The 231,372-nt window shown below is 53.7% G+C and overlaps 6 protein-coding genes across 17 annotated transcripts; 4 read left to right on the top strand and 2 right to left on the bottom strand.

Moving 5' to 3' along the window:
• Positions 1-44,868: 44,868 nt before the first annotated feature.
• Positions 44,869-59,134, bottom strand: TRIP13 (thyroid hormone receptor interactor 13). Of its 2 annotated transcripts, XM_027125428.1 has the most exons (14): positions 58,902-59,044; positions 58,240-58,459; positions 57,929-58,094; positions 57,705-57,834; positions 56,944-56,999; positions 56,083-56,173; positions 54,748-54,820; positions 52,102-52,165; positions 51,222-51,308; positions 50,903-51,009; positions 49,080-49,233; positions 47,082-47,194; positions 46,021-46,090; positions 44,869-45,689 (listed from the first exon to the last, which is right to left on the bottom strand). In XM_027125428.1, exons 1-14 carry the CDS (start codon positions 58,927-58,929, stop codon positions 45,594-45,596), a joined length of 1,455 nt encoding a protein of 484 aa, XP_026981229.1. In that variant the 5' UTR covers positions 58,930-59,044; the 3' UTR covers positions 44,869-45,593. The 2 variants fall into 2 exon arrangements, with proteins under 2 accessions (XP_026981229.1, XP_026981230.1); XM_027125429.1 differs by lacking the exon at positions 58,240-58,459 and having other exon boundaries at positions 58,902-59,134.
• A 41-nt stretch (positions 59,135-59,175) lies between these two features.
• On the top strand, positions 59,176-80,856 carry BRD9 (bromodomain containing 9). Of its 7 annotated transcripts, none has more exons than XM_027125421.1 (17): positions 59,176-59,346; positions 60,001-60,215; positions 60,517-60,649; positions 62,391-62,451; positions 62,890-63,034; positions 64,950-65,060; positions 65,674-65,849; positions 67,022-67,154; positions 68,728-68,803; positions 69,963-70,058; positions 70,506-70,638; positions 72,368-72,479; positions 75,876-75,914; positions 76,989-77,088; positions 78,950-79,117; positions 80,093-80,197; positions 80,306-80,856. In XM_027125421.1, the coding sequence occupies exons 1-16, from the start codon at positions 59,295-59,297 to the stop codon at positions 80,191-80,193; spliced, it is 1,851 nt and encodes a 616-aa protein (XP_026981222.1). In that variant the 5' UTR covers positions 59,176-59,294; the 3' UTR covers positions 80,194-80,197; positions 80,306-80,856. The 7 variants fall into 7 exon arrangements, with proteins under 7 accessions (XP_026981222.1, XP_026981221.1, XP_026981225.1 ...); XM_027125420.1 differs by having other exon boundaries at positions 80,093-80,201; positions 80,303-80,856; XM_027125423.1 differs by having other exon boundaries at positions 59,177-59,346; positions 65,737-65,849; positions 80,093-80,201; positions 80,303-80,856.
• Positions 80,857-90,179: 9,323 nt separating this feature from the next.
• Positions 90,180-107,575, top strand: LOC113630230 (putative palmitoyltransferase ZDHHC11). Of its 3 annotated transcripts, XM_027125419.1 has the most exons (8): positions 90,180-93,676; positions 94,067-94,168; positions 95,168-95,292; positions 96,149-96,304; positions 98,578-98,690; positions 99,568-99,599; positions 102,543-102,633; positions 106,786-107,575. In XM_027125419.1, exons 1-8 carry the CDS (start codon positions 93,348-93,350, stop codon positions 106,822-106,824), a joined length of 987 nt encoding a protein of 328 aa, XP_026981220.1. In that variant the 5' UTR covers positions 90,180-93,347; the 3' UTR covers positions 106,825-107,575. The 3 variants fall into 3 exon arrangements, 2 of the variants coding, with proteins under 2 accessions (XP_026981220.1, XP_026981219.1); XR_003436860.1 differs by lacking the exons at positions 99,568-99,599; positions 102,543-102,633; positions 106,786-107,575 and having other exon boundaries at positions 96,149-97,543; positions 98,578-98,669; XM_027125418.1 differs by lacking the exons at positions 98,578-98,690; positions 99,568-99,599; positions 102,543-102,633; positions 106,786-107,575 and having other exon boundaries at positions 96,149-97,887.
• A 499-nt stretch (positions 107,576-108,074) lies between these two features.
• LOC113630229 (uncharacterized) lies at positions 108,075-121,376 on the top strand. 2 transcript variants are annotated; one of them, XM_027125417.1, is made up of 5 exons: positions 108,075-112,370; positions 114,283-114,317; positions 115,216-115,309; positions 118,457-118,529; positions 120,522-121,376. In XM_027125417.1, exons 1-5 carry the CDS (start codon positions 112,308-112,310, stop codon positions 120,959-120,961), a joined length of 705 nt encoding a protein of 234 aa, XP_026981218.1. In that variant the 5' UTR covers positions 108,075-112,307; the 3' UTR covers positions 120,962-121,376. The 2 variants fall into 2 exon arrangements, with proteins under 2 accessions (XP_026981218.1, XP_026981217.1); XM_027125416.1 differs by having other exon boundaries at positions 112,311-112,370; positions 114,283-115,309.
• Positions 121,377-130,476: 9,100 nt separating this feature from the next.
• Positions 130,477-154,848, top strand: TPPP (tubulin polymerization promoting protein). 2 transcript variants are annotated; one of them, XM_027125415.1, is made up of 4 exons: positions 130,477-130,561; positions 144,029-144,346; positions 150,524-150,677; positions 150,815-154,848. In XM_027125415.1, exons 2-4 carry the CDS (start codon positions 144,030-144,032, stop codon positions 151,007-151,009), a joined length of 666 nt encoding a protein of 221 aa, XP_026981216.1. In that variant the 5' UTR covers positions 130,477-130,561; position 144,029; the 3' UTR covers positions 151,010-154,848. The 2 variants fall into 2 exon arrangements, with proteins under 2 accessions (XP_026981216.1, XP_026981215.1); XM_027125414.1 differs by lacking the exon at positions 130,477-130,561 and having other exon boundaries at positions 142,209-144,346.
• Positions 154,849-160,429: 5,581 nt separating this feature from the next.
• Positions 160,430-192,700, bottom strand: CEP72 (centrosomal protein 72). The gene is given in 12 exon segments (XM_027125369.1): positions 160,430-160,851; positions 161,978-162,086; positions 163,241-163,367; positions 169,973-170,101; positions 170,103-170,167; positions 171,303-171,429; positions 177,015-177,191; positions 183,387-183,435; positions 184,530-184,638; positions 187,273-187,465; positions 188,000-188,127; positions 192,622-192,700. Coding segments are annotated over 12 exon segments (1,515 nt in total). The 3' UTR covers positions 160,430-160,628.
• Positions 192,701-231,372: the final 38,672 nt, after the last annotated feature.

The following is a 231,372-nucleotide window of genomic DNA, read 5'->3' as shown; positions in this document are numbered from 1 at the left end:
CCCTCCCTATCCCACCCCGCTAGGTGGTCACAAAGCACCGAGCTGATCTCCCTGTGCTATGCGGCTGCTTCCCACTAGCTAGCTATTTTACATTTGGTAGTGTATATATGTCCATGCCACTCTCTCACTTCGTCCCAGCTTACCCTTCCCCCTTCCCCTGTCCTCAAGTCCATTCTCTAGTAGGTCTGTGTCTTTATTCCTGTCCTGCCCCTAGGTTCTTTGGAAACTTTTTTTTTTTTTTTTTTAGATTCCATACGTATGTGTTAGCATACAGTATTTGTTTTTCTCTTTCTGACTTACTTCACTCTGTATGACAGACTCTAGGTCCATCCACCTCACTACAAATAACTCAGTTTCGTTTCTTTCTACGGCTGAGTAATATTCCATTGTATACATATGCCACATTAGACTTGGTTTTTGTATTTTTTTCTTCTGATTTACAGAAGTTTAACATTTCTATGTAGTAAAAAAAAAAACCACCTACATTTTCTCTTCTTATTTAATTGAACAGTGTTTATTCTTGGGGAGTCTTTGCCCAATGGAGAAGGCTGCTCTACAGTTGGTGTGGACAGTGACCACCCAGTGGTGTCCCCACGCCCCTTGTCCACCACTGGAGCACCTGGAGGTCCAGCAGGGCTCACCAGGCCGTTGGCTCTCCTCTCCCCCGAACTGGCGGCCTCGCCACTGGGAGGGCAGTGGCGTCACCCTTTCAGGCTCACCTGCTTCTAGAAACCGACTCATAGCACCAGGGGCCCGGCCGAGTATGTGCTGCAGGGCAAGGGCGAGCCTGGGGCTGGGGTGCCTGAGTGACAGGCGTTGTGTCGTCCTGCACGTGCGCCCACAGCTCCAGCCAGCAGGAGCACCACGGGGCCGGGCTGTCCCGAGGGAAAGAGCGTCTCCTGCAGTCCCGGCGGTAGGGCTGGCTCAGAGTGGACCCATGACCTGAGCTCAGGACATCCGGCCAGAGAGGGAGACCCTGGTGGGAGGAGCCCCGGGACCCCCGGCTCCCAAAAGGCCCCATCAGAGGAGACATAGAAGCGAGGGTCTTCTGCGCACTCCCCAGTCACCACGTCTCTCCTCCGTGGGCCCAGGCCCACCCCCGGTTTCCTGGAAGGAAGGAAGCCCGGCCGCCTGCCTGGACGCCTGATGTCCTTGGCCAGCTACCGAGGGGCCCAGGTCACATGACTCCAGGGTGAAGCTCCCCAGGCCAGTTCCGAGCAGTGGGGACGCACGCTTTTTCTCCCTGAGGGCTGTGGGGTCGTGGCCGAGCAGGACGCAGCCTGGCCAGGCGGCCACAGCCCTGCTTGTCTGAGTCGCCCTTCCCAGCCCTGGGGGTCCAGTCAGCCCGCGCCCTGGGAGCCGCTGGCAGGAGCTGGGTGGCCTCAGCTCAGGCTGCCTCTCGATGGGGCCGGACCAGCTGCCCTGGTGAAAGGGGTGCCGCACGTAGCCTCCCGTCAGCCTGCTCCAGGGGCCTCCTCACGGCCCTTTGGTCAGGATGCCACCTGCTCCCGTGCCGTCAAGTCGGTTTCCCGGGCCCCAGGCCCGCCTGCTGGCCAGTGCCCTGCGTGCACTCAATAAGCCACATAGGGCCCCACATCGCCTTTCTTCAGGAGACTGGCTGGGGGGGGGGGGCGGGTCCTGCAGGGCCCCATGCAGAGGCCCTCACCGTGTCCCCACAAAGGTCCGCGTGAGCTCGGGGCCGGAAGGCAGAAGGGGATTGTGGGGCGGGTCCTCCTCCCTCCTCCCCCCAGGTGCTCACATGCACATACGTATGTGCACACACCTGTACAAACACACACGTTCACACGCGTGCTCACAAACACGCACATACACGCACGTGGGAACCGGTGCCCTCGGTGTTTTCCAGGGCCCCCCACCCTCTGCACTTAGTCCCCGATTCCTGGGCCACACGCTTCGTTTAACGCTCTGCTGTCGCTGTCTTGGCCCCTCCGTGGGATCCTGGCTCTAGTTCCCGCAGGGACCTCGGCCACTTGCCCCGCAGCCCCGTCTCTCCTCCAGGCCGGCAGCAGAGGCAGGGCCAGCGCGACCGCAAGCCTCCAAAACTTGGAATCAACCAAGAAACTGAAGCGGGTTTGAAGCTGTCATCACCTCATTCCAGTTGCTTCCTGCTTGCGCAAGACTGTTAGGAAATAGCCACAAATTCCATCGTTCTGGCTGACTCTGGGGGCTGAACTCTGACCTCCGCCCCGTGCCCACCCAGTGCTTGCCCTGCGGGTGCGTTCCTGCCGGAACAGCCAGGATGCAGGGGAGGAGGTGGGCCCCGGACGCAGGCGAGGACGTGGGCCCAGGATGCAGGGGAGGAGGTGGGCCCCGGGACGCAGGCGAGGAGGTGGGCCCCGGGCTGGGCCAGCTGTTAACAGGGGATCATCTCCTTCATCTGTACCACAAGGGCCTTGAGCCCAAAGCCAGGATTCTCTCGCCGGGCTGGGGGTGGGGACCCTGGCGCCAGACAAGGGTGCCCTTGGCCCCCAGTCCTAGAACCCCTCAGAGCAGGGCTGGGCGGGGGACGTGTAGCCTGTGACCGGCAGCTGGCGGCTACTGGGGAAGCTGCGGGCCTCGGGGGACGCGACTCAGTCCCCTGTGTCCAGTCCGTCCTCAGCACCTCGGAGCCCCAGCCAGCCCCCGGGAACTTAGAATTACGTCGCCCCCGAGGGCGGGCCCTGTCACGCTCAGGGCACACAGTAGGGCCTACGAGCGGTGCTGCGCTGTTGAGCCGGACTGACCTCTGCTTTCCTGGGTTTCCCGGGGTCCTAGACATCCCAAGCTGGGACGCACCTTAAACACTGAGTCCCTGCTGCCGGAGGGCCTCCCTCTGCCCCGGGTCACCTGGCTTGATGCCCTCAGGCAAGCACAGGGGTCTCCATCGGGGGCCTTCCCTCCCATTGTCCCCAGGCCCCTCGGGGCGCTTTCTCCTTGCTGCCAGTGGGCCCCAGCCTCCAAGTCTGTCTCTGCTCCCCACGTCCCTCCTTCCGGCCTCGATGAGGACTCAGAAGAGTTTTGTGGGGCTGAGAACAGGCACAAGAGCCCCTCCCAGCTGTGCTTCCCTTTGCTTCCCCCGGCCTCTCCTCCCAGGCCTCGGCGTGGAGCCCAGCGACGGGACCTCCAGTAAGGGCTCCCCACGGGGGCACCCCGGGCTGCTGGGCTTCTCTGCTCCCCTAGAAAGGGGGCTCAGTCCTCGCGTGCTGACCCCTGACTGCCTGGGGCAGTGTCGCGCCCGCAGACACGGGAAACGGAGTGATAACAGGCTGCTCCGCGTGCTACTGAGAGCAGCGGATGGGTGGGGAGGGGGAGGATGAAGGACCATCCCCGTGCTGGGCACCCACTCAGCTCAGTCCCGTAAATCACCCCGGGAGCGGGGAAGCAGCTCGACCCGCCCCCCGACCTTCAGGGCCAACCCGGGGCCAGGGCCCTCCTGTCGGCCCCCTACTCGGGGGAAGCCGGGTGCACATCTGAGCGCTGAGACGCGGGTCAGGGAGCAGGGGCGGGAGACAGAGTAGAGAGACCCTGGGCCAGGCCCGAGCTGGAGGCGGCCAGGAGCCTGGGGGGCTGCGGGAGGCCACGGAGTGGGGGGCGCCGGGCACGACCTGCTTTCCGTTCGGCGATCGGAAGGGTCGACACAGAGCCTTCTCTCTCCCGCCTCCCCCGCTGCCCCCGCCCCCGGCCACGGTAAGCAAGTCCCCACGCCCGGAGGCCACGCAGGGCCTGGAGCTGGCTGGGCGGACACAGAGGCCGGGCCCCGGGCCCCACGCACCCCCCGAGCCCCGTGACACCCAGCCACCCAGTGGCCAGAGGGAGTCGGGGAAGCCCCTGCCGCAGGGGGGCCGGCCGTCTGGGTGTCTGGTGTCCTGCTGGGCAGTTGGGCGATCGTGGGGGGCAGGCCTGTGACCCAGCACAGGGAGAGGCCCCAGTGACCAGGAGCACGGGGAGATCCGGAATGTTCCGGGGCTCCTGTTGCCTGACGGTCACAGAGGGTCTCTTGTCTCCCCAGTGCAGCTTGGCCGGGGTAGGGCATGGGGGGCACCTAGGGCGAGGCCTCCAGTCTCCCGAGCGCCTCCCTGAGTGGTGTCTACATACAGGAGGTGGGAGAACACGCAGCCCCGGGACGGCCCAGGGCAGGGGATTCTCGTGCTGCTGCGACCCCTGTTCTGAGGCCACTGTGCACCTGCTCCCTCCTCAGCCGGGCGGGGGCAGGGGCGCCGCCTCTCTCATCCTGTCCGGTGAGCCCCCCAGATTCCCAGGAGTCTGAGTCGGTGGTCGGTGGGGGCCCCGTACACTGTATCTCAAGGCCCCGGGGTGCCTGCCTGTGTGTAGCCAAGCGAGTGGGAGGGAGGCTCCGGGGTCAGGGCTCTGCGTGGCCCCGTGATGCTGGGCGGTCCCTCCGCCTTGTCACCCCTGTAATGGGGTTAATCATGGCCTCTCCAGCCAAACACGGGTGGTGAGGATAAGGCAAGGCAGCCGTCAGCAGGCGGGACGCTGGGCTTGTCTGGCACCCGAGACATGGGCGCGCTCGCCCCCTGGGGCAGATGGAGCCCCGGGTGTCACCCTCGCCCCGGCGGGGCTGCGTCTGGGGGAGTGTCGGGGGGCTGCCCCCCCCAGGCAGCCAGAGGGGCCCCCGAGTCCCCCAGCTTTCAGCCACCTTCTCCCTCAAGCTTGAGCCGGCGCCCTTGCTCTGCCCGCCTTTGCTTTTTCAGCATCGCCGCACGGTTGCTGTTCTGAGTTCGCCGAGGGCAAACAGCAGTAAACGATTTGCTTTGAAGGGGTGGCTCTGACCCCTCTGAGGCTCAGAGACCTGCCCAGACGGGCCGGGCCCATCTCGGGCGGTGTCCTCATGGCATCCATGGCACCTGGTTGAGGAGCATCCCCCAGGCCCGCACGTGTGACCACAGGGAGGAGAGCGAAAGCCCACAGCCCCCCAACCTGGCTGTCTAAGGGAACGACACTCTCAGAGGGTCCCAGCCCAACTCCTGTTCCCCCAAATCTCCCCTCGCATCCACCCAAGTCGACAGAAACTTCCAGCTGTTACTGCCTCTCACACCTGTGGTGGCCCGTGTGCTCCGCCTGCGGTGCCCACGCGCCGTCCAGCCCCTCCTCACAGCCCGTGGCAGCTGTGGCCCCGGCCTCCTGGGCCCTGTCCCGGGCGGGGCAGCGCCTTCTCCCATGTCCCTGCTGCTGCCGCCCAGCCCGCCAGGCATAGGGACTCCTTAACCAGTGGGGCGGCAAGGCCACTTCCCAGCTCAGAACCCACAAGACCTCCCAGCTCCCCTCTGACCGGACGCCCCTTGCAGCGTCCTCGCCCCCTCTGCTTCAGCAACGGCGGCCTCATTGCCTGTAGGACGTGTGCCAGCACGGTCCCGCCTCGGCACCTCTGCACATGCGGCCCGGAGCTGGGGCGCCCCTCCCACACCTCTGCGGCCCCTCCCCACCTCCTCCACGTGGCTGGTACGTCCTCGGTCCCCAGGAAGCCCCCTCCTCCTTGTGTGTTTGTTTACTGCCTGAACACACCTTCCGGCCACTCTAAGTTCCATGGAGCCTGGGAATCTGAATGTTTGCACAACTGCCCAGACAGGACAGGTGCTGAGAAATCACTTGCTGGATGAGTGAACAAGTGAATGGGCGAGTGAAAAGAGCCAGCGAACCTTTCAGGGGAATCACCTGCACTTGCGTTCACAGGTGAAGTCTATATCCAGTGGATATAGAATCTGGGAGAGGCTGTGTGTCTTAATCCCTTCAGGCCACCCTAACAGAAACCTACAGGCTGGGGGGGTCTTATTTCTCACAGTCCTGGAGGCTGGAGGCCCGAGACCGGGTGCCAGTGGGGTGGGGTTCCAGTGAGGCCTCTCGGGTGCAGACGCCACCTTCTCGCGGGCAGAGAACAGAGCGGAGGCTCCCTCGCGACCCCACAAGGACACTGACCCCCGAGGAGGCCCCACTCTCACGGGCTCACCTCCCCCAAGTCACCTCCAGACACCTTCACGGAGGGGTTAGGGCTTCAATGTGTGAACCCGGCAGGACACGGCATCCCATTCATATCATATCACGTGGTCAATAGAAACTTTATGAATTGAGAATTCTAAACGCCTAGGGGGTTGCGGGGAAATACTCTGGTCCAAGGGGGCCCCCGAGGATCTTCCAAGTCCAGCTTAGAAGGGGAGGCATTCCCACGCGACTCCACGGGGGGAACCTGGACGTATCAGGTTGATTCAGGTTGGGGCAGGGAGCTGTCCTGGGCAGTTTGCAAGTGGACGTCCGCCTTAGATGGGGGAGGCGTGTGGGAACCACGTGTGACGGATCCCCTGAAATGTTCTCTCAGGAACCTCGAGGGTGTGGTCCGAGCTGCTACCCCTGTGCTTGTTTCTCTGTCTGGGGTGACGGGACGGGGTCCCCAGGAGTGGGTGACTCCAAGTGCCACATCCCCTCCTCCGGACACCAGGACCCCTGCAAGTGCTGGAAGCCCAAGGCCCTCGGCGTGTGCAGGGGAAAGGTTGGTCTCTTCCGGCCTGGGCCTGAGCCGGGAGGGTGGGGTGTCCCTTGTGCTGTGTTCTGTTCTCTGAGGTCATCAGAATCCTCCAGGTTCAAGGGGAAAGGGCAGGCTGCCCCCTTGGTGTGCAGAGGGTCTCAGGGTCCCGGACGTGCAGTCAAACGCCCTTGGGGACACCCTCCGCTGAGGTGCTGCCTCTCTGTGGTCAGTCCCCCTGGAGAAAGTAGAACCTCTCAGGTGGAGGGCCGGCCTCCCCATGAGCCCCTCAGACCTTCACCGGAGCCCCCCTCCTCGGGGACCCAGGAAAACTTTGTTCTGGGCTCTCACCACCCGGGGGCTGGTTTCTGGGAAGCACCGGGCAAGTGCTGGCCAGAAGAATTTGCAGAAAGAGGCAGAAGAGAGAGAAAGGATGACCCCGGCCTGTGTGGCCAGTCGGCCTGAAGAGGAGGCTGCGGGAAGTGTCCCCTCCTCCCTGGAAGTGGCAGGGGAGCAAAGTGACCCCCGGTTGAGTGCACTGCAGGCCACCCAGAATCCTCGGGGCCCCCAGGCCTCCGGGAGTGGGCCTCTCAGCCGCTCTGAGGAGTTACCAGGGCATGGCCATGGGGGTCCCACCGAGGGGCCCAAGCCTCCCTAGTTCAAGGCTTCCTGACCCTTCAGACCCGCTGGGTCTGCCCCGGGGCCACTGCGGTCACGGTCATGGCGGCTGTCCAGACTGGGACCTGCTACCCCGAATGAGGCTGACAGAGTTCGGTTCTGGTGGTCCCCTCAATGTCCCTGCGGGCGCCGTGAACTCAACTCAGCCCCATGTTCACGGTGGCCTGGAAGGACCCAGGCTGGGCCAGGCGCTCCGTCCACCTCTCAGAAGCTGGCGTCCACGGCCCAGCGCTGGCCTCTGACAGCTGTTAATGCCAGGGCCGTGTTGCATTGAGTGCCGAGCCCCAGGGACTTCTGTTGATCTCGGTGATGAGGCCTCGAGGCTTGGGCGGGCACTGGACACACGTGACAGAGAAGGAAGGGGCCTCAGGGCTTGGCGACCCCTTCTCCCAGCAGGTGGGCTCATCCGGGGGGGGGGGGGTGTTTGAGCGGGAACGTGGTGGCCTCGTCAGGCCCAGGATTCTGCGGAGAAGCAGGGGCGCCGCCCACGGGACCTCCCCCTACAGACACACCTGGGGGGGTGCACACGTGTGCGCATGTGCACGTGTGTGTCCTCATCGCAGCCCTGCTTTTAACAGATGAAATAGTTGGAAACGCCCTAATGCTCGCCAATGGGAAGAAGCACAGTGACCACACCACCGGGTAGGACACCACGCAGCCCTTAAAACGGTCAGAACCTGCACCAGCTCGTGAGGAAGAGTGTCCAGGGCTCGCTGTTGAGAGGAAACACAGCCGGTCTCAGGACATATTTTTGCCACAATCCTATTTGTACAAAAATCATTCTGTCTGCCTTTGCGTGGGGAACCTCTGGAAAGACACGCATTAAATTGTTAGCAGAAGTTACTTCTATTGGGGGTGGGAGACTTTTGTTTCAGTTCTGGACTTTTTCTTTTCTACAATAAACACATTTTTTTAAATAGATGGGGGGAAAACTTTTAAAAATTGCAAGTGTGAGGACAAGGCTTGAAGCGTGGCAGAGTGTGGCCCCCTCTTGCCCGGGAGCGTTCATTCCGGGGACTGTGTGTGGGGTTGAGGTGGGCAAGGATCTCGCTGCAGGGCAGTCTCGCTCAGAGGACTGGTTAGCTGGTTAGCCAGCGCTCAGGCAGTTGACTTTGCTTCTAAGGTAACCGACTAGCCCTGCAGCTCCAGGCAGGGCAGCCTCCCCTAGGGAGGGCCAAGAGGCAGGGGCAATTCCAGAAAGAGAGGCCAAGGAGGTGCTTTGAGAGCTTTGTTTCCTTTAGACCAGTGCATGGGACCCGAGTTTGCGTGGCCTGGGTGGGTCCAGGTTTATTCATTTGGCTTTAAACGCATGACAAGAATAAGTAGCAAGATCCTCTGCCGATGTCCAGGGTGACAGCCGACGCAGGGCCGCGATGGTCAGGCCAGTGTCTCACCAGCACCAGGCAGACGTCGAGCCCAGCGGCTGGGCTCTGGTGATGGTCAGGCTGGTGTCACCAGCACCAGGCAGACGTCGAGCCCAGCGGCTGGGCTCTGGGCGCCACCCTCCGTTCAGCGACCGCACCCCCAGCGCTGGGCTGGTTCTCTGACCGTCGGGGGCTGGACCCTGGACCCCCAGCCCCCGTGCTGCCTCCACAGCCTGGAGGGGGACGGGGGCTCTGCAGGGACAGCCCACGGGCAGACCTTTCTCTTTCCAGGTGGTTCTGTAAATCAGCCTCTCAAGCCATGCCGGGAAAGGTGGGTGTTCTTCCTTCAGTGAAGAGAAAGAGAAACAGAGCTTCTCTCTGGCTGTAAAGACACCAATGGCCCAGACCCAAGCAAAGCTGAAGGGGAAGAAAAGATGTCATTCTTTCGTTCCTTTACCCCAAACTTCCCTCAGCTGCACACGTGCTGAGAGGGCAACAGGTATGTGGTGTGGAGGGAGACCAGGGGCTTGAGCAGAGGACAGGGACCCCCAGGCCAGGGGCCAACCTGTGGACAAGGCCATCTCAGCAGTTCCCTCCACCTGTCACTCCTCCCTCCCCGCTGGAGACCCGGCCCCTCCCCTGCAGACACACTGCACCCCCCAGCACGCCCTTCATCCCGGGAAGTGTCGTTGGTCCGTCCTCTGTCCCTCCTGCAGGTGCCAGGAGAGCAGGGCAGCAGCCGACAGGGCTCGAGGGGCGAGAAGCCGGGGGACCCAGGGCTGACTCAGTGCCTGCCCCCACCCGTGCACACACGCACACACACAGGTGTACGCACGGCACACACATGCCCGTGGTGCCCATGCAGACACACACAAGTACGCGTGCACACACAGCTGTGCACAACATCACCAAGCCTTCCAGGCCTTAAGAACAGAGAGAGGACTTCCCTGGTGGCGCAGCGGTTGAGAGTCCGCCTGCCAATGCAGGGGACACGGGTTCGTGACCCAGTCCGGGAAGATCCCACATGCCGTGGAGCGGCTGGGCCCGTGAGCCATGGCCGCTGATCCTGCGCGTCCGGAGCCTGTGCTCCGCAACGGGAGAGGCCACAACAGTGAGAGGCCCACGTACCGCAAGAAAAAAAAAAAAAAAAGGAACAGAGGGAGCCGCTACACGTCCCCTCTCCAGACACCCACGTCTGCCATCTGACCCTTTACATGACAGAGCCAAAGGTCACAGCCTCCCCCTGAATTTCAAAAGCGAGAGTGAACTCCTAACAGTGGTGGGGAACAGATGTGCTCCCCGACAGCTCAGGCCCAGGTGGCTGGGGGCCAACCACGCGTGGCCTGGCTTCTCCTCAACAGCCAGAGCAGGGCGCGGAGGGGACACCCACCTGGTGGGCCCAGCACGGAGGCCCCGGAGACCACCCCAGGGGGGCTTCTGCACACCGAGCTCTGGACGGAGGGGTCGTGCCCACGGCAGGGTTTCCTTTGCTGGGTTGCACTGTTGGCCTAAAGCAGGTGCAATACCCCGACACACGTCGGGGAGGCGCCGCTGTGACTGCCCTGGGTGCAGAGGAGGAGGTCCCCACCCCACGCCCAGCCCTGCTGGGGAGGCCTTGGCGCCCCAGGCTCCCTGCCTCCCCCACTGGCCCTGGAGCTTTCTCTGAGACCAGGCCCGAGAAGGGTAATGATCCCGGGGCCCCGGGGGCAGGAGGGGGTGCAGCTGGCTTCGGACCCCGGTGGCCCCCGGGTGAGTTCCGGGCCATCTCAGGATGATAACGCACTCCCCCAGGCCGGGAAGGGCCAGGTGAGACGCACGGGAGCCCCCGGAGGGGCATCTGCATGGCCCTGCTCGGGGGGTGCTCTGGGGCCATCCCTGCTGGCTGTGGGCAAGCTGGCGGCCCTGGCTCCCCACAGCGTCCCACTGGGGCCCCGGAAACGCCCTTGCCAGGGACTGGAGAAGCAGGCAGATCCCAGGAGCCAGCGGCTAGATGCTGTCTACGAGGAAAGAGCATTAACCCCCGCTGTTGTTCTAACCTCAGTAAGGTCGTTCCACAGAAAACGGCCGGCTCGCTGTCTGCTGTGGCCAAATGACAGTCAGAGACGTCAGCGTTACTCAGGCCAGAATCCACCAGGTTCACTGAGGTGCCGTCGATCACACTGGAGCCCGAAGGAGCCCACAGCCTGGGGACGCTTGCTCCCTTTTTTCTTCAAAGGTCTTTAAAATACAGTCCATTTTCGTTCATTCCATAATTTTACTTCTAGATATTATTTCTAAGGAACCACTGAACAGAAGGATTGTTGCCCAGAGACATTCTTCACGGCTGTCCTGACAGCAGCGAAGGCCTGGGACACACTGGGAGGGATGAGCGGGACGAGCTGGTGGAGCCTGGTGACCGGAGCACGGACGCCCACGCAGACGTAAAAATGCCGTCGGAGAAACTTTCTGCTGACACAGGAGACACTCGTAATTTTACATGAGTAAGTCAGACGTAAAACCAGAAAACACGGGGTACCTACACTGAAAGGTGTAGGTGTGGTTGTTTTTTGGTGGTTTTTTTTGTGGTACGCAGGCCTCTCACTGTTGTGGCCTCTCCCGTCGCGGAGCACAGGCTCCAGATGCACAGGCTCAGCGGCCATGGCTCATGGGCCCAGCCGCTCCGCGGCATGTGGGATCTTCCCGGACCGGGGCACGAACCCGCGTCCCCTGCATCGGCAGGCGGACTCCCAACCACTGCGCCACCAGGGAAGCCCTAGGTGTAGTTTTAATGTCCTTCTTCGTAGCTTTCTATATTTAAAATTTTTTCTACACTGAGCATATACTGTTTCAATCTTTTAAAATCTACCGAAAAATGTTACATTAGTTTTTTTCTACTTGTGGGAACATTATTATTTTCAGAGGTCTTGTTAAAATTTTAATGGCTTTATTGAGATATAATTCACAAGTCACACCACTCACCCATCTCAAGTGTATCTTCCAGTGGTTTCGTCTCGTCACTGAGTTGCACAGCCATCAAGTGGATCCAAGTTTACAGCATTTTCATCATCCCGAACAGAAGCCCCGCCTCTCCCCACCCCCTCCCCCAGCCCCTGCAGCGCTGACCCACTCACTTCCTGCCTCTGTGATTGGCCTGTTCCGGTCATTTCACAGTCATGGAGTGTGTGTCTGGCTTCTTCCACGACGTTTCCGAGGCTCGCCCATGACGGGGTGTCACCAGAGCCCGCCCCTCTTCACGGCGGGGATCCCGCTGCGGGGGGCCACACCTGGCTTACCGGAGCGCCAGCTGGGGAGCGCGGGCTGTCTGCACATTTGGCTGGTGAACACGTGGGCACGCGGTTTGTCTGCGTCCCCTTTAGTATCCCGAGTATCCCACGTGCCCTCTGCCCCCTGCCCTCATGGGGACGCGCCCCCCCCGCCCTCCAGCTGCATCAGCTGGAGCTGAGAGAGGGACGGGGATGAACAGAGGGCTCTGGAACATAAGCAAGAGTTCCGGCCTGGAGTGGGCATCACCGTGCAGCCCTGCCCTTCCCGCCCACTGCGGCCCTGTGGGAAGCTGCCGCCCCGCCCAGGAACACTGTCGGGCCGCCTGACATCCCCCGGGAGAACGGGGCAGGCGAGGGGTCATGGGGGACACCAGGCAGGGCAGCCCCGAGGGCAGCTTCCCGCACCAGCCACCACAGGCCCCGTGTCTATGGCAACTGCAAAACATTTTGGACACAAAGTGGATGTGTGTGTGAGACGTTAGGGGCCGCAGGAGGACAGCGTGTGCATGGAATCGGTAGGGCAGCTGCTTGTTTCAACCCCTTGCCCGTGGGCCGGGCTGCGCCTGAAGACCAAGACCCTGACCTTCCCTGGGAACTGGGCTGCGGCCTGGCAGGAGGGGCCCCTGGGGAAGGTACCGGGGAAAGGATCCTGAGGGAGGAGGAGGGCTCAGCTCTGGCCCCTCCCCCGTGGCCTCCCCTCCCCCTGCCCCTCCCCCCCTCCAGGTCCCCATCCTGACGGATTGTGTGGCCGAGCCCTTGGTGACCAGGTATGAACGTCACATCTCTTGCCCCACCGCTCCGGAGGCCACAAGTAAAGCAGGTCTCACTGGGCTCCGCTCCAGGTGTGCAGGGGGCCGGACCCCCGGGGCTACAGGGGGGACTCCATTCCCGCCCCTCCCGGCTTCTTGAGGCCCCTCGTGGCCCTGGGCTCACAGCCCTCCCCATCTCAGAGCCGGCATCGCAGCTGAGTGCACCCTCTGACTCTCCGTCTCCCCCCGCCCTGGAAGGACCCCTGTAACTGCACCGGGCCACCCCGATGACCCAGGATCACACCCCCACCTCGAGGCCAGCTGGTCAGAGCTTAATCCCCCTTTGCCACATAGCCTAACGTATCTGCTCCCGGGTCCGGGGATTAGAACGCAGAGGTCTTTGTGGGTTCTGCCCGTTGCATCCCGCATTCAGATGCACGGATATTCAGATGGGCGCAGAGGTGACCTTGGGAAGTGTGCATGGATGCCTGATGCCACCTCTTCCCAGGGACCACAAGTTCCTCTGAGGAGTTTTAGGGAATCATGGATTCTTCCTGCTGAATTTCATTCCCATTCTCACCCACACCCTCACGGCAGCGCCCAGAGCAGACTCAGCCCTGCCCAGGCTGAGAGAGACAGAGACAGACAGAGAGACAGAGACAGAGAGGGAGATGGAGAGACAGACAGAGATACAGAGAGACAGAGACAGACAGAGACAGAGAGAGATACAGAAAGAGACAGAGAAAGATACAGAGAGAGACAGAGAGAGATACAGAGAGAGACAGAGATACAGAGAGACAGAGACGGAGTGTACAGCGAGCGTCAGTGTGGACTGAGCCATTTTCAGGGTGAGACGCTGCTTCTTTCTGCACGGGAGACACCGCGGCCGCCCAGACACAGCAGGCGGCATTGCTCGGCTGCCCGTGGCCCTGGGAGCCCCAATCTGGAAACAGGTGGTTGAGTGCCCCTGAGAACGTCTTCACCGTGTGTTTTTCTCTCCCAATCCCTTTTCACCCGAGGGAAGAGCTCAGGGCCAGGAGCAGCCCACTCACTCGGGTGCGGGCGGAGGGCTCCGCCCCCAGACACACGCGTGGTTTCCTCGGGAGTGAAGGTGCTCGGGGCAGGACCTGCAAGCAGTGTGCGTCTGTTTCTCCTGTTCGACGCGGGTAAACGTTTGGGAGGGCGGCTCCCATGTGCAGCTGGATTGACCCGAGACGGAAGCGGTGCCCGCCCCCGTCCCTGCCTTCGCCGAGGGCTGCGCCCCCCCCTGCACCCCCCACCCGGGAGCGGCCGCTCTCCGCTCTAGCTTCTGGTCGGTGCAGGTTCCGTCCGGGGGTGGCCAGGCCCTGAACTCACCCACTGCGGGTGCAGCCTCCCGCGGCCCCCATGCCTGCCCCTCGGGCTCCACCACCCACGCGGCCTCCGCAGAGTCTGCTGCTGTGGTCTGAGCTGTGTCTCCCGGCTTAATGGGACACGGAGCCCCTTGCTGTCGCCTGGAAAAGCCCCTGGATGTGCTTTCGTGTCCGGAGTGAGCTCCCTCCTGACGGGCTCCAGCCGCCCGCGTCAGACCCGCGTGTCCCGGAGTCTCCCGGGCTGGGGCTGGCCTTCCCTCCCTGGAGTCCTGGATGCACAGACGTTCTCACCTTTCATACTGCCCCGTTCCTCCCTCTTTTCTTCTGAGTCATGCTGTCTCTGCCCGGTTTGAGGAATCTGCCCCCGGGTCATGAGGCTATTTTCCTGTGTCCTTTCAGATCCATTTCAAACTTATTTTCGTTTTTGATGTGAAGTGTGGCTCACGGTCCGTGTTCCCCTCCCATGCAGATCTCGGTCGACTGGACACCGTTTATTGAGAAGACTTCCCTTATGGGCAGCGGTGCGTTTGTCCAGGCCACGCGACTCGGGTGCTCAGGTCCATTTCACTGTTGTGGCCTCGCCTCGCCCCACGCCCGAGGGTCCATGGCTGCCCACAGCCCACCCCTGAGGGTCTGAGGGGTGTGGAAGCTGGCGGGGGGGGGGGGGGGTTGGGCAGACAGGTGTGCCCCCCCAGGCCCATCTCCCATCACCTCCGCAGACTCAGCCCCACAGAGGGCCCTTTATGAGCCGCTGGGGCATCCAAAGTGCTCCGGAGAGGAGGAACGCATTGTTTTCCAGGAAAGCTTTAAGGAGGCCCTCCAGCCAAGATGGCACAAGAGGAATACAGGCGCACAATTGAATCCTTTATTTGAAAACGTTCAGACTAGGCTGTTTTTACAGACACATTCTGGCCTGATCCCCCCTCTCTGCCCGCTTCACGCCGCTGTGGCTTTCACGGGGAGCGGGCTGACGTTTCCCTCTGACGGCATCTTTTAGAGCTCGATGGCAGCAGGAAGAAACAATTCCTACCAAAGTCGAGAGGAAACGAAAGTATAGCAAGTGAACCAGAACAACTTTTACTTATTCCCATTTCAAAAGGCAGCGCCCACAAGGACAAAGCAGATGTTTGCCGTGCGGGCCACAGAGCCCGCGACTTCCCGGCTGACGGCCATTCAGGGGAGAGCGGACGGCGGCTTGAGAACTGCTCTCATCATCCTTGCTGTAGGGAAGGAACAACTGATAAATGCATGAAAATAAGAAAAGCAAATGCACGAAAGGAATGCAGGTCTCCAGGAGCCACCCCGCGGACGGGCGGGTCCACACCCCACTGGGCCCTCGCCACCGCGACGCCCGTCCCAGCAACTGTCTGCAAATGCGGCTCGATTTGAGAGGAGTCGCGTGCTTCCCGGGAGCGGACGTGGGCTCCTCGTTTCTGAGCCTGACTCTCCCACCAACACTCAGGTCCCCAGGACAACCTGCCTGAGAGCACGGTGTCCCCTCCTGCCGTCACAGGGGCCTCGTGGACAAAGACAGGGTCTCGAGCAGACGTGGTGGCCCTGACCGCCTCCCAGTGTGACGAGTGGCTGTTTGCTGAAGGTGCAGGCCGGGCTACGGGGGCTGCCACGGGAACTGCCCCAGGGGCTGTGGTGTGACATCCCCGCACCTGTGTGCGGTGATGTGCAGGAAGGATCCAGTTCATTCATTCGGGCTTCAACAGCACGTGCTACCAGCTTTATGAAATGTTCAGTAAGACAAAGGGTAAAGCAAACACACCAGAGGCCACGTGAGAAGGTGGGACACTTGTCCGCAGTGTTCAGTGAACATCCTTCAAACTGGCCTGTAAAGTGAACCCCAATGGTCGTTGTTGGAAACTTGTAACAATATAATTCTTCAGTTTATCTGGAGAAAAGAATCCAGTAATAGCCAGGGAAGTCCTAAAAAGACAGAGTAAGAAGGAGTGACTTTCCCTAAGAGATGTTAAAATACATGAAACTCCGCGTGGCAGGGGTGCGAAGCCGGCAGTGGACTCCAGGATTTCAGGAAGTCACTGTTGACTGAGACAGCATTTCAGGTCGGGTGTGAAGAGACGGAGCTTTTTAAAATGGTTTTAACACTGAAAATAACACTGACCTCTTCTTCATGTCTTATACCCAAACCGATATGTTGATTACACTATGTAAAAATACCCATCCGTATTTTATTCTAATCCTTTATGGTTTCACTTCTGACTTTTGCTTACTTTTGGAGCTTGGGTGCAGAGTTCATCAAACCTCTCACTTCTGGAACGTGCGCTGTTCCAGTGGGTCACTTCTGGTCCAGCTACGTTGCTTTATGCCCTGCCCTGTTCCTCCAGCGAGTTCCATGTAGTCCCCCAATGTAACTGGGTATGTCCTTGTTTGTGTATGAACCGTGCGAACACACAGGGTGCTTCCTGAACTGATTTTAGTGGCATAATTGATATTTGCAATGATCTTACTCATAATTGTTGATTTTTTAAACTTAACACTGTTTTAAAGCTACGTCCAGATTTACGCTATTGTCACACAGCCGGTTTGCTGGTTCTCAAACCTGCTGCGTTTGGAATAGCCTGGGGTTTCAGAACAAATTGTGTCTGGTCCCAGCCCCAGAGACTGTGACTGACGGCACCTGGGGTGCAGCCTGGGTGCCGCATGTCTTAAAAGCAGGCCTAGTGGTTGCCACGTGCACAGAGGTGAAGGGCTGCCCCGCTCACTGCCTCTGGGGGCGGGTCAGGCACCACCTCACCTCCAGCCAGTGGCCACCACCATCCTCCTCCCCAGAGAAGGCGGCAGTGATAGGCGAGCCCGTCTCTCTGGCCCTCTGCCTGCATCCCCCGATGGTGCCCCGGGGGCAGGGTAAGTGCCCGTCACCCAGGTTCTTCTCCACTGCTCTCCAGATGCCCGCGATGCCGGTCCCCCCGCCGGGCGGTGCTTCCCAGCACCCCGCCTTCTCCCCCCCTCTGCTGGGCGTGAAGTGACGGCCTGCTGCTTGCCCTTGCCTGCCCCCACTCCCCGTTACGGGTGAGGCTGCTCACTCACCTGAGTGCCCCTCTGTGCATCGCCCACCCACCTCCTCTGCCCCAGTCCTGGCTCCCCCTTGCCTGGTGGTGGGCGGGAGCTCTGGTGGGTTCTTCAGGGCAGAGACCCTGGCAGGTTTCTGACGATGGAAACGGCTCCCCTCTGCCTGTTGCTCGTCCACAGTGTTGCCTGCAATACCCTCCACGGAACACACGCATCTAACTTTGATGCAGGCAGACCCAGCAGGTTTTCACCTTACGGTTTGTGGTCTTTGCGTTGTGAAGACAGTCCTACATTTTCCTCTGTTCAAGGATTCAAGCTTCAAGGATCATGATGTCACTTTTGGAGCTCTATTCCAGCTCCCCCTTTTTGCATACGGTGTGAGGCAGGGACGCCACAGGTAGTAGCCGGTGTTCACACCTCTGACTGGACGGAGCATCCTTTCTCCATGGATATCTGGCATAGAGCTGGTCCCACGTGTGGGGCTGCACTTTGGCTCTCCCTGCCCGTCCTTGCAAACCAGCCCCCTGCCTTATTGCCACGCCGTATCTCGGAGTCAGTAGCGGCAAGAACGGCTCCTCTTCCTACGTCACAGCTCTGCAGAGTCTGTTCCTATTACACCTGGCTGCTGCCGGTAGAGGACAACACTATAACACTGACTTTCTCCTGGGTCAGGTCAGATTGTCGATTGATCTCGTGCGTTGGCTGTAGATGATCCAATCATCCGTCTACTCCCAACTCCTTTACTTTGGAGTCAGGAACCTACAAAGCTCTTTGGAAACGCAGTGGGGGTGGAGGTCACCCTTATTGCTCCTGGTCTTGGAGAAGTGCACCAGCTCCTCTGCTGCGTGTCCCATAGAAGAGGGTAATAAAGTGCATCTGACGTGGTGGGGGCTGTGGCCTTGGTGGCCCTAAGTCTCTGACTGCAGCCCTAATTCTCCAGTGGGTATCGGACTATCACATTTTCGGTTTCTTCTCACACTAATTTTGGCATTCTTTATTTTCCCAGAAATGTTTGTTTTACTTAGGTTCTTGAATTTATCGGTGTTTAGTTGATAATCTTCCCTTTCGTTGCTTTCTCGTCTACATAGTTGGCATAAATTGACCTATCATTTAGTTAACAGTTCTGAATAATATATCCATATGGTTTAATAAACACATAGAAAGGTAGAGAGTGAAAATTATCCCGCCTGCGAACTTTCCCCGTTCCATTCCTTCAAGAGGTAATCAGCTGTAACACTTTTTTGTGCATGCTTCCAGAGGTTTTTTTCTTTTAATTTACATACAAGAAATATTATACAAGAAAACTCAAGTCTGCCCCCCCTTTTTACAGAAGAGACAAGTTATCCTTGAAATATGTCAGTTGGCTTTTCAGCATCTATTGAGAACGTATTACGATATTTGCAGGTCTTCTAATATCTGATCATCACAGCCCCATTTGGTCCTAATGTGTTGCTGGATTCTGTTAGCTAAGATGTTAAAAAGGCTTTTGCATCAATATTCATGATGCAAGACTGGCCTGTTTTATTTTTGATGCATTCCAGACTTTGACGTTATATGCAATTTGTAAAAAGAATCTAGAATTGTCTATTCCTATTCTATGCTCTAAAACAGCTTAAAGGGCAGGTCTGGTGCTTTTTTCAGAGGTAGGTCTTTGAAAAATTCCACTATTTTTTTCCATGGAAAGTGGTCTATTTAAAGTTTATATGTCTTCAAGTTCCATTTGGTAAAGTATATTTTTCTATAAAGTTTTCCATCTGACAGAGGTTTAAATTGATTTTGACAATAATCAATTCTGATTTTTAAAAATTTACTCTCTTTCCATAGCTATTTCCCCTTATTACTTTTTCCAATTAAAAAAAAGTTGGCGGTCCGGTGGTTAAGGCTCCACGCTTCCACTGTGGAGGGGACGTGGGCTCCATCCCTGGTCGGGGAATTAAGATCCTGCATTCCACATGGCGTGGCCAAAACAATAAAAAATAAAAATAAAAAAATTTTAGTAAAATACACATAACATAAAATGTACCACGTTAATGATTTAAGTGTATGTTCAGTGGTATTAAATATATTCAGACTGTTGTGTACCCATCACCACCATCCAGCTCCGTAACTCTTTTCATCTTGCAAAACTGAAACGCTGTACCCATTACACAGTAAGCCCCTCCCCCCCCTTCCTGGCGCCCACCACCTACTTTGCATTTCTCTGATGACTCTAGGTACCTTGTATAAGTGGGATCACACAGTATTTGTCTCTTTGTGACTGGCTTATTCCCCTCGGCACAGTGTCCTCAAGGTTCAACCATGTTGTAGCATTTCTTGTTAGATTGCATACGATTTATATTGATTTCTTTTCGAATGTTTTACCATTTTTGCATATTCGGATTATACCTCAATTGGCTATGGTGTATATCTGCATACACAGTTGACTGTGACTTGCTAATTTTTAAAGCACATTTGTGTCCATGCTCATGTCAGAGATTGCTGTAATGTTTCTTTCTTGCAATGACCTTGTGGTCAGATATGAATAATGAGGTCATTCTGTTCTCTTAAATCAAGTTGTGAAGTATCACCTCTTTTTTTTCTCTTCCCTAGAAGAGTTTGTGTAAGACTGATGTCATTTCTTCCACAGCATTTGGAAGAATTTACTGGTGAAGCCAACTGGATCTGGAGTTTTTGTGGGAATGTTTTTAGTAGGACTATTTATGGTATTTTTTAAAAATTAATTTATTTTTTGCTGCGTTGGGTCTTTATAACTGCCTGCGGGCTTTCTCTAGCTGTGGCGAGCAGGGGCTACTCCTGGCTGCAGTGCGCAGGTTTCTCATTGTGGTGGCTTCTCTTGTTGTGGAGCACGGGCTCCAGGCATGTGGGCTTAAGTAGTTGTGGTGCATGGGCTCAGTAGTGTGGCACTCGGGCTCATAGTTGTGGCTCTCGGGCTCTACAGCACGAGCTCAGTAGTTGTGGCTCACGGGGTTCATTGCTCTGCGGCATGTGGGATCTTCCCGGACCAGGGCTTGTACCCATGTCGCCTGCATTGGCAGGTGGATTCTTAACCACTGCACCACCAGGGAAGCCCCAGTAGGACTATTTAGACTTAAATTTTTTTCTTGTATTAGTTAAGGCAAGTTGCATTTTTCAGAATTTGTTCAATTTATCTACATTGTCAAGATTATTGGCATAAATTGTTCAGCACGTCCTTTTGTGAGTCAATATCTGTGGGATCCTTAGTGATGTCTCCATTCTCATCTTTGACACTGTTAATTGTGCCTCCCTATCTTCCTTTTGATTAAACTTTCTAGGAGTTTATCATTTTAATTATTCTATTTCAAGCAAACAATCTCTGGCTACTGATTTTCTTCTCCTGTATGATTTATATTTCATTAATTACTGATTTTATCATTGCTGTATTCTTTCTAATTGAGTGTTATTGTTTAATTTTTTGTTGCAATGTAAATAGAAGTGAGAGTTTTCTTTCTTCTTCCCTGACAGCAAGGAAAACAAAGGGAACGGCAAACCAGCTGGAGAAGAAACACAGCCTGGCCTGAAAGAGTTAATCACTCCTTGTTTTACTTTAACCCTCACTGATTTGTAGTAACTAGATTTGTACTTTACCAAGCTAACCTCACTCCCTGACACTATGTAATTTACATTCGGCACCCATCACCCCTGACTCCGTGTGAGTTACATCCCCTGCCTCTCACTCCCTAACCTTATTATGTCCAGCACTTACATTCTATACGCCCCTCATAACGAATCACCCCCTATACTATTTGCATTTCAGAAACAAGGTCACCAGCCGATAAACCAGAGGCAAACGGACGCAATTACCAGACTGCCGGACCCCAATTACCAGGCGGCCTGATGCCAGCTATGACTGTTTTGAAATAATGCAAAGGAAAGGAGGAACGCAAGACCTTCACTACTTTGATCCTCATCCTATACCCCGGACTGCGAGCTCCACATATAAAATCTTCCCTGATTTTCAAGGGGGCGCACAGTTTTTGAGGCACTAGCCGGCTGTCTCTTCCCTTCTGCCTAGCAGAAAAGTAGAGCCATCTCTGTCTTCCTCCAAAACCCGTCTCCGTATTTCTGTTCGGCCTCGGTGCACAGGGAAGCCGAGATTTTGGCAATATTTTCTCAAATTCTTGAGTAAAGTACTTATTTCTTTGATATTCAGCATTTTGCCTAATATATGCAATTGAAAGTTATACTTTTTTTTTTTTTTTTTTGGCTGCAGCTTGTGGGATCTTAGTTCCCAGACTAGGGATCAAACCTGGGGCCACGGCAATGAAAGCACTGAGTCCTAACCACTGAACTGCCAGGAAATTCCCCAAAGTTGTACATTTTCCTTTCAGTATAGCTTTAACTATGCCACACAAGTTTTTTGTTTGTTTGTTTTGGGGTTTTTTTTGTGGTACGCGGGCCTCTCACTGCCGCAGCCTCTCCCGTTGCGGAGCACAGGCTCCGGACGCGCAGGCTCAGTGGCCATGGCTCACGGGCCCAGCCGCTCCACGGCATGTGGGATCCTCCCAGACCAGGGCACGAACCCGCGTCCCCTGCATCGGCAGGCGGACTCTCAACCACTGCGCCACCAGGGAAGCCCCACACAAGTTTTTATACTTCATATTTTTATCATCATCCAATTCAAAATATCTCCTAATTTCCACTGGGACTTCTCTTTGACTAATGGATCATTTAGAACTTTATCATGTTATTTTCAAACATTTGGGATTTCCTCACTTTGTACCTTTTGGTTACTGATTTCTAGGTTAACTTCAATGTGGTCATAGAGTATTGTATGTTTTGAACACTTCAAAAGTTGTTGAGGGATGCAAAAGGTCATCAGTTTTGGTAAATGTTCCTTGTGCACTTGGAAAAAAGTGTATACTGCAGTCACCGATTAGATGCAGGGCTCTGTGCATGTCAACCAGGTCAGATTTGTCTATCATGATTTTCAAATCTTCCATATTTCCGCTGATTTTTGTCTGCTTGCGTGGTGTACCTTTCCCCATCCTTTCATGCTGAGGTACTCACATTTACATGTGGCACTTGGAGGAACAATTGTTTGCTTTGTTTTGTTTTTTGTAATCCAGCCTGACAATCTTTGTCTTCAGTTAGAGGATTAATGTATTTTAATGATTTAACGAAATAATAATTATTTTTGGTGTAATTAATGGTACATTTGTGTCAAAGTTACCATATTACAGTTTGCTTTGTAGTGGTCTCCTCTGTCCCTTTTAAATCTTTCTCTGACACATTTTGACGAATATCTAAATATTTCCTATTATTTCCCCTAAATACAATTTCTGTTTTTCTTTTAATGATTTCCCCCATGCATCCTTGATATGTTAGAGTTAGTACTCAGCCTCCTGGACAAAGCAACCACACTTCAACTCTTGAATCCCATTTACCTATCCTAGCTTTTTTTTTTTCTTTCTGTATCCTAATTTTACATTTATTTAAATTCTACGAGATATTGTATTGCTGCAGTGAGTCAGCAGCAGTACAATATCTGGGTTTCCCCACATATGTACCCTTTCTATTGTTTTCCACAATTTTCTCTATTATCTTTCTTTAAAAAAACAAGATTTCCCTTCTGCCTGAAAATTTTCCTTTAACATTTATTTTAGTGAGAATTACTATTGGCAAATTCTCTCAATTTTTGTTCATTTTAATATATCTTAACTTCATATTTACTCTCAAAAAGCATTTTAACTGGATAGAGAATTCTAGGTGAGCTGTTATTTCCCCAGGATTTTAAATATACCCTTCAATTGTCTCCCAACTTCCATCATTTTGTGAAGAAGTCAGCTGTCTGTAACCCTGTTAACAATTTTCCCTTTATTTACATTTTTGACAGTTGGACTATGATGTGCCCAGGTGTGCTTTCCTTGTGTCCATTTTGCTTCATGTTTGTAGATTTTCACAAATATGTGGTTTGATGTCTTCCATTGCCTTGGGAATTTCTTGACTAGCGTTTCTTCAAATATTTCCTGCCCCTCGTTCTCTCTCTTCTCCTTCTGGGATTCCCATCCATGCATTTTATAGCTTTTCACTAAATCTCAGGTGTTTTTATGCTCCTTTTGATATTTTCTGCTGGCCTCTCTGCCAGCTCACTGACCTCTGTTCTGTGCTCTAACCCAGCACTAAATCCACCTTTCAATTAATGTAGATTTAACTCTGGTATTTCCATTGATTAAAAAAACGATTTCAGTTCTCCTGTGAAATTGGTCATCCTGTCATATTTCTGTTTATATATTAATAGTTAATTTAATTGTTTAAAACTGGCAGGGAAGGGTTAGAAACAGTTAATTTAAAATCCACATCTGGCAAGTCCAGCATCTGTTCACATTCGATACTGTTTACATTGTCTTTTTGTCCCAAGGTTTTTGGCCACTTGGTCCTTGGTATGGTTGGAAAGTTTGAGGGTGTTGTGGATACCATGCATGGAAACAGAGGTCTTGGACGATGTATTTTCCTCCAAAGATCACTTAATTCACTTCTAGGGGGAAGTGAGTCAAGAAATCTAAACACTGAAGAAGTTTAAAAATCACAAAGAGAGAGCCACAAACCACGGAGCTCATAACATCTGAAGCAGAAGTGTTAGGACAGATTATCTCAAATAAGTATGACAAATATGCTTTAAAAGTAAAGGAAGACATTAGCAATAGGAAAAAGAAAAAATACCCTTAAAAAAGAAGAAAGTAGAAATAGTAGGTACACAGTAGTTGAAAGAACAAACTATTTTGAGGGCATAATAAAGCTATTCTACAAGGTCTCAAAAGATTTGCCAACAAAACCCACAATGAAAACATTTTTGGAGGAAACCTCAAAATATAAAGAAACAAACCCAGAAAAGCTGCAAGAGATGTGAGAAGAAAAAAAGATTAAAACGATAACTTTATAAAGTTTGTTGTTGTCTTAAGAAAAAACTAAGACCAAAGAAAAGAAACATGGACACACGTATGTACGAACCCAGAACAAGAACTCCCAGTAGTTTCACAGATGAGGGACCAGGACGTGGAGACCAGGGGTTCTGAGAGCCACTAAACCCTCCTCTGGTCGAGTGAGCATTTGCTATCAATCTGAATAAAGGCAAAAACAAGAAAAATGAATGAGAAAACGTAGAGCAAATTGAACTTTAAGAGGTGATAGGAAACGTCCAAATACATCACTAAACCTGAAAACCTGGGTGGGCTGACAGGGCTGTGCCAGGCCTCCTGGGTTTGCTGGACACCTCTTCGCAGTTCCCTTCACCTCACTGACCTTTCCTCCTGGTCCCCAGCCTCAGAGCTCAAGCGCCTAGGTCTCTGTACAGCGATGCATGGATGTGTCCTTCTGGTGGTCACGTGATGCCCTTGGCTCCTCCCCCTGGGACCCCAGATGTGCATTTCCATGACATCCACTCTGGGTGCCCCTCCAGCACGTTCATTACGTGTCCCCCATATCTCCCCTGCTCTCAGGAAGTGGCAGCCCCTCCTCTAGGGGCTCCAGATGAAACCCCAGGATTCTCCTGGCAGCCCCCTCACACTCCACCCAGCCATGAGCAGACGCTCTCAGCTCTCCTGCCAACCCACCCAGGACCCAGGCACTCGCACCCCTGTCACCATCCAGCCGCCCTGGGCACTGGCCACAGCCTCCTGGCAGGTCTTGCTCTTATGCCCCCCTTAGTGTATCCTCCATGGGGAGCCAAAGGATCCCTAGAACTGAGAGCCAGGCCCAGCCACCCCCTAAGAAGCCCCCCGTGCCCACCCTCCTCCCTCCCGGTAGGAGCTAGAGTCCCCAAAATGCCTGCAGCCCCAGGTCATTGCCCGCCCTCCGCAGCTTCCTCCAGCCCAACCCACTTGTCCTGCCCCCAGGATAGGAGTTCTCTGGGCCGGGTCCCACAGGCCTTCGGTTTCTGCTCAGAGCCTGCACCATGAACGCACCCCATCCCCTGGGCCCCTGCTTTCACGGTCGCTGCGTGGACATGGCACACAGACATGTTCATGGCTTCCCAGCCTCACCAGGTGGCTGCACCCTGGACCCAGGGCAGGGCAGCCCCCAGTGCAGGGGCCAGCGCCCCCAGGGCAGAGGCACTAGTCAGGGGTCCAGCTCTGCCCTTCCGTCCAGCCCCCTCATATGGAAGTAATACTGGGCCTCATACAAGATCCTGGTTCTTGTTTCAAATTATGAAACAAACATTCTCCCCGGATAATACCACTTCAGCCACGAGTGAGGCTTTGAATTCCAGCTTCAAGGGCAAGTTTAATTAGCTCTCAACCATAGCATGTAGGTTTGTAGTAAGCTGGATGCCGTCCCCTGCTACCAATTAAAAGTAACTATTAGACGCATCCCTTTGAATTATTTGAATCTGCACGCATGTTATGCCCTTCACAGAGACTTCGTGAACAAAAGTACAAACTTCAAAAATAATTAATGCAATTTAAGGACAAAAAAATAAGCTTCAAAGCCCCACAAAACAGCAGAACTTCATCAAAGCAGAGAAAGCAAATCTGTTTCCAATTAGGATTTGAAACCCGACCAGCCGCCCAGGGTCTAATCTTGAGAGGAGGCTTGCGAAACACTTTGGAAGGAGGCCACCATGCCCTCCCCGCCTCTGCAGTCACCACACAGCTTCGTGCCCAGAAGGACAGAAGGACGTCTGTCCTCACTGTTCTAAGGGAAGAAGTTTCCTTTGCTCAGAGAAGAGTCTGCCCAACGCCCAGCGACATGCTGTCTAAAGGTCTGCTCTAGGCTACGCTACTTCCTAGAACAAGTCCTTCTCCCAGTTGGGCCTTTTCTAGAAACTTCAGTTCAGGGCCTCCCGTGCATGAGTATTCACTAGAAGTCTGTTAAAAAGACGAGCTACATGTTAAAATGCATAAAAGGTCAGTTGTAAGTGTTCATCACACCGACCTACTTGAGAATTAGCCGTTGGCTCCGGATGAGACCCCCGTCACTCCGGAAAGCACACAAGATCCTTTAAAGTGTACCTGTCGGTGTTGCATCTCATCTCGTGACTCTGGTGGTCCAGGAGGGCAGAATCCAACCGCGTTAAAGGCCCTCGGCCTCCCTTCCTGTCTTCCTCTACCCAGAGTCCCCGGAGGGGAGAAGAAGGCAGGCCTCCTTGGAAATCCGCTCTTAAGTTTAAGCTCTGGCCAGGAACTCACTCTTTGTCAGCATCTCCATGACACCATGTTAAGTCAGTTAAGGCAAAACTCGAGTCCCTGGCCCACGTGCGCTGAACAGTGGACAAAGCTGACAGGCTGTTTGATGTGGCCGCTGCCCGGACCATCTGTCTCAAGCTTTGATCTCCTTTGGGCCCCCGTTTCTCCCCCGGTTCATTAGAGCTCAGGAGCCCCCTCACCCACCCAGAGTCCCAGTGTGGCGTCCCTGTGTCTCCGAGGAGACGGGGCGCACTCCTGCCTCACCTGGCCCGGCGGTGGGCGACGTCACCTGCCCAGGTGAGGCAGGCCAGCCCTCCCAGGCTCCGGCTCCTGCAGAAAGGCCGGCAGACCGGCGAGCCTGCTCCCCCAAGCCTGCCGTGCCCGCAGAGTTTGTACGAGGCTCGGAGCTCCTGCGTCCCCTGCCCTGACGGCTCACCGCTCGCCCCGCCGGCGTGTGTCGGTCCCTAGTGTGTGTAGGGCGCTCGGTGGGCGCAGGGACATCGGGGAGACAGTTCCTGCTGTGAGAGCCCTGGAAGCCGAGAGGGAGGGAAGTAAAGCACCAAAGAGAAGAGAGAGGAGGGCGGGTCCCTCTGCTGGGGGCGGCCCCTCGGGAGGAAGGGGACACACGCCCATCGCCCCCGGCCCCTGCTGAGACCGGGGCACCCCTGCCTCTCCCACGCGTCCCCGCTGGGTGTGGTGCGGGGGTCAGGGTTCTCATCGTCCCCAGGTCCTCCCTCCGCTCCGGGGGCCTCTCCGGGTGCTCTGGGGCGGAGTGGCTGCAGCCCGGCTCTCGGCCCTCTGGGCAGGACCGACACTCTGCAAGTCATGAAGACAGGATTCGATGCAGGTTTAGCACATGCAACCCTCCCCAGGCGAGCACTCAGAGCGAAGCAGAGGAAACGCCAGGGGCCTGTGGGCACGTCCCGTCACCCAGCTGGGCTCCCGTGGAGAAGAGGGGGCACGACATGCCACACCCAGAGACCCTCCCCCTCCGTGGGCTGTTCGTGGTCCATCTGGTTCCCTTTGTACAAATTGGAGGGTGAGGTGTGAGTTCCGTGACACGCGTGAGACTCTGGTCCTGTCCTGTCTGCCAAGCGTCCGGCACCTTTACCACGGAGCCGCCAGCGAAAGAGGACTCGCGCGGCGCCTGCCTGCAGGACGGCGACAGCTGCGCGGACGGCGGCAGGCGGAAGTTCCCGTGGGGGCGGGAGGGGGTGCGCATGCGCATGGGAACACAAACGGCCAACCTGGCCCGGCGCGGCCCTGGGGCCCACGTGACCGCCCGATGGCCACGGGGCGGGGCTTTTCTCCCGGAGAAGCGGGCCCTCGGGCTGGAGAGAGGGGCCGCTCAGGGCAGGGCTGGCCGGACGCTCTCAGCGCGGACGCCCTCAGGGCTGGGTCCGCAGAGACTTGGGCCCCAGGCCTCGGGTCACTCGCCGAAACCAGCCGAGCACAGAGCCGGCGGCACCGCGGGTGCTCTCGGTTCTCGGACAGCCCTGGGCCGGGGCTGAGGGGCGGCGGCGGCGCCACCCACGTGGCCTGCCTGTGCTCTCCGGGCGCCTGAGACCCGGGCCCTGAGCGCCTGGCGGGGGAGGGAAGGCAGCGCTTCCGGTGCCCGGGTTCGCCCGAAAATTCACGAGAAAAGCGGGTGAGGCGTAGCATGTTGTCCGTGGGAGAGCTTTGATTACACGTTCATTTCGCTAAGGGATTCAGTCTCTCCTTTTTCCCTTGTGTCAGTTTTGGAAAATTGTGTTGAGGATCTCATCCATTTCCTTTGCATTTTCAAATGTAACAGCGCAAAGTGTTTCAGAGTGCGCTCTTACAGCCTTTCACTGTCCGCAGAACACACAGCAACATCACTTTTTATTTTCGATGTTAGTAATTTAGGCCTTTTCCCCTTTTCGTTCACTTTTGTCAGGGTTTTATCAGTGTTTTTGATCTTTTCAAAGAGCCATCTTTTTAAAAACAATGCTTTAGCCTGTGGGGTTTTTATGTTATTAGCTTCTGTCCTTATCCTTATTATTTCCTTCCTGCCACTTTCATTGGCTTTAATTTGCTTTTCTTTAATTTCTGAAGATGGAAATAAGGTCATTGTTTTTAAATTCTTTTTTCCCCTAAATATTCATTTAAGGCTATAAAACCACTGCACCCCCCAAGTTTAAATTTGTCATATGTTTATCGCTCAGTCCAAATACGTTCTAATTTCCATGGTGATTTATTTTTGACCCACGGGTTATCCAAAAGGTTATTGCTTAATTTCCAAACATTCGAGGATTTCTTAAATCGTGTTTCTGCTGTCCCGCTGCAGTTAGAGAAAACACGCTCCAGCGATCCAGTCCTTCAGTTCTGCGGAGTCTTGCCTCGTGACCCACTTGTCAGTTCAATGTCCTGCGTACCTTTGAAAGGCTTGTGTTCTATGCACTGAACGCGCTGGTCTACATTTGTCAATTATGTAAATGTGTTTTACAAACCTATGTCTTTACACAGTTTGTTCCCAGTTGCTAAGCTTCGTGAGCTAAAATCTCCCGCGATGACTGTGGACTCACCCACTTTATCCTTTGGTTCTGTGGACCTGACATCCGTCACCACTTAGGCTGTGTCTCGTGCACAAATCAGAATCACCGCACCGCCCGCTGGATGGCCTTTTCACCCCCGTGAGCACTCCAGCCCCACAGTCTGCCCCGACCTTGACCTTAGGGTCCAGCCGGTGTTCGCAGCGCAGGCCCGATGCCTCCCTGCCCCGCCCCTCCCACGTGAGGCACCCCGTGAGCCCGCAGCATCCCGGGTCCCACACGACACCCCGGCTGTCGGATGTGGCGGCGGGCGGCCCTTCCGTGGCCTCCACTCCACCTGCATTCTGGTGCCTCCACCTGGGATGCCTTCCTCCACCCGAGTAACTCACCTGGCGTTTCCTTCGGTGCTGGCCCCTGGCAACGTCTTATCTCTGGTGTTCAGCCTGGAATGTCTGTTCCGTCTTCGTGTTGAAGGCTACTCACATGGGTACAGGAGTCTGGATGTACTCACTTTCTCTTAGCACCACAAAGATGCCAGTCTGTTCTTTTCTGGCTTGCATCACTTTATTGCCCCTTATGAAGTGATATTTGTGTTTTTTCTCTGGCTTTTAAAATATGTCCCTTAATTGGGAGATTGGGATTGACATATATACCCTAATATGTATAAAATAGATAACTAATAAAAAACAAAATAAAATATGTCCCTTGGCCCTTGGTGTTCAGCAGTTCTCCTGTGATTTGTCGAGACATCAATACATGGTTTCCTTAGCAGTGATCTTGGCGTTGGAATTGGTCTTGCTTCCCGACTCTCTCTCTAGGGCTCCAAATATGTACGTGGGGTTAGGTGTTTTCATCACGTCTTCACCTTTTAAACTATGTTTATTTTTTATTTTAATTCTTTTGTCTTTCTTCTTCAGCCCAGGTACTTCCTACGTCTTACAGTCCAGCTTTCCAACCCCCTCTTCTCCTGTGTCTAATCTGCTTTTAAACCTGCCTCTGAAGAGTTGTCTTAAACGTTCTTTTTATAACTTAATGGAGAAATAATTGATATACAAAAATACAAAAAGTGATTGTATTTAGAGTGTGCAATTTGGTGAGTCTCATCACATAGATACACACCTGTGAGCCCATCACCACTGTCAAGGCTGAGCACGTCTCACCCCTGTGACTCCCGTGGACCTCAGGCCGACGTCCTTCTCCTTCACATCTGGGTGTTACTGTCTTGTCTCCTGGCCACTGCTGCAGGTCTTGAGAAGCCTGCATCTGTCTAAATGCTCCTTGGCAGGCAAATTGCCTTTTTCCAACATGCTTTCAAGCTGTTTTTATTGTTCGTATCTTGCAATCTCACTACGATACAATGGATCTGGGTTGGGTTTATTCTATTTCTTTTGCTATTTACTGCCAGCCATTAAGGTTTTTCTTTTCTGTTCTTCTGTGACTCCCATGAAAACTAGCTGAACATTTTCCTTCTCTCTTCCACGTATGTTAATTCCTCTTTCATGTTTTTCCATCTCTTTTTCTCTATGCATGAACACTGTGGGTTATTTCTTCAAAGCATAACTTTCAGTGATGTTTCATCTGTTGCTTATCCCATTCTTTGTATTTTTAATTTCAATGAACAGTATACTTCATCCTTAGGAGTTTATTTATGAACTGAATGTTTGTGTCCCCCCAAATTAATATGCTGAAACCCTCACCCCTGATGTGATGGTGTTAGGAGGTGGGAGCTTTGGTAGCTGATGAGGTCATGAGGGTGCTGCCCCCATGATGGGATCAGTGCCCTGAAGACAGAGACCCTACAGAGCTCACTCACACTTCCTGTGTTTTGGGCACACAGTGAGAAAATGGCAGTCTATGAACCAGGAAGAGTCCTCACCAGAACCCGATCCTGCTGATCCCAGACCTGCAGCCTCCAGAGCTGTGAGGAATACACATCGTCATGGAAGCCTCTGGTCTGTGGTGTTTTTGTCATAGCAGCTGAACTGATAAGACAAAGTTTTATTTTTTCCTTTTAAAAATTATTCCTGTTTATTTTTCACGTTTCATGTTTGTTCTTCATTTTTATATTTTATTTTGGCTTCAAGTCCTTCCTTTATAATTAATGATTTAAACCGAGTGACTTGGGGCAGATTCCAGGGTTTGAACCCTTTGCTTTGTGGCCTCTGCCCACTCTGTAGTGCTCCCCTGTCTCCCTGCGCGTTTGTCCTTAGGATTACGGGCTGCTGTTCGGGGGGATCCGAGCAGGCTGGCTGCGGTGCCCCTTCAGCACATCCTGGCCTTTACTTTCAGCAGGAATCCTGGCTTACCACCAGCTTGGAAACATGTTTGTTTGTCGCTTTACCTTGGTGGTTCCTGGATCACAGAAGTAATGTAAATGTGGGCTTGATTATGTTAGTGAATCCATCTCCTTTTATCAGGAGGCAGGTATTTTTCTGAATGTATTGTTTCTTTCTCGTAAGCTCAGCTACTCCGCTACCACCCTTATTTTGCTTTTGCTGTGTTTTCTTCAGCATTTCTGTCTGCACGCAGTGGGGCGTCTCTTGCTTTTTGATGTGTCTCAGCAGCTTGCACACGGGAAGATGCCAAGGCCCTCGCTCGGCTGGGCCTCTAGCACTCGGGCCCTGCCTCACCACAGTCTGATGGAGGAAGCAGATGTGAAAACATAACATCAGGCTGTGCTGCGGTGTGACAAGTGTTCTCACCCAGAGTCAAGTCTGGGTGCAGCGGGGGGCAGGGGAGCAGTGCCTGCCACAGACAACCCATGTCTCAAGGAAGGACAGAAGCTCCTCCCAAAAGTTTTGTATAATTGCTACTAATGCAATTAAAATGTTACTAAAATAATTTAATTACCAAAGAAAAGTAAAATCAGTATAAGTGCAGGTCAAGGAGCAGGCCATTGGCTTCTTAGCATCCCAGGCTAAGAAGCCAATGTGTGTGCAGAGCACCCAGTGCCTCTGGAACAGTGCCTGCTCCAGAGATCCCTGTGGGGCTATGCCCCTGCCTTCTGAATACACTGCTGCCTGCACTTCTCTTACTTATGTGGCATTGTGCAAGCATTTACTTTCAGGTGAAAAAGCCCCATCTGGATCACTTTGTTTCAGCTGAGAAGTTCATTTACGTTATTAAGACCCCCAGGAAATCCTTTTGACAGTGAGAGGTGCTGTTTCAGAGTTGGAAAGAAGCTGAGAGGGAACGACAGCATTATTTAGTCAAAATATTTTCAGCAATTTTCTTTCTCTAAATGCAAGGAGGAGAGAAATGAGAAGGAAAGACAATGCAAGTAAAATATGTTTATTTACTTTTAAATTATTTCTTATAAAGAAGAAATGAGTCAGTCAAAATCTATCTTTTGACTATTTTGAAGAATTGGTTCCTTCATTCACTCTTTCATTTATTTATCTGATACACATTTATTTTAATACTAATTACAGGCTAATTTTCTGCTGAAATTTCTCTTTGCTCAATGACACCCCAATAGCAAAGAGCACACCTAATGCCCAGATACGGTTTCTAATACCATTTCCCAATAAAAGGCACCAGGGCTCCTTGGAGAAGTGATTGATTCCAGAGCTGGGCGAAAATATGAGATGAGCCCAGAGTATCTCATTGTGCCAGGAAGCAAGGGAGCGCTCAGAAGAGGATGGTGAGGAGGGAGGTGTGTGTCAAAGGGCACAGGAGCCAGCCTGGGAGAGCCCCATGGCCAGAACTGGAACCACTTGAGCAGTCAAACAAGTAACAGCAGTACAGGGGTATAACCTCAGTGTAAGGTGAGTATCCGCTATCCATACTGATGTAAATAAATAATGGAATAAGCAGAAAATGAGGGAAAGGGAGACTGCCTCCTTACGCAGAAATTCCAGTTCCTAAATGTAGAAGGAATGAGGTAAACATACAGTCACCATTAGAACACCACAGGGGTAATCGTCGCAGCAAAATCCGCCAATGGATGCCAAAGTTAGTGGGCGAAAGTTTGAGGAGAAATAGGATATCTGCAGAGTTTTAAGAAGCTCTCCAAGATGTTTATTACTTACAAAGGAAATAGTAACTTTTCAGTGGGGGAACCTGGCAGACGCCACCTTTCTCAGGAGAATCAAGTCAAAACACTCTGGCTTCCTGCGCCCCACAAGACACACCAGAGAACGCACAGCACTTCTGCCGTTTTCTTGCCAAAGATACGTAACCTCAACCGAGTCGTGATAAAATAACAGACACTCCAGTTGAGAGACACTTGACAAACCCCTGACCTTCAGAAGTGTGAAGGTCACGAGGAGACAAAGTGCAGTGGGGTCCTTTGTAGGACCTGGAACAGGGGTTGGACTTGTGAGGAAACTCTGGTGAAATCTGACCCCAGCCAGCAGTGTAGCCGACCGTGTTCTCCCCGTGTTAATCCCTGCTCTGGATCGCCGCGGTGTGCCTGCGCAGGACGCCGGCACGGGGAGCTGGGCACAAGGTACACCGGAGCTCTGGACTCTTTCTCAACTTTTCTCTAAGTCTAAAATTATCTCAAAATGAAAAGTATAAAAGAATAGTGTCCACGGATTTAAAAATGTACACAAAAGCTGAAAAGTAACAGTCCTCGGCATCACTCAGTTTCCCCGAGGAGACTGCTGTTGATAGTTTCTGAATTTGGTGCTCCTGGAAGGAAGAAGTCCCGAGGACACCCTTGTCCTCCAGGCCTGGATTGGCACCAGTAGATGTGGCATCGGCTCCCTGACGCCTGGGGCATTTCTCCTCCCCGTCTGCTCCCCAAGTTAGGAGTCCCAAACACAGGGAGCCACTTCTCAGAGATGCGGCATCCTGGGTGTGCCCTTCCAGCTGGCGCCCTCGAGGGTGCTGCTTCTCGTCCGGAGCCTCTGTTTCCACATCTGTAAAATGGGTGGAAGGCGCCTCCTTCACGGTGTTGAGGAGAGAACTGGGTGTATTGACATGCGTGAACTGATTGGGAGATGGTTTGTACATAGAAAGCTCTCAGAGACTGTTGGTTACTAAAGATATATTCTCTGTGTTAATCTGTGGTTCTTGTTGGTGAAGAGAGAACACTGAATGTGAACATGGAGTTGAGAAGTGGCTCTGCTGTGACATCCACAAATAAAATGATATCTAACTCCCCCTCCCTGCGACATTTCTGCTTCCCATTATTGTAGAGCCAGGTTGACTTTTGGGTCAGCCCCTTAGAAAAGGAATTGAAGAGAGTCTAGAGATGTTCTGCAACCTCACGCTGAGACCAAGCAGGACCCTGCCATGTCCTCCTCCTGCCTCTTGTCTGTAGAAAAGCTTTTGCCTCCTAGGACTTCCCTGAGTTCCACAGAGAAAATTTAATCAGAGAAGTGAGAAAATGTGAAACAAAGGAAAACCGTCACAAAATTAATGACCTTTGGTTCCTAGTCAAGGGCTATAGTTACTATTCTGAGCCACATCTTTGAGCTGCTTTGCAGATACTGAAACCGCACCAGGAGGAAGAAGTTAACTGTGTGCTGCCCACAAGCATGTAGACCCCAGACCGGCTAAAACCAGAAGGTTGATGATGCCGACTCCTGACGACCTCACCACCAGCCAATCAGAAGAGTGCCCGTGAGCCGATCAGGCACCCTACAGTCCTCAGCCCTGATGTCGCCCTTAAACCACCCCCATCCGGAAGCCTTCAGGGAGTTCCAGCCCTTTGAGAACTAGCCGTCCGTACTCCTCGCCTGGCACCTGCAATAAGCGCTCCCCTTTCCTTCACCGCAACCCGGGGTCAGTAGACTGGCTTCACTGCACGCGGGCGCGGGGACCCAAGTTTGATTCACTCACAGTGTTTCTGTGTCCCTTAAACTCCTGTTGTATCCTCACTCCTGGAAACGTGAAGGCCCCCTTCTCCCCTTGTTTGGAACCAGCCTGTGACTGTAACTGTGAACTGACACATTTTCGATGATCTACCAGCTGGTGGTGATCACACAGAACCACAAGGCACTGGCGTTCGTGACGTGATGTACTTTCCCAAACCGTGTCCGTGTTTCGTTTGGTTTTCGTCCTCGCCTGGACCCAACGTGCTTTCCTCAGAGAAAATGACGGAGGTGGGAATCTGCTGGGAGCGGCTTCCGATCCTGGCCACCGCGCAGGTGCTGGTGGCTGGCTGTCCCAAGCAGGGTCCCCGGCACGCAGCGCTGCTGAGCCTCGTCCCTGTGTGTCACCAGGCTTGCGCCCTTGGCCACTGAGGGCTGGCTAAGATTTCTGGTCAGGTTTTGTCGACTCTGTCATGCATTTTCTCCTCCTCAGTTTCAGCACAGAATCTGTAAGTCATCAACACGGAGGGACTGGTAAGAGGAAGAGAGGAAGGAAGGGAAACTCCCCCATAAAGGCCATTCCCAGAGCAGCGGCAATAACATTTTAACATAAAGCTGGCGGAGAACACGTCGCTCAGTTTTGAGATAAGATCGTAGGCACGGAGCCCCCTTTTCGTGCTCAGGGGCGACTTGGAGGAGAACGTGGGTTTGGGGAGGAGAGGGGTGCGGGGTCCTGGGAAGCAAAGGCAGAGAGAGGCAGGCCCCTCCTGGGGCACCGGTTCGGCCCTGAGAGGGGGGCAGTTGCAGATTTGACAAACCCTGAAATTCCAGCGTGGGAAGACCCGTCCCCCTCACAAAGCCCCCAGCACGGCTCCCCACCCTCCCGCCCAGGTCACCCACCTCCCCTTCTTGGCCCAGCGGGGAGGGACCCCAGGAGGGGCCCGGAGTCTCCGAACAGCAGGAAACGGTCCCTCAAGTGCGAAGGAATCAGAAACATCTGTGCCGCTTTTCTTCCCCCTCTGTGATGCGTGTTTACAGTTCTGGGAAATGGACTTGGCCAAACCCACATGGGGTTTCATCAAATGACCGCTTAAAATACTTGGCGAGCGCACAGAGCAGCTGGAGTCTGTCCGTCTCTCCCAAACGCTGGCTCTCGCGGGCCCAGCTGACCACGCGGCTTCTCGGGGTGGGCTCGCCCTTCTCCTCCCGACAGCCCCCTTTGAGGCAGGACCCACACAGGTGTTTCTGGTCTTGAAACATGAAGAGGCTCCGCCCCTCCCTGCAGCGTGGCCGCCGCAGACTAAGGTCGAGAACAGGAAGCCCTGGGGCAGGGGCAGCCGGGCCGGGTGTCCGCGGACAGAGCCGTGGGGCCGGCAGGTCCCCACTGTCTGGTCGTCAGGGCCTTTCATTTTCTTTCCCAGTAGTTTGATGAAATGCCACCGAAGAGGGTTTCTGGACGAGCCCCACAGTCTGGGGTCTCAGCTCGGCCCAAACAACCGGAAACCGTTCCAGGAACTGGAGCATCGGCACCTCGCTTGCTCTCGGCTTCCCGGGGGTGAAGGAACGTGCAGTCACCCTGGAGACGTGCGCTGGCTGCCGGCCGGGGAGGGGAGGGGAGGGGACGCCGAAGGGAGCCGCCCGCCCGGTGGAGGCTGAGCCGGGGGTGGGGGGCAGGGCCTGCAGGGCGCCCGGGGGATGGAGGGGTGAACTCGGGCTGCGTGTGCTCTTCACACCCAGACCCAGCCTGCGGAGCCCTTCCTGGAGTGCCGGCGCCCCACGGCCTCTCCTCCACGCCCAGCTGCCCTGGGATGGGCGCTGGAGTTGCCCCCAGGGGTCGGGGGCTTCACGGGCGAGTCCAAAGACCCCGTGGATCCCTCGTGCCGGAGCAGTCCTCTGAAGGCCACCTCTCGGGTTTGAGACCCCAGAGGAGCGGCAACGATGGGCCCCCACTTTCTGGGACGTCTCCTGAGCCAGGAGAGCAGGCAGAGATGGAAGACCGTCCCTCCTGGTGGCCTAACAGCTCACGCTGACCAGCGGCCCAAGCCCTGGGCCCAGCCGGGGCCACCCTGACCTGGCCACAGACAGCCCCCAGGAGCCAGATTTCCAGGCCCGGGTCACCGAGATGAACCCATTTTCCAGATGGAGGAGTCAAGATGCTTTGTCCCCGCAGCCCTTCTAAGCAGTGGGCGTCCAGCAGCGAACAGACAGACAAAATTCCAATTTAGTCGTGTGATCAGCTTATAGAAAAACATCTGAGAACACTCACAGTCATCCACGAAAAACTTTTTATCAGACTTAGAAAGGCATTTCCTTAACGGGATGAAGGGTCTCTTCAGAAAGCCTTCAGCAAATATAACACTAAAGGGTGAAACAGAAAGTATTCCCCTTAAGAACAGGATTGGTAAGTGTGCCTCCAACTGTACTTCTTGCTACATTCAGAGAGAGGTAGGCGGTCATATCATCTGCGGAAGAGAGAGACACACACACAGGAAGAGACAGAGACAGAGACAAAGAGAGACAGAGACAAAGAGAGACAGAGGAAGATGGAGAAAAAGACAATGGCTAAGGATTGGAAAGGAAAGAAGAAAAAATAGATTATTCACAAATGGTATTATTATATTATAGAAATTAGGAAAAATGAACAAAAAGAAAAAGAATAATAAAGATAAGAAATAAAAGAGGATAAAGATAGAAAATCCAAAAGAATTTGCGCATACTTTAGACATAGCAAGATGTAGCAAGTGTGTCGGATGTGAACCCAACACACAAAATCACCTGCATTTCTATATCCCAGATAAAAACATTTTAAAAATCTAACAAAACATGAACAGGGCAATTGAGGAGAAAATCATACACTTTACTGAGGCGTTAATAAAGACCTAAGTCCAGGAGAGGTTGCCACGCAGACAGAGGGCAGGACTCGTGCTGTGCGGAAGCCGCGGCCTCCCAACGGGTCTGTGGATCCAGCACGATTCCAGTCAGCTTCCAGCGGGTTTGCTGTGGACCCTGGTGAGATGATTTTAAAGCTCACGTGGATGGGCAGAGGAATACGAGTTGCAGAGATGAACCAGAAGCAGAAGACCACGGCGGGGACCTTCCCCACCGATACCGAGAGCTGTTGCTGAGGGGCCGGGTGGCTTTGGTGCAGGGATAGACCAGCCCACGCTGGGGACCATGTGGCTGGACTCCCATGTGAAAGTCGTAGGGAAGTTAGTCATTGCAAGAAAAAAAGGCTGCACTCCTCCCTCACCCCACACGTCGAGAGATCCTAGTGCCCCCATAGCCCTAACTGTTAAGAACAAATTAGAAGATGGGGCAGGAGGTTATCCGTAAGCCCTGAAGGTACGGAGGGATTCCTTAAACAACTCAGAAAAGGCACAGACAGCAAAGAAAACTCTGATGTATTCAACCACGTTCAGAGGAAGGACATCAGCTCGTCCCAGAGAGTAAAGAGGCCGCGAAGCAGGAAGGAGGTATCCGTTCCGCCCTTCACCAAGTGTTAATACTCAGGATACGTGAAGACCCCCAACGTTCGATAAGGAAACCACAAGCGACCCAATAATTGTAAGATGTTCAACCTCATTAGTGATCAGGTGAGTGGAAATTAAAAGTATAATTGACATCATTTCACACCAACCGTGTGGCAGAATTTACAGGTCAGGCAACACCAAGAGTTGGTGAGAACGGACACCGAGAGGAGCCCGCTTTCTCATCGACAGCAGGCGAGGAGGAGACCACGAAGCCCTGCAGAGGACAGCTACTGCCGCGTGGTCAAGTCAGGCCCGCAGACGTGCGTCCCAGCGGGCTCACGGCCGGGCGGCCCGCAGTGCCTGTGTGCCGTGCGTCGCTGCTGCGGTGGGGGGTCTGGACCAGGGGGCTTCGACGGCGGCAGAATGGACAACCCGATGCGGCCTGTGGTAGCCAACGAACGTCTGTGAAAATACAGGGGAGGCTCCAGTGCAAAATGAGCAAAGGGAGGGAAGGCAGCAGGTCACAGAGCAGAGTGTGGCCCGTTCACAGAGGCCAACGCCGGGCAGGACCGAGCAGCGTCTTCTCCAGGGATGTTGGTAGAAACACACCCTCCAGGTGGTGGTTAGTGTTGAGGAGGAGAGAGGCGTTGATCAGGGCGAGTCCCTCAAGCTGTGCACACACGCTTTTGCATGCTGTCCTGTCACCTCGCTTTATCTCGTAATTCTAAAACCAAACCAGAACAGAACAGACCACGAGCATGTGGCCAGGGCCGCTTACACGGCTCATTGGGCCCTTCAGTCAGCCTTCCTTTGCCCCTGCCCAGCTGGTTTATCCCCACGGCTCTGAAAACTCACCTCGTGGCCGCAGAAAAGACAATTTCTCTTCCCTTTTCAGTGAAGGCTCTTCTAGGGGCTGAGTGTCTACGGTCCCACCGCCGACGTCCAAGTCCACAGTACGTGACTCCAGCCACCCTGCCCTTCTGCTGCAACCTCACGAGTCTGTCACTGCCCCTCTGGAAACCCTGAGGCCGGGCCGGACACCCTGCAGGACCCCTGAGAGGCACCCGAGGGTGGAGCTTCGCCTCCCACTGCCTGGGCCCACCTCCTGTCCCCTTCGGTGGAAAGACCCACTGCACGATGTGAGGGTCACACCCTTATTAACCCGTGAAACGTCCACACAGGACCACAGGACTGCCCCATCAGCGTGGGCTGCTGTTACCCTGTGTCTGACTGGTGGGCACTGACCAGTGGAGACCATGGCAAGGCGGAGGTGACTTCCTTCGTTGGCCTGAGGGTCCTCTTCTCTCTGGCTGCTCAAGGCTACATCAGGGCTTTTAAGCAGCCGAGTCACACAGCTGTCTCCTGATGAGCTTGTGGTCCACTGACACTCTCAGATCTTCTTCACAAGCTGTCAGGCTGGGGCTTTCTGCTCCTCGTGTGAAGCGAGTGGGCCCGAGAGCGTGACTGCGGACTTCTCCCACCACCGTCCGTCTTGTAACTTGGGCCCTTTCTCCAGGGTGGTGAGGGCGTCGTGAACCCTCACTTCACCCTGCGGTACACTAGCACGTTGGATCAGCACGCAGTGCTTCCCTCCAGGGAACCGGAATGCAGGGGGGCTGATAGCGGGGCACTGGGGGGGCGACCCAAGGGAGGACCAGGTTCATGTCCACAGGTGGAGCGGGGGGGATGCAGAGGCCAGGCCGGGGTTGAGGGGGAGTGTGGGATTCAACAGAACCAGAGCATCGGAGAAGTGGAGGAGGGGGGAGCGGGGAGAAGAAGACCCTTGCTCCCGAGCATGCGGGGTTGGGGGTGCTCTCTGGGCCCCAGTCACTAACACAACTGTCAGGTGGACAAGGAGGGTGGTCCCGGGATGGCGGACAGAGCAGGGGGCGGGGCATCCTGGAGCCCCTCCCACCACGGAACAGTCAGCCTCTGTCTCTGGAGGCCGGACAGCCCAGAGGCCTGGACGAGAGCTGTTGTTTCTCTTGCGCCCAGGTGTGGCACTCCGGCCTGTCGCCTGCAGGGACCAGAAGTGGCGAAGTGCCCCGGGGCCACGGGAGAGGGGGTGAGGAGGCACCCCACACCCCACGAGTTCCTTGGGACACCGGCACGTCCTTGGTGCACAGGTGTGACAGGGGCACCCACAGGCCGGGAGGCCACGGGTGAGCCCCGCTGATGCCCACAAGGGCAGGCCTTGTGTGGGGACCCCCATCCATGTGCAGGGCCTGGGGTTTCCTATCCGTGTGCAGGGCCTGGGGTTTCCTCTCTTGCTGCTCTACTTCTGGAACAAATTCTGAAGGACCTCTGGGACACGGCCAAACTCTGGAAGTAACGCTGCGTCTGGAAGGCTGGCCGGCCCGGAAGGAAGTTGCCCGGGACAGATGCACTGCTTTCAGAAGGGGAGGGTGGAAGGGCTGCAGGCTGATCCCAGAGCCCCGTGTGGGCTGAGGGTGGCCCTCAAAAGATGTCCACCGCCTCACCCCAGGATCTATGAACTTATTGGCTTATTAGGAAAAGATTCTTTCAAATGTGATTATGTCGAGTGTCGTAGGATGAGAGAATGCTAGCTTATCCGCCGGACTGTAAACCCAAAGACAGGGTCCTTACAAGGGACAGGGGAAGAGAGACACAGCCACAGAGGAGACCCATGTGATGACGTGGCCACAAGCCCAGGGACACCTGGAGCCCCGGGAGCCGGAAGAGGTGGCAAGGACCCTCTCTGGGGCCTCGGGAGGGAGCGCGGCCCTAGGGCACCTGGATCTCAGACGTCTGGCCCCGGAGCTGGGAGAGAGTGAATCTGCTGTTTAGGCCCCAGTTCACGTGCTTTGTTACGGCAGGAAGGGAAGCCGGCGCCAGGCGTGAAGGCGAGGGTCCTAGCTAGAGCTCAAACCCTCCCACAAGGGGCCCCAGCCCGCCCCCGCCGTGGGCTCAGGACCGAGCTGGGCCGGTGGATCTCGGCAGGGCCGGACCTGCGATCCCTGGGCCACATGCCCTCTGCTGGGTGGGTGGGGCTCCCGTGAGGCCCTCAGAGGACACAGGGGTCACCGAGCACGTGCTGCTCCACAGACACGGCGGGAGACTCGGCCTCCGCCATCCGTCAGTGCCTGTCAGGTGTTTAATATCAGCTTGTTCTGTGTCCGGAGCTGGGCGGCACTTGGACTTAATCACCACCGCCCAGCCGCTGGGCTCCCGAAACTCGCGACGTGGGGCCTGCACCATGGGGACCCCAGCCCCACCAGGGGAGCCCTCTGCCCGTGGGGATCTTGGGCCCTCGCAGGGATGAAGCAGCCCCGGGCGGCACCAGCCCCGTTTACTGGGAAACGTTAGGCCAGTCGCCAGTGCCTCTGTGATTAAGTCTTCCCACCGGCATTTCCTGTTTTTATTTTATTTTCTTAAATTCATTAAAATTTTTTTTAAATAAATTCTAAGGTAATTTAATTATGAAGTGGTTTAAATCCTCATTTCACATTTTTCTATTTGAATATAGCTGACTTACAATATTATATTAGTTTCAGCTGTACAACATAGTGGTTCAGTACTTTTATAGATTATACTCCAAAGTTATGATAAAACATTGGCTGTGTTCCCTGTGCTGTACATTATGTCCCTGGAACTTTCTTGTTTTATTCCTAGTGCTTTGTGCCTCTAACTCCCCTTCACCTACCCTGCCCCTCCCCTACTCCTCTCGCCGCTGGTCACCACTAGTTTGTTCTGTGTCTGTGAGTCTATTTCCACTTTGTTGTACTTGTTTGCTTTAATTTTTAGGGTCCACATATAAGTGATAACATACAATATTTGTCTTTCTCAAGTCATAAAAGACAAATCATATGATAGAGAAAGAGTGTTTCCAGTTGTAAATAATAACTCAGGTGATAAACTCAGGTGAGAGAAAATGAAATGTTTTCAGTCAAAAATTGTAACTCAGGTAACAGGAAAGAAAACTTCCAGTTATAGATAATAATTCATAAGCTAGAGAAGAAGGTTTTGAGTCACAAATGAAGACTTATAGAGAAAGAAAGGTTTCCAGTCATAAATAATCATTCAGGTGATACAGAAAGAAGGTTCCTAGTCAAAATAGAGAACTAAGGTGATAGAGAAAAGGTTTCTAGTCATAAATAAGACAGAAAAAGAACGGTTTCCAATAATTAGTGATAGTTCAGGTGACAGAGGAAAAAGGTTTCACTCATAAATGATAACTCAGGTGAGAGACAGGAAGGTTTCCAGGCCTGAATGATGTCAGGTGATAAAGAGACAAGGTACCAGTCATCAATTATGGAGAAAGAAGACTTTTCAGTCATAAATGATCAATCAGGAGAGAAAAAAACTTCAGTCATGAATGATAACTAGGCGATAGAGAAGGAAGGTTTCCAGTCATAAATGGTAACCAACATTATATATAAAAAAAGGTTTCCATCACAGACAATAACTCGGATCACAGAAAAAGAAGACCGTCCATGGTCAATAAACCAGTGCACGCTCGGAAAAAAAAAAGAAGACCATCCGTCACGGAGGTAACAGGGTCAAGAGAAGGAAATGTTCCAGCCTCATGTGATGACTCAGGTGACAGGACAGAGACGTCCTGTCGTAAACGAGGGTTCGGGTGCCAGAGGAAGAAGGATAACAGTCACAAATGGCAACTCAGGTGGCAAAACTGAAGGCTGTTGCTCAAAACTAGTAAAAAGGAAAAGTTTCCAGAAGGGAATGATAGCGCAGGTCATGGTGAAAGACGGTTTCCAGTCATAAGTGACAACACCGGGGGTAGAAAGAGATGACCTCCAGTCACAAATGCTACATCAGGAGACAGATAAATACGGTCTCCAGCCCTAAGCGCTAACGACCGTGACACAGGGAGAAGTTTCTAGTCGTAAATGGTCACTCAGGCAACGGAAAACCTTTCCAGTCATAAATCCCAAGTGGGGTGATGCAGAAAGAAGTTTCCTGATCATAAATTGTAACTCAGGTGGTCCAGACAGAAGACCGCTCGTCACAGAGGCACATCGAGCGACTGAGAAGGTAGTTTGCAGACACAGACCACCCAAGTGATACAGAAAGAAAGGATTCCCCTCAGAAGTGATGATTCTCTGAAAGAGAAAAGAGCCTTCGCGTTGTGATGACGTCGGGGGATAGAGGAAGAAGGTTTCCAGTCACAGATGACGACGCAAGTGATAATGAAGAAGGTTTCCAGTCAGTAATAATGACTCAGGTGACAGGGGAAGAAACTGTCTTGTCGTAAATTCTAACTGAGGTGATTGATAGAGGAGGAAGGTTTCCAATAACAAATGCGAACCCAGATTATAGACAAAGAAGCTTTCAGGAACAAAGGAAACTCACATTAGAGAAAAAGAAGGTTTCCGGTCAGAATAGATAAATCTGGAGATGATAGAGAATAAAGGTTTCCATCCGTGACAGCTCGGGTGAGAGAGAAAGAAGGTTCCAATTCCGAATGATACAAGGTGACTGAGAACAAAATATTTCCTGTCCTGAACAGTAACCAGACGGTGGAGGGAGGAAGTTTGAGTTGGAAATCAGAACTCGGGGGATGGAAAACCCACCTCCCCATCACAAAGGACACTTCAGCCCGAGGAGACAGGCTGCCACCATGTTGCCATGGTGACAGGAGCCGCAGCCCTGGGGCACCGCTGAGGGTGGGAACCACGACCTCCACAGAAGGGCCTCCAGGCTGGGCAGGCGGAGCCGCCGTCGTCAGCTTGCTCCTGGGCCTTTCTGCGAGGTGTCACCTCCAAGCCGGGTGGAGGGGCTGCGGCCACGGCGCCCTCAGCTCAGCACCTGGCTCCTCGGTGGCGTGACCGTGAGAATCGCCCTCGCCAACCCCGATCCCCATCGCCTCATCCTCCAGGTCATCCTGCCCGGGAAGTTCTGCTCCCTCCGGCCCCATGTCCGCGGCCTCTCCCGCAGGGCGCCCCTCCCGGCTGAGGGGTCGGGCCGGAGCCCTTTGCGCCAGGCCGGGGCCTCAGGAGAGGCCTGGCCAGCGGGCGCCGTGTCCGGCGGGCTCACCGGGCCCCCCCACAGGAACCTGCCCCCAGGGGGTGGGCCGCGCGGACCCACCCTGGCCCCAGGGCCCAGCCACTCGGCTTCTGGCTGCGGCCCAGAACGTGCCCACGACAGCCTGCGCCCGGTGAGGCGCCCGCGTCCTCCGCCTGGGGGGGCCCGAGAAGGCAGGATGGGCGCCGAGCATCCGTGCTCCCGCCCCCATCTGGCTGGCACGCGGGTGCCGATGTCCCGTGGGCACGGGCACACATGGCGGCGGGGGAGGAGGCCAGAGAGCCTGAACAGGCGTGCGGGGCAAGGCTGGCCATCTCTGCTGACCACTGTCGCCCCGCCCCGGGGCCCTGGCTGAACCTGGAGCCCCCGCTGTCCGTCCCGCGGAGCAGCGCTGACCCCTGGTGCCCAGAGGCGGCGGCGTCAGACATACCCGCGTTCTGGGAGACGCCCGGTGGAGCCCACTGAGACCTGTGTTGCAGGCCCCGCCACCGCCGTCCCTCTCGGGGCTTCCCTCCCCCACGGCCCCCGCGCTCCCGTCTCCTCCCATCTGGACACCTGACGCTGGGCACTTCAGTAGCAACCCTGGAGCGTGGAGCACCCCCTCCCCTCTTCTGACCCCAGGACCCACAGACACCACTTTCACCCTATTTCAGGGTCTTGAGGAGACCACAGAGCCAGGCCCCCGCCCCAGGGCCGCAGTCGCTCTAGTCCTGGATCTGACCAGAGCATGGCCAACGGCCCAGGGGCGGAAACTCAGGTCCTCCCACCCCCAGCCCAGCCCTGACCCTGGGCCTCCCCGGGCTGCACAGCCACGAGCAGACGATGCACCTTCACCTCAAGGCGTAAAACAGGCTAAAAGTCAAGTGATTGTGTGAGTAATTTTAAAATAAAACTCAAAGCATTTGAGAGTGATAAGAGAATCAAAACGAGAAAATTTTGGAAAAACAATTTTAACACTTAAGTTCTGTGACAAAAGGTAACGTGTTCTTTTAAAAGTGTATACGAAACACTAATGTGAAATTTATTTTAGCATGAGGTGAAAGCAACAAACACGATATTCTGTGGAATACATCAATTATTGGCCAATTTATTTTACACGTGTTAACGTCAATCTGCATTTGGGCCGTGAGTGACCGTGAAACGTCCCCGTAACGCCGGCCTGCACTGGGCACCAGGGAGGCTCGCCCCGCGTCAGCTTCTCCTCCCCGCAAGTGGAGCCTGTCTGCTCACTGAGAAGAGCACCTGCCCTAGAATTTTCTTCTCGATTTCTGTTAACATAGGAACAGGTTTTTCTTATTCATCAGTCTCCAAATGTCTGCACTGAACAGAACAAGCTCACGCAGGAGGCAAACGCTGTCTTGCCTCGAGTGACGTGCACTTTTCTTTTAATGCTATGATTACATTCTTATTTAAGGCAATGTGGTTTCTGCTTTGCTTCCGTAAAGCTTACTTAATCATCTTTCTAAACAAAATTTGTCAGCATTTTGGGCCCAGTCAACCGGAGCCAGGCTAGAGCAAGGACATCTAGACGGTTCTTCACAAAGAGACACAGAGCTCAGATGATCGTCTTTTAAAACAGAGAAAACGACAGGCTGTTTGTCTTCTAACACGCGTTTCAAAGTACGTAGATATAACACGCTTCTTGAACAACACCGGCCTGTGGGTTTCTGGCCGGCAAGGCTCAGCCACGGGCTCGGAGGTTCCCGGGGCGGCCGCTGCGGTGAGAGAAGCCTGTCGCCTCCTTGCTGTGTGCTCCCCGAGAACGCGGACAGGGGTGTCAGGTCACACGCACGACGAGAGCTTCTTTCTGTCCTCAAACTGCTTGTCCACGGCCAGAGACAGGGCCTGGAGGAAGCCCTCGACGGTGATGGTGGGGGCCTGGAAAGGCAGACAGCATTGTGAGTGTTCTCGTCCTCGGAGGGGCCACCCGGCAGCACCCGCGCCCCCCCCTGCCCTCCCCTCCCCCCAGGGCACAAGCACCTCCTAGGTGGCAGGGGGGGCCTGCACGTGAGCTCGACGTGCCAGCGAGGGGTGAGCAGACACACGGCCGCCTCCTCCCACTGCCCCAGGGGCCCGTCGCTTCAGAAACGTGCAATGAGGCAGACACCCCAATGGTGGCAAGTGGGACTCTCAGCGACGCCACACCCTGCTGGACAGAGCGGGCGGCGGTGGAACAGGGCCCGGAGGCGGAGCTCGGCCGGGGACTCACCTGGACATAGAGAGCGTGAGCCAGAAAAGGGAGTTTTCTCAGGACACGGCCGCTGAGGCCCTCACTCTTCCTGTGAACATAAGCACACTCGGGGCGTCAACTCCACACGGACCGCTGCATGTTTCAGGACTAGACCCTGCACATCCCTCCCCCAGAGCCCCTCGAGGGGGGCCAGGACAGGGTTCTGACGCCACCCACGGCCTCACAAGGAGCACAGTGAGGTGGGCACACGGCTGGCAACAAGGGCTCCCCCAGGAACCGGGCTGGTTCACGTCTTGGTGAATTTTTGCCCAAGTCTCTGAACTGCTCTCCTCTGTCCCACCTCAGCCACTTTAACTAAATCTCTCCAACAGGTAGTGACACCACCCCCCAGGCCCCGCCAGCGCCACCAGCTGGTGTCTGCAGCACAACCCACCTAAGGGTGCCCGCAGCCTTCCTGATTTCTCTCCAGTTTATGCAAATTCTAACTGTCCTTCGGGGCTCTGCTCCATTTCCCAGCTTCCCTTGATCACCAAGGCCATCTGAGAACTTGAAAGCGCTACCAGCCTGGGCCTTGAGCAGGCGTGCCCACGATTCTCGATGCTCACGTGTTACGTGTCCCTCGGTGCCCAGGGAGCTGGACCACTTTCCTTTATTTCCCAAAGCACCAAGCCCAGCGCCCTAATTGTTTACTTGTTTAACTGTTTGCTTATCAAAGCAAAAGCCTCCATTTTATTTTCTTGCCAAATTGTCAAAGTTTACCAGATATTGCTTAAGAAATCAGTAATGCGTCAAAGAGAGCCTTAACCTGAACGTCTTTCCAGATACAAGGGCAGAACTTTGTTTACGGTCCGCTGTCACGTCTAGGAGGTAGGAGGGCAGCTGCTTCCACTCTCCTGTCCAGGAGCCCAGGGTCAGGGAGGCTGGGGGGCTTCGGGCGCGTGTGCGATGCCTCGGGATCAAGCCCATGCCGTCTGACCCCAAACTACAACCACGGCTGCCACAGGCAATTACGACGACCTCCCCGCCAATCCCAAAGCAAACAGGCTTCTCTTGGTTACGAAAGCGAGGTCAGCGCTCACCGTGAAATTTCACTCAGAAGGAGGCTCAACTTGGACACGTTGTTCTCAATGAAGCCAATCATCTCCAGCTCGCGGAGGGTCAGCAGCTGCTGGCGAGGGTATACGATCTGACACTGTGGGGACACAGGCAGGGTCAGCAACAGGGACGGCACTCAGGCGGCAGGCACACTCCACGCCACATCTCAGAAACCCAAGCGGGGCCGTTGGGCCTGCACGGGCCCCAGGAAGCAGCTCTCTCACACAGCCCCTCTTCTTTTAACAAAGGCAAGAATACAGACAGCACAACGTGTCTCAGAAATCACAGCGCTCAGCCTCTTCTCCTCCTGTGGGCAAAACATGTCCTCAGCACGTGTCAGGTGGGGAGGAACTCAGAGGTGTTGAGTCCAGCCTGATATTCAGTTTCAACCATGCGTCACATCCCACAATGGACAGAGTTGGGCCCTGGAGCCGGACTTGGCCGGCCTTTCAAGGAGGGTCTCTGTTCACTGTTTTAAAACCAAGACTCTCATTTGGTGGAATGTCAGACAGCCTCTAACTGACCATGGACCCGGGTCCTAGAGTTCACCTCCCAGACCACGTGTCTGCACGTGGGACGCTCCTTCCCAAGCACCCGCGCTAAACTGTCAGGCTGCCACGCCGTCTGATTCAGAAGCCACGAGAGGAGAAAGGAGAGGTCTGGCTGCACATTTGGGAGGGCTGGTGGGGGTCGTAGGTAAAACTAAGCAACAGGGTCTGTGCTGGCTGTGTTCTGACCTTCCCACCTGACTGCGTGACACTCCCTCAGGCTCCCGCGGCCTCCGCGGGCCCCCCAGGGACCTGAGCCGTCCAGCAGGCTCCCGACAGCGCGCAGGGCCACAGTCCCGCGCCGACAGCCTTCAGGGCCGGCCAAACGGCCGCCACATCGGAATGTCTTCATTTCCCACAAACCGTCTAGGAAACGAAACCTGCTCCAGGCACTCGGCTCCCAGAAAACGTCCGAACGCCTGGCGAAACCTCAGGGTGGCCCCTGGACTCACAGCACGGCGCGACGCGGCACCGTGGAAAGGCCCCCAGGGGCCTCCAGCAGGACCCGCCACCACGCAGGCCCCTAAACGGCAGCACCACGTCGAAGCTCCACGCCCCGCCCCGCCCCCCCCATGGAGCGGGAAAACAGGAGGGCCCGGGACAGCGCACCCGGGGCGGAGACCAGCTCCCGTCCCCGTCACAGAGGCCGGGTCACCCTTGTGAGGACGCTGGGGCCCCCACTCCATGGGGCAGGCAGTGGTCCCAACCCCCAGCCAGTTACAAGGATGCCAGCCTGGCGATCGCTGTAGAAATCCCTATTTGTTGGCTGGCTTGGTTACCGCCACGGGCACACGCGGGCCCTTAGATTGACTCGCGAGAGAAGACAGTGAACGTGAACGCACTCGCTGCCGCTGTGCTCGCGCTGACGGTAGAACCTGGGGCCGCGAACACTGCAGCCGACGACCTCCCTGTGAAATACGACCCCCAGCCCGGTGACCTCCCTGTGAACCAGGACCACTACCGCCCTTCCTTTTTCAGGGGAGGAAATCGAGGCCCAGAGAGCAGGTCACTTGCAAAGGCCGTGAGGTCCGGGACGGGCCCACACCCCTACTCACTCGGCCCCTGCAGATCAGCAGATCAAACCACCACGATGATCAGCAAACACTCGATCAGTGGCTGTGGTTTCGACTATTCGCTCAGCCTGCAGATACAACTGTAGCTTTCTTTTTTTTTTTTTTGGCCTCACCACGTGGCCCGTGGGATTTTAGCTCCCCGACCAGGGATCGAACCCTCACCCCATGCAGTGGAAACACGGAGCCTTAACCACTGGACCACCAGGAAGTTCCCAACAACTGTAACTTTCAATCTCAGGAGATGACTGATGTCAGGTTGAGAGACCTCATTCTATGCTGGAACCAGATACATTAGGCTACATCAGCGGGTTAAGAAAACATAAGAAATCTACTGATTAGGAGAGAGAAAAAACCAAGGCACCCTCATCAGTTCCTCGAGGCAGGAGAGGTAGATTCTGAAGATGGCTGCCGCGGAGGGCGGCCCAATGTACTGCCTGATGTCAGCTCTGTCCACGAAGGCCACGTCGATCCTCTCCGTGATGTTGGACGTGGTCAGGATCACCACGTTGGAGTGCCTGCGGACAGAGAGGTGAGGACCGGTCACCCCAGGCTGTGGGGACTCGGCCACACCTGACCCGACACGAGGAGTGCCAGGACAGACGGCCGCCAAGGTCCCGGGCATTCAGCCAGCACCCCTCAGCCGGCTACACTCCCCCTCCGCACACCTGCCCGCGAGGCCTTCCGAAGCCCTGCGCCTTGAGCTCCTGCCTGACCCCCAACTCCTGCCAGGTTCTCCTGGCTGCAACACAGCAGACCCTCCCCGGGCCGTGTGCCCCGGTCGCTCCCCTGCCTCCCGGAAAGCTCTCCCGGGCCCCTGCTTGACATCCCCCTGCCTTTCACCCACGGCGAACCCCTCACCTCTGTGCGCGCCCGAGCCCCCAGCACCTACACTCCCGCCTGCCTGGGCACGGCCATACACAGGTACACAGCCCTCTGCAGGGTGAGCAGGGTGAGCCCGGGGCGGGGCGGGCACACGGGCCAGGAGGCTGGTGAGCCCAGGCTGCACAGAGGGCGCACACACGCCGCTGGGACCCTCGTGCGGGGCCTGGGCTTTTCACAAACGGTCAGACCCGCACAGAGGCAGCGTGAGGTGAGTGGGGTGAGAGACAAACCAGAGCCCCAGTCTCCACTCCTCCCGGAGTGACGCGGGTGGTCCGGGGGCCCTGTCTTCTGCCTTGAGCAGTGGGTGCGCAGCAAGGCCATCAGTGCAATGGGAACCGCGAGGAGTTGGGGTTTCTGGGCCGAACGAGGGCCGGGGACCGTGTGGACGTACAGGTCTTCAATGGAGACTCGCCCATCAGATCCGTGAGCAGGGTGGGAGTGCAGGCCCTCCCCTGCCCAGAGATGCCGGGGAGACGCCAGCAGCAGAAACGGAGAGGTCAGGAGAGCGGAGAGAGGTAGGGGCCCCGGGGGCTGAATGCCGCGGATGGTTCCACACTGAGCGCTGGGGTGGACACGGGGGCAGTGGCAGGGGGAGAAGCCAGACCGAAGAGTGGGGCGGTGGGGTGAGGGGGCAGAGACAAGAGGGTCTACACCTCACACGAAGTTCGCCTGCAGGACAAGCAAGGGACGCCTGCCGCTGACCCCAAGAGACAATGAAGATGTTCGCCGTGAAGAACACCACGACGGCAGGGTAAAGTCCGACACAGCGCAGTGCAGCTCACGGCACCCCGCTCAGCAAACCCCCGCCTGAGCGCGGCACGTGGAGGGCAACGGGGGAACCCCGAGGGGCTGGTGGGAGACTGCACAGGGCAGACGGGGCTTCTCGTGAGTCAGGAGCCGCCCCCAGAGCTGGACCGGCTTCGGGCACACTGGCCACAGGCCTGAGCTGCAGGACTGGGCTGCGGACACACGAACCCGGCCCCGTGAAGGGCGAGCCTGCCCAGTGGCGGCCCTTCAGCGGCCACCGACACCGGGTCCTGCTGGCGCTGACTCAGACACCACACTTATGCTTCTCTGCAGGGCACACATCCTCCCCACACCCGAGGCTTGCTTTGTGCTTTTAATGCTTTAATAAAGCAAAAGATACTTAATTTCTAAAACGTGCATTGAGCACAAGCTGCCTCAGATGTGGAGAAGACAGAGCCCACGCTCAATGTCAGACGCGTTCTTAGCTAGAAAAGCTGGGAGTAAGGCTGAGCGCTGTCCGTGCTTCTCAGGCAAGCCCGCTGTGCACAGCGTTACCTTTTGATCTGATCGATCTGGGTCAACACGGCGTTGACCACGCGGATGGCATCCGAAGGCTCGGCACCCGCCCTGCAGGCGTTGCGGGAAGCCGTTAGGCTCTCCACCTGTAGGGACGGAGCAACGGGGCGCTGTCAGCCGAGCAGACGCAGGTGTGGGCATGCGCATGTGCACCGTGAGCCTGATAGGGGCAAGGACTGCAGGACACGGAGCCTGCGGAGGCTGGACCCGTGGGGCGCTGGCGGTGCCCCAGCAATTTGCGAGGCCGCTCCGTCTCGAGCCTCCTCCAGTCACAGGTTTAAAGTCTGAACACACGCACCTCGTCAATCAGCACAAACACCAGAGCATCTTTGTCATCAATCAAGTCCTGAATCTTCTGGAACATCCTAGTTACCAGCTTGCCGCTCTGGAAGCAAAACACTCTTTATTACCCACTTGCACTCATCAAGCTGCCTGGTGCGCACGTGTCCGCCGTCCCCGCCGGGCTTCGCTCTGGCCCCAGGTGGCCGCACAGCCCGCCGTCTCCTGACGGCCCCTCGGGAAACTCCCTGAACCAGAGGGGCCGCCTGCAGAGAACCCAGATGTCCTCCCTCCTGGCTTCGTGGGCCAGGGATGCATAGCTCAGGTGACTCGCACCGTGGCCCACCTGTCTTTCCTCCTTTCCCTTCCCGGTTGTCCTCATGACCAGGACAGCCTGGGTCTCGCGTGCAAACCGGCCCGGTGCACCCCTTATGGGCACTCCCTGTCCCCACTCACCACCCACCAGGGGGACCTCCCGACACAGGTGCCTGCGGCAGAGCCTTTCAGAGGTGAGGGGCACCTGTGCCATCACCTGGTTGGAGTCCCTCAGTTCACAGATGGTGAACGAGGCCCAAGTCCCCAGCGCATGCTCAGCTGAGGGGTGCCGCCCCGTTGGAAGGCAGACCCCCCCTCCTAAGGCTACACTGAGCTTCCTGTCCCACCCAGTCAGAGGTCTGGATGTGACGGGCAGAGGGTCCTCTCAGGCCTCACGCGATTTCCAAGTTACTGCTGAGCTCTGGAAGTTTTCTCTGACCACAAAGTCAGCCCCTTGTTCACTTTCCCGTTTCACCTCTTTCTCTCCTAAAGCTTTTGGAGGAGAAAGTTTGCCTAATCTACAGGACAACTTTTCAACTGCATAGCTGACAACCCAGAGAACAGGAATTAGTACTAACACTTACTTCTGAAAACCACTTAGAGAAGAGGCTGTGGCTGTTTATTTCAATTAACTGGCCATACCGGTACCTAAGACAGAAAAAAAGAGTCACAGCAATTGTTACAAACCAGTCCGGCAGCCTCCTCTGCAGCAGCACCTCCACCTCGTTAATGCAGCATCTCTCAAATGCCCAGCACGCTGAGAACGGCTACTTTGTTAAATCATTGCAGCCACTGACACAGGATTGGGCTACCTCGCAAGCTATATACTAAAAATATGAAAAATCTAACAAGGTGCATCAACGTCAATGGTTCTAGATGAAGCAACTTAAGTTTCTCGAACTGAACGGTACCTTCATCTGAATTAAAGCAAGATAAAATCCCTCTCATTTTAAATCTACTTATAATTTACGCTTCCATATTGAAAAAGCATTACCTGCACTAACACAGCAAAGAAATCAAAACACGAGCATGACGAATGTTTTGGCCAGAGCGGAACATTTTGTCCTCCTTCCACAAAACCGTAAAGAATGTGACAATCTGTTTTCCGGCACAAAATCACTTCCTGCCAACCTAGAGCCCTGGAAAGCTCAAAGGGGAACCTGAACACACACGGACTGAAATCCAGCGCTGACACCCCGTCCACAAGGAGGCGGCAAGACACTGGATGCACTGGGTTCTGACTAAAATCGAACAGGAAACGGGCCCGAGAAAAGCTAACTCCCAGGTCCTCTTCACAGTTTCTTTCAGGTCAAAAGTCCACAGAAGAAAAAGAATTACTTTTAAAAAGTATCATTAATTTTCCAGTTGAAAAAGACCATTTACTAATTCTGTTTAACAAAATAGGAGAAGGGGGAGACAGACAACCTAATGATCGGGTTGACTATTAAACAAAATTAATTATAAAGCATTTTGATTTTTAAGTGAAGTGGGCGAAAAAGGCTTGCTAAGGCTTCTTTCTGCCACAAAATTAGTACAGATTTCCAGATCTTTGTACTGGAAAAGTCACATTTCTTGTAATAACACCTCCCCCTCTGGTGGCTTAGGAAACCGCCCTTAAGAGGTCTTCAAAACACAGATGCATTTCACTGTATAAAGCCCAAGACCAAGTTACTAAACGTAAAAGAAAGGGTTGAAATAAAGCAATTTCCCTACTTATAAGACAGTTTTGAAAACAAAATAGATTTCAAAGTAAATTTCACAGGGTTTCCTCTTCTAGTCATACTGGATCAACAGGGGTCATATTTACCTTCTGCCTTAACCAACTGGAAAACCAGGCAGAACAAATGAAACAACGTCTGTGACAGGCACTGGACGACAGCTCTGGAGGACTGTGACCCGAGAGGACGGCAACGGGGCAGGCGCGACCGCCCTGACTTCCTGCCTGGAGCACCTTCCAACAGTGACCGTGGGGGGGACCCAAGAAGAGTGGCCATCAGGCTGAGTCGAGGAGACAGAGGCCAGAGTTCAAGGAGCCTGAGGTGTCTGGAGGCTACAGAGCAGGGCTCCAGAGGAGGGGGATACACAGGAATAAAGCCCCAGAAACCATCAGGGGCCCTGGAGTCTTTCCTGGGTAGGTGGTGTGTCTGAGTAGGGAGACCTTGGCACTCATAGGCCCCAACAGCCAAGGTGCAGAGTACTCGCTGCTCATTCAGGGGCTCAGCGGAAACCCAAGAAGGGCCCCACCTGAGGGTTAAGCCTAGATCACATCGAGACCCCTCTCGAACAGAGCTTAAAAGGAGACCTCAAAAGGATCACACCAAAGACAAGTTCACAAACGCCTGCCAGAACGAAACCCAGCGGTCGCTAAAGACAGACCAGAGAGTCCAGACGCTTGAAATCATAGCGTCCGCATTGAAGCAAAAATTCCCTGACACGCCAAGAGGCAGAAACATGTGTCCCGCAACCAGACCCAGATGATAACGCCAATGGACTTGGTAGACAGAGCATAAGACAGCTATCATAAACTCACCCAAGGATTTACCGAGAACACAATGGGACGAGGAATACAAGTATAAAAGGAACCAAACAGAATCTCCAAAGAAAAATACACTATCAGAAACGAAAATTCCAATGACAGATCGTATACTGCAGAAAACTATCGAAATGAAACACAGACAGAAAATTTTTAAAGCCTGAAAAACACATAAGAGCAATCAGTGGCCTGTGGGACAGTATCAGGCAGTGTAACGTGTAAACAAACGCAGAGAGCAGGGGATTAGTTGGAAAGATAACAGCCAGGTATTCCCTACATGTGATACAACTATAAACCCCAAAGCTGACAAAACTCAAGGAAGACACACCCAGCGCTAGGCTTGGACAGTCCTCCCAGGAAGCGACAGAACAGCAGACAGACGACCAGCACGGACACAAGCATCCTGAGCTAACAGTCGACCCAACAAGAGCAGAAACACGTTCTGAGTGCACGTGCTGGGACAGTCACCAGGAGAGACCACGTGCTGGTCACAAAGCAAGTCTCAACACGTTTAAAAAGACGGGAATCATGACTCAAGACAACGCTGAGTGCAGAGGAATTCATTAATTTACACTGGAAGATAGAGACCTACTATTCATGTAGAATGACTTAAAAATAAAAACAGTTTCCGTTGTTATAACTGAAAACCCAGCAAACCCACTTCTGTGGCTCTCCTCTCTCAAACTGCCGAAGTTACCTGCTTGAGAGTCTGATGGTCAATTTCTGCGCTAAAGCTTTACACAGGGATGTTTTTCCAGTTCCTGGAGGACCTGTAACAAAATGCAAGCAAATATGTTTTTAAGTTAGTGCTATAAGAAATTTCTTAAACAACAGGAGTTGCATTATCCACAGGATATAAGATAACGAACAGACTTCAATGCTACGAATGTTATTACCACAAGTACCGCTTATGAACTTACAAAGCAATCTCCTAGCGGTGTAAATGCTAGAAAACATCACCAAGTATGCCTCCTGGCCCACAGTCCGCTCCACGTTCCTTTGTCCACATCTTCACTGACATCCTCCTCGTCCCCACACATCCTCTATGAAATCCATTGACTATGAAAATCCACCTTTCAAAAGTCAAACACACCTTTCCTGGTAGCCGTCAGGACCCTTCTGAAGGCACTGACGTTTGCTCTTTCTGAAGCCACGGAACCACCATCTTCCACTCCAGGTACCTGGACGTGGGCCCGAACCCCACGCTACACAGGGAGAGCCGTAAGGCGAGGGCTTGTGCCCTGGGTGTGTGTCCCTCAGCACAGCGTTTTGCAGGAACTCTGAGGGAACTGATGTGGAAGCATGAACCCATCCAATAGAAAATGCTGACATGGTCAACTCTGATTTTCTGCATTTTCCATGGTTTGAGAGTAAACATACAACCAATTCTAAATGCAAGTAAGGTACTGCACTAATTAAAATGCCTCTGGATTGCCTCCACTGAGCCTGGCTTTAAGCCAATCTGCCAGAACACATGCTGTTTAAAAGACTGTGTCTTCTTAAAGTTGTACACAAGCCTACAATCTTTATTGCATAAGGAGGCTAATCACCCTTCTAACTATAGCTCCTACTTCACTCTAATTGGGGTTTTCTCTCGATTGTTTTCTCTCCGGGAACATTAAGAAAGGAAACCCAGTATTCTCCTCCAAGAACTAGGCAGAGTCCTGTAAAGAGTGGCTTTTGCAGTCCATTAGCCATCAAGGGAAGCTCTAAGGACACTATGAAGAAATACGAGGCAACTGCTATCCTAAGGAGTCCACGATCAATCGGAAAATAAGGCAGTTACTTGAAAAGTTTAATAACAGTAGAAAAAGCCACAAGGCATAATCAGGTGGCTGCCAAATGAAAGGTCAAGTAACCAAAGCCCAGATAGTGTGAGGCCGACTGGCTTCACAGAGGAGGATATTCTAGGACAACTCTGGCCCCCCCAGAAAAAAGGAGCTGCAACTCCTCGCAGAAGGACAAAGCCACAAGCAAAAGCTGATTTCGCACAGTTGATCTCGTCACACAAACAGAAGCTGTGATGCTTTACCGTGAAGCAGCACCACCCGGTTCCAGGTGATGAGGGTGCTGTCGACATTCTTGTCTGAAAACAGTAAAGTTGTCATCACGTAGTCAAGGAGCTGCGTGGAGAAAGGAAAAGTACAGATAAAGTCCCCAGCAAGGCAAAGGTTCCGCTGAACGTGCCCTAAGCGCGTAGAGCGACGGGAGTCTTCAGAGACCGCCACGGCCAGACACCTGCCACACACCTGCAGGCTTTCAACCCGGACGGTAACTTGAGACATGAGAGGACAAGCGCTGGCTGTTACTGCTTTCAAGATAAACGATGAACGCAAAGATCACTTTTATTTAAAATGCCAACGACACACAAAACTACTGAGGGACACACCAAGTAAGAGTGAGCTCCTTCCTCTGGGACACAGCAGTGGACCAGCGCACGGCACATTCACTGAAAGAACAGCCAGGGCTCTGCGGTCCACTGTGGCTAGAGGAGCCTGGGGTGATGAGGGGTGGTGGGGACAGACCCCTAGTGCCCCCCCAGTGTGCAGGACTCTTCCCCTTGAAGGGGGTTCAGACCTGCCCACCTGCTCGGTCTGCCCCTCAGCACTGCCTCCCCAGCCCACGGGAGTGACCATGTGCACGTGCTTGGTCACACCAAGCGTGTGACCCAGTGCAAGTGGTCTTCACCCTCCCAACGCTCCCCCTTCTCCCAAGGGGAACTCCCCGGAGGGCAGCTCCACTCAGGAGCAATCCCACAGGACAGAAATCCAGGACATGAGCTGCTGGTAAGCAGTGTTCACAAAGCCCATCTGAGTTAAGGAGTGCTAGAGAGTGACACAATAATGATTCTACTTCAAATAATGGGGTCTTTTGGGAAAAATGCACAACTTACGTGAGATTTGATTTCCACATCATACACCAGGCTGTCCCAAAGCCCATGGAATTCAGCTGAGAGAATAAAACAAAAACCTAATTTTAGGAAAGGAAGCCTCGCACCTACTGGTTAGGTCTGCCCTGAGCCACTGATGCCCTCCACTGCTCCACACGCGGTAAGCTAAAATTCTGGTTACAGGGAAGCTAAACTTTTAAAATTGTTCTTAAAATTAAAGATGTTGAATAAGTGGCAGTCGCACGTGGCTTTGGACAGATAATTAACCTCTTTGTCGTACTATTCTGCACACCTGTCTCTGTGGACCTATGCTCGGACACAAGCAAAGACCCTGAACCCACCACTCTCCCCACAAGCCGACATTCCAGCAGGGCCGAGCGGTGGGTCTATTCCAGTCGTTAGGACATCAAGCCTAACCCGGATTAGAAGCAGGAGTCTGCCTGCTAGACCCCATTGGCAAAGTTCACGGAGGAGCATCGAGAAGGCAGGAGAAAGCAGTGGTCCAGCAAGACTGACCAACTGGGCAGGAAAGCAGAGCACCGGTGTAATTCTCAGTTAGCACTGTCTTTGACGGATCCATCCAAATAGGTTCATACTGGAAGTTTCTACCTTTCTCTGTCGTGATATACTTTCTATTTCATAACAGATACAACATTCTAAAATTCTACACAGCGGACAAAATCTCCTTGATAAGCCCAAGGCGTGTACCATCCTCCGACCTCCCATTCTTGGCATGCTCTGCCTACTGTTACTGCCACGGGTACCTGCAGGCAGCACCCAATGGTTTGCCGCAACTATATTTTCTGTCTCTTCCTCCAAATTTTCACTGCTGGGGCCATCTTCATTCAGCTGGAAGATGTGAAGTGCAATAGTGCACATGCTCAAATCAATGGGCTGCGACGAGAAGGAAACATCAAATAAATCTACACAACACACTCTCAAAACAGCACGTGCACGTTCATGGGGCCGCCGAGAAGCAGTAGGTTACCTGTGGACCTTTAGCCTGTAATTCCGTGTCAACAATGGACACAGACTGCACGTTTCTGGCCAGAAAAGGCTCATCAAACTCAGTCCACGTGTAATCGCCAAACACAATGTTATGCCTGGTGAGGAGCTTCCTGACACTCAGCTTTAGATCTTCTCTTTTTGCAGTGCTAGGAAAACAAAATATGTAAGTCAGGTCTGAGTTAGAAACCAACATTTTAACAATAAGTGATTTTAGAAAGAGAAAAAAAACAGACGGAACAGGGCAAAGTGCAGTGAAGAGGGCAGACGGGAGGGCCTGCCTGGGGAGCAGACCTGCGCGGACTCCTCGTGACCTGGGGAAGCCGCCCGAGGGCTCTGTGCCCCAGGTCCCCATTCGAAGAAGGGGCGACGGCAAGAGTCGGTGCCACCCTGGGCTCCTGGAGGTCAGTCACTACGCTGGAGCTGTGCTGGATAACGCGAGGCCCAACGTGAAGCCCGCAAAGCGCAGCCGCAGTGACAGGGCTGTGATTAGCGGAGACTGGAAGCCCCACAGCTGCGGCGGCGGGCGACGAGGCCGTGAGCTGCGGTCCCCCTTCAGCCCCCTGCCCGCTGCTTCCCAGACCTCGCAGGCCCTTCGGCTGCCCCTAGAGCCCGCCCCCCGCCGCCGCCCGCCGGGGCCCGTCACCCGCCACCGGCACCCCCGGCGCCCCGGCCCCTCCCCGCCCACCTAGGCCAGACAGGGTTCGCCGGGGATCGGGACTGCGGGCGAGGGTGCGGGGTCAGGGCCGTTTCCCCAGACTCGGAGCTCCTGCGACCGGCAGTTCCAGAGCCCGGCGTTCCCTGGCTCAGCCGAGGCCGGGCCGGAGTCCGCCTCGGGATCGGAGTCGGCTCCTGTCAGGGCGGGATCTGGTCGGGGTCAGGCTCGTGGGGGGCGGGTCGAGGTCGGGTGTTGTCAGGTCTGGGTTGCGCCGCGGTCGGCTCGGGGCCCGGCTCACCTGCCGCTCCGCTGGTGGACCTCCACATGGACGGTCGGCGCCTCGGCCACGCAGGGCAGCGCCTGCTTCAGGTCGCCCACGGCCTCGTCCATGGCGCCGCCGCCGAGAGCCGAGAGGACCGGACCGGACCGCGGCCGCCGCCGCCACTCGCCTCGCGCCGCCGCCACCGCCGCAGCCTCAGCCCTCCGCCGCGCCCGCGCTTCGAACTTGCCGCGCGCAGCGTCCCGCCCCCTGACCCGGAAGCGCCGGCGCCGGCGGGCGGGTCACTTCCGGTCTCGGCGCCCGCTTCCGGCGCGATCCCGCAAGCTCCGCGGCGAGGCGGGCGGAGAACCAGGGCCGGGGGTCGGCGGCCACGGTGCGGCAGGACTCGCTGCTGCCCTCGGCGCCGTCGCCATGGGCAAGAAGCACAAGAAGCATAAGGCCGAGTGGCGCTCGTCGTACGAGGGTGAGGCGGCGGACGCGCTTTGTGACGCCGGGAGGGCGGACGGGCGGGCGTTCGAGGCGGCGGGGATCCCGGGGACGAGAGCGGGGGTCCGGGGCGCGCCGGCGGGGTCTCGGGGCCGCGCCTCTCAAGCGTCCGTCTAGCTCTGGCCGCATCCTGGAGAGAAGCGCTGAGCACCTCTGTGGTTCTTCGTCCGTGTTTCCCGAGGTCTTCTCCCGCCTTTCCCGCCTGTGCCCTGGTCCGGCAGCCCCTGGTCCCGGTGTCAGGGACGCCGCACGGGGACTGCTGCAGGACAGGAAGGGGGTGACCACGGGCCAGGACCTGGGGGTAGAGAATTGTGCGCCTGGGCCCCAGGCGTGGCCTGGCTTCTCCCCCCCTGACAGTGACCCAGAGATCTCCCTGCAGCCCCCCTGAGAATGTCTGTGGGCGAGAGGGAGGGAGCACCCCACCTGTCTTTGCCCCCAGCAGCATCTTTCGCTGTTGGTTTTGGCATTCCCCTGCTGTCCACCTGAGCTTAGCCGATCCCCCCACCTTCCTGGGCCTCTGTGTCCTCCCCGTGACACCCCACCCTGGGCCCACCACGCTGCCGACAGGGCAGCAGTATGCGCCTCTGAGCGCCCTGAGCACACACGGTAAAGGTCGCCTGCGTGTCCACAGACTATGCAGACAAGCCTTTGGAGAAGCCCCTGAAGCTGGTGCTCAAGGTTGGAGGAAGTGAAGTGACAGAGCTCTCAGGGTCCGGCCACGACTCCAGTTACTACGATGACAGGTCAGACCACGAGCGAGAGAGGCACAAGGAGAAGAAGAAAAAGAAAAAGAAAAAGTCGGAGAAGGAGAAGCACCTTGACGATGAAGAAAGAAGGAAGCGAAAGGTGAGCGAGGGCGGCCGAAAGCCCTGGGGGGCAGGTGGAGCAAGGGCTTCCTGGCCTCCGGAAGCGAGTGTTCTGTTTCTCGTAGGGTGTAGGGTGCGCCGTGCAGAGGTCGGTTGCTTCGGTTTTGGCTCTTTGCGCATCTTTTCTTGTCTGGCCCCTGGGGGGCGGGTCTTTGAAGGGTGGTGGCCTGGAGTAAGAAGGGGCTCTGGAAGAGGGCTTTTCTCTCTCAGCTTTCCCTGAGGAACGCGAGGTCTGTTAACAAGCACTTCATTGCTCTCGCTGCCTTGACCCTGCCTCACAGGAAGAGAAGAAGCGGAAGCGGGAAAAGGAACACTGTGACACAGAGGGAGAGGCGGACGACTTTGATCCGGGGAAGAAGGTGGAGGTGGAGCCGCCCCCCGACCGGCCTGTCCGAGCGTGCCGGACACAGCCAGGCAAGTGGCGGCGTTTTCAGAGACGTCCTGGAGCTTCGGAGCTTGTCGCTGTGAACTAGTGGTTGGCATCCGCCCTTCAGCTCTTGGGAGAAGCATAGGAAGGAAGGAACAGCATTTTCTCTCCCAGGGCCTCACACAGAGTAGCTGGATGGACCTAAAGTTCTTGCCATCCTCTCTGAACTCCTAGAGCAGGGCTTGGCCCACCACTGCTGGCCTTTTTTTTTTAAAGCCCAGGAGCTAATGAGAAGCTCATTGTGGACGGGAGGAGGCTAGTGCTGGTATCAGTTATTCAGGACATCATTCCCCCTGGGAGCTATGCTGGCTGCAGCAGAGGAAGGCTTCTGGAGTGCTCGGGACGCTCTGATTTGTGCGTGGTCGCTTCCCTCAGAGGCTGTCAGGTTGTCAGGAGGTGCTGGACTGGAGGCGGGTTTGTCCTGCAGGTGTTTCTTCCTTGGCTTGGGGTCTGGCCACCTTTGAGTTGCCGGGGTGGGGGCAGGGGAGGTACTGTGTTGCAGTGTGGGGTTGCTGCTTCCTGGCAACACCCTCTGCTGCGGGAGTCATTGCTGTAGGGAACAGGCAGGACTCAGGGCCCTTGGGCCTGCTGTGGAGCAGAGAAGGTCAGGCACAGAGCATCAGTGCCTCCGATGAACGCGCCTGAAGTTACTATGGTTACTAGTACTTGCTAGCTTAATCTGCCCAACGGCCTGTTGGAGATCATACGTTTAGCACCTGCCCCGGTGTACCTGAAAAACTCACGATCAGACGATGCTCTCTTGGACCTGTCCTGATCACTCTCAAGAGCGTCGCTCTTGGGACCCGCAGGTCTGCACTTGTGTTGCCCTTCAGCCCAGAAGTGAGCCATTTCCCCAAGGAGCCCTGGTTGCTTGGTGGAGAACAGCATTCAGAATGCCAGATCTGGGCGCTGGGTGTGGGCCTTGGGGGACAAAGCTAGGGAGGACCATTTAATACATACTCTTGCGGAAGGAAGCCTGTACCGACATCTGCGTTCACATTCCCTGAAAACCGTGTTTTTCACGCTGTGGGCCCAGAGACGTGGTTAACAATTGGAGTCCTCACAGGAACGCTCATTTTTATCCCCATTTTACAGATAAACAGAGGCGTGCCCAGAAGTTTAGGCCCGTAAACGATATCAAGTACAACGATATCGGTGCATCCAGGGTCAGCTTTTATGTCCAGAGCCTTCGTCTGCTGCTTCATACCTTGTGTGGAATGTCCCAGGCCCAGGAGTGATGGGGGCTGGAGACAGGGTGATGAGCGATGGCTCTACATCACTGTTTGAGAGGGGTGTTGGCAGTCTGAGGGGTTTAGGGGACCAGTGTTGTGGGTGCCCTTTTTCACCCTGCTGAGCTTTGCGGGATCTGCTTATTTTTTTTTTTTTTTTTTTTTTTGTGATATGCGGGCCTCTCACTGTTGTGGCCTCTCCCATCGTGGAGCGCTGGCTCAGCGGCCATGGCTCACGGGAGCAGCCGCTCCGCGGCATGTGGGATCTTCCCAGACCGGGGCACGAACCCGTGTCCCCTGCATCGGCAGGCGGACTCTCAACCATTGCGCCACCAGGGAAGCCCCCTGCTTATCTTTATATCCAGTTCTCATTTGAACCCAAAACATTGTAGAACAAGAAATAGATAAATAAGTATTACGAAATTGGAGTTTGCTTTCTGGTGAAGTGATACCAAAATCCTTTTGTTCAATTTTATTTTTTTACTTTTGAAATCGTCAGCTGAAAATGAGAGCACGCCTATTCAGCAACTACTAGAGCATTTCCTCCGCCAGCTCCAGAGGTAAAGAGCTTTTCTAAAGGGTTTGTGCTAGGGGACATCTGAGGTGTCTTCTCTTTCTGGTGTTCTTGCCTCACCCCTGCCACCTGTAAAGCAGGCCCTTCACCTTCACTGGGTAACGCTCAGTCGGGGCGGTGGGGCACTGCCATGTGGGAGCAGAGCTGGGAGGGCTCGAGAACACCTCCTTCATCTCCTCTGAGTCTGCACCGGTTGTCAGACGCCCTGATGTAGAGTCATGGCAGGAGCCGGGATGGTAGTTTTGGAATTTTCAGTGTATCCAAAATACCACAGTTTTAAAGAGCATGAATTTTATTTGTTATTTTTAAGAAACAAATCTTAAAATCTGGTTAATTGTATCAAATTTTTAACTGGGAGGGGTTTTGTTTAGAAATTTAGATTTCAGGGTTTTTCCAGTTTAAATAAAGGTGTTTGTGTTTTCAGAAAAGATCCTCATGGATTTTTTGCTTTTCCTGTCACGGATGCAATTGCTCCTGGATACTCAATGATAATAAAACACCCGATGGATTTTGGCACGATGAGAGACAAAATTGTAGCTAATGAATACAAGTCAGTCACGGAATTTAAGGTAAATTCATTTCAGCTCCTGAAGGAATTGTTAGGAGGCTCCATGTGTCTTCATGTGCAGTAGACACTGCGTACATCTTAGGTTGTTTCCAGTTCCAAGTTTTCGTGGGTGTTTCTACGTTGGGTTGACGTTTCGCCAGCATAGGGGCTGGTTGTACTTTTCTCAGTATTTTGGTCTAGAAGCTGGCCTGTATGTTGCGTGCTAGTAGACGTGTTTCTTTTTAAGTTACTGTTTTTGCATAAACGGACATGTTGGGTCAAGCGAGGATGTGTTCATTTTGGCCTGGCCCCAGAATGGGTATTTTTAGAAACATAATTTTCCTTATCTTAGTAACCGGGAGTTTAAATTTTTTAGGATAACAAATCTTCATGTCTCCTGACGACTCTGTTCCTAACTCCCTGTTTCTCAGCACTGGCTGTGAAAGGGAAAAATTGCTTATTGGCTTTCAGGTTTGGGGGAAGATCAAAACAAATGCTTGACAACATTGACAATAATGTCACTTAGAAAAAGGCTTTAGGTTTCTTAGGTTCCGTTAACTTCGGAAAAGCTTGGCTTTTCTGTTTGTATTTACTGGAGACCTTACTTACTGAAAGGGTTTGCTGACCTGCAGAAACAGCACAACAGACTAAAGGGAGGGTGGGAGAAAAGGAAAGTTTTCATAGGAAGGTCAGGCACGACTCCTGTGGGCAGGTGGTTAATAATAATCCATGTCCTAGAGGTGACCTGTCTACCTGCAGGCCCCTAATTTGGTCACTCACCCAGTGACAAAGCCAAGACGTGTCCTCCAGAGAGTGTTCTGAGCCTGTCACAGTTGGGCCTTGTGACAGAGGGACTTTATGGCCTCGGTCCCAGCCCTGGGGACACCGGCACCGTGACTTGGTAAGGACTCCAGGTGGTACATGCTGCGTTAGCAGTCGTCCATTCTGAGGTCTGACTCACCTGTGACAGGTGTACCCTAAGGAATTTGGCTAGGTGGTAAAATGCTGATATTTCCAAGCATTTACTTTTATTGTAAGTTTTTCACTAAGGCTCTTCTTTATTTTAGGGGAAAATGTTTTTCTAATCGTACTAGAGTCACTGTCCGTAGACAGAATTTTAAATCCTACGGAAAAATCCCAGAGAGAGGACATGCCCACCTCTCAGTTAATCCCTCTGCTTTTGCTTAAAAGAACTGGTTGTTGGTTTTTGTTCCTATTAATGTCTGAGTTCCTTCCAAAGAGAGGGAATAGGGTGGGTCAGGAAGGAAGCAGAGGGAACCAGCATTTTACTCCTGTGAAATGTGTGTGTCACGTTCAGAAAGAAGTTACACACTTTGGCAAGCTTCTCACTGGAATATTTTTCATACAAGTAAAGACCGATGAACAATTATGAAAATTTCTCAGAGTTTTTAAAAAGTACTCTTTAATTACTCAGCCATAAAAAAAGAATGAAATATTACCATTGGCAGCAACATGGGTAAACCTAGAGATGATCATACTTAGTGAAGTGAGTCAGAGACAAATGTTACATGACATCACTTGTGGAGTGTAAAAAATGTAACAATCTATGTACGAGACAGCAGCAGACTCACAGGCATAGAAAACAAACTACAGTTACCAAAGGGGACAGGCACGGGGGGGGAGCCTAAATTTGGACTTTGGGACTAACAGTTACAGACTATTACATATAAAAAACAGACAGGCAACCAGGATTTACTACATAGAACAGGGAACTATATGCTCAATATCTTAATAGTAGTCCATAGTGGAAAATAACCTGTGAAAGTTCATATAAATTAACAAAGGTTACTCCTTGAATTAGAGAGCCAAGTTGTCTTCCACTCTGTTTCAGCCCCTTTCGGCCTCTTGATAGAAACCTCAACTCTTTGTCGTTATCTGTGGTGTTTCAAACTTGATGCATTCTTTTTTCTTTTCAGGCAGATTTCAAACTGATGTGTGATAATGCAATGACGTACAACAGACCGGACACCGTGTACTACAAGTTAGCTAAGAAGATCCTCCACGCGGGCTTTAAGATGATGAGCAAAGTAAGGGACCCTCTAACAGCGAGCGAGGAGCCTCGGCTGTGAGCGTCCTCCTCCACGATCCTTGTGCCTAAACAGAAGCTCACAGTGACTGACATGCTTCCATCCATCCGCCCCTGGCCACGGCGTGGACCCTCTGCTCTAGGGTAGCCCCCCAGCCAGCCGCCCTCCCCACGCCCCTCTCCTGCAGGCGCTCTCTGCTCTCTGCTCCTGCCCCAGCTGCAGGGTCTCGCGAAGGGTTGGTGCAGAGTTCCGGATCTGTTGGTCTCACTGGGTCGCAGCCTGCGTTGCGGGCTTGTTTTACGTGGTTGCCTCTCTGAATCCAGACAGCCATCCCGGGCATCCCAGGTGGCTTCCCCGACCTCTCCCGTGAGCCAGGCTGCATGCGTCACGCATCTAGGACCAGTGCCTTGGGCCTGACCAGCCCATAGGTGAGGTGCATCCCCGCCAGCTCTGAGCACTCCCGGCCAATTGGCACGCCCTTTGGTGCCGCACCCCGTGGCAGCTTAGCTGTTAGGCCAGGTGGGGCTGTGGCCACCCATCCCATCCCATCGTCATGGTGCCTTGGCCGGAGGGAGAGGTAAAGTCCCTGCTGCTCTGTCCTTTCTGATTCTAGGAGCGGCTGTTAGCTTTGAAGCGCAGCATGTCGTTTATGCAGGACATGGATTTTTCTCAGCAGGCAGCTCTTTTGGGCAACGAAGATACAGCCGTCGAGGAGCCTGTTCCTGAAGTTGTGCCCGTACAAGTAGAAACTGCTAAGAAATCCAAAAGGCCGAGTAGAGAAGTCATCAGGTACAGGACTGCCCGCCGTGGGGGCCAGGGCTCTGTGGGGAGCAGGTGACGAGCTGGGCCTCGCGGGTCTGTGCAGCTGCCATGGGCAGGCTGCCTGCGTTGCTGGCGGGAGAGTTTGCTCTTTGGAAGCCGAGGGCCATGTTTGTAGCCCCCGGGCTTTCAAGGCAGCTGGGACAGGCCCTGGACCCTGTGTTCAGAGGGAGGCGACCCTTCTTCCCTGCCCACCTTGGGAATGAGGTGGCCGCGGTGGGTGCAGGGAGTGTCAGAAGACCCCGAGCCCCGGGGTCAGTTGTGAGGGGCGCGGCTCTCTGCTCTGTGACCCACACTCTCCGCGTGCCAGTGCACAGTGATTCGTCCTGGAAGAGAGTCACTGTCACCCTGACGGACCCCCGCCAGCCGGCCGGCCACACACACACTCTGTTCCAGGTGTGGTTTGGCTCTGCGGTGTCCACTGCTGACCAGTCGCTGCTGTTCCCACACTCATGCTCTGTGTGAATATTTGCTGACCCCTCACCCCCAGGACATGCCCTCCTGCGTAGGACGCGCATTGGCAACCTGGGCTTGCCCGTTGCAGGCTCTGCGCGGGTGTGCTGCTTCGGGCAGACAGCTGCGAGAGGGCGGGCTCCCCGCGCCGGTTGCTGTGAGCCTGGGCCTGAGCGAGGGCCTTCCGCAGGCTCGAGAGCCCCAGGAGGGCTCACCCCAGCCCCACAGTTCCTTGCAGGGGCTCGGCGCCTCTGCTTCTAGAGCCTTCCACTGGGAGGGGGTGGGGGGCGCCTCCCTCGGGCGCTGGCAGTCCGCTCTTCCTCTGCCTCTGCGGTCTTAGGCGCCCTGGGTCCTGGGGGGCTCTCCAGCCCAGGCTCACTGCCAGCGCCCCAGCCCTGCGTGGGATTGTCACTTTTTTACTGGCGCCTCGAGTGGCACTAACCCGTGAGGCCCCTGTTGCTCTTAAAGTGACCGAAACACGTAGCTGAAACACAAGAAACGTGGAGCATCTGCTTGGCTTGTACTTTCTCGTCTTAGCGGAAGCCTCGGAAGTAGAAGGAAGGGAGTTACAGTGCGCTCTGCGCTGCCCTGTGCCGCGCCCTGGCGTGGCATGAGGGACGGACTGTGGGGATGAGGGGTGAGTGTGCCCACGTGCGGCCCGTTGACTCCTGCCTGTTTCTGCCTCATAGCTGCATGTTCGAGCCGGAAGGAAACGCCTGCAGCCTGACCGACAGCACCGCGGAGGAGCACGTCCTGGCCTTGGTGGAGCACGCGGCCGACGAGGCCCGGGACAGGATCAACCGGCTGGTCCCCGGTGGCAAGGTAGCACTCCCGAACGGGATGGCTGTGTTTCTGCCAGGACAGTGGCACGGCCGTCACGAGCGAGAGGTTAGCCGGTCATTATGAGCATGTGGTCGGAGTCCCGCTGGTGTCCGGGCGGCGCTGTTGTCACCGGAGGGGTCAGCTCCTCGTCCCCACTGGCCGTGGTAGCCTGCTGGCCGGTCTCCCGGAGGGCAGGGGGGGACTCCAAGGGCACCTCAAGGACAGGAGGGGTGTGGTTGTGTGCGGGCCGCCTGCCCGCAGGGGCGCTAACCTCTGTCCCCGGGCCGAGGCCAAGCCGGCCAGGACTCTCCGCTGTAGGTGAATCCTTTCCCCTGTGTGCTCACGCGTCTGTGACCCAGGTGTGAGCCTGTGCGGAGGGCTCTGCCCTGCCCTCCTCTGAGCACCTTCTCTCTCAAACACAAGGTGTCCTCCCTCCGTGCATCCGATAGAAATAGCGTGAATCTCACACGCGTGCGGCTTTAAACCTCCTAGTAGTCGCGTTAGCAAGGACACAGATGAGATTAACCCTAGTGGTTAGTTTGACGTGATACGTCTAAAATTCTATTTCAACGTGCAGTCTGTGTAAAGACGTATTACAGCTTTACTTTGTATTTTTGTACTAAGTTTGGGAAACATGCGTTGGAATTTACATTTTACGTAAAGAAGTTTGAAGTGGTAACAATTTGGATGTGTCGGGTTATATGAAATACGTTACATTTTACGCCACGTGTTTCTTTTTATTTCCAACGTGCCTTCTAGAAAGTTTGAAGTTGCCCGTGTGGCTCACGTGATAGTTCTTTCTGTTGAGCTCGCTTGTCTGCACTCCTGTGGCCTTTCAGCCCTGGAGTCAACATTTCTCTAAGGAGCCCTGGTTCCCTAGCGGAGAGCGGCATCCCAGACCTAGACCTGGGCCCTGGTGGACAAAGCTTCCAGGAAGGCCCCGTCCGTCCGTACAGCCTGTACTGACGTCCGTGTTTACGTTCACTGAACACCGAGTTTTCACACGGAAACGTTCAATTCCGTGGGTCTGCTTTGCTTTTCCCCCTTACAGTTTCGCAGTTCCACCGTGAGAAACCCGACTTACGTCGCCTCTCCATCCCCCTCTACCCCGTGCCCTACTCACCCTGCTCGGACGCTGGGCCCCTCGCACACACGGACCCACACGGCAGCCTCCCCTTCCTGGGCCCTCCCGACAGCCTGTGCAGGGGCTGCTCTTGCGCGCAGGCTGGTTTTCAAACGGAGATGAGTTCCCACGGGCGTCAGAGGTGGATCTTGGGTCTCCTTGACCAGGCCCCGACCCAGCTCGCTGTGCTCGGGCCTCTGACTGCTGGAAAAGGCTGTTTCTAGGGTTCGCTCTCTGTCTTCAAAGCTCCTGTTTGGAGCCCGTCCCAGAAGTTCTGCGATCGCACACGTGTGCACGTGGCCTTTGTTCACAGGGAAACGAGTAACTTCGTGGCCTTTTAGGATTCAGGCCGCCCTCGGAGGCCTCTGTTCTGTTGGTGTCTCGGTGGAGCCCTGGGCCAGGGGGCCGGGGCCATCCGGAGAGCGGGCGCTCAGGCGTGCTTCCTTGCAGATGGGCTACCTGAAGAAGAACGGGGACGGGAGCCTGCTCTACAGCGTGGTCAACACGGCCGAGCCGGACGCAGACGGTGAGCGGCTCACACGCGCTTCCCTCACCTCTGTCCCGTTCGGTGACCTTGCACCTCACGGCCTGCCCGAGATGCCCCTTTTCCCTGGTCACGACGCTGTGGTGAAGTGTAGATAAAGGCGTGTCCAGTCTCCCACACAGCGGGACGCAAATGTGGTCAGTGGACCGCGGGCGGCCGTCCAGTGGGGCCGGAGATGCTGGTCAGACCTTTCGGACCAAGGGCCCCAAGCGCTTGGGGTCGCGCTCCCCAAAGCTGCAGCAAGGCCCTGGGAGCTGGGTTTGCTTCACAGCCCAGCTGAGGCTCCTCTGTTGGAACCGGGGCACTGAGCTCTGCCTGCCCTCGAGGCTAGAACGAGGCAGGCGTCTGCCCCACACGACCTGCCTGGCAGCTGCATCAGGGAAGCTTTCGAAGGAGGCAGGAGCTTCCTTGAAGGGAGGGTCCATCCAACCTGTACGGCCACGGCTGTGGTCTTTAAAGTACTTTTACACTTTTCCATCTTCTGGAAAAGTATTTCAAAGGCTTGTCACACACACACAGCAGGTGAAACACCCCCCTTGTTCTCACCTGCGTGGATGTGGGACGGCTCTCACGGCCCAGCGTGCCCCTCGGTGCTTCCCCGCCACCGCCAAGATGAGCAGGGTCACTCGGTGTCCTCTGATGGATGAGGGGGACAGGCGCTGGCCACTGCTTTTGACCTTCAGTTGGAGTGAATCATAACGTTCTCGTTAGAAGAGAACAGGCGAGCTGGTCAACACTTAGCAAGAGAACATGAGAGGGAGGTTCAGATTGGGGATTTGAAGGGTCCTGCTCAGGTCACGTGAGCAACTTGAAGGGCGAATTCAGCGTAGGAATTGCCCTCAGGCTGCTCTGTTGCTCTTGTGACACGTGGCCCGAGGTCTCTCGGAGGTGGTGAGCGGTACTGTGGGTTTGGGAAGGTTATGTTGCCCTGTGGTGGGCAGACCGCTGGCCTGTCGTCATGAGAGCTGGGGCACTAAGGTGAGATCACGGTGCAGCTGAGACGAGAGAAAGGCAGCCAGCTTGGTAGATCGGCTGTAGATGGGCACGGGGAGCCCCCGGGCCCGCCCTCCTGCGTGCACCCATCACTGCCTGGGGCTGGGGGCTCCGGGGTCACCTGCTCACGGCCCTGGTGCCCTTGCAGAGGAGGAGACGCACCCGGTGGACCTGAGCGCGCTGTCCAGCAAGCTGCTGCCCGGCTTCACCGCGCTGGGCTTCAGGGAGGAGCGGAGGAGCAGAGGTGAGCACCCCAGGGGCCCCGGCTCACCGTGTGGGCGCCACGTCCGGGCCTGGTTTGGAACCTCATCTTACAGGTCAGGTCCCGGGAAGTGCTGGGAATCAGGAGCCCACCGGGCAGGTGGGCAGGTGCCGCCTCTGCCACTGGGGGGCGGGGCCTGCACGTGGCAGCCGCCTGTGTGTGTGGTTTACGTTTCCTCCAACAAGCTGTCACGCTCCATCTGTTGGAGGGCTCGCGAGACTGCCTGCAGCGGGGACCCTGCGCGAAGGGCGGGAGGACGCGTGGGCCTCACGCTGGGCTCCCTGGCTTGTGCGGCTCCTGCCTGACCTCCCCGTCCTCGGAGGACGCGGCGTGGGCGTGGCGAGGCGCAGCGGCGGTGGCGGCGCAGGGTCGCGGGGCGTGGCCCGCGTGTGCCCGCAGCCTTGACGACGCCCTGCCCCGCCCCCCCAGTCACCTTCCTGTCCGGTGCCAGTACTGCCCTGTCCACGCACAACAACTCAGTGTTCGGCGACTTGAAGTGCGACGAGGTGGAGCTGCTGTACTCGGCCTACGGAGACGAGACGGGTGTGCAGTGCGCGCTGAGGTGGGCGGCGGCGCGGCCCTTGCGGGCAGGGCTGGACTGGGGGCCGGGTTGTTTCCAGTAGACCTCCGCGGCCACCGCAGGCGGCCCTCAAGCTCGGGTCACTCGCTTGGTCGGGATTTGGAGGTGATGACGGTCCAGGCCGGAGCCACGGGAGCCCGTGTGTGGGACGGCCGTGCGCCGTCACGGGGAGCCGGGGTCGCGGCTGTCCTAAAGAGGGTCTCGTGGCTGCGCGACGGCTCCGGCCGCCAGAACAAAGCGGCTCGCACAGCACACACTCACGGTCTCCAGTCCTGGAGGCGGGAAGCCGAGGTGCAGGTGCGGGCAGGGCAGCTCCTCCCGGGGCCTCTCGCCGGCGTGCAGACAGCCGTCCCCCGCACCCTCCCCCGGCTTCCCTCTGCGCATCTGCGTCCTGAGCTCCCTTCCTCTGGGGACACCAAGGTTAGGCCCCCCCCAAAGACCTGGTTTTAACTTAATCACCTTCAAATTTTAAAGGCCGCATCTCAAAATAGTCACGTTCTGGGGTACAGGGGCTCAGGGCCTCAACGTGTGAGTTTTGGGAACGCGGTTCAGCCCCAGCTGTGATTAAAATTAGGGATAGAGTATTGCATTTCTATAGGGCTGTTTTCGTATTTTTTGTTTTCTGAGACAAAGTAAAAGTGGATCATTCTTTTAGAATTTTTGTGGCTTTCTATGGGGAAAGTAGCGATTTTGCTAGTCTCTGAGAAATAGAGTCTTCCCATATCAGATCTTTGTTTTATTCCAAAGAGAATATGGAATATCTTTGAAGAGCACACAACAAGAAATCAGTTAGCTCCTAACACAGTAAATGAATTCCTAACCCTGATTTTTGTGCGGAAACAGAAGTGAAGGTGAAGAAGCAAGGAGGAAGCTGCAGGTGGGAGGCTCGTGTCCCGAGTGGTTGGCCCTCTCCTCGGCTCAGCTCTGGGGGGACCACTCCCCATGGTTCAGGCAGCAAGTGCAGCCGGCACGAGCTCGCCCCCACGAGCTCAATATATGACCTTCCACGAGCTCCTGGACGGCCTACGGATCCCGGGCCGCCTGAACAGCCCAGGAAGCAGGCCGCGCCCTTCGCGGTGCCAGCACCCCTTCTCCCCCGGGAGAGCTGCTGCTCGGCCCTGCTCCCCACCCCAAGGCTCCTGGTGGAGACCCTCCGGGCTCGCGGCCCTCCCTGCCCCACGTGAGGGCCTTTGCAGTCCGGGGCCCCTGCTGGGACTTGGCCTGGCTCTGCGGCTTGGGCTGTGGGTTCTGTTCCCGGCCTCCTTTCCAAATTTGCTGTTTCGTCTTGTTTTGGATTTTCAAGCATTCACACGGTCCAGAGATCAAAATGACACTCAGGGTGCACGTGGGGAGTCTTGCTCCCGTACCTGCCGCCCCGCTCCCCAGCGTGGAGCCCTCCGCAGCACGCTCTCCTCAGTCTCCCTGTGTTTCTAACTCCAAAACGCGCAGTTAGGAGTGTGCTGCTTTTGTGAGAGCTAGCGTGAGCTGCATCGGGATGCGGAGACGTGTTCTTCACTTTGCTCTTTAACTCTTCTGGGTCCCGGGCCGCTCTGATGAAGACTGTTCTCCACTCCCCAAGCCGCTGCACCTGGAGGGCTGTAGCGCTCAGCGAGAGCCTGTCCTGTGGGGGCGTGTCTGAGGGGCGTGCAGCCAGGATGGGGCGTGGGCACGGAGGGCGGCTTCCAGCCTGTTTTCTCGCGGCCCTTCCCAGCCTGCAGGAGTTTGTGAAGGATGCCGGGAGCTACAGCAAGAAGCTGGTGGATGACCTCCTGGACCAGATCACGGGCGGGGACCACTCACGGATGCTCTTCCAGCTGAGGCAGGTGGGTGCGCTGGGCCACTCCTGTGCCCGCCAGACTGGGCGCTAGGGGATGTGCTGTTTTTAGGTGGTCGGTGGCTGTTTCTCCCTCACTGGTTATTATTTATTCTTTGTTTTTACTTTAGTCAATTATCTTTCAGAGAAACTTACAGAGTTCCTCTCTGTCTGGCACGTATTCTCCATCACTCTCTAGACCTACATTTCTTTCATCTGCTGTCACTTTCCTTCGTCCTGAAAACTTTCCTTTGAAGTTTCTTAAAGGACAGATTTGCTGGCTGCGAATTTACTCAGCTTTTTCTTTATCTGAAAAGTGTCTTCATTTTCCTTCGTTTTTGAAAGTCACCTTCCCGGTGTGGAATTATAGGGTGACATTTTAGCCTCTACTTAAAATGGTCGCTTACTCACTTTGTTTCTGAGGAAGTGTCTGCAGTCATTTTTATCTTTGTTTTCCGTTTTTAATGTGTCTTTTTTTGGTCAAGATCAAGGATTGGCAAATTTGGGCCCATAAGCTAATAATGTTTTTTACAGTTTTTGAAGATTTAAAAGAAAAAAAGAAAAACGTGCTACAGACCGTGCGTGACCACAAAGCTTCAGATATTTGCTCTCCGGCCATTTGGAGAAAAAGTGCTGCCTGTTGCTCTAGATACTTGAAAATTATAGTTTCTATAACTGACTTACATCCGTTTACTTTTGGTGTTTTTTCATGTGCTTTTCTTGTCTTTATTCTGCTTAACATTTGGTGAGTTTCTTGGGCTTCTCGGTGTATAGTTTTCATCAAACTTGGAATATTTTCAGCCTTTATTCTTCAAATATCTTTTTTCTTTTTTGTGTGTGAAGTCTAGATTGTGCTTTTATTTCTTTATCATTTTTTTATTCAAGTATAGTTGATGTGCAATGTTATGTAAGTTTCAGGTATACAATATAGCGATTCACAATTTTTAAAGTTTATATTCCATGTCTAGTTATTATAAAGTATTGGCTCTGTTCCCCGTGTTGCACAGTACATCCTTGTAGCTTATTTGTGCAGAGTAGTTTGTACCTCTTACTCCCCTATCTTGCCCCTCCCCCCTCCATCTCCCCACTGGTTACCACTAGTTTGTTCTCTGTATCTGTGAGTCTGCTTCTTTTTTGTTGTATTCACTGGTTTGTTGTGTTTTCTAGGTTACAAATATAAGTGATAACACACAGTATTTGTGTTTCTTTGACTTATCTCACGTAGCATAAAATCCTCCAAGTCCATCCATGTTATTGCCAGTCGTAAAATTTCGTTCTACGTTATGGCTAAATCGTACTTCGTTGTATGTATATGTGTGTATGTGTGTGTGTGGATATATATATATCTATATATACACACACACACACGCACGCACCCACACACACCACATCTTTTTTATCCATTCATCTGTTGATGGACACGTAGGTTGCTTCCATGTCTTGGCACACATAAGTAACCTTCTATGAACATTGGAGTGCACGTATCTTTTCGAATTTGTATACATTTTGGATCTATACCCAGAAGTGGAATTGCTGGATCACGTGGTAGTTCTGTTTTTAGTTTTCTTGAGAAATCTCCATACTGTTTTTCCATAGTGGCTGCACCAATGTACATTGCCACCAACAGTGTGGGAGGGTTCCCTTTTCTCCACGCCCTCTCCAGCATTTGTTATTTGATGACAGCCGCTCTGACAGGTGTGAGGTGATCTCATTTTGGTTTTGATTTGCATTTCCCTGATGATTAGCGACGTTGAGCATCTTTTCATGTGCCTGTTGGCCATCTGTAAGTCTTCTTTGGAGAAATGTCTGTTTAATTCTTCTGCCCATTTTTTAATTGGGTGGGTTGTTTTTCTGATGTTGAATTGTGTGAGCTATTTATGTATTTGGGATATTAATCCTTATTGGTCATATCATTTGCAAATATTTTCTTCCATTCAGTAGGTTGTCTTTTTGTTTTGTTTATAGTTTCCTTTGCTGTGCAAAAGCTTTTAAGTTTAATTAGGTCTCATTTGTTTATTTTTGCTTTTATTTTCTTTGCTTTAGGAGACAGATCCAAAAACAAAACTATTGCTACGATTTATATCAATGTTCTGCTTATGTTTTTTTCTAGGAGTTTTATGGTTTCTGGTCTTACACTTAGGTCTTTAATTCATTTTGAGTTTATTTTTGTATGTGGTGTTAGGTGGTGTTCTGATTTCATTCTTCTACATGTAGCTGTCCAGTTGTCCCAGCACCACTTGTTGCACAGACTGTCCTTTCTTGCATTGGAAGAAGTAATATGGTTAAAACGGCCATGCTATCCAAGGCAGTCCACAGATTCAGTGCAATCCCTATCAAAATACCAGTGGCATTTTTCACAAAACTGGAACAAATAATTTTAAAATTGATATGGAAACACGAAAGACCCCGAATAGCCAAAGCAATCTTGAGACAGAATAGCTGGAGGTATCACACTCCCAGTCTTTAGACTGTACTACAAAGATAGAGTAATCAAAACAGTGTGGTATTGGCACAAAAACAGACACACAGATCAGTGGAACAGAATAGAGAGCCCAGAAATAAACTCACCCACTTATGGCCAATTTATGACAGAGAAGGCAAGAACAGTTTGATCAATTTTCTGAATGAACTGTGTTCAGAGTGGCATAATTTTAGATGTGCCAAAGCATAAATAACATCCAATAATGAAATATATACGTCAGCAGAAGTTTATGTGAGGAAACAGATGTTAAAGTGACGGCAGTATTTATTTTTCTGCTTAAGAGTTGTGAAGCTTTTAACACAAGCGAGTCTCAGAAACATCATCTTGAGCAAAAGATCGCGGATGGAGGGCGTGCAGGCTGAGGGACTTTCTAGGTTCATCCACAGAACTAGGGTGGTTTCACACAGTGCTTCTGCCAGGTCACAGGACACGGCTCAGTGCAACCTTTGTGCTTGGTCAGAGTGGTGGTCACAGGGGTGGTCAAGTGTGCGCCCTCGCCTGGCGCTGAGCAGGCCAGAGAGAAGGGTGCCTGGCCTGTGGCCCCATCCCTGCGAGGGCGGTGGTACCACAGGCGTCGTGCTCTGTCGGGATCCAGCTGGTCTCTGGATCTCTCTACCTCCTGGGTTAAACCGTTTTCCAGGTTAAACCGTTGGCTGTTTTTCCAACGTCTGACTTTCCTCTTTGGTGTTCTGCCCCCAGGGATGCAGACGCAGGTTGGGGTGCTCTCCTTGGTGTCCACCTCACCCCAGGGTGGTCTCGTGAGCCGGGCCGCACGGGCCGTGTGGTTCACAGTGCAGCACGACCCCACGAGGGCCAGCTCGGAGCAGCGGATGAGCCGCGTCCACCTCATGCGTGGGCGACTGGATGAGTGGTTCTGTGTAAAACTGTCGTGGAACACTGGTTCTTGTCTCTTTTGCTTTGCAGAGGAGAAGCGTTCCGACGAAGCCTCTGGATGAAGTAAAGGTGCGTCTCGTGGACAAGTTAGTAGAAACCTAATTGTTTGGGTTCCCATGAGGACAGTTGTGTTTGGCCTTTGAAGTGGTTGAGATATTTTATTTAGAAACTGGCTGCGTTGCTGATGAGGAATCTTAAGTGGTGGTCCCCCCATCCCGACTGTGATGACTGGACTGAGGGTGTGGGCACAGCACATTCCTCCAAATTGGACAGAGGGATTCACGGGCTGGAGGGGCGGCCCGCAGGGTGAGCAGGGGTCTTCCGGTCCTCCCAGAAGGTGGGCTCGCCGGCGGACACGTGCTGTCAGCTGGGGCGTCCTGGGGCCTCGCCAGCGCCGGGGCGGGCACTCTCTGAGGAAACGCTCCGCTGCGGTCCGGCCATGGTTTCCTCATCCTGCCCTGGGGTGACTTGGAGCACTTGTGGCCCCCAGCTTTGCACACGGCCATGTGGGCAGAGATGCCAGGACTCTGGGCAGGGTGTGGGGGCCTGGACTCCAGGGGTCACCTGGCCTTGGTGACCGGGGGGCCCACCCAGGGCAGAGCGTCAGGTGCCTGTCAGGTGGGGGCCCTTGGATGGGCAGAATTGGAGAAGGTGCCAAGGGCATCTCCCCTGGGTGCACGGGGCAGCCAGGGTTCTGCTCGGGTCTCCGTCTGGGTTACACAGACACGTGTGGGTGCCGGCCTCACACAGTCTGCGAGGAGCTGGGATGGGCTGCAGGCTGCCTTGGGCAGGGACCCGGCCGCTCTGGCCCGCAGCAGGGCCTCCATGGGTCAGCCCAGAGAAGGAAAGAGAGTGCGCTGCTCTGGAATCTGCCGCGTTATCTGTGAAGTTCCTGGAAGGTAGCCTGGCCCTTCAGGTCTTGGGTCTCTCTCAGGTCCCCTCAGCGCCTGTAGGTCCCCAGAGACCAGCCGCCTTCATCGCTGGTCCAGGTACAGGCATCCACTGGGAGCTCACCCCTGGGCTGCGGTGTGGGCTCTTCGGGTGGACACGACGCGACAGGCCTGGCCTCCCCGTGGCTGGCAGGCCGTTACATCCGTGTCAGCTGCCTCTCCTTTCCTGTTTCACATCGCTTGTCTCCTGCAGGCGGGGGACCCTCTCGGGGATGGTGGCCCCGCCCTGGACTTCATGGCCATGAAGTCCTACTCGGACGTCTCTCTGGACATCTCCGTGCTCGGCTGTCTGGGTAGGTTGTGCCGGGCACCTCCCTGCGGGCAGGGTGGCTCGGCCCTGCCCATTGGCCGCACGATGAAGACCCCCATCCTCAGGACCCCCCAGGTGACTCCAGATGGGGCCCGCCTTGGGAATCGTCTGCTGGGGTCCCGCCCCCGGTTAGTGCAGTGGTGCGCTCCCTACCGTCGTCCACGTGTGCCCACTGGGCTGGCCCCGTCGGGGAAGATGCCTCTGTGCTCCCCTCGGCTCTTGTGTGCCGATGAGGCCCTCCCAGCCTCTCGTGGCCAGTGGTTTTCATGGTGCGTCTCCTCCCCTCCCCCTTCAGACCTGCTGGACGTACTGTGCGTCCCCTCAGTGGTCTCGCCAGGGCAGTTCCCCCAGGGGACCTGTGGCAGCCTCTGGAGACGTCTTTGGCCTCACACTTGGGACCTGGTGCTTCTGGCCTCAAGTAGACAGAGGCCAGAGGTGCTGCTGACCGCCCTGGAGCCCCAGAAGAGCCCCAGCAGGAATGGCCTGGCCTGCGGCTGGGGGCTGGGTCCGCGCCCCGCCTGCTGTTGGAAGTGGACCTCGTCACCCCGTCGTGAAGGGTGTCAGGCAGCCTCGCTCCGTCACGCAGCCTGGCAGGCCCTGCTTCTGGTTGAAGCGCGTCAGACCCTTGGTGTTCAGCGCGGTTGTGGATAGGACTGCGCTCCAGCCTGCCGTCTGGCTGTGTGCTGGTTTCCCAGCGGTTCAGGGGTCCCCAGGACCACCCCCAGGTGTGATTCCTTAGGACCCCAGGACTCGGAGGGGCCTGGGGGGGTGTTGCTGCGGGAGACCCGGCCCCAGCTGCCAGCGCGCTCCCCACGAGCCCCCAGCCGGAGCTGTGACGACCGGCACCCTCTGCCTGGCCCAGCCCCGGCCCCAGACTCCCAGCAGGAAGGCGGGGGCCCAGGACAAAGCACACCGTGGCCCAGACGGTCTGGCACGGCGCCCCCTCGGTCACTCAGGCGGTGGGAGCCAGCCAGGGGCCGGTCTGGCTTCTGACAACTGTTCTCTTTCCTCTCGCGGAGTCCAAGGCTTTCTCCACTTTACCTGGTTGTGGTAGTTTGGTCACAGCAGCCCTGGTTGGTTCTCCTTTAGGTTTATTCTTCACGGGTTGCGTTTCGTCGTTGGGCCTGGGGGTTTGGAGCTGAATGTGGGGAGTCTGGCTGTAGTTCTCCAGCACCCTCCTGAGCCCGACTCTGCCCACCGGCCTTTGGTCTGCTCTCTGCTTGGTTTCGGGCCGTGGCGGGCGGAGTCCTGGGGGCGCTGGGCGCCCTTCTGCTGACCTGTCAGTCTCCTGGGCTCGCCGTAGCTGCCATTCTTTTCACCCCCAGGAGCTCCACCGACTTTTCCTGCGTCGTCCCCCTCTTGCCTCCGGTCACGTGTCCTTTGCCTTTGGAACACGCGGTGCGTGTTCCTAATCTCTGTCCCCGCATCTCACTCGCAGGGCTCTCCCCCGGTGGGGCTGCGTGTCCGTTTCTCTGCCTGCATGGGCGTGGCTGGTGGGATGCGCTGGATATAGTCGGCGACTTTGCACGTGCCGGGCGCTGTTCCGATGGTCGTTAGGCAGCTTGGAGCGTCGGGCCCTGTCTGGGTTTTTCTTAGGCCGTCTTAGGGTACAGAGCCAGGTCAGTGCAGGGCGGACGTGGTCCCACCATTAGGCCGCGCCCTTCGGGGGGCTTGGGCCGCAGGTGACCACAGCATGTGTGCGGCTCTTGACCCCCCAAGAGGCCACCCTCACACTGGCGCAGGGCAGGCTCAGCCAGGCGTTTGTCGTCCTTGGTGCGTGTGGTGACGTGGCTGCGGGTGGACGGGCTGACCGGCCTCCACATCCCATCGTCCCGTGTGTGCAGGGAAAGTGAAGAAGGAGCTGGACCACGACGACAGCCACCTGAGCCTGGACGAGACCACGAAGCTCCTTCAGGACCTGCAGGAGGCGCAGGCAGAGCGTGGGGGCTCCCGGCCGTCCTCCAACCTCAGCTCCCTGTCCAACGCCTCTGACAGGGACCAGCGCCACCTGGGTGAGGCCGCCTCGTGCAGAGTGGCGTGGGCCGCAGCCGGGAGGGCCCTGGCCCCTGGGGTTCCCGGGCCAGGCGGCTGCACTGAGGTGAAGGCTTTGGGTGGGACTCAGTCTAGGGATCTGGGGGCTTGGCCGGAAGGTGCTGCAGGTCCTGTGTCAGGAGGAGCCTCCAGCCGTGGACCTGCCAGCCTCCAGAGTGAGGGATTGGGAACGTTGCTTTCTTTCTGCTGTTCCTACTTGTGGTCCTGAAGCCCCGTGTGGACAAGTGTGTTCCTGCAGGACCCTCGTGTGGGGAGAGCACAGGACCTTGCCTGGCCTGGGAGTCCCCTGGTGAACCAGTGAGGGTGGGTGGGTGTGTCGGGGCCCCGCCCGGACAGTGCGTCTCCTGGCCGCTTGAACGTGCTAGATGAGTCCTCACCCTGCTGTTGCAGTTCCCAGATACCGACACTGAGTTACTCTTTCAGTGTAACAGAGCTTGGCGTTCGGGGGAGGGGGCGATGAGTGATCACCTGTAGAGGTTTGGCTAAAACTGTCTTAAGGACCAGCATTTTGGTCCCGTTAACCTTGTGATAAAGGCATGTGAAGGAGGTTCCAGGTGACCCTGGGGCAGCTCCAGATATGAGGGCCCCGAGGTCCTGGTGGACTCAGGGTGACACTGGGGCTCCTCCGGAGCGTGGGATTGTCTGAGGCCCCCGGCCGAGGAGCCTTCCTTCCTGCAGAAGCAGCAGCCCTGCTGCGTGGAGGCTCGGGGCCCCCTTTCTGGGGCCATCGGGCGGCCCATCCCTGGGAGCCACGGCTCGGGGCTGAGGCCCGGGCTCAGCTGGCTGCAGCCACGCGGACGTTCGTGTCCAGCACACGTGCATTTGTAGCTTTTAAAGTTGTCCCGTGGAGCAGCAATGCCCCTGAAGGAGGGTCGTGAGCTGCGTGCGTGTGGCAGACCCTGGGGTGACACGTCCCTTCTCTCCCGTGATTGCAGGAAGCCCTTCTCGCCTCAGTGCTGGGGAGCAGCCCGAGGGGACCCACGACCCGTACGAGTTTCTTCAGTCCCCAGAGCCCGCAGCCTCCACAAAGAGCTAGCCCCGTAGGTGGCCTTTGGTTGTTTCTTATTTTGTAAGCTTTTATTTGCATGTACAGTTTTTGTCATGAGACGAAGACTTTCATTTTGTCCCCTTTGGCGTGCGGGAAGCAGCCCCGGGAGGTGGTGACTCGTCTGTTGTCATGTTAGCCGCGCTGGGACGCAGCGTTTCTGTGAGTGGTCCTGTGCGTCCTGAAGAGTTGGAGATCACTCGTAAAGGGTGTGTGACCAGATGCCGGGCAGCTGCTGTGGTCTGTCTCTGAGCTTCTCGGTGGCGGTGAAGTCCTCCTCTGTGCCTGTGTGGACGCACCTGTCTGCCCCGCGTCCTCTGGGAGAAGCCCTTGGGAGGCAGACGTGGGTGCGTCTGTCTCTGTTCCCTGCGGCATCCTACACGTTCCCGCCCCGCCCGTGCCCCACGTCCCCACGTTTCCCAGGCGGGTCACGGCGGGGGCCGCGTCGGGGTTGGGAGTGAGGGCAGCGTCCCCGTTCTCTGAGCCTTGTGCTGAGAGGGGCGCCCCCTGCTGACAGCTGGCCTGTCCTGCTGGCCGTGGCGCAGGGTTAAGTGTCCGAAAACGCTCTTTGTTCTGGATGTGTTTACTGGAAGCCTGTTTGTATTTGCAGAATGTAAATACAGGTCTTAATAAAAAGATACACAAAGAGTGTCATCACGCGTAGTTACTTACAGCACTGCTAGGTGTCCCCTTTTGCGTGACTTAGTCAAAACCCTTGTCACGCGAGCTGGATGGCATCCCTTCTTCCTAGCCCCGTCTCCTGCGGTCTGCTCCGCATCTGGCCCGGTTCTTGGCCCCGCAATGACGTCCGGGGTCACGCCTATCCCCGCACAGTTTCCCATTCTGTTCCCTCGCCGTGAAACATAAAGCCGGAGCCTCCGTTACCTCCCGGGGCAGGGTCAGTCCTGGGAGAGGCGTGTGGCCGAGAGGCCAGGGAGCAGGGCTGGCTGCCTCGCTGTCTGGACAGACGAGGATCCCCGTGAGCACCGGGGAAAGGGGAGACAAGGCATCTCACAGGCGAAGCGTCAGGAGCAGCTGTGGCTGCTGTGAGCAGATGAGTTTATCAGCAGGGCTGGTACGGAGCAGACGCCCGGGGCGGGCTGGAGGGCAGCCGTCCTCCCTACCTACGCGGGGCTGCAGCCCGGCCGCAGAGCCGGGCCCGAACCCTGTGGCTGGCCCTCCACTGCCCTGCAGGCCCCCCCAGCCCCCACCTCAGCCACCGCCCCAGCTGTGGGGAGGCCGGGAGGGGCAGGATCTGGATTTCCACCCTTGGGATGGCGGTGGGCTCTGCCCCCAGCAGGGCTCAGGAGGCCGGGACCCCTGCGCATCCCAGGCGGGGTCCCCACGGTGCAGCCCCGCGGGCGTGGCCTCTCCCTGGCCCGCAGCCGGAGTTCTCCAGTAGACGCCAGTGTGACACGGGGTATATAGCACACGAGGGCAAGGCCGCCGAGACACAGTATGAGTCCCTGGAGCCCAGACTCCCCTGAGGGCGTGGTCTCCACCACAATGGCCGTGTCAGCTGTGAACACAGGAGGCCGGACCCGTGCCTTGGTGCGCGCGGCAGGGTGTCCCAGGGACCCGCACTCGCCGGACGGAGTCTGGAGCCCACGGAGTACAGGGGAGCCTGCCTTGCCGCTTGGAGCTGCACGCCCGCTGGGAAGGAGGGCCCTCCGACCGAGGCCCCCATGTTTTCGTAAACCACCATCTCTCAAATTCCGGAGCATTCCATCACCCCGAAAGGAAGCCTGTACCGATTGGCCGCCACCCCCAGGCCCCCCTCCTCCCGCCCTTGGAAACCAGTCTGCTTTCGGTCTCCGCGGACGTCCCTGCCCTGGGCGTGGTGCGCAGGTGGAGTCGTGCACTCTGCGGCCTCTTGGGCCTGGCTGTTCTCAGCACAGCTGTCAAGGCTCATCCACATTGTAGTAGGTGTTAGTGGGGCCCTGCAGGTGACCTGCCCTCACCCCAGACCCTGCCGGGGCTCAGGCCACTCCCGGGGGTGTCGCGGCCGTGAAGCCGGGGGGCCTGTGGCCTCCGTGCCAGGCCCTCTGCCTAAGGAAGCCGGCGGGATCCCAGCCGAGACCCGCAGGCGCTCCTGGTCAGAGTAACTGCCCAGCTGGCTGGGGCGGGGGTGGGCGGCCCTCAGGGCAACCCTGGCCAGATGCTGGCTGCAGGCCTCATGGGGGACTGTTGACTCCCCGGAGAGAGAAAACAAAAGGCTGCTTCCGGGAGGCTGCCTGGGCAGCGGTGCAGCATGGCCAGCGTCCGTTGTCTACGGCGCTTTTCTACTGGAAGCTTCCCTCAGAACAAGGCCTGTGAGGGGCGCATGTGTGCGCCGGTGGGCACTGTGCTAGCGCCCGCGCCTGCCCCGCGCTCCGCCCGCCGCCATCTCCGGTGTGGCCACTCCCCCTCCGTGCCCACCTGGGCCCCCACCTGGGCTGGAGACCCTCCCAGTGAGGGCCGCTTTCCTGTCCCGGGTGCGCACAGGCAGGCTTACAGAGCGCTACTTATCCCGAGAGGCGTGAGCGCCCCGAACTCCAGGCCTGTTGATCCGTCCCTCCGTGAAGACCAGGTGGGGGGTCTGGGTCAGGGAGGGGCCGACGCAGCAGTCTGGGGACAGGGGCGGGCCGAGGTGGGTTTAGGTGTGGAGAGGCCTGGCTGGCCCGGCCGAGGACCGCGGCTGTGCGTGTCCGCGTGGTGAGCGAGCCGAGGTGGTAGCTTTTACAGCTGTTCCGTGGAGCAGCGATGCCCCTGAAGGAGGGTCATTTCTCCAAAGTGTGAGCAGCTGAGTTCACCGGGCCCTGGGCCAGTCGTGAGGCCCTCACGACTGCAGACTTGGGGTGCCCTGGGAGGTGAGCACGGAGGGGGAGTCCCAGGTGGCCTCGTTCAGAGTCACGGGCGATGCCCTGGGGCCGGCTGGACTTGGGAGGCACTTGGTGTTGAGGGCATGAGCCCCCCAAACCCCGAGGGTGTGGGCTCCCTTGCACTGGTCACCGGCCTCACGTGTGTTTCTGGAGAAGCGTGTCCTGTGCAGGAGGCTGTGGGGACGTTTCTCTTAACCAGAAAGCACTCTGAAGAGCCGTGAGGACTCGCTGACCAGCAGCCTGGGCGATGCCTGCTGCAGGCAGGAGCTGTGGCTGCCGCGGGGCTCCCAGGGCCCGGACCTTGGGAGGGGAGCGCACGGAGTAAGCGCCACGCTGTCTGCGGGGCTGAGCTGTGCCTTCAGTCACCAGAGCTCACGGCTCGGACGGCGCCGCAGCCGGGCTGGATTCTCGTGGTCACACCCTGCTCGGGCGGCCTGATGGTTTGCCCTGGGGCCGCCTGGTCCCGTCCTGCGTGCCTGCCTCCCTGGGAAGTGCGTTCTGGGTGGAGGTGCCAGCCCGGGCCCGCTCACGGCGTGCACCGCGCGCAGGGGCCCTCATTCCCCGGGGCCCCAGGTGGGCGATCCCGGGAGGCCCGTGGCCCCCCACGCCCCTGCCGGCTGTGGTCAGCTGGGATTTCCAGCATGGGCATCCTCATCCCGGTGGTGCTTTGCTCCCAGGACAGTGCTGTCAGGCCAAAGGCAGCACTGCAGTTTGAGGGAATGGACACCAGGTGAGCGGGGAGGGGCCGGTCAGGCTGGGGCACAGGGCTGACCAACAGCAGAGTCAGCCTCGACCTCTGCTGCCGGCCCAGCAGAGGGTCCCTGACCCGCGGAGGAGCCCCCCTCTCCTAACCAGCCCCCAGCCCCACCCAGGGGACCTCGTAACCTGCCGGCTCCTCCACTCGTGCCTCTGTCCATCTGCACCAGACCCAGCCGTCCCCGCAGGCCCCGGCAGTAGGGCTCCCCAGGAAGGTGCGTGGGGCGCGGGCGGCTGGAGCCTGCGAGAGGCTGCCTCTGTGGACGGAGAGGGGACATGTCCCTGTCCACCCTCCCTGTCCCCACCGAGGAAGGATCGCGATTGGTGATTGGCCACACTCGGGGCCTTCAGATAGGAGTCCTCGGACACCACACTCAGGAACCAGGACTTTCTGGAGCTTAGGAATCGAGACGATGTGGCGAGAGGCGGTGGGGGAGGAGAGGCCCTGAGCCAGTGGGCTGGCCGTCCTTGTGGCGCGAGCTGCCCACTCGGCACTGTGTCCACATGCCCTGTGCTCCCCTACTTGCCCCTGCTGTGGCCCTTCCGTGGCCTTCAAGGGGGCACCCGGGGAGTCAGGCTGGGGGAGCGCAGCCCAGACAGAGGCGCCCACACCCTGGACAGGGTCTGGAGTCTCGGCTCCTGGGTCAAGTGTGAGGACGAGGTTGTAATGGACGCCCTGGCCTCCCCTGGCGTGAGTTGCTGAAGCAGCGGGTCGGGGGCACGAGCCCACCGCCTTTTCACCGAGGGCTGAAGTTCTCCAGCTCAGGCACGGGTGGTGAGGGTCCCTCCTGAGGGTCTCTTGGGCCTGCCCCTGCACCGCCCTGCCCCTCCCCTAGAGCTGGTGATGCGTACCGGGGGCGGGGCCCCGGCTTTGTGACACGGCTTGGGAGTCCATTTAGTGTTGCCGGGAGACCCGGCTCGCCTCACGTGGGCTTGGGCTGAGCGAGAGGCACCTCGCGTTCCCGCTCATCCAGGACCTGCGAATCGTGAGAGGAGTGAGGAGAGTGTGTTGTGGCTGCGCGTCCGACTGCGGGGAAGGCGGGTGCTTCGCCCCTCCGTCTGCTCTGCCCCTCCGTCTGCAGGGAGTCCAGGACCACGTGGGACGCGGGTGAGACACGGGTCCAGAAGCTGCCAGGATCTGTGCTGAGGGACGGTCAGAAAACGTGCTCACAGAGGTCGTGGTTGGCTCAGGACGCAGCGTGCAGCCAGCCCGATGCCCTGTTCTGGGGAGAGTGGGGACGGGGTGGGGACAGGGTGGGGACAGTGTGGATGGGGTGGGAACAGACTGGAGACGGGGTGGGAGGGGCTCTGCACTGCGGGCAGGTGAGTCAGGAGACCTGGGACCCCCCTGCTTCCATGGCGACCACGGCCTGTGAATCTTGGCCATGGTCGTGTCGGGGGCCTGGAGGTGACAATGACCTTACGGGTCATCCCAGCACCAAACACAGACTGGAGCCCCAGGGAAGATGGAAAACAAGATGCAGGAACGAACATGGGGCAAAAAGTGGACCCAGGCACCATCATGCCCCAAACAGGGCTAATTTCCTGAGCCCAACACCAGCGGTCTGCCCTGTAGTGAAGCCAGAATGACCCAGGGGAGGTGGCGCCAGGACAGGGCACGGAGGGAGAAGGCGGCTGTTACCAGGGTGGGCAGGGGCAGAAGATGGCCCCAGGGCCCCGGCCCAGGAAATAGCCTGGGAAACACCGAGCAGTGAGGAGCGAGTCCAGAAACCTGAGGGTGTGCAGCTGTGGTGAGTGCTGTGTGTGCTGTGTCTGTATGTCTGTGTGTGGCGTGTGGTGTGTGTGCATGGGTGTGTGTGTGTGTGTGTGTGTGTGGTGTGCATGTGTGTGTGGTGTGTGCGTGCGTGCACGTGTGTGTAGGTGTGTGTGTGGTGTGCGTGCGTGTGCGTGTATGTGTGTGGTGTGTGGTGTGCGTGTATGTGTGTGGTGTGCATGTGTGGTGTGTGGTGTGCATGTGTGTGTGGTGTGCATGTGTGTGTGGTGTGCCGTGTGTGTGGTGTGCGTGCGTGCACGTGTGTGTGTGTGGCGTGTGATTGCGTGTGGCGTGTGTTGTGTGCATGTGTGTGTGTGTGTGTGTGTGTGTGTGGCGTGTGATGTGTGTCCGCGTGCAGCAGCAGCGTGGAGCCGTGTCTCAGGACGGGCAGGGCAGGAGAGCCTGTGGCCGCGCCGGTCGCTGGGCCTGAGGGGTTCCAGTTCCGCCGTGCAGCGGTGGCCATGGCGGGGGACCTGGCGCCTGGCGGGGTGCTGAGTGGAGAGGAGCCGGCAGGACGAGCCACGGCCGCGGTGGGAGGTGGAGCCGGACAGGAAGGTGGGGACAGTCCCATCTCGGGGCAGAGGGCTCGGCCCCGCGTGAACGTTCCCCGGATGACGAGCGCTTGCGGCCCTGCGTGGCTCTCGTCACCCCGCGTGTCCCCTCGGCCACAGGGCGTGGCTCACGAGGAGAGGCGCGGGACGAGCGCGGGCCGCGGCCCCTCCACCCCATCTGCTCTCTCCTCCCCCAGGTCCTCTTGGTCAGAACAACCCAGCTGATCCCGACGTCCCAGCGCGGGGCCTGGCGAGGAAGGACTTCGGCCACGGTTGCCAGGTCTGCGTGCAGGAGGCCCTGGGTCAGGGTCGGGGGTCCCGGGTGTCACCTCGCACCACCACATGGCGGGCCTGCTGACGGGCTGGCGGGTGTCGGCGCGGCCAGCGCCGTGGGCCCCGGCTTTCACTGAAGACCCACCTGCTCGGCCCTGCATTCTGAACTTGAGGTGCCCGGGGTGTCAGGGTGACTCTCAGATCTGATGGAGTAAATCTTCTCAGAAGATCTCTGGGAGAAGGTGAGTGGGTGCGCTCGAGTCTCGACGCCTCCCGGGGGCTTGCCCTGTGCCACCGTCAGTGACAGGCTGGCTGGTCCATCTCAGGACAGAAGACTCAGCACTTGAACTTGATAAATGCCAGTTACATCGTGTCATAGATAATCTCATTGTTTCTTCTTCCGGGACACCTGTAGGACTCTGTGTCCTCAAAGTTCTCACTTCCACCACTGTAGATGTATTCTTTTTTCCACTGTCTGGTTCTTGGAGTATAATTTAGGGCTAAAGTCTTAAATCTCCTTGCAGTACGGACATTGCTTCACTTTTTTTCTTTGTTTCTTCTCTTACACCCTCTTCCTTTTCCTCTTCTGGAAACGCTGACAGACAGACATTGTGTCTGTGTCACTTAAATTTGCTCTCACAATTATCCCTTCCACACGTCTCTACGCCTCTGTTTCAAGATGTGCAGTAATCCCTTGATGTGACCTTCCACGTGACTGGAGTTTGATTTTTGGCAACATCTTTTCTGTTAGTTGGCCCTTCCATCTGAATGCTTTCATCTGGGAATCATGTTTCAATACCAAGCCTGCCTTTCTGGGTTCTGAACCCCTGGTGCCTTGGTCTTGTTGTACAAATGTGCTATCAGATGCTCGTGAAACCCACGCAAACTCAGGGCTGCTGCGTCCCGATGTCCACGTGGCGTCACATCCAGAGGGCCAGAGCAGATGACCAAAAGCTGCGGCCAGCAGCTGAAACCTGCTCTTAGGACAGTCCCCAAGAGGAAGTCACAGCTCACAGAAAAAAACAGTCTCAGGATATTTTTCAACATTTCTGTCTCTTCCCACAGTGACACATTGATATCAGCCGTATATTCTGTGTGCTGCTTTCTGAGGACAGTGAAGGCTGTGCACGGGGCCTTCTGACCTCCAAGTTCCACCTGTAACGGCTGTTAACACCCTTCCCCCCTCCAGCACCCCCAAACACCCGACAGCCACCCTGGCCACGTCCCTCCCTTTCCCAGTGGCCCTGCCCACCTGACTGGCCGGAAGGGCCACGGTTCCCTCCCACCCCTGGAGGGCCTGTCCCTGTGGAAGGAAAAACACAGGACTCTGGAAGTGTGGCCTCTCCTGCCACAGGGGAAACCTGCAGGATTTCTGGTGGATGAAAGTGTCACATGATCCCACCAGCTAAAGCTGGCTTTTCCTGCTCCCCTCTCGGTTTCCCCGGGGATGAGGACCTTTTCCTCACTGGGTCCCCCATATCCCATGAGTCTTCTGATGAGGCGTGTGCATCTGTAAACCAGCCCCCGGACTCATTGCTGCAAGTGGCCCCCAGGCCATGAGGGGCTGGTAGCTGCCCGCTCTGCGGTCATGGTGGGGGGCAGGGGGGTGCCCTTCGTTCCTCATCCAGGGGGCCACACACCCCCAAGAGCTGTTTTCCGCAGCTGTGATGTCACCGGGGCCCCGGGCGATGCTGGGCCGTGGGTCCCGCCCCCAGAGTCCCCGGGCCACGAGGGCAGGAGCCCATGGCCTGCCATGCCCCGTCCTGTCTTGCAGATGGCGTTCTGGGCCAGGATCTCGAGGCTCCTCCTGCCAGGAACCGCGTCCAGGAGGAGCACAAAGACTGTGCCCCCCCGGCGGTCCAGGGTGAGCGGCTGGTCGCAGCCCGTCCACTGCTTGCAGATCGTGGCCTGGATCGTGTTCCTCATTCAGGTCTTCACCACCTTTGGCATCTTCATTCCCCTCCTGCCACACGAGTGGAGATACATTGCCTACAGTGTATCCTTTGACTGGGGGCATTGCTGTCATCTAAGGGGGGGCGGGGCTCCCAGAGGGGCCTCCAGCAGGCCTGGCTCCGGGCCGCCCTTGGAGGCGGTCAGACCTCTCCTCTGCCCCGGCTCCCACTGTCACAGTGCTGGAAACCCCACAGCTGTCCTCCAGGCAGCCGCTGGCTCGGGGTCTGGGCTACAAGTGCCCACCAGTGCTGGGGCAGGGAGAGGGTGCCCAGCCGGCAGCAGGGGTGGGAGGGTCCCGGGTGGACAGAGACCCCAGGAGTGGGGGAGCCGCAGACGGGCCACGCACTTTCCCAACCATGGCTAAGCGGTCAGTCTGTGTTGTCCAAGAGGAATGATGGGTTTTAACAAGGACTTGAAGAGCTCGCGTGCCCCCGCGAGTGTCAGGTATGTGGAGCCGAGGCATTGACGTCTGTGATAACCTGGGGTGGCTGTGTTCTGGGCGAGAGGCGTCTGCTCTGAGTACTGGGGTGTGCGTCCGGGTGTGCGTCAGGGTGTGCGTCAGGGTGGCGCGGGACTCCGCCAGGAGTCCCGGCCCTCACACTGAGGGTCGCCACACGTTACAGCCAGCGGACAGGCTGGGCTGCTGCGAAGTGGGTGTTGGAACCAGCTTCTAAGAGTGGGCCCTCTGTCTCGCGGGGCCTCCCAACCCCTTATCATGGCGTCTTTCAGTTTTGAAGAAGTGGAGAGAACAGTGTGACGGACCCCAGCTACCAGGTACTCAGCTGCAACAGTTAAGATTTTGCCAGTGTTGTTTCATACCTCACACGCGTACACCGAGTGTCTTTAAAACTCCCAGACGCCGTGAAATGTCACTGGACGCCCCACCTTGCATCTGACGAACGCTTTTGTCCCCACACCACCGTTCTTCTTATCTCACCTAAAAAATCCCATGGGGAGTTACCAAGGTTGACACTTGTCATTTTGCAGAGGTGGGGCCCCCCCTGAGCCCCAAAGGCCCCCCGGAGCCTCAGTCAGTCAGAAAAACCAGGGCATCTGCCTGGAGTGCCTCTCACTCAGATGAGGCCCGTTTTTTGCCCCTCGAGGTCATAGAGGTGGATTTCTTTGTGATAATGTTTGCAATGATCAATTTCCTTAATAGGAAAAGAGCTCTTCAGCTTTTCTGTTTGTTTCATCTTCTGTTTTGGCAAGTCATGTTTTTCAAGAAATTTTAGTATTTTGTCTAACTCGTCAAATTTCTTGGAATAAAATTATTCGCACTATTTCCTGTTATCTGTAGGATCTGTCGTGATACCGCTCAGCAGTGGCATCAGTCTTCCTAGGGTTTATCGCTTTTATCGATTATTCAAAGAGTCAGCTTTTGGACTTTTATTTTTACTATTTATTTTCAATGTATTGTGGCTTTAATTTCCTCTTTTCTACCTTCTTTTTTTCATTTAAGGTTGATTTTTATCTATTTATTTATTTATTTTGGCTGTGCCAGGTCTTTGCTGTGGCACGTGGGATCTTCATTGTGGCACGTGGGATCTTCATTGTGGCACGTGGGATCTTCATTGTGGCACGTGGGATCTTTCAGTTGCAACAAGTGAACTCTCAGTTGCGGCACGCGGGATCTAGCTCTCCGACCAGGGATCAAACGCAGTCTTACCCGCTGGACCACCAGGGAAGTTCTGTTTTTTCTACCTTCTTGAGGTGGAAACTTAGGCCATTGATTTTAGACCTTTTTTCTTTTCGTCGTATCTGAAGCTATAAGTTTCCCCGTAGGTGCAAGCACACACAGGCCTACAAACACACAGATACGCACACACAAATATACAAACACTGCACAAGTCACAAACCAGCCACACACATGGGCACCCGCTCTGTCACACACACAGGCACAGAGGCACAAAGATGAGGCCAGAGGTCCAAGCTGGTTGGGCAGGGCCGTGCTGCCTCTGAAGTTCCCAGGGCCTGTCCCAGCTCTGGGGGCCTCAGGCATCCCTTGGCGTTAGATGCCGCCACCTCCGCGTCCTCACAGGGTCGTCCCGCTGTGCGTGTCTGAGGCTTGATCTTCTCCTCTTCTGAGGACACCAGTCCTGTGAGATCAGGACCCACCCTGAGGACCTCATCTTAACTTGATCATCTGCAAAGACCCCACCTTCAAGTAAAATCAGCCACAGCTCCTGGGGTTAGGACTTCACCATCTTTCGGGGACACAGTTCAGCCTCACCTGTGGGTCTTTGCTTACGTGCTGGCTGTGATGCTGTGTCTTCGTTCTCTTTTGACCCAAAGCTTAGCTGAGTCTTGGCCCTTGGAGGCTTTTTGAGTGTCCCCGGGTGCTTTGCCCAGTAGCCACTGTGAGCGCTTAGCTGCTTTGCGCACAGCAAGGAGCCCCGGGGTCGAGTGCACCCCGTCCCACGTGGACGCCATTTCTTCCCAGAGTCCTGGCCCCCTGGCGGGCCCCTTGCCTCTGGGTGCTCAGCACCGAGTCTGTGTGGCCCCCTCCTGCCTGTCCCAAGCGGTGGATGCAGGATGGCGTCCCGGTCTGTTCAGAGCTCAGACGACCTTCAGGACATGTTTTCTGGTCCAGTTTCCTGCCCCCCCAGACCCGCCACTGCCCCAGCGATGTTCCTCAGGCCACGGCAGCAGCACTTGGGCGCCGTGCTCTGGCCACTAGGGGGCGCCAGCGTCACTCGGCGCCTGCAGGGACCCAGGAGCAGGGAGGGCAGGGTCCCGGGTCAGGGCCGCGCGATTTCAGGAAGCCGTGTGGCATTCCGTGGGCCCGGTGGAGACAGGGAAGCGTCAGCAAGGCTGCAGGAGCAGCGTGGGGGTCACCGCGCAGGATCCTGGCCGCCCTCGGCGTGCGGAAAGCACTGGGCGGGGTGGGGCTCCTCTGGGACCCAGGCAGCGGTGGGGCAGCTCCGCGGGGGCCCCGCCCTCCCGCTGCAGGACCGGCGAGGCAGCCGTGTGACAGGGCGGGCATCCTGGGCTGGCGCCCGGTGCTGTTTGTTTACTGAACAAAGATAGTTGCTAGGGGACCGCTGCGTCCTCAGAACAGCTCGGGGCCCTGCTTTGCAGGGGAAGTGAGAAGGCAGACCGGGTTCTTTTTATTATTTACTTGAACCTAAGACGCTCCTGAGATAAAATTACATCGCAAGTGAAAGCTGGCAGCCTGAGGGCGCGCCACCCCGCCTGCAGCACCTTCTCTTCTGGGGGCTCAGTGACGGCCACTGAGCGTGTGAACGACAGCGGGAATGGCCGGGTCGTCTCTGGCAAACCAGACGCGGGCAGGCAGGTGGGCCCACGCGTGTACCTGTGGCAGACGCGTGACGTCTGAGGGGCCGTGGCAGCTTGGCCCACCGCGTCTGGGTCTCGGGATCCCCCGGGCACCTGCAGGTTTAGGGGCTCCGCAGGGCTGCCTGTCAGGCTTGGGTTGGGCCCCCGGGCACCTCCACACTGAGGCTGAGGGTCTGAGCGTGGGCTGCCGTCCCCCCGCTCTCCCTGGCGGCGGTCTCGTGTGGAGCCGAGTGTGGACGTGCAGACAGAACCCATGGGCCACACTGGGCTCCAGCCTCCCAGCTGCCCTCCTGGCCCCCGCCCCCCGGCGTCTGATGGGGACAGTCCTACTCTAGCTCCGCAGAGCAGGGCCGCACCTGGGCCGCAGTGCGACTTCCTGCCACATCTCCTGTCCCGGGCCGTGCCCCCGCCTGTGTCCTGCGCTCAGGACACGCTCCCGTCGCCTCAGCAGCCACACACACAGTGCTGCGTCAGCTGTGCCTCAGGCCTCGGGAAGCGGGCGTAGGGGCACCAGCGAGCCCGGACCATGCTGGCATCTCCAGACGGGACCGTGCAGGCTGGCCGCTGACCACCTGCCCACTGCCCCCACACCCTGCACAGGAGCGTGGCTCAGTCTGCTGGACGGCAGGGGCAGGGAGGTCCAGGCCACAGGAAGGGCGTCCCTGTGTGGCACTGAGGGATCCGGTCAGTCCCGTTCCCTGTGTAGGTCCCCCGGCCTGGCTGGTCCTCGGCGCTCTCGCCCTCACTGTGGTCTCTGCGCCCCCGGCTGGGCCGGGCCTCTGTTGCCCCACGCCTGGCACCCAGGGCCCTGGGTGTGCACTGGAGGCTGGAGGACAAGGGAGACCAAGCAGCTTTGGCCAGACCAGCCCCCCACCGAGGCTCGCCGTGCAGCGGGGGTGCTTGGTCCAGGCAGGAGCGCGCCTGTGAGCACACGCCGCAGAGCCCCAGGGCGGCTCCACTGAGGCTGAGCATTACAGGCAGGGCCAGCAGGCCGTGGACCCCGACGGCGGTGCAGCCTGGGAAGGACCCCAGAAGAGGGGCCTCCTTGCTCAGAGTCTGCACTGCCGGTGGGCCTCCGTACAGGCACCGTAGACCCTGTGCACATGTGGCCTTGCCACGAGACCCTGTGGGTGGGCGGAGAGAGGCATCTCCCCACCACGCCCAGGCCGCCCTCGCAGGAGCTGGACCTGTGAACCCGAACCCTCCCGGCTCAGAACCTTTCTGGGAAGCAGGGCAGGGCTGATGGGGAGGCCAGGCCGACACTTCCTCCCCTCTGTTTGGTTTCCATGGGGACAGTGTGTCAGTCCCTGAAGAGGAGGTGGAGAGGGTGGGATGTGAGGAACTGATTTTACCCTGCGAGCCCTGGAGGGCGTGGGCCTGGGGGTTCCTGGCTGGGGGAGAGAACGAGACAGAGACAGACAGACAGACGGCCCCGGCCCACTCACCACAAAGGCTCCCTGGGGGTATTGGAGCCCTCCCTCCTTCTCCTGGTGGCGCACGTGCTCAGTGTGGCCTCCCTGCCCCAAGGAGCTCCACCACCCGGCTTCGGCCCCAGGCTTGGTGCCCGCAGACGCACACAGGCCTCTCCCGCCGTCCCAGTGAAGCTCTGCTGGGGTTGCGGGGCCACGGCCTCCAGCGGGCCCTGCTCTGTCCCTCAAGGACAAAGGACTCGGGTGGGTTATGCTGGGCACGCCGGTGCCAGAGGGGCCGCTCCCGTTCCCGGCCAGGCACAGGCTCCCGTGGCTGCCTGGGGCCTGGACACCTGGCCGCCCGGAGCAGAGGCCCCTCACGCGTGCCGCGCAGGCCGAGCTGTCCCTTGACTCACCCCAGGTGACCGGCGGGATTTGCCTCTTCCACCTCTTGGTCCACCTGATTGTTCTTTCCATCGATCCGGCCGACGCCAACGTCCGCCTCAAGAAGAACTACTCACGGACGGTGCCGACCTTCGACCGGTCCAAACACGCACATGTCATCCAGAGGCAGTATTGTTACCTGTGCGAGGTCGCCGTGTGAGTGCCCGGCCGTGTGAGGGGCCCCCCGCGCCGTTCCGCGGGGGTGGGCTGGGCTCAGGCGCACCTGGTCCCCAGCAGCCGACGGGCGGCGCCCCTTTTGCAGAGAAGCAGGGGCCCCGACACACAGCCCCCCGCCAGGCCGGGGCAGGAGCGCTGTAGCCTTGGGTCTCACACAGGCCTCTGCCCCCGACCAGATCACAGCCCGGGGCTGCTCAGGGCCCCAGGGGTGTCAGTAGGTGGCCAGGAGGGATCTGACTCAGCCTCCGGGCCTCAGGCCCTGGCGCCTTGTGGCCGCCGTGCCCGCCCGGGCAGGCACCCACCGCGTGGACTTGGCCCTGTAGGCAGACAGGGGCTCTGACAGGCTGCCCCTCCCAACCTTCCTTCCAGGACTGTGAAAGCCAAGCATTGTAGCACCTGCAACAAGTGTGTCTCAGGCTTCGACCATCACTGCAAGTGGCTTAACAACTGCGTGGGGAGCAGGAATTACTGGTGAGGGTTCTCCCCACCCGGGATGTCGGGCCTGGGGCGGCGCTCCCCCCTCCTCCGGGACGTGCCCCCTTAAGGGGCCTCCTAACTGGCCGAGCACCTCAAGGTCCACCTGCCATGGGGATGGGTGAGAGGTGTGGCCCTGCCGTGCAGAGCACAGGGGGGGCCGGAGGTCCCGACGGCGGCTCCGAGCGCGCAGAGCTGGCTGAGAGGCTCTCCTGGCGGGCGCCTCCCCATGTCCACCGGGCAGGGTCGGCAGGACGGGGGGTGGGGGGGCCTGTGCGGGGTTATCCGGGGCGTTGGGGGAGGATCTCAGGGCAGGCGTAAGGGGACTTCAGGTGAACTACAGACACTGTTTAACACTGAAAATGTTAAAGGTATAACAGCGGAAAGGCTAAAGGAAGGCGTTTTAGTGGAACCGTATTCCAGGAATTGCCACCCAGGCTTTATTTGTTCTGACGGGAAGACCGTTCTCCGTGTCTTTTGTGCGCAGAGCGCAGCAGTGATTTGGGTCTAAAACCGAAGCACGCGGCCCTGACGGGTGTGCCTTTCGAAGGCAGTGTGGCCCCGCCCCTCGGCGCTGGCATCAGTACCCCGGCCGCCATGCCCTTGGTGGTGGCTGGGAGGGAGCCGGGTCTGAACCAGGGGGCCCGGGAGGGGCCGGCTTGGACCAGTCGCACCCTGTGTCTGAGCCTCCGTCTCCCTCTTGCGAGCTGGGGTGCTTAGCGTTAGGGTTAGGGCCCTCCTCAGGCCTCCTGTAGGACCGAGTGAGATCTCAGGTGCGTGTTGTGGAGCCGTGGGTCTGTGCGGTCACCCCGAGAGCAGGAGAGAGCAGCCCAAAGGCCGGGAGTCAGAGGGGGAAGGGCCGCGGGACGGTGGCTGGGGCACAGCCTCAGCAGGGGCGACCCCGGGTCGCGCACGCTGCCCTGGGCCCCGGCACGCGTGCCGCCTGGCTCCCGGGCCCGGGCTGTGCAGCCGCCCGAGCAGGCTCTCCTCCCACAGGTACTTCTTCGCCTCCGTGGCCTCAGCTGCGGCCGGACTGCTGTGCATGGTCGCCACGCTGCTGTACATCTTCACCCAGTACTTCATCAACCCCGCCGGGCTGCGCACCGACCCACACTACAGGAGTATGCGCTGCCCTGCGCCCGGGCCGGGCCTCCCCTCCCGCCACCTTCCCTTTGGGGGGCCACGTAGGGCAGCCCGGGGTCGAGCACCTGTCCAGGCTGAGTTGTGGGGTGAAGACCCTTGAGCTGGAATTCGGTCTTCACTGGCCGGCACACGACCCTTCGCTGTTTTTCTTCACTTAATTGTTGGAAGCTGCATGGCTGTGGTGTCAGGTCCCCTTGGGTCACAGAGGACTGTATCCTGGAAATGCCCCAGGTGGTGGCTCTGACCTTCCAGCTCTAGTTAGAGTGGGGAGGGCCCAGCGGGGCAGCGCAGTGGACGCTGGGGTCAGGCTCTGTGACCTGGGCACCTAGTTACCCTCTCCCAGCCTTACCTTTCAGATCCATAAAGTGGGTCGTGATACCCACCGCAGTCAGGAGGGCCTGCAAGGGTACTTAGCTCAGGCAGAGCTCACCTGGGCAAGGAGGAAGGGCTCACCTGGGCAGGGAGGGGCTCACCTGGGCAGGGAGGGGCTCACCTGGGCGGGAGAGGTGCTCACCTGGGCAGGGAGGGGCTCACCTGGGTGGGGGAGGTGCTCACCTGGGCGGGGGAGGGGCTCACCTGGGCGGGGGAGGGGCTCACCTGGGCAGGGGAGGGGCTCACCTGGGCAGGGGAGGTGCTCACCTGGGCGGGGGAGGGGCTCACCTGGGCAGGGAAGGGCTCACCTGGGCAGGGAGGGGCTCACCTGGGCAGGGAGTCACTCCCTCAGGCTAGTGTTCCCTCCCCCACTGCCAAGCTCTGTCACCAGGTACTCACCTGATGAGAGGTGCTACCTTGTCCGCAGGAGCTGGACGCGTGTGCCTCTCCCCCTCTCCACAGGTATCTCCGACCAGAACACGTGGCTCCTGCTCCTTCCGCTTTTCCCCGTGAGGACGAGCACGCCGGTCTTCCTGGGCATCGGGGCGCTGACGCTGCTGCTTGAGCTCGTCAGCCTGCTGCTGCTCGGTCACCTGCTCCTTTTACACCTCTACTTGAGTGCGTTCCCCCCGTGTTGGCCAGCCTCTGCCCTGTGTTCACGTGGGTCCCCGGGCAGGCAGCCTCCGCCAGAAACAAGCTCAGAGCACAAAGGACAAGGGACAGGAAGAGAAGAAACACCCCACGAGGGGCAGAGGGCTGAGTCCTATTCCAAGGCCTGCAGAAAAGATAAAGGAGGTTCAAAAAGTGGTCAGTTAAGGTGTTCAGAGATAGAAAGGAATAGAATCTATGAGGCAGGAACAGGACACTGTGGGAAAGAACAGGGAGATTTAGAAAAGCAAAAACCAGAAATCCTAACGATGAAGAGCATCGAACTCGGCGATGGGGTCTCCACTCACCAAACTCGCTTGAGGGAGAACCGGTGGTTTTCTCGTGTCCACACGGCAGCTGCCCGGGGCAGGCTCCATCTGCCTTTGAAATGAGGGGAGGAGGCCTGTCCTGCACCCTGTGAAGCCTTTGTTTGGAAGTCACAAGCATCACCAGCCTCTGCGGCCCCGAAGGGAAGGCGAGGGGCAAGCCCCAGAGGGCTCCCCCAGCTCCTGCGTGCACGGCGGGGCCCGCAGGGCCCTGGGCTCGGAGCCGGGGTGCGTGTCGGGGGCCGCTGCGTCTGTCCAGGCGGAGCGCGCCCAAGCGCTGCTCTGTGCGCTTCTGCAGCTGTTGGGGATGCGGTGAGTCCGCAGGAGTGAGGAGGGGCCTGGAGAAGTCAAGCCCACAGGACTTGGTGGCCGGCTAGACATGTAAGGACAGGAGTGTCCAGGGGCTAGTGATGCCACCGTCACCGAGGATGAGGACACACAGGAGGCCTGTACAGGGGGAGACATGCTGGACTCAGGACCGAGTGGGTTTATTTTAGGGTCTTTGAACCTCCAAGAATGGATTTCCAGGAAAACGTTGGGATTTAGCTATTGTTAGTTACAGTAAAAGTACCCCAGAACGTATCTACTTAACACTCTTGCGACCTCTCAGTTTCTGCGGGGTCAGACTCAGCGCAGTGGCGAGTCAGCATTCAGTCCAGGCTCAGCGCAGTGGCGAGCGCTCAGCATGCGATCGAGTGAAACCCTCAGGCTGGAGGCTCAAGGGAGAGCCGGGCGCCGCAAGTGGGAGAGAAAGCGCCGTGGAAGGTGCTGAGGAAGAGGATCCTCCGGCTGCCCGAGCCGGCGGGTGGGCACTGCAAGGCGGTGGACACAGGTGGACCTTCCCCAGTGCGCTGGGCTCCGGCCGCCGCTCCCAGGCCGCGGGGTGCGTGGGGCTCTGCGTCCGTGTCCCCTCCTCCGCTTCATCACTGCGGTCCGATCACCACACCTCACGCCAAGTGCAGTCAGAAGAGGGAGGGCGCCGGAGGCATGCAGGGCATCTCACAGTCTGGATTTGGTGGTGGTTGTGCAAACCCACACAGAAGAATGAATATTTTCATGAGAATACAAACAGGGTCAAGTTTACATCCTCAAAGCGTGACACCGGCTCTGAGGGAACGTGTGCAGTTAATCAAGAAAGATAAGGCAAACGAAGCAGAAGCCCTCGTAGGAGCCCCCAGGGAGGGGGCGGGGAAGGCGTCCTGAGCCTCGGGCCCCCGCGGGGCAGCAGCCGAGCGGGCCTCGTGGGGCCTCGTGGGCCCTCGTGGGGCCTCGTGGGGCCTCGTGGGCCCTCATGGCACCTCGTGGGCCCTTGCGGGGGCCTCGTGAGGCCTCGTGGGCCCTTGTGGGGCCTCGTGGGGCCTCGTGGGCCCTAGTGGGCCCTTGTGGGGCCTTGTGGGGCCTTGTAAGGGGCAGGCGGCCCTCCGTCTGCTCCTCGAGCGGCAAATAGGCCTCTGTGGGTGGCCCTTTTCGCTTTTCAGAAATGATGGTCAACCCTCTGTTCTCCCGTTTGTTAGTTTTCAGGGAACGTTTGGCCCCTCCGCGAAAACACACGAGTGAAGCGGGCACAGAGCATGCTTTCGTTAATAGTGCTTTTCTATTGACAAACATGTTTGAGAGTTTCTTCTAACAACCTGGGGTCCTTCCGCCACGTGTGAGAGCTGGTGTCTCACCTTAATTAAAACGGAGCTGGGCTCAGCACTCCCCCGTCCACCTTGGCTTTACGGGCCTGTGAGGGACGCAGGGCCATGGCTCCCCTGCCCGGGACAGGGCTGGTGGGCCACTGCTGGCCGCGGCCCAAGGCCAGCCGGGCTTGGAGTGGCCTGGGAACCAGCCCCCAACGCCCTGGACCACGGAGGGCGGGCCACTCTGCAGCTGATGGAGGGTGACTCTGCCCCTTGCCTCCTTCCTCCTTTCTAGGGGCCAAGAAGTTGAGCACATTTGAGTACATAATGCAAAACAACAAACTGCAGCGCTCGAAGCCCCCGGCAGTGAAGAGAGATGTGACCCCACCAAGAAAAGGGTTGTTACAGGTACTGGACGTCCCTCTGCTTCACCATCCAGGTTGATGCAGGGCTGGGGCAAGACCCAAGGTCACCTTGCAGCTAGGACCACTTAGCCACAGTCCTTCGCTTCTGTGCTGGCATGTGTGGGGGGCTGTATGTGCATGTGAGTGAGTTTGGCATGTAGTGTGCGTGTGTGTGTTGTATCATTTCCGAACTCACTCTCCACAAGTGAGGCGACTCCTTTCAGGCCGCCCGTTTCTGCAGCTGCTGCTCATCAAAGTCAACATTCACTCTTCAAAGGACACCATTAAGAAAATGAAAATATAAGCCACAGACACAAATAATTATTTGCAAATCATATACATGTACCCAGAAAATGTATAGAACTTTCAAAACTCAATTATAAGAAAATCGACCCAGATTTTTAAATGGGCAAAAGATTTGAACACACTGCACCAAAGGGGATCTATGGGTGGCAGATGAAAGAGAGTCCACATAATTCATCGTTAAGGAAACACAAAACCACAGTGAGACATCACACGTGTCCATTAGAGTGGCCGTAATCAGAGAGCCCAGCCGCAGGTGTCGGCGAGGCTGTAGGTGGCGAGCTCACACACTGCTGGTGGGGATGTGAAACTACAGCACTTTGTGAAGAGGTTTGGCATTTTCTTAAAAAGTGAAATACATACGTCTCAGTGACCCAGTCACCCCACTCCCTGTCTCTTGCCAAAGAGAAGTGGAAACGCGCACACATGTGTAAGGGTGCGGGGAAGGGTGCCCCCCTCCCCTCCTGTGAGGTCCCTTCCCAGGACCCAGGAGACTCTGAGGTACCACTGCTCCAAATCGACTGAAAGTGTCAACAACTTGCTTTCATTTTATGACTTTCCTCTATGTCCCGCAACAGCTGGATAACTACCTGAGATCACCTGCGCAGGGGTAAGTCGTCGTCTGCCTAGAGCAGCTGTATTCTCCTCTTAAGGGCTTGCTTTAAAATGTCTTTCTTAGCCCAAGGAACGTCCTCCATATGCTTTCCTAATATTTTCGTGGTTTTTACTGGCTTTCTTTACACTTGGGTTTGAAACCATCTTCTATTTATTTTTGTATTTACTGAAATAGCCAAGGTACTTTATTACAGCATAGCTGTTGGTTGCCACCTCATTAATGAAATGGTCCACTTTTCCTCATCAAATCGAAAGGCCGTTTTCCTGATACCCCAAGCTTCTGCAGACTCTGGGCTTGTCTGCTTCTGGACACCAGTCTGTCCCTCTGCTGAGTGTACTCAGGACACTGTGCTGTTTTAACGATAGGACTTCATTTAGCTGCCTTTTGATATCTAGTAGGTGAATGCCTCTCTTAAGATTTTTGTTTTTCATTATTTTGACAATTCTTTCCTGTATTTATTTTCCCATATAAACTTGAAGATCATTTGTGCAGTTCCAAGAAACCTGGAGTTTGAACTGGAGTTACGTTAGGTGTGCACTTTACGTGGGTGGGACAAAGGCTGCCTCCCCACCCTCACAGCTCAGCGTCTGTGTGGGGAACAAACCAGGAAGCCAGTCTGCGGGTGGGGAGGTGGGCTGGTAGTGCCGGGCACACCCTAGTAGGCTCCTTCTTCCCGGAAACCTGCAGGGGAAGCTCCAGTGTCCCTGGCAGGGAAGACTGGCCCCGGGGTCCTGGAGGGCTTCACGTCTCCCTTGCCGCAGCTCAACTGGCAGAGAGACTCAGAAAAGGAGAAGTGCACCATTAGTCAATTCCCCCAAAGCTGAGAATTGCTGCAGATTTTTCTTAGTTTAATAATCAGGGCATCATAGTTTAGTGTGAAGAACATTCCTTTGCAAATAGCCCACTATTTTTTTTCTTCTGAATTTATTAGAAACCTGATTGGCACTAGTATTGTGAAAATCTAAGTCATTTTGAATTTCACTTTCAAGTGTCTATGGTCCTTTAAATAAAATCTAAGAATATTTTTTCTTTTATTGCTTTCTGGCAAGAATGGTAGAAACCTAACTGGAATCAGCATGGTAAGCTTAACTCTAAAACCAAACCTAAACAAGACAAAAGCCTAGTTTTTTTTCAGATTGCCTTATCAATGCATATTCATTATAGAAAATTTGGAAACTGCAAAACTTCCCAGTGTAAATACGAACATCCCTTCTTGCCCCCTCCGCCAAGCGCCACTGTTGGCATTTGATTAGCATCTTTTAGGTTCTTCCTTTTAAATATTTTTTGTGTGCATTATATACATGACGGGTTTTTTTTTTTTTTTTTTTTTTAATGATGGGTTCGCGGACCTCTCACTGTTGTGGCCTCTCCCGTTGCGGAGCACAGGCTCCGGACGCGCAGGCTCAGCGGCCATGGCTCACGGGCCCAGCCGCTCCGCGGCACGTGGGAGCTTCCCGGACCGGGGCACGAACCCGTGTCCCCTGCATCGGCAGGTGGACTCTCAACCACTGCGCCACCAGGGAAGCCCATGATGGGTTTTTTTCTAAAATTATAATCATATTGTAGAACTCTTTAGAAGTCTTTTTTAAAAACTCCATATATTGTGAACATTGTTAACAGAAGAAATGATGATTTTTATGAATGTAAATCATGCCATCTTTGGAATGTACCGTCTTCCTCATTTTTGGAATACTATTCTTTATTTTCAATCTAATCTTTACTTCTGCATCCCTTTATTGAAAGGGTTGATTGTGCGAGAAGTGTGATACAACAAAATACAAGTTTACAAGCCCTCCAGACCCAATGGGCAATAAAACACCAATGACCTTTTTTTGCTGCAGAAATGTTCCTGGGGTGACCTGGGAGTCAACCTAACAGTTGACGAGTAGACACAGCCCGATTTGGGGGAAAGTTTGCTGGAGTAGGTCCTAGAAACCCGGAAATATGTTTAAATCACAAGACACTGAAGTGTCTCACAGGCGTGTTTTGGTGGAAAACACTGTGGGACTTTGTAAAGTGTGTCTCTAGTAGCAGTTACCAGACCAGTTTACTGGGAGTGCTTCTTCTCTTCTGGACTGTTTGCCTGCCGTGGAACAGTAAATAGAATGGATTATAGCGATAGAAATTGCCCAGCTAGGATGAACATACAAGTGGGGGCAGGACCACACACAGGCAGACACTTCCTGTCTGATTTTAGAGGCGTGGCCTGTGCCAGTTCCCATTGCTACACAGCAAATCCCCACAGACTTAGTGGCAAAGACGACGCGTGAACTCTCGGTTCCTGCAGTCACACGCCTGCAGGCGCATCGGGCTCTGCTTGGCATTTCACACGGAGCCGCCAGGGCTCCTGGGGCAGCGTCCTCTGCAGACGGTGGGTCTGGAATGTTGACAGAGCCCGTCCCGTCCTCACGCTCCATCTCTAAGTCGGTAGCGGAGGGCCGAGTCCTCCTCGTGCTTCAAACCTCCCCGACTTCCCTCTTCCATGTTCCTCAGTTTGTGGAGGTCCGTGTGATGACACTGACCTACCTGGGCATCAAAGACAAGCCTCCCTATTCGTTCCCTGGAGCCTCTGCGGGAAAGTACCGCAGAGTGGCAATGTTGTGGCCTGGAAGCGCGTCACTGTGCGCTAGTAAAGAGCTCCTGCACCGCTGCTGCTCACAAACTGGCAAGTGTAGCTGTCCGGGGGGCTCAGTGGGGCGAAGCCCGCCTTCCTGGCATCCCACCGGCAAGCAGTCATGCTCCTTTACACGCACCGCCCCTGCAGGCTGTTTTACATCGAGCGTTCCCACGGCCTCCCAGGGCTGCTGCTCTAAGGAGGAAACGGCAGCATTGACGCTGGTGTGAGGCTTTGCAGCCTTACCCGCCCGCATGCGCTCCTGCCCCCAGCCAGCTCCCTCCTCGCTGACCTCCGTCTTCCCTCCCCCTGCCCCATCCTAGCAGCAAGAAGCCCAAAGAGTTCCTGCCAACTTCCATGCACCTGAGTCTGTGCTCCGCCACCGTAAAGCCAGAGGACACGTCGTCATCAACGGTAAGCCCACGGCCACCAGCGTGAGACTCACCACGGGGGTCAGAGCCGAAGGTGGGTCTAAGGCCCTCCAAGAATGAGGGCAGAGCAGTATTTGGAATTGCTTGTTTGATGAATTGAAGCATTGGTGTGGTTCCCAGGGGTGCCCCTCACATGGGAACAAAGGTAGGTGAGGAATAGAAGAGAAAGTGGGGGACAGACTAACTGTGGGGCTCGTATTGTGTGTGTGTGAGTCTGTGTGTGTAGTGCATGTGTGATGTGTGTGATGTGTGTGTGTATGATGTGTGTGTGTGATGTGTGAGTGTGATGTGTGTGTTGTGTGTGTATGATGTGTGTGTGTGATGTGTGAGTATGATGCACGTGTGATGTGTGTGATGTTTGTGTTATGTGTGTGTATGATGTGTGTGTGTGATGTGTGTGATGTGTGAGTGTGATGTGTGTGATGTGTGAGTGTGATGTGTGTGTGTGATGTGTGAGTGTGATGTGTGTGTGTGAGTGTGATGTGTGTGTGTGTGTGAGTGTGATGTGTGTGTGATGTGTATGATGTGTGAGTGTGATGTGTTTGGGTTGTGTGTGTGTGATGCGTGTGGCGTGTGTGTGATGTGTGAGCGTGCTGTATCATTTCCATAACTTCACAGGATCGAGCCTGCAGGGCTGGCTCATTGTAGGCCCTCCCAGAGGTCGGATGCTCTGGGGGTGTCTGGTGGGCTACTTGTGAGCAGGCATTGCTACTCTGCCAGTTTCTGAAGGTTGCTGGTGACTTTATTTTCTCTGTGGAGGAGCTTCATCTCACCACAAACTCTGAAGGGCGTCAGAGAAGGGGGATCCTTGTAATAATTTAGAAATAGCACGAGGGTCAGCACCCACCTTTAGCAGCAGTGAGGTTGTCATCAGTCCTTTTCGTTGCTTGCACTTGCGCTAGCGACTTCTGTAGAAGTTCGGAAGCACGTTTCGTGGAAACTGTCATCCTGCCCACCTCCCCAGACTCAACCACCAAAGGTGAACTTCACTGCAAGCCAGGAGCAGGCGTCCGTGGGTTTTTCTTTGCTGTCATTGAAGCCAGGGTGACCCTATGTTCCAGTTTGCCTGTGACAGTCCCATTTGACACCTGCTGCCAGTCCTGACCATGTGGTCACCACTCTGACGGACACTTGTCATTGATCATTATGTTAAATCTCACTAAGAGTCTCCTGGACACATTATTATATCCATTTGGTGGCCAACAGGAGAGAACGAGGCCAAGCTCAACTCCTAAGAGCAGGCAGATCTTCTAAGACTCTGAGATTTGAAACCTTTCTCTCTCCTGCACTGGAGAACACATTATCTTTGGCATTTAAGAACATGAAATACCAAATTACCAATGCACAGGTGACTTTCTAATGCAAAAATATAACATTATGAGTTTGGGTCTCTTACACTTTTCCATACTTAATTGTAAGTGTTCTAAGGTTGAAATATGCTTTATTATTTAAGAAAGGGATTTACCATTCTACTTAGTTGGTACAAATTACCAAAACCGATTCAAGAAGAAATGGAACATTCAGATGGTCATATAACAAGTAAAGACACTGAACTAGGCGGCTTCCCTGGTGGCGCAATGGTTGAGAGTCTGCCTGCCAATGCAGGGGAAATGGGTTCAAGCCCTGGTCCGGGAAGATCCCACATGCCGTGGAGCAACTAGGCCCGTGAGCCACAACTACTGAGCCTGCGCATCTGGAGCCTGTGCTCTGCAACAAGAGAGGCCACGACAGTGAGAGGCCCGCGCACCGCGATGAAGAGTGGCCCCCGCTTGCCACAACTAGAGAAAGCCCTTGCACAGAAACGAAGACCCAACACAGCCAAAAATAAAAATAAATAAATTAAGAGAAGGCTCAACATTTAAAAAAAAAGAAAAAAGAAAGAAAGAAAAAAAAGACACTGAGCTAGTAATTTTAAATTCTCCACAAAGAAAATCCTAGGCCCTAATGGCCTCATTGGTGAATTCTGTTATTTTAAGGGGGAAAAAAACCCAAATCAATTATGCACAGACTTTCGGAAAATAGAGGAGGAAGAAATGCTTCCCAACTCATTTCTGTGAGGCTAGTACATAATGTCATCAAAACAGAGCATCATAAAAAAGAGTATCATGAGCCAACATCACTGAACACAGGAGCAAAGATCATTAACAAAATATTAGCAAACCAAACGCAGCCACACATACAGAACTGTGACTAAGTGAGGTTTAGTCCAGGAATGCAAGGTTGGTTTAACATCTGAAATCGTATTAATGGAGTAAACATATTAGTAAAATAAAATACAATAAACATACAAGCACATCAATCAATCAGAAAAAGCATTTGCTAGTAACACATCCAGTTATGATAAAACAATTTGCCAACCTAGGGGAGAAAACACCCTAAATCTGATAAAGAACACTGGTGAAACTTACAACTAATTCATACTTAATATACTGAAGGCTTTCCCCTTAAGATTGGGACCAAGACAAGAATGTCCATTCCAAACTTCTATTTGACATCTTACTGAAGTTCCAGCCAGTGCAGTAAAACAAGAAATATAAGTTAAAGGCGTATAGATTTGAAAATGAAACGGTGTTTATTTGCCGGAAACATGATGTTAACTAATCTGCAGAAACGCTAGTAGGAATAATAAGATAGCTTAGCAAGGTGGTAGGCTATAAAATCAGTGTTAAAAACTGAATTCCATTTCCGTGTACTAGCAGTGAAAATTCTGAAAAAGGTCTTAAGAAAACTATTCCATTCACGGTAGAATCAAAAACTAATAAAATAACAAAACAAGCACAAAAATCTGTATATGTGAAGCTACAAACTATTGCTGAGAGAAATTAGACACAATCCAAATAAATGGAAAGATTTACAATATTTATGGATTGGAACACTCAATATTGTCATGATAGAAACTTTCCCCCCAATTGATCTACAAACATACATGATCCCCATTGAATTCCCAGCAAGATTTTTTCTTTAAGGAAATAGCACGCTGTATGTGGAAATTCGGAGGACTTAGAGTGGCCAAAATCATTTAGAAAAAGAAGAACCAAATTGGAGGATTTAGACGATCTGACTTCAAATTTCACTACAAAGCTACTGTATGGTTGCCAGCATAAGGGTAGACATAGAGATCAATGAAACAGAATAGAAACTCCAGAAATAAAACCTTTACATTTATGGTAAATGGATTTTAAGCAAACGTGCCAAGGCAATTCAATGGGGAGAAATGTGTTTTCAGTAAATGATACTGGAACAGTTGGATAACCACAAGGGAAAAAAAAAAAAAAAAGAACTTAATGTCCTACTTCACAGCATACAAAAAAATAACTGAAAATCAATCTTGGACCTAAATTTCAGGGCTAAACTACACTTTAGGAAGCAAACAGAATAAAATCTTTGTGATCTTGAGTTAGGCAAAGTTTTCTTTAATATGACACCAAAGCACTATTAAAGAAAAATATGAAAAATTGGACATCATCAAAATTTAAAATATTTGCCCTTCAGAAGTCTCTACTACAAAAATAAAGATCTAAGCCACAGACTGGAATAAATACTTCCAAACCATATACTTGTATCCAGAATATATAAAGAATTTTCCAAACTCAATTATAAGAAAAATGACCCAGTTTTTTAAATGGGCAAAAGACTTGAACACACCGCCCAAAAGAAGATATATGGGTGGCAAATATGCACATGAAAAGATGGTCAACATCGTTAGGCATTAGGGGAATGAAAATTAAAATAAGACCCCACTACACATGCATCAGAGTGGCTAAAATTAAAAAGGCTGACAATACCAAGTGTTGGTGAACCTGTAGAGGAGTTGGATGTCTTAATACATGGGAATTTAAAGTGACACCACTTTGGAAAGTAGTTTGGAAGTTTCTTTAAAACTTAAATATATTCTTATCATTTGACCCAGCAGTCCCATTCCTGACTAGGAGAAATGAAGCCACCTCTGTACATGTAACATGGGTTGGGAGGAAAGATACTATCCCACCAATGAGATCCTTTCCCAGGCCTCAGAAGCCCCTGAGACACCATTGCTTGAAATCAACTCTGACAGACTTGAATTTTCTGAACAAGTAACCTCAACATCGACAATTTCTTCCTTCACAATTTTATTGATTTTTATTTATTCTCACAGCAACCAGTTGCCAGCCTGAGTTCATCTGTACAGAGGTAGGTTAGATGCTTACTAGACTTGTTGTATCTATCTGAAAAATAGCTGTATTCTCTTCTTAACTCAAATTACTTTGAAAAATAACTCATCTGTGATGGAATATTTTTAAATAATGTGTAACACAATGTAAACTAAAATTGTTTCACTTAAGATTACTAACAATTATAGCCATTCACGCATCTCATTTTTACTTATCTTACTTGCAAAAACTACAATAATTCTTCTCGCCCTTCTTTACAACTAACATCTGAACTAATACACAAAAATAAGGCAAGTCTCTTTATTTTCTGTGCCAGCTGGAGCACATGGGCTCCGTTGAGTCTGAATGTCCTTTTGACAGCCTCTCCTAACATTAGGTTTCAATTAAGCTCCCAAAAGTCAGGCTGACTCATGTTGAGTCGGTGTTGAGTCAGTTAGATGCTAAGGTAGGTGACACTCTGCCCCAGGAGCACTGCACACACGCACATGACATTTTCACCTCAAAATCACAAAAGCAGAACATGGCCCATTATACAGGTCATCACCCAGGGTAAGAACACACTTTAAGAGTACACTCTGTCTCCGTGATGAAATTGTATGCAGCCATGAAAAGTCGTCTTCTCACAGAAGGTGGAGAAACGGGGAATTTACTTGCAGTGTTATGGTGGGTGTTTTCACTTACTACGGCTGCCACAGCAAAGTACCACAGAACAAGCGGCTTAAGAATTAGAAGCATGTCTCGCCGTTCTGGAGGCTGGAAGTCTGAAATCAAGTATTGGCAGGGTGGGCTGGGATCTGAGGGTGGTGGGGTCTGTTCCAGGCCTGGCTCCTTGGCTTTAGGTGGTGATCTTCTCCCTGTGTCTCTTCACATCATCTTCCCTCTGTGCCTGTCTCTGTGCACAAATGTCCCCTTTCTACAAGGCCACCACGGGTATTGGATTAGTACCCACCCTAATCCAAAATTTTTTATTTTATTTTATAATTTATTTTTGGCTGCGTTGGGTCTTTGTTGCCACGCACTGGCTTTCTCTAGTTGTGGTGAGCGGGGGCTACTCTTCATTGCTGTGCGTGGGCTTCTCATTGCGGTGGCTTCTCTTGTTGTGGAGCACGGGCTCTAGGTGCTCAGGCTTCAGTAGTTGTGGCACTTGGGCTTCAGTAGTTGTGGCTCACAGGATCTAGAGCACAGGCTCACTGGTTGCAGCACATGGGCTTAGTTGCTCTGCGGCAGGTGGGATCTTCCCGGACCAGGGCTCGAACCCGTATTCCTTGCATTGGCAGGCAGATTCTTAACCACTGTGCCACCAGGGAAGCCCCCATGACCTCACTTTAAGTTGATGGCTTCTGAAACACCCTGTCTCCAAATAAGGTCACATTCTGACGTCCTGGGAATTACGGCTCCAATGCAGTCATCCCTCAGTGTCCGTGGGGGATTTGCTCCAGGAACCCCTCCGTTTACCAAAATCCGTGGATGCTCAAGTCCCCTAGGTAGCCATCCACATCTGTGGGCTCTGGATCCGAGGATTCAACAAACCACTGATAGAAATTTCAGTCCAAGTTGGGGTGAATTCTCGGACGTGAGACCCACAGATCCGGAGGGCCAACTGTATATTGGAGAAAACGCACGTATAAGTGAACCCGTACTGTGCAAAGCCATGTTGTTCAAGGGTCAACTGCTCATCTTTTTTGAAGGGACACAATTTAACCCACAACAGTCTGCCTTCTAGCCCTCCAAAATCCACGCTCCTCTGTCACCACATCACAACGTCCCCCAGTTCGAGCATCAGCTCTAAGTCCCAAATCTCACCACCTAAATCATCCAAATCAGAGACGGCTGAGACTCAGGGTATGACTGATTCATCCTGGACAAAATTCCACTCCATCTGTGAACCTGTGAAACCAGGCAAGTTATTTGCTTCCAAAATACATTGACGGGACAGGCATAGGCGAGACATACCCATTCCAGCAGGAAGAAATCAGAAGGAAAAAAGGGTCACCAGTCCCGAGCAAATCTGAAACCCAGCAGGGCAAATTCCTTAGATTTCAAGTGTTGAGAAAAATCCCCTTTGGCTTGGTCATCTGTGCTATCGGCAGGCCCACCAGGTGACGGCCCACCACGCCCTGCTCCATGCCAGGAAGCTGTGTTTGTTATCCATGTAAAGTTGAGAGTCGGTTGAGATTAATACCTCACTGCTTCTGCATTATTATATCTGTAACACATGCTCTTGCATCAACATAGGGACCATGGAAAACCCCCAGCACCGCCTCAAGGCTGATATCTGAGCAGCCGCCACCTTTGCTTTCTATCCGTACACAAAAGCTTACAGGGAAAGATCAGATCACGCCATGCCTGTCAGTCTGCAGCCCCCTATTTTACACCCCCGATGGTGGATCGTGGATGGCTTTTGTGACACTGCACATGGACGTGATTCCTTCTCGTCAGGAAAGTCATCCTCTTCCATGGATAGACCGTGAGTTCGTCAGCTGCCCCCCGGCAGACCCGGAGGTTATGTCCAGCCTTGGCTTTTTCGGACAGTTTACCGAAGCCTCTTTGTGCCAGTATTGTTAGGTACAGTCGGTTTTATTTCTGTAGGACATCCGTAGGGCAAAGGGCTTGGCTGTGCACTTTCAGTCTTCATAGACCTTCACGATTACTTTCCCCAAAGTTAGAGTAATTCACACTTGCAGCAATTTCCTCAAAGGTGTCAATACAAGGTACTAACAGTATGTTTAGTTTTATCCAGATAAAACAAGTAACTGTTTCCAGGCGCATTCCTCTTAACACCGGTGGGAACGCGCATCATTTCATCTGTTTTGACCGTTGTATAATTTCTCTTGTGTGCGCTGCGTTAGGTTTTCACATATTTTCCCCATTTTTATACTGGGGTATTTGTATATTTCTTAGCAATTTTAAGAGCTCTTTGCCTACTGAAGATATTGACTAATTCTTTGTTCTGTGTGTTTCAAATATATTTCATCCAGTCTGTCATTTAAAAAAATTTCTTTATTGTGTCTTTTGCAATGTAGAGGTCACAAGTTTTTCTGAAGCTGAATTTGTCAAAATTTTCTTTTGTCTTGCTTTGAAAAGCCTTCCTTACTCTCAGTTTCTACACATATCCTCCAATAGTCTTTCTAATATTTTCATAGTTTTTATTTGCTTTCTTTCCATTTTGATTCTCAGGCCATCTTGATTTTTGGAAACAGCGAGACAGGTGACAAAGTCATTTTATCCCAGCGATACACCTGTTGGTTGCCACCTCATCTATTAAGTAGCCCACCTTCCCCGCGGAAGTGAGACGCTCTCCCTTTAGTGTCTGGACCCATCTGCACTCATCCTGGATGCCTGCTTCTGCCTCATTTATCTCCTTCTACTGCAGCATCCCATTATTCCCGGTTAGACAAATTCCTATCAAGATGTTTTCATTTTTCAAAATTGTTGACAATTCTTACACATTTATTTTTCCAGATAAACTTTGAAAGGATTTTGTCCCGTTCCAAGACACCTGGGTTTGGGGTTGGTGTTGCCTTCAATATGGCTTCACTTGGGAGGGACCATTGCTTCTTCCCAGCATCACTGCTCCATGTGGCAGCGCAGGGAAGCCTAGATTCATCTCTCCTCAGTGGAAAAGGGGCCAGAAGTGCAGCCCCCGCCCTTCCGGAGGGACGTGCTGGGAGCTGCGGACGGGGACTCTCTCTCCATCCTGCATCCAGCAGGGCAGAGAGGTTCCCTGGACCAGGAAAGGGGAGCTTAGAAGAAATGCACCACTAGGCAGTTTCTCACATGCTGAGAGTTACTTAGATTTTTGCTTAGTCTAACAGTCAGCCAGTAAATATGATTTAGTGTAAAAAGATCATTCGCTTTCAAACAACCCAATAAGTTTTCTTCTAAATTGACTTCCTGAGAAATCTGACTGGCGAGACTATCATGTAAATCCAAGTCATTATGAATTTCACTTCGCAGCATCATCTAACCAGGACCCTTTAAGTAAAATCGGAGAACGTTTCTCTTTTATCCTTTTCTGGTAAGAATGATAGAAACTTAACTGGAACCAGGATGGTAAACTTTCACCTCAAACAAAATTTTTTTCAGATTTCCAAATCAATGCATATTTATGATAGAAAATTTGGAAATACAGAATCCCCAGTATAAAAACAAAAGACACTCAGAGTCCCCCACCCGCCAGTAGCTCCTGCTGGAATTTCGGTTTGTACCTTTTAAGTCTTCCCTTCTAATAATTTTTCTGTGCATTGTACCCATAATGTTTTATTTTATAAAATAATGATCATATATAATTCCTTAGGCGCCTCACGTATTGTGAAGTTTCTTCTGTTAAAAGAAAAAAATCGAGACATTTTCTTCTACCTTTTGGGCATGTATCATATTCGTCTTTACCGTCTTTACCGAATTCTTTTCTTTTCCAATCCAGCCTCTACTCCTCCAACTGGAAAAGGAGCTAGCATTATTTAATGAAAGGGTTAATGATGGGTAAAATGCAATACAAGTACAATGTAAGGTACAAATCCTCTAGATGAGATGGGAAATAAATTGCCAGTAGTCTTTTTTGTGGCAGAAAATGTTTCTAGGGTAACGTAGTAGTTTGGATCCAGTTGAGGAAATCGGCACTTGTGATGGCCATTCCCAGCCTCACCCTGCGGCTGACCCTGTTAGAGCAGGTCGGACCTCGGTTCACAGAGACCAGGGGAAATATCTAAGTCATGTGACACCTGCCAGAGGAAGAAGTGCGCCCCATACGTGCCCGTGGATGTGACGGTGTTCTGTGGGCAAGTTGTAACGGGAAACCTCACGGAGGACCTTACAGTGTCTCTTGCTCTAGCAGTGGTTATCGTACCATTTTCTAAAGAGTATTTCTTCTGGACTGTTTATCTGTTCTGGAACGTTAAATGGATGGGATGAGAACATGAGCAAGGAATCAGATCTTACACGTGAAGACACGCATCGACACTTACTATCTCATGGTTTCCTTGGGGCAGAAACCTGGTCGAATGAAACTGGGTCTCTTCTCTGCACCCCACAGACAGCAACCGTGTGTCCCCAGGTTTCGTTCATCCCTGGAGGTCCTGGGGGAGAAGCCCCTTCCAAGCCCACTGGGGACAGTGACAGAATTCACTTCTCACCTTTTCTCCTCCCCCGAATAGCAAGTCAGCAGTGGCAGTTTACGTCCTTCTTACGTTCAAATCTCTCTGAATTATGCTTCCTGGCTTCTCCGGTTTTAGAGGCTCAGATGATTACCCTGGGCCCACGTGGAGAGTTCAGCACGATACTTCTGTGTTCGTTTTAGGTCTAGTGCAACAAATCCTCACAAACTAAGGGGCTTAAAGAGGAGGCGTTTGTTCTCCCTCTGTGTCAGAGGCCGGACTCCAGGGCTCAGCAGAGCTGCTCTCTCTCTGAGCCTTGTATGATCGCGCAGCCTCTCACAGCCCATTCTGAGCCCCCAAATGTCCACATTTGCTGATACGTGTCCTTTCTTCCTTCTGTATGTCCCGCCAGCATGAAGCTCACAGAACAGGACTCCACCATCAACATCCCAGGCGAGAGCTCCTCGGGGCTGCAGGTAAGCGCGGCGCGGGGCCAGGGGCCGGACTCAGGGACTCGATTGTTTTAAACATTTGTAGTGTTTCCGGGGCTGCTACTCTAACGGTATGTTCCTACGTCCATTCTTACATCCAGACGGGCATCCAGATCTTGTGTTAGGCCAAGTTTTCTTTTATACGATGCCAAAATCATTGTCTATGAAAGAGAACAATGGCATGTGTGTACATCGTGAGATGATCGCATCTCATGTCGTCACCTTGTGTGTGTGAGAGAGAACCTTGAGATCTACTCTCTCAGCAAATTCCAAGTACAGTCACCAGGATGCACGTTAGATCATAAGGTTTATTTTAGAAGGTCTTCCCTTTGGGTAAACCTATTAATAAACTTTTGGTCCCAGGAATTGCACTCCTGAGAATGAAAATAGACTCTAAGGCTTCCTGGGTTCAACCCGGTTCTGCCGGTTACCTGGGCAGGGAGCCCTGTGCATGTCTACTCCTGTGCAAACGTCTAAGTTTATTGGTGATGATTGCAGAGATGCTCCACTAGCACAGCACCCAGCATGTGGGAGCATGCAACTGTTTCTTACCATTAACTTGAAGATCCAATCATAAACGTGGACAAAGCTCTATTGCAAAGATGTTCACCATAGCATTGTTTATAATGATGAAAAATCTGAAATAATCTAAAAATCCAAATTCAGGTGAATGATTAAGTAAAATGGGCTGGACACCCAGTCCTGACGGATGATGGGCCAATTGAAAATTCTGGCTTTGAAGATGAAATAATGAAGTTAAATGCTTCTGATGTAATAAGTGGGGAAAAGCAGTATATAAAATTACATATATGGCATGTTTGCAACTGTATAAAGCAAAAACCAAATCCTATAAATGGGGAAAAAAAGATTGACAGAAAATGCATTAGAATGATTGAACTCTGGGTAACTTTTAGTTTTCTTTTTCTATTTTCCAAAGTGTTATCTGTGGTTGCATGATTTTTGAATAAAAATACATGAAATATTTAATTTTTTTAGGTTAGAAAAGGAAGAAAAAGAACAAAAATGATACATTGGACATCATCAAAGTTTAGGGTTAGGGTCAGGGTTAGATTTGAACAAACTCTTTACCAAAAGGGATCTATGGACAGCAAATAAGCCCGTGAAAAGAGGCTCAGTGTCACTAGGCACTGAGGAAATGCAAATTAGAACTGCAATAAGGGATCACCACATACCCGCCAGCGTGGCTATAAGCAAAAAGTTTACTGATACCAAGCGTGGTGAAGAGGCAGGGGAGGTGGAGGCCTGTGCCCTGCGGGTGAGATGTGGAAGACAGGCCAGGCCGGCAGCACCTGGGGTCAAATACATGCTTTCACGTGACCCAGCCGCCCCACTCCTGTCCTCACCAAACAGGAGTGAAAACACATGCACATGGACAGTGTATTTCTCTGCTTGGGCTGCAGAGGCCAGGCAGCCCAAACTACACGTTTCTTTTCTTACAATTCTGGAGGCTAGAAGTCTGCAGTCAGGCTGTAGTCAAGGTTGGCTCTTCTGAGCATCTCGCCTTGGCCATCACACGGCCTTCTTCCTAATCTCCTCCTCACGTGAGGAAACCAGGCACAGTGGACTATACGACGCACCCCAATGACCTCATGCCACATTAATTGCCGCTCTAAAGGCCCTGTTTCCAAATACAGTCACAAAGTCACGAGGGGCTAGGACTTCAACATAGAAATGGAGGGGATGCAATTCAGGCCAGAACCCGAGGACTGGGGGTAGGGTACCGCCCACCAGGGATCCTTCCCTGGACCTGGGAGCCCCTGAGGTAGCCTTACTCAAAGTCCACTTATGATGGGCTTGATTTTGTGTAAGATAAGTTCCATGTCGAGGGCTTCTTTCTTAACTTGATGACTCATCATTTACTCCTTTCCCCCCACAGGAACTGGATGCCAACCTGAGTTCATCCACAGTGGGGTAAGTCCGTGAGCTTTTCTACCTGACAAAGGGCTGTACACTCCTCGTAACGCAGATTCCTGAGGAGAGTGGTGCATCTGTGATGGGGTATTTGGGGGAAGACATAACAGAAAATACAATTATTCAGGCAACTCTCTGACACTGTCACTCACGGCTGTCCCACAGCCTGGAAAGTCCTGAGTTCTCCCTGTCACCTTCTTTACAACTGACACCTGAGCTAGTGGACACATACGAGTCACGCTCGTTTGATTTCTCTCTCTGTGAACACGTAGGATGCCCTTCCGATGGTTTCCAACAGCGTCCTCCTGACGCAGGCCTGAGTCCAGTGGGCGCTGAGTCTGTTCGCCTTCCAGGAGCACGGGCCAGCCCACTGCCCACCTTCCTGCCTCAAGGGCAGGAAGTGGCCCTTTACAAAGGCCCTGACCCAGTTTCAAGCACACGTGTTAAAGCGTATGCTCTGTCCCCTGGCAAAACTGTGTGTGGCCACGAGAGTCTTATATCTTAGAATAGCGTGTAACAATGAACACACTCACAACTTGACAGTAAGTAAATTACTCACTCTTCATTCACTTACTCAGCAACAGGGAGAGCTTTAAGTAAAAAGCTACTTTTATCAAACATTTCCTATGTTGTAAGCATTTGGAGATGGCACCCTTACCCTCCAAGCTCAATCACTTTCATCTGGTGTCATTTAATACAATTTAAAATAAAAATTAAAAGGAACAAGTCATTTACTTGAATCTCACCCGCCAAACACACACACACACACGCACGCACGCACACACATGCTCACGCACCTCTCCAGCCCTCTCCAGGCCACTGCATGTGGCCGCCTTCCGTGTCCCCCACATGCCACCCCCCGCCTCCCCATTGATTCTGTTTCCCACGACCCCAGCAGAGGGAAGTGGAGGAAGTTCCTGCCGCCACTGTCCAGGTGCCCAAGTGTGACCTCCCTCAGGACCATCCGCCCAGAGAGCTCCCTGAAACTCGAGGTGAGCCCGGGGGGCCGACCTCTGAGCCCCAAGTGCAGAGTGAGGCTCTGTGTAGAAGTCAGGCTCCCCAGACTGAGGTTAGGATGGCGGCTTTGCCTGTGACCCAGGAGTGCCGGCTGCTCAGGGCAGCCCAGCTGAGTGCAGAGCAGCAGAGAAAGGGGGGCCAAGGCTGTTCCTGGCCGCGGGATGGTGTGTGTGTGATAGAAGCAGACGGACCCCAAAACGGAGGCACCACCAGCAGCCCTTGTGGGAGTCCTGATGTCCACAAGCAGCTTTGAAAGACTGTCTAGTATCTTTTCATTTTAGCCTGAAGAATTTGGAGCGGCTGTGTAAACTGTGTTAAGTCTATTGGTGATAGATTCCCTCAGCATTTGTTTACCTGAAAATGTCTTAATTTCTCCATCATTCTTAAAAGATACTTTCGTTGTGTATAGAATTCTTGGTTGGCAGGGTTTTTTTTCCTTCGTGACATTATGTCACCCCAATGACTCCTGGCGTCCATGGAATCTGATGAGAAATCACTGTTGATCACGCTGAGGATCCCTTGTCTGTGGTCAGTTGCTTCTCTCTTGCTGCTTTCAAAATTCTCTCTTTAGCTTCTGAGAATTTGGCTGTAATGTCTCAGTGTGGATTGTTTTAGTTCATCTTGCTTGAAGTTTGTTAAGCTTCTTGGATTTGTAGATGCATGTTTTTCATCTTTGGGAAGCTTTCAGTCATTATTTCTTCAGGTATTTTTCTGTTCTCTTCCCTTCTCCCCTCCTCCTGGGACTCCCCAGTATGTCGATACCTTTGATGGTGTCCCACGGGTCCACCAGCCTCTGTCCACTTTCCTTCATTCTTTTTTCTTTACGGTCCTCAGACTGGATAATTTCAGTTTCATCAATTTTCTGATCCTTTTTCCTGCCTGCTCAAATATGCTGATTCACCTCCAGTGAATTTTTTATTTCGGTTTTCGTATTTTTCAGCTCCAGAATTCGTTTAGTTTCTTTTTCTAATTTCTACCTCTTTATTGATATTCTTATCTGTTCATACACCATTTTCCTGATCTCCTTTAATTCTTTGTCCATGATGTCCTCTGCCTCACTGAGCATTTTTGAGACAGCCGATTTAATATCCTTGACTATTAATTTGAAAGTCTAGGCTTCCTGTTTCTTTGTATGTTTTATAATTTTTTGTTGAGAACTGGATATTCTGAGTATTATAATGTGGTAACTCTGGAAGTCAGATTTGCTCCTCAGGGATTATAGATTTTTGCCTGTTGAAGGCTGGAACTATGTGTTTGTGACTTTTCCAAACTATTTTTGCCAAGTGTGTACTTCTTGTCACTGAAATTTCTCTTGCGTTATCTCTGTGGTCAGCTAGTGACCTGACAAAGACTTCCTTAAATGTCTGGCTGCAGATAGAGGGGAAAGGTTCTGTCTCTTCAAGTCTTCCAGAAGGTGGCACTGATGGAAGCTCTTGCTGCCAAGGGGGCCAAAACCAAGGCAGGCACCTGTGCCTGCCCCTCAGGGCAAGGCCAGACCGAGCAGAACACACAACCCCAAACTTGTGGAGTGCATCAGCCAGCTGCTCCGGGAATGAAGGTTGTTCTGCCCGAAGCCGCAGCAGGACTAAAGAACAGGGGGTGGCAACCGCCCCCTCCCCACAGATGTTACAGCATCTGATCGGTCTCCAAGTGTGAGATGGGTGACTGACAGCTCCTTTCAGCATGAGGGTTACCTCAGTGGAGGAGAACCTCTAAACTTGCGACTGCAGCCCTTTTCCCTGGCAAACCATTGCTGCACTTTTGATACACAACCTTCTTCAACACAGTCATCAGCCACATCCTTCCCCACAAATCTCCGTTCCACGGTCGTCCACTGTCTCACCTACCTGCTTTGTCCGGTTTTTATTTTCATTCCAAAGTAATATTTTGTTTCCCCTTAGTTCCAGTAATTTTTAGATGGTTTGGCAACACCTCACCTCACCTTTGCTTCCTGGGTAGCACTTCCTCTGCGTATTTTTTCTCACGCTGCCCCGTCTGTACCAAGATCACTGCTCCAGTGCTTTCGTCTGGGGGCAGACACCCCGTTGTTGCCTGTGGACTCAGGAAGGTTTGTAGCAGCGATCGTTCGCCTGGCTGCTCGGCTTTCAGTGGCCCCAGCAAGTTATCCCTTGGGGGTAGTCCCCCCACAACCATAGCAGCGCCCTGCCCTCCTCACGGTGGGTTCCATGAGGGTCTCTCCCACCTTCCACAGCACACTCCTCTGACCATGTCCTTCTGTGTCCATTTGCTTCCACCTCTTTGGGAGTTGTCTTTTCTGGCCCAGCAAGGGTTTCCCTTCTTGTTTTCCCCTGAAGTTATGTCTTTACCCCTTTATGTAGCTATTTATCTGTTGACTATAATTTTGAAGTATTGGATCAGGGAAGGGAGACTCCAGCATATTTTAGATATGCTGTTTTGGTTTAGAAGTCTCCTAGTGACATGTTTACTTGTAAGTCTTTCCAAATTTTCAAAGAACAATTTTGCATAATCCCAGTGTCTGGTTCATGCCACATTCAGCGCTGAAAGTTGAAATGATCACCATCCCTGACCCTTTAGCAAGTCTGGCAAGAACTGTGGTCACCCTTCCTGTTGGCTAGCTGGCAGACGTGGGACAATAAAGTCATCAGTCTGCTGGGCCAGGTTAGCACCGGGGCAGGGAAAAAAATGCCTGTATTCAGATGTGGGTGTGAAACACTAGGGGCTCCCTGGTAGCCAGGCCCCAGCACCACGGAGCAGCGAGTTATATGGAGAAGTTGCCAGGTTTGCGGTGACCTGTGTGTGCCCCAGGCACCCCCTGTTTGTCGTGCTGGGAGCCCACACAGGTCTCCTTGGCTTCCATGAGACCCTCACACACATTAGGCAAAGCACACTTGTCTTTATCCTGATGTACATGCCGGAGGAAAAGCCAACATTCTCCACCAGAAGCAGTGGTGGTTGTAGCCACACAGAGAGATGAATGCTCTGAGGCTCTAGAGGTGACCGACGGCCCACGTCTCAGAGCTCGTCCAGGGGAGAGGCAGGCTTGTCTGTCTCTAAAACATCCTCTTGTCGCTACATTTTGTCCCCTTTGGCAGTTTAACAAATACTGCATCGTGTATTCCGTATCACTTCTCTTTCTGTAGGATGCAAAGGATCGACGAGACGTAAGGCAGCACATGGAGGGAGACGTGGCTGAAAACCAAGGCTCAGCTTCAGGTAAGCTATTGGGCAATTTGGGTCATGCTGAGCTCTACCCAAGTGTGATTTTCTACAGAGTTAAATATTTTCTAAGGAAAAAAAAAAAGGAGAGAGAAATCAGCATGGAAACTCAGGGCTGGGACGCTTGTCTCTGTGACGTGTCCGCAGACAGCCCCCGACGTCCCATGTGTTTGCCCTGCCCCCCTCTGTGCCAAAAAGTAGTCCAAGGGGTGGAGCTGGACACCGGCCGAAGCACCAGCAGCGAACGTCTGCCCCGACTGAGGCCTGGCTCTGGGCATCCGTCTGTGGCCGCCAATCCAGGCTGTGCACCCCGAACGGTGCTGGTGGCCGACCCTGTGGTGGCCACACGGGGCAAGGTCCCGCCAGAGAGTCTGGATTGGAACAGAAGGTCCAATGTGCTCCACCACATCCCACCTGCCGGGGTCTCGAGTGATTTCACGCAGCGTCATCACTGTTTGTGAGTCTTCATCCTTCCAGAGTTTAAAAAAATATTCACCACTCAGCCTTTCACCAACTAACGTTCATGACGATATGGTCTCATGAGTGTGTGTCCCGGTGGAGCACACGGGACACCTCCTTGAGCCGTTAACTCTTCAGCACGCTCGATGTAGGACTCGGAGACTCCGACTCCTGGAGGGGAGACGGAGGCTGGAGGGTTAACTGATGTTACGTCATTCCACGTAAGCTGGATTTGAAGGCTCGCAAACACAAACGTGGCATCAGTGAAGCAGGGAGGGGGGAAGAGAGAGGCTGCTCCATGAGCCCGAGTATGCAGGTTGATTCTGAGGACAGAGGGTGCTCCCCACAGCAAGCACCATAGGTGTGAGGGTGCGCCCACGCGTGGAGGCCCTCCTAAAGGTGGTGATGAACCAGCCAGGCGGTGAGGGGCTCTCGGCTGGGACTGAGGCAGGGAGACCCCCAGAGAGAAGCCCAGGGCACCTGCCAACCCTGGTGACCTTGTCTTCACAGACGTACAGGAGGTAGAAACAGAAGGCCAAGTTCAGAGCCAACTTCACTTTATGGGTTAAGTTGTCCCATAAAACTAGGACCCCATGGGCTTCCCTGGTGGCGCAGTGGTTGAGAGTCCGCCTGCCGATACAACGGACACGGGTTCGTGCCCCGGTCCGGGAAGATCCCACATTCCGCGGAGCAGCTGGGCCCGTAAGCCGTGGCCGCTGAGCCTGCGCATCCGGAGCCTGTGCTCCTCAACGGGAGAGGCCACAGCAGTGAGAGACCCACGTACCGAAAAAAAAAAAAACAAAAAACAAACTGGGACCCCAAAATGTGGAGGTGAGCCAGAGGACCCCAACTTTCTAGCCCCAAAGGACACAGGAATAATCAACCTCAAACCCTGGGGGTGTGAGGAAAAGAGAAAAATCATTGCTGACTATTCGGAACGCCAGGCTGTCCCTAACTTTGCAAAAGGGGGCTGGTCCCCTGAGCCCCCAACCTGAGAAGTGACATAGAGGGTCAGGGTCATCCTGGGCGCCAGGCGGAGACCCTCTGAGGCTCGCCCTTCATTGCTTGCTGCTCCTTCATCAGAGAATCACGAAGAGGACTGCAGGGAAAGTGAGCAGCTCTCGGTAAGAGTGACCGACTTCACGGGGGGGACAAAGCACTGGCGTGAGAATGCACAGAAACTAGCAGAAACAGAGGCCTCGGGACTCATCAGACGAAAACACCAAATAACTATGAGGATTTATTTTGTTTAGAGAAATAAAAGGCAAAGTTTAAAATATCTGAAGAGAACAGAAAACTGTTCTTTAATTACCAAACACATTTGAGGAAGAATGAAATAAAACTTACAGAAATGCAAAAGGGCAGGACAGGAGGTGCACAGAGCCGAGCCTGGTCTTTGCTGCAGCGGCCGGCTCTGCGCCGTGTGGGGCGCCGTGTGCCGTGTGCGGGGCCGTGTGCCTGGGCTCGGAGCCCCCCACCCCTGCACACACCCCTCCGAGGTGCTCACGGGAATGTCTCCTTTTTCTGCAGGAGCCCAGGGACCTGCGCCGACTGAGAGCCCCTTGCAGGGCTCCTTCTCTGCCAGTAGGCTGCCTGTGGAGTCGGTCCCGGAAACCCATGATCTCCTGTCCTCTCTGCGCGGCCAAAGGAAGGACACGTGGTTCCAGAAGCCCTGGGACGTCCTCCCCAGTAGCCAGAAGCCCTGGAGCTTGGAGTCCACGGTCATCAACATCTCCGGGAGGTGCCAGGAGATGCCCCACGTGTGGGCAATGGCGCCGTACACCCAGGTGCCCAAGGGCCTGCCCGTCATCGAGGAAGAAGAGTATGGGATGAAGGTGACCCCTGTCGTCAGCGTGGAGGAGGGCTGCAGCCCCGAGGAGGCCACTGAGCCCGGCAGCTCCGCCAAGGTCACCATGATCATAGTGTCTGAGGACCCGGAGCCCGAGGACCGGGCTGCTCAGCCTGAATAGAGCAAGCGTGTCCCCCAGGGCCCCAGGACGCCCCTCCCTCCAGAGCTGCTCACACAGCCTGGCCTCATTTCCAATTCTAGGAGGAGACCTGGGCCCTGTGGTCCGCCGTCAGACCCCGCCGTCCACTGTCAGACCCCACACCCTCCGTGAGAGTCGGGAGGGAAGAGGGAGCACAGGAGCCCCTCTGCTGCTGGCTGCGTGGGCAGGGCTTTGTGATCTCTGCACTTCACTCACTCTAGAAGCCATATTCTGAAGACTCGCATACTCTTCTAAGCACGTCTAAGTGTTGTTCCAGGAAGGAAGAGGATTCAGGATGGCGCAGGTCCCGTGTTTTTACTCTGTTGACTTAATGTTTTTAACTGTATGAATTTAAGTAGCTTTTAAGAAAATTCTTCAGAATTCCTTAGTAAGTTTTATAAGACAAAATAAAAGTTAATTTTAATGGCAACAACCTTGAAATCAGTCTTGGTAAATTTCAAGTCCCTGGGTTTCACGTGGCTGCTTGTGTGGAGGGCTGGCAGCCGATCCCTGGCCTGCCCGCCACACTAGTGCCGAGGTCTGAAGTCCGGTGTGAACCAGGCCTGGTCTGGGCCTCCAGAACTGGCTCCCAAGCCCAGGCCCAGGGGCAGCCTGGGCTCTGTCACTCCCCTGAATCGGGCCCACGGCAGGCGGTGACCGTCCAGGGCACAGCCTGCCTCACCCGCACGGCCGTGGTCACACCTGTGCTGGCCGTGCTTATCCCCGCCAACACGGTCAGAGGCCCTGGGCAGGCTACTGAACTCCCATTTCCTCCGCGTGAGCCACACGGTGAGGAGGTCCCCTCCTAGAGGGTTAGCCTCCAGGCCGCCTGTGTGGTCCCCCATCAGGAGAGCACACGCGTGTGTCGCACGTGACGCAAGGAGCCCCTTGGCCTCACCTGCTCACATGCCCATGTTCTTCAGCCACAGAGTCCGTTTCCAGCCCCCTCCTCCTGACGGAACGTGTTCTCCCTTGGGGACCACCTAGAAGACCCCCACACGCCCTCGGGCCTCTCCAGGGTGGGCCTACAGCACCCCCCACCGCCCGCACACACTTCTCATCCCCATCAACACAGTCAGGGGGCCCTGCCTCCAAGCTGAAGGCTGCTGCGCCCTCCCACCTGCGGGAAACCTGGAGCAGCCCCTCCCTGTCCCTGTTTCCCTGCCACCTCCAGCCCTCTCTGCCCTCCTCCACAGGGCTTAGGTGTCCCTCTGGGCTCCTGCCGCCAGCCCCCAAAGTCTACAGGACCTGCTAGTGGCACTGCTGTCACCCCGATCACTTGCAATTGGATTATAGCACCAGGTGGCAGCTGCCCTGGCCCCATGGCACGGGGCTCTCCAAGTCCACATGGGCTCATGGGACTGAGGGAATCCAGCCGCTCATCTGACCTCAACCTTAAGGAAAGATGAGCCTCTGGCTTCCAGAGGGGAGGTGGTCTCTGCCTCCCACCCAAGCTCACCAAGAAGACCCAGAAGATCCCCCAAATAGAGAACAGGTTCAGAAGCTGGGTGGCTAGAAAGTACTGACCAGAAGCATGCAGGGACTACATGATAGGCGTTAGGGCTGTGGCCCTCTGAGTCATGAATATGGACTGAGGACCTAGGACACGAGACATGAAGAAAGGGCTCCCAGGCTGTATGGGGACGTTTTTACTACAGAGCAGTAAGCACTTGCTTAAAAATGCATTTTTATTGCATCCTGCATTGAAGAAAGTGAGAAAACGCTCAAGAAACTAGAGAAAGGGAGCTGGGAGATAAGTAGTGAGCACACAGAAGGGTGGGCTTCTTTGAAACTAGGCCTTGAACCAAGAGCAGGGCTGGGTGCAAGATTCCAGGACTAAATCAGGGACTCCAGCAGAAATAAACTGAAATAAGGCGGCCGAAGTTGAGATCCTAGATTTCTTAGATTTCTAGATTTCAGCGTTTAAGATCAATCAAAATCAGCTCACAATCAAAGATCAGAGAAAACACACCATTGTGAGTGGAAGTCAACAGAAACAGTAAAAGTGGATTTAGGCCCCAGAAACTTGAGATTTGGAATTAGAAAGATGGAATATTCAGTAGGGTGCATGAAATATTTAAATATATGAAAATCACAGAAATAAGCAAGAAGAAAATTTTCTTCATGATCAGGAAGATATGTAAAAGATGCAAATAGACTTTTTAGAAATAAATATACATGTTAAAATAAACGTAACAGGTAAATGAAAGATCAGATTAAACATAGTTGAAGAAAGAGTTATTAAACAGGAAAATCATCTGAAGAAATTACTCAGAATGCAGACGCAGCAGAGAGGATGAGAGATGGACAGAAAGAAGAGAAGGTTGGCAGAGACAGAGGAAAGATGGGGTCTCAGATGCTAGAGGACAGGAAGACAAGAACTCAGGGAGGGAAGTGTTATAAGGAATGATATTAGGGTTCCCCTGAACTAACAAAGGACGTGAAAGTACAGGTACAGGAGGCATAATGTATAACAAGCTGCATAAATAAAAAAGAAACCCACACGTAGGCATCTTGGAGAGAAAGGCAGAACACCAGACATTCTGACCTTGAAAGCAACCAGAAAGAGAACGGATCACCTACAGAGAACAGGAGACTTCTGGACAGTAACAACAAAAGGAGGGAAGTGATGTCCACAAAGTGTGACAGAAATGGGCATCAACCTAGAAGCATGTACCCAACAATGTGTACTTAGGAAAAAGAGCAAAAACACATTCTTAGATAAATAAAAGCTGAGTTTACCACCATCAAAGAAAAACACGTAATGCAAACATTGGCAGAAGCCACGGGAAAAATGGAGAAGTGCTTCCAACACACCCCTCTCGGCTGTGTCAGGCCACCACATTGGAAAGGAAGTAAAAATACAGATAGGACAACATGATGAACAAGCCCGATTTAGGGGGCATCTTCAGGACCCTGGACTCGTTTTCTGGAACATGTGGGTTCTGCTCAGGCACACAGGGATTAGTTCCCAAAACAAAGCCCGAGCAGCCCTCTGGTCACGGGCGTGGGTGGGTGAGCGTCCTCACCTCTGTCCCCACCCCCACCCTGTGTAGTGCCGTCTCCTGCTGCCTTAAGGGTTCCCCGTGACCACGGAGTTGAGCAGTGGGAGTGCTGGACACGCCGAGCCTCCCTCTTGGGCTTCATCGAGCTTCTTGCACCTTTGGGTTTAGTTTACATCAAATTTGGAAACATTTTGGCATTCATTTTTTCTCTCACATCTTTTCTGCACTCCAACCCCAATATTTTCTCCCCTTTTTCAAGAGCTTCAACTAAACATACATGAGGCTGTGTCAAGCTGTTCCACAGGCCACTGATGATTTTTTATTTTTTGGTGGCCGTGCCACACAGCATGTGGGATCTTAACTCCCCAACCAGGGATCAAACCCGTGCCCCCTGCAACGGACGCACAGAGTCCTAACTAGTAGACGGCCAGGGAAGTCCCTGGGATGGTTTATTTTTTAATTTTCTTTTATCTCTGTTTCATTTTGGGAAGTTGGCATTGCTACACTTCTCCATGGTCTAACCTGCCAGTAACCCCTTGTGTATTTTATCTCATGCATCGTAGTTTTTACCTCCATGAATTTAATCGGTAGTGTTGCTATAGTCTTAGAACACATGGAATAAGTTATAATACTGTTTTATTGCCCTGTGTCAGTTCTAGGTCCATTTCAATGGATTCATCTATCTTCTCATTATGGGTCTTATTTTTTTTTTGCTTCTTTGCACACCTAATAGTTTTCATTGAATGCCAGAGGTTGTTAAGTGTACCTTTTGGGTGCTAGATATTTCTGTATTCTTATACAGCAAATTTGCTTGAAGTTTGGTCTGAGATGCAGTTTGGTCTCTCTGCCTTGCTGCTAAGATTTGTAGGCAAGACCAGGGCAGAGCTCAGGCTATGGTCTACCATCCCCTCTCCAGAGCGATCTCCTTCTTTCCAGGCACCCCAAACGCCCGAGAACTGTGAAGTCTTCTTGTTGGCCGGTACACGCGTCACTCATGACCTTGTGTGGGTGTCAGGCTCTGCCCCCTCTGACATTTGCAGTGGTCCACTCCCAGCCCTGCCGGTGTCCTCACCTATGTGAGGGGATCAGCGCTCAGCTGCACACTCTAGGGGGCTGTGCAGCTCTCTCTGTGCTACTCTGTCCACTTTGGACCCCCCAGTCTCTCTGCTTTGTCCCCTCACCTGGGGAGGCTGCCGGCTCCACCTGGGTCCTCTCCCTGCACCTGGATGCTATGTAGGACGTCAGCTGGGGCTCCTGTCACTCGGGGTCACTGTCCTTTGTCACCTGCTGTCCAGTGCCTTGCAAACCATTGCTTCATATATTTCATCCAGTTTGGGGTTGTTTCATGTGAGAAGGTAAATCTAGTTCCTGTTACTCCATCTTGCCTGGAAGCAGAAGTGTGTTCAATGATAATCTGATGCATATTGGTTACTGCTGCACACACACCCATTTTCCTTTGCACACTCAGGAAATGCAGTCACGGAAGCAGAGCCGACTGAACCCACACAGGCTCAGACAGCTGCTGTCGTCACTGGTGAAGACGCGCCAGGGCCGAGGGGTCGCAGACCCTAACCCCCAGCAGTGACGCGCCCCCTGAACAGCAGGAAATGGGGCCGGCGCTGCTCAAGGGCGTGTGTTCAGAGAACGCAGGGAGAGGGTAGCTGACCCGGTGGCTACTACCTTAACAGATTAGGAATCGTGCTGAGATCTCCATGTGCTAAGAAGGCAGCACAGAAGAACAGATTATTAGTTTAAATAAGTGGGAAAGGCTAGCACTGGGCTGAAGGGCAGATTCTGCTCCCACGGGGCAGCTGACCCCGGCGTGGTTTCCGGGGAGGCGTGGTGCCTCTGTCCCGGGATCCTTTCCAGACGACGAGACACGGTGTCAGGCAGAGCCAGTAACTCCCCTGCAGTGGACGTCTTATGGTGGATTTCCACAGACGCTGGAAGAACAAGCTTATCAAAATGGCTTTGATTTCTGTTAAACTGTTTCTATTTTTATAACCTCTACGACGTGGATGCACGTCCACGTCCTCTTGAAGGGACCACAGAAAGCCGCCTTGTTCACACACCCACCTCAAGCCCTGCAGTTTATAACGCTGTCTGCCGTGACTTTGGGGTGTCCGACTGTCCTACTGTCCTCTGGCCCTCACGCCCGGAGTGCACAGGTGTTAAACGAACTTGATGGTACATTCAGGAAACCGTGTGCACGCCTGTGCCGGCACCATATGCCCTCAGCCTCATGCAACGTTGGGAAAAAGGAAAAGTCAAGGTTGGCTGCCTCGGATGGACACAGGGCCACCACCTCGGCCACTGTGATCACAGCACCCATGACCAACAGCCCCGGGGAAGAACTCAGAGGCCGTCGCTGTGCTCAGAGCCCACGCGCCATGTTGCCAGGGTTAGCACCGCAGGTTTGGCATGACCAGAGGTGGGGAAGGATGCGTGGGCAGGAGGGGTCCCCAGAGCCAAGGGGAAGCACCAGGCCTCCACCCCGAGCTGGTGAGCTGATGCCTCTCGAGACTGTCTTAGAAGCAAAGTTAATAACAGACCCCAGGTCCTGAAAGTCTTATTAGAATAAAAATTAGGGAATCACCTTAAACCATCAGAAATTTATATGGCTTCTTAAATGCCCAGGTTTACGACAGCAAGGGTAAGTCTATGAGCCACAAAAGCAGGTTTCCAAGGTGAGTATCAAGCACGTGCTGGTGGTGGACGCCAGCCCTGCCCCATGCCTGCTGTGTGTCCCGTCAGCTTCTCTGAGTCCCAGGGGCATCGCCTGAAAATCGGGAGAGCGATCAGGGCTGTGCACGCCTAGGACCCCCAGGAGGATCCCGTGCTGGTCCAGGGCTCGGCCGCCAGCACCGAGAGGTTCTTCACAATCTGGAACGAGGGCCCCACGTTTTCATTTTGACTGGATCCCGCACCTGACGTCGGCGGCCCCGATCGGACATCCACTCCAGGCGGGATGCACGGCAGGGCAGGGCCAGCGTGGGCCACAGAGCGGGCACTGGGCGTCCACGGTCACCGTGCTGGGCGGTGGTGAGGACATTCCTCCCCAGGAGCCATCTGTCCGTCCACCCCATGCACCTCACCCCGAGGAGGGGGCCCTGCTGGGCACCGACCAGCAGCGAGCGGACAGAGCGGTCCCCAGCGGGCTGAGGCGCCCCACCCCGGGCAGAGCTGGCTGGAGGTCGTCCCTCCTTCCTTGGCTGCCCGGGGTATTTTGGCTCCATTGGGTCTAGGCTTCAATGAGGGGCGACTCTTCCCTGGTTGAGCAGTGCGCAGCGGGAGTCGCCACAGCTCTGTCCCCCGGTGAGATGGACGGGCCGCCTTGTGCCCGCTGGTGTCGCCCTGCCGCCTGGTGAGAGCCTGCACGTGCCCGCGGCCCACGAGCAGCTCCCCACGTGGGGGGCACTGCACGGCTGAGGACAGCCAAGAGGACGGACTTCGGGCTGTAAAATAAGGAAAGCTCTCATGCCTAGTATGTGGAGTTAGGTATAGCCTGAGGCTCCAGCCCCTTCCCGCCCACAGACGCCCTCTGCCTCCCGTCTGGGTGGTCCTCGGGGCGGGGGTCCAGGGACCAGAGCCTGAGGTAGCCAGTGGGAGCTAGGGTGGACGAGGCATGGGAAAGAGAACGCGCCAGGAAGCCAGGCCAGTGAGCTGAGCACCGTCCTGGGGGGAGCACAGAAGGTGGTCTCTGTAGATACAACTAGGGGCCTCTACAGGAGGGCACCTCGGATTACCCTCGTGGGCCCTAAATCCACGAGATTGTCCTTAGGAGACACAGGGAGGAAACAGACACGGGGGAGGAGGCCACGTGAAGACACAGGCCGAGGTCAGGGTGATGGGGCCACAAGCCCAGGGATGCCTGGAGGGCCCCGAAGCTGGAGAGGCAGGGAGGGTCCCCAGGCCCCTGCAGGGAGCACGGCTGCCGACACCTTGACTTTGGACTGTGAAGGCTTCTGTGGGTTAAGCCGCCAGCATGCGGTCCTTTGCCCTGTGGCCCTGAAAAACCAGCACAGTGTCTTACAAGTACAGACGATCCCGCTCACGGGCAGCCTCCGTGTGGCCACCGTGCAGACGTGCACGTGCCAACCCGAGTTGGGTTTCGATAACTGGAGTGTAGACGGAGGTTGTCCAGGTCCCGTCAGTGGACCAAGGGCCAGGGGCAGCGTCATCCCCCACAAAGGGTGCGCTGGTCCAGCAGCCAGCGCTGGAAGAAGGCTCCTCCGACTCCCACACCAGGATGGAACCTGCCGTCCCATCCTATCGCGAAGGGGACTCCCCCAGCTTGGTAAGAGCCCATGTCACTATTTCAGGCCATCTTTTGAGTGTGGCCAGGACTGACTCTATGCTGTGAACTCAAAACACAATCTCATTCACAGACGACCAGTGGTAGCCTCCAGGAATGGTACAGCCGGCAACCCCGCTGGCTGACTTCTGGCCACCTGCGCCGTGGGGCGTGACTACGTGGGCTGTGGCTCTAGCCACCCCTTCGTGGGGGCGGCAGTGCTGGGAGCCCGTCCCGTCCCCCAGGCCCGCCTCTGCGATGACTGTCCCTCACACATTTCTGCCCCCGGAGTCTGGCACTCACCTCCCAGAGCAGTTCCGCCATCAGCAAACCCACACATTTATGCCACAGCCCTTGCACGGGTTTTGAAAAGTGGACTGAATGCTCGCCTTTTGGCTGATACGACGCTGGGAACATAATAATGAGGAGTGCTTTTCGTTCTTTCATTTGCACCGTTAACAGTAACTTCAGCGGTGCTCGGGGCTGTGGGGGACAGAGAAGGTGCAGCCCAGCTTCAACCTAAAGAGTCAGGACCGCAGGTCACGGGGGGCGCCTCGGGGGGCCCCCTGCTTTCCCTGTTCTTCCGACTCTAAGATTCTGGACTTATCTGGTGTCCAGAGCGTGAAAGTTTTCAGAGAAACGAGAAATAGAAGCCCATGTTCGGCCGGTTTTCAGCAGGAGCAGAAACCAGAGGGGTTGAGAGGAAGGCACCTCAGCCCAGGACCACGGTGGGGACGGGCGGGCTCAGCCTGCCTGTCCCTGGTTCCCGAAGGGTCGAGAAAACCGCATCCTCTCTCCCAGGGGCGGGCGATCTGTTGGACAGCAGCACCTGTCACCCCTTCTCTGGCTCAGCACCCCGGCTTCCTCTGCTGCCTGGCCCGGCCGGAATCCCAGGTGAAGTTGGAAGCTGCTCCCCGCAATTCCGATTCAGAAGAGACCTGAGAGCTGGGCAGAGCCTGGGGTCAGGTGTGGGGTCTCTGCAGCCAGGATGGAGGACAGAGCCTGGGGTTGGGGGGGAGGAGTGAGGTCTGTGGCCAGATGGGCCATGGAGGTGTGTATGTATAAGGCTCAGGGTGGGGGACTTTGCAGCCAAGAGGGGAGGACAGGGCCTGCGGTGGGCTCCTTGGCCAGCTCCAGGTACTACAGCAGTGACGCTAGAGGCCACACTTCCCCCCGGAGCCCGGGCATCTGGACAGCTTGGGGCGGCTCACTCCACTGGAGGGGGTCCTGGAGGATAGAGAGGGAGGCCCCTGCACCCCAAGTCTCAGTACTAGAACCTCCCTGTCACCCCGGCCCCAGAACCTTCGGCTGAGCAACCTCCTGGTGAAGGCGGGGACGCGCCCTGTCTCCGAACCCACCCCTCCTGTCGCAGAGCCTGCCTGGTGGAGAGGAGGCAGCAGGTGTACCGAGAAGAGAGAGGAAGAGACCATGGAAGAGGCTCTGAGGTCTGCTGCTTTCACCCAGGTAACCCGCGGAGGCCCCGGTCGGACGCAGGAAGATGGCCCGCCTCCAGCTGGAGTGGGGGCCCGGGTTGGGGCGCCGCCGCTTGCCCCCGGGAAGGCGTCCCAGCTGCGCACCGCGCCCAGGGCCCGGCACGGACCCGCCTCCCCGCCTCTGACCCACCCAAGCCAGGCGCTCGCCTCACCCTCCCACTGTCCCCCAAACTCTCGCGGGGCGGCCCCACTCCCCGCCCCACCCTGCTCCCCTCCGTGGGGCCCGAGCCCGGCCACCCCGGACCCCAGCGTTGGCCCGAGCGTCTCCGCAGAGAGGCCAGCGCCCGGCCGCCCCAGCCGGGAGGCCCGTCCTCGCGCCCATCCGTCGACCCGCGTCCGGGGTCCCGGAGGGCCAGGTGGGACCGCACGGGCGACACCCCGCCCCGCGGAGCCGTGTGGCCCTGGGGCCAGCGCCGACCCGCCTTGTAAGGCAGGGTCCGCGCTCTGACGGCCTCAGTGCGCCAGGCAGCCCGGGAGGGAGGGGGCGGGGCGGAGCCGCCAAGAGAGTGCGGGGCGGGCCTGGGGGGGGCGGGTCCGAGAGGGGGCCAGTGGGGGCTTGGGGGCGGGTCCTGGGACGGGTTCTCCAATGGGAGCGCGGGGAGGGCAGGGCGTGGGGCGGACCGGGCGCGGAAACTGGGAGCCAGGGGGCGCGCCGGCGGGTCTGGGGGCGGGTCTGAGGCCGGGGGCGGAGCCGGCGGGCTGGGAGCTGCGGCGCGAGCGCAGGCAGGGTACCGGGTCGCTCGCGCGCGAGTCGCGGAGGCGCCGCCGCTGCAGTCGCCGCATCTCCGAGGTAAGGGGCCGCGGGGCTCCGTCCCGGGGCGCGGCGCGCAGGCCTCCCTGCTCCTCCTGCCACCTGCGCCCGCAGGCCGGGGCGCGCTACCCATTCCCGGCGCCCGCCCGCGCCCCTTCCCCGAGGCCCAGTGCGTCCGTGCGCCCCGCGCCCCGGAGCTGCCGGCTATCCGCGCGGCGCTCGGGCCCCCGTGGTTGCGTCCGGGCGCGGGTTTGGGGACGCGGGGGCGCGGGCTGGAGCGACCGGAGATGAAAAGGACAGGTTTATAATTGGGCCCTAAATGAGGCGCTTTGGCCTTTCTTCGCGTCGGTGCGTAACGCGACAGTGGAAGCCCCTTGCAGCCCCTTCCCTCTCCGTGTCCTGCTACATAAACACCGTTCACACGCCCAGGCCTGGGGTGGCGGCTGCCAGCGAGACGGCGGGACATTAGGGCTTAGAGGGTTTGAAATGAAGCCAGTCATACAGCACGAATTTTAGGAGACCCAGGGCCACAGAAAGGGCCGTTTGTGTCCACGGGCCGAGAATGTACGTGATCCTCTGGCGAGAACTCGGCCGCCCCTCTCGGTCCGGCATTAACGTCGCCATATCGGTGCAGGTGAGAGGGTCAGGCCTACACTTGGCAAATCCAGAAGCATCCCCGGAGGGGTGTTCTGTTTTCTTATCGCATGTGGGCACAGAACCCGGCAATCAAGATAAAGAGGTTGGCTGCCAGTGTATTTTTTCCACACGCCCCTGGGGACCAGTGCCCCGCCCTTGAAGGAGGATCCAGAGAAGCCCTTTATTCTGCGGTTTCAGTTATGTAAATGAAGCCTTGAAATGAGGTGGGAAGAAAACCTTCTCTGTGACTGCTGTGTTGATAGGCGTTTTGTGCTCTCTGATGATGGGACACTTTTTAGGCTAAGCTGGCTATACTGTCATCCGTCTGTGTATTTACTGGCTAATTCATCTGACGTTTATAAACGATAAAAGACCTAGCTCCCATGGCCCCCACCACCACCTCCCAGGACTCCCTGTGGCCAGTCTCTCAGGGAGGGTGTGCTGGGGGTGGCCTCCCCAGGGCCTGGGCCAGCCCCTGCCGCCTAGGAGGTGATCAGTAAACCCTGACCCGAGCTCCAAGTGCACTAGGACCACATCCGGGATGGAGCGATGGGGCTGGGGAGGGAGAGCTTGGAGCGGGCAGGAAAGGGGGGAGGGGCGGGGCCTTGGGACAGGCGCCTTGCGAGTGCCTTAAACTGGACTCCATGATGCCTCCTCTGGCACCAGCCCCTGTTCCCACCACATGGTTGGAATCCCAGGGCTCAGTGATGAGCGATGGGGGAAGGGGGTACTGGTGAATTTCCTGGGGGCATCTGCAAAATGTGTGCCACGCAAGGGTTCGTGTGTTTTCCTGGGGAAAGGGCCTCCACGACTTCCGGAAGGATCTGTGACTCAGAAAGGTACCCTAATTTATGTACTACATTAAAAAATTCTTCTCCATCTTTTTGGAATGACGAAGTGGTGGAGATTAGAGGAAGCTGTGTTGGCCGAATTCTTATCTCCTCGGCGTTGTTTGGCTGAGATCTTCGTGAACCCTTTGAAGCTGCAATAAATAAGCTGTCTTAAGGATATACAAGGTTATAGATGCTCATTGTGGGAAATGTGCAAATCACGGGAGAATTTCGTAAAGAAAATTAAAATCACTCGTCACTGGTTGAGGATTAAGAGAAAACCTTTGAGCAGCCAAACTGTCCTTCGGGGCCGCGTCCTCGTGGCTTCCCTCCCTGGTGGGCAGTGGAGCCGCTCCCTGCAGAAGAGGCTGAGAATTAGAAGCTTCCTCAGGGAGAGGCCTGCTGGCTTAGCGCCAGGGCTATTTATAGCTGGTGATGTTGCTGTGAGGCCAGAGGAGCACGTACGGGAGACGCCATCTGGGGCTACTGGGGCCATGAGGCACAGCCCCCACTGCACCTTGAAGTATCAGGGCCTCCCTGGGTCAGGAGGTCCGTGTTCTGGGCCCAGCCTGGCACCATCTGGAAACCACCCCAGACCGAGGGTGCTGGGCACCGTGCAGAGGCCACCTGAGCCCAAAACCCTGGACCAGATAGATGCTGGGATTAGGCAGGAGAATTGACACGCGCCCAACTCCTACTGCTTCAGCAGCAGGTGTTTCCTGGGCAGGAAGGTGGGGAGCTGCCTGGGGGGGGGCCCAGCGGCATCTGGGGCTCAGACGTGGTCTCCAGCGCCCCGTGTGGGCTCGCCGCCCTCTTCAGCCCCTCCTGGGGAGACCAGCCTCCTCTCTGGGTGGGGAGGTAACCACGGTGTCACAACCCATGGAGTCCCCAAAGCCGGCACCCCCAGAGCCCACAGCGACCCACCACGAGCCCCAGCTCAGCAGAGCCTCTTCGGAGGGGGAGCGTCCTCAGCCGTATCCACATGGCAGCTCCTGGAAACGGCTTTGATTGGCCCTGCTGGGGTGACAGGGGAGGGTGCGGCTTCTGTGATCTGCAGCCCCCGAGAAGGGCGTATGGGGGAGGGGCAGCTCCCCACAGGGACGGGCACGCTGTCTCCAACCTCGTTTGCTGACAGGGAAGCAAGGCTGCTTTGAGCTTGCAGATTCCCCTTTAACTGTACGGGACGTGCAGTGACGTGCAGTGAAGCTCAATTGTAATGTAATGTATAAGTGTCCAAATGTAGGACCTTCTTTGGTGAAGAAATGTAGAAAGTCTTTCACGGGGTGTGAGGAAATGATGGTGCTCTGAGTTCGGTACCAAGCCCAAGTGTGTCCTGCGACCCCCCCATCAGCAGGGGGAGCGTGGGCTCACCCTCCGAAGAGCACGTTCGTGCCCACTTTTCCTTTTCTTAATCAGATTTGTGAAAGGGAAGGACTGGTCCTTACCTTTTCTCAAGCCTAAAAGTTGAGAACACCTGGACCCCTTTCCTGCCCATCGCCTTGTGTCCCACGGCACAGTGTCCCCCTGTGTCCCCAGCATGTCCCGTGTCCAGTTGTCCCAGCACCGTCTCCCCTCTTTGGGCCACATTCCCAAGGTCTCATCCTGTAACCCTGTTGCACCCATTTGTTCAACAGGCATCAGGTGCCAGGTGAGCCCGGCCAGGTCAGCCCCGGGAAGCTCTCGCTCCAGTGGAAATGTCACAAAAGCCAGCATCCTCCGGGGGCCTCGTTCAGGCCTCACACTCCCACTGCCTCTGGGTGCGGGGGGCCGTGGGCCTCGGAGCCTGGGAAGGCGGTTGCCGCAGCTCATCTGGGCCTCGTCTCCCCCGCCCTGGCCCTGCTGGCTGCTCGGCCCCCAGGCCTCCGGAGGTCCCGAGGCCGCGCCTTCTTCCTCCTGCCAGGGCTTGTGGCTGCCCCCCCGCCCGTTCCTGGGGAGGGGCTCTGCTTTTGCTGTGGTTTTCCTACCTGACCCTGCTCCCCCCGCCTCCGGTTTAGTGTTTAGCCTTCCTACCTCAGAGCACTGCTCTGCCGTGCTGGCGCGTTTCGGGCAGTACCGCGTGGAGCCGGCGCACGCTCCGCTCCGTGAACCCGTCACCGTCCGCCGATCCCTTGTGTGGGCCACGGGCCTTGGGGTTATTTCCATCCTCTGGCGTGGCTGCCTGGAGCCCCCGTGCGTGTTCCTCGGAGAACACGCGCGAATGTTTCTGCTGGGCCCTCGGCGCCCCGTCTTAGCCGATGGGACCGGCGGCTCCCCGGAGTTGAAGCCCCTTGGCGGCCGCGCTCCACAGCCGCCGGCAGCGGGCAGGGCGCAGTGGCCTCCTGGCGGGTGGCCGTCTGGAGGGTGCGTGCCAGCGCCTGCGTTTCAGGCCAAGGCAACGAAGCCGGGCGTCCCCGCCGGTGCCTGGGTGTCTGGATGTGCCGGGCCTGCTCGAGTCCCTCGCCCGTTTCTCTAGAGCTGCCTCTTTCTGGTGGATCCGCAGGGCTCCTTCTAGACTCTGGAGACGGCAATGTAAGAGACAGCTGCCTTTTCACTCCTTAGTGCTGTATCTTCCGATGAATGGAAGTTCTGAGTTTTAATCTGGTACCATTTAAGAGTCTTTTCCTTTAGGGGTAGTGGGTTTTGTGTCCTGTGTAGAGAGTCTTTCCCACCCAGGACATCAGATACTCTCAAGCATCCCCTTCCTGAGGCTTCATGATTTTGCCATTCCCGCTTCAATCTGTACCTGAATTAATTTCCATTTTTCTCCATGTGTCTGTTCAGTCAGCCCGTCTTCTTTTGTTGAAAAAGTTTTCCTCCCCGCTTTTCCTGCAGGACCACCTTTGTTGTCCACACTGTCTCTGCACCTGTGCGGGTGGACTGGAGGCTCTCTTCTGCCCGGTGGTTTATTTTCTGTCCTTGTACCAGGACCACACGCCACACTGGCTTCCTTTCCAGAACTTTCCAGCGAGTCTCGAAACCGCTGGGCAAACCCTCCCCCTGTTCTTCCTTCAAGATCGCTGGTTAATTCATGGTTCTTCGCCTTTTCGTGTGTATTTTACATTCAGCTTGTCTCGCTACCCAGACATAAACAGTGTTCGAATTTTTATTTGGATTAAATTAAAACTGTGCATGAATTTAGGGGTAATGGACATCTTTGTATTTCAGACTTAATCCATGTTCATAATACCACTGTTCTTTGAATAACGCTTCATGGTCTCTGTGTCGACGGTCTTGCACATCTTTTGTTAAATTTATTCCTAGGTAATTCATACTTCCTCACTTTTTTTTAAATGGTATATTTCTAAATACCTTTTATCGTCTGGTTTTGCTGCTACATTTTTGCATGTTGACCACGTATCCAGAACCCTTGCTAAACTCGCTTCGATTCTAATAGTTTTCCTGGGATCCCTTTGGATTTCGTATGTACGCAGTCATAGCAATGCAAATAATGCCAGTTTTATTTCTTCCTTCCTATGTTTATATCATATTTATTTCCTTTCCTTATCTTACCACACTGACGCAGTGAGTAGAAGTGGTGATAGCAGGCAAGCGTCTCTCTCTTACTCCAGTTTGAAAAGAAAACTTTTCAATATTCAAAGTGTGATGACTCTGTAGCTTTTCGTAGGTACCCATTATCAAATTAAGGCATTTATTTCCTTTTCTAACTTGCTAAGAATTTTTACGGTGAATAAATGCTGAAATCCATCAAATGCTTTGGCTGCATTTATTAAGCGGATAATATGATTTTCGCTTTGTATTGTGTTATGTGATGAATTCTATTAAGTTACTGTTAAACGAACCTTGCACTCCTGGCGTAAACCAAACCTGATTATAAGGTATTGATCCTTCTTACCTATTACTGGATTCAGTTTGTTGATATGTTGGTTAGGGTTTTTGTATCTGTGTTTGTAAGTGAGATTGGCGTAGATTTTTCTGTTCTTGTAACGCCCTTGTCAGGTGTTGGTACCGGGATTATTTTAGCCAGAAGGAGTCGGGGTGGCGTGTTTCATCTTTTACTCTTCTCTGGAAGAATTTTGTAAGACTGACACTGTTTCTTCTTTCAATGTAAGGAAGAATCTGCTGGTGAAGTCATCCAGGCCTGGGGTTTTCTTTGTGAGAAGGGTTTTAAATAAGAATTCAAACCCTCAATAATTATAAGAATCAGTAATAAATACAAGAGCAATGATAAGAACATATTTCTTCTTGTTACTGTTTGGTAAAATGGCTTTTGTTTTCTTTTTAGGAATTTGTTTCATTTAAATTATCAAACATGTTGGTCTAAAATTGTTTATAATATTCTCTTATTATATTTTAATCCCTTAATATCTGTAGAGCTTGTAGGGATGTCCTCATTTTCCATTCTGATATTGGATACTTTTGACTTTCCCTTTTTTTTACTTGATTAACGTCCCCAGTATTTATCAATTTTATCAGTGTTTGCAAGGCATTAACTTTCGATGTCGTTGGTCCTCTGTATTATAGATTCGTTTTCTTTTTTATTAATTTTTACTCTTATCTTCATTGTTTCTAACGCCTTTGTCCTTGATTTGCTGAGGTTTTTTCCTGACTTCTTAGATGTCAGCTTACCTCACATGTGATGGTGTACCCACATACGATTTTCCTGTGTGTGTACACCATGCACACGCACATAGGTATGTACATGTGCGCGCACACACGCATTTCCACCACGTCTGGCTGTTTTCTTTCTTTCTTTCTGATCCACGAGTTCATTAATCTGCTCTGCTGTGAAACCCATCCACTGAGTTCTGAATTCTAGTTACCGTGCTTTCTAGGGCTAGAATTTCTAAGGTGTTCTTTTTTCAGATCTGCCTCCTGCATCCTTACAGCTCCCGTTCTTTGTGGGAATTCCTCATCTTGTCCTTTTCTTCTTTGCACACGGCGCGCACTGCCCACTTCTTCTTTGCACACGGTGCACGTAGTTACTTTGAGCTCAGTGTCTGATTGAGCTCCAGTAACTGGAACCTCTCGTCGTTTCTGCTTCCTGTTGTTTCTGCAAGTTCTTGGCACTTGTTCCCCCTCTTGGGCCTGCTGTTTTTTTTAATCATGTGTGTATTGTGTTTTTCCGTCTCCAGTGGCCGTCTCCTCCTCAGGAGTGCTTGTGTGTGTCCTGCCGGTGTTTGGGGCACCAGCGATCCAGATCCCTGCATCCACGCTGGGGCTTGAGGGGAGCCGGCCTGACCGCCGCTGACTCCCGGCACCCGTCCGTCCACCCCCAGGGCAGGGCTGGTCTGTTCAGGGTGCCCTGCCCTCCCGGCTGGGGGGCCTGGGGCTTTTCAGTCCCCGTGGTTGGTGGGAAGCCTCCCAGCTGTCTGGCGGGGGCGGGGAGTGAGGGCTGGGCTGCAGGCCACTTCGGAGACCCTCGGGCTGCCTCTGGCTTTGCGCCTCACACCTGTGCCGGCTGCTGTCCTCTTCGGCTGCTTGGGGGTAGGAGAGGCTTCGCGGCCCGCAGGCGACGCTGTCCCCCACCTGCCAGCCGTCAGACCCAGGCAGTGGCCCTTCCCCGCAGGCCCCTCTGCTCTTCCTGGCCCTGCGGTTGGCTTCCCCGGGCCCCGGCCTGCCCTCCACGCTGTGGGCTCCTGAGAGGCCTGGCGCCAGGACCTGCCGTGCGGGCACGTGGTGACCGCAGGGTGCCTGCCGTCGGGGAGAGGCCAGGCCATCCGCGGGCAGCTCCACGTTCCTGGAGCTAACAGACTTCCTGTTGAGGGTCTCATGTGCACGCCAGCTCGAGGCCAGACCCTGTCTGCGGGGAGTGCCCTCTGCCCGCTCTCGCCTCTGGGTTCTGTGCCGCCGCCCAGGCTTCGCGTCTCTGGGCCTTTGCAGGCGCTTTTCTCTGGGGCAGGGACCCCCTTCTGGTGTCCCTGCTGTGTGCGGGTCCTGGGGCTGCTGTGACAAAGGACCACAGACTTTTCAATGAAAACTACAGAAATGTGTCCTCTTCCAGTTCTGAGTCCAGACTCCCAGTCCGAGATTGAGGTGTCGCGGGGCCGCGCTCCCTCCAGAGGCACCAGGGAGGGTCCCTCCTGCCTCTTCCAGCTCCCGGGGCTCCGGGCATCCCTGGGCTTGTGGCGATGTCCCTCCCGTCTTGGCCTCCGTCTTCACGTGGCTTCTCTGTGTCTGTGTGTCTCCTCTTCCTTCCCTTGTAAGGACACCTGTCAATGGACTTAGGGCCACCCTGGTCCAGAGTGGACCCATCTCGAGATCGTTAGTTTGATGGTGTCTGCAGAGACCCTTCTTCCAAACAAGGTTCCTCCACCTTGCGAGGACGTGGACACACCTGGCTCGGGGCCACCATTCACCCATTACACGTGCCCTGCACAGGGCCCGCCTGACCCCAGGTTGGCTGCAGATGCCGTGTTCTTGGATTTTGTAAGAAACATTCTGACAAACAGTAGAGACCGGCCCTGGGACCGGGGGACTGGGGGGCCCAGGATATGGTTCCTGGGAGGCCAAGGGTCCCAACGGAGTGAGTCCCCCGAGAAGCCCCAGCTTCGTGGTGACCCAGAGAAGTTCCTGCTGTCCGCATCAGTTCTTCTGAGGGGCTGGGGTGGCAAACCTGTCCTGGCCCCTTACTCCCCCCGCCCCCGTCCCCTCCCCCGCCAGCCCGACCAGCAGGAGCCCCGAGGAGGCCCGAGGGTGCGGCTCCCACGGTGATCTCACTGCAGGACGGTGCGGGACGCAGGATGGCCACGGCCCCCAGGAAGGCACCCGCTCAGCTACCCACCTTCTTCCCTCTCGTCCCAGAGAAACTGCGTTTGACTTGGGCGCAGGGGACAGTGTGGCTGTGACTATGGTTCCCAGGCTGCCCTGAGGGATGGCCTAGCCTCAGTGCAGGAGGTCCCAACCCCACGGGCCTTTCCGGGCCTACGGCCTGAAGCGTGTGACCCGGGACCGAGTGGCATCTTGCTTGGACGGTGTGGCCGCTCGTCCCGTCCTGTCGGGGGCCCTGCAGGGACTGTGAAAGGCAGCGCCGAGGCGGCAGGGCTGCCTCCACGCCTGAGACTCCTGGGACCGTCTGCTCTGCGGGGCAGGCACTCAGAGACCGCTTTGTGCCCGCCTGGGAGGCTCCCGCTGCCTGGGACGAGTGGTCATTCACATCGAGTGCTGGGCAGCCGAGGAGTGGTGGCCGTATTATGGTTAAAATGTGAACAGTTGCCAAAGGGCTGTGTTGTGTTCTAAGGGACTCTGGAATAAAGAGGCAGAGCTGCGGGCCGGCGGCCCAGGGGTGTGCAGGCCCGACGCCTCTGTTCCCGCTCGCGCTCTTCACTCGGAGGCTGTGCCTCTTCCAGGGGCTGCACCGAGGGCGAAGCTGGACCCCGACCTGGGGGCCTGAGCCCTGGTGGACGGAGGGGAGGAGGGGGAGGCGACGGCATCCATCCCCCCCGGCTTCTGGCCGCTTGGTCTTTTGCATCTTCTGTCCTAACCCTCACCCGCCCACCTCATCTTGGCTGCGCGGGTACAGCGCGCCCACCCGGCAGGGGTCAAGGAGGTTCTCCCCGGGACCGGCTGACCAGGCGCCCTGGCCTCCTGTGCGGCCCCGGAGCAGCTGTGCCTGGGACTTACCTGGGGGCTGCTGCAGTTATGCCCTCGCCCCTTCCGTCCGCATCAGTCCTGGGACCGGGCCCGGTGGGCTGAGCCGTCCGAAGGGGCTGGGCTGCCCTGGGAGGCGCCTGCTTCCCCTGCACTCTCTCCTCCTCTCCTTCCCGCACTTGGCGCAGAGCCTCTGGGCTGCCTCCGCGCATCCGGCGGCATCCGGCGAGCGGCGTTCTGTGGCCAGGCCCCTGCACAGCCGAGGTCAGGTGCGCTCAGCAGACTGTCAGCCCGGTCAGCGTCAGGCGCTCCGTCGAGGTCCAAGGAGGGCTAGTTTGTCAGATGCTCGGGAACCTGGCATTTCCAGGGCCCGTGTGGTTCTTGCGTGGAAGCGGGGTCTCAGCTGGACCCCAGGCCTCGGTATCACATCAGCAGGCGCAGCCACGGCTCAGGGACTTGGGCTCTTGGCCCTGGTGGAGGGTGCCGCCCCTGGGCCCAGCTTGATGTAGACATCTGGAGGGCGCTGGCATCATGCCGGCCCTGAGAGCGCAGGAGGGCGGCACGTGGGGCGGGCCGACGGGGCTGAGGACCAGGGACGCCTGAGGAGCTCGAGAGCCCAGGGCTCCCACCGCGGCTCGCGGCTCCAGAAGATTCCTTGCGGCGTCCGCTGTCCCGGGAGCCGTTTCCCACCTGCGGGCCGGTCTCCTGGTCCCGAGCAGCCTCTAGGACGAGGTCGGTGACAAGAACCCCAGTCGAGCCCTAGTGCATCGTCAGCGACACCCCCAGGGCGCCCCGGCGGCCACAGCGCGCTGAGGCCTCTGGACCCCCCGGCTCCCTGACCCTTCAAGTAGGGGGCTCGCCAGTGGGGTGGCTGTGTTGCGGGGAGGTCCCGGACTTGGGGTGCGATGCCCGGTGACCCGGCAGAGCCTGTGGTGGGGTCCGGGCGCCGTGGCCGGGCCGTGTCCCGCGTTTCCCCCGTGCCGCCGGCCCAGCTCGCTCAGCGTGAGGTGGAGCAGGGTTCTGAGTTCCGGGAGGTTTGGCGTCAAGGAGGCCGGCGGGACGGGGCCTGAGGCCTGAGCAGCGCCCCCTCAGGGCCTGGGAGGTGGGGAGTCCCCTGTGCGGGTCCCAGCTCTCCGACATGCGCATCCTGTGGCCCACATCCTGCCCCCCAGAAGCACGCCACCCCCGAGCCCCCACCCCAGGCCGCCCTCCAGCGAGCCTTGGCCATCCTGGTGCACTCAACACCCGCCCGGAGCTTCGGGCCCAGAGGACCCAGGAGGTGGAAGGGGCCCCGGGGGCTGGAAGGCACCTGGATCCCAAGGGGCAAGATGCTTGAGGCCTGGTCCGATCGCAGGAAGTGTCTGCAGGTAGGGTGTAGATTATGGGCAGTATGAGGAGGGGCATTGGGAACGAGGGGCTGAGAGCTGGTTTGGGGGAGCAGGGGTTGGAGGTGCGTTCACACCTACGGAAGCAGGAACACACACTCCACCTTTAGTCTCAGTGCAGACCTGTGTTCTGCTCAAGGAAGGGGAACCAGGAGAGGCAGAGTTGCTGTTGCCTTTAAAACAACACCGGGCCCAGCTTACATTTACACCTGGCCCAGCTCACATGCACACGTGGGCCAGCTCACATGCACACCTGGCTCAGCGCACATACACACCTGGCCCTGCCCACATGCACACGTGGCCCAGCTCACATGCACACCTCGCCCTGCTCACATGCACACCTGGCCCAGCTCACAGACACACCTGGCCATCTCACAGGCACACCTGGCCCAGCTCGCACACCTGGCCCAGCTCACAGACACACCTGGCCATCTCACAGGCACACCCGGCCCAGCTCACAGGCACACCCGGCCCAGCTCACAGGCACACCCGGCCCAGCTCACAGATACACCCGGGCCAGCTCACAGGCACACCCCTCACTGGCACACCCGGGCCAGCTCACAGGCACATCCGGCCCAGCTCACATGCACACCCGGCCCAGCTCACAGACACACCCGGCCCAGCTCACAGACACACCCGGGCCATCTCACAGGCACACCCGGGCCATCTCACAGGCACACCCGGCCCATCTCACAGGCACACCCGGCCCAGCTCACATGCAACCCGGCCCAGCTCACAGGCACACCCGGCCCTGCTCACAGGCACACCCGGCCCAGCTCACAGGCACACCCGGCCCAGCTCACAGGCACACCTGGCCCAGCTCACAGGCACATCTGGCCCAGCTAACAGGCACACCTGGCCCAGCTCACAGGCACACCCGGCCCAGCTCACAGGCACACCCGGCCCAGCTCACAGGCACACCTGGCCCTGTTGCAGGCACACCCGGCCCAGCACACAGGCACACCCGGCCCTGTTGCAGGCACACCTGGCCCAGCTCACAGGCACACCCGGCCCAGCTCACATGCACACCCGGCCCAGCTCACAGGCACACCTGGCCCAGCTCACAGGCACACCCGGGCCATCTCACAGGCACACCCGGGCCATCTCACAGGCACACCCGGCCCAGCTCACAGGCACACCTGGCCCAGCTCACATGCACACCTGGTCCAGCTCACAGGCACACCTGGCCCAGCTCACAGGCACACCCAGGCCATCTCACAGGCACACCCGGCCCAGCTCACAGACACACCCGGCCCAGCTCACAGATACACCCGGCCCAGCTCACTGATACACCGGGCCCAGCTCACAGGCACACCCGGCCCAGCTCACAGACCCACCCGGCCCAGTTCACAGGCACACCCGGCCCAGCTCACAGGCACACCTGGCCCAGCACACAGGCACACCTGGCCCAGCTCACAGACACACCTGGCCCTGTTGCAGGCACATTGCTAACATGGATTCCCAGCTCTCCTGGCCGGGGGCGCTGTGTGCTGATGGCGCGCGGAAGCTGTGACTGTGGCATGTAGGGTCTGTCCTGGGTCGCCTTTCCTATAGGCTTTTCTTCAGACAGTCGCGTCTTAAGGGCCTTGCCAGGGAGAATCATTCTGGAGACACAGGCCTCGTGGCGCCTTTTTGGGGTGCAGACAGCCTGTGAGGGGCTGGTGGGCCAGGGGATCACGTGGTGTCTGAAGACAGCTGGGCCCCCGTGGTGGGATGGTCCCTGGAGCCTGGTGGACACTCTGGGGCAGGCATCCCCAGGTCCGCCCGTCCTGCATCTCCTTCCTCTCTGGTCTGTGAGCCCACCTTGCAGCTGCCCTGCTCTCTCCAAACCCTCATTTGAAAATGCAAATCGGTAATGCAGTCCATCCCCACACCCGCCGTGAATCCCTCATCAGTTCCCAACTCCGGAGCCCGCGGGGTCAGCCGTGCCTCAGCAGGGCCTGGCCAGGTGACACTCACACAGTTTCTCCACCTCACCTGCCCACCCACCTGTTCCTCCTACCTCTGGCCCGGGTCCCACCCCGGGGACCAGCTGCTGACAAGCGTCACGTGGAGGGAGCAGGGCTGGAGCCCGCGGGGCCTCCGGCTTGCCGCGTCCACAGCCAGCCACAGTGACGCCTGGTCACGAGGTGCAGGCCCACACGTGGGTACTGTTCGTCCTCGATGTCTCCAACATCGGCTGCTCCCCCCACCGTCTTGCTTCTCCCCACAACAGGAAGTCACCTTGGAGAGCTTCCCATCTGCGTGTAGGGTCTCACTCCTGTTGTTTTTGTTAAAGTAATTTTCAAGTTACTTTATTAAGCTACAAACGTGGAGCCCAGGATGGAGAGCTGGCTCCTGGAGCTCATCACCACATCCCCAGTCGTGTCCCCCTGCCCTGAGCCCCGGGGTCCTGGACCGTCCTCACCAGCCACTGAGCCTCTTGAGCTGCACTGCCTTTTCTGTTTGGGGAACTTGTAGGTCCTGAGTTCAGCAGGGCCCTGCTCGGGACCCCCACAATGCCAGGTTGCCCACTTCCCCCCGCTGACCACTAGCCATGACTCTGGGGGTGGGTGTTGGTGCTCAGCTCCCGGCTCCCCAGAGCTGCTGGAGGTGGAGGGGTCTTCTCAGCCCCGTGGGGACCCGGGCCCAGCTTTGGGCATTCACTGGGCTCCTGACGCCATCAGCCACCCCCCCAACATGAGCCCCCCTACCCTGGGCCCGGGCCGCAGCCCCCCGGCCCTCGGAGTCTCCGCAGACCCCTGCTCTCGCCTGGGGCTTCCCTCTCCTACTAGACGTCTGTTCGGCCCCCTGGGTGGGGGGCACCCTGGTCAGCAGGCCGGGCGCTGAGGTGGGCGCAGCAGTGTGACCGTTCTGGATCCCTTCCCCGAGGATGGTGTCACCCCACCGATGCCCGGGAACGTGTCACTCGAGGAGCCCCCAGGAGGCTGGCTCATGCCTCCCTGTGCTGGAGGCTTTGACTGTCGGGGACTTGGCGGCCAGGGCGCCGGGGCTGGAGGGGCCTCGCCGTGTCCTGCAGCAGATGGACGCTTTGTCCCTGGCAGGCCACAGCCCCTGTCCGCGGGCAGCGGGGGCCTTGGGCAGCCGCCCGCAAAAGCAGGTGACCTCTCGCTGCTTCCTCCCAGTAGCATGGCTGACAGCAGGCCCAAGCCCCCCAAGCCCGCCAACAAGACGCCCCCCAAGTCCCCAGGGGACCCCGCGAAGGACAAGGCAGCCAAGAGGCTGTCACTGGAGTCGGAGGGTGCCAGTGAGGGGGCAGCCGCCGCGGGCCCAGAGCTCAGCGCCCTGGAGGAGGCCTTCCGGAGGTTTGCGGTGCACGGGGACACCAGGGCCACCGGGAAGGAGATGCATGGCAAGAACTGGTCCAAGCTGTGCAGGGACTGCCAGGTGATCGACGGCAGGAACGTGACCATCACCGACGTGGACATCGTCTTCAGCAAGATCAAGTACGTGTGCGCCTGGGACCAGGGGGGTGGGAGCGGGGCCCCGCGTTCTCTCGGGCGGCCAGGAGGCGACGCTTCAGGACGCCGTCCCCGCCCGGAAGAAGATGCCCGGGAGTTTGAACCAGAACACGCCCCAGTGGGGCCGGGAGCCCAGGTCAGGGACGCTGCCGCAGCCTGAGGGGTCTCAGGTGGCAGAGCCCGGCCCGTGGGGGGCTGCTGGGGGCAGGGGCACGGGCCGGGAGGTGGGCGTCTGTGGCGCCGCTCCCCTCAGCTCTGGGGGACGTTCGCGTGTGAAGAGCGGGGGTGACGAACGGTGGGCACCGTGTGCTTGTCCGTGTGTGTGTCTGCACGCGTGTGCACACGGGCTCGGGCGTGTGGTCCGGGCATCGACACGCCCCCTCCCCCTTCTCCTGCCCTTCACACCCTGTGACCACACCTTGAGAACAGCAACAGCGTCCCCGAGGCATCACGGAGACTCGCACACACGTGCACGTGCATGCACACACAGGTAGAACTCAGGTCTCCACTCTGCCGGTCGCGGCTCACCCGGAGGACAGACGCCCTGGACAGGCCCTGGAGACCCCGTGCGTGGAGGCACACGGGCCCTCCTGCGCCCCGGGAGAGGGAGCCCCGTCTGGTTCCGGTCCCGCTCTGGACGGCAGGACGCTGCTCAGACACTCAGGGAGGAGGCTTGGCCCCTGGCGCCCAGGCACTACGGGGGCCCCACCTCAGAGCCCGGCTGCTCTGGGCCCCAGGGTCTCTGCCTCGGCTCGCTGGGCGCGGGCCGGCGCGGGAAGTGGGCGGCTGCGGCCCCGGCCCGGCCAGGGGTCGTGGTCAAGACAGAGTGAAGACCAGCCTGTGGCTACTCCCCCTCTGCCCTCCTGGACCTGAACTCCCTGTGGGGTCCCTGTGACCTGTGTCCCACTTGGGAGAGCCTGTTCTGGGGGAGGGTCCCCCGGACCTCCCAGCTGTGCAGCGGGGGACCTTTCCCTTGGGAACGGAGAGGGAGACAGTGCTCCCTGGGGGGGCCTCGGGGGGTGGTGCCCTGAGTCGGGTCGTGGGGTCCTGCAGGACAGGCTGGGAGCCACCGCTGGGGGACCGGGTCTGAGGAGCGTGGGGCGCGCGGGTCGTGGGACCGCGGCCGCTGCAGGTGGCAGCCGCGGCAGAAGCGCCTCAGCTCCGGGAGCCGTGGGCGCGGAAGCGCACGGGTCGCCGACGGCGACGGCTGTTGCTGTTTGGGGCGGTTGCCATGGCGCCGCAGCCCTGCCGCCAGCGCGGTATCTGCAGCCTCTGTTTAGGCCCGTCGTCATGGGAGCGCTTGTTTGTTTGCGTGTTACTATGTGTTAAGTTTTAAACAGGCTTCTCGCAGCTCTTCCCCAGGCCTTGATTGAAGACTGCTGTCTCCGGGACCAGGGCTGCCCCCGGCCCCGCCCCCCGGCCCCAGGGCGGGAGGAATTAACTCAGGACCCCGTTCCCATAAGTCCCGCCGGGGGGTCTGTGGGCCGCAGGGTCCCCTGCGTGTGTGCCCAGGCGGGAAGGCCAGAGGCGGAGGGGGGCTCTGCTGGCCTTCCTGGCCCCCACTCGCCGGCTTCCTGGCCAATGGTGGCGTTTCCCGTGACTCTGGAGCCCTGTCTGGGCTGCAGGTTAGGAGCACGCACGCCGGGGCGGGGACGCGGGCCATTCTTGCCGCACGGGCTGCGGAGGGAACCTTCTGAAGCGCAGAGCTCGGCGCATCGGTGCAGAGACCCAGGCCGGGCGGGATGCCTCGGGAGCGGCGGGCAGAGCCGGGTGCGCTGTGCGGCCCCGGGCACGCCAGCGGGGCCCAGCGCCCGCTCAGGGCCTGACGCCCGCCCCTGCCCTGCCCCTCCCCGCAGCCTGGTGGGTGAGGCTGCGGCATTCGGGGCCCTGGTCCCAGCACGTGCTTCCAGCTGTGGCGTTGGGGGTCTCACAGTGTCCTCCGCGGGGGCCTCTCCCGGCCTCCCGAAGCTGTGCAGGGCATCCAGCGGCTTCTGCCCTGGCCTCCTTGGGGCCTGCCTGGCGTGTCTACAGAGGGCCAAGGCTTGGGGGGCAGGAATCGGGCAATTCCGCCCATGCTGGCTCCTCAAACCGCTGATATCGGTGTTGGACGCCAGTGCACACAGGCCTTTTGATGACCTTCCCCAAACACCCAGAAGTGGTTTCAATGACCTCAAGTGCATCTGTCCCCAGAACCCATCCCTGAGCCTCCAGCCTGCGTTAGGCCCTCGCGAAGTCAGGAGGAACTTAGGACGCTCTTTCCTGCTTGGGGAGTAGCCGACTGTTGGGGTCACAGCTGCCCTTCAGGCGGCCGGCCTGGAGGCCTCCAGACATGGGTGTCAGCAGCCTCCTTCCAGGTTGCCAGCAGCGTGGTCCCTGGGGCCCAGGAGCAGGGGGCTGGCGTCTGCCCGCTCCCAAGGCCTGGTACCAGACGTGTGGGCAGCTGCCACATCACACTGCATCCTCACACGGCATCCAGGTCCTCCAGACAGCGCTCCCGTGGCAACCCGCACAGCCCCGCTGGCCCAGGGTCTGATGGGAATATCCCGGAGGCTCCCTCCTCTGACCCTCGTTGGTGCCTGAGTCTCCCCCTCCAGATCCCACTTCCTGCTCTCTGGACAGGTCACCCAGGTCCCAGCTTCTGCTGCTCAGGGGAGCCTGGGAGTCAGCTTTCTCCAGCCCCCAAGTGGCATGTTATCTGTGGTCCAGAGGGGGCCCCTTGCTCCGTCCTAGGACATGTTAGCCAAAGTCCAGCTGCCTTCATGACGCTGGCCCTGGAGACACAGACCTCTGTCCTCGGAGGGCTGCGCTGCCCACCCTACCCCCCACCCCGCCCAGATCCCTGGCATCGAGTGCCCCTGGTGAACTTCGGGAGTGGCCGGGCTCAGCCCTCTGCCTGCCCTGTGTTGGGCCTGGAGGTCTGGGGACACAGGGCCTGGGAAGCACAAGCCACGGGGCCTCGTGTGTGACCAGTGACCCCATTACTGCTGGGCCAGCTTTCTAGCAGAACAACAGCCTTCTGAGCAGGGCACTGGTTGGCCCCAGCGCTGAGCCAGAGGAGGGGGGGTCTGGTAGGGGGACCCCCTCCAGTTCTGTGCGCTCTGGAGAACAGGCTCCCTGTGTGTGGGGAGCCGTGTAAAGTGATCACGTGTCTCCAGGGAAGAGGCTGGCAGTGTCATTCGAGAACTCCCCAGGGACTGCTTCCAGCGGGGGCCACGGGGCCCCCTGGGGAAAGCTCCCTGCCAGCCCAGCCCGGGCTCTGAGACCCTGCCTGGCGGTCACGGTGGGGACACGTGGGGACACCCGGCCCCGCCAGGTGGAGCAGGCAGGTCAGCGCCCTGGGCCCGCACGCCCACTCCACGTGAATGCGGCCTCTGATGGAGGCCCCGTCGGCCACGCCCCCGCCCCCAGCCCGAGTGACTCACACTGGTGGTGCCTGGTGCCCCAGCGGCCGGTCACCAGGCTGGCAGTCAGGCCTGGCGTCCGTGAATAGAGACAGGAGCGCCTTGGACAACCCAGGACAAACAAGCGGGGCCCCGCAGCCGTCGCGGGTCAGCAACCAGCAGGGATGCCAGGCTCCCCGCCCCGACAAGGCCAGGACCACGCTGCCCGGGACAGCTGGGCCAAGGGATCCCCCCGGCCCAGCCCACGGACCTCAGAGCCGCTGTGGCGTCGCAGCCAGGCTTTGAGGGGTGGAACCCACCGCCGGACACGGGGGCTCTGATGAGGCCTGCGGTGCAGGTGCCCCTCCCGACAGCCGTCCAGGCCTCTCGGGCTCCGCTCACCACCCGCCACGTGGCCTCGCTGGTGCACGACTCGGTCGTCCTCCCCATGGCCCCTGCGGCTGTGTCCTCCCTCCGCTGTCTCCCGACCCTGGGCTGGCTGGTCAGCACGTCCCGTGTCCGCAGGCTCACGTGTCAAGTGCCTGTGAGTCCCGGCATGCACAGGGGACGTCCTGAGGCATGTTTATCGCTTACCGCTGGGCTGTTGGAGTCCTGGTGACTGAACAGAACCCACGAATAGGAGAGCAATACACACGCACAGGTTTACGTGCGAGTGAGACCCAGGAGGGGTCGCGGGGTTGTGCGTGGGCTGCCAGCCCACCTCTGGGGGATGCTGCCGCCTGCACCCTTCCACACCGTGGTGTCCTTTTATCTGGCTTACTTCCACTGTCCCAGTGGGTGTGCGGCAGGGCCACATCCCGGTTTAACCTGATTTCCCCGGTGCCCAGTGACGTGGAGCGTCCTTCACGGGCTGGTTTGCACTTGTAGATCTTTGACAAAGTGTCCGGTTCAAATATTTTGCCCAACTTTTGTTTTTTTTTTTTGGAGTACGCGGGCCTCTCACTGCTGTGGCCTCTCCCGTTGCCGAGCACAGGCTCAGGACGCGCAGGCTCAGCGGCCATGGCTCACGGGCCCAGCCGCTCCGCGGCATGTGGGATCTTCCTGGACCGGGGCACGAACCTGTGTCCCCTGCATCGGCAGGTGGACTCTCAACCACTGCGCCACCAGGGAAGCCCTTGCCCAACTTTTTACATTGGGTTTTTTTCTTGTTGTTGAGGTATGAGTTCTTTGTGTATTTCCGATACAAGTCCTTTATCAGATTTCTCCATCTGTGACTTGCCTTTTACTTCTCTTAACAGTATCTTTTGAAGAGCATGGTTTTAAAATTTTTGGTCAAGTCCAGTTCATTGTTTTTCTTTTATTGGCTGTTTCTGGGGGGTCGTTCCTGAGAAAATCTTTGCCTAAGCCAGGGTCACGAAGAGTTTCACTGGGATACTTATCCAGAAGTTGGATGGTTCGGGGTCTATGAGAAATGCAGGACTGTGGGCCAGTTGAGTTAACCTCGTAGACGGCGTGGGGCACAGGCCAGGCCCTTTCCTCTGTGCAGAGCCTCCGGCCGCTGAAAGGACAGTTCCACCTGCACTCATTGGCTTATGCAACCTTGTCAAAAACCCTTACACGTGGCCTGTTTCTGACTGTCCTGTGGCCGCTCTGCGGCCGTCCCTGTGGCTTTGCGGCCGGTGCTGACGTGGGGGCAGCGCCCTCCCACTCTGCCCTCGCCTCTCCAGCCGGTCCCCTGGGTGCCGTCGGCTGCACTGTCTCGACCCCTTGGCTTCTGCAGGCAGCCTTTCTGTTGGTCCCCGGGCACCTCCCCCCACCTCCTCTTACTGTAGAACATTGACAGCCTCACCGGATGGATTAGCTGGGGAAGATCCAAAGTGGCAGAAGTGTTTTTCAGTTAAAATTCGTAGAGAGCAAGAGCCAGTCTAGAGCCATTTTGAAATTGTGAGAATGGACTTCCCTGGTGGCACAGTGGTTGGGAATCCGCCTGCTAACGCAGGGGACATGGGTTCGAGCCATGGTCCGGGAAGATCCCACATGCCGCGGAGCAGCTGAGCCCGTGCGCCACAACTACTGAGTCCACGCGCCTGGAGCCCGTGCTCCACAATGGGGGAGGCCATTGCAATGAGAAGCCCCCGCTCACCACCGCAACTAGAGAAAGCCCGCGTGAAGCAACGCAGCCAGACAGGGAGGGAGGGAGGAGAAAGAAATTGCGAGAATGACCTACCAGGTCCCGGGCAGCCGTGGGATGCCTCCGGGGGAGGAGCTGCTCCCGGGTCCCGGCTGTGCCCCAGCCCGCCCAGTGCTGGTCAGGCCCCGGCCACGGGGAGGCGGCCCCCAGTCCTGTCCCTGAGTGGGGACCGTGCCCCCCACCCCCTGGCGACCCCGCGCAGGCCGGTGGCCGCAGCCAGGACTGCAGCTGCCTCTGTGCCACGGGATCTGACGTGCTTTTCACCCTGACTTTCCCTCTGATGGAGGCCACACGCTCGCCCGCTTTAGAACCAGACCTCGATGTGTTTTGATGTCAGTCGTTCATAAAGGACGTGCTTCCTTTCAACTTTGTTCCAAGACGATTTATATTTGCTGCCATTGCCGATGGCAACCGACTATTGGGTGCAACGCTGCAGACCAGGGCGGGGCAGGGGCACGTTCTGTGTTTTAATGGCAGACTCGCTCTGGGCTGTGGCAAAGAGGTGGGGTGAGGGGTCCCCCGATGTCAGCGGGGCCCTGGGTGGGGCGCGGGTCCCAGCCCAGTGACTGCTCAGCGCCTCCTCCCCTGCCTGGGCCCGGTGGGCGCCCCCTGAGCCCCCTCTCCCTGCAGGGGCAAGTCCTGCAGGACCATCTCATTCGAGCAGTTCAAGGAGGCACTGGAGGAGCTGGCCAAGAAGAGATTCAAAGACAAGAGCAGCGAGGAGGCCGTCCGAGAGGTGCACCGGCTCATCGAGGGCAAGGCCCCCATCATCTCGGGGGTGACGGTGAGTGCGGCGGGCGGGTCTCGGGAAGGAGGCAGAAGCGTGGTTCTCGGGCGCCGGCGGCCCCCGTCCGCGGTCTGGGCCCCTGGGCTGGACTCGCCCTGGCGGCTTCCCTAACCTCGTTCCCCGCTCTCTTGCAGAAAGCCATCTCCTCGCCCACCGTGTCGCGGCTCACGGACACCACCAAGTTCACGGGCTCCCACAAGGAGCGCTTCGACCCGTCGGGCAGGGGCAAGGGCAGGGCGGGCCGCGTGGACCTGGTGGACGAGTCGGGCTACGTGCCGGGCTACAAGCACGCCGGCACCTACGACCAGAAGGTGCAGGGGGGCAAGTAGCCGGCGGGGCCTTCTCCCGTCGTCCGGTCCCCCACCGCCTCACACTTCGTTACATTCCTGTGCTTTGCAGGCAGGACTCGGACCCGGGGCTGGGCGGCCGCGGAGGCTCCAGGCCTGCCTCCCTCCCACCCGGGCCCGCACTCCCCTCCACCCCAGCTTTGGCCCCGACTCACCTTTCCTAACACACCTGCCTCGTGCCCGCCAGGAAGTGGGCAGATGGCCCTTTCCAAAGTGTCTCTCGGGGCCAGACCACACTGGCCACTGGTTTGCAGCAAAGGGGGCGTTTTAAAGGAGCTGGTGGGCAGACCCTGTCGGGGCGGTGTTGACCCGCAAGCGCCAAGGCACCAACCAGCAGCACCGATAAAGCAGAGGGAGCCCCAGACAGGGCACCGTGGGGCCCGGAGAGCACCACGGAGGTGTGGGAGGCGGGCATCACAGTGCACGCTTGCACACCCAGCACACAAACACACCCACGCATGCACACACACACACTGCGCACACACCGCGCACGCACGCACGCACACGCGCTCAGACGCACAAACCGACCGCCAGGTCTGCGTTGAGGGCGGGCGCCGAGCTGAGGGCTGCCGTGCAAAGGAAGAAGCCTCTGTCGACCAAAGTGACTCCAAGTGTGACGTCACAAGATTTTAAAATGGAAACTAAGGGCAGTTCATTTCACGTCTCTGAGAAGAAATAGGAAACAGTGATGCATGTTTATTCTCAGAACGGCTCAGGGAAGACTTAGAATATCCCGTCTCTGTGACTCCCTCCCAGCGGCCCCTGTGTCCCCGCCCCGACCCGGGAAGACCCCGGGGGCCCTGGGCTAGAGGCTTCGGGTAGTGCGACGGCTCTCTCCTTGTTCCTCTGGCCTCTCTGGAGCCTCCGTGAGCGGCCTGCCCTGTCCTCCCCGCTCAGGAGTGCAGAAACCGCAGGGCAGGACCAGGCCAGGGGAGGGCCCGAGGCCGGTAGCATCTGCGGGGTTTGGTTTCTCTGAGACGCCGGGGTGGGGGTGGGGCTCCTGCTGTCACAGTGGGCCCTTGGCGGTGTGTCCCTTTGCATGGACATGGCCACAGCCCGGCGTGTAACCCTCTGGACCCTGTGGTCCTGGTTTCGGTCCCGGGGAAAGCCCATGGCAGCCCCCAGGGATTGCTTTCCGGGCACCCAACCACCCTGCCACTATCTGTCCTGTGTCCAGCGCAGCAGGCCGGTGAGGACACACGGCCTGGCCCACGGCACAGGTGGCCGTGAGAAAGGCCAGCACTGCCACGGCAGGCACGTTGGTCACAGCTGGACCTGGGACACCTGCCCACCCACAGAGGGGCTCAGGCCAGCGCTCCCAGCCGACAGGGCCCCTCGCACGGGGGGCTCCCCCGGGATGGCGGGGGGCTCCCCCGGGATGGTGGTGGCCTCTGCGGGCAGCTTCGTCTTGAGGCACCTCACCGCGCGATCACCCAGGAAGTGACGGAGCACAGGCATCCGGGGCACACTGCGAAGATGTGAATCGCTGTCATCTAGGAAGTTTCTAAAACTTGGGGATCCGAAGCTGCCCGGCCAGGCCCCCAATCCGCCACCAGGAAACAGGCCCGAGGGCTAGGGGAAGGCAGGCAGGAGGCCGGCCCCGCCCCGGGCTCCTCTCCTCCCTCCAGAGGCAAGAGTCACCTGGGGAATCGCGTCTGCAGAGAACTCTGAACGTGCAGAGTGTTTGTGGGCACTAAGCTGATCACAGATGGCAAAGCCCGTGTTCCAGTGCCAGCCGGTTCCTCTCTGTGGACTCGGGACAGGACTCCTCCCCAGACCCATCCTCTGCCCAGCCGCCGTGGGTCTCCGCCTGCCTGACAGCCCAGCGCCCCGCACAGCCGTCCCGCGGCAGGACACGGGTCCAGCCCTCCCAGCCGGTCAGGGGCTGGCCTGCCCAGGAGCAGACGGGAGGCGGACTGAGCAGAAGAAGCCACGCCAGTGGCGTCCTGGGACGCTTCCTCACGCTGCCCCCCGCCCTGGGGCCAACGCCACCCGCAGCAGGAAACCCATCTTCCCGATGGCTACGGCGGCACCTCCCCCTTGGGTTAAGGAAAGTCTAGCGCACACAGCTGCCCCCGCCCCGGCCCCGCGCTCGCGGGCTCCCGAGCTGCGGAGGCCGAGGCGTCTGGCTGGGTCTCAGGTGTCCCCAGCCCGCCTGAGGCCTCCTTCCCAAAGGGTAGCCCTGGAAACACATCTCCCCACTCAGGGCAGGAGGAAGCGGTGGCCCCCTCCCCGTCGGCTCCGTCACGGCATCTGTGTGTAGCCCAAACACAGCACGGCGCTCGGGCTCCAAGCTCTGCACAGACACACGTGCCTCCCTCAGGCTCTGGGTGCTGTGGACAAACAGGCAGGTGTGCGCCTTCGCTGCATGTTCTATGCAACACCCATTCGCTTCTACTAACTGTGGTTAACTAGAAACTACGTGTCTCTCTGTGAACGAAGGAAACTGCACAGCAAGCCCAGCAGGAAGCAGGGGCCCATGGTCAGGGTGCACCACGCTGACAGCGCCGAGCGCCGGGACAGCAGAGCGAGCGTTGGAGGACATCGTGCCACAGTACTTATTTATTTCTATTTAATGCTGTAGGATGAGCACCTAGGCGGTGGTCAGTTCACCAGAATTGAAGTTCAAATTACGTACGTTTAAAATATAGGAAGAGATCTATATTTATACTGGAGTATTTTTACACCTCGAGTATCCTCAGTCTTAAGGTTTGAGGCCAATGAAAGTTACAGTCAGGAAGAGGCACGGGGAGCTCCAGCGGCACCGCCTAAGCTGCGCTACGTCCACGCCCCAGTGGCCGAGAGCTCAGGGCAGGCCGAGGCGTCCCTCTGAAGCACCCAGCGGACAGAGGCTCACACACCCGAAGCCTGGGCCTGCTCAGCCACCGGCTGCCGCGGATCAAGCCTCAACGGCACACGGCCCTGCCGCGCACCGCGCACCGCCCGTGGCTGCTTCTGTGGCTACGCCGGCGGCAGGGAGATCGGTCACAGACGCCACGGCCCACGAACCCTGCAACAGCCACTGCCTGGACCTTTAGGGGAGGCTGCTGCTGCTGTCCCCACCCCTGAGGACCCAGCAGGCTCCCTCCTCTGGGAATGTTCCCGCGCGAGCTGGCACACCCCGTCCCACAGTGCACGCAGGTGGGGACACCACTGTCACCTGTTCCGTCCACTCAGGTTGACAATTCAGCTGTACTGTGAAGTCACCACAAGGCTAGCATGTCCTTGGAACTCTGACCCTCAGTAGCTTCCCTCTGCTGACTGACTACTGAGCCCTCCGTGAAATCCCGTGGCTCGGGTGTGGCCTTTGTCCGTGGGAGTGGAGAGTGTGGCCAGTGGTGGCCCCGGGCACTCCTGGGAGGTGGTCGCCCTGCACTTTGAGATGCTTTAGTTAACTTTCTCTCTTCCCCAAACCAAGCCAAACAACAAAGGAGATGCACATAACTCAAACTTGAAAGGGATCATATGCTACTAGTTTGTACTAAGTTTTTTTCAGGAAAGGGAAATAAATGTATATATAGATGCGATCTATTTTTGCACTGTTTTCTTACTGTTAGGGAGCGATGAGGGCATCACTTTGCAGTGTGATGGGACAAGCAGTGTGGACGTCACGGGTGCTCTGACTCAGAACCACACTCACCAGGAACTCTGGGGGCGTCTGTAGGGCCGAGGTGTGGTGTCACCTGTCAGTTGCGGGGCAAGGCCTGGCTTGCAAACCTGTGGTGAAACAGCCCCTGTCTGTCTGCAAACCTCCTCGTGTGTTCCCTGTTGTTAACACTGTGTCAGATTGGTAAAGTGACAAATAAAGGTGTTGAATCGTGGGTCTGTGGTCCTTAAATGCGCTGTGTGCACGGGCAGTCGCGTGGGCACTACGGTAACACGGACACACCCAGGGGAGGCTGCAGCTTACGGGAGCGCCAGCCGCCCTCCAGGTGCGAGGCCGGGAGTGGGATCTGGACACAAACCACATCACGGACGCCCACATCAGCCCTGAAAACGGGGATGACGCCATCAAAACTGACATAAAATGAGGACGTTTTTAGACCATGATGGGGAGACTCGTGCCAGCAGGTGAGAAAGGAAATTGTAAACGCAGAGAGTGATTAGAGACGGAGAGTGAGATGTGAGAGAGAAGTGGGCAAACAATAAATAACTACAGGTAAATAGTGACTATTTCATTTAAACAAAATATTTCATTAAGGCACCTGAAAAGCATGACATGCAAGCCAGAAGGGGTGCACAGGGAGTCGCGTGCTCGGGGCTCGTGTATGATGTCAGGAGTGCTGATCAAATAAACACACACATGTGCTGTGATACCACACCAGGAACAGGGCACACAGCCTCTAAACTTGCAGAGGTGAAAATGTGAATGACAGAAAATTATCTAAGAACGGCAACACTAGACAGGAAAAGAAATCCTCCAAGTAGAACAAATAGCACAGAATGAGATGGCAGATTTGAACTAAAATGTATCCATTACATTAGGCGATAAAGCAAGAGAAACACAGAAGAGGCAACAGCTCAGCCGCCAGGATGAGGAATGACCAAGGAGGATGAGGGGGGCCGCGCAGCCGCTCGGAGGCGGTCAGCAGTCCACGGGGGGTGCAACCCCCGAGGCACACAGGAGGACGCAGGAGCGGAGGCCTCCGGACCACCGCCAAGCTGGCCCAGGATCCCAGTCAGCGGCCTGTTGGAGGCATCCCCGGGCCCTGCTGGGGTCACTCGGTCACTGACTGGGGCTGCCTGGACGAGGGTCCTGAGCTCAGAAGTTGGGACAGAGCCTGACGCCACGGCAGCTGCATCCCGTCCCCTGAACAGCAAGGTCTTGCGTGAAGGGACACACCTGCCCCTACATCTCTGCCACAAGGACACAACTTCAAATGCTGAAACTATTAAAGTGTCATTAAAAGATTGAGTGTCATGCCAAAAAACCTGAAAATTAGGCCATAAGAACAAATTCCTAGAGATAACGTAACTTATGAAAACTAACTTAAGAAGAACTGGGAAGCCCGCACAGTGCTGGCCAGGTGAGTACCAATGGCGATGGAGAAGCCGGAAGTCCAGGGGCTGGGCAACAAGGTATGCATCTCACTCACACGGAGGCCAGCTGGGGCCCGGGGGGAGGGGTGCCACTTGGGCGGCCACCAGCTCTTCTCTGCTGGGCCCTGAAGACACGCCTCCTTCACTTGCAGAGTTGGTCACATGGCCCCAAACCAGCTATAGGGGAGGCACACGGACGGCCCCTGGGAACCCACTCTGCTGCATTGCCGAACCATAATTCAACTGAATCAAGTCAAAAATCTCCTCACAAGATGTGAACTGGAACAGCCACTATGGAGAACAGTATGGAGGTTCCTTAAAAAACTAAAAATAGAACTACCTACCACATGACCCAGCAATCCCACTACTGGGCATATACCCTAAGAAAACCATAATTCAAAAACAGTCATGTACCACAATGTTCACTGCAGCTCTATTTACAATAGCCAGGACATGGAAGCAACCTAAGTGTCCAACAAATGGATAAAGAAGATGTGGTACATATACACAATGGAATACTCAGCCATAAAAAGAGATTAAAATAATGCCATTTGCAGCAACATGGATGGACCTAGAGATTGTCATACTAAGGGAAGTAAGTCAGAGAAAGACAAGTACAATATCACTTATATGTGGAATTTTAAAAAATGATACAAATGAACCTCTTTGCAAAACAGAAACAGACTCACAGACACCAGAAACAAACTTATGGTTACCAAAGGGGAAAGGTAGAGGGGAGGGATAAATTTGGAGTTTGGGATTAACAGATAAACATTACCTATATATAAAATAAATAACAAGGTCCTATTGTGTAGCACAGGGAACTCTACTCAATATCCTGTGATAAACCATAATGGAAAAGAATATGAAAAAGTATACATATATATAGATATATCTATAGATATACAGATATATATCTCTCTCTATATATATCTATCTGAACCACTTTGCAGTACAGCAAAAACTAACGTAACATTGTAAATCAACTAACTAAAAAATAAATTAAAAATTTTCAAACATTCAGGGAAGAAACAGTTACAATCTTATACAAATTCTTCTGGGAATAGAGGATAGTGATGACGCAAACCCCAACAAGAACAGCATGCAAGGACAAATGTCACCCTGGACACGGACGTACCACGTTCTTCTCAGAGCCACACTCACGCTGTGCCGGCCGTGTGTGCGACCTGTCCGGGACCGTACTCACAAGTCACTCAGCCCTCACGATGGCCTGCGAGGCAGGCACTGCCAGCCAGGACATTGAGGCCCAGAGAATCTGACTGCCCAGGGGGACATTAAGTGGCACACCTGGAACACGAAATCCTACACAAAACACCCACAAACCACGTACAACAACGTGTATGGAAGGAAAGCCCATCATCAGTAAGTCGTGCTTCTCCCAGAAAGTTACTGTAGTTATAACCATATTAATAGGACAAGGGAGAAAAGTCACATGGTCATCTCAGTAGTGGCAGCAGAGTGTCTTATTCATCCACTCATGATGACAAATTCTTAGCAAATTAACAACAGAAGGAGCAAGGCCACCAAAACCCGAATTTAGTGGCGCAAGTTCAGTGAAGTGGTAAAAGCCCCCTCTGATTTAGCGCCAGAGCAGGACCGATGCCCACTCCACCACCATGCACAGTCCACAGACAGATGCCCACTCCACCACCACGCACAGTCCACAGACAGATGCCCACTCCACCACCACGCACAGTCCACAGACAGATGCCCACTCCACTAGCACGCACAGTCCACAGACAGATGCCCACTCCACTAGCACGCACAGTCCACAGACAGAAGCCCACTCCACTAGCACGCACAGTCCACAGACAGATGCCCACTCCACTAGCACGCACAGTCCACAATTACACTAGACGCGCCCAGCACAGAGGAGCAAAACTCAGAACACCACCGAGAAGAAAACATAAAGCCCAGAGCAAAGGACTGGAACGGAGGAAAGAAACGCCATCACTCACGGCAGGCGTGACGGTGCTGGGAAGTCTAGGCAGCTACAGGCGAATTATTACGAGTCTAACAAGATCGCTGGGTGTAAAACTAATGTACAAAAAATCAGTTCTATTTCCATATAATAGATATATTAGATTAGATATTAGATATTAGATTAGATATTAGATATTATATTAGATATTATATTAGATATTAGATATTAGATTAGATATTATATTAGATATTAGATATATTAGATATATTTCCATATAATAGATATTATATTTCCATATAATAGATATATAATAATTTCCATATGACACAAACAAGCACATTTCAGAAACACATCTTTTAGACATGGCATCACAAAATAAGGAAAACCTAGGAAGAAACATAACAAAAGATGCATAAGACCTCCATGGAGAAAATCATAGAACTATAATTAACGTACATTAAAGGAGGTCTAATAAGTGGACACAGATACTACAGTCATGGCTTGTAAGACCCAATATTACCTATGTCAGCTCTTCCCAAACCGACCAATGCAATCCCAGACAAAATCCCAACTTAACCAGCTAGTTCTGAAGCTCATGCAATTCAAAGGGTCAGAAGTAGCCCAAACACCCTGACATGGGGTGGGAGGTCTTGACCTACGGAGTGTCGTGCTGCACAGGGACGGACTGGACACCAGTGGAGGGAACAGACACACGAATCATTTGTGACCAACGAGTCTTGTGAATGCATGATGCTACATGTGAAAACCCCAGAACCGGGTCCTTAACCCTCACAACACGCACAGAAGTCAATTCCAGGTAGAATGTGTATCTAATACTCAAAACAGACAGAAAAATCATCATGAAAAAGACTGATACATTTCATCCTATTAAAGTTTAAATTGGGACTTCCCTGGCAGTCCAGCGGTTAAGACTTTGCCTTCCAAAGCAGGGGGTGCAAGTTTGATCCCTGGTCGGGGAGCTAAGATCCCACATGCCTCACAGCCAAAAAACCAGAAGCAATACTGTAACAAATTCAATAAAGACGTTAAAAATGGTCCACATCAACAACAACAAAAAACTTTAAAGTTTAAATTTTCTCTTCATCAAAACACACCATTAAAATGTGGAAAGACAAGAAAAAGCTATTTGCAAACATAATGCACAAAGTACTAGTATCCAGCACTACAAATAACTCCTACAAGTTAAGAGACAGACTATCCGGTAGGAAAATAGGGAAAATCCTGGACCAGGCACCTTGGAAAGGCAGGTGCTCACCCTGGCCGACGGGGCAGCAGGTGCAGGACTCCCTAGGAGGCGGACTTCTAGAAGCTTGATGGAAAGTGTGGGGCGCGAGGGCCAGCAGGTGTCCCCACGTACCTGCCAGCAGCAGCGTTAGCTGGTGTCACCACTTCGCAAACAGTTCCAGATGATCTGTAGTAACGCTACTCAGAATATGGTTAAGGAGTTAAATGAGACATGAACATAGTGGGAAATAAAACCTTTATAAAAAAGATTTTCTTTCCTTTTTATAAAAAAGGACCAAGTGGAATTTTACTACGAAGGAATATACAATTTCTAAAATTAAAAATTCAGTCTACAAGCCCAACAACAGATCAGGCGCATGGAGGAAACAGCAGTAAACTCTGTGACGGGACAACAGAGACCACCCAACCGAAGCTCCTAGAACACTAAGGAGGAAAAGACCCAAGATTAGGGAAAGGGGGGGCCAGACCCAGGGGCTGACGTGGCGTCACTGGAGTGCCGGGGGGAGGGGATTGGAAAGGCGGCTCGGGTCAAGGGAGAAATAACAGGAAATCGTGGCCCAAACTTCCCACATTTGATGAAAAATACAAAGCTCAACGTAACCCAAACGAGAAACATAAAGTAACAGCATGGTGACAACCTTCTACAAGCTGAAAACGGATTCGTGCGAAAATCTTTAAATAAAAAAAAAAATCTCATGATGAAACACGCACCCCCATACCGACTTCCCTGTGGTTACGAAAACGCAACGTGACCTGAAGGCGAGGGCCGCCTCCTGAGCCCCAGGGCCCGCGCCAGCCCCTGCTCTCGACCTGCAGCTCTGCTCCCTAAGTCCACCGCACGGCACTCTCAACAATCACTTCGCTTCACGAAAGAAAGCAAGTATTACCTGAGATACAACGTTTCCAATCTAAAAATCTAATTTTACGCCCTGTTAGGACATAATTTTCAGAAATGAACTGCAAACCAAGGAGAGCGGGGCTTGGGCGGTATTTCCCCTGTGGAAAGTTAATGCCACAAATAGTATTCTTCACAGCTCTAGGTGTTACTTGTATTTAGTCTCAGATCTTGCAGTTCGTGCTCATCAACTGTGGTGCACGGCTTATTTCATAAAAGAACTCAACGCGAAACTCAGTTATAATCGAAGAGCGACTTTTTAGAACAATGTATTACTTTATTAAATAAGGGCTGCTTGTCACACAATCAATCATTTTCTTTAACCGTCCTACAGAGCTGCTTTCTTGCACGTTAGGCAGAAAATTACAGTATTTTCTCTGTCTCAAGATATTTGATGAAAAACTACTGACCTGTTTGTCTCAAGACATGTAAGGGGCTTGGATGAGCCTGTCTTTTTAGGACACTTCAGACCCCCCCCCGGCTGCACCACAGGCCCTGAAGACAGACACCCACAGAGAGGAGCGCTCAGGGCGCGGACGCGGGCGGGCGCTGGGGCGCAGGGCCGCGGTCTTCTTGAGCTCCCTGTGGCTCCAGTGCAGCGGCTCCACCTCGGCCTCGTGCTGCGCCCGCACCTGGCCCAGCTCCCGAAGGAGGTGCTCGTTGGTGCTGACCAGGTACCTGGAGACGAGGCAGGGGATAGCGCTCAGTCCCAGGCCCCGTCCCCGCCCGGGGGGCCCTCGCGCTGGCCCTGCTGCTGCCCCTCGCCTGGCGGGGCTATCTCCCCAGCCCCGGCCCAGCAGGAGCCCCGATGGCGCGGCGCGGGAGCTGAAGGGGTGGGGAGGGGAGGCCCCTCGACACTCTGACAAGAACGCTCCATCTTCACAGCAAGAAAACAATGTTCCAGTTCTAGAAAAGGTCCAAGGATGGAAACATTTCTAATTCGCGGGCAACTGCACTTCTGACACGGACACGGCACAATGGGAAAGGCCTGGGTTCTTTAATGCTGTGGCCGTTTTTAACTCTGGAGGAATCTCAGCAGGGAAGTGGGGCTGCACGCTGCCGACCCCGTCTCCAGGCTGCCAGCTCACCCGGTTGGCACTGAGGGACCTCCGTGGCGCCACGAGCCACAGATAGCGCGGGGCCGCGTTCTCCACAAAGCTGGCCACGCCAGCGACAAACCCCGTTTGCCGGGACACTGGGAGAGCCACGGGCCAGGCGGAGGCTCAGCACCTAACCGCCTGCTGCTCCGAGAGGCGCTGCGGCCCTGCCTTGCCCACACTGAGCCCACGGAGCCCACCCGCCTGCGGCCTTCCTGCCCTCCCCCACGGGGCTTGTGCTGGGATGGGCCCAGGGGCCTGTGGCCTCCAATCCCCACAAGGTCACAGCCTGGCCGCTGTGGTGACCTCCTCCGACAGTGAGAAGGGGGCGGGGGGAGAGCAGAGGAAAAGGGAGGGTGGGGCGGGAGTGCTGCCCTCAGGCCTGCCCCCCACTGCCGCGGCTTCCCCTCCGCAGCCCCACCCGCTTGCCAGCACGCAGGTCTCTTCACAAAATCTGAGCTGGGGGCAAAGGTGGAATCTGTTTCTGCGAGAACAGCTGAGAACCACCACGCCGAGGGGGCACGCGCAGGCCTCCAGGACACGGCACCTCCTCTCCCTCGCCCCTCGTCCCCCCTTAACACCTCCCAGGAAGCTGCAGCAGGAAGGACCTCGCTGCTCAGTAAGACGCAGAAGCTCACACAAGCTCCGAGTCAACCCAGCGACACACGTGGGCTCAGGACCAGTGGCCCGCTGCCCCGGGCAGGCACCTACGGCTCTCCTGCAGCATCTGGGTGAGTTCCTGGATCCTGTCGTGCTCCAGACGCTGCTTTAGTTCCACAATCTCCCTGGAGAGCCGCTTCACACTTGTCTGAAATCCTGATGGGAAAAGAAGTAGCGCTATTCAGTGAAATGCGCTCCCACATTTTTAAAAATTTTATTTATTTATTTATTTATTTAGTTTTGGCTGCGTTCGGTCTTCATTGCTGTGCGCGGGCTTTCCCTAGTTGCGGCGCGTGGGCTTCTCACTGCGGTGGCTTCTCTTGTTGCGGAGCACGGGCTCTAGGCACGCAGGCTCAGTAGCTGTGACTCGTGGGCTCTAGAGCACAGGCTCAGTAGTTGTGGCGCACGGGCTTAGTTGCTCCGTGGCATGTGGGATCTTCCCGGACCAGGGCTCGAACCCGTATCCCCTGCACTGGCAGGCGGATTCTTAACCACTGCACCACGAGGGAAGTCCCAACACTCCCACATTCTGGAAACTAAAATGATTCTAGAGTTTAAAGCACACCTGGGAAACACGGGAAAAGGTCATCAGGGTGAACAAAGCAGCCCCCTCTCCACCTGCCATCATCCCACCCAGGGCCCAGCGCCGGCCCCTGCTGTTGGGGATGAAGCCCCGGGACTCTGCCCTCCGGGCACCCCTGAGGGGTGCGTGCAGCGTGGAGCAGACAGGTGGAGGTGGGCCTGGCGCCAGCCAGAAGTCGTAGGCTGATCTGCTGCTGGACAGCTGGGCGTTCAGGAAGAAGACCCCGGCAGCCGACAGGACTGGGGTGAAGGGCTGCGGGGACGGTTACCGGGCGGCGGGCCCCGGAGGGTCTCGGCTGTGACTGTGCTCACGCCCTGAGATGCTTACCACCCAGTCTTTTAGGAAGAAGTTTCAGACCCCCGAGAGGTCAGACTGGAGCAGACACTCAGGCTGAAGCCCCTGTGGGACCCCACGTCACCTCACATTACCCCAGAGCAGGCTGCACCCCACCTCGAAATCCCAAGGGCACTTTTGCAAAACTGGCAAAACAGAATCCAAGACAGTGAAGAGGGAAACAAAAATGCCCTGGGTCTGGAAGGAGCCGTAACCAAGGAGGAGGACGCCCCGGGGAGGGCCCCGTGGCCTTTCAGCAGCTCAGAGAGACGGTCCCGGGCACGCGTGCCCGCCCTGGCAGGGCTGGGGGCTCCGACCCCGCTTCACTGCACTTGCTGAGTCTGAATCCTGTGAAATCCTGACTCTTACACGTACAAGTAAACCGTGAACTCACCAGTGATCTGCAAGTTCAGTGTGGATGGAGCGTCGGCGTTTCTCACTTCTTTTTTCACGCTGAACAGAAGAGACTTCAAGCTACTGCTTTCCTCCAGAGTTCTGCCCAGACGCTGCCTCAGGTGATCCTGCAGACACAGAGCAACGCGTGCCAAACAGGCGAGTCAAACTCTGTGCAGACGCTGCATCGCTACAAAGATGGCATCTGGGGCCCGTCTGTCTGGATCCAAATGGTCCCAAACTGCACAGTGTAAGGAGAAGGGGTGCCACTACTCATCTGCCCAAACCCCCAAACCCACAGTCCTCTGTTTCCGGGTTGACAGGCCTGCTGTGCCCATGGGGACGACGCAGGCTGGGGCTGCAGCCCTTCCTGGGTGCGAGAGCCATTTGCGCGCAGACACCCAGAGGATGCCGGTACCACTTCACTATTTTTCACTTATGCCTCTAAAAATGAAGCTGTGTGTAGGATCTCTGTCTTGACAAGATGGTAAGCACCAGACGCTTCAGACACTTGTCTCCCAGCAACCCTGTGGCTACTTCCACTCCCATTTTACAAACGGGGGGACTGAGCACAGAGGGTGCTCACGCCCGGGGAGGAGACCCGTCCCCGCCACACACAGCACACAGAAGCCACCACGTGGCACCCTCCGCACCAGCTGCCGCATCGCGAGCACTTGCGGGGCTGCCTGGAATGGGCGTGGAGGACCTGCACCCTGCTAAGCCTTCAGAGGAGACCCCAGCCCCGAGTGACAGCCTGACAACAACTTCAGGAGGCCCTAAGACACACGGCTCAGCTACCCTGGGCTCTGACCACAGAGACCACACAGGGTAAGCGTGTGCTGTTTGAGGTGTGACTGGGGGTGACTTGTTACGCAGCACTAGACAACCTAACACAGGGGGTTCAGTACCTGCTGCCATCCTTACAGCCCACCCTCTTAACCACGGGACAGAAGCCAAAAAGCTTCTACACAGCAAAGGAAACCATCAACAAAATGAAAAGGCAGCCTACGGATTGGGAGAAAATATTTGCAAACCATTTGTCTGATAAGGGGTTAATATCCAAAATATATAAAGAATTCACACAACAGTGAAAAAACAATCTGATTTAAACATGGGCAGAGGACCTGAACAGACATTTTTTCAAAGAAGACATCTAGATGCCAACAGGCGCATAAAAAGATGCTCAGCATCGCTAGTCATCAGGGAAATGCAGATCAAACCACAGCGAGGTGTCACCACACCTGCCAGCACGGCTTCATCAAAAGGACAAGCGATAACAGGTGTTGCCAAGGGTGTGCAGAAAAGGGAACCCTCGTGCGCCGTTGGTGGGAATGTGAACTGGTGCAGCCACTACGGAGAACAGTATGGAGGTTCCTCAAAAATTAAAATCAGAGCTAGCAGATCCAGCAATCCCACTTCGGGGCATTTATCCGAAGCAAACAAAACACTAATTTGAAAAGATATGTGCACCCCCCATGCTCACAGCAGCACTACTTACAATAGCCAAGCTGTGGAGCGACCTCAGCGCCCATCAATAGATGATGAATGGATAAAGAAGATGTGCTGTATGTTACAATGAGAAAGACGAATACCATGTGATCTCAGTCACACGTGGAATCTAAAACAAACGAAGTGAAGCCCACAGATACAGAGAACTTGGTGCCTGCCAGAGGCAGAGCTTAGGGGTGGGAGAAGGGGGTGAACCGTTACTGCTTTTTAGTTTAAATCAATTGAATTTTTTTAAAAAGTCTACTGCAAATAAAAGGGAAAGGTTGTTAGTTAGATTAAAAACGCAAGACCCAAGTGTACGCTGCCTACAGGGAACCCACTTTAAAGATAAGCGCACCAATAAATTAAAAGGACGGAAAAAGAAAGATACACCATAGCAACACTAATGGGAGAAATCTGCTGGTGGCTGTGCTCGTGTCAGTCAAAGCAGAGTGAGAGAGAGAGAGCAGGCACAAGGGGGAAAGCACGAGAGGAAGCATCCCACGCTCAGGGCACTAACAGCCGTCAATGGCAGGCAGGGTGCCAGGTGGCGGCAGCGTGTGGAGGGCAAGGCAGAGAACAGCCAGGAGGTGCGCCCACGCGGGACAGCAACACCGCTAGGACCATGCGCTGGGAACGCCGACACCACTGAGCACACAGGTGTCACCTCAGCAGTCCCCGAGGGACCAGGGCACAGGCGTGGGCCCATCACACGGCACAGGGGTCACCAGATTCACACCGGGCAGCCTAACTCCATGGCCCCCACACTCAACCCTGACAACATACGAGCTTGACCAAAAAGAACAATTATCTATATGGGTCAAATTTACTTATTTTGGCTATAAAATAAATAAATAAAAATAAAATGAAAGAACACTTAAATAGTTTCCACACAATTAAACTGAACCATAATGATCAGTGAGGTAAAGACCTCACCATGCTGAATGCACGATGGTCTTTAAGTAAAAATTATCATGTTTAAGGTGCCCCTTCGATGGTCTGATGTGCGTGTACATAGTGACGGCCACCGTCGAGGTAATACACACATCTTCTCTTCACACAGTAACCATTTTCTGGGTGATGAGAACACCGGAAATCTGCTCTCTCAGCAGATTTCCAGATTCCATGCGGTCTTATTCACTGTGACCACCAGGCACGCTTTAGAGCCCTAGACTTAGTCACCTACAGAGCTGCCACTCTGTGCCCTGGGCCACCATCTCCCCACTCCCCCCACCTCCCCACCACCGGTGACCACCGCTCTACTCTCTGCCTCTATGAACTCAACTCTTAGATTCCATATATGAGATCATGGAGTTTGTTTTCTTTCCACGTCTGACTTATTTCACTTAGCATAACGCCCTCGAGGTCTATGGCAGGATTCCCTTCTTTTTAAAGCTGAATAATGTCCCGCTGTACACATACACCACGTCTCCTTTCCCCACTCATCCGCTGAAGGGCGCTTAGGTTGGTCACTGTGACTAATACTGCAGCGAACATGGCAGTACACGCCTCTCCTCCAGATCCTGATTTCACGTCCTTCGGATAAACACGCAGAAGCGGGATTGCTGGATCACATGCTAGTTCTACTGTGGGCTTTCTGAGGACCCTCCATACTGTTCTCCACAGCGGCTGCACCAACGAACATTCCCGCCAACAGTGCACGAGGGTTCCCTTCTCTCCACATCCTCCACTTGTTATCTCTTGTCTTTTTGATGACAGCCATTCTGCAGGTGTGAAGCGATAGCTCACTCTGGTTTTGATTTGCATTTCCCTGATGATTAGTAATACTGAGCATCATTTTCACATGTCTGTTGACCATCTGTATGTCTTCTTTTTAGGTCCTCTGCCCGTTTTTTAGTTGGGTTTCTTTTTTTCTTCTATTGAGTTGTATATTAACCCCTCATCGGATAAATGGTTTGCAAATATTTTCTCCCAATCCATAGGCTACCTTTTCATTTTGGTGATGCTTTCCTTTGCTCTGCAGAAACTTTGAGTTTGAGGTAGTCCCACTAGTTTACTTTTGCTTTTGTTGCCTTTGCTTTTGGTGTTACATCCAAAAAATCACTGCCAAGGCCACGTCAAGGAGCTTTCTTCGTCTGTTTTCTTCTAGGTTTTTTTTTTTTTGGCCGCACTACGCGGCATGTGGGATTTTAGTTCCCCTACCAGGGATCAAACCCATGCCCCCTGCAGTGGAAGCGTGGAGCCCTAACCACTGGACCACCAGGGAAGCCCCTTCTAGGCGTTTTAGTCTCAAGTCTTATATTTAAATTTTTAATCCACTCTGAGTTGAATTTTGCGTGTGCTGTCAGATAAGGGGCCAAGTTCATTCTTTTGCCTGTGAACGTCCAGTTTTCCCAGCACCATTTACTGAAGAGATCATCCTTTCACCATGGTGTATTCTTGGTGCCCTTGTCAAAAATTAGTTGACATATATGTGTGGGTTTATTTTTGGGTTCTCTATTCTGTTCCAGTAATCTATGTCTGTTTCTGTGCCAGCACCATACTGTTATGATTACTATAGCTTTGTGATATAATTTTAAATCAGGAAGCGTGATGCCTGAAACTCTGTTCTTTCTCAAGATCACTTTGGTGATTTGGGGTCTTTTGTGGAACTACAAAAAGAAGAATACAAATTAAAAGAAAAATAATTATACAAATTTTAGAATCGTTTTTTCTATTTCTGTGGAAAATGCCATTGGAATTTTTATAGGGCTTACACTGCGACTGTAGATGTCTTTGGGCAGTATGGACATTTTAACACTAACAACCTTCCACCCATGAACATGGGATATCCTTCCGCTCATTTGTCTTCTTCAACTTCTTTTATCAATGTTTTATAGTTTTCAGTGTTAAGATCTTTAGCCTTCTTGGTTAAATTTATTCCTAAGTATTTTATTCTTTTTGATGCTATAAATGGAATGGCTTGGGAACAATCATTGGTATAAAGAAATAAAAATGATTTTTGTTGTGCTGACTTTGTATCCTGCAACTTCACTGAATTTATTTGTTCTGCTTTTCTTTTGTGAAGTCTTTAATGTTTTCTACATGAATAATCACATCATCTACAAACAGAGGTAACTTTACTCCTTCCTTTCCAATCTGGATGCCTTTTGTTTCTTTTTCTCACCTGCTTGCTCTTGCTAGTACAGTTGATCCCTGAACCACGGGGGGTCGGGGGGCTGGGGAGCCGACTCTCCTTGCAGCTGAAGATCTGCATATAATTTATAGTTAGCCCTCCAAATCTGCAGTTCTGTGTCCATGGATTCAACCAACTTCCAATTGTGTAGTACTATAGTATTTTACTATTTAAAAAATCCACGTATAAATGAACCCATGTAGTTCAAACCCATGTGTTCAAGGGTCAGCTGTACTTCCAGTGGAAGAGAAGCTGCAGACTGGACACCCTGGTCTCATACTGGGTCTCAGAGGAAAATTATTCAGTCTCCCCCACTGATCGTGAGGTGAGCCAAGGGCTTCTCACAGATGGCCTTCATTGTGTTGAGGAAATTTTCTTTCACACCTATTTTGTTGAGTTTTTTTCTTATCATGAATGGATGCTGAACTCTGTCAGATGCTCTATCTCCATCACTTGGGATGACTGTGTGGTCCTTCTCTCTCCATGAGTTAATGTAGAGTATTAATTTGTGTATGTTGAACCAACCTTGCATTCCAGGGGACAATCCCTCTTGGTGGTGATGTGTTGCTGAATTTGGTATACCAGTCTTCTGTTGAGGATTTTTACATCTATGTGCATCAGATAGTAGCCTGTAGTTTTCTTTTCTTGCAGTGTATTTGGCTTTGCTATCTGGGCAATGCTGGCCTTATGAAATTAGTTTTAAAGTATTCCCTCTACTTCTATTTTTTTGGAAAAGTTTAAGAAGGATAAGTGTTAATGCTTTGAATGTTTGATAGAATTCCGCCATGAGGCCATCTGGTCCTGGACTTTCCTTTATTAAGAGGTTGATTACTGTTCCATCTCATTTGTTATTGGTCTCTTAGGTTTTGTTTCTTCTTGATACAGTCTTGGTAGGTTGTATGTTTCTAGGAATTTATCCGTTTCTCCTAGGTTCTCCAATGTGCTTGTATATAACCATTCTTTGACTCTTTTTATTTCTGAGGCATCCGTTGTAAGGCCTCCTCTTTCATTTCTGATTTTTAATCTCCTCTCTTTCTTAGTCTAGCTAAGAGTTTATTGGTTTTGTATATTTTCAAAACCCAACTCCGTTTTGTTCATTGTTTTCCTGTTGCTTTTCTACTCGTATTTCTTTCTGCTATGATCTTTATTATTTCCTTCCTTCTGCTTTCTCTGGATTCAGTGTGTTCTTCTTCCTAGTTCCTCTAGCTGTAAAGTTAGCTGCTTTATTTGAGATTTTGAGATCTTTTTTCCTTTTTAGTGTAGGCATTTATGAGTGATGGTCTCATGGCGAGGTTACAAAGGACGAGGGCAGCCTCAGCCAGGAAGTGGGCTCCACTGCCAGGCCCACACTGTGCTGGCTCTGGCTGCCCTTCAGTGCCACCTGGTGGCGGAGTTCCCACAGGTCCAACAGGACACCTCGGTCTCATAGCTGGCTAGTGCAGACAGGACAGCCAGGTAACTGGAACCTCTCTCACCAGTGTTCTGGGGAGCCTGGGCCAGGGAACACTGGGGCCACAGAAACGCCACCTCCAGCCCAGCCTCACTCTCTCTTTTTGTCTCCCACTCGGCCTCTCTCAGAACAGAACGCAGCTGCCCAGGAGAGGCAGAGCTGGGACAAGTGGCAATGCTGCCATCTGCAATCACTGTCATGAGGGGTCCTGGAGTGACAGAGTCACGCTGCGTCCCTGAAGGGCAGCTGGAGTCCCTGGGGGTGAGGAGAGCCTGGTGGGGGAGGGGGTTCGCGTCCTGCGAAGGGCAGGAAGGGGCCCCGGTGCTGTGCCCGACAGCTGTAAGGGGAAGCAGCGTTGAGAAGCTACTCTCATTCTGTGATGTCAAAACTACATTTTGGGGCTTCCCTGGTGGCGCAGTGGTTGAGAGTCCGCCTGCCAATGCAGGGGACACGGGTTCGTGCCCCGGTCTGGGAGGATCCCACATGCCACAGAGCGGCTGGGCCCGTGAGCCATGGCCGCTGAGCCTGCGCGTCCGGAGCCTGTGCTCCGCAACGGGAGAGGCCGCAACAGTGAGAGGCCCGCGTACGGCAAAAAAAAAAAAAAAAAAAAAAAAAAACCTACATTTTGCCCCATCTGTGAACAAACGGAACTAACTCACCATCTCCTTCCGAGTGTCGCTGAGTTCCCACGCCACCTCATCATCTTCACGCTACACTGCTGCTGTAGCTCAGCAAGGCGACTCTACAGACTTCTTCTCCACAGTCAGGGAGCTAATTTCTTCACTCACATGTTGTTGAACTGCCCTGAGTGGCTGTAAACTCTTGGACAGATGACAAAATGTGTCTTGCCTGAGCTAGAAGTAAGAATCAAACATTATTACACCATTTATGTTGAAAGGATGAGTGTAAACAAAACATCTTCAATGCATTTTGAGTAACACGGGCTACATGGCTCAAAAACACTGGCCGGCATGGAGACTGGAAAAGGGACACGTATGCCATTGAAATGACCTCATCAGGCCTCTTTATCCCCCGCCGTGGATGAGGACCAACAGGCAAAGAGCAACAGTCTTAGAGACCTAGAGAAGGGGCCTCAGGGAAAGGCCACCATTAGGAGGTCTGCCTTAACGCGCTCTCACACAGCACCGACTGCTGCTCCAGGCCTGGCGCTGCTCCACGACTGGGAAAGCAGACAGTCCTGCTTCTAGCCCTGACAGGGTGTAGGTTTATGTGGTCAGGATCCAGGGGCGCCAGCTTCTCAGGGCGCCCTGATTCCAGAAGGAGAAGCTGAGGGGCCAAGACACTGAGTGGAAGGCTCGGGAGCCTATGGTGCAGCTAAGCTGGGAGATCCAGGCAGATCGGGGTCTGCTGGAAGGAGAGAGCTGGCAGGTCCCTGCTCCCCCTGGGGCACGTGAGGCTGCAATCAGGCTGTGGGGAAAGAGAACGTGGCCCTGGGGACACAGCATGTCCCCGTCTCACACCCCAACTCTGGATGTGGGGTCCCCTGTGTGCCCCTGTACCCAGGCACCAGGCAGAAGAAAACCCAAGTCCCCTCTGGGGAGGGGCCACATCTTCCTGGGCCTCAAGTCATTGCCACCAAAAGGTCAGCAAATCCAGGGCCCTGCATTCAGTCAAATGCTCAGAGGATTCGGAGAAGACAGCAGCAGCATTTTAGTCTCTCCAAATCCCCACATTAAAACAGAGCAAGGAGAAGCAACATCCAGGAAGAGCGATGCCAACACCACTGGCTGATGACATACCTCCAGGAAGCCTGGAGCGCCAGCAGGTGGGAAACGACAGCCACAGGCCGCGTGGAGTCCTCCATGTCTGCCACCTCCCGAGAACCCAGACGCTGTGAACAGGACCATCAGGACGCTCCCCGCAGCACAGTGAGGCAGTGACGCCGGTGAGGCGGTCCAGTGAGACACGGGGACCAGCGCCCCGCAGTGGGGCGCAAGCATCTGCCCGCAGAGCCCTAGGCCAGCTCGCCGAGGAACACCTCGCTGCCGTGCAGGGGGCTGCAGCCACTACAGTGCCTGCCCACCAGGTCGAGGAGCGCCACCTCCAGGGTGGCCTTCTTCCCGGGCGGCACGGCCAAGTGCAACTTGGGACACACCTGCACGGAAACAAACCACGAGCGTGGCTTCTTCCCTGCCTGAAACCAGTGGGTACGATGCAGCACTAGGCGTGCACGCCACGCTGATGCCCCATCCCACCGCCTACAAGCACGATGGCGGTTCACACACCACAAGCCTGCAAGCATGGCTCATGGGATCCACCTCCCCGCCCCGCACGTGTGTCCACATGTGTGGGGCGGGGGACAACATCTCACACCGGGAGGAACGGCGAAACTGTCACCCTAGTGTAACAGTCAGGAGACCGGTCGGTTCCCAGGGACGGCTGTCCTGGGCCCTCCTGAACCAGCCCCAGCGATTCTGGGAGGGAGGAGAATAGTCTCGGCCTGAACGGTCACTGGAGCCCCGGAGGCCCTAAGTGCAGCGCAGCCCACGTGGGACTAGAGGGAGGGCTGGCCGGGACGGCGCAGGCACAAGGCTGCCGAGGCTCCACCCCGGGCCCAACCACGCCAGGACCGCAGAGTCACTGGCATTCACGGCAACGCTCTCTTTTTTCCGTTTAGAAATTGTTTTACCAATTTTAAGGGATTACTGCAGAAAGCGGGGTGGCTCCTGCCCACTTTCTGAGCGCCTAGGGAACAATTCCTGGGTCCGGGGATTTGGGGAGTAAATGCCAGCAGTTCCAGAGCTGGCGACGAGCCCCGCCACCCTTCACAGCCCGGAGCTCCCCACTGTTACACAGATAAAGGGCTTTCCTCCTCGAGGCCGTCTGGAACAGCCAGCGAGACCCTGCAGGGAGGGTGGGAGCGACCTGGGCCACTTGAGCCGGGACAGCCCTTCACTCCTGGCATCACTGAGCACCCACGGGAGCCCCAGGAGCACCGGGAAACACATGCCCGCAGAGGGGACACTGCTCTGCCCGAGGTCACACCAAGGGCGGGGTGGCCGTCTCCGGGGACCAGTTGGCGTGGGAACACTGAGGCCGGCTGCTGGTCCCAAAGAGCCGAGGCAGAGAGCACCTGTGGGCATCAGCACACATACCTCCGCCGGGAGCTGCACCTGGACGCTCAGCCGCAGGCGTGGGTGATGGAGCCGCGGTCCCCAGCGTGGTCAGGCTTCTGCCTTCCACCCGGCAGAAGGGTCGTGCCCTCTCCAAGAGGACAATCTCACCACAGGGTCAGAGTGCTCAGAGGAGGGGGCCCCGCAGGCAGCGCCCCTCCTGCAAGGTCCCAACCCCACAGCAAGGGCCAGCCCGTCAGGTGAGGCTCCGCCCGGGGTGACACCCATCTGGGGACAGGCAAGGCCCAAGCACATTCCCAACTCAAGCAAGTCCTCGTTTTCCTTCCTTCACTCAATCCAGTGAGAGACTAAAGAGGCGAACAGACAGCGGCCAGACGAGCTGTGAAAGCAGAGCTTGGCCCCGCGGCCTGCGGCTGGAAGCCACCCACCACGTACAACGGGCCCAGCGTCCCTGATTCTATGTCTCCAGCTCAGGACCAACCACAGGGGGCCAGGCGCTCCCCTCACCAACCTCGTGGGACGCCCCCTTCCAGCCCCAGCCCCCGGCCTCCCCGGGCTGCAGCCCCTGTCAGGGCACCTGCGCCCCTTCTCCGCTGGGACGCTCTCCCCCCGCGCCCGCCTGGGAGTGACGTGGCAGGGCCAGCCCCCTGCCCCGTGAGCCCGGAGGGCAAGCCACCCACTGTCTGCTGGGTGGTCTTCACTCGTGCCCCAAACTTTGAGAATGTCTCCATCTCCAGTTGGGCCAGTGACAAGGGCGACGAAGCACCGTCCACAACCGCTCTGGGTGACTCTGGGCGACTCTGGGCGAGAACCTGCACTCCCAAACGAGGACGTGTCTTCGGAGAGCCAAAAGACGCACGCCCAGGACCCCCGCTCCCGAGGGCGCCGTGGGTGGCTCCAGCCAGGGACGAGGAGGCCGCGTAAGCCAGCGCCCCCGGGAGGATACTTCCACCTCAAGGCCCTTTGCACCACGGGGAGAGGCGAGCAGCCTGGGAGCGCGCTTCTAAGAGAATGGGGCGGTGACAGCGCCGCGGAGCAGTTCACCTAAGAGCTGCGCTCACCTCGGGGTCGTGTTAGCGCTGAGGAAGGAAGACACGGCCTGACAGAGGACGGCGGCCCCATGGCCTCCACACCTGGCTCAGCTCACGCACGCTGTGCGGCCTCTGCTGCTCGGGCCCCCAGGCCGCCGAGCGGGAACAGGGCCCCAGCTCCGGCCCTCCTCCAAGCAGCTCAGACACTCCTGGTCTGCAGGGGCCCGGAGCATCCCGCCACGCACCCTTCGCTTCCTGTGCTTTTCCGAGCAGGCAAAAGGGATTTAACCCCTTTTGCGTCAATAAACTTGTCTTCTGAGAAGGAGGGGCTGAGCCAGGGTGGGGTCCGTGGGGTCTGCAACAGAGAAGGGGGCAGAGCCCTCACCACCAGGTGCCCTGGGCTCAGGGGCCGGCACTGCAAGTTAAACAGCTGTGTGCACATGCATGCGTGTGTGTGCGTGTGAGCGTGTGTGCAGGCATGTGTGTGCCTGTGTACGGATGCACGCGCACACGCAAATACGGAAAATCCACCAAAGAGTAACAGAACTGAAGTAGTAACTTTAACAAATGAATCGACTGATTACTGTATGTCCTCTCACCAGAACTATACATAACAAAGATGGGTCAAGTGGCTAACAACTTAAGATCTGGAAGTTACAGTGGATTTAACAACTTGTTCCTACCGGAGACACTGTCGACGCGTCGGATCTAAGACCCTCCCTCCCCAGTCGCTGAGCCACTTCCCGGGCACCTCGGGGCCCAGCACCCCACAGCCCAGGGCCCTCCTCCCAGGGCAGGCTCTCCTCTTGAGGCCCCTCAGCCTGACCGCCCTGGACCCTCCTGCACGTGGACTCTGCAGGCACCCAGGCTCAAATCTGCCCCACAAGGCTGCCCTCTGGCCAGGCCTCCCCTCAGGGCTCCGTGAACAGGGCCATACCCAGGGCGTCCCCAGCAAGTGCTCGTGACCTGAGCGGACGGACAGCACTGTCATCTGGCGGCCCAAGCCAGAGACCACCCGGACAGCCCTCCCCCGCAGTTCCCTGTCCATCAGCATACGTCACCAAGTCCACCCAACCAGCACCAGCTGGCCACCTCTGCCCCTTGCTGGGACTGGTCTGCCGTATCCACTCAGACGGACCCACTGCCCGCCCCCCACAACTCAAATGCCCACCGGCCACTCCATGCCATCCCCTGCCCCCAGCCCGGGGACCTGGCCTCCCCCCCACCATGCGGCACTGCGCTCCCTCACCTTGACCTGCAACCTGTGCTCTTCTGTCCCCCACCTCCAGCCCAGGGCCTCCACACGAGCCCACACCCACACAGCACAGCTGAGCCTGGCCACCAGGGGCCAGCAGAGCAAGCCACACTGGGACTGGGGGCCGGCCCACAGAAGCACAGTCTGAATGCTTCAAAACCCTCCAGGACGTAGACAATGGGAGGACGCAGAAACACTTCCAGCTCACAGGCGTCTGAGACACGACGCTAAGATACGCCACGTGCGCCGGACAGGATCCGGGACCCGAACACGCATCCACGCATCCCCACGCACACATACATGTGTAGATGCGTGTGTAGGGACACACGCAGGAGGTCTCAGGACGTGGAGTAAATGCAGCTGGTGCCTCGATGCCACGGCCTGCTCTGCAGTGGCCACGGGGCACTGGGCAGCCACCATCACGACCCACCAAAGTCCCCACGAGCTCACCTGCACGAGCCTCAGGCAGGGGCTAGGTTCGCTCACACTGGGACGTTTCTGACGCCTTTTCCATATTCGTGCAAACAACACTCAATTAACTTATTTAATTTCCCTTGTCTTTCATTTTTTAAACTGTAACAGTAGCCACTGTCATAACTGGGCCCATGTATGTATCTGGAAGAAACTGTGTGTGAGTGAGAGTGTGTACTCACAGACCAGGAACCTAAACCACAGGTGTTCTACAAGTGTCAACTTCCATTCATAGAGAAGATTCTTTCCTAAGACACCTTAGGGAGTCGCGCGCACACACAATGAAGAGGAACGAGGGCAAGCAGTGGGGCCGGGGCCGCCTGGACGAGGGGCAAAGCGCCGCGGGGGTGGGGGGGGCTCGCCACGCACCAGCCCTGCATCCTCGGCTCCGCCCAGCCCCGCTGGAGCTGCCCCTCCGCTTCTCGGGGCCCTTCCTCAGGGAGTCCCCACGCTGCTGCTGTGCTGACTCAGGACTCAATAGGTGCCGCGACTCTGCTGCATTAAAAAACATTTTAAAAGCTCTATTTCAGGCTCCCAACAGTGTACCGTATCTGTCAAGTATACTCCTTCCGTGGGGTGAACGGGAAAAGAAGGCCGAGTGGATAACACACACCAGCCCACCCTGCTGGGAACCTGCAGCGGTCACCGCCCACAGCGCCCCAGGGGAGGGTGACCCAGCCGCACTCAGGAGAAACTGTTCGGCCGAGGAATCAAGACAGACACGACGGTCAACAGAACCCAGAGACTCCGGCCCACTGAATTAACAAGGGCGCCAAGGTTATTAAATGAAGAGAAAGACAGTCTTCTCAACAAATGGCACTGGCACAACTGGACATACGTGGGGGGACAGGCGGGCAGCCTGACCCACTATCTCACGCCACACCCCGAAATTCACTCAAAAGAGCGGCCCTCAGACCTAAGCACTGACCCCCAGCACGTGGACCAGTCCGTGGGAGGAACCCTCCACAAGCAGGGGCAGCACACCGAAATGCACGATCACGAAGGGAAACACGAAGAACGGAATTTCACTGAAATAACACTGCTCTAGGGAGCACTGCTTAGAAAACAGGCAAGCCACAGGGTGGGCAGAAACTTGCAGTACTATACCTGAGAAAGGGCTTGTGTTCAAACACCATGAAGAAGTCTTATGCCTCAACACCAAGAAAAGAAAAGGGGAGGGGAACAGACAGGAAGAGAAACGCCACGGAAGACGTGAGCCCATGGAGAGGCTGTGGTGACTTGTTTTCAGGAGATGCTAATTAAAACCAACAAGAGATACCACCATACACCCAGGACGGGAGCCAGCGTTAGAGAGACTGACAGTCCCAGGAGCTGGTGGGGACGCCAAGGCAGAGGTGGTCCTGCAGCAGGGAAGCCCCAGCCCGCCGCGTCTTCATGGAAAGCTCTTAGGAACCCACAACTCAGAAGCAGCAGCAACGGAGCTGAAGCTCACACACACGTCCCGGCGGAAGAGCCCCAGCAAAGGGCATGAAGTTCACGTGCACATTCTCACCAACGTGCAGCTGGAGCCGGGAGTCCCCTCGTGGCCGGCAGGGACTCACTCCCTCCAGCACAGGACGCTTCCTCCCTGTCTGCTTAGACATCTCACTTCTTCCCTATCCCTGTAACTGATCTGAGGAGGGACCTGTATAAACAGCCCTGCAACATGACTACATCCACCTCAAATACACTGACTTCTCCTTTTGTAATTCCATGATCCAAATTACTGATATTTACAAGTGCACAAGATTTCATGAAGATTCTGCATTTAAAGGTAAGTTCTCTAAGAAGGCATCAACCTCCCAGAAAGGCTGCAAGCGCTGGCCCTCTCCCTGGAGCAGCAGCCTACCTTGGAGCGCTGGAAGCTGGCCTCTTGCTCCTGCTGGCTGGAACTCGTGCTCCCAGGAGGGCTGCTCAAGCCCCACCCACACTCGGCAATGAGGTTCAGGGCCGCCTCATCATCCGCGTCCATGACAAGCACTTCTTGGCCGAGGGGGCAGCTCACTTGGCTCCGGAGTGATGCAGTCTGCAAAGAAAAGCAAACCCAGTGCTGTGCTGCAGCCCACAGAGCACTCCAGCCGTACAGACCCCGGGAGGGAGACGCCTATACCGCGAGCACGGCCACAAGGTCTCCGAGGAGGAGGAGCTGGTGTCTCTACCACAGTGAAGCTGGAGCGGCTCAGCCAGGACAGCTGGTCGCCACACCAGGATTCATTCAAGGACAGAAGTCCCAAGAAGCTCCCCTGTGCTAGGATCTCCTAGCACGTCCACAGTGCCATACGTGCGATCAAGAAAGTTCAAGGAGGACTCCCCTGGGGATCAGTGGTGAAGACTCCCTGCTCCCAATGCAGGGGCGAGGGTTCGATCCCTGGTCAGGGAACTAGATTCCCCCATGCCATGTAGCGCGGCCAAAAAACAAAAAACAAACCAACAAAAAAGCAAGTTCAAGGATGTGGTGTTCCGACTTTCTATTTTCACATTAAGTGAAAACATTTCCCTACCAACTGAAATGTGAGGTTTTAGAATAGGACGTCCCTCCATACAGAGGTACACACCTCATTTCCAACAAAGGCAGCTTAAGAAATCACTCTTCAAAATAGAACTCAATCACATACTATGAATATTGATTTTATGATACCTTATCATACTTTGAGAGATCAATGAATGATATTCCTTATTTTCTCATACTGAAAGTGTTCCAGATCCCTGCAGAAAGAAGGGGACTTGGTTCTCCTTCGGGGTCTGACCACAGAAACCTGACAGTGGACACATGCAGCCTCTCTGGGTATCCATTGTCACCTCTGGATAATAGGACATTGCACCAGATCACCTAAACTCTGTGGTAGCTTAGTCTTCGGATAATCAAGGACAGGTAAACTGCAAAGCACTGCTGAAAGAAATTAAAGATGAGATAAATAAATGGAAACACACCCCACGTTCACTGATCGGAAGACTTAACACTGTTAAAATGTCAATACTACCCAAAGCAATCTACAGAATCAGTGCAATCCTATCAAAATCCCAATGACGTCTTTTGCAGAAACAGAAAAACCCATCCTAAAATGCGTCTGGAATCTCAAGGGACTCCAAATAGCCAAAACAACATTGAAAAAGAGAAGCATCAGAGCTAGACTCAGATATGGCAGAAATGCCGGATGAAATCAGACTCCGATTTAAAACAACTATGAGTAACAATGCTAAAAGATCGAATGGAAAAAAGAGACAACATGAAAGAACGGATGGGAATGTAAACAGAGAGATGGAAATTCTAAGAAAGAAGCAAACAGAAGCGTTAGAGTCAAAAACACTGTAACAGAAAAGAACACCTCTGATGAGCTCTAGACTGGGCATGGCTGAGGAAAGGATCTCAATAGAAACCTCCAGAACTGAAAAGCGAAGATTAAAGAAGACTGAAAAAAAACCAGAACAGAATACCCAAGAATCGTGGGACAACTACAAAAGGTGTAACACACACATCTGAGAATACCAGAAGGAGGAGAGGGGAACCAAAAAAATATTTGAAGATGACTTAAAATTTCCTTAAATTAATGTCAGACACCAAATCACAGAACCAGGAAGTTCAGAGAACAGTGGCAGAGTAAATGCCAAAAAAATTACAGCGAGGAATATATTCTACTGGAGAAAACCTAAGACAAAGAAAAAAATCTTGAAATAGGCCAGAGGGAAAAACCATGCAAGCAAAAATAGTGAAAGACTCAGTATGGAGACAAAAAAACTACCAACCTAGACTTCTGTATCCTGCAAAATTATCCTTCAAAAGTGAAGGAGAGGGCTTCCCTGGTGGCGCAGTGCTTGAGAGTCCGCCTGCCAATGCAGGGGACGCGGGTTCGTGCCCCGGTCCAGGAAGATCCCACATGCCGCGGAGCAGCTGGGACCGTGAGCCATGGCCACTGAGCCTGCACGTCCGGAGCCTGTGCTCCGCAACGGGAGAGGCCACAACAGTGAGAGGCCTGCGTACCGCAAAAAAAAAAAAAAAAAAAAAGTGAAGGAGAAATAAAGACTTTCTCAGATAAATAAAAACTGAGGGAATTTGTGGCCAGCAGACCTGCCTGGTAAGAAACATTAAAAGAAGTTCTTTAGAGAGAAAGAGAATGACACAGGTCAGAAACTCAAATCAGAGAAGGAATAAGTGAAGGCAGAATAAAAACTTCTATTTTTCTTACAATCTAACAGGCAACAGTTTGTTTGAGATAATAGCAACAATGTACTCAATACGTTATGCTCAGGTATTACACGCAGGGTTATAGTTTGGGTATAAATGAAATGAATGACAGCAATGATACAAGGGACAGGAGGGAGGAATTAGGAATATTTTGTTATTATAAGGTACTTGCACGACCTGTGAAGTGGTATAGTGTCTGAAAGTGGTCTTGGAGTACTTGTCAATGTACATAGGCAGACCCTGGAGATATTGAGGGTTCAGCTCTAGACCACCACAATAAAGCAAATATTGCAATAAAACAAGTCACACCATTTTCTTGGTTTCCCAGTGCATCTAAAAGTTATGTTTCCACTGTACTGTAGTCTATTAAGTGAGCAATAGCATTATGTTAACCAACGATGTACATACCTTAATTTAAAAATGTTTTATTGCTAAAAAATGTTCACCATCATCTGAGCCTGCAGCAAGTCATACCAGCAACATCAGAGATCACTGATCACAGATCACCACAATATAAAAAGATGAAAAAGCGTGAAATATTGCAGGAATTACCAAAATGCGACACAGAGACATGAAGTGAGCGAATACCACTGGAAGAACAGCACCAAGAGATTTGCCTGACGCGGGGCTGCCACAACCCGCAGCCTGTAAAAACACGATATCCGCAAAGCACAATAAAGCAAAGCACAAAAAGCGAGGTCTGCCTGTCCTGCGCACTGCAGAGCAGCCACTAAAAGTGAAAGCATAACTGACATGCCAAGGAAAGAAATGGAATCATAAAGTGATCATTGAAAATCACAAAAGGAAGGAAGCGATCAGAAGAAGGGCAACAAGTAGAAACAGCAAACATGCAGCTATTAATCCAACTGTATCAATAACCACTTTAAACATCAATGGTCTAAATGTACCAAGTGAAAGGCAGAGATTGTCAGCGTGGATCAAAATAAAAGGCCCAACTACATGTTACCTAAAGAAACCCACTTTAAATATAAAGACACATAGATTAAAAGTAAATGGATAGAGAAAAACAGACCATGCTGACACCAATCAAAAGAAAGCAGAAGTAGCTACACTACTTTCAGACAGAGCTGACTTCGGAGCAGGGAGAGTGATCTGGGATAAAGAGGGGCATGACGTGAGGACAACTGGCCGGTTCTCCAAGAAGACATAACAGCCCCTGACGTGTCTGCGCCTAATAAGACAGCATCAGACTATGTGGTGCAAAAACTGATAGAACTCAAGGAGAAATGGATGGATCCACTTCCACACCTCTCCTTCAGAAAGGGGTAGGTCCAGCAGTCAGAAACTCACTAAGGACACAGCTGAACTCAGCAGCACGCATCACCTGGATGCAGTGACATCTACCTCATCCAAACAACAGGATACACATTCCCCCCAAGCTCACATGGAACATTCACCAAGACAGAGTCGTTCTGGGCCCTAAAACACACTTTTACATACTTAAAAGAAAACAAATCCTATGATATTTGTTCTCAGGACACAGTGGAATTAAACTAGTAATAAAATAAATAACAGAAAGATAACTGGGAAATCTCAAAAAACTTGGAGATTAAACAACGTATTTCCAAATAACACAAGTCAAAGAAATCTCAGAAGTACTTTGAACTAAAATATTTCAAAATAAAAATATTTTGAACTAAATTAAAAAGAAAATACATCTTATCAAAATTTGTGGGATGCAGTGAAAGCAACGCATAGAAGGAAATTTGTAACACTGTATATATTAGAACGAAGTAAGCTCCAAAATCAATAATCTAAGCTTCTAGCTTAGGAAACTAAGAAAATAACAAATTAAATCCAAAGCAGGAGGAAGAAAAGAAATAATAAAAATTAGGGCAAAAATCAATGAAACTGAAAACGGGGAAAAAATAAAAAATAAAAATCAACCAATCCAAAAGCTAGTTCTTTAAAAAGATCAACAAAATGGAAAAACCTCTATGCCACCAGGTTACCTAAGGAAAAAATGACGCAAATTACTAATATCAGAATTAAAAGAAGGAGCACAGCAGGAACTGTTCCATGGACAACAAGAAGATAACAGAGGAACACTATGACACTCTATGCCCACAAATGTGATAACCTAGATGAAATGGAATGGTTCCTGGAAAGACACAATCTACCAAAACCGACACCAGGAAAAATGGATAATCTGAACAGACTGGTATTTATTACAGACTTGAATCAATAATTGATAGCCTCCTAAAACACCAGGTCCAGATGGGTTCATTGGTGAATTTAAGGAAGAAATTATACCAATTCTCTACAATCTTTTCCATAAGACAGAAGCAGAAACAGAGGGAATACACCCTAACTCATTCTATGAGGACAGCATTATCTTAATACCAGAACCAGCAAAGACAATACAAGGAAACTATAGACCAGTTATCTCCCATGAACACGAATGCAAAAATCCCCAACAAAGTATCAGCAAATTGAGTCCACACCACAGCCAAGTGGGATTTACTCCAGGTATGCATAGCTGGTTCAATACTTGAAAAAAATCAATGTAATCCATCACATCAACGGGCTCAAGAAGAAAAGTATTATGACCATATCAATAGATGCAGAAAAAGCATTTGACAAAATCCAATACCCATTCATGATAAAAGTGGTCAGTAAACTAGGAATCAAAGGGAACCTCCTCGACCTGATAAAGAACACCTATGAAAGCCCACAGCTAACAGCACACCTGGTGGTGAGAAACCAGCTGCTATCCTGCTGAGATCAGGAACAAGGCAAGGATGTCCCCTCTACCCACGGCTTTTTAACATTGTACCGGAAGTCCAAGCTAACACAATAAGACAAGAAAAGGAAATAAAAGGTATACAGATTGGGAAGGAAGATATAAAACTATCTTTGTTCACAGATGACATACCAACCATCTATGTAGAAAATCTCAAAGAATCAACCAAAAAACAAACAAAAACTCCAGGAACTAATAAGTGACTATAGCAAGATTGTAAAATTCAAGATGTACGGGTCACATTGTGTCCCCTAAAAAAGAGATGCCAAAGTCCCAACACCTCATACTTCAGAATGCGACCTTATTTGGAAATAGGGTCTTTACAGAGGTAATCGAGTTAAAATGAGGAAATTATGGGGAGCCCTAACCAATACGACTGGTGTCCTCATAAAAAGGGGAAATTTGGACACAGGACAGGCAAGCACAATGTGGAGTTCTGTGAAAAGCCACAGAGAGAAGACAGCCATAGGAAGAAAAGGATTGGAGGGAGGCATCTACAAGCCAAGGAACACTGACGATTGCCAGCAAAGTACCCGGAGCTGGAGTCATAGAATGGATTCTCTCCCAGAGCCTCCAGAAGGAAGCAACCCTGCCAACACCTTGATTTCAGACTTGTAGCCTAAGAACTGTAAGACTGTAAGTTTCTGTTATTTTAAGCCACCCTGTTCGTGGTACTTTGTCACCATCAGTTGTACACAAGTCAAATACCTGCAATGAACAACTGGAATTTGAAATTAAAAAACCTAAACTAGCCTCAAAAGAACAACATGCTAAGGTATAAATCTAACAAAATATGTACAACATCTATATCAGGAAAATCACCAACCTCTGATAAATGAAATCAAAGAAGAACTGAATAAATGGAGAGATATTCCACGTTCATGGATAAGACTCAATAGTGTCAAGATGTCAGTTTCTTCCCAACTCAATCTGTAATTCAATGCAATCCCAATCAAAATCCCAGCAAGGTAGTTTGTGGATATTGACAAACTAATTCTAAAATTTATACGGAAAGGAAAAAGACCCAGAACTGGCAACTCAATATTAAAGGAGGCCAAAGTCAGAGGACTGACACCACGTGACTCACAAAACTCAGGCAAATGTGGACGGGGCTAGCAAGCTCTGTGGGGTCTCTTTCATAAGAGAACACCAATTCCATTCATGAGGGCTCCACCTTCAGGACCTAATCACCTCTCGTGGGCCCTATCTCCTAAACCCATCATGCTGGGGGTTAGGATTTCAGCACACGAATCTGGGGTACACAATACACAGACCATTCCGCAGGGCACCACGTGCAGCTGTCTACCCAGCAATGAGTCTGATCTGAAATAGGGAAGTGAGGGGAGGGGAGCTCCAAGGGAGGCATCTGAGGGAAGAGGAGATTCTAGACTTGAAACTGGTCTTAGAACAGAAGTTGGCCAAGTATGGCCCACAGGTCAAATCTGACCCACTGCCTGTGTCTGTAAATAAAGTTTTATTGGAACACAATCATTAGTTTATGTATCACCTATAGCTGCTTTCATACTACAAAGGCAGGGTTTAGAAACTGAAGCACAGATCATATGGTCCACAGAGCTGAAAATATGCTCCCCAGCCCTTTACAAATAAAGTCGGCCGACCTCTACATTAGAGAAATTTACAGATGAGCTAAGGCATACAATGCAAGAGAAAGAAAACTGTTAAAAGCCTCAAACAAATCAAAATGGTGTACAAGAAGGAATATATAATCCTCGTACATCACAAGCAAGGTAAACACCACTGACTGACTTCTACCCTTTAGAATCAACCACACACATGAAGACTGTATGCTTTCAGAGCACATTTGAACACTACCCACCCTGACAATCTAAAGTTAGACATAAAGATGCAGACGGCAGGAGCTGGGAGGTGGTGAGAAGCCGGGCACAGGCTCCCACAGCCCAGCCAAAGCAGAGCGGGAGCCCTGGTCACAGAGCACTGAAAGAGAACGCGGGAAGGAGCAGAGCCAAGCACTAACATCACCAGGGTGGGGAGAGGAGGCTCCGGCAGCTGTCAGATCTGCTCAAAGTGCTCACATCCAGAAATAGCCAAGAACTGCGTTGTTCAGAGATCAGAAAGTAACTGAAACAGAACCTGGAAGCAGAAACAATTACAGAAGGGAAAGAGGCTGCCTCTGAGGAGCGGGCCAGGAGTAGAGAGAAAGGACTGCTGCCTCTCACCGCAGGTCTTTTGTGCCACGTATTTTACATCCATCACTTTAATAACCATTTTAAATATTTTTAAAAATACCATATAGAAAATGTGGACGACAGGAAGAGAGGCTGTCCCACAGTCTCCTTGATCCCCAGCTGGTATCCAGCGTTTTTCCCCACGCTCCCCTGGATGTCTGTCCTCTAGGTGGCAATCAGCACTTTAGTTAATACCACTCCTGTTCATACCTTTCGACTCTGAAAACGGCTGGGAAGCTCTGCTTTGAGTCCAGCGATTCCTCCGAAGCCAAATGCAGCCGGGATGCTCTCCACTCACTCTCCCTCACAGGGCGGTCATCTAGGGAGGAGATGCCGCAGAGGAACTAGCAGGCCACGAGGCAGGTGGCAGGGCCCAAAACCAAACCCCGCGGTGTGCCTGCCGGCCTCCCCTCAGGACTAAAGGTGCCCCCTCGCCCAGCCAGCCACACATGGCGTGCGTGTGACCAGGACTGCCATCCCTTGTTCTGGGGACCTTCCCTCCCCTTAGGGCTGACCCCACCACGGCATCCCCCAGATCACTGGGCAGACCCAGGAAAGCAAGGCTGGGCTCCGGGGGCTACATCTGGTTTCCCAGCAATGCTGAGCACTGATTCCCAGAGGGCCGGCAGCTCGCACCAGGCTTGCACCTCAGATGCCCCGGAGGCAGGAAAGGAAACACACACGCAAGTTCTCACGCAGTCTCGTCCTTCTCATCTCCTCTTAACGCACATCCTGGGTGCTGGGCGAGGTTCCCAACCACACTGACACCCCTAGCAAATGTCCACGGGCGAGGAGCCTCAACACACTGGAGAGAAGACGCCCTGGCCATGTGTTGGCGCCCAGGGTTTACATCCTCAGATCCTTGGGACCAGAACAGGAGACAGAGCCAAGTTTAAACTGTCCCCGCGTGTGCCCTGGGCCCAAGAAGACCCCACTCGTCCACAACTGCACCTCCTCAGAAGCACCCGAGGGGGGCTCCCCTCCCGAACGCCGGAGCTCGGCCCTCGGGATGGCTGCCACAGAGCTCCTAGAGAGCACTGAGCCCACAGCACCCCGGGAGGTGCACCAGCTCAGTGAGCAACGAGGGAACAAGGAGGTGCCCAGTACCCACTTCCACAGGTGTGGCCACCGCACAGCAGCCCCTCTGTCCTCTCAGGGACGCCATCCACCACACACCAGCCTGGGGCCTCCCGTCTCAGGGCCTGGACGCTGCCGTCGTGCCGACAACATGTGACTCTACTTGCCCAGCCTGAACTTCGCTTCCGCGTCAGTTCCACGTCCCTTACTCTGAGCATCCTTCTCTGGACGGTTCCACTCTAAATTCAAACTCAATATGACTAAAATCAGATGCAAACCCACCTTGCCCCCCAGACCGCATGCTCTCCTCACTGCGGCACTCTCCCAGACCCCGGCCCAGGGCGCCCCAGATCACTCTGGCGGCACCCTGCTGGGAGAGAGGGCCTCCGAGCGTCCCCCACTCCCGCACTGACTGGCCCCAGTTATGCTCCCGCCTCACGTCTGGAAGCACCTTTCACGTGTGGGAAGGCTCTCACAAGCCCTTCTCTGTACGAGCAGTCTAAGACTGAATTTACAACTTTCATCACGAACGGAAACAAATGATTTAAGACTGAAGACTGCAAAAACTTTCCATAAGGATTGTCACGCTTCTGAAAAAGAGTCAAATTCAATTGTTCACAGGACACATAATAGTCAAATAAAAGTTAGAACACAAGCACTTAATCCTCCCAAATATCTAAAAATTAACATTAAATGCTGAAATTCTAAGTAGGTTTGAAATTAAACAGCATGCCTCTGAGGGTCAGTGCCCCTAGGCCCAGGCAGGCACAGCCTAAGGGTGCGGCCAGGCTCCCCAGAGCTCGCGGCCCGCCAGGACCGGGGTCCAGGAGGTAAGCCAACGCACGCGCGCAGCTGGGGTGTTCATGAGACAAGCTGTGTGCGGCTGAAAGGTGCCGCCGGTGGGGTGTCTACAGGCCCTGGTAGACCCTGAAAGGACAGGAGCCATGGCCTGCCCACCATGGAGCCCAGCATTTACCTGACAGATGCTGCCATGATGTGGGTCTCATTTTGGTTTGGGTAGCTCAGTGCCTGGGAGGTGGAGACGCCCTGAAAGCCCCCCAGCCTCCCCAGGCAGTCAAGGGCCCTCAGGACGGAGAACACGCCATGATCACTGGGGGCACAGAAGGACCACCCTCCTCCAATCAGACACCGCTGCACCACTAATCAGCACTTCACACAGGAGGACCCAGGTCTGAGACTCTAAGCCCCTCCTTCCCCAGGGTTTCCACGCCAGCATGCCCTCGGGCTCACGCTCCAGCTCTCTCCCCGGGAAGCGCGACATGGGGGCGGCATTAGCAGTGCCCTGGCCACACTGCTCACAGCAAAGTGGCTCCTGAGAGCAGGGACAGTGGGTGGGAAGACGCTGTGGCTTCCCCAAGCACAACCCTCCTGACTGGGCACGGCTGGTGGGCACCCTGGTCGCTCGGCCTGCGAGCCTGAGAGATCCGGTTCTTTTAAGGCTACGGGCCACTGAGCCAAGGTGGTGACTGCACCTGCCAACAGGACCTCACACTCTCGTGCCTGTCACCTGGGGAGGGTGTGGCACGATGAACTTCTCGCCCGTGTCCTCCCAGGTGGACGTAAAACCAGGTTGAACCCAGGTGTCCAGCTCAGCCTGAGACGATGCCCAGGAGACCATGCCAGGAAACAGGGCACCAGGAACAGCCAGAAAGCAGAGCCAGCCCATGCCTGTGCCCGTGGCCCAGCAGCCATCTGTGGCCGCAAGGAAGGGGCTCCCTGCCACCCTCCAGGCAGCTCTCCTGTGAGAGGAGGAAATCAGCTTCCCTTTCCCGAAGGGTCAACAGCGCCATCACCCCAAGAACACGAGACACCCATCGGGCAGCACCAAGCGAGGCCCGGAGTGCGGCCGGCCCACCCAGCGGCCGCAGCCGCGGGAGCATGCGCACCACGAAGAGGCGGTAGTCAGCCTTGCTCTCCACCACAGGGTGCAGCCGGAAGTCCACTTCCGCGAGCTCCGTTAAGCAGTGGAGCCGGAAGACCTCCGCCAGCGAGGAGATGCGGATGTGGTAGACGCTGAGACGCTCCAGCGCCGCCAGGTACTCCATGCCCTGCCAGGACAAACACGGCAAGACAGCCATTAACACGAACCAGCCCCCAACCTCACAGACGCGCTCGAAACGCACACGCAGCATCACCGGGAGAGCAAGGGGGGAAGGTATTGCTCAGCTGGGAGTCCTGCGCCCCCACGGTGAGACGGCCGCGCGTGCCGACCGCGGGGAGAGGACAGCCGACGCCTGCTGTGTGGATGACGAGAACGCCAGCTGATAAAGGACGAAGGGTGACTGGCGTGCACACATTCCTCTTTCGGGCCTTATCTTATTTCCCTTACAGATACAACCATCTTCATCAGAGAGCTATGACTTCTCGTTAAAGTAGTTCGAAGACATAACGTGATGCATAAGAAATCCAGCTCACAGCAAACACAAGAAAATCAGCGCAAGACTTACAATCACCGTGAAGTGTATGGCTTACAAGTACTAGAAGCAGAGTCATAAAACAGACTGCCTTATTTACCATAAATGTACTACCCACTGCTATTGACAGCAATACATTTTATTTCTAGAAACAAACCTAAAACTTACCTCTAGACTAACCAAGGAGTTTCGTGAGAGATCTAGAGAATTTAGACCTGTTAAATTCATCAAAGAATTTCCTAGGTGAGTAATCTTTTCTTGGTAAGTTCCAGGAATAGATAATGACCGAAGTTCAGCTAAGAATAGAAAATTAAGAGATTTTAAGTTTATTATTTTATTGAAAATAAATTACTGCAATAATTTATTCTCCCTCCAAAACCCTCTCACCAGGAAACCCTCCTAAGGGGGTTCCCACTTACACCCCTGACTGCTCAGCCCCATTGCCTGTGGGCCTCTGTGCAGGGATCGCAATCTGAAACCCACTCGGTAGCTGACCTGACCACCCGTGCTGTTACAGGTGAGGGCCAGCTGCACACGAGGTGCACCGAACACCTCTACGTGGCACACCCGGTAAGCAGCTGTTAGACAAACATCACTACAAAAGTAAGCTTCTGTGATGAAAAAGACACTGTGTCTGGATACACCAGTATCTTCCCAGGAACTTTTGTTTTAAAACACATCTTGATTACATATGAAACTGGTTTTTGGGCTTCCAGTTCCAGACAAGACAGAGGAGACATATTTCACCCTATTCCTCCCCATTTATTAGACCTAAAAACCCTGGACAAGAACACGGGAAGCAACTCTGAAGCGTGGCGACTCTGAAGCGTGGGGACTGTCTAGGGACCTGAAGAAAATGGTCGAGCACTGAGGGTTGGTTTTGTTCTGTCTCCTGTACATCCCGATCTGAGTGCAAGAGAAGCTGGCCACCCAGAAACACCCAAGGACACCTACCAAAAGATACGGGTAAGCCTGCTGTCCGTGGTCAAAGGACCAGGAGGGGTGGCCTTGCAGGACAGACTCCTGACAACCTCAGCCCCACTCCAGCCCAACGCCAAGAAAAAAAAAATGTACCTCGTATACCTGGCCTCGCACGGTGGCCAGCACCAGGGCAGTGTGAGTGGACATGACTACTGCCCTGGACTGGCTGTAAGGAGGCATCTGCAGATGCTACGTGTGTGACAGGGGCCTGGCCACCACCTCAGCAACAAGGCAGCACCCAGGCAGTGCCAGTACTGAGTAACAAGATTTAAATAGGAAGCAGAGTCCCAATCAAAATGACCAATCAAAAATGATCAAGAACTAGGATAATCTCAATCTGAATGAGAGAAAACAATCAATAGATACCAATAATGAGATGACAGAAATTAGAATTATCTAACAAGGATTTTAAAGCAACTGATATACAGATACTTCAATGAGCAATTATGAACATGAATGAAGAAAACAGCGGTTCTTGGCAAAGAAACAGAAGATGTAAAGAAGAAACAAACAAATTTCAGAAATGAAAAATATAATAACTGAAAGAAACAAACAAAAAACCATGGGAGCAGCTCAATAACAGAATGGAGATGACAGAGGAAAAAATTCAAAGAGAGAAAATGCAAAGATAAACTGAACAAAATTGTCCTATCTGACCACCAGAAAGAAAACAGACTTTAAAAAAATGAACAGAGCCTCAGGGGCCTGTGGAAGAAGAAAAAGCAATCTAACATTCATGTCATTGGGGTCCCAGTGGAGATCCAATCAGAGTTTAAAGAAGAAAAGAAAAACAGTATGGCTAAAAATAAAAAATTTTAAGTTAAAGAAATAATGGCTGAAAACTTCCCAAATTTGGCAAAACACATAAACCTACACATTCAAGAAGTTGAGAAAACCCCAAACAGAATAAAGGCAAAAACTGACACATCAGAATCAAACTTCTGAACACTAAAGACAATGAAAGAATCTTGAGAGCAACAGAGAGAGAGGCATTACCCAGAAGGAGAAACAACTCCCATGGCAGGGCGTTACTCCTCAGAAACCATGGTGCTGAAACAAAGGAAGTGCTCTCACATTTTTCCATTGCTGAAAGAAAAGAACTTTAAACTCAGAAATCTATATCCACCAAAAACAGCCTTCAGGACTAAAGGTGAAATATAGATATTCTCAAATGAAGAAACACTAAGAGAATCTGTCACCAGCACACCTCCCTAAGATAACTGCTAAAGGAAGATCTTCAAACATTAAGGAAAGATAAAAGAAGGAAACCTGGGACATCAGGAATGAAGAAGGAATAATGAAACAGGTAAACATGTGGGTCAGTGTTTCCTCCTAAGCTATTTAAACTGTTGGCTGACTATAAAAAGAAAACGTCATATCATTACTGTGGTTCTCAGGTATGCAGGGGAAATGTCTAGACAACTAAATTATAAAGTGGGAAGATAATGAAACCTAAACGGTGGTAAAATTTCTATATTGACCTGACGTGATAAACCGTTCACACAAGTAGACTGTGCTAAATCACATACTGTGTACTGTAATTTGTAGAGCAACCACTAAAAAAGCTATACAAAGAGATATGCTCAGAAATACAATAGGTAAATCAAAATGGAATACTAAAAATACTCAAGTAAACCACAGGAAGGCAGGAAATTGGAAACAAAAGAAGAAAAACAAAGGGAACAAACAGAAAAAAAAATAAATGTCTCACTTAAGCTCTGCTGTATTAACACATTAAATGTAAATGGTCTAAATACACTATAAAAGATAGGGATTGGCACTGTAGATTAAAAATGATATACAGTATACACTGTCTACAAGAAACTCATTTCAAATATTATGATATAGGTAGGTTTAAAGGTGAAATAGCACATAGATGGGTAAAGACATACCCTGCAAACACCAAACCAAAGAAAGCTGGAGTGGCTACACTAATATCAGATAAAGTGGATATCTCACTGTAGAAAATTATCAGGGATAAGGAGGAATAATACTACATATGCTACAAGGGTCACCCCAACAAGAAGACATAAAAATTGTAAATATGTATGCACCAAATAGCACAGCTTTGGTGCATACATATTTAGGATCTTTAAGTGAAAAGAGAAACAGATACATCCACAATTAGAGTCAGGGGTCTCAATACCCCTCTTCTGGTAATTAAGAGAATCACTAGACAGAAAATCAGCAAGGATACAAAAGAACTGAACAACGTCACAAGTCAACAAGATCAAATTGACATTTATATAACACTCCAGTCAATGACACAGTACACATTCTTTCCAAGTGCACTTGGAACATTATAGACCAGATCTTGGGCCATAAAACAAACTTCAAATTTAAAACAATTAAGATCATACAGAGTATGTTTTCTGACCATAATGGAATCACACCAGAATCAATAACAAAAAGAAAAAAATACCAAACAAACTAGGAAAACCTCCAATCACACAAAAATGAAAAGAACACACTTCTGAACAATCCATAGGTCAAAGAGGAAGTCAAGGGAAATACACAAACACAGTGAACTAAATGAAAATACAACATAACAAAACTTGTGGATTCAGCTAAAGTTGTGCTTAGAGGGAAACTTATAGCACTAAAATGTTTATATTATATTAAAAAAGGTCTCAAATCAGAAATCTAAACTTTCATCTCAAGAATCAAGAAAAAGAAGAGCAAAATAAATGCAAAGCAGCAGAAAGAAGAAAATTATACAGAATCAATGAAATTTGAAACCAGAAAACCAATGGAGAAAAAACAAAAGTTGGCTCATTGAAAAGATTAATGAAATCCATAAACCTCCAGAAAGACCAAGAAAGAGAAGACAGAGATGACCAATAACATGGACCGGAAGAAGGGTATCACTACAGACCCCAGAGACATTAACAGGCTAATAAGGAAATACCACAAACTCTACACACATAAATTTAACAACTTAGATGAAATGAACCAGTTTCGCAAAACCCCAAACAACTATAACTCACCTAAGATGAAGGTGATGATACAAACAGTTCTGTAATGACTTGAGAAACTGAATTTGTCATTTAAAAGCTTCAAATACAGAAATTTCCAGGCCCATAAGGTCACTGGAAAACTCCATCAAACAAAGAAGAAGCGGCACCAATTTCACACAATCTCTTCTGGAAAACAGAAGGGGCAATTTACCAACTATTTCATGAGTTGGGCATTACGTGGACGACAAAACTAGACAAAAACAGGAAAACAGAAAACTAGCGAGCCGTATCCCTCAGGACGTGGGCCCACAGGTGCTCAGCACAGGAGGAGCAGGGGCCGGGACACCCTGGAGTCCTACTAAGGGAGGGCACGCTCCTCCTCCAGACACGAAGGCGCTCCAAGCTTTTTCAGAAAATCAGCCTAACGCACCTTATTAACGGGGAAAGAAAGCCCAAGTGACCTTATCGGTCAAGGCGAAAAGCACTGGCGCAAGGGCTCAGCAAACCCGGCTCGGAAGAGCTCCCCGCGGCCGGTCTGCGAGGGCGAGCTTGGCCCCCACCTCTCCGGGGACTCAGCGCGGAACCCCTGCCCCTCCCCCACCCTCCCCCACTTCGGGCCCCCCAGGCCTGCCCCTCACACCCCCCGCTGCTCCGGGCTCCCCACCCGCTCCCGGCCTGCCCCGCAGCCCACCCCTCACCCTCGCCCCCCCAGGCCTGCGACCGTTCGGGAACCGCGGTCGCGTTTCGGCACCTCTGGCCCGACCGGTCCGCCGACACCTCGGCGGGAAGCTCGCGCCCCCGGCCAGCGCCGCCCACCCGTCCGCCGCCCGCCGCCCGCCACCCGCCGCGCACCCAGGCCGCGGTGAGGCGCCAGCCCGGTCTTCCCCCAGATCTTCTCTTCACACAGAACCAGCCGCCCCGCCGGCCCCATTCTTTCAAACGGCGCACACCTGTCCGCGCCTGCGTGCTGTGGCTGCCGACGGCCGAGGCGCGGGGCCAGGATCCAGGGTGGGACCGGGGGGCGGGGCCAGGGGGCGGATCGAGGCCGAGGGGGCGGGGAGGGGCGTGGCCAAGGACCTCTGCGGGGTGGGGGGTGTGAGCAAGTGGACGAAGCTGCCGGGAGGAAACGTTAGGGGAAGTCGGTGCCGCCCCAGGGCTTACCTGGGAACTCGACGCACTTGGAGACCTCGCATCACCTGGGCACCTGCCCCACCTGGGGACCCTACCCACCCCCAGATTCGCCTGCGTCCTGGGCTGCGGGCGCCCCAGGTTCTGCGCGAGGGCTCCTCACGTGGGGTCGCAGTGCTCTCCCGCCACGGTCAGGTGACTCAGCGGCAGCGGGTCCTGCTCTGCCCCCATCCTCAGTTTCTAGGTAATGAAATCTGGGGTCTGGCCTTGAGACTCATCAGCTGACCGAGGGGTTCACGGCGTGTCCGGCTTACTGGGCCCTTTGTGGAGCACCTTTAGGGAAGACTTCCCTTACAGTCTGGATCTGCCCCAGCCAGCGCGAGCCCTGGGGGTGCCCCCTCCCTCCCGGGTCACCCCAGAGGGTGCCCCTACTGCCTCTCACCCCAGATTTGACTGGCCTGTGGCAACATCCCCTGGCATGTCACAGCCTGGGTGGTGGTGTAGGGGGGTGTAGGTGGGCTTGTAGGGCCAGGGGTGAAGGGCAGGTATAGACACTCAGGGGTGAGGGGCAGTGGTGTAGACAAGGGAAGTATGGCAGAGGGTGTAGGGCAGGGGCGAAGACAGGGGTGTAGGGGAGAGGTACGGGGTATGCGCAGGGGCTGGGGTGGGGGGGGCATCAGGGTGCCTGAGTCTCTCCTGAGCAGGGCGGGGCTTCAAGCCTGCTGCACCAGACCCGTGGGGCTTTGCCATTTACGGAGGCCGGCAAACACTCAGCGATATCTTGAGTCCGGATTGCCAAGTGACTGCCCACAGTTCCAGGCCACATATTGCCATCATCTCACTTCCTACAAGACCGTGGAGGGACTCGGGCACACCCGAGGCCTGGCATGTGGTCACCAACCAGGTGCCCCCTGAGTGGAGCTGGTGCAGCCAGGACGCTAGAAACTAAGCAAATATCCCGCTCTCAGAAGTAAACGGAAGCAAACAAAAGGCTTCTGTCGCTGTCCTCCCGCGCCCCCCCGGCCCCCGAGAAAAACGGCTTGTCAGCAAGGGCACAGCCCACACGCCAAACATCGCTGCTTCCTCCTGCTGCAGGTCACTTCAGGCCGGGCACCCAGTCTCAAGTCCTCTACAGCTTTCTAGAACATTCCAGGGAGGCTTCCAGGCCCCTCAGCCTTGAGCCAGAGTCGGGCAGTCCATCCCAGGGTGAAGGCTGGTGACAGAGATGGAGACCCAAGGACAGGCCCACGCCGGTCCCGCGGACTGGGCAGCCAGAGGGGTCCTCCAGGGGCTGGCGGCCTGGAGCATCTTGGACTTCCCTTACTCTTTGACTGGCCTCGGCTGGGAGGGGGCGGGGGTGGGAGGAGAAGGGGCAATCTCCCACCTTCCCCCGGAGAGCAGAGCTGTCCTGGCCCCCGAACCAGAGCAGCTGTGGCGCTGGCCACGCGCTCCGGGAACTGCGTGAGCTCTCGTGTCACCACCTCTCCACCCTGGGGTGAACGCCAGCACGGTCACTTCACCCACGAGGAAACATCAACCAGCTGGGTGCGACCGGACTGAGAATCAGTGTCAGACCCGAGCCCAGCCCTGGGTTGCTTCTGCACCAGGCCCTCCAAACGGGAGGCAGGGAGCCTCTGGGAGCCTGAAGACAGACCCACACAACCACGGCTCCAGACACCACTGAGCTCACGCGCGCCCCCGTTCACACTCACACACCCTGACACTCACACATCCTCACAAACCTCCGACAATCGAGCTCCAACTCGGACGACCGTTCCCTGGCCGGATGGCAGGAACCCACCCTGGTCCCACGCGAGGCACTGCCCAGAAGCCGGTGCTCCACCCTGGACCAAGTGAGAAGCATCTGATCAAGGACAGCTGCTCGCTGGTTCTGATGCTTATTCGTTCATAAATGTTGAACGAAAGAGCCTTTTCGCGGCTGCTTTTCTACACAAGATCGGTACCGACATGTGTGACTTGTCAATGCATCATTTTGCCGACTAACCTCTATCCAAAGTGTGACGTGAGACGGAGTGTGAGGACCTTCCTGCGGCTGTTGGAAGGCAAACGGGCGAGAGGGGGTGGGGGCTCATGTGAACATCCTACCGTCGTGACTAGCTCCTCTGAACACAGAGGACGGGGTTTGTGTTCACCTGCGAGTGAAAACGCTTGTATCTAGCTGCGCTATCAGTTAGGGTGCAAGTAAGACCCAGCTGGGGCGGGGCTGACGTAAGGGCACCGGCTGGAGCCCCCAAGGTGGGCCGGGCTCAGCTCGGCTGGCTGGCAGCCAAACCTCTGTCCTGGACACTCGGCCACGCAGCTCACTTCCCGAGAGGCAGGATCCTTCCCGGCTGCGTCCAGCGAAGACTCCTGTTTCCATGCCCTGCCTGCGGAGCCTGTAGCCCGAAGGGTCTCCCGTCCTGCTGGCCTGGGCCATCCCCAGAGCTCGTGAGCCGCCTCCTTGCCCAGCGGGGCTTCAGCCGGGAGGAGGAAGCAGAGGCCAGCTCTCCCTGCAATTGCTGACCCTAGAAAGCTGAGACTTCTCAGGAAAATGGAAACTTCCGCTCATTCTGAAAGTAGGGAGGCAGGACAACCGGGCCTGACTTTCTGCACTGCAGCGGCATGGGGCGAGCCGCAGCCACTCACAGGCAGGCCCCGGCTCCATCTGGACGGCCCCTCAGGCACCTACCCCGGAGAAGCAGCACAGGTGGTGCTGGGTGCACCTAGCACCTTCCAGGTGGGAGCTGCCCCTGTGCACACACCCTGCCCCTCGCACAACTGCTCACCGACGGGGGGGATACAGGGATGAGGGGCACACCTCAGCCATGATCCCAGGGTCCCCAGCCCTCCTGAGGACGAGGCCACCTCCGTCAGGTCTGGGCACCTGCGACCTTCTCCCCACCTCTGAGGCTCTAGTGAGTGCAGGGCTCAGGGGCCCTTTGGACCAGGCGGATTATGGCCAGGGTAACCAGGCCTCGGAGGCCTGCTCCCCACCCTGGTCCTTCCCCGCCAGCCTATTTCAGCCGCCCTAACTGCTTCCCGAGAGCTCGCCTGCACTGACTCTGTAGATCCCAATATCGCCCTGCCTGCTGCCGCTACACCGGTTCCTGTTGGACTCGGAGCCCTCACCTGGCAGAGGTTGGCAAGCACATGGCAAGAGGCCAGGCACTGCCATGCTTTTGTGGTCATTGGTTACATCCGCTTTACGGTGGGCAGCATGGAGGGCAGCAGGTGGGACTGAGACCCAGGCACTCAGGTTGAACAGTGCAGCTGGATGCGGGGCCTGTCGTGAGGGGGGTCAGCCCACCCGTGATCACTCTGAGGGGCCGTGGGCAGGCTCCCTGGCTCTTGTGTCCGGGGCAAGCTGCTCTCCGAACTGAGTCTTCTCATCTCTAGAAAAAAAATAACAGGGCTCTCGAGGGGATGGGTGGTTCCCAGCCCTCTTCAACCTTGTCTAGTTCCAATGGAGAGGGTGGAGAACCTCTTACATCTCTTACAGCTACGGTTGGCCACTTCTGGCTGATAAGAAGTAAGCATGAGGCTACAGTGGCATTTGGGGGTAAAGTTTTGATATTCTGGGAAAAGAGATAAGTGTAGCTGACACATGCCAGGCCCCCCTTCTTCTTGCCTTGACACAGTTGTGATGGCTGGAGCTGCAGCAGCCATCCTGGGACAATGAGGGGGTAAGAAACCAGCATCGCAGAGGTGCCCAACCTGGGCTCCAAACCAGTGCCAGTCCCTGAACCTCCAGCCTCCTGGCTTAGTGAGAAGAGACTAGTGAGAGTGACCATTGCTGCAGCTGAATGCATTCCCACCCGATCCTGGGGTCTGCTGAGGTAGCAGATGAAAAGTGTGTGGCATAGACTGGACCAGTCAAGAACATTCGTAGGACATGGGCCGTAAGGCAGAAGTGTAGCGGTGACTGTGCCAAAGGAAGACTCCCTTTCCACTCGGGAGAGACAAGACATGGTCCCAGAGGAAGAAGGGGAGGGGGCGTGGAGCCGTGTGTTTCGAGCAGAAGAGTGGGGAGTGAGAGGCCCCCACGTGGCCCCAGGCTCAGTCAGAGAGGAGGAGCCGGACGGGGCAGACCTGTCACTCCCTCTGCCCAGGGGTCCAAGTGTGGCTCCGAGTGGGGGTCCAGCCTGGCTGAGTCCAGGTGCTTCGTGTAGATGATGGAGCAGATCAGGGCGAAGTACAAACAAAACTCGAAACTTAACTAACTGGTTTCCCAACTACAAAGTGAGTGAGAAATCTGAAGCCACCCTCCTGCCTTTTGTCATTTGTAATGATCAACAGTTGAAATAAATAGGGATGTGACCCCCAGAGCGCAGACTAACCCAGGTAGTATCAGAAAAACAAAAGTGGAAGGAAATCTTTGCCTTCAGGAAGCTTACAGTTTACTTGATAGTGTGTACTCGAAAAGGTTATTTTGGGAACATTTTTGTGAAACTGAAAAATGCGCCCTTCCCCCCAAAGAGTCCATGCAAGACCCCTGGGACCTCTGAATGCTACCTTATATGGCAAAAGGTGAGATTAAGTTAAGGATGTTGGGAGGATTTTATCCTGGGTTATCTGGATGGGCCCTAACGCAATCACGAGAGATGGAAAAGAAGACACACGCTCGGGACCCCACGAGGCAGAGGTTGGCATGATGAGGCCACGAGCCCAGGGACGCCTGGAGCCCCCAGCACCTGGAAGGGCAGGAAGGACCCTCCCCAAGACCCTGCAGAGGGAGAGTGGGCCTGTGACACAGGTGCCTGTCTGCGTGGTCATGGCGAACCTGCACGTGAGCCGCTGAGAAGAGGCTCCACAGGGTCCTGAGTCCTCTCACATCTCAGGGGCTCCTGGAGTAACTGGGAGGCCCCAGGCAGGCCCTGTGCCCGCTCTGCCTGCCGGCGAGAGGGGACTTCGTCAGCCACGGAGTCTTCATGGGGCGTTTTCTGGGCCAGCGACCACCACGGGGTGAGGGGCATCGCTTCTCACGCGCTTGGTTCCCGACCTCAGCTCCTCACACGGAGGGAGACCAACTCCCAAGAGACCCTGGACCCTGGAACACCGGAATGGGCGGGAAGCTCACTTTGTCGCTGGCCTGCTGCAGAAGGGCCCAGGAGCACACTCCCTGGGGCCGGGTCCCCTGCTGGAATCGTATCACCTGAAGTGCCACCTTCCTCGGGACCCCGAGGAAAAGGCTGAGTTGTCTCCCGTGGATTATGTGCTGTTTTCTGTACTTATTTAACCTCAGGTAACCATTTTCAGAACTCAGTCTCTGTTACCGATTTCGTTCAAAGGCCTCTTTTCAGTCTCAAGAAGCAGGAAGCAATATCCTTTCAAAAACCAATTCGCCACATATTTTGGCTCATTAAATAAATAGTTTAACTCTGGACCCAGTTGATTTTTGAGGGAGTAAACAACGGGTTGACTCACCTGTTTGCAGCCCCTGTCCTCCCGGACCTTTGAAGTCCCTGGGAGGGACCTCCACCTGGCCCGCGAGTGGGGTCCGGCCGCACCCCGCAGATACACACCTGAATCCTCACCAATTTCGCAGAGGGTCAGAAATGGGCTTGTAATTTGCTGACATACCCTCTGCTCGGAGCCCCAGGTGGGGTGCACAGCATGACACGCCCTGCAGAGAAACTGTCAGAAGGATGAAAAGCGCCACGGAAACGACTGAGGGGGCAGGACAGGACGCGGCGCTGGGTAGGTCCCTACTTTCACTGTGGGCGTTTGAGCAAAGAGCTGATGAGCTGAGGTTAGCTGTCCATACCGTGGGCCCCGCGGGAAGGTGTGGGGCAGAGAGGAGCCGGGCGACGTCACTGTGGCCGGCACAGGCGGGGGAACCTCGTCCGCCCCAGGGCTGCACTGCACCGCCAGCGCCAGCCCCTGTCGAAGCCACAAAGCCAAATCAGTACTTGTTTCCCCTTCCACCATTTGCTTCTCCTTTCGAGTGACTTTTCTGCTGACCCTCCTTGACCCTCCACTGCCCCACTTAACCTTCTGGTGCCTTTGGTCTTTACCCATGTTTGGACAGACCCACAGGGCACAAAGCCAAAGGGCAAGTGTTACACAAACACGTATTTCATTTAGTTTTTTAAAATAAACGTCAGATCAGTTATTTAAGTAGTCAAATGGTTGGTTTCATACCCTTGAGCAGAAATATCTATAGGTATTGGAAGAATAAATAATTAAATTGGGAGTAGGAATCCAAAGAAGCAGAATAGACAAGTAGTTGAAATATGTAAACAGATATCTTTCAATTTTTAGTAGTTTTCAATTTTGTTGTTTACGTGTTGATAAGTTGATTTATTATTTTTGGTGAATATTAACTGGATTCTTTAAGTGGTTCATTTTCTAATTCTTGAAGTGAACATGGAACTGGTTTATGGGATAATTTCTAACCCACACGAAAAGTTGTGTGTCATTAAGTTCAGCGAACACATCAGAAGGACATAGTAGAAAGCAGATGAAGACCATAACGTAACATTCAAAAGGAACTAAAAAGAAACAAAATTATAGGGCTTCCCTGGTGGCGCAGTAGTTAAGAATCCGCCTGCCAATGCAAGGGACACAGGTTCGAGCCCTGGTCCGGGAAGATCCCACATGCCTCGGAGCAACTAAGCCCGTGCGCCACAACTACTGACACTGCACTCTAGAACCCGTGAGCCACAACTACTGAAGCCCACATGCCTAGAGCCCGTGCTCCACAACAAAAGAAGCCACCGCAATGAGAAGCCCGCGCACCGCAACAAAGAGTAGCCCCCGCTCGCGGCAACTAGAGAAAGCCACGTGCAGCAACAAAGACCCAACGCAGCCAAAAATAAATAAACTTATTTTTTTTAAAAAAAGAAAGAAACAAAGTGATAAAAACCATGAAAGAACAACATAATTTAGAATTAGGACAACTTAGAAGTAAAGTGATTGGAGAAAGTGAATATTTGAAAACAGATGACCAAACTCAGGAAAGAGTTTTAAATATTTTTAAAATTTAAAGAAGACTAAACCAGAAGCAACACAACTGTGAAAAATCACAACGGATATTGCCTTAAGAGAAATGAAAGAAATGAAGAATGTTTTTTAAACTAAGAGTTGCAGGAAGAGGAGGAAAGGATTGAAGAGGAAGGAACTGCAGAGAAAATGAGCAGAGACCCAGGGACACACGCCCCTGAGGAAGGAATCGAGGCCACCAACGAGAACCATAGCACAAAGAAGACTTCCAGGAAGAAGAAAAGTCACTTGAAAACATGTATTGAAAGAGTTCACCGAGCACTGGAAAAACGGTCCAGAGTGACCAGCCCTGAGGCAGCCATCAACGGAATTAGTGCACTTTGCAGCAGAAGGGACATTACTTGGTCATCAAGACAAAAGGACCAAGTCACTGGTAAAGGGAAGAAAATCAGTGTCATCTTTCTATCAGATAATCAAGGAAAGAGAATAGAGGCCGGGACTTCAATCCAGCCAGATTGACCTCAAGGGTTAACAGAAGGGCTGAAGACTAGCAGTGTGACCCCCAGCCCTCAGGGCATGCTCTTGGTGTCAGGAGCCCATGCTGAGGAGTCTGCTGCAGCCGTGGTCAGCAACCATTCTCCTACAGGGATAGATGGTAAATATTCTGGACTCTGAGGACCAAGAGGCAAATTGAGCCTATTGTGTGGGTTCTTATGTGACCATCTAAAATATAAAAACCATTCTTACTGGGGGTCTCATAAAAATAGGCACTGGGCTTGGTGCCGCCCTTGAGTAGGTTCGCTGGTCTCTGTACTGGAGAGCTGGCCTCAGACAACCAAAAAGACCGGTGTGGGGGTGGGTACCCATAGCAGGCTGGTGATCCAAATCAGAATTAAGATTTAGAATTTGGAATCTGGTTTTGGATTCAAGATTCTAGGCACAGAACTTGGAATCCAGAATCTGAACGCAGAACTTAAACCAATGAATTAAAAGCAGGATCCAGAATAAGGATTTGGAAATGGAGGCTGAACAGTTAGTGCCAATACTGACAATATTTCTTTTTTTTTAAATAAATTTATTTATTTTATTTATTTTTCTTTGGCTGCATTGGGTCTTCGTTGCGGTGCATGGGCTTCTCATTGCGGTGGCTTCTCTTGTTGCAGAGCACAGGCTCTAGGCACACGGGATTCAGTAGTTGTGGCACACGGGCTTCAGTAGTTGTGGCTTGCAGGCTCTAGAGCGCAGGCTCAGTAGTTGTGGCTCATGGGCTTAGTTGCTCCGAGGCATGTGGGATCTTCCCAGACCAGGGCTTGAACCCGTGTCCCCTGCACTGGCAGGCGGATTCTTAACCACTGCGCAACCAGGGAAGTCCTGAAAGTATTTCTTAAACTTGTGAAACTTAATACTCTTTCCTTTTCATTTTAATATGGTTAATGAATTAACTTACTTGCACACCATACAGTCTACTTTTCTCTTGTAATGGCACCTTGATGAGGACACAACACAGCTCCAGCACCCCAAAAACTTCCTTTGGGCTTCCCTTTTGTAGTCAAACCCCTCCTCTACCCCAAACTCCTTTCCGTTTCCCCATCTCTAAAGTTGTGTCTTTTGCAGAAGGTCATATAAATTTACCTTTTGAGACTGGTGTCTTCAGCCAGCAGGATGTCTTTGGAGTCACCCAAGTTGTCATATGTATCAGTAGTTTTTTCCTTTTAATTGCTGAGTGGTATTCCATCTGTGGACGTCCATTCGCCTGCTGAGAGATACGAAGTTGTTTCCAGTTTTTGGTGATTACGGATAAAAAGCTACTATAAAGAGTCAGGTATGGATTCTTCTATGAAACAGGTTTTCATTTCTCCAGGGTAAATGTCTAGGGATAGATAGCTGAATCATATGGTAAAAGAATGTTGAACTTTAATAGAAACCGATTTAAAATGCCATTTTCTGGAGTGCCTGTATACCACACACTCTCCCGCCAGCAGCGGAGGGGCGTTCCAGTTGCTCTGCGTCCTCACCAGCACTTGATGCTGTCACGTGTTTGGTTTTTCTTCCTTTCTTCTCTTTTTCCTTTTGTGCTGTACTAATAAATGCACAGCAGTATCACACTGTGGTTTTAGTTTGCACGTCCCTCGTGACTGACGATGTTGAGCATCTTTCTGTGTTCTACACTGCCATCTACAGTTCATTGGTGAAATGTCTCTTCAAATCTTTTGCCTTTATTACCTGGTTTGTCTGAGAGCTCTTTATACTGTCTAGATACAAGTGCTTTGTCGGATAAGTGCCTCACGAACATTTTCTCTTAGTCTGTAGCTTGTCTTTTCATTCTCTTAACAGTGCATTTTGCAAAGCAAAGGTTTTGGTTTTCATGAAGTCTAATTTATCCATTTTTCTCTTTTATAATTTGTGCTTTGGGTGTTAGATCTATGAATTCATATTCTAACCCAAAGTCAAAAACATTTTCTCCTATGTTTCCTTCTAAAAGTTTTATAGCCTTACATTTTGCATTTAGATGTATGATCCATTTGAGTTAATTTTTATAGGTCAACATAGATGTGCACATAAATGTTCACTTTTTGCATATGGATGCCCAATTGTTTCAACATCATTTGTTGAAAAGACAACCCTTTCTCTGTTGAATTACCTTTGCATCCATTATAAAAATCAATTGACCATATTTGTGTGGGTCTATTTCTGGACCCTCTGTTTTTCCCCATTGATTCGTGTCTATCTTTTTGCCAGTACCATACTCACTGTCTTTGTCACAGCACCTTTACGGTGAGTCTTAAATCAGGTAACATAAATCCTCCAACCGTGCTCTTCTTTTTCAAGACTGATTTGGCTAATCTAGTCCTTTGCCTTTCCATATAAACTTTAGAACATGACTCTCTTTATCTAGAAAAATCTTGTTGATATTTCTATTGGAATTGCATTAAACACATAGATCAATCGGGGGAGAGCTGAACTTTTTACTCTGTTGAGTCTTGAGTCCATGAACACATTATGTCTTCTTTGATTTCTTTCATCAGCATATTGTAATTTTCATCATACGGACCCTGTCATGCTTTATTAAGTGTATGTGTATTTTATTTTCTTTGGAACAATTATGAATGGCACTGAGGTGTAAATTTTGGTCTCCATGTGTCTGTTGTTAGGGTATAAAAATGTGATTGATTTTTTGTGTGTTGAGCTTGTAGCCTGTGACATTGCCGAATTTGTTAGCCCTAGGTGTTTTGTTTTGTAAATTCGTTGATTTTTTTATATAAACGATTATAACACCTACAAATAGATATGGTTTATTCCTTCCTTTCCAACCTGTAAGTCTTTATGCCTTCTTTTGCACTAGGACGTCTACTATGTTGTTGAAAGGAGTGGTGAGAGAAGCCATCCTTTCCTTAATCCGGATTTTGGGGAAAAAGTATTCAGTTTTCTTGCCATCAAGTGTGATGTCAGGTGTACATTAAGGAAGCTCCCTTCTAGTCCCAGTTTGCTGAGAGCTTTTGTCATGGATGGATCTTAAATTTTGTCTTTTTTTCTGCATAATTTGAAATGATCATGTAGTTTTTCTTCTTCGTCTGTTAACATGGTAGATCATACTGGTTGAATTTCAAGCATTTATCGAATCTTACATCCCACTTGGTCACAGTGCGTTATCATTTTCACACGTTGTTTAGTTCGACTTGCTAATACATTGCTGAGTATTTTTGCATCTGGGTTTGTGAGGTATATTTCCATGCAGTTTTACTTTTCTACTGTCATTCACTTGACTTTGCGATCAGGATGATTGATGCTGGCCTCAGAACATCAGATGGGAAGTGGTGTTTTTTTTCTTCTGTCTTCTGGAGGAGATTGTATAGAGTTGGTTGTATTTCTTCTTTAAATATTCATAAAATTCGCTAAAGGAACTGTCTGTATCTGGAATTTTCATTTTTGGTTTTTTCACTGTGAATTCAATTACTTTAATACAAAAAGGATTACTTGGGCTATTTAGTTCTTCTTGGATGAGTTTTGGTAATTTGTGTTTCAAATAATTGGTCCACTGCATCTAAGTTGTCGAGTGTATGTGCTGGAGCAGTTCATGATGGTGCCTACAATCCTGTAATGTCCGTGGAGTCGACAGGGCACCTCCTCTTTCACTTAATTTATGTCTCCTCTCTCCCTCTCTCATCGGTCTGGTTAAAGGTTTGTCAGTTTTATTGATCTTTTCAAAGAACCGGCTTTTAGTTTCATTGATTTTTTTTCTTTATTGTCTTTGTGTTTTTCATTTCATTGGTTCCTCTTATCTTTATTGTTTCTTTCCTTCCGCTTGCTTTCAGTTCAACTTGGTCTTCATTTTCTAATTTCTTAAGGTGGAAGCTTACATTGTTCATTTCTAATTTTTTTCTGTTTCAAATATTTCTTTATTCTTTCTAGTTAAATGCTTCTAATATAAGCAGTTAATTCTATGAATTTCCCTCTAAACACTCTTCAGTTTTGATATGTTACATCTTTATTTTCACTCTGTTCCAATCATTTCCAATTTTGCTGAGATATCCTCCTTGACACATGGATTATCCAGAAGTGTGTTGTTTACTTTCCACATATTTGGGGAATTTTCCAGATATTTTTCTGTTATTGGTTTCTAGTTTAATTCTATTGTGGATTTTTTCTTCATTTTAAGTTTATTAAGGTGTGCTTTATGACCCAAGATATGTCTATCTTGGTGAATGTTCCACTGGTGCTTAAAAAGCATGTGTATTTTGCTGTGGTTTGATTAGTCTATAAATGTCAATTAGATCCAGTTGGTTCATGGTCTTGGTCAGTTCTTCTATAGCCTTGCTAATTTTCTGCCAACTTTTTTGTCAATTACTGAGAGAGGAGTTGTTACAGACTGAATTGTATTTCCCCAAAATTTATATTTTGAAGCCCTAACCTCCAGTGTGACTGTATTTGGAGAGAGGATCTCTAAGAAGTAATTAAAGTTAAATGAGGTCATAAAGATGGGGCCCTAAGCCCACAGGACAGAAGAGAAAGACAGCAGATCTCTCTCTCTCTGCCTCTCTGTCTCTCTCTCCACACAAGCACAGAGGAAGGTCACGTGGGGACACAGCAAGAAGGTGGCTGCCTATAAACCAAGGAGAGAACTCTCACTGTAAGCAGCCCTTCCAGCACCGTGATCCTGGACCCCCGGCCTCCAGGGTGTGGGAAGATAAATGCAGTTCAAGCCGCCCAGGCCGTGGTGCTGCGACAGCGGCAGGCTGGCTGAGACGGGAGGGGGGGGTGTCCAGCTACGGTGATGGGGTCGTCTATTCCCTTTCACGTCTATAAGGTCTTGTATTTTGAAGCTCTGCTGTCAGATGCACATGCATTTAGGACTATTATGTCTTGGTGACTGGACTGTTCTGTCATTACATAATATTCCTCTTTATTTCCAGTAATTTCTTTATTCTAAGGTTTATTTTGTAACTTCATTTTTTAATATTGGTGTTTGCTTGGTGTCTTTTTCTATCCTTTTACTTTCAGAGTCTCTGTATCTTTATATCGGCAGCAGGTTTCTGTAGACGGCGTGTAGAGAGCTCTTGCTGCTTTTATCCAGGCTGACCGTTACTGTCGTCACTGGATTCTTAGAACATTCGCCTTTATTTTCATCGTTGACACGTTGAATTTAGAGCCACCATTCTATTACATGATCCCTGTTTGTCTCCTCTTCTTCTCCCCTGTTTCCTGTCTTCTTTTGGATTATTGGAATAATTTCTAATATTTCATTTTAATTTACCTGCTGGTTTAACTAAATCTATTTGTGTAATTTCTTCAGGGGTAACTCTCGGGGTTACTGTATCCACATTAACTTCTCCCTCTACTTATCAATCTAGTGGAATTAACATTTCACCATTTAAAGTGGGATGTGAAAAGCTTATCGCCTCTCTACCTTTTATGTTGTGGTTGTCACGTGTATTACACCCATATCCACTTAATCCCTAACCTGTACCCTAACCCGTACCCTAACCCGTACCCTTACCCTAACCTTAACCCTAACCCTAACCCTAACCCCTGACCCTAACCTTAACCCTAACCCTAACCCTAACCCCTAACCCCTAACCCTAACCCTAACCCCTAACCCCTAACCCTAACCCTAACCCATACACTAACACTAACCCTAACCCTAACCGAAATTCTACCACTTCATGTTATAATTGCTGCTTTCAACCGTCATACATATTTTAAAGACACAGCTACAAGCTGTCTACAGTTTAAAATATAATGGTGTAGGTACATTATAAATACAGGAATGGAAGAAGTTATATCAGACAAACATCGATTAAATAAAAATCCTCCAAGGGCCTTATCAGCGTTAGACAAATTGACTTCAGGGCTAGGAACATCCACAGGAGTGACGAGGAGAAACCAGCCGCTTCGCCTGCCCGCCCTCCTCCCTTCCTCCCTCTCTCCCTCCCTTCCTCCTTCCCTTCCTTTAGCTCGAGTTTCCCTCCAGGGACATGCCCTCTGCCTGAAGGATTCCTTGGTATACCTGTCAGAGCAGGTGTGCTGGCCACAGGCTGTCTTGGTGCTCCTTCACCAGAGAATGTCTTCACTTCCCTCATTTTGATGATGCTTTTGTGGGACACACAGCTCTGACGTGATGACCTTTCAGGTTTGGCTTTTTTTTTGTAAATAAAGTGTTTTTTTTTAAGTAGAGCTGATTTACAATGTCGTGTTAGTTTCAGGTGTACAGCAAAGTGATTCAGTTACACACACTCCACACACACACACACACACACACACACACACATTCTTTTTCAGATTATTTTCCCTTATAGATTATTACAAAATATTGACTATAGTTCCCTGTGCTATACAGTAGGTCCTTGTTGATTATCTATTTTATATATAGTAGTGTGTATATGTTAATCCCAAACTCCTAATTTACCCCTCCCCCCTTCCCCTTTGGTGACCATAAGCTTGTTTTCTATGTCTAGGGTTTGGCACTTTAAACATGTTCTTCAACATCTTCTGGTCTCCACGATGTCTGATGAGAAACCCCAACCGTTTGAATTAATGTTCCCCTATGGGGAGTGTGTCATTTCTCTCTGAGTGCTTCCCAGCACTAACTTAATTAATTTAAATAAACACTATTCTCCCACCAAACACTTCATGGAACACCTGTCACGTTCACCACCTCAATGATTAAGCAGGTGTAGGAGAATCTGTCTTTGTTATCTCTTTATCTTCACATCCTAGGAAATACAGTGTGGTATCTGTGACAGATTTTCTGTTTGATGGTATGTCTGAAGAATGTTTGGGTTATTACTTCTATAAGAAAGAAATAATTGCTCAAAGTTGACAAAAACAATGATGGCCATTACGAGGCATTAGAAGGTAGAGCGGGAAACACCCAACACCAAGCCTTGAACTCGATGCGCACCCAACCTGATCTCGGGCGAATTACCTGAACATATAATGTTCATGTAACGTTTAACCTCGCTCTCCACAGTCCTGGGGTTAAGTGAAGTCAGAATCAGCCTGACAGCTGTGAGATAACGCTTCCACTTCTTTCAAAGCACAGGCAACCTCGGAGGTACTGTGGGTTTGGTTCCAGACCACCGCAATAAAGCAAGCTTCACGGTAAAGAGCGTCACACGAACGTTTTGGTTTCTCACACGAAAGTGCATGTGAAAGTTACGTTTACATCGTACTGCAGTCTGCTAAGTGTGCGATAGCTTTATGTCTAAAAAAAGAATGTATATGCCTTAACTAGAAGTAGTTTATTGCTAAAACACACTAACCATCTTCTGAGCCTTCAGTGACTCATAATCTTTTTGCTGGTGAAGGATTTAAAATATTTTGAGAATTACCAAAAAGTAACAGAGACAGTAAGTGAGCAAATGCTATTGGAAAAATGATGCCAATAGACTTGTTCAATAGAGGGTTGTCACGAACCTTCAATCTGTAAAAAACGCAGTGTCTGTGAAGCGCAACGAAATGGATTGCAGTAAAGTGAGGTCCGCCCGTATGAGGCATGAGCTGCCCGTCGTGTGAAGCTGGAGGGCTCTCCACCTGGCGAGAGGACGGGCTGAGGCCGGGGTGGGGGGACTGGAAGGGCCCTGGGCCACCTGAGAGCCGCTAAGGGGGAGCAGGAGCCAGCCAGGCCCCCAGGGCAGAAAAGGCACCAAGGGAGGACATTTGGAGGCACACGTGAAACGGAGCGTTTCGGGCTGGGGGCCCTGGAGAGAAGCAGCCCTGCTAGTGTTATGGGGCCCCTCGTGGGGCCTGACTCCACGCCTACGCTGCTGTCCCGCTTTGCAGCCATCCTGCCCTGGAGGCCGAGGCGCGGGGCCTGGGATCTCACCTAGAAGGCTAAACAGGTGTTCAGCAAGCAGCCTGCCTGTCACTTTCCAAAGTTTGTTTATGCAAATGTATGCAAATGTATGAGCTCGTTATTCATCACCCTCCCCCACTTTAGGCAAAAGGCCGCACGGTACACAGACCGCTATTCCCCACCTGTTCTTTTCCTGATGAGAGCGCTCGGAGCTCTGCAGGACGGATTTGAATTGGGAGTTGGTCGACGCCGTTCCAGGGCGTCGGAGCGAGCCAGCCCCAGCGGGTCCCGCTCAGTCACGGAACCACGGTGCCCCCGCCCTCGCCCCCCGCGTGGGGACCCCGTGTGGCCCGACTATCCCCATTTTACAGACGAGGGAGCCGCGACAGCGTTTGGGCCTGCCGAGGGCTCACAGCTAGGAAGAGGCAGAGCCAGGATTCAAGCCCAAAGCTGTTTGTCCCCAAAGCCCGCACCCTTTCCCTTGAGCCTCTGGACTTCTTTTGTCCACCCCCTCGTCTGTCCACCACCCACCCATCCTTCTGTCTAACCATCCAGCCACCAAGGGCTCACGGGTGCCACTCCCTGGACCAGCCCTGACGTTACAAACCCCGCCGCCCTGTCCCTGTGCCACGCTGGAGCACACCTCTCCTCACCCCAGCCTCACCCATCGCCGGACACATGCGTCCTCTGCCACTGCGGCATCGGCTTCCCTTCTCTGACTTCCGAACCTTGAGTTTCCTCTGGAGCTGCCTCTGCCCTGCTCTGTCCACGTGTTTCCAAGGGCACCGGGGTGGGCGCCCACCTCAAGCCGGCTGAGTGAGAGTCTGAATCAAGACCTGCTGACTCTTAGGAAAGAGGCAGTGTTTGTACCAGATTTTGGAGCTGGGATCGATTTGCCACTACTTGGGAGAGCCCACCTCTCTGTGAGAACACCGCATCGTGAGAACCCAACAACAGAGAGGAAAATGGCTAAGAGATGGACTGGGGCAGACTTGTGAACTTATCACTTAGACACCTGGATCCGGCCGTGTGTGAATGAATTGAGGCTGCCCCAGAGCTGGAGCAGGAGGCCATCACAGCTTCTCTAGAGCATCTGCTGGAGATGTGCTGACTAGCGGCTCAGCTTGCTTTCTGTACAAGTTGAAAACAGCAGAGTTCTGTCCTACGATTCCATCTGTGGCTTCAACAACAAAAGGTCAAAACGAGTTCCGTCCACAACTTGAGAAACTACCTTAAAAACAGACACACCATTCCAAGAGGAAACACACGTCACTAATTCACACCGTGGCTTTAGGCTGTAAATCTGCTTTAAAAGTACAGTTATAAGAACTACCACATGACCCAGCAATCCCACTACTGGGCATATACCCTGAGAAAACCGTAATTCAAAAAGAGTCATGTACCACAACGTTCACTGCAGCTCTACTTACAATAGCCAGGAGATGCAAACAACCTAAGTGTCCATCATCAGATGAATGGATAAAGAAGATGTGGCACATGTATACAATGGAATATTACTCAGCCATAAAAAGAGACGAAATTGAGCTATTTGTAATGAGGTGGATAGACCTAGAGTCTGTCATACAGAGTGAAGTAAGTCAGAAAGAGAGAGACAAATACCGTATGCTAACACATATATATGGAATTTAAGAAAAAAATATCATGAAGAACATAGGGGTAAGACAGGAATAAAGACACAGACCTACTGGAGAACGGACTTGAGGATATGGGGAGGGGGAAGGGTAAGCTTGACAAAGCAAGAGAGAGGCATGGACATATATACACTACCAAACGTAAGGTGGATAGCTAGTGGGAAGCAGCCGCATAGCACAGGGAGATCAGCTCGGTGCTTTGTGACAGCCTGGAGGGGTGGGATAGGGAGGGTGGGAGGGAGGGAGACGCAAGAGGGAAGAGATATGGGAACATATGTATATGTATAACTGATTCACTTTGTTATAAAGCAGAAACTAACACACCACTGTAAAGCAATTATACTCCAATAAAGATGTAAAAAAATATAAAGTACAGTTATAAATGGTGCACATTTGGTTTTCCTCGGACCCCACCCATCTACCCTCCACCCAGCTCCTGCAGTGTGTGACACCTTCCACACCTGCCCAGGTGGCCGGGGCACAGGGCAGCCACGCCATCAGGAACCACGGAGCAGCCATTGCTTTGCTTATTCTCTTCCTGCCTTTTAGTTCTGTAGCCAACAGGAGCATAATACCTGTGTGAAGGCTCAGGAATTGGAAATATTAAGTATCAGCAGATATTGAAGGATTAAGAGCAGAGAAGGGAACACCTTACGCCCTGGTGTCATGTGAATGCCCGAGTAGGGCAGAGCAGCTGTAAAGAAACCTTTAAAACACACATATACAGCGACTAGGCGAAATTCAAAACAAGGCAGAGCTTGTCAGAGGAGGAATCTGCCCACACATTTAAGGATTAGGACAGAAGGATGCGGTGTTTGCCCACGTATTCCATTACCTCTGTGTTGCTCTCATGCCCGGCAGAGAAACCCCCGGCTGGCTGGCCCTCTCGGCGGCCCCGGACCTTCTTCCAAGGTCCTCATCCCGCGAAAGGAAGCGAGCGCTCCCACTGGGCCGCGCACACACCGCACCATCCAGTGTGGAGGCTGAGGGCAGGACAGCCTCAGAGGCCGCGGGTCACACGTCCTCATCACAGCCAGCACCGTGACGTCCCCAAAACCCACATCCTCAGAGAGAGGCGACGAGTGCCCCAGGCCATGGCCCTCAGGGAGCCCACCTCTCAGACACCCCATCCAACTCCCCCGACCCCAGTGCCTTAGGGCGAGGGCACAGGCCAGGGTCAGCCCATCTTTCTCGAGCCTGAGGATTCAGACAGATATCCCCAAATAGTTGTCCACAAGTACTGATAATATTTTAGGCCTCCTTAATTCCATTGAGGAACGAGATGGCGATAAGGAAATAAAAGTGTGACGGTGGACGACAGTTGAGCACGAGGGATAAGAGCTTGAGTCCCAGCGCAGCCTCTGTCCAGCTGTGTGACTCTGGCCGGGTCTAGCAGCCTCTCTCTGCCTCAGTTTCCTTACCTAAGCGTGAGGATGCCGCTGCTCCCTGCGTCCCAGGCTGAGCCACCAGGGGCCCCGGAGCCATTGCTATTGAAGGGCTGATTTTTGAATCACGGCTCCCTCCCACCCAGCCCGTCTCTGTCCTTCCTCCACCCCAGATTCGTCAGACCCTCTGGGCTTAACAGCTGGGATCGCCGGGAGCCTACAGTCAACCTGGGTAGAATTGACAGCTCATCAATAATGAATGTTCCAATCTGTGAAGGCGATTTCCCATGCCTCTGATCGAGACGCCCTGTATGCCTTTTCTTAAATTTAGTCCTAAGTATTTCAGAGTTTTGATGCTATTAAAAACTGGATAAGTCAATATTTTTGTTTTCAACTTATTTGCTACTGTATAGATACATAACTGATCTTGAATTCTGAGACACAGCTGAGCTCTTATTCATTCTAGTAACTGTTGTGAAGATTCCTTAACATTTTCCCTGTTAATAGTTGCATCATCAGTGAATAGTTGGAGGTAGTTTTACTTCTTCCTGGCCAATCTTTATTCCTTCTATTTCTTACTTTACTGCTCTGAGACCTGCAGTAGAGTGTGAAATAGACATGGTTAGAGCAGGTTTCCTTCCCTTGTCCCTGGTCTCAGAGAAGCGTTCAATATTTTGCCACTAAGTACGATGTTAGTTGTAGGTTTTACGCTGATGCCTTTGCTTCCTGAGAGCTTTTATCTTGTATGGTTTTTGAATTTTGGTAAATGCCCTTTCTGCTTCTACTATGATGTTTATATGGGTTTCTCCTTTATTTTTTCAATATGGAGAATTCCATTGATCTGATTTTCAAATACTAACCTAGTCTCACATTCATTCCTGGAAAAGCCCTACTTTGTCATGATGTATAACCTTTTTCATATATTGCTGGATTCACTGGCCAGTATTTTGTTTACATTTTTAGCGTCTCTTTTCATGAAGCTGTTCGTCTGTAACTGTCATATGTTATACTGTCTTTACCTGGTCTGGACATCACAGTTTAGCTAGTCTCACGAGTCAGGTCGGGAAGCGTCCTCTTCTCCCTGGTTTGGGAATAGTTTATGGAATACTGCCGTTATACCTTCATTAGCTATTTCATAGAATTCATTTGAAGCCATCCGGCCCAGGCGTTTTCATTGTGAAAAGGTTTTTGATAGCAAATTCCATTTCTTGAATAAACAATGTGCTCTCTGTAATAGTATTCAGTTCATTAAAGTTCTTGCCCGGGAAATAGGGCCATTCTGATTGTCTGTCTCACTTGCTGTCAATCTTGGTAAGTTGTGTTTTTTACAGAATTTATGTATTATATAAATTGTCAAATGTATCAATATAATATTGTTCATAATGCTCCGATATTGTCCTATTAAATCCATAGAATTTGTAGTGATATCCTCTCTTATATTCCTGATCGTGGTAATTTATGATCATTTTTTCCTTTAACCATCATTTTCTTCCTTCTACTTATTTTGGATTTCATTTACTCATCTTTTTTGAACTTCCTAAGGTGAATTCTTAGATCTTTCTTTGAAAAAATTTTTTTTCTCTAATGAGAGCATTTAAGGTTATAATTTTCTCTTTAAGCTCATCTTTCGCTCACTTTACAGATTTGATATGTTATATACTCATTATCACTCAGTCTCAAATATTTTCTAATTTCCCTGGTGATTTTTTTGACCCATGAGTTATTTTAAAGTGTGTTCTTTAATTTACAAATATTTGTGTACAATCATTATTGATCTCTAATTTAACTAAGTTTTCACATATTGGAAATAATTGAAACTTATTTTATGACCTAGCATATGATCTATAGTAGTATTAAGTTCCAGAATTTCCATTTGGTTCTTCTAAAAAATCACTTCCATTTCTCTGCTGAGACTCCCTGTTTATTCATTATGATTATATTTTCCTTGAATTCCCTGAACGTATTAAAGTTCTTATCTTCTAATTTCACCATTTGTCATTACCTGCCTACCAGGTAGGTTTCTATTAACTACTTCTTCTTGTAGTGACAGTTCACATTTCCTGTTTCTTTGCATGTCTAGTAACTTTTATTGTAAACTCTTGTACACCTGGCATTGTGCCGGTATGTTGTAACAACTCTGAATTTTGTGATCTTCATCTGACGAGTGTTCACTGTTGTCCTAGCGGGTCGCTTGCCTGACTGAACTCAAACAGCAGCTCTGTCCCCCTTCCGTGAGTGGCAGCGCCTCTGCTCAGTTCTTCCAGCTGTTGCCTTTCTTCATGGGACCCTTGGCATCTTCCCCGCAAAAGCAGCCAGGGGCCAGCTGAGGATTTGGATTGAATTTGCACACAGATTTGAGCTCCCTCCTTTCTGCGACTTTAGCCTTCATTTCCCGGCATCTGGCTCTTCCATCCAGCAAGGCTGCAGCTTTCACATAGCCAAGTGTGTCCTTAGCCGAAAGCTGTACACGTGTGAATCTCACCTGTTGCAGCGCCTTCTTCCAAGGATGGTCTGTGTCTAAGTTGTCCTTCAGTGTCTCCGACTAGTGTTTCATATTTTTTCCAGAGTGCATAGTTATTATCTGGGGGAGAGTTACTCTGATCATGCTACCCTGCCACTTACGAAGCTTAGCTCCCCACATTGCTTTTATTCAATGCAAAGTTTTCTTTCTAAAGTAATTGATACTGTTTACATTTACTAATAGGATTTACCAATGTCTTTCCCTTCTCTTTCTTCATCCCACTCCTTCCTGAGGAAGTGTATACTTGGTGCTTATTTCTGGGAAACTCTAAGACTTATACACAGATCGCACATTTTAGGACATGACAATTTCGGATGACATTCCAACTTACATTAGATCTATTTTTGAGTCCTTTCAGTAAGACAAAACACCGAGAGAGACAACAAAGGTCTCACGGTCCCTTCCTTTCTTCCGAGACAATGTCGAGCCCATCCTCCTGCCACTGCCAAAGGCGAGATGTTCAAGGTCCTGAGTGAGGTGGTGCTGGGGATCGGCACAGGGGAGAGTCCCACAGTCTGGAGCCAAGCTTGGTGGGAACACCTGGGCGTCTGTCCCAGAAGGAGGGGGTGCTCTGGCCACGCTCAGCATCCTCCTTAGGAACCTGTGACAGAGCTCTCTTTCTTCATTTGGGACATTCAAGCGCAGGTCTCTTCTTGTTTCCCTTTGAGGCATATGTGGTGAGGGTGCTATTGGAGGAACCTCAGAGCCAAGGAGAGAAGTGCCTCCCTGGACCCACAAGGCCACATCATGGAGGTCTCCCAGCTCCCAGCCCTGCAAGCCCACAGACCCCAGGCTTTGGTGTCCCTTGTCCAATGCTGCGTGCAAAGGGATCCATTTGTTAGGGGCATGCCTACCTGTTCATAAGACCCCAAACCCAGGTCTAACGTACAGCCAACCTAATATTTCTGGTCACCATGTCCCAATCAAACTGGGACAACTGCTCACCTGGGAATGGTTAATACCACAAGCCTCCAGGATGAAGGAAATTATATGGCAGGAGGAAATGTTTCTTTTAATGGTTGAGAGAGGATTCTCGGAGACGGTGGAGGAGGAAACCCCAGGACTCTGTACCCCATCTGGATGATATCTCACTGGCCCACCCCCCAGCCTCCTGAAGAAGCCACACATTGCATGCAGAGCATGTGGGAGAAGGACCCTGACCCCAGACATCAGGGACTTGTGCTCATCGCCACCTCCTGCTCCTGAACACAGAGTTGCAGACAGAGGGGGTGCCAGTGTGGCAGCCCCGCTCTCTCTGACTGGAGGGACTTCCAGGGGATTTAAAGGGCCAGTGCTTTCCCTCCTTCATAGCTATAGAATATACACACAAGGAAATGAGAAAGAAATGTAAAAGTTACACTACAAAAAATCAACTAAACACAAAAGAAGACAGGAAATGATGGACTAAAGTCTATAAGGCATATAGAAAACAGATAGCGTAATGACAGAGTAAGTCCCTCCTTATCACTAATTACTTTAAATGTAAATGGATTAAACTCTCCAATCAAAAAGCAGAGATGAGCAGAATGGATAAAAACTCATGATTCAATGATATGCTGCCTACAAAAGACTCACTTTGGATCCAAAGACACAAATAGATTGAATGTGAAAGGATGGGAAAAGTTATTCCATGTAAACCATAACCAAAAGAGAGCGGGGGTGGCCGTACTAACATCAGACAAAACAAACTTGAAATCAAAACGGTTATAAGTGACAGAGAAGGAATTTTATATTAATAAGAGGTTCAACCCAGTTAGAAGATACAAATACAAACTTTTACACACCTAATGATAGACCATCAAAATATATGAAGCAAAAATTGACAGAACTGCAAAAACAGACCGTTCTACAATAATGGCTGGAGACTTCAATATGCCGCTCACAATAATGAACACAACAACCAGGCAGAAGATCAGTAGGGAAATGGGACTTGAACCTCACGACAAACTAACTAGATCTAACAGACGTATACAGAACACTTCACCCAACACAACAGCACACACAGTCAGTCCTCTTAAGTGCACATGGGACATTTTCCAGGACAGACTATACGTTAGGCCATGAATTAAATCTCAATAAATCATAAAAAGTATCTTCTCTGACTGCAGTGGATAAAGTTAGAAACCTGTAACTGATGAAACATTCACTAATTTGCGGAAATTAAGCAACACACTCTTAATCAAAGGGTTAAAGAGGAAATTTCAAGAGCAATTAGAAAATACTTAGAGACGAGTGAAAATGAAAACACAACATACCAGAACTTACAGGATGCAAAGTGGTTGAAAAATGGAATATTTCCTGCCATATCAGTAAACAAAGGATATCACAGTCATCAGTGACTGCAGCCATGCAACGTGAGCGGGTGAGCCCTGAGGGAACTCAGGGAGGAAACAAAGAATGCCTGCCATCTAGCAGCCATCAGACTGCAGCCACTCCCAAGGGTAAGCCCTGTGGAAACTCAGGATGTGAAAACAGGATACTGGCCCCAGATAGCTGAGGTGTGTATCAAAGGAATGACCTCAGTGAGCGCAGACTCTTGCATCTTCCCATACACAGAAAAGTGCGAAATTCCTTAACTCAAGATATCGCGCAGCATGCGGGATCTTAGTTCCCACCAGGGATCGAACCCGCGTCCCCTGCAGTGGAAGTGAGGAGCCTTAACCACTGGACCACCAGGGAAGTCCCTAGTCTTCTTTATTAACAGTAATCTTTTGTTCCTACTACCTGTCCTATTTTGTCCTTGCAAAATTCCAGTATATCCTGGCTCCCCGCTTTGCCTCCTCGGAGCAGTTTTCTTACGGTTACTTGAGATTCTGCATCCCAGGCTTCAGTATGTCCACTCAGTAAAACATAACTCTCACCGTTTTTTTTTTTTTTTTTTTTTTTGGTGTCCCGGCCCCTTTCCTTCGCCTTTCTTTCTCCTGTGGCGCCGGACGCGCAGGCTCAGCGGCCATGGCTCACAGGCCCAGCCGCTCCGCGGCACGTGGGATGCTCCCGGACCGGGGCACGAACCCGTGTCCCCTGCATCGGCAGGCGGACTCCCAACCACTGCGCCACCAGGGAAGCCCAACTCTCACCTTTTAAGTTATGAATATTTTTTTTTCTTTAGTTGACACGGTGCTGAGGGGAAAGTACAGCTATAAACGCTTATGTTAAAACAGAAGAAGGAAGGACTTCCCTGGTGGTCCAATGGTTTGGACTCTGCACTTCCAATGCAGAGGGCATGGGTTCGATCCCTGGGTGGGGAACTGAGATCCTCCAAGATGTGCCTCACAGCAAAAAAATTTAAAAAAGAAGAAGAAGAAGAAGAAAGGTTTCAAATCAACAACCTAACTTTACAATTTAAGGGACTAGGAAAAAACAAGCTAAACCCAAAGCTACCAGAGGAAGGAAATAATAAAGATTAGAACAGAGATAAACAGATTATCGAATAGAAAAACAAAACAGAAAATCAACAAAAGCAAAGATAATTGACAAGTCATAGCTAGATGAACTAAGAAAAAAAGAAGATTCAAATACTAAAATCAGAAATTAAAGTGGGGACATTACTACCAATTCTACAGAAATAAAAAGGATTGTAAGAGTACCATGAACAACTGTACACCAGCAAACTGGATAACCCAGATGAAGTGCAGATTCCTCGAAACACAAAACCTAAACCACAAAGAAACAGAAAATCTGAATAGAACGAATACTAAGAAGGAGATTGAATCCGTAAATCAAAAATTTCTTGACAAAGTAAAGCCCTGGACCCAGCGGCTGACCTCAGTGAATTCTACCAAATATTTAAAGTACTAAGGCCAATCCTTCTCACACTTTTCTAAAGAACTGAAGAGGAGGAGACATGTCCTTACTATTCCCCTCCTAAGTATATACCCACGAAAACTGAAATTCTCTATTCACATAAAAACTTGTACATGGATATTCAGGCAATATTTCTTACAATAGCCAAAGCATAGAAACAACCCAAATGACCATAGACTGGTAAATGGATACATAAAATGTATCCATCCACACAATGGAATGTTATTTGGCAACAAAAATAAATGAAGCACTGACACCCACTACAGCTTGGGTGAACCCGGGAAACATCTTGCTAGGTGAGAGAACCAGGCACGAGGCCACGTAGCTATGATTTCTCTTCATGAAATGCCCCAAATGGGCAAAAACATAGAGACAGGAAGTAGATTGGTGATTCCAGGGGCTGGGGGGAGGGCGCTGCATGGTGATGACTAGGGAAGTAGGGTTTCTTTGGGGGATTAAGAAGGTTCTAAAATTGATCGTGGTGACGGATGCACAACCGGGAATACACTATAAGCCTTTGAAACACACACTCTAAACAGATTAATTACATGGTATGTGAATTATACCCCAGTAAAGCTGTTTTTCAAAAAACAAAAAGCAAACAGAAAAGAAATTTTGTCACAGAATAATTGGGACCTCCTGGCAGTCCAGTGGTTAGGACTCCACACTTCCACTGCAGGGCGCTGGTTCTATCCCTGGTCAGGGAGCTAAGATCCCGCATGCTGCATGATGTGGTCAAAAAGAAAAAAAAAGAGAAAGAAGTTATGTAGCAAAATAATGACTCACGTTTGTTAGGGCAACCTGCTTAGTTCAGAGGAAAGTGCAGTGTGATGAACGTGGAGCCCTGATTTGTGGAGGATCGCACTGAAGAGCTGGCCGGACGCACCTACTGTGCCCTGTGAACCGTCTCCTCTTAACACGTGTGGCTGGGGGGATTGTGGAATCAGGTGAGGGACGGGGAGCCCCTGGCCAGTTCTGCTGGTCAGCGGCACCCCAGAGATCTGGGCCTGCTCCCTCTCCATGCCTCTCAGGCCAACTCACACACAGGGAGAGAGGCAACTGGCACTTACATTAACTTTTGAAATCATGTTTTATTTATTTATTTAAACAGAAAGCACATGTATACGGTAGGAAATTCAAAGGGGACAAAAGGAGTTTACATGATGAGCGGGTCCCCTAGACACCTAGTTTTCCCCCCGGAAGTAATCAGTCACTGGCTTGGCCCCTGTGCTTCCAGAGCCGTCCATGCTGCAACATTCTTTTTCTCCACATTTGGGCATCTTCTGCCAGATTTTAACTCCTCCACAGATTGATGTATTCATGCCTTAGAACTTGTCTTGATTATCCAAGGTTTTTAACACGTCATAGTATGATAGAGCTAGCTCCACCTCATGGCTGTTCCCTTCCCAGAATTTTCCTGGCTATTATCTATTTAGCCAGAAAATCCTTTATTCACACTACCCAATCAATCTACAGATTTAATGCAATCCTTATCAAATCATGCATGACATTTTTCACAGAACTAGAACAAATAATCCTAAAATTTATAAGGAACCATAAAATACTCAGAATTGCCAAAGCAATCTTGAGGAAAAAGAACAAAGTGGGAGGCATAACCCTCCCAGACTTCAGACAATACTACAAAGCTACAGTAATCAAAACAGTGTGGTATTGGCTCAAAAACAGATACATGGATCAATGGAGCAAAATAGAGAGCCCAGAAATAAACTCACACACCTATGGTCAATTATCTTTGACAACAGAGGCAAGAATATACAATGAAGAACAGACAGTCTCTTCAGCAAGTCGTGTTGGGAAAGTTGGACAGCTGCATGTAAATCAATGAAATTAGAACACATCCTCACACCACACACAAAAATAAACTTAAAATGGCTTAGAGACTTAAACATAAGACATGACACCATAAAACTCCTAGAAGAGAACATAGGCAAAGCATTCTCTGACATAAATCACACCACTGCTTTCTTAGGTCAGTTTCCCAAGGCAAAAAAAAATAAAAGCAAAAATAAACAAATGGGACCTAATCAAACTTACAAGCTTTTGCACAGCAAAGGAAACCATAAACAAAACATAAAAACAAACTACAGAATGGGAGAAAATATTTGCAAACAATGTGACCGGCAAGGGCTTAATTTCCAAATATACAAACAGTTCATACAATTCGACAACAAAAAAACAAACAGCCCAATAGAACACTGGGCAGAAGACCTAAATAGACTTTTCTCCAAAGAAGATATACAGATGGCCAACAGGCACACGAAAAGGTGCTCAACATCACTAATTATTAGAGAAATACAAATCAAAACTACAATGAGGTATCACCTCACACTTGTCAGAATGGCCATCATCAAAAAGTCTACAAATAGAACAAATATATGGACACTAAGGGGAGAAAGTGGCTGGTGGTGGTGGGATGAATTGGGAGATTGGGATTGACATATACACGCTAATATGTATAAAATAGATAACTAATAAGAACATGCTGTATTAAAAAGTAAATAAAATAAAATTCACAAATTTAAAAAAAACATTAAAAAAATGTCTACAAACAATAAATGCTGGAGAGGGTGTGCAGAAAAGGGAACCCTCCTACACCGTTGGCGGGAATGGAAGTGGGTGCAGCCACTGTGGAGAACAACATGGAGGTTCCTTTAAAAAGTAAAAACAGGCTCTCTGCCCAACCGCCACCATGCTGCCATCACGGGCACGAGCCGTGTGCAGCCCATCAGGCTTGCCAGGGTCACCAAGGTGCTGGGCGGGACCAGTTCGCAGGGACGGTGCACGCAGGTGTGCATAGAATTCATGGGCTACACGAGCCCTTCATCATCTGAGATGTGAAAGGCCCCGTGCGCAAGGGCGACGTGCTCAGCCCCACTGGAGTCACAGCAAGAGGCTCGGAGGCTGTGCTGAACTTGGGACTGGGTCCTGGACGTCTCGTGACCACTTGGCCCATGAGGGTGACCTGCTGTTGATAAAGTGTTTAGATTGTAAAAAAAAAAAAAAGTGAAAACAGAGCTACCATGTGACCTTGCAATCCCACTCCTGGACATATAGCTGGAGAAAACCATAATTCGAAAAGATACATCCACCCCAGTGTTGATAGCAGCATTATTTACCTCAGTCAGGACACGGAAGCCACCTAAATGTCCATCCACAGAGGAATGGGTAAAGGAGATGTGGCACATATACACAATGGAATATTACTCAGCCATGAAAAAGAATGAAACGATGCCATTTGCAGCAACATGGATGGACTTAGAGACTGTCATACTGAGTGAAGTAAGTCAGAGAGAGAGAAATATGGTATGATATCACTTATACGTGGAACCTATAAAAATGACACAAACCAACTTATTTACAGAACAGAAGCAGACTCACACAGAAAACAAATTTGCGGTTACCAGAGGGTAAGCAGGGGGAGGGATAAAAAAAAGAAAATCCTTTACTTGGTTCATTTACACTTAAAAAGAGTCAGTATAGTTAAAAGTGTTCTTTCAATATTTTCATTGGGATCACATTAAGTCTATGGATTTACTTACCTACAGTCTTTCTCTTCGTGGTATCACATCTTTCAGTCCACGAATTCTGTGCCTTTTCATTTGTTCACATATTCCTTTGCAGCTCTGGCTCCTTAAGGCTCCTCCTGGAGACTGTGCCCTTTGTGTTACTGCTGCACGTGGTGTCTGAACAAGTCAAACGCATCAGCTGTTCCTGCCCATCTGGCCTCCTCACCGTTCGTCTTGGTGTCACGCAGATGTTGCATGAGGGCATCGCACCTGTATTTACCTGCATGATTACCCTTCTCGTGCAGCTACTCCTCCTCGCTCTTCTCTGTTTCCAATCTGGGGCCTTTTTCTCCCAACCTGAAAAACTTCATTATTTCATCACACGAGTTTTGTTAACAGCAAATTCATTCCAAGGTCTGACATTTTTATTTACCCTCCATGTTTGCGGGATAGTTTTGCTTTGCGTGAAATTCCAGGCATGCAGGGATTACTCCTTTGCTTATGGTTGTTTGTTTTGTTTTTGGTCAGCTCAGGGGTGATGTGTTTCACCGTCTTCTGACTGCGCTCTTTCTGCCGCTATGAGAGCTAACATGCTAACTGCCGATCCCTCGGGGTGATGTCTTTCTCCTTTGGTTGCTTTTAGATGCTCTCTTGACGTTGGTTTGCAGGAGCTGGCTGTGACGTGCGGAGCTGTGTGGGTCTTTACGGATGTGTTCTGCTTGGGTGTCACTGAGATTCGTGACTGTGGTCTTGACATTGCTGATCGATTTGGGGAAATTCTTGGCACCTAACTTTTCAAGTATTGCTTCTGTCCCATTGCCTCTCCTCTCCTAGGTTGGGGTTCCATTTACAAGAGTTTTAGATTTTTGACCATTTTTCTGTCATTTCCACTGGCATATGGGTCCTGTAAGTCCACTGTCCCTGACTAAAGTGGAAGCGTCCTCCACCCCCTGCATTCCCACGAGGGGCTCCCCACTTCCTGAGGCTTAATTCTTTTAGGTTTCCTTGTATCCTCAGCCTTTTAATGGGTTTTTTAAACTATAAATTTATAGCTTAACCAGCTTGTATGATTGTTGGGTGAATCTAGACAGTCTCTTGTGACTTTCTACATTGTAATTGAAGCAGAAGTTATCAATAAATGTGTATTTTTTATATAAACTTTATTTGTAGAAATTTTTCCTGACCATTTGAGAGTAAATTGCAAACGAGATGTCTCTTCATCCCCCTATACCTCCGAGACAGGACGCTAACTCGAATTGCGACCACCCTCCAGCCCTCAGATTCCATGAAGTTTCTCCAACTGTCCCCCAGCATCCTTTAGCAGAGACTCCAACCCAAAATCGAGCATTGTTTTAGCCGTCACCCTTGACGGTTACGGTTCATTCATTTTGCAGAAAGCCCCTCAGTGTGGGTCTGTCAGATTTTCCTTGTGACCACAGGCAGGTTACAGGGCTGTGGCAGGAACATCCCAGACGTGGGGCGATGCTGTCCCCACGGCGCTGTGCCACCTGGCAGGACTCCCACCTGCCCCTCAGCTGAGAGGCTCCCCTGTTCACTTTGACCTTTAACTAAGGCAGTGTTTTCAGGCGTCTTCACTATAAAGTTGCTTTCCCCCCCAGTGTAGTCTGAGGCGGTAAATATCCCATATTCCTCCTCAAATTCACTGTGTCTTTATTGATGTAAGTCTGGACTCGTGTATTCCAGTCGCATTCGGTGGGTTATAGCTCATTACTGTCCTTCTTTAGTTTCGTGGCCAAATCGTCCCAGACTCAGCCAGCGGCAGCCTGTTCGTGGCGCTCCAGGGTTCCTGCCCCGCCTTTCTGTGAACAACAGCTCACTTTCTGACACAAGATTTCTGGCTCACCTGTGCTTCCCTTGCCCCGGCCCTGGAACTGTTCACCCACCGAGGTGGATCCCGGGTCCTTTGGGTAAAGGGTGGTATTTAGAAGCTCAGGTCTGGGCGCAGGTGTGCTGGCGGCTGTTGGGTTGATCCCCAGACATCCCTGGTCCAAAGTGGGGAGCACGTGGTTTCTTACATCTGTGATTATGTCCATATCCACCTGTATATTTGGAAAATGGTAAGTTCACACAGATGCCGTCAATTACAATGCAAGTCAGAGTTTACAGTCATTTTCTGTCTTGAAATTTGTGACTCCCTTTGCTGACAGTAGAAACTCAGGTCCCATTGTCCTCAATGTGCTTACGTGCTTGATCCACGCTTCAGGGAACACATCTCCATCTCACCCCCCAGGACAGCCTCTTCCTCTCACGTGTGTGGGTCCCCCCAGCCACTTGGGTTCCAACACAACATTCCAGGCCAGACCTTTGTCCCCGCCCCCATCTGCCTGGTGTGCTTGGGCTGACCATGCGGCCTCCCCGGCCTCTGGTCGGGGGTCCTCACCTGCCATGGGCAAGGTTACCTGGGCGCAGGGAAGTGGCAGGAGAAGCAGCCAGGGATCCAGCTGAGATGGGGGACCCAGGAGCCTGAGCCTGACTTGGAGGAAGGGGGCTTGGCAGAAGAAAAGGCCCTGGGGCCGCCCTGAAGCCTGGGGAGCCCCAAGGAGGTGGGAGGGGCTTTGTGAAGCACATGCCAGCTGCAGACCCCACGGTGGGAGCCGCACTGCCCGGCGCTGGACCTGGGGAAGTGTTACTGGGTGTGATCCCTTGCTGTGGTTCCCCCGTCCCGGGCAGTATTCCAGGCAAAGACTGGAGCACCTGATATGCACCAATTAAACCCCCTTTCTTCATCTGCTTCTCTTTGACGTGACAGGTAGACTAATCTCATGAGGGGTTGGGCCGGCCCCTTATCTCCCAGCACAGGGAAGTGGGCAACGCTCCCTGCAAAGGCTTTGAACTCCTGCGGGGAGAGAGCCAGTCCTAGGACGGCCCACTGGCCAGAACTCGGGACAGGGAAGGAGATGGACTCACAGCGGACGCCCCGAGCCTGGCGAGGCGCGTGCGGGGGCCCCACGTGCAGCGTGTGGGCGCAGGGCCCTGGCGTGCGTGCCCTGGAGCCGCTGGCCTAGCTGTTGGACACCATGCACCTGCAGCCGCACGCCGCCCCCCGGAACAGCAGCGGCGGGGTCCCGGTGGCCAGCCTGCGGTGGCTCTCCGTGCGGGCCCCCTTCCTGCTCAGCCTGTGGGCACTCGTGGCCCTGTCGTCCATCCTGGGTAAGCACGGGCGTCGGGTCGGGTCCACTCCTGTCCGCGGGGCAAGCCTCTCGAGTGTGTGTGTGGGTTCCGGCTCTGGTTCAGGACTCCTCGTGCCCTGTGGCGATCTCGGGTCGTACTCCCTTCCGGAACAGCACGTGGATCCCCAAGGCCCCTAGGCCACCCTGCCTGGGGTCCTAGTCCCGCACCTATCCAGAGTCGTAGGGGGCTGAGCCAGAGAGGCTGATGGGCCTTTGGGGGCCCCTGTGAGGGGACATGACTCATCGAGCACACGGGCACCATCCTGGCTGATGCAACAGCCGCAGAGCCCCAGGAAGCGGTGAGGCCAGGGGCCGGCCTCCTGTCTGCACTCAGCACACACAGGGTCCTGCTCCCTCGTGGGCCAGGCTCTCCTCTTAGCACATTCACTTAGCAGTTCTCATACTGAGTATGAAAGGATGAATGCCAGCCACCCCATACATTCACAAACTTAAACTGGCGGAGTCGGGATTTGTGAGTGTTTATTCCTTATAAGCGCTTAGCCGCTTGGTAAGAGTGTGCAGAATCATTCAGCTCTGAGGATAAGCTGAACTTTAGGGCTATGGTATCAAATTAAATTAAAAACTGACATCCAGCCTGTGATCAGTCAAGACAAGACAGTGTGTTCTATTACGTCTGAGTCCAATGACCTCTTTGCAAGGAGGGTTGACTTGGCCACAGTACTCCCCTCGGCGCCGTTGTCTGTGTGGGGTGACCACCCACGAGCGTGAGCAGCGTGTCTGTGGGTGGCTGAGGGTCCCTTCCAGCCTGCCAGTCGCCGATGACCACATGTCCTTCCTGCTGGTAGAAGCGCTGACCCTCAGGTAGCCACGTCCCACGGGCGCACAGGCCAGCGAGGAAAGGAAGGTAAGACTTTGCTAATTGAAGAGACACCTACAAAATGCAGGGCTCCCTCGGGACAGCCAGTTTCCTGGCCCTAGAACTTTCCCCGGGCAAGAACACATGTGCACCTACCTCCCTCTGCTGCTGTGGCAGAAGGGAGCCGCCCCCGGGATCCCAGAGAGAGCCTGGAAGGGCCTGGCGAGGGGCCCACATCTACCTGCAGAATGACCCGAGGCCGGGAAGGGACTAAACAACCAAGGTCTTGCCCCCAGCTGCAGGGCGCTGGGGCCGCGTCCCTCCAAGGTAGGAAATGGGAAGGGACAGCATGGCCAGAGCCCAGGCGGGTCCACGAGGTGCTGCCTGAGTCTGGGCCAGGAGGCAGGTGTCTAGGCGTGGCTAGAGAAGGAGTGGACCAGTCCAGATGACACTGGCCATCGGCCTGTAGTTCAGGAGGGAAGTGATAGCCAGGGTGACAGCACCCGAGCAACCGTGAGCGTGGACGAGGCCACGCTGGGTGGGCAGGGCCAGCCATCCAGGGCACCGACAGCCCTTTCCTCCGTGTGCTGGCGGAGGAGAGGCTTGGGGGCAGCGGGCATGTCTTGGAGGGCTGGTGGGGAGAGCGCCGAGGGGATTCTGGTGGAAGGCTCGTCTTCCAAGGCAGGAGGACACACAGCTTGTTTATGTGCTGTCAGGGACTCTCCTATCGGCGGGAGGAAGCAGGCGGCAGGAAGACCTAGGATCCCTTTAAACATGGAGCCGTTGCCAGGGGAGCCCCAGGGTGACGATGCAGAGAAATGGGAGGAAGTGGAGGGAAATTCGAGGGCTGACTGCACCTGTGGGCCGGGCGCACGAGGTAGGGGCAGTGCAGGCCCGGGTCGCTGGCCTGGAGCCCCTGCTGGTGGGTGGCAGGGGCAGCAGGTGTGCCGTCGGGGTTGGGAGGACAAGCCTGGGGTGAGGCCGTGGCAGTGAGGGGCCAGGGGCGCGGAGGCCAGGACTCCTGAAGGGGCGGTCCGGGAAGGAGCTGAGTGTGCATTTCCACAATGACAGATTCAGGCAGGAGCAAATGGAGAGGGTGGCATTGATCCAGGAGCTAATGAAATGAGCTGGGGAAATGAGGGGGCATGGCCTGGCAGCGGATGGTCATAGATGATGACCTGGGTTTTTAGGGAGGGGTCCAGAATTCTAGGGGCAGGCAGAGCCTCGTGGGCACACAGTGGTGAAACGAGGGCTGGTCCGGGAGGCGGGGCTTCTCGCGAGGGGCACCGATGGAGAGAAGGGATGGGGTGGGGTTGGTCCCGAGGCTCTGTGGTGGGGAAGGGATGTGGTGGCCTCTTCACCCCCAGGAGATGGAGGTGGGAGCAGGCTCAGCCCAGGCCAGCCTTCCTCTTGACCTTGGTGACGGGGCTGCGTGGGGGGACAGTCCAGGAATCCCTGAGCTTGTGGGCGCGCCTGCAAGCGTGGCAGACTTTGCAGGACTGAAGCATCCGTGTGTCTGTGCAGAAGCATGGCTATTCGGACGACATGGACTCAGGAGGGCTCACACGAACACCCTTCCACCTGCGCCGCTGCTTCTCATCAGAAATATCCTCAGTGGTGAACTGTGCACGGGCCCCACGGTGACGGCCAGAAAGCCATCACCCCCCAGGCTTCCCTGGGGAGCACCCCCCCCCCGTCAGCCAAAGGTGGCCCCTGCGGCCATGGGGGTGGATCTGAGGGGCACAGCCACGCCTGCCCCAGTGGGCGGGCTGGTCTGGGCGGGCCTGTCCCTGATGTACAGGGACAAGAGCTCTGCTGGGGAAACGCACGCGCACGCTGGACTAGGGTGGCGAGTTCCCGCCGGAGCCGTTCCAGCAGCCCCGCCAGGGCTTCAGAGAGTCCCACGCCCGCAACCTCGCAGCGCAGGGCTGATGAGATCTTTGCGTCTCAGGCTTTCCGTGGTATCTCGTTTGGGTTTTGTTTGAATTTGCTTGATCGATGCTGAGGCTCTTTGTATATTTACTTATTGGCTGCTTGGATTTCCGCGACGGTGACGTACTGTTTGAGCCTTTGCTCCACCTTCCTTCTTCTTGTTTGTAGGACTCTGTGTGACCCGACACTGCTGCTTTGTAACCCATGCATCGTCACAGACCCTCCCCAGCTCCAGCTTACCTTTCCTCCCTTAAAACCACGTCTTCTGAGTGCAGAGGAGTTTTCTTTTAAAGTAAAAAGTAAAGATTTATCTGTGTTTTATGGTTAGTGTATTTTTGTCCTATGTAAGCCATCTTTCCAAAAGGACACCTAGGTTTTCTTCCAAATAGACGCTTACTCATCCCAGTGGCCTTGACTCACAAAGACCATCCTTTACCCATGAGCCTGCGAAGCACCTTTGTCACAGTCAAGTGACCATCGTACTCTATCTGGGTTCCCTATTCCCTCCCACGCTCTGTCCAGACCCGGCCTCTCCTAACCACTGTGGTTTCTTAGTCGGGACGCCCAGGAGAGCCTGTTCCACTACGCACAGTCTGATCAGGGTGGGCCACTTAAACACAGACACATTGTCTCTCAGTTCCAGAAGCTGTATGTCCAAGATCCAGGTGTCACAGGATGGGTTCCTCCTGAGGCCTCTCTCCTGGGTGTGTAGACAGCCATCTCCTCCCCCTGTCCTCACATGGTCGTCCCTCTGTGTGTATCTGTGTCCTGATGTCCTCTTCTTATAAGGACCACAGTCACTTTGCATTAGAGGCAACTCTTATGACCTCATTTAACCTTAATGACTTCCTTAAAGACACCATCTCCAAATACAGCCTCATTGAGGGTTAGGGCTTCAACATAGATATCGCGGGGGCACAGTTCTGTCCATAACACCTGCCTCATTCATCTTTAAGAGTGTTCTGGGCTATTCAGAGCTTCACGCACATCCGTGTAACGTCTGGAATGAGTTTGTCAAGTACAGCAAAATCCTCACTGGGATTTTTATTGGGAATATATTGAATCCACAGATAAAAGTATTTTGCAAATTGAGTCTTCTGATACAAGAACATGCCTTATTTCCTAATTTAGAGGACAAAGTGCAGCCCCCTCCACAAAGGGAGGGCTCTGGGTGGGTCAGCTTGTTTCCAGGCAGCGTTCTGTTCTCCCCCAGGCAACGGTATCACACTGGACGTGAGTTTCTGGCCTCTGCTGTTGGCAGACTGGATGCCCAGCCTTGGTGTGGGGATGTGGGCGTTGCTAAGCCCCTGCAGAGTCTCTATCTCTGCCGCCTTGGCCACGTTGCCCCTGGGCTCACTGAGCCACAGTCCTTTGTCCACGTGCTCACGGAGGGACCCTCTGCAGTCAGCATCCCCTGGCGGGCATTCAGGAGGGACCCCAACATCTTAATGCTCCGTGCTTGTCCCAGGAGGTCCATCCACAGCTCCATCTCCATCCCAAAGCCCACCTTGTCACGTTTTCCAACCAGGGATGAGATTTGCTGCCCAGGGAGACATTTGCATTGTCTGGAGATGTTTTTGGTTGTCCCACCAGCGAATAAGCCTCCTGCATCTAGCAGGGAGAAGTCAGGGATATTGCTAAACACCCTACAATGCACAGGTTGTTCCCATCAGCAAAGAATTACCTGGCCCCAAACGCCAACAATTGAACTTGGACCCTTACCTCACACCTTATAAAAAAATAACCAAAATGGATACATGACCTAAATGTAAAACCTAAAAGTATGACCCTTAGAAAAAACATAGGGCAAAATTTCACAATGGATTTGGCAGTGAGTTCTTTGATATGACACTAAAGGCACAGACAGCAAAAGAAAAAATAGACAAATCGGACTTCATGAAAATGTTAAATTCTTGTACGTCAAGAATTTGTACATCAAGATGTACAAGGGCTTCCCTGGTGGTGCAGTGGTTGGGAGTCCGCCTGCCAATGCAGGGGACACGGGTTCGTGCCCCGGTCCGGGAGGATCCCACATGCCGCGGAGCAGCTGGGCCCGTGAGCCATGGCCGCTGAGCCTGCGCGTCCGGAGCCTGTGCTCCGCAATGGGAGAGGCCACAACAGTGAGAGGCCCGCGTACCGCAAAAAAAAAAAAAAAGGCACTATCAACAGAATAAAAAGACAAACCACAGAATGGGAGAAAATATTTGCAAGTTATATATCTGATAAGGATTTAATATGCAGAATATATAGAGAACTCCTGAAACTCAACAGCAAAACAACAATTCAAAAATGGGTAAAGGACTTGAATAGACATTTCTTCAAGGAAAATATACAGATGGCCAATAAGCACATGAAAAGATACTAATCATTAGGGAAATGCAAATCAAAACTACAACGACATACCACTCCACACTCCTTAGGATGGTTTCTATCAAAATAAAAAAAGCCAGAAAATAGTAAGTATTGGCGAGGATGTGAAGGAATTGAAACCCTTGTGCACAGTTGGTGGGAAGGTAAACTGGGGCAGCCTCTACAGAAAACAGTAGGGAGCCTACTCAAAAAATTAAAAATAAAATTACCATATGATCCAGCAATTTCACTTCTGGGTATATACTCAGAAGAATCGAAAGCAGGCTCTGGAAGAGGTATCTGTACACCCATGTTCACAGCAGTATTAGTCACAGTAGCCAAAGTGTGGAAGCAACCCAAGTGTCCATTGGTGGATGAAAGGATGGCAAAATGTGATATGTTCACACAATGGAATATTATTCAGCCTTAAAAAGGAAGGAACTCCTGACACCTGTTGAAATATGGATAAAATCTTGAGGACTTTATGTTACGTAAAAGAAGACAGTCACAAAAAAACAAATACCCTGTGATCCCACTCACAGGACGTCCCTAGAGCAGTCAACTTCACAGAAACAGAAAGTTGGACGGTGGTTCCCAGGGGCTGGGGGAGGGGGAGTTAGTGTCTAATGGGACGGAGTTTCAGTTTGGGAAGATGAGAAAGTTCTGGAGTTGGATGGTGGGGATGGTTGCACAACAACATGAATGTACTTGATGCCGCTGAGCTGTGCACTTAGACATGGTGAAGATGGTAAACTTCGTGCTATGTGTGCTTTACCACGTGAAAGACTTGGGCGTAAAACGCCAACAATGCTAAGGTTGAGGGACCCTGGATGAACCCTCCCAGCAATCTGCCAACGTCCCTCCAAGTCCTGCACATGCCCGTGAGTGTCCCCACCCCCCCGCCCGCCACCAGCGCTGAGGCCACTTCCACACCCACGAGCTGCTGCAGCTGCTCTTCACGGCATCCCGCCCCCGTGTCTCCCCATCTGCTTTCCCTCATTTTCTCCTGCAGTCTGTGCTGCCGCGTGGACTGTCCCCCTTCAGCTGAAGGCTTCTCCTTGCTATGTCGTTTGTGTTTGTAGCACAGGTATGCTTTTGCTTATCCAAAAACATCTTTATATTGCCTTCATTTTGGAGGATACTTTCAGTGAGTATAAGATTATAGGTTGGCAGGATTTCTTTTCTTCCGCCACCTTTCAGACGTCATTCAATTTTCTTTTTAAATAAATAAAATCATTTATTAAGAGCACGTTACATTGGCTCAGGAATATGCAAATAAGAAAATTAGACTCTTACTTCAAACAAAAACTTTGGATTACTTGTCTTTTTCATACTGATTCCCAGAAATTCTAGTTTTCTGGATACTAATATCTGTTCTATGAATTGCAAATATCTTCTCACAGTCAATAACTTTTTCTTTCTTTCTTTTTTTCATTTCTAAGGTGTATTTTCTTGAAGAGGAGTTTTAAAATTTGAAACTAACTTAACAATAAACCTATCTTTTGAGGTGTTTTATTTCACTTATGGTATTTTCCCTCCACCTGGAAGACAACATGGTTCTTATTTAGCTTTGGTCTAGCAAACTTGTAAGTATTTAGTCAGTTCGCTATAAGCTAATAAGTAACCTCAAAAGTGTGGAAAATGACATTCTCATCTTGAGACAGGTCACCTTGTTGCCTGAGAAGTATCTGGTCCAGCTCTGCCCCGGAGGAGGGGGTGTCCATACAGCAAGAGAGTGGTGCCTTGTCTCTCCTTAATCATAACAGGAACATAAAAGGCCATCCCAGTATCACAGAAATAACACAGTAATAGCTCCTACCTCACTGGCTGTGATAAAGATGAGCTGATATAACTGCTTACACTGTGTGCCCCACTGTGTCAGCTTCCTTGTTCTTTTCCTAAGGGGCAGATACGCTGGGACCCTGAACAGTGTGGGTGGTCCAGGCAGTGTGGGTGGTCCAGACAATGTGGGTGGTCCGGGCAGCATGGATGATCCATGCAGAGTGGGTGGTCCATGCAGAGTGGGTGGTCTGGGCAGGGTGGGTGGTCCGGGCAGGGTGGG

This window comes from Aethalodelphis obliquidens, unplaced genomic scaffold (genome assembly GCF_003676395.1).
Source record: "Aethalodelphis obliquidens isolate GAN/ISIS:26980383/991018 unplaced genomic scaffold, ASM367639v1 scaffold29, whole genome shotgun sequence".
Lineage (NCBI taxonomy): Eukaryota > Metazoa > Chordata > Mammalia > Artiodactyla > Delphinidae > Aethalodelphis > Aethalodelphis obliquidens.
The sequence above is the reverse complement of the archived record's forward strand: the minus strand, read 5'-3'. Positions and strand labels throughout refer to the sequence as shown.

Coding starts and splice junctions, on each gene's coding strand:
- BRD9 (XM_027125421.1), top strand. CDS start 59,295: ATGGGCAAGAAGCACAAGAAGCATAAGGCCGAGTGGCGCTCGTCGTAC. Junction 60,650..62,390: donor AGCGTGCCGGACACAGCCAG/GCAAGTGGCGGC, acceptor TGAAATCGTCAG/CTGAAAATGAGAGCACGCCT. Junction 75,915..76,988: donor AGCCTCTGGATGAAGTAAAG/GTGCGTCTCGTG, acceptor TGTCTCCTGCAG/GCGGGGGACCCTCTCGGGGA.
- TRIP13 (XM_027125428.1), bottom strand. CDS start 58,929: ATGTGGAGGTCCACCAGCGGAGCGGCAG. Junction 54,821..56,082: donor CCGGGTGGTGCTGCTTCACG/GTAAAGCATCAC, acceptor ATTTTGTTACAG/GTCCTCCAGGAACTGGAAAA. Junction 47,195..49,079: donor GCCTCGAGGAACTGATGAGG/GTGCCTTGGTTT, acceptor GTGTCCCCACAG/TGTCAGATCGTATACCCTCG.
- LOC113630230 (XM_027125418.1), top strand. CDS start 93,348: ATGCTGGGCACGCCGGTGCCAGAGGGGCCGCTCCCGTTCCCGGCCAGG. Junction 93,677..94,066: donor TACCTGTGCGAGGTCGCCGT/GTGAGTGCCCGG, acceptor CCTTCCTTCCAG/GACTGTGAAAGCCAAGCATT. Junction 94,169..95,167: donor GTGGGGAGCAGGAATTACTG/GTGAGGGTTCTC, acceptor CTCCTCCCACAG/GTACTTCTTCGCCTCCGTGG.
- TPPP (XM_027125414.1), top strand. CDS start 143,790: ATGCCCGGGAACGTGTCACTCGAGGAGCCCCCAGGAGGCTGGCTCATG. Junction 144,347..150,523: donor ATCGTCTTCAGCAAGATCAA/GTACGTGTGCGC, acceptor CTCTCCCTGCAG/GGGCAAGTCCTGCAGGACCA. Junction 150,678..150,814: donor CCATCATCTCGGGGGTGACG/GTGAGTGCGGCG, acceptor GCTCTCTTGCAG/AAAGCCATCTCCTCGCCCAC.
- LOC113630229 (XM_027125416.1), top strand. CDS start 115,103: ATGCTCACGCACCTCTCCAGCCCTCTCCAGGCCACTGCATGTGGCCGC. Junction 115,310..118,456: donor AGAGCTCCCTGAAACTCGAG/GTGAGCCCGGGG, acceptor CTCTTTCTGTAG/GATGCAAAGGATCGACGAGA. Junction 118,530..120,521: donor AAACCAAGGCTCAGCTTCAG/GTAAGCTATTGG, acceptor CTTTTTCTGCAG/GAGCCCAGGGACCTGCGCCG.